General features: G+C 33.9%; 1 protein-coding gene and 1 pseudogene across 1 annotated transcript; one reads left to right on the top strand and one right to left on the bottom strand.

Annotated features, from left to right (window-relative positions):
- The first annotated feature begins 51981 nt into the window (after positions 1 to 51981).
- Positions 51982 to 223618, top strand: Dph6 (diphthamine biosynthesis 6). The gene is made up of 9 exons (XM_027925913.2): positions 51982 to 52049; positions 55140 to 55234; positions 59010 to 59203; positions 139708 to 139781; positions 159522 to 159640; positions 196532 to 196593; positions 213701 to 213795; positions 220746 to 220833; positions 222183 to 223618. Exons 1-9 carry the CDS (start codon positions 52027 to 52029, stop codon positions 222234 to 222236), a joined length of 804 nt encoding a protein of 267 aa, XP_027781714.1. The 5' UTR covers positions 51982 to 52026; the 3' UTR covers positions 222237 to 223618.
- On the bottom strand, positions 161672 to 161782 carry LOC114085111 (small nucleolar RNA U13; annotated as a pseudogene).
- Positions 223619 to 288358: the final 64740 nt, after the last annotated feature.

The raw sequence follows: 288358 nt of genomic DNA, 5'->3' as shown, positions 1-288358 counted from the left end.
ATGTCTATGGAAAATAATTAGAATAGAAAATTCTTACTTTCTCCTAATTAATTTTAATATTTATTAAATATTAATATAGTATTAACTTTGTTACACACAAAGTACTTTGCATAGTACTGGAAATGTCCCCAAAAGAATGAATCATGACACTGCACATCCAGCCACCCTAGAAAGGCCCAACCCAGCACACCGCACCTGTGTGGAGAGGCACACCAGGCCCCCATGCCCATGCTGCAGTTCCATGTTCACCAAAGTGTGGCTCCACAGCCCAACATCAAGGTACCTACAGGCTTGACACTGCTGCTGCCACCAAGTGTGACACCACCACTTCTATCTAGGCACAACAATCAGGACCTGGTAAAATGTCGCCAAGGTCCTTGTGGGCCTGGTTGCACCAGAGGTATCTCTACTAGGGGTGCTAAAAGTCATCATCCTGTTGCAGAGGTAACAGGGAGCCTTGCATGAGGTTGCAAGGTTCCTCCTAACAGCTCACTTCTTTCTACTACCTTTTCACTAGTTATATAATCAATACCTCTATATTCTCACATCCTATCTCATAAACATCACAGCATATCCCCCCAACACCACCCCCCCATCTACCACTAGAAATTGTAAACCATTATGCAAACCTGTTGACTATATGGTAAAAGATTACTGAACTCATCATTTCTGTGTATAGTGACAAATCTGTAAATATCAAAATAGAAGCTAATTGATTTATGGCTGCATATTGGTTACATTGGGGGATGAAATATTGATAAACCCCTTAAAGGTGAGGTATTGGTAAACTCCAGGGACACTCTAAGACAATAGGATAGAAGCTGAAATACCTCAGATCTACACTGTGAGAGAGGAAGACACATAGACATCATGAAAAAAAAAATAAGAGAGGAAAGTGCTCCAAATAAATCAACATGCTACAACAATAGAATCCATAGAGAGTGCAGTAGAAGAAATATGAGAGAAGGAGTTCAGAATCCACATAATTAAAGTGATCTGGGAATTAAAGAATGACCTAAGTGAGTAAATACAGGCAAAAATTGATCACTCCAACAAAGAGATAAGAGAGAAAATACAGGTAGCAAGAGATTACTTCAAGAAAGAGATAGAGAATCTGGAAACAAACAAACAAACAACAACAACAAAAGAAATCCTTGAATTAAAAAAAAAATAAACCAAATAAAAAACTCAGTAGAAAGCATCAGCAACAGAAAAGATCACTTAGAAGACAGGACCTCAGACAATGAAGACAAAATATACAATCCTGAAAATAAAATTGACCACATAGTGAAGATGGTAAGAAATCATGACTAGAACAATCAAGAATTATGGGACAGCATCAAAAGACCAAATTGAACATTTATTGGGATAGAGGAAGGCTCAGAGATTCAAATCAAAGGAATGCACAATCTCTTCAAAGAAATAATATAAGAAATTTTCCCAAGCAGGAAGAATGAATTGGAAAATTAAATACAAGAGGTTTACAGGACACCAAATATACAAAATTACAATGGATCTACACCAAGACACATTTTAATACAGAATAATGATAGAATTTTAAAGGCCACAAGAGAGAGGAATCAGATTACATATAGGGGAAAACCAATTCAGATCTCAGCAGATTTTTCAACACAGACCCTCAAATAGCCAGGAGATCCTGGAAGAACATATACCAAGCTTTGAAAGAAAATGGATGCCAACCAAAAATCTTATATCCAGGAATATTAAGCTTCAGGTTTGATGATGAAATAAAAACCTTCCATGATAAACAAAAGCTAAAAGAATTCACAGCAAGAAAGCCTGCCTTACAGAACATTCTTGGCAAGATATTCCACAAGGAGGAAATTAAAAACAACAATGAAAATCTGCAAAGGAGGAAGTACACTAAAGAAAAGGCCAATCAAAGGAGAAAACAAATCAAGTTAAATACAAAAAATAAATAAAAATGACTGGGAATACTAATCATGTCTCAATAATAACCCTGAATGTTAATGGATTAAACTCACCAATCAAAAGACATAGGTTGGCATATTGGATTAAAAAAAAAAAGACTCAATATGCTGCCCTCAAGAGACTCATCTCACAGGAAAAGAAACAACAGACTGAAGGTGAAAAGTTGGGAAAAAAATTACCACTCACATGGTCTGCAGAAACAAGCAGGGGTTTCCATCCTCATAACAAATAAAGTAGACTTTAAGTCAAAGTTAATCAAAAGGAATAAAAGAGGACATTTCATAGTGTTAAGGGAACGAAACATCAACAAGATATAACAATTATAAACATATATGCCCCAAACAATGGAGCATCTACATTCATCAAACAAACTCTGCTCAAGTTCAAGAGTCAACTAGATCACAACACAATAATTCTGGGTGACTTTAACACACCTATTTCACCACTGGACAGATCTTCCAAACAAAAGCTGAACAAAGAAACTCTAGAACTTGATAATACAATCAATGACTTAGACTTAACAGACATATATAGAATATTTCATCCATCAACAAGTGAATTCATTTTCTTCTCAGCAGCATATGGATACTTCTCTAAAATAAACCATGTATTATGCCACAAAGCAATTCTTAGCAAATATAATGCAGGGAACTATCTCTGTTTTTTTTTATATCAGATCATAATGGAATAAAATTAGAAATGAATGATAAAATAAAAGCTACTCTAACACCTGGAGACTAAATGATATGCTGTTGAATGAACAGTGGGTTACAAAAAAACATCAAGGAGGAGATTAAAAAATTCTTAGAGGTAAGTGAGAACAACGATGCAACATATTGAAATCTCTGGAACACTATAAAGACAGTAGTAAGAGAAAAGTTCATTACATTGAGCTCATTCCTTAAAATAAGAAAAAAAAAATCACAAATAAATGACCTAATATTACATCTCAAAGCCCTAGAAAAAGAACAAATAAACACCCAAAGCACTAGAAGACAGGAAATATAAAATTAGAGCTGAAATCAATGAATTCGAAACAACTGAAAAAAATTGACAAAACAAATAGTTGGTTCTTTGAGAAAATAAATAAAATTGTTAAACCCTTAGCCATGCTAATGAAGAGAAGAAAAAAGAAAACTCAAATTACAAAAATCTGTGATGAAAAAGGAAATATCACTATGGACACTACAGAAATACAGAAGATAATTAGAAATTGTTTTGAAAATTTGTACTCCAATAAAATCGAAAATATCAAACACATTGACAAATTTCTAGAATCATATGATTTGCCCAAACTGATTCAGGATGATATACACAAGTTAAACAGATAAATTTCAAGCAATGAAATAGAAGACGCCATCAGAAGCCTACCAACCAAGAAAAGCCCAGGACCGGATGTATACACAGCTGAGTTCTATAAGACCTTCAAAAAAGAACAAATACCAACACTCGTCAAATTATTTCATAAAAGACAAAAAGAGGAAACACTTCCAAACTCATTCTATGAGGCCAATATCACCCTGATTCCAAAACCAGACAAAGACACATCAAAAAAAGAAAACTTCAGATCAATAGCTCTAATGAACATAGATGCAAAACTTCTCAATACAATTCTGGCAATTCAACAACAAAAATATATCAAAAAGATAGTGCACCATAATCAAGTGGGGTTCATCCAAGGGATGCAAGTTTGGTTCAACATTCAGAAATCAATAAATGTAATTCATCACATCAACAGAGTTAAAGATAAGAATCATATGATTATCTCAATACATGCAGAGAAAGCATTAGGCAAAATACAGCATCCTTCATGTTGAAAACAGTAAAAAACTACGGATAATAGGAACATATCTCAACATGGTAAAAGCTATCTATGCTAAGCCCCATTCTAAATGGAGAAAAATTGAAAGCATTCCCTCTAAAAACTGGAATAAGACAGGGATGCACTCTTTCATCACTCCTATTTAACTTAGTTCTTGAAACTCTACCTAGAGCAATTAGAAAAATTAAATAAATTAAAGGGATATGGATAGGAAAAGAAGAACTCAAGTTATTACTATTTGCTGATGATATGATTGTATACCTAGAAGACCCAAAAAATTTCACAAGAAAACTATCAGAACTAATAAATGAATTCAACAAAGTATCAGGATATAAAATCAATACCCATAAATCAAAGGCATTTCTGTGCATCAGCGACAAATCCTCTGAAAGAGAAACTAGGAAAACTACCCAATTTAAAATAGCTTCAAAGAAAAAAAATAAAATACCTGGGAATCAACTTAACAAAATAGGTGAAAGACCTCCACAATGAAAATTACAGAACACTAAAGAACGAAATTAAAGAAGACCCTAGAAGATGAAAAGATCTCCCTTGTTCTTAGATAGGCAGAATTAATATTGTCAAAATGACCATACTACCAAAAGCACTATACAGATTTAATGCAATTCCAATTCAAATTACAACAACATTCCTCATAGAAATAGAAATAGCAGTCATGAAATTCATCTGGAAAAATAAGAGACCAACACTAGCTAAAGCAATCCTTAGTAAGAAGAGTGAAGCAGGTGGCATCACTACAGCAGACCTTAAATTATACTACAGAGCAATGGTAAGATAAACAACATGGTATTGGCACCAAAGTAGACTGGTAGACCAATGGTACCAAATTGAGGACACAGAGACAAACCCACATAATTACAGTTATCTCATATTAGACAAAGGCACCGAAAACATATATTGGATAAAAGATAGCGTCTTCAACAAATGGTGCTGGGAAAACTGAAAATCCATATGCAACATAATGAAATTAAACCCCTTTCTCTCACCATGCACAAAACTCAAATGAAAGTATATCAGTGACCTAGGAACTGGACCAGAGACCCTGCGTCTAACAGAAGAAAAAGTAGGCCTAAATCTTCATCATGTCGGATTAGGCCCTGACTTCCTTAACAAGCCTCCTATACCGCAAGAAATAAAATCAAGAATCAATAAATGGGACGGATTAAAACAGAAAAGCTTCTTTCTCAGCAAAAGAAACAATCAGTGAGGTGAATAGAGAGCCTACAGAATGGGAACAAATTTTTACCACACGTACATCAGACAGAGTACTAATCTCTGGGATATATAAAGAACTCAAAAATCTTAAGACTGAAAAAACAAATAACCCAATTAATAAATGGGCCAAGGAACTGAAGAGACACTTCACAGAGGATGATATACAATCAGTCAACAAATATATGAAAAGATGTTCATCATTGCTAGCAATTAGAGAAATGCAAATCAAAACTACTGTAAGATCTCATCTCACTCCAGGCAGAATGGGAGCTATTATGAATACAAACAACAATAAGTGTTGGTGAGGATGTGGGGAAAAAGGCACACTCAAACATTGCTGGTGGGACTGCAATTTGGTGCAGCCAATATGGAAAGCAGTGCGGAAATTCCTTGGAAAACTTGAAATGAAACCACCATTTCACCCAGCTATCCCACTCCTGGATCTACACCCAAAGAACTTAAAAACAGCATACTACAGGGATGCAGCTACATCAATGTTTATAACAGCACAATTCACAATAGCTAAATTGTGGAACCAACCTAGATGCCCTTCAGTAGATGAATGGATAAAGAAAATGTGGTATATATACACAATGGAACATTACTCAGCATTAAAAGAGAATAAAAGCATGGCATTTGCAGATAAATGGATGGAGTTGGAGTATATTATGCTAAGTGAAGTAAGCCAATCCCAAGAAACCAAATGCCAAATGTTTTCTCTGATATGCTGATCCATAATGGGGATGGCAGGGACATAGGAGGAATGGAGGAACATTAGATAAGCAAGAGGGGGAGGTGAAGGGATATGGGGGCAGGAAAGATGGTGGAATGAGATGATCATCATTACCCTAAGTACATGTATGAAGATACGAATGGTGTGAATTTGTTGATCTACTTTGTGTACAACCAGAGATATGAAAAATTTGTGCACTCTATGTGTAATATGAATTGAAATGCATTCTGCTGCCATATATAACAAATTAGAATAAATTTTAAAAAGAATAAATCATATCACTTCTGCTGAATTTTAAGAAAGGAGAGAATCATTTATTTTATTTTTCCATTTTTATGGGTACATTACTATTATACATAATAGTGGGATTCGTTGTTCTTTATACATTCACACACATGATAGAACAATATAATTTGGTCAGTGTCATTCCCCATTATTTCCCTTTCCCTCTCATTTTCCCTCCTCCTGGTCATTTTCCTTTACTCTACTAGTCTCCTTTCACTTTTCATGATATCCACCCACCCCCTACTCTTTTCTTCTTTAGGAGAGGATCATTTAAATAAGTATAATAGGAGAGATAAAAGAAGTGCTATGGTGCACAGATTGTTAAAAGAGAAATAATAATCAGGGAAGAGTTTGGGGAAGAAGGAGTTGAAATAATCGAACCATGATCCATTCCTTTCTTACAAACATCAAGATGCTTTAAAAAATAAAGAAGGCAGTGGTTCAGTCTAATATCCTCACATGCATGGGCAAATAAACTAATAATGCAGTATATTTCTGGTTTAGGAGTACTTGGGGTGAGTAAGTCTACAGTCTATGGATTTTCTCCCATGAGAATTATTCCCAAAGGATCCTCTGGAGCAAGAAGTGCAAATGTTTTCTAATTTAAGTGCTCTCCATTGACCTGCAATCTTCATTACAGACTTCATCTATTGGTCTGAGTAGAAGAGCACATGCCTACAAAAACAACAAGTTTTGTGGGATGTCCCAGTATTTTCTTTGCCTTGTCTGTGTCTATTGAATACCTGTAAACTTGAAATTCATTATCAAGTTTGATACTGGGTGAAGTCAGACTTGTGTGAGTCTGACTTGACTATCTGATTCTTTGTGTTAGTTCAGTCTTCACAAAGATAGCTCTGAAATGAGGTGTATGGGATTTTTAAAAGCAGAGATGGGGAAACCGGCATTCTTAGCACAGGAAAAACGAACAAATAGGAACAGAAATAAGAAAGTACAAAAAGAGAGGATATATTCAGGCAAAAATACACTTTCTAGTTAAGCTCGAGTATATAATGCATCTAATAATTGATGATAAAGTTCAAAAAGTAAGTTGAGGGCTTTAATTTCACACCAAGGACCTTATATGAAAACATGTAGGAAATGAGGAGCCATTGAAAGTTTAAGAATTCCCAAATCACAGTGGCTCATCAGACTATTTTCACAGGAGCTGTGTGCAGGTTGCTTTGGAGCTTGAAGATCTTATCCAAATTGAAGCATGAAATAGTTTAGCTCAAGGATAATCAGATGAAGTCCAGGCACTCAGGGGCTTTACTGGCACAATTCAAAGTTCTCCTTGAGGATACTGTTACTTGGAATTTTTTCACCATTTAAAAAGTTTTATATTCATTTTGGTGATAATTGGTAAGTGCATATTCAGGATCTAGATACATACATTACACAAATTTCAGTGCTCATGTCTTCTTTCTGCATATTGTTTTGGTAGTAATTACAAATTAAACCATCATAGGCTAATATGGAAAAAATAGAAGAAACTTCAAATTCAAGTTTGTAGTCATGTCAAGGTAAAGGCAGAAATTTTAGTACACATTTGAATCACACACACACACACAAAAATGTTGTGGGATATTATGTCACTACAAAGTACCTGGGAGTGTTTAATATATGAATACATGAACAAACATTTACTTTTGCGCCTCTAGACTACTATTTCTCCTCTCTGTTCTGTACACATGACCCATACCAAGAAGCTTTTCCCCCTCTGTCTTCTAATTGGGTTCAGCAAGTGGGAGTCTGGAGCAGGAGACTGAAGAGTGAGAAAAACAAAGTCAGCTTATTTATTTTTCTGGCTTCCTCCCAGCTGGGTCCCATAAGTTGACTGGGTCCCATGAACAAGGACATAGCTTCTCCTCTCTTATAACCGCAGTCACATTCTCCAAGTTCTGATCATTATTTTTGATTGTTTGTTTTATTGATGCATTATAATTATACATAATAGTGGGATTTGTTGTTACATATCTGTATATGAACATATCATAATTTGTTCAATTTCATTATTATTCATTTGCCTCTACAGTCTCACAGGTGATAATGATTCTTCATTATTATCATTCCTTAGCTTTCTTTAGTTTCTTCTAAGCCAGTCTACACCTTTGTATGTATTTCCCATATTAAACTATTTTCATATACTCCTGAAATATCATTCATTTTCTGCCATGATCCATATGATACAATGAAACTTAATAGTCATTGCTATGTTCATATTGCAAGCATTATTTGGTTTTAGACAAGCAACATCATCTATCTGGTTAAAATAAATGTTATTCTAAATCTTATTAGTCTTATAGTGTCATTTATATTCAATATATAATTTTTAAATTTTATCCTTCTATTTGAAGTCTAATCATAAGAAGTTATAATCAGCTTCATGTTTAAACATTAATTTACTTATTTATTTTCCATATTTTTATTTGTAAATAAAATATAATTGTACATAAAGATGGGATTTGTTGTTACATATTGGTACACATATACAATATAACAATATAATTTGGCCAATATCATTCTCCAGTATTTCTTCTTCCTCTTCTCTCCTTCCTCCCCTTTCTCCTTTTCTTCTAATTTACATAATTAAGCAAATTAATAATTAATAGTAATTAAATTAACTTGAATCAATAGTAAAGAGGCCTTTGAAATTTTTTTTACCTTCAAAAGAAAACCAGATATCAGCCAAGTGTGAGAATCACCAACTTGGCTTACTGCTTTGAATACAGGTTTCAAAACTTCTCTAAAAAGCATGATAAAAGTTGTCAGCATGTGAAATGGACAATTGATGGTGAACACATACCCAAAGTCAAGAACTTCATAAAGTCCATTATGACTTCAGATGCCATGGTGGTTCATATAGGCCTTCTTAGATCTCTTTAGAAGTGGAAGAATCTGCAACTGTTCCTGGCCATTGCTTGTATGTGCCTGCACTGCTACTTCAGAATGAGGACTAAATCAGTACATTATCAGATCCACAAGGACTTAGAATTTACTATATATAAACACTCCTTCTGAACACTATTAAAGGACATATTTTGGCAAAATGGAAAGTGAATCCTGAAGAATATATGAACCACTAAATGTGTGAGAAAAAAAAAACTAAAATGATTTTAGCAAAGAAAAATGACTGTTATTTTGTATATAAGCCACATATTTTTTGTATCCATTCATCTATTGAATGGTATCTAAGTTGCTTCTACACGTTAGATATTGTGAATTGTGCTGCTATAAACATTGATGTGGCTGTCTCCCTGTAGTATGCTGTTTTTAAGTACTTTGGGTATAGACCAAAGAGAGGGATAGCTGGGTCAAATGGTGGTTCCATTCCGAATTTTCCAAGGAATCTCCATACTGCTTTTCATATTGGCTGCCCCAATTTGCAGTCCCACCAGCAGTGTATGAGTGTACATTTTTCCCCACATCCTCACCAACACTTATTATTGTTTGTATTCATAATAGCTGGCATTCTGACTGGAGTGAGATGAAATCTTAGAGTGGTTTTGATTTGCATTTTTCTAATTGCTAGTGATGATGAACATTTTTTCATATATTTGTTGATTGATTGTACATCCTCTTCCAAAAAGCATGGGAGGAATAGACAAACTCTAGATAGGGTGGGGTGGGAGGGGAAGGGAGGAAATATGGTGTTAGAAATGATGGTGGAATGTGATGGACATTATTATCCAAAGCACATGTATAAAGACATGAATTGGTGTGAATATACTTTGTATAAAACCAGAGATATGAAAAATTGTGCTCTATATGTAGAATAACAATTGCAATGCATTCCGCTGTCATATATAAATAAAATAATAATAAAAATTTTAAAAAAAGAAAAATGATTGTTAGCCATAAAAGTAATAGCAACTAATAATTTATTTTAAATTTAAATTTATTTTAAATTTAATAATTTAAATAATTTGTTTTAAATTTAAAGTTATTTTAAATGCAAAAAAATTTGAAAGCCATAATAAATGGGAGAAAAGGATCAAAAGAAGTTAAAACGTCAGTTTCTTTACATAATTTCTTTCTATTGCTTGGCTTTTCAGTATTAGAATATGTTAGTAGGGAAAAAAGGCTCAGGAGTGATAGATTCATGCATAGGGTCAAGTAGGTGGCTCTGCTTGACTTTGGTATAATATAATTTTTTTTGTTTGTCTTTGTATATTCCCTCCAAAAGCTGAATGAGGATAGGGTCTGAACTGGTTTCCAATAATATATTCTTAAAAACTGTTTTCTATCAGTCCAGGTAAATAATTGTATTTTAACTATTCATAAGAAATTTGAATATTTTTGAGATTACAAAGAGGTATTATATTTCTTTTAGTGGGGGGATCATAGTATCTTTGCACAGTTCTCATGGATCACAAAATTACACAAACACATACTAACACACACACAATTTAAATGGCCTTTCACCAATTTTACCAGATGGCTACATTTTAAAAGTATTATAACAAATTACATAAAGTAACCCAATTGCTTTATAACTGTATCTTATTCAGAATTAACTTTGACATCTGAAAGTAGTAAAGATGAAAAGAATCTGATAGAATTCCCATTCTGAATTAGATTATGAGAAAAAAAGAGAATGTTTTGTGGTCAGGAAAAGTGAGAGATGCTATGCAAATTCTGCCATTTTTAGGGTTATTTTCTATAATTGTTTAGGGTTAATGATATAAAATTGTAGATGGCTGGGTCTTTTTCTCTAGTTGTAGTGGTTTTTGTAATTAAAGAGAAAAATCTTAGGGTTTATTTATAATTGCTGTTTGATGGAGGGATAATACAATTGTAATGAATTCACCTATAGCTCATTATTGTAAGCAGCAAATATCTGTTGTTTAGTGATAATGATAATAAGTAGAAGAATTTTATTGCAAAAAATTCATTGTATAAAATTTGTTATAACAAGATAATTCTTTTATAGAGAAGTTAAATGAATGGAATAAGGTTTGTTATACAGAATACCTTTTGTAACATAATTAGATATCATCATTGTTTTTGCTCTTTTTATATATATTTTAAGTCCAAGTTATGTGAAATGCAAGGGTCACATACTTATAGCTCTGTAGTCTGTATCACAAGAAAAATGCAAAAAGTAATAAATTACTGAGTACATCAAAGGAACAGAAAATTCATGCAGTGACAATATAAAACATATGGGAAATGTGGTTTCAAAGAAGACTATGACTTACAAAAGTATGGAATTTCTGGACTGGTTTCTTAAAGTAAAAAAAATCTAATATCAGAAGATTTTAATTCATCTTTGTTTCAAAATGACTTTTCCTTTTTACATAGACTGAAACTGGAATTTCAAGGACATACATGAGTAATCATTGCTCTTAAAGCCACAGATGTGGCTTCTATTAGTTCTTACTACTTAAATTCAACAGCTTTTGAGTGCTGAATATCCAAACATCAAAATACCTAACCATATAAGAGGAAGGCAAATATCAGTTTTAATTTTATCACAGATCAGTACAAATTATTTTGACAAAATTGAGCTAATGCTAGCATTCTGCCTACTGATCTAGAGCATGTAAAAGTAATATGAATGAGATTTATCCTCAATTAGCTACTAATTTTCTTTTTGTTACTCTAAGGCATGGGGTGAGCAATAGAAAACAAACTAAAACTAAAAAAGAAGCCATGTGTAAATACCAGAATTTCAGCAAAGTTGTAAAAGGACATCACAAGTTTGCAGGAAAAGAAAATTAAGCATATGGTATGTGGAGTTCAGAGCACAACACAAATAAGCAGAACAGTACCAAGAAAGATTGGTCTTGTCATTGATGGGGCTTGTCTTGCATACTCTCTAACTTCCTGTTATGATACAGGGTGATCCCAGGTAGACATAGGAAAGAAATATAATAGTAATGAAAAGCTTTATGTACATGCAGTTCAATAGTAAACAAGGCACTTTGCAGTTAAATGCTAAATTAATGGTGATAAAATATATAACTTAGCCTATATCATTTTCAAGAAGGGTCAAATGTGTTTTCAGTTGGCCTATTTGAAGCTTATGTCTAATTATACAGTTTGGCTATTGCTTTTTGAGAGGTAGGTATTATGTACAAGCCAAAATTATGGTCAACAGAAACTTGAGCTCTTGCCTTTCCAGAGTCAATTTACCATAGCAGCTACTACATATTCATCTAGCATGTAATTTTTTTTTATTTTACTGAGTCTATTATATATAATCATATGTTATTTAGTAATGTTCTAGTAAAACTGAACACATAGCTTCAAATCAAGAATCATCATTAGTAGCTTTCATTTCAGGATGTAAGAACAATGTAAAGGCATATTGATAATATACAATGATTTCACCTCTGAGACATGATTTTCTGTCTCTATGTGATCAAAAGCCAAACAAGCTTACTGATATTAATATAGGCCATTTGTCTAACTCAGCCTTAAGCTATTTCAACCTCAAATTTCCTATTTTCAAAAACATTGGATCTTAAGAGAAATGTTGTATTTTAAGCTACTATGTCAAATTAATCAATTTAAAAATATATCTACCTATGATGCACATCTGAAGCAAAATCCATAAGGGAAAAAACAGTATTTGTTGGAATCTAGATAAATAAACCTAGATAAATCTAGATAAACCCCACTACAAAAACATTTTGGGTCAACATAAAAACACTTAGGTGAATTTTTTCTAACTTCTAGAAGTTCCTCAACAGGAACAATAAATCTCTCTCTCTCTCTCCCCCAACCCACTCACCGCCCCCAGCCCCTTCCTCCCTTGTTTTTTCCCTCCTTCCCAAGTTAGTTTTTAACTCTAACAACTATTTCTACTTTTAACTGTGAATAACTGATTTAAGTTGTACCAGTATTATCTAATTCATGGCAAAAATTCAAAATAGTAACATACTATTTAGTATTAAGCAATAACTGGGCATTTTACTGATAATGAAGATGAGTTGTGCCCTCTCACTATTTAATTGCCTATGGATTATTAAGAACTCATTAATTTATTTGAAAAGGAAACAAACCCAAAATTTCTGCTGATTATCATATGGTAATGATGCTGGGTCCTGGGAAATGTAAAGTAAGTACAGTTTAGTCTGGAAATCTCCATCTTCCCATCTGTTCCATCACTCCTCTGCTCACTTCCACTCCATCCTCTACTCCTACCAGTCACAGTTAAAACCCAGGTGTCTGCAAGGCAGGTGTTCTGGAGAGAAGAAGGGTTTTCAGCAGACAGAACATGATAGTGGTAAGTCTGAAAATACAATAGAAGTGTGACTGGGTTAGAATGCTTTTGAGTTGCTTTCTAAAAGATTTTAAATGATTGTCTTGGTCTTTAAAAAAAACATGCAATATTTGGGGGAAAAATACAGATTAACACCATATTTCCTAGTAAGAATGTATCTTGTTTATTTACCTGGTTCTCTAAACTACCTACACTTCAACTATTTTTTAACAAAAAAATAGCTCTCCACTTAAAAATAATAAGGTAAGTTCTAGAATTGACACTGTAAATACCCTATGCTCTTAGTTCCTAAAAATGCCAGTAACTAGAGTCAGCACTTCCTCCTGGGGCTTCCATAAAGACCACCACCACAGCCACCCTTATCAATTGAAGGAGGCATGACTTTTTGGTAGAAAGCAGTGGTTGTAAGGCTGAAAATCAAGGCAGTTGTTTTCCCCTAGAGGAGTGACAATCTACTTCTTGCCAAAGTAGTAGGCAGCCCCAGAAGACTTACTCTTGGTGATTGCCTTAATGATCCCACCACCCCCAATTAAGTTGACAATGTTGATAATTTATTTATTTAAACTTCCAGGCACTTTCCAAGCTAAACTGATGCTGACAGAGTGTAAAGGTCAAGAGAAAGATGATATGTAAGAAAAAGCAGTGAGAACACCCTACATCCGACTGCTAGATATATTTTTTTTGTTTCCTGTATCCTATTCTAGCATGTGATAATCGCCCATTGTAAAAACACATTATATCCCACCAAATTTATTTTATAATTTACGATTACTATTCTTTTAAAAATATTTACTTCTAAATTTCGCTCTCTCTCCCTCTCTCTATATATACATATATACTATAGACAACAATCTTTATTCATGTGATTTTTGTAATTTCATTGAGTTAATTCTTAAGATTACCAGTTATAAACCTTTCTCAAGGCTCCTTTTTTTATATATATATATATACATATTTTTTTTGGTTGTAGAGGGACACACAATATCTTTGTTTATTAATTTATTTTTTATCTGGTGCTGAGGATTGAACCAGTATCTCATACATGCTAGGCAAGTACTCTGCCACTGAGCTACAGCCCCAGCCACTCAAGGTTTTTTATATAAGAAAATCTTGGAAAGAATTTTACAATTAACCTAGAAAGAAAGAAATATATGTGTGTGTGTATATATATATATATATGTATATATATACATATATATATATATATATATATATATATACATATATATATATATATATATATATATATATATAGCCTTCTCCACAATCTTATTAGTGTTATAGTGTCATGTTTTTGATCTCTTTAAGAAATGTAAAATGGACAATTATTGTTTTAATCTGCATGTCTTTGATTCCTTATAAGGGTGAATATTTGCCTTGTTTACTGGTTTTATTTTCTCCTGGATAAATTGCCTCTTCATATCCTTTGTGCATTTGTTTATCTGGAATCTCAATGTCATTCTCTGTATTTTGATGAGCCTTCTTTTCTATAAAAAAATATCTAATCTACTTTTAAGCTAATTATACTTTTCTAGTTCTAACCTCCCCTATGACATCCATGTTCGTAAGCACTGCACAAGCATCTCACTATCAGGATGAGCCTCTTGTCTTTAACTGGTTTTGCCTTCTAAATTATTCAAGAGTTCATGCCATTTGGGAAGAGAGGTTCATCATTTAGTACATGATTCCCACTCAAGTAATTACATTCTGCTAATTGAGGCTATTCTTATGGCATTCCTGAGGGATAAGGTTTTCTGGGACTGAGAGGCAGAAATAATGTGCTCAATGTGTGGGTAAAAAAAAAAATCTTCTCCAACATTCCTCATTTTTTGATAATTATTTTCAAAGACCTATTGGCATCTATTCTACAAATCTCCATCCCTCAGTCCCATCCAAAGGCAGATAGTTTGGAACTATTATGTAGTCCAGCAGAGAGGTAGGTTCACACAGCCTTAAAGTGGAACTTGCATGGGAAATAATACTATGGGTATCCTGGAGCAAATAACAGCAGAGACAATGACCCTTCAGTTGTCTCTTGTCCAAGTATGAATACAGCCCAGGCTGATTATCTAAGGGTAAGATCTTCCAGAAACTGGAGTAAAAGGAGGATTGTGTACATTTCTGTGAAACCTTAGAATGAGAGTTTCTGCTTACGTTACTGAAGCATAAGGGTCCCTCAGAGACCTTCTTGTAAAATCAAGGAAGTTGCTCTGGGATTTGTAGTTACATTCTAGTCTGGCTCCCATGCAGAAACAACATTGCTACAACAAGGAATCAATGAATATTTCCCATAAGCTGCCATCTGTTCCAAAAGTGTTAAGCCTGCAGGCAGAAGAGGAAAATTATAAGAGAAAATGGGGTGGTTTGTAGTGAATACAAGGCAAAGCTGTATAGTTTTGTTTTGAAGACTTTCTTGTAGCACATACAACATTCATGAACACCCACAACAACAGTCTCCATTGTTTCATTCACAAACAACTTATTCCATCCTCCCTTGCTAGTTTCTTAAATTTATGAAGCATCAGTTTACATTATATCTTTCTGCCAAACATTTCCCTACATTATGTTAATAAAAGGTTTGTCAAATGAAAAAATGATGAATTCAAGGAATGGACCAGAAACTTATTAAAGATTTAAGCATCTCCAATTCCTAACCACTTTAAATTGCTGGTATTCCTGTGAACAAAGAACCATGGTATCACATAATTCACCTATGTCATCTGTTAAAGCAATCATTGTTCCATCAGCACATTGTCAGGTGTTAAAAATAGAAAAATTATTATTATGGTTATGTCACTCTTGGTGAATAAAAACAAGGCTCATTCATAAGAAAGATAAGTATCCACATGGCTGCCTTAATAGCTAAGATATAGATTCCCTTACTCAGAATTATCTATCTTACACACTTTCCATGGTTACTAAAAGCAAAGGTTGACTTTTTGGCAATTATCCCATTAAACATAGTAAATAGTCCCCAAATGGGATAGAAATACATTGTCAACCATTCACATTTTTCTACCTATTTTTCATAATGCTTCTCACAGAGCTATTTATAAAAAGTTCTGAAAGGAGAAATGAGTACAAATTGGTCCAATAAATAGAAGATTCTAAGTTTTCAGTAGTATGAAGGCAATAGCTAGTTTTTTCACCTAAGCCACAAATGCATGATGAAAATTTATCAAGAAATCTTTGCCTATTTGTTAAACTGTGTATGAAAATTACAAGGTCTGATTTAACTCAGTCATGAATAAAATGTTACTTAAATTGTTGTCCTATGGAACTATTACAAGTTTGAATTTATTTCTCAGAAGAGTGAAATCAAAGCACCCGGATTTAGATTTTATGTCCTTGTAATTAAACTAACTCCTTCTCTGTAGCCCTAGAGCAAACATAGCTAGTTGCCTACCCAATATCTTTCCTCACTTATTTTGTCAATAGGACCCTGGCTTTTTGGAGATGCAGCAATCTGTCCAGCTAAAAATACTTGTTTTCCCAGACTCCCTTGCATCCTAATCAGGTGGCACAGTCCTGCTCCATGAAATGTAAGCAGACATCTGCTGGGATTGATGGAAAAGCTGTTGCTTTCCTGAATATAGTCACCATTCATTCCTGCTCTCTCTTCACTCCTTTGTCTTTCCTTTTTGTCTGCTGAAATTGTTAGCATAAGATATGATGGGCAAGCATCTTTCTTGCAATCATAAAATGACAAAATTAAGGGGATTGAGGGCAAAAGCCTACATACAATGTCTAGCAAAACAGATATAAGGAAATTTCGGTTCCTGGTAGCATGCGTGAACTGCCACACCTACCCTGTACTATACCTGCTTCCAAACTCCATCTTGTAGGAGACAAAGCCTGCCTGTTAGGTTCTCTGTGGCACTTTTATGTTATTTGCAGCTAAACATACCTAATAAATTCCCTTTATATTTCTACACAAATATCATATCAGAAAAAAATCTTAGAATGTCCTTTATTAAAATGTGCTTTGAGTTTTATCCTCTGGACTTCTGAGGACTCAAAGAAATAAATTTCACTGTGATGAATATATCACCTATTTGGAGCTGTGTTCTTGCTCTGACATGTCACAAAGTATTGATTTCATTTCCCTATTCAATGGATATTTATTCAATGTCTACTACATTCTAGCCACAAAATATAGTAAATGCATCCATTATTAGAGCATATATATAGTTTTCATAAAAATTGTCATTTTCTAAAAAGTATGCTTGTTAATGGTAGTGATGTTGACTGAATTTTATGTGGTGATACGGACTGAAATTTTACATTGCAACTGGTTAACCTGGTGTTAAATGAAATTCAAAGCATCTCTTTTATATAGATTTAAGTATAAAGTTTCTCCTCTATAAAATTTCAAAGTATGTTTGTGTGTGCACGTGCGTATGTGTGTGTGTATATGTGTGTAATGTTCTGAGAAGCAACAGCCTTGCAAAAGATTTAACTATCTAAGCTCCCCAACTTCATCCAATTTCACAACAATTTGAATTATCTATTCCCAATAATCTGCCATATTCTACTTGAGATAAGCTGTTTAGGCTCTTCATAGGTGGAATTTTAAAAGTGATGTTTAGGGATGAGCATTTTTGCTCATCTTTGCACATTTTTGCTTTCTTTTTCCCATATGGACACAGCATACATGAGGTGGACCTGAGCATTCCCCTGACTCTATAATGCATAGGCCTCTTATATAGATAACTGATTTGGGAAGAGGCACAATGTATAATAACCCTGTGTAAATTATAAAGAATTGAAGTGGAAGGAACCCAGGCATACAGTAAGTCCTTCATGAGTACAATGCAGAATGCACAAGGCCGAATGCGCTATATTTTCTACCAGTTCAGCTCCCCTCTGTGATTTAAATCTAATAGAATATGCTTGCTGTTTATTTGTCTTTGTATTGACAATATGCTTATAATAAATTGTATGGTCTCCATGAGCATACTAAGGATTGAGTGAATTAATTTTCCTGTTTGGTGACACCAGTTTGTCCTATTCCAATACAAAGTGTCAATGCTATCAAAATTGTGCTTGAGCATAAAACATAAATATGTGTGCTTACATTTGAATATAGAACTTTGGGTTTTCTTTTATTAGTCTATTAAACATTTATGCACATACATATGTGCACTCAAATATATTTTATTATTAGTTTGTTCTTATAGTGGTTTATATTCTGCACATTAATATATGCTATATATGCTTCTACTTCCCCTGAAAAAAACACATTGATTTCAAAGCAAATTGATTCAGAAATGGAGGAAAAAAAAGTTCACTTTCTAAAACTGGTCTGAAAGTCTAGAAGTGAAAACCCTATTTTATATGACTTGGCCCCAAAACGACACACTTGAAAACCAAACCATGCCTGTTCTATAGTCTTGAGGTAACATGAAGTTATTAAGGTTTAGACCATGAGTACAGTTCTTTTTAATTTTGTTGATGATACATTTAAAGCATAACAGTGCTTCCTTTAAAGGATTTTGTAGGAAGCCTAAAGACAGGAAAACTACTAGGGGTGCTCATGTCTGCTTTCAATGCCCTCCACACAGATACCCCAAGATCCACTCTTACTAGAGCAGTATCTTAACCATGACAGGTATATGAGAGTGGATAAAGAGTCTAAAAATAATTTTCAAAGTAAAAATATAAAATGAGTAGGTAAAGAAAACAAAACTGCATTTTTTATTCAAATCAACTCATAGAGGACTAATTAAATTCATTGTCTTTTATTGGCTTAAAAAATACTAAATTTTGCTTTATGACACAGCTTGGTCCCAATATATATGCTCATCTTCCTTTCCAACACCACCAAATACAGACACATGTGTATAACATTCTGATGCAAATATAAATCATACCAATATAGGCTATACAGTAATGAATAATGCATAAAAATGGAAAAGGTGAAACTTGTTCCAGTCTTTTCTAACAAATAAATTGTAAAAAAACAGAACTTCAACATGAGCAATTAATAATCCTCAACTCAAAAGAATAGATAAAAGGGTGGGATGCTTTACTTAGAGCAGGAAAGTACTATCCTAACCAAGGACTGGATAATGCCATATTAGAGAATATGTTCTTTCTCTGGGGGATAGACATTACTATGTTACTGTTTTAAGCCTATTCAGATTATTGCAACCATTGACTGACATGAGATTGTTTGCATGTTCCTTCATATGTTCAGATTAAATAAGTATCTAGGACTATGAACGGCACTGGACATAGCTTAAGCAAATTCACCTTTTAAATGTACATCTTTACTTCTGATAACAGATTAATATGCTGAGCACTAAGAGTAAGTTCCTAGGTTCTCTTTGTTTCCTTTCACTCCTGGCATTCACACATATAAAGAACAGGTCTGAGATAACTTTAACTTACTTTAACACTCAAGGTTGTCAGAGACATATAAACATTGTTTTTAAAATCAAATTCCATAGAAAAATTATAAAAATATACAAATTTTTCTGATAAAGAAAAATGTTGGCAATTTTTCACATCTGACAAATGATTTAGAGATTAATAATTTCATGATTAAGCTCTTAAATCACAAGATGTCTCTAGTAGTCATAAAAGTTTGTATGTTAATTGACAACAGAAACATTTTCAAAAGTTAGTAAAAAGGTTATCAAAACCAAGACTTTACTGGGGAATTAAAATCTACCTTATGCATGCACTTTCAATAGCTATTTCCCTCAGTTTTTTGCCATCCCAATATAAACATTATCAATGACCAATGGATTGTGACAAAAGGACAGTGTAGGTAATGAATGAAAGGTCTGATAGGGAAGATAGGGGCTGCTACAAAAGGAAAGGAAATAAAATTCTAATACCTTCAGGACATTTCCCCCTCATTCTCCCCTGTAGCCAAAGTTACCTGCCTCCAGCATACTGTTCCTCCCAACAAAGAGTTGTTAATTAATGCCCCCTGGGCTGCTCCCTTCCTGCTTGTACCACTGTAAGTCTCATTTCCCTCTCCTGGATCACTTCACCTTTTGGGTCAAGTAGGCAAGATATGGGAGGAGAGGGCATGAGAATAAAAGAAAACTAAAATCTAAAAAGGGGCAGGACACCCCCACTCTCTGGGGCGCGAACTTGGACTCTCTCCTTGGCCTCTATGGGGGAGTCTCTCTCTCTTTCATTCTGTTATATCCTTTAAATAATTTTTTGCACTTGCCTAAGCATTTCTCAGATGCTGAATCTTCAACACTGGAATGGACTCAGCCCTTATTCTCAACACCAGAATCACCTACACAAACTGATTCAAATTATAAGCATATTCCCAAAGATCAAAGAGACACTGTTTTTTGTTACTGATGAGTTGGCCATATTTTTTTTCAATATTGTATCAGTGCTGTTGGGCCTAGAAAATATTTTATTACAGTCATTCACAAACAGAGATTATTGTAATTTCAGCGACCTTCCAAATTTACTTGATCAGGGCCTTCATTTTATAGATAAGAAAACAGGTTAAAGCAGGCCTGCTTCTAAATACCACACAACTTTTCTCAATTATAGGTGTCAGACTGCACCTTTCTATAGCCATAAGATAAATTTTCAAGTTTATAATAAACATTTGCATGTTTAATCAGTAATTAGAAATATTTATGTTTATTTCAGATAATGCTTGTTGGAACCTCGTGGTGTAGAAGTTAATCATCTTGTTATATAGATTAGAAAAATAAAATAATCTGTAACTAACCCATGCTCATGCTGCTAGGACATGGTAAAGCGGCCACTTGATGAAACCTTTGCAAGTTTAATACTTTTTATGCCATAGAATTAGCAGGCATTTATTGAGTGGCTTCCATGGATCCAGCACCCTGGTTAGTGCTATAGGGAAAACAGAAAAAGTATAAAACATGATCCTATCTATATTGAGTTAAGAAAAATATGATTGTTGTAAAAAAAAAGAAAAAAAGGCCTGAGAAATATTCACAGGTGGGATCTATCCACTTTTCTTGTCCTTCAGTTTGTTTTTTGTTTTTTTCTAGAAACCTCTGACTTTGCCAGTCTACTTCCCAAGCTTATGACACAGAATTAAGAAAACAGGGAGAAAAAGACAGGCTTGGTCAGCTGGGACAAGGGATTCAACAAAAGAACAAAAAGTAGGGAGGACTTCTGGAAGTTTTTCAAAGAGGACTGGTGAGGTGAAGTTCAAATTTAGCTTTGAAGTGTCAGACTATTAAGAAGATGAGAATGCTTTTGTGAAGTGTGGCTTTGGGTTAGAAATTTCATTATTTTTCATGTTCTACAACAAATAGGTTTAAAATTTGAAAGTCCTTTTTAATCATGTTTGGTATTTGGATACATTTATTTTAGATGGCAACACAATTTGGGCACAAGTAGCCTGAGAGACATAATGGGTGCCTAATAATTATAACCTTAGATTTGATTAGCACATTCGTATTTTCAAAGATTATAAATACACATTATCTTGTGGAGTCCATTCAAGATTATTTGTTTAAAATATTGGCAACTGAGGCTTAATAAAGTTTTGTATTCACCCAGGATTACACAATTAACAAAATAACTGGATTGAGATGATAACTTCAATTGCAAGACTCCATAACCAATTCATTCTACTACCACATAGATCATGTGAAACAAACAATAAAGAAAAGATGCATCTAAGTGAATGTAGATCCATGCCTGGAACAGATAAGGGTCTTTACAAATATTTGATAAATGATTGAATAAATAAATGCTAAAATATGGAGTACACTCAATTCACTGCAGGATTTCATATTAGGAAAGCAGAGACCTACTAGGCAAGAACTGTCAGACAAGAGGAAGAGGCATCTAAAGAAAGCCAATGTGGGATGGTGGGGAATACTTTTATGGGAGAGTGAGGAGGGAATTCAGAGAGATAGGTGGTGTTTTAGAAATAAAGTTGTTGGTGGTAGAACATTTGATAGCCATGTTGAAGATTTTAGAACTGACATGAAAAGATCAAGGGATCCCTGGAGCTCTACCTGCTATCCTCTATTAGAAGAGAGAATAGAGGGGAAATTTATTTTAGTAGGAGTAACCCAGCATAGTGCATACCTAGGAATATAGGACAAGTCAGATGAATGCTCTTCCATGCCCCTACACTAGCTCTGAACCCGTTGATTCCAGGCCCCAAATTTGCATCATTTCCATGCAAATTAATCACCTATCTGTGACTAATTATTTTGGTACTACTTCATGATACCCACTGAATTTTCAGATAAAATCAGAATTTATTTTATTTTACCTCATTTTCATGTTTAAGCAAAATTCCTCATTCTTCTCATCCTAACACCAGCCCTATGCTCCAAGTTTCATTTCTCCTTCAGGACAAAGATCAAGAATCATACTTTAGCCATGCATGCTGGTGCCTGCCTGTAATTCCAGTGACTCGGGAGGCTGAGGCAGGAGAACTGAAAGTTTATAACCAGCCTCAGCAATTTAGCAAGACCCTGTCTGAAAATAAAAAGGGCTGAGGATGTAGCCGAGTAGTAAAGCACTCTTGGGTTCAATCTCTGGTGCCAAAACCAAACCAAAACAAAACACAAAAAGAACTATATTTTGTATAGCAGAGTCTTTTAAAGTAGAGGCTTAAATTATTTACTAATTTGTCATGTTTTAGTCAAAAGTACCAGAAATATTTAAAACTGTACAATAGATAATGTTTGTCCCTGGATGTATTATCTTTTTTTAAAAAAATCTTTCTCCTTTGTATGTTGCCTTCTTTTACACACACACTGCCAACTCATTCATAAATAAATAAAACTAGCTGCTTACACTTTACTAATTCTTATAACCCTTTTTAGAAAATTAGCCTTCCTTCATTTAAGTTCCTTCAGTGGCCTCATCTCAACTACATGTCATCTGTCACAGAATTTGAGCTGATAAGATAATTAATTAGCACTAGAAGGTATAGTGACTAGAAGATATCTCATTAATAAATTAATAGTGGCATTAGGTTAACCAGGGATATTTGGCAACACAAAACTTCAACCTATTCACTCAACTTTTAATAAACATCTGAGTATACATTGTGGTTCTCAACCTTTTTGCCATTAAGTAAAGATTTTATAATCTACTGTACTTCACAGCACCCCCTTTGGAAATATTTTGTTTAACAAAATTCACTTTAAATAATATTTGCTTTCCTATTTTATTACATATACACATTAACTGAAGTTTCCAGGTTTCATGAACAACCATTATACAATCTACTGAACTGGTAGAATTCAAGCCAACAGTCAAAAAGAAAGTTATCTTTTTAAAGTTGTCTTTTACACTTATCATTGAAGATAGATAATTTCCTTCGGCTTTTTGCAATACTGACTATAAAACTCATGGATTCCCAATCTTATGGTCACTTTCTCAGTAGCACAAGGATCCTGGGTTCAGAATCACTGATTGAATACCTAGTAGGAAATGAGGTTGGCACTGAATGCCAAAAAATATGAACATATATAGGTCAGGACACCTTTCTCCATATGCTCAGAACTTCGTTGCTGATATGGATGCCCTTTGAGTATACAATATTTACCTGTGTTTCTCACTTTCCCGTGGTATTTTTTTCTGGTTATTTAGTTGACTATTTATGACTCTCCTAAGAGAAACTTACTTATGCACAGATGTAGTCTCTTATGGCATAATTCCGGTACTTGCCACATGTGCTGGGGGTCTAACATCTACCCAAGATTAGCCTCTTCCAGCATAAAACTAAACAAGGCAACAGATTATAAATTAACATCATTTGCCTGGGTTGGACTTACCTCTAATTTGAATCCCAGTTCTTCCACTTTGAGCAAAGGGATTTATGGCAAGTTTCTAATGCTTTCAATATCTAAATTTTCTTACCTGAAAAATAGCAATAATAAGTTCATTTAACTTTTATAGTTTTATGAGGGTTAAATGACATAATGTATAAAGCATTTATCATAATATTTCCATATAATAAACTCTTTATAAATGTATCACTTAATTTTAAATAGGAAAAGAAGAGGAATAGAAATATATGGAACTTTAGCCAGAAGAATACCAGGTTTGAAGAAATGATTGTTTTGTCACTTAAACAGTGGGTGGAGATGGATGGACAAGAAGAACAAAGACAAAGAGATGAAGGAAACTGAAACAACGGGATAGAAGAGTTTAAAGTATGAACTAATGATTTGATGTCTCTCTTTTCTGGGTAATTTTTGGTAATTGTATTTATAATTTTAAATATATCATTATGTCTTAAATAAAACATCAAAAGCTTATTTTCCATGAAGTAAAGTATTTAGGAATTATATAAAGGTATGTGGAGAGATTATTCAAGTAAGTAGTCCTTCGTTACCTTCAGTCTCACTTTCTGCAATTTCAGTTACCCATGGTACAAAAATATTAAGTGGAAAGTTTCAGAAATAAGCTTATGAGTTCTAAATTGTACATTGTTTTGAGGAATGTTATGAAATCTCATGCCATTTCACTCCGTTCTGCCCATGTCCTGAATCATTCCTTTGTCCAGCATATCCATACTATATATTCTACCTATTATTGGTCACTTAGTACCCATCTTGGGTATCAGATCAATTTTCACAAAATCACAGTAATTGTATTTAAAGAGCCTTTATTTTACATAATAATGGTCCCAAAGAGTAAGATTGATTATGTGAATTTCCTCATATTTTATTGCTATAATTGTTTTATTAATATTTACTATTAATCCCTAAATTATAAATTAAATTTTATCTTAGGTATGTATGTCTAGAATAAAAACATAGTAACTAGAGGGTTCAGTTCTATTCACAGTTTTAGGCATCTCTTGGGACAGATCCCCACAAACAAGGGGAGATTACTGCGAGTTGTTCAAATAAATACAAAATTAATAGTGAATCTAAATCAGGCCAAGACTTCCAACATTCAATTGTCAGAAGTTACATTCCTAAACTATACTGTTGGATTAGTAAGAAATTTAAATTTATTCTGTAACCTTGGAATGTGTAAGCTGTATTTTTTTCCTGTTTCTGCGATAACAAATTACTATGTGTAATGCCTTCAAACTACAAAAAAAATTATTAGTCTATAGTTTTAGATGTCAGAAGTCTGAAATGGGTATTACTGGGATAAAAGTAAGGTGCACCAGAGCTGCATTCCTTTCTGGAGGACCCCGGGGAGAATCCATTTTTCTGCCTTTTCTGGCTTCTAGCACATTGTAATTTTCTGACACTGACCCTTCTTCTTCCCTCCTTCATATTTAAGGGTCCTTATGATTACACTGGGCTCTTTAAAATAATCTAGGATAATCTCTTTCCAACTCAAGGTCAGCTGATTAGCAACCTTAATTCCACCTACAACCTTAATGAGTGTGTAACCTAATGCCATTTAATCTAACATATTCAAGGATTCCATGATTAGATGATGGTCATTTGATAACCATTATTTGATAACCATTATTCTTCCTATAACAAGAGTATACTGGTTACATTTTATTCTAACTCTTCATGCTTACAAAAATCAAATAGAATAGATCCAAATTTTGCATTAATATATATATGGATAATTAATTACCACAGTGGAGATAATTTATGAAGTCTACTTACAAAGCAGTTTTTTTTTCCCATTCACTAACGATTTGGGAAAATTAATCAGTTATGCATCAATTTCCTAATTTTAAATGTGAATCATAATACCTACCTCATGATGTTGTTATTAATTTATGTGAATAATTTAGGAAGATATCTAACATTAAAAAAACAAGAAAAATTATCTGTTTACAGATCACATGATCTTATTTGTAGAAACTCTAAAGAATTCACACACACACACACAATTAGAACTAATAAACAAATCCACTAAAGCAAGAGCATACAAAATCAATATGCAAGTATCAGTTGCATTTTTAGCCAACAAATTATCTGAAAAAGAAATTAAGAATTCAATCCCATTTATAATTGAATAAAAGAGATAACCATCAAAAACAATAAAATACTTAGGAAAGAATTTAACCAAAGAGGTGTGCTGTTGTTCCTGTTACTGGTGTGGTCAATTAGTCACTCGGCTACCTCAGTTTCAAGGATATAGACGGCTGAGACAACACACAGACACAGGGGGCTGGTGAGAAGCTGGCTGGTGACAATGACAGGCAGTCGATGTCCAGCAGCCCGTTTATTTTTGGAAAGCATTCAACTGTTACAGGGTTCGGGTGGGGCGTGCCCATCAATCATACATAAGCAAGATAATATCCATAGCCAATCATCCTATGCCTAATGTAACCACACTATGAGGATGCTCTAAATACTGCTATCATCAGGAAGGGTCTTTGTCCCTAGGGGAGGGGAATTTCTGAGTCAGGGGTTTCATGCCCTGAAACTCCTGACTATTGGTTTCCTGGCCTGGTAGCTTGGCAATGCTAACCACAAGTACTAAGGATGTGGTTTCACTAATGGCTCGCTAGAGCAGAGTACCCCATCCTGCAGGCATTCCTATCAGGCCTGAACAAGTGTAGATTCTTGAAGTACTCTGAGCTGCTCATAGCTGCTAGCTGCAACTGAAAGTTATTCCAACAGAGGTGGACATATAAAAGTATAAAACAATAAGAGAAATTTTAAAAGACACAAATAACAAGAAAGATACCTTGTATTCAGGAACTAGAAGATAATATTGTTAAAATGCCCATATTACTCCAAATGATCTATGCATTCAATGCAATCCCTACAAATATCCCAGTGGAATTTTTTACAGAAATGGAAAAAATGTCCTAAAATTCATATGGCATCAGGAAGAACCCAAAACAGTCAAATCAATACTGTAAAAAAAAAAATAGGTTTCACAATTCCTGACTTCAAAACATATCACAAAGCTACAGTAATCAAAACAGTGTGATAAGAGAATAAAGGCACATAGACATATAGACCAATCTAACAGAACGGAAAAAAACATGTTTATTGAAATGATTTTTTAAAAAGTATACCAAGATTATACATTGTGGAAAGGACAGCCTTCAGCAAATGGTGCTGAGGAAACTGAAATTCACATGCAAAGAATGAAACTGTATCCTTAAATTACATCATATACACACAAAAATTCAAAATAAATTAAAGATGTAAGTGTAGGATTTGAAATTATAAAACTATTGGAAGAAAACATAAGGGAAAACTTCATAATATGGGAAAATATGTTCACTGCAACATCACTCAAAATAGCCAAGATGTAGAAATAAGCTATCAATCAAAAGATGAATTAATTGATAAAGTGTGATACATATATGCATAATAGAATACTATTCAGCCACAGAAAAAAGGAAATCCTGCCTTGTACTACAAAATAAATATACCTGGAAGACATTATGCTAAGTGAAAACAAGGAATCACAGAAGGAAAATATTGCAAGATGTACTTACTCTGAAATATATGAAGTAATCAAACTCATGAAAACAAAAAGTAGAATGATGGGATTGGAGGTATAGCTCACTGGGTAGAGTGCTTGCCTAGCATGCACAAGGCCCTCGATTCAGTCCCCAGCACCACTGGGGGGAAAAAAAAAGTAGAATAGTAGAATGATGATTTCTAGGAGCTGGGAGGAAGGAGAAAAGGGAGAGTTGTTGTTCAAAGTCTGTAAAGTTTCAGTCATACAAGATGAAAATGTTCCAGAATTCTGACATATAATATTGTGTTTACTATGCTTACAATTAACAGCATTGCACTGTACATTTGAAATTTTAGATAATATTTCATGTCATGTTCTTTTTACCATACAATTTTTAAAAATTAAGATAACCCAAAATGAGGAATCAATAAAACTTAGTTGTTAAAATTAGTAGTTAACTTCATGAAATACATACACTCTTAAATTTATATATGGTTTTATACGTGCATTAGCCATTATCAGTTCTTCCATTTATTCAGTTCATCCATTTATTTGCTGGCATTTATTGAAGCTCTTTCCAAAATGAATAGCATACTATAATAATAACAACAAAAATAGCTTAACAACTGATAGCACTTCAAATTTTCCTATTTGTCTTACCTGATCCTACTTAGAAAAAAAAATAGTTCCTGATATTAGAACTCAGACTCTTTGAGAAAACAACAGGTTACACATAAATTCGGCCAAACACCATAGACATGGTACTGAAACTTTACAATACTGAGGATGAGTACTCAGGCTTGATTATTGAGAATGGAGCCAAGGCTGGGTTCAGTGGTGCACGCCTATAATCCCAGTGACTTGGGAGACAGAGACAGGAGGATCACGAGTTCAAAGCCCCAGCAAAAGCAAGGTGCTAAGCAACTCAGTGAGACCTAGTTTCTAAATAAAATACAAAATAGAGCTGGGGATGTGGCCCCTGAGTTCAATCCCCAGTACTTCCAAAAAAAAAAACAAAAACAAGAATGAGGCTGAGGAACGAGTAGCATTAAAGCAGGAAATGGCAAAGGGTTCACCATAGCCTAGGCCAAGCTGTTCTCTCATATAGGGCTGTGAAGACTCAGGTGGCTATGGAGGCCCCAAGAGTTCAAGAGAAAAAAACCCAGCAAAGTTGAGCAAAGCAGAAAATAACTACTTGAGTTCCTCTATTAACAATGAAACCTGCTGTTCATATTTTCAGATCTATGCTTCTTTCAAAGAAGAAGTGATAAAAAAGCACAGAAACAAAATTATTTGTGAAAAATTTCTCAGGTTGAAACAAACTTTTATATGTTTGGTACTTTGAGATATCCACTTGCTGCTTCATACATTAATCATGGATTTTATAGTCACTTTACACCTCAGAGAATGAAATAGGGAGAGTCTAGGTGGGATCCCCCAAATAAAGAAAAAATTAATAGAAATAGATGAAATAATGAACCCCCCAAAGAAACAGAGAAATAAGGGCACAAGGTAAGTATTTCAGCTTGAGCATCCCATTCCTTCTACTAATCTCTTGAGTCTGAGTGCCCATAGGGAGCTTTGCTCTCAGGTGGATTTCTGAGAAGAGAAAGCTACCATTTGCACACTATACCCTGGGGCCACCCAGCTGCCAAGTGCTAGTTAAACAGAGGTTCAAGAGGCCTGCAGTCAAAAGGCAGCAGGATGGCCAACTGCCATCAATTTCCACAGCAAGTCTGGCATCTTGGCATCTTGCTGCTCTCCCCCTCCCCTAGGTTAATTGCAGAGAACCTCAGCTTTGAAATCTGTTCTCCTACCAACTTCAGCTGCTTTCCTCCTTTCTCTGTACTGCTGTAATACCTTACGTCCTCTCACCCTGGTAGCTAAATGAAGTTTCTCATATACCTAGCTCTACTTTTGAAACCACCCAAACTCTAATGTAAATGTTTCTCTCCCCCACTTCTACACATCCATGGGTAAAGGCAGAATTGCCACATCCCCCCTTGGACCTGATTGCTAGGCAACACTCAGCCATGTGAATTTGTCACTTCTGTTTGGCGCAAATTTCAATTTCACCTCCAACTGTAACAACACTGCTTGATATATTTTAGATGCCACTGTGGTTGGATGGCATCCCAGGAAAGATGTGAAGTGCTACTGCCAGGAATGAATGATTGGCGTTGGGTAAAGCAATTCTCTGAACTCAGCCTTGGCATACCATTAATTGTTAAGTCTGTTCTGCTACCACCAACCTCTTGTCAGAATCATGTCTATTGTAAGCCTTTGCATCGAGAGTCCAAATGGTAGAGCTCTCTCCCTCTGTAAGATCCGAGTCATGTCGATAATGAAGCAGCGGATTTTTCGGCTCACAATATATTAATTCTTCCTACTTTCAATCTATTGGCTGCACTTTAGTGTGAAAAGAAAAATAGTTCCACATTTGAATATTACTGAGCTAAGAGCTCCTGTGTGCCAATTCAGGTTCTAACCCTAAATAGGAAATTTACCTTCCTTTTGGTTTCTTCAGCATAATCTGCTTTCATTTGTGATAACAATTAAATTCTATGATAAAGAAACAAGCTGATAATGAAATAAGATAAAATCAATGCTAAACACACTCTGCTGATAGTAAATATATAATATCTGACATGTACTATTTACATATTATCATTAGATAAGAAAACATGCCACATACAAACAATCATGATTTTTGGATAAACACATACCATTACTGGCAAGATACAATGCATAATTCCCAAAGTCTCCATCTATAATGTTATATTATCTATCCATGAATGATATTATTCCTCCTTAAAGATACACTTAGTTGTCTAGCCACCTACTCTAATATCTTTAAATACTTGGCAACTGCTCAACTCTAAAGATGCTACTGCATGGAATATTTTACTTCTGTGTTCTGTGTTAAATAATGGGGAAAATAGTAAATCTATTTTGATTCCCCTTCAGCCCCTATTCCTACCAACTTTTCAGTCAATTGCTTTTCTTTATCAAGTCAAAACATCCTCAGAAAGCTTGGAAACATTTTTCTGGAATGAGTCTAATTAAATAGAACGAGTCAGTTATTTATGAGTAAAAAATAGTATTTCAGACTTTCCGTGCATTTTCTGATTCATTGGAAACAAAAGGAGTTTCTGTAACAGTGTGAATGAACCATGATGTGTGCATGTTCTTTTAAGAAAGGCCAAGGGTGCAGTTCTATTTTCTTAGCTCTGCTTTCATATTTATGTGTCTCATTTCCAGCTCATTGCTGATGCCTCAGTTGCGCTATCCATCACCACTTTTATCCTCCTTGTTCCTCAAAAAGAACATAAAATCCTTTTTTATGTGGTGGTAATATTATTGCAAATAAAAGCAAATACCAAAATCTTTATTAGTCTGCCAAAATAATAAACTATTTAATAAAAGCATGCTGTAAAAATAAGGTCATTTGCATCACTCAAGTTACTTGCAGGAAACACAGAGAATTATTGGTCAAAAAAGTACAAGCTGACAGCAATTATTTCTGTTGTTCATCTGACACACTGTGCAATAGGGTTAAATTTTTCTTGATATTTTGCATATTTTCTGGATTTAAATGTTTTTAATATTGGTAAAAACTGATGTACATTAGAAAAAAATTTAAAAGTCCATTTCTCACAAAATAAGGATTTCTTCTTTGTAAAAAGATTTTTGGTAAAGAAAGAGGACTAACTAAGCTAATTTCATTTTTGGTACCTTTTTCACAAATGTGGAAGCTGACCTTCTGATAACCTTGATATTCCAAGATTTATTGCCTAAATATTTAACATCTTAATATCCATTATTAATTTTATTTACTGTGGATTTGTGTCCATGCTTCAGCTGTATAATTCCCCCCTGTTTCTATTCACCTTTTCATTTCTGTATGCACACCAATATAAGATATTTTATTTCAGAAGGTTAGTTTAACAGTGAAAGTTAACAATAAATGTGTTATTTCTAAATAAATGTCCAATGTTTGATCTTTTAGCTTATTGTAATATAAACACTCCAATTCTTTTTCCTCTGAAATTTCTATCCCCAGCTGGCATATTTGCAAAGATATTATTGATATGTTTGTAGCACAGCAAAATAAGTAGCTGTGATAAGGATTAAAATACATTTTTATGGTCCTTACATTCCTAAGAACAACCTGCACATTAGTTCTTCTGCTTAAAACATAATTAAGTAAACATTATAAATCTTTTCAAAATCAGATATTAATTATTTACATTACCTGTTTTGGGATGACTTTTACAATTAAGAAAAGCTTCTTAAACTCCAGTTATTACTGTTTTTATTTTGGAAAGCCTTTGCCTATGGTTGTTTGCTTTGGGATACAAATTAACCATTTTTCAGGTTAACCTAAGAAAATGAGGCACAATTTCTATACCAGGTAATGAACCTGTGGGATAACTCCATTATAAAATTTGGACATGAAAGACACTGCTTTTAGAGGAAAAAAGGGCAATCAAATTCAGATACTATGTGTTATAGCTAAATTATATCCCCCCAAATTCATATTTTGAAGACCTAACCTCAATACCTCAGGATGAGACTATATTTGCAGATAGGAGTTTAAATAAATCCGCAAGCTTAAATGAGGTCAGATGGGTGAGACCTAATCCAATATGACTGGTGTCTTTAAAAGAAGAAAAAAAAAAAGGGACACACAAAGAAACACCAGGGCTGTGCATAACAGAGGGATAACCACGTGAAACAACAGCAAAAAGTAGCCATCTGTAAGCCAAGGAGAGAGGCCTTGGAGGAAACCAACCCTGCCAGCACTTTTGATGCTGAATTTCTGGCCTTCAAAACAGTAATAAAATACATTTTGTTGTTCAATTCTCCTATAGTATGATATTTTGTTATGGCAGCCTTATCAAAATAATGCACTACACAATATAAATAGAGATTTTAAAATCTATTTGTGATATCATGCCAAATATAGTAATTATTTTGATCAACCTTAATACTCAAATGGATTAATTTATCCACAATACAACTGACAATGAGCAACTCATTCTCATGGCAGAACAAAAATCCAATCTGATCCTTAAGTTCTATATTGTCACACAGATACACTCTGAAAATTTTGCTCCATATTTGAAGTTCTTTGTATCTCAGAATTTTTTAACCTTGAGTTTACAGACCACAAAGCCTCTTGGTATATGTTGTCAGCCACATTTTATGGGCATCACATATATTCATCATAATGAGGAGAAGTATGTTCTCCCAAAAGTTAACAGCTTAAATCTCAGAATATTTCATATGACAAATCAGTAGGCAATAAAGATGGTTCCCTAATGGAAAAGAATTTAATATTATATATTTTAATTAATGGATTTAAATGGGCAAGGGAATAATAATGAATGATCTTGGTGATACATAGTGAGATATTTAACAAAGTAAAAAAAAAATCATGAGACTTGAAAATTTTGTTAGAAAACCAAGCAAACCATTCTCCCCTTCCCCGCCCCCATCCAAATGTTAAGACTGTTTACTGGCTCTCTGGGCTTATAAGGATCACACATATTCTGAAGAATTTACAATATGGTAGTCCCTAAGTAAAACATCTACAAATATGATAAGTCCAATCTATAAGAAGAGCCTGAGATCAAATTTCTAACTAGGGCCAAGCACTGGCTTTAGATCTATGACACTATGGAATAGTTTCTAGATCACAGTTCTTCATTGATACTATCTACAAAAGATTAAAAAAACTCTCTTAAGTAGAGCTGGCAGCTCCCAAGTAACACTCTATAGATTTGTCAACTGTGAATTTATCTAACTTTTTATTGCCATTAACCCTTCTGGATTCATTAAATTCAGTACTAGGGATATGCTCAAGGAAAACACTCATATGTGAAAGAATCAAAGAGCTGGAAGATATAAAATCTATGGTGCCACCTCACGTCTCAGCTATCTGCCATCAAACATACTGTGAGTATAGTGTAACAGAGAAGGCAGGCCATCTTCCACATTCAGCCTGGCCACTCAAGATTACATTCTTACTATATTTAATGGGGACTCCATGTAAATATGCAGAGGACATTAGGATTGATTGTAACCTCTCTTAGGGACTCTGGAATGAGTAGACATCAAAGTTTTTTGTGTGGCCAGAAGTTTTAAAGTCTAGCATAGAAGCATCAGTTGGTTGCTATTCCATTCTCAGCCAGTGGAGAGTCCCTGGTGGAGACTTAAGTTCTCAGAAACATTTGATAAGGGGGATATCTGTAAAAATGACTAGAATTCCTGCTACTAAGAGGATTGTGGGTTTGTAGCATTATAATATGCTTTTAAATATATATAAAACTAAATTTTTTTAATCACATATGGCACTTTTTATAGATTCCTACATTCCATAGAAGGAAAATACAGACCAAAGATGATAAACATCTCAAATCTCAAAATAGATCCATAGTTCAAATTTAGATTTACCTGGCTCCAAAGCTAGTATTTTTCTACAACACCAGTGTTTCCCTGTCTGACCTATCCACTTCTTGCTTCATAAAACTTGGGAGTCTTTATTCTTTATATTTAAGACAGCCACCTATAAAGTAAAATCACCATACCTTGGGAAATGAAAAGAATGCCTGTTTTGAAAATGAAAAGCAATGGCAGAAAGTTAGAAGGACCTCTCACTGCACATCCTAAATAGTTAAAATAAAATGGTTGTAGATATGAGGAGGTACCATTAGTAATTTTAAAAACTCAAGGGGCTAGGGTTGTGGCTTAGTGGTAGAGCGCTTGCCTGGCATGTGTCAGGCACTGGGTTCGATCCTCAGCACCATATAAAAATAAACAAATAAAATAAAGGTATGTGTCCATCTACAACCAAAATAAAAATTAAAAAAAAAATTAAAAAATTAAAACTCAAGCAAATTGATCCATGTTTTGAGTCTGTAAAACATATAACCATGCCTTCCCATATGCATTTCATTCCATAGTACATAATTAAGACATTTAAAAAATTAATAATAAAGAGCATATGTGATATCATATTAGCTTCTGTGGTGATGTAACAAATTGCCACAAGTTTAGTGATTTTAAACAACAGAAACTTACTCTTACAGTTCTATGGTACACATGTCCAAAATCAGTTTCACTGGGCCAAAATAAAGGTGTCAGCTAACTATGCCCCCTTGTAGGCTTCAGGGGAGAATGCTTCCTTTTCTTTTCCAGCTTATAGAGCTGTACTCCTTTCATTTGGTAGCTTCTAGCCCTTTGCTCCATCTTCAAATCCAGCAATGTAGCATCAATTTCAGTTATTCAAGTGCCTACTATTCTCTTTGCTTCTCTCTTATGAGGTCACTTGTGATTAGATTACATTTAAGGCCACCCGAAAAATTCAGGAAAACATTTCAAGATCTTCAATTTAATCATGTTTTTAGAGTTCCTTTTGCCATATAAAATAACTTTCACACATTCCAGGGATTATAATCTACCTAGATATTATTCGGCCTATTCCAGACATTCATGCAGAACCTTTCTTTATTAAGGTATACTGAAAAATTGAAGCAGTTATTCAGATATTGTAAGCAAGTCTATATGTTATAAAGGCATGGGGATAACATATTTAGTGTTTACTCTGCACCAGACACATATATAAATGTTTTTATCTAATTTGTACAATTTAATTCACACAAAACAAATTATGAAATAGGTGGATAGGGAAACTGAGGCATACAATGTGAGGTTACCAAACTTGTCCAAGGTCAAAAATACTCTACTTATTTAAATTATCTAGGTCAAGTATTTGCATAAATAAATAGGCTTATAAAAATTATTTTATATTGGTTATTCTAGTACAGTCTGTAGTTGGTAGACTAGCAGTAGTTATGTGTTCTATTTATCAAGATTATTTTCAGGCAAAGATTAATTTCCTTGCTTTGGTATTTTTACTTAGGATGGTTTATAAATAATAAATCTACTTGTTTTTCATTCTTTCTACAAATAATAATAATCCTAATTTTAACTTGTCAGCACCTTTCTTTCCACCATAGGTCACAAAGTACAGGATAGGGTTACATAGAGAAAGCAATTTCTCTACCAAAGGGGCTTGCAATTGCAGACTTTGGTAGGCATTGACATATGCTCAGCTGCTGTTGTTACTCAATAATTGCTAGTTCATTTAAAGTCTTCTCTGATTGTGTTCCTCATGAGTTTTTAAAACTTCATTTCATATCCTTGTTTTCAAATGGCTCCTTATAGGCTTACAAATGGAAACCTGTTTTCTTATGTTTATAAGTCAACTATGGTCTTGATTTTCTTTGTCACAGGGCAGGGTGAACAAAAACAGCTCTGATGTTTAAGATCTTGTATGCATATTCCTTAATCTATGGAGCTTTCTCTAAACTTCAGTAATATGGTGCAGTGTAGGTAAAGAGAAGATTTTTTTTTGTAAAAAAAAAAAAAAAAGCCCACAATTTCTTCCTAGAGTTTTAAAGAACACTTCTTAAGTACTAGAAAGTTGTAGAATTTGAAGACACAATGAAAAGTTAATTTTTTTCCAAACCCATTGGCAAGGATTATGTGTTTCAAATTGCTTACAGATAGACTTTGAGTATATGCCAAGCATACCTTGTTTGTTATCTTATTGGATTATTTCCCTTCTACAATCATCAGATTACTTCATTGCCCTTGTTCCTTAACTAAATGGAATGACCCTCCTAGTGAGACTTTCAAATACCAATGTTATGTTGGAGAAAAATAGTTTTCACCAGACTCTGGCCTTTTAGCACCTCTTAACCCCGGGTACTATTTAAAGCTCATACATTTCCTCAATATCAAACAAAGCCTAAACAAACCATAATAATATCATGTGTGTTTATAGAATATAACCAAGAAATAACATCTTAATGAAATGGTGACTAACTGGCTGTCATGATTGTTCAAGCCATATTTAAATGAATCCAATGGGAAAAGATTGATTTAATTTTTAAATTGTGGAAGATACTAAGAGCAGATGATATTAAGAGTAGGCCCTGTATAGTCACTTATTTGAGGAGATCTGGGGAATTACAGATATATAATAACACAAATGGTTAAAAGAATCTGAAAAACATTATTCTTATTACTGTAAGTTTAGGGTGATTTATAAAGCTTTTAAATTAAAAATTTACTGAAGAAGAAATATCTGAAATAGAATAGGGAGCAGGTTCCTCAAGTGACTTAGCAGCTTTCATAATCATCAACTGTTACAGTGAAAACAAAGATTTCTAATCTTAGAACTTGGCAGGTGAGGGAGTAACAGATTTCCCAATATAATGTTTTGATTTTTGAGAAATAAGTGGATTTGTTAGTTTTTTTTTTTTTAATCTGCCAGCTCCACATTCAGTCATGTATTTTATTACCCACTTGGGATGTTGATTACAAATATTTTTAATTAAAGGGATTCTTGGTTCTCTATTAATTGAACAATTTCTTAGATATTTTGCCTTTGTAGGTATCTATAAAAGTTAATACATATAGAATATGTTGATATGAGCATATACATAGGCCTGGAAAAGAGGGTCTAATTAAGAGATTTGGGGATTTAGTAATAGAATTTCCTTTCAGACATTATTTGGGCCTGCTACCTTATTAATTTTCTCTCAATTTTTTGATTTTACTGATTTTCAAATGTCAATAAGATGGTGTAGGGTTATTTAAGATAATTTTACACTGTACAGCATACCATCTTGGATTTCTTTCAGTGCAATGAATGTTGTATTAATGAGGGCTGTTGTCAACGCAATGCCAATAAAACTGCCAATTAAGACAAGAAACGGCACTTCTAGGGATTTTTTAAAACATAAACTAGCTGAAAAACTGGTCTATTAAAGTATATTGAAAAAAATTAATTCCCTACTAATAAAATGATTTCAAATACACTAGTTTATACTTAAACATTTTGTTCTTCCCCAGTCTCTACAGCAGTCTTGCAAATGTCCCATATTCCCCACCCATTTCAAGTAACCATGTAGACTTTGGGAGAAACAAAGACAATGAATCTATTGCCCACATTTATGCATTCTGAAGTGAGTTCAGGTAGGGAAAATATTGATCAAGTCAATATTTGAAAACTATATGCAAGGGTCCTATAAAACATTTTACAGAATGAAAACAGATCATCTTTAGGTTTGTCTGAAAACAGAGAAATTATAACCCAGAACATTAAGAGTATTTTTTTAAATATGGTGGAAATGGAACACAAGCCAACATCTCAAAAATATGGTACTTTACCCTGACAAATTGTGAAAATGCCCAAGTTCCATAATATTACATTTTGCAGAATAAAAGCATCTCCTTTTAGTACACTCTATTTTTTCCACTAGGTCAGGGTCCCCTTTCTTCCTATAGGTTATTTTTTAAATCTGAGTATGATTTGTTGTAAAGTACTTTATGCCTAAAATTCTTAAATGCTTCAAATACCAGTTTAGTTTCCTTTACTTATCAATATAAGTTGAAAAATCATTGGTAAATTTTTTTCATGACACACACAATTGTAATCCTTTTAATGTTTAGAAATGGTATAAAATTAACCATACTCTCTGGTTATAGTTATTTAATAGTATGTTGATTTGTTATACATTTATGCCTACATGAACTTGTTAATTCACTGAAAAGCACCCCTTTCACTCTTGTAGACTTCGTGTCTTGATTTAAGCAAGTCTGTTTTTTTTCCTTCTCTGTTAGAAGAAAAATATTATTCTTTAAAATATCACTTTCGCTTAGAGATCATCTAAATTTTTTTCTCCCTTATGGTCTTAGACAAAACACAAGAGGCCTAACGTCCCTGTATCAGTGAAGAATTTTCATATAATTGAGATTATTTCTTTTATATTACTCAAACTAGTTTCACTCATTTGCCATCTACCCATTATAACCCATACAACATTAAACGGCAACTATGTCACTCAGTATGACTAAAAAATTTTAAAATAACATAACTTCTTCCCCTAAGAGATGTATGTTCTTCACTGTCTTAGCAGGGAAACAAAAGAGAATTTAATGAAAGAACTATTTTATAAAGGTGTGGGTAGAGCTGAAGAATCAGGACAGGATGTTAAGATATCCAGAGACTGGCAACCATGGGAAGTCTAAGTCATTTCTAATCCTATAGAAGGTATGTGTGTGTAGTGCTGATACCTGTGATCATGAGGGCTGGGGCTATGGAAGTGGGGCCATGAGGCTGAGGTTGTATTCATAAAGAATACAACTAATCCAGAAACATCACATGACATTTAGAAGAAAGGAGGGAAAGAAACTTTGTGACTTCTCTTTCCTTTCCCATTCTTTTGCATGAGCTTCCCATTGGCAAACTCAGAAAGCCAAAGGGCAGGGACCTGAGTGTTACAGGGCATCTGGGAATCCACATTAGGGCAGATCAAACCGAGAACAAATTGGGGTTATAAGAGGCAGCCTCTAATCTGGCCCCTGATGATTCCTATCCCTTGATATTTATTTGCTTGTATAACATTCTCTCCTTGAGAGTGAACTGAATGTGATATACTTCTAACAAATATAACACGTCAAAATCTTAGAGTTTCACTTCCAAGATAAGGTTTCATCTTGGCCTGCCTCTTGGATATTCTCTCTTGTTCTCTCACTTGCTCACTCTCATAGAATCCAGCTGGCATGCTATGAGCAAGGAATTAAGAGACATCTCCAGCCTAGCATGGAATTGAGGCCTTTGGCCCAACAACGCACGAGGAACTGACTCCTGTCACTCTACATGAGTGAGCTTGGAAGTAGATTCTTTGTCAGTCAAGTCTTTGAATGAGGTGTTAGCTCTATGAGAGAACCTGAGCCAAAGGAATTAGCTAAGCCATGTCTGAATTTCTAACCCACAGAAAACTGTGAAAAAAATAAAGGATTGTTTGAAGATGCTAGATTTCAGGGTAGGGGTAATCTGTTATACATCAAGAGATAACTAATAAAAGGAAAGAGAGGAACACAGAATAAATGGAACAGCTTACCATTTTTTGCCTTACAGCATTCATTTTTTTCTCTTCAATCAGATGAAGAAATACCTGCCCAACAGAAGATGTGACACCAAATCCCATCAGTTAGCCTACAGTTCTGGAGTGATTTCAGTCCATTCATGTTCACTACTGAAATTTACAATATAACATTAATTTGCCGTCAGAACTTTTTATATTTGAGATCAGAGAAAGGGGGAAAAGAAAACTGTTTCCATTCTCAAGGCAGGTTCTAAGGGCCTTGGTGGTTCTAAATTGTAAATCTCATCTAGGCTTGCTCAGATGTCTCCATCCCAAATATTAGTGTGTCATTTCTTCCTAACAAGTGAATTCTAACCATGGACCCCAAGTTAAGAAGTCTTGCTTAAAACTTCCACAGGAACTTTGGAAGTCCCTTCATGCTTTGGTTTGAGTCTAAAGTGAGCTTATCTTTTTCTTTTAATAAGCTTCTCAACACAGAAATGGCCAGTCTGCCTCATGATCTTTGTAATCATCATCTCCTGAAGCTAATATAGATTTATTGATGAAATAAAAGCTCAGAGAAAGTGACCATAATTAAAATGGTCATATTTTAACATATTACTATAATTGCAATGAAGAATTTCCAAATTTACATTCTCTTTTCATAGACTAGCTCTCCCAGTTTTTCATGCAAATTTCTGTACTTCAGAAAAATATGGGTTTCCATTTAAATAAAATAATTTATTCAACTGTTCCTATTGCCATTGAATTGCCACTTAGAATTTAGTTTGTTGTACTTTCAAATTCATTTAATTACTCAGAAACATGCAGCTGGGCAAAGACGACTCTTCAAAAGTTTTCACCAGAGTCATGAGATATTGCTATGAGTAACTTCAGACTATATATGTTCCATGATAAAAAATAAATGACAGATGGGTATGATGTTCGTGATGCTTCCAATAATTTCAAAGCCAGAGTTGACCAGTTTTAAATGATTGATTCAGAGTCCAGGACATTTATATGTTTGGGCAATATTTGAGAAATAGAATGGGTGTAACGTTGAGCCTGATGTCATCAGATTTTAAGTTCACTTTAAAGAGAAATTCTTGAAGAGAATCAGTAGTTGAATATATATTCTCTGCTTCTCTTGCAAAATGTTATTTTCCAGTGAGATTATCAGGGAAGACTTTTTTCATTTTTAATAGATTATTATCACAGTTCTAGAAATTTAGAATGTGTGAGAATATATATCATTACTTTTTAAAAATTGAAAAGTAGACAGTTTTATGATTCTGAAACTTTATAATCTTGTTTGAAAGTCAGGAAACCTGGGTTCTAATCCCTGTTCTGCCACTAACACACTGTGTAGCCACAAACTAATTACCTGATAAATCTGTGTTTTGGTACTTTCATTTGTAAATTGAAAAGAAAATATATTTCCTTCAACCTATTTCACAGGGTTATTATTAGAATATATGAAATAAAACTAGTTAAAGTACTTGGAACTTGTCAAAAGAAAGATGGTCCATAAATCCAAGTTATAATTATATAACACTGTATATCCCAGCAGACTCGAAACATCTTGAATCAGAAGAAAAATGAGTGCAATTATAAAGAATCTTGAAAGAAACTTTTTGGAATAGGGAATGTTAAAAATATCAATTTATCATTTTATAAAAAGTTCTTCAATGATGCTATCTTACAGAAAAAAAATCTGGTAATGGTTATTGAAACTTAATGCTGATTAGTGTTATTTCTAATACACTGGATAGGTGACAATTAACAATATTTTCCTCATCCATTTCCAATTTCATGAGATAGTTTGAAAGTAGAATGTATAAGACTTTGGCTACTCATTGGGGAAGCACAAGGGAGAAAGGAAAGGTAGGGGTTAGCTTTCAACCAGATTGGTAAGGGCAATGCCCTTTAAAAACAAGGAATGATTAAGTATGAGTTGGGATGACAGGAAATCTGGTAAGCCAAGATATCGACCCTTGATCTGTATGTACTCGAGATGCAAGTGTCTAGCATTCTTTAAATCACATTTTGGAGTGCTTTACTTAGTTCTATTAGCTAGAATTTGGAGATGCTGGCATTCTTGATGAAGACCTTAAGAAACTATCTTTCTTCTTTACTATACAGTAGTTAAAAAGAATGAGATAAATCTATAGTGATACAGAATAATGTCATAGATATATTTGAAAAACAAAGTATAGAACAGTGAATATAGTATGCTCCCCCAGGTGAAAAATAAAAGTGATATATGCTTACATATTCATAAACTCATTCTGGAAAGATACAGAAAAATGGGTAATGTGTTGCCTCTCAGGAAGGGACCTGGGGGACTGGATTTCTGAGGAGGGATAAAGAATAATGTTATTCCTTGCTCTGAAATCTACATTGTCTGATATGTATATAGTCACTCCAGCTTTCTTTTGAGTAGTGTTTGCATAGTATTTATCTTTTTTCTATCCTGTTACTTTTAATCTGCCTGTGTTTTCATACTTAAAGTGAATTCATTATAGACAGAATGTAGTTGGGTCTTGCTTTTGTGTTCAGTCTTTCTCTGTTTTAAATGTTCAACATTTACATTAAATGTGATTATTGATATTATTGGATTTAAATTTATTGCTTTGATATTTGTTTTCTGTCACATATTTTTCTCTATTCTTTCTTTCCTGACTTCTTTTAGCATGAGTATTTTATATGATTTCATATAGTCTCTATTTCCTTTTTGGCTTATTAAATATAATTCTTTGTTCTGTATTTTTTTCTGTTTTTCTTCAGGGTTTACATATGGCAGATGCTGTGATGAGTACATTTGTATGTATTTAATTCTCACCTCACTAAGTAGGTATAAATATCCTTATTTTATAGATGAAGAAAAACGTCTTGCTGAATTTACAAATTAATGTCTCAGAACTAAAATTCAAACCCAGGCTTGTCTGACTCTAAAACATATTTTGTAGTATTAGGAAAATATTGGAATAACCTTTCAGCCTTTGATGTAGTTAATAGTGCATAAAAGGGAAATGTGGGCTAAAATCTGAACTGTTATTATAAATTATTGAATATATACATAGATATTATAAAGAGGTAAAAGCTCTAAGCATCATAAAGTGCCAGAATATGGAAATAAAGTCAAGAATATGGTACTACATATCTCTCTCTTTCTAAAACAGAAGGTTTAGAAGCAGAGAATGAAGATTTAGCTATTTGCAAAGATAAAATCTTACCCTTAAGGTAAACTTTTAAAATATGTTGCTAATATTAATATGCAATGCAAATTTCCTTTCAGATATTTATAACTGACTAGAAACTGCTTGAAGTCAACACAGACTTTGAAAATATAAATGGAGGCTTTATATTTTATAGGCCTCCTATCATCGCTAACACTTCCCTGAAATAAAATACCTTTGATACAGAAATTCTAGAACTCTTACTGTTTGGGGAAAAGAATTACAGAAAAAGGATATGCCACCAATGTATGTAAGTGTAAGTTATTTTCTGTAATAGTTATTCTTAGAGTATAAAATGAATATATTAAGAAACGGAATTAACATAATGATACTGCTTACTTGATAAGAGAAGCTGATTTCATCTTCACTAAATATTTTGCCAATTGACATATTAATGGCATATAATAAATTTACTAATTTTAAGAGTTTGATCAAATTTTTTCAGTTGCACAGCATTGTGTAAGTACTACTACTATCAAAGTAAAACAGGTTCGCCACTTGACAGTTTCCTCAAGACCCCGTGTGTTTGACCACTTCCCCTCACTCTTGACCCAGACATGCTGACTTGCTTTCTATCATTGAAAATTTCATCTTTTCTAGAACTTCATGTAAATTAAATTTTACAAAGTATAGTCTTTTGTGTTTGATTTCTTTCTTTTTTCACACTTTTGAAATTCATCCATGTCACCATGTGTATTGCTAAGCAATATTTTATGGGTATGCATATGCCACAATTTGTTTATCCATTCTCCAGTTGATGGAGATTTGGGATGGTTTTTATTTTTAGTTATTATCAATAATGCTGCTATAAATAATCTCATACAATTCTGCAAGAACATATGTGTTTTACTTTCTGGGGTAAATATGAGAAGAATTTCTGAGTTATAAGGTAAACTGTGCTTATGCTTATGATCACACTGTTTTACAAAGAGATTGTATCATTTTTGCACTTCTACTAATATATCAGAGTTCCAGTTGTTCCATGTTCTTGTCAACACTTGATATTGCCATCATTTTTAACTTTAGCCATTCTATTGGTTGTATATTGTTATCTCATTATGGTTTTAATTTATCAAGCAAACTTTTGACAAAGGGAGGAGATACATTACCAATTTGTATTCTCCTATTAGCAAATTAATGGGCTAAACTACACAAACTCTGGCATGAATTTTCTTCTTTCAGTTCCATATAGTATGATCTACACTGGATAAAACATTACAGTTGAATTTTTGCAACTATGGAAACTGAAGAGTAGACCCTATATTTTCCTATAACTTCATTAAGGTATGGCCTACATGTGAGAGGAGTCTGTGAATCAATCAGGTGTCTTTCCTCCCTTCTTCTTTCCCTCCCTACCAATCATCCACTCTTCTATCATCTACTTTATTCACAAAGATAATGTGTTCATTTTGAAAACTCAAATATGGAAATGTATATATGAGAAAGCAAAAACATACATTCAATTTTACTACCAGAGACATCAACATTGACATATTGGTGATTTTTTTCAGACCTTCCTTTATGTAAAATAATAAGACTATGTTGTTAAACTGGATTATTTAATTCTTACAACAACTACACATGGTAGATAATATTCAATTTTACAGTTTGGGAAACTAACAGAATTTCAGTAAATTGTCTAATATTATAAACTTACTAAGTTGTAGTGCTCACATTCAATTGAGGGAATCTGACTCCAGAGTTTTAAACCACAATCTAGACATAAGCTGTGTGTGAATGTGTGTGCGTGTGTGCACATGTGTGCACATGTGTAGCCTTTGCATGCTAATGTAGTTATGCCACATCTCATAGATATATTCACATTTTAATAAATATAGGTATACATCACTCTTTATAGATTGCAGAATGTTTTACTTTATGAGTGTACTATAGAATATTTACTCTCTGGATATACCATGGTACACTGATTTAATAAATTCCCTAATTATTGATATTTAGTTTATTTTCTACTTTTCAATATTATAACCAACAATGCAAGAACCACTTTGGTATATACAGTTCTATACTATTTCCAAATATCTCCTTAAGATATACCCCTAGAAATGAGAATGCTTAGTCAAAGTGTATAAACATTAAAATTTTAATACATAACACCAAAGTAGTATTTAATGAGATTGTTCCTTTTGTTTTGTTTTCTACATTGGGGATTGAACCCAAGGGTGCTCTACCACTGAGCTACACCTCCAGCCCATTATTTTTTATTTTTCATTTTGAGACAAGTAAGACAACTTACACTAAGTTGCTTGGGTTGACCTCAAACTTGTGATATTTCTACTTCAGTCTCTCAAGTAGCCAGAATTACAGGTGTGTACCCCTGTGCCTGGTGAGCTTATCCTGTATTCTTGCCAATATTGAACTCTTTTCTTATAATTTTTTTAATCCTTGCTATCTTAAAAGGTCAGAAATGATATCAGGTGGTTGTTTAATTTTAATTTGTTTGTGAACAGGGCTAAACAATAAATCTTTTTAAACATAAAAGTGATGCATATATATTCTTCCAAAATAGTCAATACAGATTTATATTAAGTAAAAAGCAGTCTTATTTTTCTATTTGTTTCTTCAGAGTATCATTGTAACAGTTCAATATATACCTTTCTAAAGATTTTATCATCTATTCACATATTTCTGCATATCTACTTGTTAAATTTTGCTTTTATACAAATGGAAATACATCTGGGAGAATTTTTCCATTTTTTAAGAGTTACACAGTATTTCATGTGGTAGTACAATAATGCAATAAACAGTTCCGTTTGAGAACATTTTGATTAATTATAGATTTTTTCAGTAAATATCATTAAGTACTTATTACATGTTAGTACTATTCTAGAAATGAATAACAAAAGTTGCTGCTCTGATGATTTCAATTCTGCAAAAGCTGCTGTAATGGACATTCTCGTAGTACTTCTTCTTTTTTGCTGGGTATCCAACCCAGGACCTTGTGCATGCTAGTGAAGTGTGCTACCATTTATCTGCTGCTCTAGTACTCTTGCATAGTTTTGCACATATGCTAGTGCAAAATATTTCTGTAGAAAAAGGTATAAATGTTTACATTTTTTGCCAAAAGAACATATAAGAGGCCACCAATAAGTTTTAGTTGAGTGAAAGAATAAAGATCATTGTACTGTCATGTGTAACTAATTAAAACAAATAAAAAAAGAAAAACACTGACATAAACAAAAAAGATTGCTCTTCACAGCTAAATTATAAACTCAAGACATAGGCAGAAATGTTTTATTCAGTGTACATAGAGTTTACTAATTTGAACTTACTCTCTAACCTTTACAAAAAAAGGAATTAAATAAAATGAAGATTTCTGTCACCTCTTGAAAAATCAGTCTCTAGTAATACTGGCTCTACATGTGCACCGGGTGGCTATAAACAAGTGATAAGTGAGTAGTGATTTGCCACAGTCCTCAACATTCCAAACTGCCTTACACCAGACCACTTTATTCATTTATGTTAGTTTCCTGGATCCTATAGATTTTAAATGTGTTGTTCTCCATTAAGGAATAAAATAAATTTTAAAATGACAGACTCTTGGTTCCCTAATGCTTGCCAATTACCTCATATATCAATTTATATAATCAAATCATTGCCAGCAAAAGTGTTGTTCATCTTGGAAGCAAAGAAAAAGAGATTCAGGAGGTCAATGATGGGAATACCTTTCCAAATATAGCCTGAAGATAGGATATTTTATCTGGGTTCTAATCTTGGTTCTGATATTTATAAGCTCTAGGCCTTTTAGCAGGCCATTTTACTTCTCTGTGTTCAGTTTCTTCATCTGCAAATTGGGATAACAATGAATCCTACCTATTTCATAAGTTTGCTATGATATTTAAATGAGTGACAGCTCATAATAAGCAGAAATTATGGCACAGATTTTAATATTTACATCCTCATACCTTTAAATTTATGCTTCAAATAATTTTGTTTCTTTTTTTCCCTAAATCCTCACAATGCAACTTTCTGATGGCTTTCTATATATCATGACTTTAGGGAGAAGCGCTGAAATCTTTTCAAGGTTTTTGAAAAGTAACTACCTGTAGCATTCTTGATTTGATTATCTGAATCTTTATCAATCATCACATCAGTGAGATGTACTGCCAAGGAAGCAGAATTCAGTGACAGCTTGCAAGTTTTATTACCAGAAACAGTGTTTGGCTATGGAGAGTTTCCTTAAGTAAGCTGGCAAAAGATTGAGCTTTTTTGAGGCTGATTTTTCTGTTCACCTATTTTGTTGATTCTACAAGCCAATCTATGGTCATTTGTATTTAACAATTTGAAACTCTCAGAATGCCTTTGAAAGGTGAATCCTGGTCAAGATATTTCAATGTATTCCTGACAGAACTGCTTTAGGCAATACTGATATGTAAAGTCATGTTGACATTCACTGGGTTAAAGTTCTCTTTATCGCTGTCCACATATGGGTCTTGCTAAACCAAGTGTTCTTGAAAACTGGGAAAATTATCTATAGGCAAATGCATATTAGTAGTTAAAAATAAGTCTTCCCTATTAACTTAAAAAACATTTTGCCAGGATTCAATATTAATATATTAGAATGTTCAAATTAGTATGTTTGTTTGGAAGTAAATTAAACATTTCCTAAAAAGTACTATTGTACTTCAAATACTATTCTTACTTTTCTTATTCTCTATTTCTTATTCCAGCAGGGCACAGTATCAACAGTAGTATAAACATTTCTGCTCTTTTTTTATGTGATTTTAGGAGAGTCACTTTATCCTGGTGTGGTAACCATGGAGGTGTCCTACTCAGATCTCCCCTCAAAAGTACCTCTTATGGAAAGCACAGATGACTGACAGCTATCAGTTGCCATACACTTGGAACTCATGTCAGCAATGGTTCTCTCAGGTTGCTTTTAACATTTGAGCACAGTGAAAGTACTATATCCAGGTCTTGCCTGTCTACACAGCCTTAGGTGGCACTGCTAGCAGAATGCCTCTCCAGGCTTGGAATCCCACCCAGCAGAGCATCCACAGAAAATTCACTTCATAGAAAAGGAAGTACCCAAATTGTCTATGTCCATGAGATGTAATTGTTATATACTATACTATTTAGGTGAAACTCGCCTCATAAAGTACTATAAAGGCCTGTTGAAGTCAGAGATAATAATCTGCAAGGATGGTGGGCCATGCTTCAGGATATAACATGAGTACTACATTAGAGATCTCCTTGGGGCATTGCGACGTTAGTAGGAATACGAAGATCTTGGAACAAAGGCATGGAAGTGAGAATGGGCCGTTTACACTTATTCCCAATGACCCAAAGGAGAACTTTGTGTTTTGTCTTCCAAATCTCTGGGCTGGGCAGAGTTAGAGATCTTGATATTCAAAGGTTTCCTCTATTGAAAGGGGGCAGTGCAATGATTAATTAAACTATAATTTATGTATAGTTGTAGGACATTTTTGGTTCTTTGTACCCAGAGTCAGTATGCAGGGAAAATGATTATCAGGAGAATGATTACACATGAAGAACAAAGTAATATACATGGGGAACCCAGGTTATATACTTGACAGCCTCTTAGTATTTCTTTTCCTAAATGTACTTGTGAATAGATAAATGCAGAAACTCAGACTAAAAAGATGATGATGACCAAGGGTTACAACTCCTTATAAATGAATGCTTGGATTTTACTATCAGGTAAATCAACACAATTTGCTTAAGTGTTAGCTGAGAGTGAGGGGAATATGGAATAGATAGTGAAGACAGGACAACTACCAGTGTGGCCTGAGACCAACTGCAATAACAAGGACTATGGACTGTTCCATTGACCTTACTTTTCTAAGCTTATCCTTAGGAAGAAAGGTTTATAGGAATCATGGAGAAGTTAACTACAAACATATGAACAGGTTTGTAGTCTCTAACTTCTACACTACTGAATTTGCTTCCATCTGTGAACCCACACTAGGTACTTTTAAGAAATAAAGATAAAATATTATTGGTGCTTTTCTTGCACTGCTCTCAGGCAATGACTAAGCACAACAGAGATACTAAAACTGGCCATTCCTGCCCATTTTGAAATTCCTCTGACATACCACTTTGGTTTAGGGCTACCTATCAGTCTGGGCAAGATTTTCAGAACTGCATTGCAAACTGGAATTCTTATTGCTTACTCTTTCCTTTTCTTCCTTTAGTTTTCAACCTGCATCACAAATTTGAGTCTCTCTGCCTTCTGCTCCTTCTCCTGTTTTCCTTTCCAGACATTTTCTTCGATCAGTCTTTCACACATCTAATCCTGGCCGGCATCTGCTTCTTGAAGATGGCTAATGACACATGGGCTTTTTGTTGCTGCTGTTGTTAATTTTGGCAAAAGAAAATGATATCCACATTAGGTGATTGGAATGATTTAAGATCTCAACAGGAAAAGCAGAAAACAGCCTAACGTTTAGCTTCTGATATAACTTATTTTTGTTTCTTTTCTTTTCTTTTTTTTTTTGAGAAGGAGTCAAGAATTGCTCTGGTTTAATTCAGTTTAAATTAAAAAATCCCCACTTTTCCAAAAAAAAAAAAAATTATGACTCTGAGGATAACTGATAGCTGGGTTAAGACCATTTCAATTTATTTTATTTTCAGAAATGCAAATATATCTATTGAACTATAATAAATTAAACCTAGTATGTGTACGGTGGCCCTGACTAGATATTTAGCATACAGCCTTCCATGGTAATTCTGAGAAGATACAGTGAGGAAATATAATAGTTTTTTAATGATACAATACACGTAACAGTGTTATATTAAGCAACCAGTTAACATTTCATTAATTGATATAATTTATGTAAAATGTTTTCAAAGGGGAGAAGAGATATTGAGAGAAAAAAAATTCAAAGGATAAAAAGAATCTGAAGGAAAGATACTTAAAACAAAGATCCTAAGAGGAAGCCTAGGAGCTGGGCAAAATGGGACACCATCAAGCTAAACATAGAGTGATTAAGAATGGCCTCAGCACTTTTTTCTAATATATAGTATATTATCTAATATACCTAGGATATACACACTGTAATGAATTTGTTGAGGATGTCTTTTAAAAACTTATAGAGCAGTTAACACAAACATAATCTTAAGGATGTGGTTTTAGAAAGAGAACCTCAGTATCTCCTCTCCCCATCTTTGTGTGAAAGTAGAGGACACAATAATAGGCAGAAAATACAATAGGAGTTTTGGGGATGTTCTAAATCTATTTCATCAACATCATTCATCATGTTAACTATTATTAATTTCACACAATCTCCTAAAAAATGATGGGAAAAGGCCAGAGTAACCTTCCTGGGATTAAAATTACTCATATTAGCTTTTTGTGACCCTGGATAACCAGGCTTCATCCAATCCATCCAATTTATTTCCTCCTATCTCCAATACACCCTCTCAACTTGTCAGGCTGGTCTGCCCACTGCTGTCCAACATACCATATGTATTCCTGTCTTTCTGCCTTTGTCTGGTAGGTCCACCATCTCCTTCTGTTCAACTCTGCTCATCTTTCAAGCCCTATCCATACTCTAGCTTTCACCCTGTAGTTTAGTTTTTGGAGTTCTTACCATGTGCACCACCTAACGTGCTGCTTTCTTGTTGTTTGTTGAATATATTTTCTCTCTCCAACCAGACTATAAACTACTCAACCACTTGACTCACTTTGCAAATATTCAGAATTGTGGAATTTTAAACTACATGATTTTAGAAGCTAAAACTGATATGCCAATTATTACTGCTATAGTCAACCATACCAAGTACTTGGAGTTAATGAAAACAGTATGTATAGTGACATTAAATGCCTACCTATGCACACTAAAGGATCCCAAGTTTCTTACATATACTATCTTATTTAGTTCATCATCCTTATAGTTTTCTTTTTCTAAAATCCCATGTCTCATTCGTTCAATTTTATTGGTTCTATCTTCAAAATAGAGGTGGAATCCTCTCACATCTCACCAAATCCAGAATCTTGACTCTAAGCCCCAGCATCCTCCTCCTGAATCATGGTTTCCTAATAGATGTGTTTTCAACATTGCACAATGTAACCTTTCCAAACTTTTAAGTCATGTCTCTATTCTAAAGCCTCTCAGGATCTACAAGGTCAGACATGATCTTCCCTTTTCTTTACTCTGACCTCTTCTCCCACTATGGCTGCTCAACCTACTCCAATTATACTCATCTACCTGTTCTTCCATCATCACACAATGCACAATGCACAATGCACGTAGTGCATTAGATATAGTTTTTTCTTCTGCCTGGAACACACCTCCAGTTATATACACTGCTGTTTTCTTTTAAAACTTAGTTCAACTCACCTCCTCAATAAGGCTTACATTGATGCTCTATTTAATTCTGCATTTGCCCCTCTGTTTTGATTCTTCTCAATTTTTCTTTTTAGCACATCTCACTTAACATACTATTTCATTTTTTAACCATATACTATGTTTGCTTTCCCTACTTCCATATAAACTCCATGAGGGGAATGGTCTGTTTTATTTATGGATATATCCCAAGAACCTAAAACAGCCCTGGTACATGTAACACCCAATAAAATACTTGGTGAATTTATTTTGAAGCTATATTTTCTTGCTGCAAGGCAACTGTTCTTTGGTTTAGAGCCTTACTTAGTTTCCCAGCTTCTGTGTTTGACAAAGAGCAATAACCAGAGATGGCCTAGTCATAGGGCTAGTCCTGGAATTTTAAATCACCACAACCCTGCACCTGAGGGGCTCAATTTTACACCCGGGCCTCACAGGTTAAGAGGACAGAGAAGATATAAGCCAAATAGCTAAAGTGTGTAGCTAGTTTCGTAGGGGTGGTTGAGGGAAGGATGGAAGGAAGGAAGGCAAACCTCCTCTCCTTCTTTCATCTCTTAAGCACATGTGACATCGAACATCCTCTAACGGAAACATATCTAGTGCCACCTGGGTCCGAAGGTGCGGGACAGGCCTTGCCCTTCTCCCGGCAGCTTCAGTGCCCTCACTTAGGTGGTTATGCTGTGCCTAAACATTATTTTTTTTTGGGGGGGGGGGGGCGGACGGCGTCTGCTACAGAGCGGAGGCGCGGAGGCAGCATACCCTCAGCGCCCAGAAGTCCCACGAGCAGTAGAAGGGAGAGCAGCACGGGTCCGCGGACAGGCGGTGGAATGAACGCCCGCGTGAGGCCCTGGCCGTCACTCGAGCGGCAGCTGCGGCTCTGACCCCGCCCCTCCCGCCGCACGCACGCGCACTGCACCCAGCATGAGGGTCGTGGCCCTGATCAGGTAACCGGGCGTCGGAGCCGCTTCCCTCTTCCCCGTCTGCCTCTGGTTCCTTCCTGCAGCCTCTGGCGCCCACCGAGCCGGGGTCGGGGTCCGGTCGCGGTTCTGACCTCGGCGGCTCCTAGCACCTCAGGAAGAGGCGGAGCCTTCGGCCTGCTAGGTCCGGCTTTGGCTTGCGCTCCGCCTTTCCAGTGGTCACTACCTCCGGTCCTGTGCCCACACACTCGGATTCACCTGGGGGAACTTAAAAAAAAAAAAGTCCTAACGCCTGGGTCCCACCGCCAGAGGCTCTGGTTTAATTACTCCAGAGTGGCCATCCGCGGATTTTTAAAAGCCGTACTGGCCTTGAAGTTATGAGGCCACTGCTTGATTCCACGTACTCAGTTAATTAACTCCTGCCCCTTTCTTCCCGGTTTTCTTTTTCTTCAATGATCCCCTTAAGTTCACCGATTCGCGGTGTCCTACCTTTCTCCCTAGGCTTTCTGGTTCCGCCCTGCCCTTTCCAGTAAGGTCACCTACTTGTATGGCTTACCTGAGCTAGGTGGATTGCTTATAGCATCCTCATGTTTCTGTCTTGGAGCTCAAGTACAGAGTGGGAATCTCTTCTCTCCTGATGGAAAAGGAATTGTGCCAGTTTTATGGTACATCTAGTTGCAGTTGCTTCGGATGCTCGTAGCTGCTCTAGTGATGTGTTAAAATATACCAAAAGGAGTTTAAAGTACATGATAATCCATCATGTTTAGGTATATAGATAAATGAACCCAAACCAGGCCAGTTTACATGTCTCTTTACTCAATCAATAAATTGAGGCAAAAGGAAACATACTAGCAATATTACAAAAGGGAATTTAGGCTAATATTTGTTTTATGAGATTTGGATCTGAAATATACTGCAATGATACATTCAGAGATTTTGTAGATTTCATAACGTTTAATTCAATGCTCTACGTAATTGATAGTAGTTGACAAAATTGATCAATTAAAGACTCCAGATTCCAGTCCCTCTAGTGACTGAAACATTCCAATTTCTCCTACTTCAATGCCATTCTTAGAAAACTAGACTGTACTGTCACACTAATCATTGTTATTCAGTAAATTGCCCATGTGAAGGGAATGATTAAGGTGTAAACGTTGTGGGTTTCATTTGCTCTAGAGATATTAAGAATTAAAGTGGCCCAGGAAACGAACAATTCACATCCACAGTCATTTTTACAAAAGTCTAAGGATTAAAGTAATACACAACCTTAGACTTACTGGTGGGGAGAAGATCTGTGTAGTCTATCACACTAAATATTCTGTAGTGTACATATACTGTGTTTATAATAATTTACTAAAGAAAGCAATGTTGGAAAACTCTTGCTAAACTTTAATAGCTACACAAATGTTAGATATGCCATAAGAATGAATACAAAACCATATGTGTATATACATATGCTTATGAGATATATATACATATACCTATGTATTATTTATTATATATGTTATATATAATTAGGTATTAGATATATGCATTTAGATTTGAACATAGTGAATCTGCGATTTTGTTTGTGTGTGTATGGCTATATAACAGAGGTAGGATATGTGTGTGCATTTTAGGGAATAATTGAAACTGTGGTTGTTATGTTTCTTTAGACCATAGAACATTATATTCCTGATACATAAACAAGTGTCATCAGATTTTACAATTGAATAACACCTTGAGTATCATTTAAGCAGGCTGTTCTGTAATTTTATAATGAAGCATATAAACCCAAGCAGAATGAATAACTTAGCTTAGTATCTGTGAGTTGGAAACTAAATCTCCGGTCTGTAGGAATTCTCACTTAATATATACAGTCATGCCCAGGTATTTATGGGATATCGTTCCAGGTTCTCCATGGATACCAAAAATCTGCAAGCGCCAAACGCCTCAATGTTATATATAACCTATGAACTTCCAATCATCTTTAGATTACTTATAATACCTAACAGTGTAAATAGCTATCATACTATATTGCTTAGTGAATATTGATCAAAAAAGTGTACATGTTTAGTACAGAAGCAATTTTTCAAATATTTTCAATTGACTGAATCCATGGGTGTGGAACCCATAGAAATGGAGGGTTGACTGTACTTACATAATTCATGAAATTTTAAGAGTAAGATAGTCAGCATTTCCCAAAGTTGTTTGCCCTTGAACACTGTTTTGTTCTTTGTGTATGTTAGGTGAGAAATCCTACAGAGCAGTTAACATTTGGTTGGATACTTGTGTTTTGTAGAACACAACTTGAGAAATAATACTTTGAAACCATACATAAAATGTTAACATATTTTAAAATAAATTGTAAGGTTATGTTCTGATTGTGAATGCATACTTTTCAATCTTTTATATTTGATAGAATTAGTTTCTTTTTATTTGGGGAAATAGAGTTAGTGATATACAACAGGGGAAGTTTTGAAAGACCTACTTAGGTGAATATCTGAATCTGATGAGAGGGAGCAAGGGCTTTTTTATACTTTGTCTTTTGCACGCTCCCACTCCTTGAGAAGTTCTGAAATGAGTTGTATATATACAGTGGTAGCTGAAGTGCTCATAGTACTGATGTCTATTAGAATAATTCAGCATTTTGTGTTTCATCTCTATAGAATCTGAAATCATGTATTTAACATTTTGTCATGAAATTGGGACTTAGTTTTAGCTTAAAGGGGTTTTGTTTAAGGAGTATATGTAATAAGTATTTAGCTAGGATGTAAGTTTTTAAGTGTTTTTATTTGTAAAGCACTTTTTATGTTAATGAAACCACTGTCACGAACCTAGGAGTTAACATACTTTATTTAGAATGCTCTTTGTTATAATGGTATAATTTTATAAGATCTCCTAAGTTGCAACCTTTGGTACTCAGATAAATTTGCTTATGATATGGAAATTAATGTGTGTCTTATTGCATTCTTGTTATGAAATAGTCCCTCATAAATTTGGAAAATATGCATAAATAATGTGTTCTATTCTGATATCTAGCTATTCTATGTTGAATTATGGTCAGTAACCTGATAGTTTATATATGCTTTCTCTCCCTTTCTCTGTCTCTCACTCTCTTATTAATTTATTTTTTAGTGGTGGGAAAGACAGCTGTTACAATATGATGCAGTGCATTGCTGCTGGGCATCAGATTGTTGCTTTAGCAAATCTAAGACCCGATGAAAACCAAGGTAAGTTTATGATTTTATTAAGAAGTTCTCCAAGTGCCTGAAACTCAGATTCAGAATTGCACTTTATTATATGCAGTAGACAGAGGGGAAAAAAAAGAACCAGTGAATATTTAGCCAGATAAGATGTTCAATTCTTCATAGAAATCATTGTTGTTACTTACATGTCCTTTAATCTTCATAACAACTCCTAGAAAGAGGCATTATTATTCTTACTTTTAGTAGATTGGAATACTGAAGCTTTTGAATTTAAGTCTGTTCAAAGTAAAATAGCTAGCATAAACTTTTCAGAGCTGAGACTTGAACCCTCTTACTTCAGAATACACTGTCATTCCACTACACCTTATTTCCAAGTGTTGCAGGCAATATATAGATAGGTAAGATACAGTTTCATTTTGGCTTTTTTCCCCTTTTTTTCTTTCTTTTTATTCCCCCAATTAGAATTTTTTAAAAAATATATATGCTCACGAATTTGCTTTACTCTTTTATTACATCTACATAATTAAACTGCTAAAATGTAAGGGAGAAAAGATTAGCACTGGCCTAATTTACAATTTTTGCTTTCCTATGTGTCTCTTCTAATAAGATGTTTTTATCATCCCCATACATAATATTTTTTCATACTCTATGCTTTTCATTTACTGTTGTTTTAGAATGAATTAAATGAGTAATATATGCGAAAACATTAATTATAGTTTCTGGTGTGAAGTAGGTATCCTGCAAATTTAGTTGAATGAGAATATTTCCTTTCTTCCCTTTTTTTCTTTTCCTCCCTTCAGTCCTCCTTACCTCCCATCTTTTCTTCCTTCTTTCCCTTTCTCCTGTGCCTTCTTCTCAGGGCTGCCAGTCTGTAGTATTTCTATTTTTATCTAATTTTATAGTTGTTTCTATTAATTTTCTCTTAGCCTTATAACCCCAAGTTAATTGATTATAATTTTTGAAAGGAGAGTTCATAACTTTCATCTTCCGTGGAATATTTCTTTGCACTTGGGACAGGTCTATGACCCTGGTCAGAGTTCACTCAAGAGTTTGTTGATGGACCAATGAATAATGAACACACTTGAATTAGCTCTGGGATAGAGAGCAGTTATTTCAGTCAGGTATTTGAATTTTCTTTTCTCCTGTGACCAAGACCCAAGTAATGTTGGAAGCAATGTGGAAAAATAGACATCAGAAGTTTTTTATAAAAAGAAGTAGAACATATTCTATAGAGAGTCAGGAGTTAATACACACTTTGAGGGTTCTCCATGAGAAATAGCTACTTTTTTTTTTTAAGTAGTGAGTTTGTTTTTTTTTTTTAAATGCTCTTCTAATTCTAAAATCAAGAAAGAGAAAACTCTATTAGGGTAATCAAGAACTGTACTGTAACCTATATCTTATAAAAGAAGAAAGTACATCTTTAAATTCAACCTGTTAGTGAAATGGAGGCATTTAGTTAGAATAGTGTTAGTGATTAAAAAAAATTCAATAATAAGAATTAAAATATTGTAAAGTAAAAAGCTGGAAAAATCAGCTGAAACTATCATAGAAGAGAACAGATTAATGTGGATTGGTAAATGAGAGAGTTTAGCCAATATTGATTTAAAGTTATCAGGAAGTTGGAATCATTGAATGATTCATTGAATGACTTCTCCCTGAAATGAGTTATAAAAGCAACTGCAGTAAGGAATGACTGCAGAATAGAGTTAGTTAAAAGGCATTCATGACATTGAATTTTCAATAGATAGTCTGAAAAGGCATTTATTTACATCCATGGGATGACATGCATTTGTCATAAAATTCACAAAACCATTTCTTTAAATTTTTAGTAGGAACTTTGTGGTGTTTTAATAGAGGCACTTCAGGCAACAGTGAAGCCTTTTGGTTTTATATGATGTCACACCCATTGTTGCTATGTAGCTTCCACTAATAAAAGTTACATTGTGGTTTGGACTAAATGAAACTTTAAAGAAAAATTATATTCTAGGTCTTTGAAGACAGTAAAATGTTTTAATTATAACAACATTAGGATATTTCTTGCTAAAAAGCTCAAATTTCTTTGAATAAATAAAAGGATAAATATATCTGTATCCCTTAACACTAATTAAGGGATACATTTAGAGATCCAGTCTAACTTTGAGAGATAGGCTAAAAGATTTTCAGGTCATTGGCTATCTATCTCTACTTTTTAGTGGGACTAGGAGGATTTCTAATAACCACATGAGTTCCATTCTGCAAGAAGCCAGTCTGATGTGTGGGTCAGAAACCTAACCTGGTGAGCCAAAGTGCAATGGCATATGATAACAGTTTTGATTGTTGAAAGAGTACTTAAAATATCATTCATTCCTTTTGATAGGATATTTCCACATTAAGTGGAAAACTGGATTTATTTGGTATATGTTCATACATACATACATGTATATCTGTCAAAGTAATTTTTTGTAACTTTTTTTAAACATACTGTGAATATTTTCTGTGTCACTAATATTATTTTACAACAGCATTTTCCTTAAGTCTTCTTTGGAACACAGATACCTCCATGAAATGTAAGATTTTTGTGGATAGATAAACTTAACAGATAGTTCACCCTCTTTCCCCTTATTAGAAGGCCTAAAAGAATATTATATGGGAAGAATTACAGAAGACATCTATTTAGCATTTTTTGTTCTCATATTTTACAAATTTATTTGACATGGAGTCTCTTTTTCCTCTAATAGCTATTGGTATATTATGGGATTTATATTTTACAGAACACTTTTTGGAAAATACTTTTTAGAAAATATACTTATATTACTGGATGCCTAGTATTTTACTATATGAATAAACCATAATTTTCAATCTAGTATAAATAATGAGTTGATGAATATATTTATAGATAATCTTTGTGTATATTCAGTATTCCTTTTCTATAAACTTATGAGATCCCATCTATTCTAACATATTTCTATGTTCATTTATATCACCACCATAAGATCTGATGTGACTCATTGAATATTTTATGCATATTGTTATTTGTGGAATCTTGTGACAACCAGTGATTGTGTTATTGAACAGTCTCAGTTGCCATGTTTCTGTACATACTTGCAACTATTCTGTCAATATTGAATTTGTATATGTTTTATTGAAGTACTGAATATAAAATACATCAAGAACATATAATTTTTTTTGCAAATATTTGTCACCGATTAACTAAGTGGATATTTTATTAATAAAAGTTTTTACTACATCTCTAATTTTGTGAATCACCTAGAATGATTTTTAAGAACTTTTATGTAATCAAAATTTGAATAAAGTAATCAAAATTTATTGGTTACATTGCTCTTTAAACATTGATGCATTTTGTTTTAAGATTTATATATAATTTTATTTGTAATCGGCAGTATAGATGATTATTAGCACTGGTATGAAATAAATACAGCTGTGGACAAATATGCAATTTTTTTTGGTACTAGAGTTTGAACCCAAGGGCATTCAACCACTGAGTGACATCCTCAGTGCTTTTCATTTTTAATATTGAAACAGGGTCTTGATAAGTTGCTTAGGGCCTTGCCAAGTTGGTGAGACTAGCCTCTGACTTGCAATCCTCCTGACTAAGCTTCCTGAGTTACTGAAATTATAGGCATTTGCCACTGCACTCAGCCAAATTTGCAATTTTTATATATAGTTTTGCCATAAATGCAGAGAGAGTCATTAAACTTTTAAGTCTGTTGACTACTCTTCAAGCAGTAAAACCTACATAGAATTTTAAATCCACTTTTTCAATTTGTTTTGCTGATTATTTCCATTTTAATTGTTTCAGTGGGATCTGATGAACTGGATAGCTACATGTATCAGACAGTGGGTCATCAAGCCATTGACTTGTATGCAGAAGCAATGGCTCTTCCCCTCTACCGCAGAACCATAAGAGGAAGGAGCTTGGATATAGGACAAGTGTACACCAAATGTGAAGGTGATGAGGTTGAAGATCTCTATGAACTTTTGAAACTTGTTAAGGTATGCAGAATGAACTTTTACATTTTTTTCAATTTAGTGTGTAACTTTGTAAATTTAAATTGCTGAATTATTTAGTAGTAAATAATTTACAACTTAATAGCCCAACTCTTCTTTGAAAGGATCTTTTATCTTTTTCAGGATAGGAAAAAAAAAACTATTACTATGCCTTTATACTAAAGGATATTTAAAAATGAAACTTTAGATATAGTCTGACATCCAGGCTTGTCAAATGATATTTAACTATTTTTTTTTCCTTAGGATATTGAAACCAATGGCTATTCAATTGTATTTTTAACAAATATTTTTAGAATGTCTACTATGTGCTCGGCTTATGGTGCAAAGCACTTGGGATAGGGCAATAAACAAATCAGACCAAGGCCTGTTCTGATGGATCATACTTTCTAATGGAAGACAGAAAATAAACAAATAACATGTTTTCTGTTGAAAAGTACTTTGAGAAAAATGAAGCAGAGTCAAGGAGATAGCAACTGATGGCAGGGCATGGCTGGGGAGTGGTACTATAGTTGATGATCAAGTAAGACCTTCCTCATAAGACAAAGTTTAAGTAAACCTAAAGCAAGTAGGAGACTGTGCCTTGCTTAAATCTGGTGGAAGAAGTTTGAATTAAATGTTTAAGTAATGTGTATCTGTTTGGCACTAATTAATTTCAGTAGACAAAATGTAGGAGAGAAGTATGAAGTGTGAGGCTCATGTATCTAATAAGGATTAATCTCAGTAATGTTAATTAATGGAGATGATTTTGTCTTGAGCAGTTATCTTTTCATTTTCATTGATAGCCAACTCTTCCAATACAGTTGAATGTTATTCTTAAATTTGAATTTTTATCCAGTCAGCTATAGTCAAATCATGTGAGGTATATTGATGATACAGGTATTTAGACCAATATTTCCTGGATATCTTAAAGTATTTTCATAAGGGAAAGGAAAAAAGATTTCTTGTTTGTTTCTCTACCAGGAGACACTGCAGTTTATTTTCTCATGCTTCAGATAAGTTCAGCCTTTTCAGAATTTTTATCATGAACCTGTGTTATGAAAATTTTCTAGTCTCAAATCACTATTTCATAACAACTTTAAATTTGATACCAATTAGAGCTTAATATTAATTTAGGATTTTGATTTGAAAAATATATGAAGCATTGAAATTCTTTTAAAGTTTGCTTGATTAAAGTGGTTCTTTTGTATATCAGAAATGTTTCATTTTTATTTAAAAAACTGATAGAAAAAACAATTCTGTAATTTATTATTTAACTATAGATAGGACAAGGAGTAGATGCTTTTCAAAGGAAATCATAGGGGAGATATATATTAATTACAACATTTTGATTATCAAAGAAAGGTGTAGGAATAAGAGTCTGCTTTTAACAGGCATCTTTACAAAATGTACAATTATAATTTCAACAATGTTCTCTTTGAGATGTGAAATATTGAGTGCAAATCCTGCACTTTCAAAATCTCTTTTTCAGGGTACACAGAAATTGCAGAAGAAATTTTGAAATATAAGCCAATTTTACAAAATGGTAGAACTCATATTAGAAGTAATTGGGTTACAATAAAAATCACAAACTTAGTAACTTTGGAGAAACTCTGTGATAACAGCCCTGCAAGAAAAGGAAAGATAATAAATTACTAATCAATTTAATTAAAAATGGCCAGATTAGTAGTAATTAAGAAGAATTTTCCCTTTTGATCCCTGCTGTCTTTGGGAAATGGATGCTTTGCCATTATCTTTATAGTAACAGTCAGTTATGACATAAATTAATGCTAATGTTAAATCTTGACAACTTCTGCTTTGGAATTTCATGCATGATAATTATAACTATAGTTGAAAGAGATGTTATCAAGTTGTCTGGTACTAAATAGTTTCTTCTTTTTCTGTATAAAAATATTAATTTTACTATAGGATATTTTAAGGACATAAATATGGGAAATATATAGTTTTTGTGAAAGACATTGTACAACCAGGCTTTTATGGTAAAATCCATAGAGGTCCTGCATATTCTAATGAATAATTGAGTAATTATGGGAAAAACTAATCTAGGAAAGCTATAATTTTTCAAGTTATTTTCACTTGTTCTAAGAAAAATACAGAGCTACATTTTAATCCTTTAAATATTAATGAAGCATTGAAAACATTTAGATTTATTTTTATTTTAAACATTTATTTATTTAAGTTATGTGACTTTCATATTTAAGTTCATTTTTGTTTCTTTAGCTCTTTGCCCCATGCAAATATTAGAGCTAGTTTTTGACTGGGTGATTTTCTATTTTACAAGGAATTTAATTTACTGATTACTCAAAATAAGAGAGGAAAACTTGGAATAATTTATAGTGTTATAAATTTTCTGTTTTGTAGAAATTATGAAAACTAATTGAAATGTAATAAGCCTTCAGGTAACTGACAGATATATATCTCAAGCTGTTTGCAAAATTTCTGGCTTTTATGTGACTACTCTTTCTTTATTCTTTAAAATTTCTGTAATATTGAAATGTAACTTTGATTCTCAAGTAGTTTGATTTGGTATTATAGATAACCTATATTATATTCTGAAAATTCTGTAATTTTCAGATTGTGTGAGTTTTCTTTTTAAGTTACATAAACAATATGAAAGTTTTCAAAAGACATGCATAAGCATCATATTTCTATAGACAACATTTAAGTATCAACATATCATTTTTTTTTCTCCATTAGCTTGGAGCTACTTCCTCTGGCTCTGATGTCCTCTTCTTTTTTATTTCAATTTTACTTCAGTGGGATCATCTTTAAGAAACTTCTTCAGAGAGGGTATTTTCCAAACCTTGTAGTTTGGAGATATTCCCATTCGGTTGGACATTTTATTTATATGTTAACTTGAATTTAGAATTTGAGGATGAAATTAATTTTTTCCTTAAATCATTGAAAGCACTGCTCACTGTCCCCTAGCCTTTTCCTGATTCTGATTTGATTTTTGTTCATCTTTATGTGACTTGTTTTTGTTCTCTGTTAACTTTTATGATTGGGTCTTTATACTTGGTGTACCACAATGTCACAATAATGCCACATTGAACATTGAGGGATTCTTCTCCTGAATCCCTTCCATAATTCCCTATTTAGTGGCATATCCCTGTCTTGTTTCCCTCATTGATGATTCATGGGCATGTAATCCTGGTGAAAATCAGTCACAACAGGTCATTCTTCTGGCTATAGTGATACGTGTTGACCAATGTTGGTCCTAATAGAACGATGCTAGGATGATGGGTAATTGGCAGAAGATAACTCTTTCCTTACACATAGAAAGATGTATGGGTAAAAGGCCTAGGACTTCTTTAACTTTTTATTTCATTTTTTTTTTTTTAAGGAAGATTACTTGATGTCAAATCTGACACACAAAAAATATCAGAGCCAATAGAAGTACAGTATAAAGATTGTTCTGGGAAGTGCCCTTTCATTATTTGTTTGATAATTTGCTCCTTTTGATATATTCTCTGTTCCTTTTTTCTGATACTCTTACTGGTCACATATTAGAAAATTGAATCTTCCTGTGCCTTGTCTTTTCTCACATTTTTTTCATACCTGAGTCTTTTTTGTACATTCTGCAAAAGTTACTTTTAAAAACTCTGTACTTTCTTATTGATTTTTTTTAAATTTTAGCAATTATATTTTTCAATAGTCATAAACTATTCTTATTCATTGATTGTATCTTTTTTACAATAACTTTTTTCTCTTTAGGGGCAGAATTCCTACATCCTTCTTAAAATATGATTAAGAGATATTAAGTATTATCTTTCTTCCCTGAAATATTAGTGTTTTCTCAGGGATCTTTTTTCATGTTTTCTTTACTTTCATGCTGTAGGCTTTTCTCAGATGTCCTGGTTGCCTATTCAAATATATGAATAAGGAAAGAGGAAAGTTGACTATAAATGCTTTTGATTTAGTTTTTTTTAAGTCTTACATTTCATATTTGTTATATCTGGAGTATACCAAGCCTAACTTTGTTCCTTTCTTGATTTTATTCTCTTCCATACAAAGAGTGGATTATAGTTTCCTGTGCCGATTTATCAGTCATCATTCTTTCATCTACTTTCTGACTCAAGAAGTTAATTAAAATCCTTTAGCATTGATGGTTCCCTCTTGTTCTTCTTGTTTTTGAGGAATTGTACCTTTGCTTTCATTTTAATGAAATCTCATGATTTAGAAACCTGTGTTAACGTCATTCTAATATATTATATTTAATATGCTTAAATTAAATTCATTTCATTTTCAGTCTTCCTTTTCTAAGTTTTGGTGTTATTCTTTTTTGTTTTGTTTTTTTTCCTCTTGCAGTTTCTTATCTTCATATTGACCTTAAAATTCTTCTAGTAATTTGAATATAATAATGTATGAATAATTGCCTTTTTTCTCTTCTTTTTTAAATGGAATATTTTCTATTGAAAGAAATATAAATAAATGACTGGTTTTATTTAAAAACTAGATTTTAATATAATGCTTTGAGGAAATATCAGTTGGCTCTTCCTTTATACTGGTTAGAATATTTTGGTTAAAGGGAAGAAAGTCACATTCAAGAAGTATTAAATGAAAAGAGAATTTATTGGCAATAATCTAAAAGGAGGTTTGGCTTCAAGTAACTAAATATAGGACCAAAATATAAAAGTCTAATTTCTTATTTTGTTGGTTTTCTGTTTCTTTTTTAGCCTCTCCTTTCTGTTGACTCTGTTCTCAGTTGAGATCTTTATAGTTAGAGAAATGCTCCCAGTTATAAGTCTTCCTGGTTCAAATCTAGTAAGAAAAGCTCTGTTTTCTTTAATACCTCAAGACTTCCTTAACCTGGCTCTTATCATTCATGAGCCAGGCATTGTTTTAAGTAAATAATTTCATTTGACTGTGCAGGCCTTGATTATCTGCCATTTCTGTAGTGAGAGATAGAGTCAAGATTACTGGAACCACATTTTCTAGGAGCAAGGAAATCATGAATCTCCAAGTATAAATCAGGCTGGTCCTCCCTACTTGACTTTTACTTTTTCTCAGTCTCCCACCTCTACCTCAACCACTACCTTTAGATTTCTAGAACCTGTAGATAATACTTCTGTGTTTTCTAAAATCTAATCCTTTGTCCCCCATTCTCACCACAACTGTTTTTTCTTATGTGCTATGCAAGTCTTCTAAGTAGTCAACTTGCCAGCTCTTATACTATATTGTTGTCGACTGATCTATACAAATGCTTGAATAACCCACATATTAGCCTGACACAGAAGACCCTTTAAGAAGAGGTCCTTGCATTCCTATGAGTCTGATCTTGGCATTCCCATATAAGCCTCTGGGATCAAGTTATAATGAACTAATTAGGTTTCTAGAAGATTGCTTTTTCAGGTCTGAGTCTTTACCTGTACCTTTCTGGATTCTTATTTCTTTGTTCTCCTGAAGATCCCCTTCTTACCTCATATCCTTTTGTGAAACCAGCTTTAATTTACCTTCTTCCTATTTCTTTAATGGCAGTTTGTCTATACCTTTACTGTGGTTCTTAGTGTATTAGGATTATTTATTTGGCTGTCTCTCTTGCTAGATTGTGTATCTGATCTTATCCTCTGAAAGGGCCAATTAAAAAATGTGCTCAGTGCTCTTCTGTGTTGTATCTCAGGTGCCTAGCAGGCTCTTAAAAAATTGTTGAACAAAATAGTTAAGTCCAAAATTTACTTTTTTTTTTTTTTAAGTTGTAGGTGGGCACAATACCTTTGTTTGATCTGTATTTGGTGCTGAGGATCTAACCCAGGGCCTCATGTGCTAGGTCCGCGCTCTACTGCTGAGTCACAACCCCAGCCCCACAAATTACTTTTTAACTAATAATTTATATAATGCTGGGGAACCACCACATTCAATATATGATATAAAACCAGTGGTAAATTGATTCTGTTTGCTTTTTATCTAGAGGCTTAAGTGAATAGGCATCATAGTGAAAGCTTTCAAAATAAGGTATTTTGTCAGTTTTGGCAGTGTAACCACGATCTGTACTAAGAATAATTTCCAGTTGCAGACTATCTTATGAAAATGCTGAGCAGACACTTTTCAAAATATTTTGGCATCTTTATTTTAAAAAACCTGCTTATGGCAAAAAATTACTTTGTGAGTCTCTTTTCACTTCAAATCTTGGGGGAGAAATACCCTATACCCTGGTTGTTGAGTTACTTTGAGACAAATATGGAGGATTTGGAGTGGGAGAAACTTAAGCTGGCCCTTAGACTGACTTGCAAGGAAGACCCAGACATAGTGTAATTAAATAGGCATATAACCCTGTACAGATTGTTCCGGGCACTTTAGCACTGCACAGCTTACCTTAAACCCTGTTATTTCCCAAGATTTTAGACATTAAACCTGATTCCTTGGTGTAAGAAATTCTTTTCTAGTATTGATTCTGGACTCCAAATGGGAAGAGTCTGCATTACAACAGACCAGTGTCATTTTTACTTCCAGGTGCAGTTTTATTGAGGCTGTGCCATTTCTGGCCCTTTCAGAGGATAAGATCAGATACACATGATAGAAAATCTGTTTGACAATAAAATTCTGGAACATATTTTGTAATTCTTATAGTTCCTAAACTTATTACAAATCCAGAGACTTCATCTATAGATTCCTCTTAAAGCCTAGAAAATATGACTTTCTTCTTTTTTGGAAAAACTCATTCGGTCTCCTCAATCTTGGATCTTTCTTCACTTTTATTATTCTTTGCATGTATCTGTTATCTATAAACATACATATTCTTTCTGTTTATCTTTTTTCCTGATTCAGTGTGTTGTAGTTTGATGTGACTTGTGCCCCAAAAGCTAATTTGTGAGACAATGAGAGAATGTAAGAAGGTTAGAAGGAGAAATTATTGGGTTATGAGAGCCTTAACCCAATCGGTGAATTAATCCTCTGATGGGATTAACTGAATGCTAGCTAAAAGGCAGGTAGGGTATGGCTAGAAGATACAAGTCATTGGAGGAATGCCTTTAGGATATTTATTTTGTGTCAGGCAAGTGGAGTCTTTTGCTGCTTCTTGGTCATCATGTGAGCCACTTCCCCTCGCTATGCTTTTCCACTATCATTTTCTGCCTTACCTTGAGCCCTGAGGAATGGAGCTGGCCTTTTATGGACTGAGACCTCTGAAACTATGAGCTCTAGATAAACTTTTCCTCCTAAAATTGTTCTTGTCAGATACTTTGGTCACAGCAATGAAAGAGCTGACTAAAACACAGTGCATCTCAATTTACCAGTTGACTTTCATACCCTGTATTCCTTTCCTCTACAAACTAGATTTTATTCTATTTAATCATCTACCTTATATTTGAAAGTGTGTTGAGTATGTTTGACTTTTCTTTTTTTATGCTTTCCAACTCTGGTATTATGTCCTGTTAGCTCCCCCTACACTTGCCCCTGAATATGCTACTATTTATTTTCAGAGAAACCTTTCATAGAAGTCTGCTTCTGGAGTTGTGTTGTCTGAAGTGCTAGATATGTTTCTGTCCTATAGTCTTTTACCTCATTTCTAGACGTAATTTACCCTGTCTTTGCTATATTCTTGATTAAAAGACAGAGAACACATTACCAAGATCGATTCCTTTGTTGTTATCTTTTCATACTTTTGAAACACAGGACTTTATTTGTGGTCATACAACAATATGCTATATCTTAAAATTTTATCTTTTATGTTGACTTGCCTTTTTAAATGGGAAATTCTTCAATCTGTAAATACATAGTGTCAATCATAAAATAGTCATAAAACAAGTGATATGCCTAAATATTTATTTGTAGTAAATTTTTTTAGTAAGAGGTGATTTAATAAGATTTTTTTCTGTGATATATAGATGTGAGAAAATACTGAGTACATCAAAATGATGTCCCACTTGATTTTGACTGATTATCTTTTACCTTTATTACTCCTATAGACTTTTTATGTCTTTATTCATAAAACATTAATTCAAAACATTAATACTAGAGAATAAAAAAGTTGTATGAGACATAGTTTCTTTCCCCCATAGACCCCTAAGAGATAAGATACATGCATAGAGAAACTAATACAAGATACAGTTGCCATAAGAGTACTTAGTCAGAGGGTTATAGAGATTCAGACTAGAAAATATCAGGAGAGGAATCAGAAAAGGCCTTACAGAGGAAGTCATGTGATATTCTTGAAGGTTGTTTGTATTTTTAAAGAGGCAGGTATAACAGAATAGTTAACAGAAAGTTGCAAATAAAGGGCAGATTTCAGCCAAAGTCATGAAAGCAAGAAATCATGAGATATTATGGGACTATAAAGTGGTTCAATTTGGGTAGCATTCAGAGTTTGAGGAGTAGGGAGAATATTTCTGTAAAGGTTGATTGAAACCAAAAACGAGAGTGTCTTAAATTTTTAGGTCAGAAATCTCAGTAAATGGAAAGCTGTTGTAGTAGTATTTTCCAAACTCAATTTTGTGGGTCACACCAATTTAAAAAAAATTTTGAAAACTAGAATAAAATAGAAAATATCAAGGTGCATTATACATAATAAATAATATGAATTATTATTTTGTGTAACATTCAGTGTTTGTTTTTCAATTTAATTTTTATTGTATAGATTAATGGGATTTACTGTGATATTTCCATGTATGCATACAAACATCTACCTTTCTTCTACCTGCACTCTTTCCAGTCCCTTGTATCTCTCTTCTTTCAGGATGATTTGTTTATTTATTTTCTTTTTAAATTGTTACATGTGAAAAAGAACATGAAATACTTGTTTTTCTGTGTTTGTTATTTTGCTTAATCTGATTCCTTCAGTTATATATATATTGCTACAAATGACATAATTTGTTCTTCATTATGCTGAATAATACTCCATTGTACATATATATTCAACATATTTTCTTTGTCCATTCATCTTCTGATGAGCACCTGGACTGATTTCATACCTTATCTATTGTAAATATTTCTTCAGTGAACATGGGTATGCAGATAACTATTTGGTATGTTGATTTCATTTCTTTTGGATATATACACAAAAGTGGGATAAATGGAACATATGGTAGTTCAATTTTTAGCTTTGGAGGAGCTACCATTTTCTCCATTATAATATTACTAATTTCCATTGCCATTAACAGTGTGTAGGCATTCTTTTTTCCTTCTTATTCTTGCAAGCACTTGCTAAATTTTATTTTCTTGATAATAGTCATTATAACTGGAGTCAGGTGGTATCTTATATTTAATTTTCATTTCCTTAATGGCTAATGATATTGAACATTTTTCCCTATTTGTTGACCATTTGTATTTCTTATTTTGAGAAGTGCCTGTTCAGATTGATTATTTTTCAATTGGATTACTTGATTTTTTTTGGTGGTGTTTTTGAGGTCCTTGTGTATCCTGAATATTACTCCTTGGTTGAATGAATAGTTGGCAGATATTTTCTCCTACTCTGTCGTTATCTTTTCATTTTCTTCATTGTTTTCTTTGTTGTGCAAAAGCTTTTAAATTTGATATAATTCCAACAATCTATTTTCAATTTTGTTCCCTGTGATTTTGGGTTAGATCTAAAAAATCATTGCCTCTACTAATGTCTTGATGTATCTCCATTATGTGGTTTTTTATATTTTCAAGACTTATATTTAGATCTTTGATTCATCTTGAGTTGGTTTTTATACAGGTGAGAGATGGGGGTTAATTTTCAGTCCTGTACATATGGTATACTTTTACAAGCACCATTTATTGAAGAGGCTCTCCTTTCTATAATATATATATGATATATATAACTTTTGTTGAAAATCAGTTGTATGAATATACGTGGATTTATTTCTGGATCCTTTATTCTGTTTCATAGGTTCATATGTGTCTTTTCATGCCAATGCCATGCTGCTTTGTTACCATGGCTCTCTTAGTATATCTGGAAATAGGGTATTGTCATGCTTAGAGCTTTGCTGTTTCTGCTTAGGATATCTTTGACTATTTGGGGGTATTTTGTGCCTCTATGTGAATATTAGGATTTTTTTTCTAGGTCTGTGGAGAATGTCATTGATATTTTGATGTAGATATAGATAGTATTGAATCTGTTGGTTATTTTGGGTAGTATGGCATTTTAACAGTGTTAATCCTTCCAATCCGTGAACATGGGAATTCTTTCTTTTTTAAAAAATTGTTTATTTATTTATTTATTTTGTGTGTGTGTGTGTGTGTGTGGGGGTGTGGGTGTGGGTGTTAAATTTCTTTCATCAGTGTTTTGCAATTAGCATTGTAGAGGTCTTTCATTTCCTTGGTTAAATTTTTTCATACATGTTACATATATACACATATGTACACACAAAAAGTATGTGTGTGTATATATATATACACACACACACAGCTATTGAGAATGGGATTGTTTTCATGATTTCTACTGATTTTATATGTTGATTTTTGTATCCTTCAACATTTCTTAATTTGTTTATTAGTTCTAATAACCTTCAGGTGATCTCTTTAGTGTTTCTATATATAAAATCATATGATCTGCAAACAGGCTTAATTTGGCTTCCTCCTTTACTATTTGTGTGCCATTTATTTCTTTCTCTTGCCTATTCCTCTGACTAAAACTTCCAGAACTCTATTGAATGTGGGTGGCAACGGAGTGTGTGTGTGTGTGTGTGTGTGTGCACATACACATGCATTATGTATATGCTAGGATGTTAAATTATATTATCTTATTGTTAGACAAGTTCTTATAGTCAAACAAAATTGAAAACCACTACCCTGAAGAATTTGCAAAGGAATGATATTGAATTGTAGAGTTGGAAGGTAACTTTATGATCATCAGATTGAATTACTAATAAGGCATGAATTAGATTAGAGAAGTGCAATTTTATAGATACAGGGTTCAGACTGAAAACTAGGCTCACTGAAAGGTTATATATAAAGATGGCAACTGGGGGATCAAGAATGGGAAAAGTAAACAGAGGACATTAGAGAAGAATTTATAGGATTTGACGATGGTATTGAAATATTAACAAGCAGTCTGTATAAGGTACCTGTAAAATACTTCCATGGCCGATTTATACAGCTTTCACTGGGCAACATTGATAATCAAAGTGAATTATGATATTTTATCTTTTTTCTTAAAAGCACCTAATGTTGATTCATAGAAGGAAGCAAAGTATATATTAATGTATTTTAGTATAATAATAACCCGGGCTGGGGATGTGGCACAAGCGGTAGCGCGCTCGCCTGGCATGTGTGCGGCCCAGATTCGATCCTTAGCACCACATAGAAACAAAGATTTTGTGTCCGCCGAAAACTAAAAAATAAATATTAAAAAAATTCTCTCTCTCTCTCTCTCTCTCTCTCTTTAAGAAAATATAATAATAACCCATGTAGATGGGATTCAAATTATTATAGTAATTGCACAGAAAAAATATTTACTGGTAAATCAAGCAAAATATGAAATCTCTATAGGGTCTGTAGCCGTTGGGGCATCAGATCAGACTAAAACTAGTTTTGGTTTATAAATTAATTGACCCCTTATATTTTATGTGTGATATATCTCAGCCTCTGTAATTTATCTTACAAACTCCTGCAAAGTTCATCTTTCTAAAAGGTAGATCTAATCACATTTCTCTCTTCAGCAGAAATCGTCATTGCTTACCACTGATTTGTTAGGAGCTCTGGAATGACTTTAATTTATCTTCTGTTTTTTCCCAGATTCCCCTACAAGGAACCTATGTTCCACCTAAACTAGACTTTTGTCAGAATTTGTTCTTCACTTCATTTAGAAACTACCTCTGCTTTTCAACTCCTTTTTTTTGCATATCATCTTCCTGATAGCATTTTTAATTCACCCTCATTGAGAACAAAATGAGAACCTTTGTAAGGTTTTTTAAAAAGATGCTATATAAATTAATTTATTTTGTAGTTTTTTTTTTTTTTAATTATATCAACCTAATGTCAGTCTTGGGTCTTTTTTCTCCTTTCTTTCAAAATAATTCAGTAAAGTTAAAGTCATTTTTCTCATTGCATACAAAGTTCTATTAGGGTATTAATATTAAATAGTTGCTGCAAGTGGGCATTGAGATCAGTGTAATTCTTCTTGGCTTTATTAGTAAGTTAATGCAGAGAAGAAAAAGAATAGTCATCATTCAAATTGTGAAGTTTTAATGGGGACAAATTTATATTATAGATTGAATTGAATTTATCCTTCTACATTTGTTGCTTATAATTTTTGACCCTCCTGAGTCATTTTTAGACTCTCTCAGTCAGATAATTCAGCTTTTCAAGAGACATGTTGAACTCATTTACTTATGTGAGTAAAACTGGGGAATGGACTTTTTAAAAAGGAGATAAAGAGGTGAACCCAAAGATGTCAAAGATTGCAACTTAATACATGCTTTTGTCCATTAAAGTTTATTTTGGCATATTCTTTTAGGATTTAGCATCATGTTTATCTTTAAAATTAAGCAGTGCATTTTCTACTAACTTATTTGTAAAAAACCTCTAGTCATTTCTTCCATTTGAAAGTTAGATGAACTGAGGTTAGAGGATTTAGACTTACCAAAGAGCATTTGAAAAGTTAAAAGATTTTAAAAATGGCTTTTTGGAAATTCAAAAGTGGTAGAATGAAGCTCTATACTCCTGTATGTAAATCCCTCTCACCACCTGCAGAATTATATCATACTTATTTAGAGCATTCTACAGTGCACACAGAGTAATCACTTCCTATACTGGCTCAAACGATTTTGTAATGGGCAGTTGCTAAATAGGCTGCAAAGTTGAGCCTGTCTAATCTTGCCAAGGGGCAGTTAATTTGGATCTTCTTAGATATTTCTAAAAATACATTAAAAAATCAGAAGAAGTTAAAAACTTATTCACTAATTTTTCTTCTTTGTGAAGTCTTCTTTGCTACCTTCTACAAGATTTATTATGGAGCCATTGAAATTGTTTTAAGATCGGTTCCTTTGTTGTCTCTTTTCTAGGAAGTACTATTGCAGGGAGGTAGAGAAGGGAGAATCTTCATCATTTGGTAAATAATCCATGCTCTTACTTTTTGAACATTTTATAATTTAGTTCCTTCAAACATTTTTATTGGTCTCATAGCCATTTTTGTATTGACCTTAATGAAATCTTATCCAAGTTCTTCTAACTTTGAGTGGTCATATGAACTGAACTTGATAATAAAAAGCTAATATGAATAAAACTCATGCTAATGAGCTTCAATATAGGATTCACAGAGTAATAAATTCAAATGGCAAAAAAAAAATGTTCAGTTTCACTAACTCAAAATGCAAGTTGTCACTTTGGAAGGAATAAGAAATGATATTGGTTTTGGAAAACTGGGTGCTCTTATGTGCTACCAGGAACCCTATAAATTGGTTCAGCCTTTCTGTTAGGTAATTTGGCAGAACTCATCTGACAAAAATATATACCCCTTTTACCAAGCAATTTCACTTTGGGGAATTTATACTAAAGATTCACTTTGGGGAATTTATACTAAAGAAATAATTAAAGATATACTTGAAAATTTAGAAGTAATTAATGATCTAAATTATGATATATCTATTTAGTGGAATGCTCTATAGCATAAAAATAAAATTGCATCTGTATATGTTATTAAGAGAAGGAATCAGATTACCAAGTACTCTGTATAATAACATATTTTTTAAAAATTATTTTTAGTTGTAGATGAACACAATACTTTTATTTTATGTATTTATTTTCATATGGTGCTGAGGATCGAACCTAGTGACTCACATGTGCTAGGCAAGTGCTCTACCACTGAGCTACAACCCCAGCCCTATAATAACATTTTTGTAAAATGGTATTTATATAATAATATGCACAAATATATGAAAGATGTATTTTAAATCTCTGTGTGGACAGTATTAATAATACTTATATAATTTTTGCACAACTGAGTTTTTAAATATTTTTCTTCTAATGAGCATTTTTTTTCTTTCTAGGCTTCTTTGTTGAAGGTTTGTTTGCTATTTAATAACTCCCAGAATGGTATAGGGGAAAGGAAACTTGATAATCAACAGGATGTCAGCCATTCCCTAGGTCCTTTCTGAAGGTTCATGAGGCGTCTGTTTTTCTTTCAGAGGTGGTTCTTAAATGCTGTGTTAGAGAGATTTTTTAAAATTTATTTTTAATTTTAATTAACTAATAAATTAATTTTTGCTATAACAAATGTCTAGTATTTTCTAAATAAGAAAACCGGTGTCCCTGTTAGGTACTTCGCTCACATGCTGTTGTGTTAGTACTGAATAAGCAGACAGCCTGACTGGTGGTGAAAGATGGGAAGCCAGCCTCAGGGCTTTTTCTGGTCAGTCCTAAACCTCTGATTGCCACGTTTTCCTAATTTCCCATTTCCAGGGCATCACTAGAATGACCTTGCTTGCTGAATATGATGCTCTGAATCTCCCAAGATTTTCACATGCATTTGCAAGTGGGCAAGCCAGGCAATTGTTTACAGGACTCCAAATGAACTGTGCACTCACAGCAAGTTTGATAAACACACATTTCCTCCTTTTATCAGTGAGATTGCAGAATGTGAAGTATGAGTTTCCAGTTTTACTCATTCCCCTCAACCTTTTCCTGTTTAAAAAGACATACTAATTAGATACTGATCTGTCCCTGTTTTTCATTCTGCTTACTGGTAGTTGAAGGCTTATCCCAATACTTACCTAGGCAAGGTTTGGCAAACCTTCAAAAATATTCAACTTAAAGGAGAATCATCCCAAGCAATGTAATGTGAGCACTAATTAAGAGTAATGACTGCTAATCACTTTGCTTTTTATTCTCCTTTAGGAGCACTGCTATTATCCACTGTAGTTAAGTGAAATGCTTGTATATGAATCAACAATGCTACATCCTTTTAGCAACTATGCTCACAATCAAGCTTTGCATAAATTAGTTAACCAAAACTGATTTTAATATGCAATGTTTCTACAATAGTAAACTAAAATATCCAGTTAAAAATCCTAAATATTAAAAAGACATTACCTGATTTTTTTTTTTCACATTCTATGGTAGATCAAAAACAGTACTGCAAATACATTTTTTCACAGTTTATGATAGTTTCTTTTAAATTTCTTTGAGACTACATGTGAGTCCTCTTAGTCACATTAGCACTTTGATTCTGTTATATTTGTTTTTTTAGATCAATAAAAGCCAATAGGTTTATGTTTGATTTTTCTGAATTTGTGTATTATCTTCCTAGAGGATCTTACAGATTTTTAAAATTATATAGTCCATTTATATAAACATGAGTTCATAGGATTGTGCATTCAACATTCATTAAAAAAGGGTTGTCTTATTATGTTTAGTATATTATAAGACCATTATAAAAGCTTTCTGTTTACTTACTTGCATTGAAAATACCTACAGACTGTCTGGCCTCAGGAGGAGACTAAGCAAAACTCATAAATTAATAATTTAAGGGAGCAATGTGAAGTACCATTTTGGTTAAGTTAATAAGTTAAAGGCTAGAGTCAGAACTAGAGACTTTTAACAGTCCTTTACTTTTGACTTTTATTGGCTGAAAATAACTTGTTAAACTGGGGCTTTTGTAATAAAATAAATCTACATACCATCTAAAGCCCCTTCCCCTCCTTTTGAATTATAAGAGGGTTGACATATTATTGAGGAATTTTTTACGCTTTCACAGTTTTGCACTTTGAGTGAACTTTGATTTCAGAGAAGGTGCTAATCTCTCTGGAAGTCTAAGAGTGACAAAATGTGTTGCATACTGTTTTTCTAGGTAATTTGGAATTTTATATTAGAGGTCTCAGTTTTATGATGGTACCTGTATTAATGTTGATCTGTTTATTATGTGAGGTAGTGGTCTGATTTGTGTTAATGGAGTATCTTCCTTTCTCATTTTATATATTATTTCTAATTTGTTGGGCCATAGTTTTATAATTCTCATGCCTAATATATGTTTCTCCAGAGATTCAGCAATTCAGAACATTATTTTTAAATTTTCCAAATGAAAAAATTTGATTTTCCTTTTCCTTTTATGTTATTTATAGTGTAAAAAATTTAAAATTTTGGTGAATAAACAAGTGGAAAAATTTAAATAGTAATGTAATAGAAGCTTTATGTTGTATGTACTGGTCTTATTGTATATGTTACAAACATGTACTAAAAAACCCTTTTGCACTGCATTTCATTGAATTTAGGTTCAAAGAATTATAACAGGAACGATGTAACAGAAAATATATGGGAGTTTAATTGAATATTATTGGTATGTATTACAAGATTCTTGAGTACTATTGTATGTAACATTTATTTTACATCATGGTACTGTTGCACAGTTAGTAGCCCTAAATGTGTAAATTTGAAGAAAAACTTGCATTTCTGTTTTGCTTTGAGTGTGTGTTAAATTTTTTTTTTAAAGGTGAGGATTTCAGTTTTCTTTTTTTTTCCAGTGTGTTTACTTTCATGTGAGAATGATTGATCTGTATCTGTCATTTTACCCAAAAGGGGGACAAATGGAGTTGGCCTTTTAGACAAAAGTATGCAAACAGACTACATTCTTTCTCTTGATAGAATTATGGAAGGATTGCATGAGGTGCCACATTCATTTTCCTATTGATTGTGAAGAGGATTCTGCAATGGGGTGCTGTTTCCAATGGATAAGAAGGTGTTATGATTAGTTACCTTTCTCATGAAAGTACAACAAAAGGAAATGCAAAATATGTCCGGTGCAGTGTTCTCAATTTGACAGTTGTTTTTGCTAAGTTTTTTTTCTCATCGAAGTCTGGCCTATTTTTGAAAAACATACATTTTGGGTTTTAGACTTAGTAATTTCGATGCATTTTACCCTTTAGAGAAATTATAGACTTTTCTTTTTTAAAAAGACTTCTATTGTAAAGCTTCAAAGCTGATGCAACAGTGCCCTCTATAGTCTTTTAGCCTATAGTAGCTAGATGTAGATGATTTTGAATATTCAGGTAAGCAAGATTTTTAAATTTAATTTTTGCTCAGACAAGAGACCCCTTTTTCTTAAGTAGACATTCTTGGTTTTCACTAGCAGCTTTACTTTAAACAAAGAAAACAAAAGACCATTCTGAGTTTTCATTTAGGATTATTGGCTACCTCTTGTTTTACCCAGTGGTAAATCTCAAGTTTTATCAAACATTCATCATAGTAATTTGAGATACAAGGAATCTTACAGGCTGCACTGTCTCTTCATGAAATATCTTTTTGAAGTTGAACTCCAATAAGAGTATTTAAAAATAATTTAGCTCCTTTGTACTTGTTTCTTTTATTTAATTAGAATCTGAGTAGGCTGCCTAGACTTAACTTTTACTTGTTCCTGAATTGGATAACCTGGGCTTTTTACATGACATTATTTAAATTCAAACCCAGAGAGTTACACAATGACTAAAGTATTTGTCATTTATTAGCATCAATTTAAATTTTAGATTTCCCTTCTTCTCTTCTTTGATTAACTACTTGAACATGTGGATAGCTAAGTTTTTCATTGTAAAATACAACTAGATGTTAAGTTATTAATTGTTAATACAAGTAGGCATTATGTTTAAATATGATTAGAAGTGAAGATAGACCTGAATCAAGTTTATTTGGCTTTGGAAAGTATTCTAGTAAAAAGTATGGACTGAAGTCCTAATTTCTTCATGTGTTGACTATGTAATGTTGAACATATTTTCAAACTTTTGAGGCTGCTTTCTAATCTGCAAAATGGGAATAGAAAAGCCTGTCTTTTGAGTTTTTATGGGGCATTAGAGATGCTATATATAAATTGTCCAGGTCATTAAAAATGCTCAAAAGATAACTTTATTTTAAATATTACAATACAAAGGTAAATGGCTTTGTTTTATGCAAGTAAATTTTAATATAAAATCAAGAATACATTTAATGTACTTCACATTTTTAAAAATTTGATCTGGCAACTTCTAGTGACTTATGTGAACCTCAAAGTTGGCATAGCATTTCTTGGTAATGTACAAAATTAGATGTGCATTTACTTTCAACTCCCTTCAGACCTCATTTCCAAAAGTCTTGAACAGAACATTTCTATAAATTTTATTTTAATAGGCATGTATGTTCAAACCAAAATATGGCAGTATGTAAAAACTGATAATAAATAGAGAAGAAGAAACAGAAATCATACATTTTTCTCCTTTACAGTATCAGGGAATACTTAGGATACGTTTTCATTTACCCATGTTCTTAGTAGTCATGTAGAGACCTTATTCATGTTTTGTAGAAAAATGGCTTTTACTTCTTATACCAGCTGCAACAAATAACTGATATGTAAATTAGATGAAAGTGAATTTTAGCTGGATGAAGTGAAGATGGGGGCATAGAGAACCTCTCCTTCCAGGGAATAAAATTTAAAAGCCACTGGTACTGTCCTGTTTTTGTGTGTTTTGTTGATAGCTAATACTCCTTTTGTGTTTATAAGATCTTTGTTTTAATTTACAGTAACTATTTCTGTGCCTGGTACATAAAATATGCTCAATTAATATATGCTGAATACAAAATTTTTCAAACATCATGGTTTCTTTTATTGTTATATAAGATGGGAAATATTGCAGTTATAAAAATGTACACTTTAACAAGGCTGTGTAATATTAAAGTAATTATTTCTCTGTGAACCATTTAAAACAAGCATACCTCCAGCATAATTATCAATTTATAAACAGTAATAGAAAATGAATAACAAAATATTCAGAACTTACCTTCAAGGTGATTAAAAGTTGTATTCCACAAAGATGGTTTAGCTAAAGATTCAGACATTTCAGATAACCCAATGATAAAAATCATCATACATAAAGAACTTCTGAATTGAATTTTCTCAATATTAAATGAATTTTTGTTTTTATTATAAAGTTCTTATTTGTGTTTCATATTGATTTTGAGTAATTTTGAATGCAATTCAGTAAACCCTGTTTTTTTTGTATATATCTCTTGAGTTAAAATTGAGACCCACAAAAGTATCTTTTTTATCATTGTAAAGAAACCAATGTTTTAAACAAATAGAATGAAAAAATAACAAGAACTTAATAAATAAAAATATTATATTTCTTTTAAAAATAATGACGTTGACCAAGAAACACGTTTAAATTCTTGCTTTATAAGAATGACAAGAGAGTGTCTACCAAAAAAAAAAAATGGAATAAAGTATTTTTTCTTTCCAATGAGAGTACCAAATTAAGACTCTGCTTAATTAAAATAGTGATAAATGTAGATTACATTACTGAAGACAGTGAAATACAGCTGCTCTATCTAGTGAGAGCCTGTATAATTTACCAAGACTATACAAAGAAGCAATGGAGCAGCCACTGCAGACTGTTAGAGGAAATGTCCTGTTTATTCTACATACATTTCTTTTTTTAATTAAAATGTCAATGATAATTTTATAGTAGTCCTCAAAAAAAAAAATCCTTGAATTTTTTTCAAGGTGGTAGGATAGGAGATGAGATTATTACTGCTGCTGAATGAAACAGATTAAACCTGAGGAAAAAAATAGCATGCTATTATTTTTATCAATTCACTGTCTTTATTATAAGTTGATTTTGAATTATGTGATTTTTTTTCCCCATGAGTCTTACAAGAGAGAAATGTGGCAAAATCTTTGAATATACATTTTATTTAAAAATCTTTTGGCACCACAAGCAAGACTTGGGTGGAGCCAGTAATACTATTACAAATAAAGGTGTAAGTATATCTCAAGACACCTGAGTAGGTATATCAGGATCAGCTGCAGCTGTGTAGTTCTCCCCCACTCCCTCACTGTTTTGTGATGAGGAATATTGTTGTACTTGAGTGAGGGAAACCAACAAGTGTCTGGAGATCAAGAAAGTGATTGACAAACCCCTGTTACAGTGCATATTTTCTTCCTTTCATGATGACCAATCATGCTTTCTTAATTCAATATATTTAAGAAAATGAATCCTGCATTTAACAAGAAATGTTGTTTTTTGTTTGTTGCCTTCAAAGAAAAAATAGGTACTCTGGGGTTAGACTTGCTGGTGCTTTAGGTGCCTACCATGTGGAATGACCTTGGTTTAACTTTTTATTGGCTTGATTTTCACATTTCTAAAGTAAAACTAGTAAAAGTACCTTATCGAAAGATTATTGTGAGCATTTAATGAAATGTGTAGAAAAGTTCATAAGGGAAGCATCAGTAAAGGTTAACTTACATTATTGTTTGTCACTAGGTAAAATACTTGGTTCTTGCATTGAGCATTGCTCAAACTTAACTAACTTCATAATTATTGTGTATCATGGTTTATCTGTTGATCTGGTTCTTAGAGAAGTTAGCTATGTTGTTCTGTGCATTGTGTGGTGGAAATTCTGCTAATTTTGCTCTGGTATATATGATCTCAAACCTTGTGCATTTCAATATTTGCTTTGACTTTACTCTAGCTTCATATAGGCTACAGTTAATGTAATATTTTCCAGATTTCATTTTTCTAAATGATCTTACAGATGACTGCCTACTAAAACTTGTTAACTAGGAAAGCTTTGTAAGGCAGAAAAAAGACACATAACTGGGACTTTGAAAAGTTATATGAGAAAACAACATGAAGAAGCACTTAAGAGGATTTTCTCCTATACGCTGTTCTTTTTGAGCTTCAATAAAATGATAAATAAAATAGGTGTGAAGATAAGAAATCTCATGCTATGTGATCATTATTTGTAATGATTACACATTCCATGAGTTGTAGAATGTTAACATAAATGTATTTTATTTTATTTTTTTTTATCTTGGTGTGTTCTGGTTATTTTTCTAAGTGCTAGAGATGTAGCTGATTAAGGCACAGATATAGATGATTGCCTGTCTCAAAGACTGAGCATTGAATTTTAAGGCAGAATATTGCTGCTATGAACTAATCAAAAATATTATTAGTAGTGAATTATTTTCTCTTTTAAAAATACTGCACATTTCTTTGTGCTTTCCTCCTTGTTCATGACATGGTGACCATCCTTCCTTATCTGACCAGCATTACTAAGTTTGTCCAATGCTCAACTCCATAAGGGCATCTTGCTCTGTCTGTGCCTGTTTGGGGAATTATGATTCTTAATTTAGCTTATAATTTTAAGCAATACGTTGAAATAATTTATCAGTTCATTCTTAACTAGTTTAAACTCTAGGATTTTTCCAGAGATTAGTTCAGTTTTTCTCCTGGTCCTCCCCAACAGAGAGTAGATAGTTACATATTAACACCATTTTTTTTCAGGGATTCCACCAAGGTAACACTATAAGGTGTTTGCCTAAGTGAAGTCATGATTCAGAAATAAATCAAACTTCTATTTCAGTTTATACTGAGTTTATGGATCAGAAACTGTTTACTTTCCTCTTTTAAATCACTTGCTTTGGAAAGCCAGACACCACTTCTTATTTGTAGATCCATCATCTATGTCAGATATCTTTACTGTTGTCATGGACTAGATTCTGTTAAAGACTTGGTAACATTCTGTAAAATTTTAGGCTAATATCATGGTGTCTTGTTTGGGATGGAGTTCTTGAACATTACACAAGAATTTTGTCTGCAACTTTGAGTGGCTTCATTTATCCTTCATGTTCTTTTATTTTGTATACGATTTCTTCTTGAACTGTTACTTGTGTTTATTTTAGACAAAGCAACATTATTGTAATAGGTAAAACTAATTTAGTTTTTGAAGATTTAAATAGTTATTAATATGTCAAACTTATATTGATGCTTTCTTCTTTATGATTAATTCCTAAGTACTGAGTCCCTACTATGTATAAAAATCACTGGTATTCTCTGAATCCCCTCCTGTATGCAGTAGATTTAGTGTGTGTAGTTTCCTATCCTTTACCTCATATGTTTATTGATTTGGAATCAGTTGATCAATCAAGCCATATGGAATGGAAATGATTATGAAGCATTTGCAACTTGTTTTAAATTACTGTTAATAATTACTCTAGTGGCTAAAATACTATTTGATAAAAAGCCACAGCATGTAAATTTTGTACATATTTGAGTGTATAATATTCATTATCTGGACAACTTAAAGATGTGTTTTAATTGTGTTTTGGCAAAGAGAACAGTCTTTGTGTCAACTTTGTAGAAAACAAAATTATGCTATTTAAAGTTTGTCTTGTAATTTGGTAGTAACTAATTTTTTTCCTTATTGTCATCCAGACTTAGTGTAAGCCTCCTAAAAAAGGGTTCTTATAATTTATTTTTTTAAATCATTCACTGCAATTATTTGGTACATTTGCATAGTTAAAGTAACTGTCATTAGACACTATCCCTTTGGTATCTTTGTCTAGTTACTGGACACTAATAAAGCTAAAATTCTGTGCTTTTAAAAAAATTTTTATATTTTTATGCTTGACTGTCAGTTTTGTTTCATCTGTCTTCTACCTCTCAGGTAGCCTGAAGTAAGAATATCTTCTGAGTGGAGATTTTTGGTACTCTTTGTAGACACATACAATTTCTTAATAGTTTATGGTATCATGATAGGGTCCTCATCCTTATTCCTCATGCCTTTTTTTAAAAAAAACTTATTATGTAAATTCTTCCCTAATTTTCTTTGATACATTGAACAATTATGATTTTACATTAAAGAAAATGCATACAAGTATAAAGAATGAAGACTTTACTCAAGATTTGAGTCAAGAGTTAATATTTTGATATATAATCTAAGCACATATATATTTTGCACACACACAGATTTACACACCTGTATGTGGGTATATAATCACTTGTGTACAGCCTATGCATTACTTTTTTAACTGAAAATACCAAGAATATTTTTTCATGCCATTAGGACCTTTTCATGAACATAATTTAATGATTAAATAATATTTCATCTTGTGGCTGTATAAAAGCTTCCTTAATGATTCCCAATTTTGTAAATTAGATTAAATCTAGTTTTTACGATAAAGAACAGCACATTGAAAGGGGAACTTGTCCTTTTCAAGATTAATTCCCTAGTATGTATTTCCATTTGTAGCATTAATGGATCAATGTATCCAATAATTCCTAAGGCCATTGATAATATGTTGTATGATTGATTTTCATTAATATTTTACCATTTATGCATTAATTATTTATATTTTGAAATTTTAAGTCTTGGTTTAGTGTATGTGAAACCTTAACTTGGAATTCTGTTTTTATAGTTTATAAAATTTGGTGAATACAAGCTGAGAATAGCATTCTGCCCATATTTGATTGTATTTTATTCTTGGAACAAAACTGAAGAAATATGTTAGGGCAGGTAAGTCATGTAATGCAAAGCACAGGGTGATTTTCCTCATTGTGAGAAGTCAGTTTCAAAGAGTTTAATGGAACTACAGTCAATTGATGACTAGCTGAAAAATGGGCTGAATTTTAATATGCCTTATGAACACAGACACATGTGATTTTTTAAAAGTTATAGATGTGATGTTACTTATTTTTTCCAGTAGGTTCCATTTTTCAGTTAACTACTCTGTGATATCAGCTGACTTACTTTCTATTGGCAAATTACACTTGGCAGCATTTAGAAATGATTTCTAATTTTTTCATAAGTAAACAAATGGTGATCAAATACTGACTTAATCCTAATAGATTAATCATTTTGAGTGTGTGTTTTTATATGAATCATATAATGTTTTAAGTATATATCACATTGTACAAATTATTAATGCAGGTTTAGATCATTATTTTATGTTCACTAAATATCCCATAGAAAAATATTTTATGTTTTCTTTTTCATTAACTTGTTAACGTTAGCAGTTTCTACCATGGCATTTAAAACAAACATAACTATTGTACTACTCTTTTTAATTTCTAGACTTGTAAATTTTTTTTTGTGAGAATAAAACAAATGATGTTTTGTGGTAATGATTACTAATTGTTTAGTCTTTGGAAAAGAATATTATATAACCTTCTTGGTATTGTAACTACTTTTTGCCATTCGTCTCTCTACTTTCTCAGAACTAATTCTTCCCGTGTTTTCTTGTCTTAAGCAGTTAAGAGAATACTGGCTCTTTTGCCTGTTTTTTGAATACTTATCTCTTGATAGTTCCTTGCTTGTGATATGAAAGTGGACTTGGGTGTGTACACGTGAGTTTTGAGAGGGAATGTTGCTGCTCTTTTCCAAATTGCTGGGTTCATTTTTGTTTCTTCTAATTTTCATCTATAAACCCATCTACATATACTGTGCACACTTGCATGGTTTCATCCTGTACCCTTACTTTTTCCTCTCATTCGCATTCTGTTTTTTGCTTTCTGCCTTTTCTTTCTTTTTTCACGTGTGTACATGTGCATAAACACATATCAATGAATTTTTAAGTGTTAAAAACGAAGATTACAGGATCTAGGTCTAATTCAAATACTTCAGTTTTATCATTTCTCTTTGTTTTCTCTTTCATTATTTGAGTTGTGGTCATCTACAACATTTGTGGGTTTTAATGAGTACAAGTTGTTCTGTTCCTCACTATTTTGTCTATAGATGAAGAATAAATGGAGGAACCAGATACACCCTTAAGAGTATTAAACGTGATTAGGAACACATATCATCTGGAGAATCTTATTTAAAATCCAGGTTCTGATTCTGTTGGTTTGAGTGTAGCCTGAAAGTTTTTTTAACACCTGCCCAGGTGATGCTAATGCTATTTATTTGAGACTACACTTGGAGCCTTCAGATATGAGACTTGGGTTCCCTGCTAATGAAGAGTGTCATTTATTTAGAATAGGAATAGTTGGGTTTATAGGGCAGTTTCTTTTACACATTAGCTCTGAATCCAACACCTACAGAAATAAGAAAAGGTTTATTTCCTTTTAAAACCTAATTTGCCGCTTCCTCAGTTATCATTGATTTGGGCATTGTTTTAACCATAGGTATTTGAAATATTTGGGAGTCTTAGATCTTCCTTGATGACCCCTACATACCACTTTCCTAATTTAGTCTGCTTCTTAATGTAGACTAATGATGACATGTATTAATTTTTATTTTTTGTGACTAAATTTTATGATATATTATCTTTCATTGATGGTTGAAAAATTTTATGGGAGTTTTGGGGGGAATAAAGTTAAGGGATGGGAATTATGGTAGGGAATTGCTTGCAGAAATAGAGTCCCTTAAGTAAATCTGAGAATTAAATTACTGCATAGGTTTTTTGTGTGTGTGTGTGTGTGTGTGGAGGCAGAAGGGTGCTTTTGATCAAACTCGGAGCTTTGTGCATGCTAGGCAAATGTTTTTTCTTTCTCATTCTTAATGATTATCACTACAGTAATCATGTTCAACAAAAACTGAAATGAATTGCCTGTTGAAAGTGAGAAAATTATCCAGTACATCTGCAGGATCTGTTGTTCCTGTTATAGTTTTAAGTTAAGTTGTCTTTCAAATAAAGAAACTCATGATTTCCTGTACAAAAATGGACAGAGCTTTCGGCAACAAGGGTGTGTATCAAACTTGAATAGTAATTTGAAGATGGGAAATTTGAGAAAGGGGTGATATAACCAAGTTCTGCAGATTGATTCATGATTTACTGTTGAATAATCAAATATGACCATTTGCCTATAACACCTGTATCTTTAAGGTAAAGTTTCTCTGTTTACAACATCCATGAAAAATTGATCACATTACCTAATGTGACTGATTCTTGAGGTGTCAGAAGTCACATACTTTTATTATAAACTCAAAGAAAGAAAGGTGGGAAGCCTTTCCCTTGCCACTAAGCACTATGCTTGAAAATTAATTATATTTTAATTTAGGACCAAAGAAAATCATCCATTGTGAATCTTGCTTTTTCAAACTTTATTTTAGAACTAGGTACAACATTCATGTTATATTTTCAACCTTATTTATCTCTGTGCTTTCAATGAATATAGATTACCCTTTCTTTAGTCTGCCTATATTTAAAAAGCTTATGTTTTGCCATAATACAGTAGAATTATTTGTGGTAATGTTACAAGTCTCTAAACTACATGAACATTATCCTGCTGTTTTATTGTTTTATAATGTAAAAGTAAATGCAAGCATTAAGAAATGTGCAGTGCTGTCAGGCTCCTTCAGGATTTAAGAAAATTGCCGTAACTATTGAAGAAGTGAAAATAATCTTTCAGGTCGCAAAGAGCAGTTGTTATAATATTGCCTAGCATTTTGCTTTCTTTTTTCTCTAACCATAGTGGTGATTTGAATCAATGCTGAAGGAACTCGGATTTTATTTGAACTCAACAATCTGCTATTGCCTTTTAAGAATTACTTATAAAATGGCATGGTTAAAAAATAAGAAGAAAATAGAGGACTCATTCTTAACTCCATCTAAGCCTAAATCATAAATCCGTTTCTTGTAATGTACAGCCCAGCTTCTTGATCCAATTTGCGAATTGATATAATAGGCACAAATAGTATATGTTAATCACAAAACTGTGAAATAATGTTATGCTAGAAGCTCTTTGTAAAAATATAGAAATATACAAACAAATCTTAAAGCCAAAGCCTTCTGGAAAAGTTCTCACGGAGCACTTCGGTTTTTTAAAATGTAAGGAAGTAGGTATTCCTTATGGTTTTTAGCCTTTTGTCCTATCTGTTTTAAAATATTTCCATTTAAATGCAGATTTTGATTTTCCATCTGGGACTAGGTGGAAGCCATTCTATTATACTACTAAAAGAATAATCCACTTTAACACAACATTTCTCCCTAAAGGGATGGTCTTTTTTAGTCATAAGGTATTATTTTGCTCAGAATGATATTAACATTCATGATGTAGTGATTTTTATCTTGATTTCAAAGATGTTTTGTTCTGGCAGTAAAAGGGATTAGGAGACTATCCTTTGTATCATATTGCTAAAAAAATAGCTTTACCTTACTCAAGATTAGGTATTAGTAATTTTCAAAGTGTTTTTAGGTACATGTATGATTTATAGTTTTGTAATTTCAAAAACCACAAACCTAGTGAAATGGAAATTACCAGATTCATTAAATTTAATTCTTAAGCAATTGGATTGTACAATATTTTTTAAATAAATCAAATAGCATGTTCAATAATTTCTGAGCATATAATAGCACTTTTTTGCTTTCATTTTCTATATGCCTTGTAAAGAAGCCTTTTAGGTACATAAGAAAAGTGTTAAGAGCAACTGGTTACTGCATTCAGGGGCATAGATGTGTTGATTTTGCCTCAGCCTCAATTTTTATTAAAACTTAAAAGATAAAGAGGGATTACATTAATTAAATGGAATGTCTCAGGCAGAAGAAGGAAGGTTCTGAAGGCTGTGCTGCTATTTATTGGGCAAAGTCTTGGCGTGCCGAATGTAGCTATCCAAGGCTTAAAGCACATTGGGACCCTGTGTGGGATGCCAGCACCATGCCCCTAGGCGCACTGTCATTCAGCTGGCAGATTAATTAACCAGAGGCTGCACAGTCCTCCTGCAGAGCCTAGAGATTTCAGTCAGCCCATTCTTGAGGCAGAAAACACAAGGTTTTAAAACCTTGAACATTCAAAAAAGTTTTTTTCCTTAATAAAATAAGAATTCATAGGGATACTTTTTCCAGGAATAGTTTTTCACTTACACACAGATATACAGATACGTATCTATGTTTTTTACATATATATTTTTCTCATTGTATAGGTATGCAATTTTAGTGGATTAAAAACTTTAAAACCTAACCAGTTTCTCTGGAAAGGGTTTTCTAGGAGCAGTACACATCCTTACAAATTCCTAATTAGCGATTTATTAAAGCACACTTGAGTAGAGACCTCTTAATTATTATTTAATACTAGTAAATTAATTTAAGTGATTCAGAATTGTATGAACAGATATGTTTTAAATGTAATTTTTTGCAACTTGTATTAATTTTTTTTTGTTTGGGGGATAAAATTTAATGTTAATCTCTATTTCATTGTGCCTAGAAATATTTACATATTCTGTTGTAATTCACACTTATTATACCTAGGAGTTTCTAGTGGTCAACTTAAATCCACACTTATATACCTGACTATTCACAACTATAGTTACTCAAATTTCCATTAAGATTACTTTTTATTTTCAGCCAATACTTTTCTGTTCACACATACATAAAAAAGATTTTGAAATAAGTAAAGGTTTTCACATCATAGGGTTTTGTTTAAAAAAGTTTCAAAAAATAACATATTTTACCAGTATATTTAGAATGAGTGCATTATATTTGCTTGCTTTGTCTAATAATTTTACTTTCTTTAGAATTACATTACCTCTAATAACTTATTCATAAAATATTAATAAATATTATTTTCTAAATATAGTGAAGCTTTATGTTCACAAGATATATTTGTTAACCATAAAATTGAAAAAGATCATGGAGGTAATACAATGCAAAACAGGCATGTTTTTATTTAAAAATTTTTAGGAGTACAGAATACAACTCTTTCCCACCCCCCAACCTTTTTTCCCTGACACTGTCAATTTTTTAGCACTCTTCTGGAATTTATTTTGTTGTAGTAAATAAAAGACAAGTAATTATTAAACAGATTTTGCAGTTAATTCAACGTATGATTACCCTTTGCCATAGGTACTTTTAAGGGCTTTTATCCAAAATAAAATTCATTAAAAATGCAATTAAAAAAATCTATTGTTAATGACTGCTTGAGTGACTGGCTCATAATTGGCTCATTACAATAAAAAAGCAACTGTTTAAAAATTGTGACAATGAGCTACAGTACAGAATGAACACTTCATTGTAAAGCCCTGTGTGATTACAGGATCCTGAAGGTGAAGCAAAGAAGCATGTAAAACAGAGACTTCAGCACAACTTTCTCTTTTACACCAATACAGTGAGTTCAGGTCATGACCTAGCATGGACTATAGAAGTAGGAGCCCTTCTTATTTACAATGTCCCACACTGACGGGTAAACTTAGGTAATATAGTCCACTGAAGTGCTGGCATTCAGACTCTTCTTTGTTTCCTTTCCCCAGAAATCTTTTCAGTTGACTTAAATTACAAAGTGTAATCAGGAAATCTTTAGTTCTATCAGGGCAAAACTAACAAAGACAATATTGTCATACAAACCATCATTATTACCTGCCCTCTTGTTACATATAAATAACTTTCAAGCTCCAGAATTTTTAAAACACTCCTAGAGTTTTTTTTCCCCAAGTATTTTGATGATTTAATGTTTGTATTATTTTTAGTTGATTAATTTTAATTCATCTTAGTTTTAAGCCATAGCTCTAAAGATAAAAATATCAACATTGTGATACAAAAAGAAAAGTGAACTGTTCATGGTAAGTATTTTCTGTAACAAATCAAAGTTTTATTTCTCTTGTTGTGTCTTAGACACACTAGTAATATGATACTGTGTGCACTTTGCAATATCAAACTTTGTGACATCAGATATCAGTTATTCTCTTTAGAGTGTAAAATTCCAAAACATTGTCAAGTGTAAATAAAAATGGTCATAAAATCCTGTCTTAGAGTCCCATCTATAAGGCAGAAATAGGAGTTATAACAGTAGTTGAAAGGGCTTCTTTAATGAGTCCTGTATTTTCAAAATGCTTTTCCTGTTTGAGAGTAGAAAAACAGTAAAAGTTTTAAAGACTGACAATTCCTGCTTTTCTTTAGTCTACAATAGCAATATTAATGTTGCTTTTATGTTCTAGTGACTGACTCAGGTGTAATTTTTCATTGAAAGTATTAAATGTGAAATTATTTTGAACTCTCAACTATAAACCAACCCATGTATGACTATAGAGTATAGCTAAGGCAGTGACTTCAGGATTAGAATCACTCAAGGTAATTCATTAAATACAGACAGAGAAGGTTGATGTTGAGAGTATAATATAAGTTAGGAGAAATTTTTCTAGATATTCCACATTTTTTAAAGACATTTTAAATACAAATTTAATTTACCTTGTAGTAGCTTAAGTAACCAAACGACTTGTGTATTTAATCATTACTCTGCTTTGTAATATAGGTATTACAAAGAGGAATGCAATCACCTTATTTTGAACCTGTGCATTTTTTTCTTAGTAGAATTAAGAGGAAAATGCCTGAGGAGGAAACAACCATTTAAAACTTAGTGGAAATCACATTGCTTTCTAGTTTAATTTTTCTTTAAAGATCTCTACTTTTGTAGTTTTCTTCTAAGCAAAAATGAGCAATGCATTTCCCATACAAGAGACTGAGACAGCTTTAGTCCATCTCAAACTTACTTGTATTTGAGCATATTGTATATATAATATTACATTATATATATAACATATATTATTTGTATGTATAATGCCTTTGTGAATTATGAATGTAATTTGATAACCATTTGTTAAAGCCATGACTGTGTCATGCCAGTACCAAAATATTTTGTACATGTAGAAATTAATGTAGCTGGGAAGCTGTTGAGACTAACACTTCACTGTTTGTTTCATGAGCATATATATTTTGTAATATTTATAATTTGATGACTATTCATGGTCAAGTCTTATAGCTTGGAGACAGGGCTAACATCTCTTATTTTGCCTTCAAGTGTTTTATTATCTACTATCCTATTATTATTGGGTAGAATTCTTTGTTACTGACATTTTAAGAAAGAAGGACTATATTTGTATTAATATTTAAACAAAAATATATTGTGGATATTGCTAAATTTTTATCATTTCAGGGGTAAACAATGATTAATTAAGGTTATGATATCTACTATGTTATGTTGCTTTATCTTTCTGGATCCAGGATATATTGATTTTGAATATTAAATAAGAGCTGTCACCACTCATTTATCCAGTATGTTCTGAGTGACTGTTCTTTTTCTGGGTACAGGATACAAATATCAATAAAAGAATTACCTAGCACTATTAGAGCTCACAGTCTACATTACTAATGACAGTATAAAGCATTATATTGTGACAATAGTTTTTTTTTTTGTTGTTGTTGTTGTTAAAAAATGCTGTGGGAATATAGAAGAGGAGAGAGAGATTAGTTTTTACCTGGGAAGGTACACAATGGTCAGTTGAGGAAATATATGAGTAATGGTTCATCAAGAAAAGATGGATGGCCAGGCTGATGGCACATTCCTATAATCCCAGCTACTCAGAAGGCTGGGCAGGAGGATTGTAAATTTGAGGTCAATCTCAGCAATACAGCCCGAAACACCTTAGTAAGACCTGTCTCAAAAGTGGGTGGGGTGGCTGGGGATGTTACGCAGTGGTTAAGCACTCCTGGGTTCAATCCCCAGTACATCACCTGCAAAAAAAGAAAAGATGAATGACTTACTAGACTGAGAGAACATTCTATATGGAGCATGGAAATGTGACAAACCATGGTACATACTGCTCAGAGTTTGTTGTGACTAAACCATGTGTGTGTGTATGCGTGTAGATACATATGTAATGATACGAAGTAAGAGTGAGAAGGTAATTAGGGACCATTTTATTAAGAGCTCTGTGTGCCTTGTAGATAATGAAGAGTCTTTGAAGATTTTCAAGTTAAGATACAAAATGAAAAGATTTATACTTTATAGTAATGTACAGGAGACATAGAGTGGAAAGTTGGGTGTTAGACCTTTTGAATATAGTGAGATTAAGGTATTTCAAAAGAAAAGATAGTGATGCTTAAAAGGGAAAAACCAAGAATGGATAAATCGATGGTAGAGATCATCAGCATATAATTAATAGTAAAAATCATGTGAGCAGGTAAGCTTACCTAGGTATAGTATTGCATAGTTGGAAAGTATTTTAAGCTTTTGTACCTAGTTTCCCAGTTGCCATTTATTAGCTATGTGACTCTGGGCAAGTTACTTTACCTCCTGTTCCTCACCATGTCTTGATTTCAATGGTATAATGACCTTATTTTATTTTAATTGATATGTAACAATTTTATGTACTTATGAGGTACAGTAAGATTGTTTGATATGTTTATATAAACTTAATGATCAAGAAAGGGTAATTAATTAACATTTTTTCATCTCATTAAACATCATTTATTTGTGTTGGTAGCCTTCAAACTCTGTCTTCAAGTTCTTTATAAAATATTTAATAAACTTTTGTGATCTAGAGTCACCCCACCATGCTATAGAACCTTCTTTCTGTGTAACTATTGGTATCTATTATCCAACCTCCCTCTATTATTCCTCTCCTTCCTAACCTCTAGTGATCATTATTCTCTCTATTTCCATGAAACCATTTTTTTAGCTTCTATATATAAGCAAAAACATAAAGTATTTTTCTTTCTGTGCCTGACTTATTTCAGTTAATTTAATATCATCCAGTTCCATGTCACAGATGACAAGATTTTATTCTTTTTTATGGCTGAATCATATTCCTGTGTTGTGTGTGTGTGTGTGGTTCAATTTGGGTAGGTCATATGTGTCCAGAAGTTTATCCATTTCTTCTAGATTTCTAATTTTTTGAAGTGTAAGTTTTCAAAAATGTACCCTAATATAATGATTCCCTGGGTTTCAGTGATATCTTTTGTCATAATTCCTTTTTTTTTTTTTGGTCTCTAGTTTTATTAATTTGGGTCTTCTATCTCATTTGGTCAATCTTTTTTTTAAAAAACCCAGCTACTTCATTGATCTTTTTATTGTTTTTTATTCTCTGTTTCTTTAAGTTAGGCTGTGATATTTATTAAGTCTTTTCTTCTACTTTTGAGGGAATTGTTTATCTTGTTTTCAGAGACCTTGAAATAGATCATTAGATCATTTATTTAGAATCTTTCTGATTTTTTAATGTAGACACTCATAGCTATGAACTTATCTCTTAGAACTATCTTCATGGTGTTCCAGAGATTCAGGTATTTTGTATTTCCATTTCTGTTTATTTCTAAGAATATTTTAATTTCTCCCTGAATATGTTTGATGATTCACTCATCATTCAAAAGCATATTGTTTGCTGGGACAGTGGCGCATATCTATAATCTGAGTGGCTCAGGAGGCTTAGACAGGAAGATCACAAGTTCAAAGCCAGCCTCATATACTTATTGAGGTCCTAAGCAACTCAGTAAGACCATGTCTCTACATAAAATATATATATATATATATATATATATATATATATATATATATTTTTTTTTTTTTTTTTTTTTTTTAAAGGGGCTGGGGCTGTGGTGCAGTGGTTAAGTACTCTGGGGTTCTATTCCTGGTACAAAGAAAAAAAAAGCATGCCATTTTTCTCCATGTTTTTATATAGTTTTTCTTGCTACTGATTTCTAATTTCATTCCATTATGATCTGTTAAGATGCAAGAAATTATATCAACACTTTCTTATTTGCTAAGACTTGCTCTGGGGCTTAAAATATGATCTATTTTAGAGAAAGTTTCATAAGTAGCTGCAAAGAAAGTATATTCAACTGCTATTGGATGAAATTTTCTTAGATCTCTGTTAAGACTATTTGATGTAGTAAACTTTTAAATCTAGAATTTTTTCTGATTTTATGTCTATGTCCTGTCTTCTGGTTAGGGAGGTATAAAATCACCCAATATTTTGTATTAAAATCTGTCTGAAACTTGATATTGAGTAGTGATTATTTTATGTAATTGGGAACACCGATGTTTGGGGCATAGATATTTATCATCATAATATCTTCTTGTTGGATTCTTATAGTGGTTCCTTTATCACTGTGTAGTGACCTTCTTTGTCTCTTCTGATTTTGATTTACAGTCTGCTTTGTTGGCTATGAGATAGCCATTCCTGCTTGCTTTTGGGTTTCCATGGCATGGTATATTATTTTTCATATTTTTACTTTTCAGCTTGTGGATGTCTTTGCCTATGAGGTATGTTTCTTGCAGCTAATATATAGTTGGGTCTCATTTTTAGTCCAATCTGCCAGTCTGTGTCTTTTAATTGGAGAATTGAGAGCATTTACATTCTCTCTGCAGAGAAGTGTTTATTACTTCCTGCCATGTTGATTTATTTCTAATGTTTGATTTGATCCTAATTCTCATTTGCTTTTATTTTCTTCTGATGAGATTTATTCTTTCCTTATTTCACTTGGTTATTTTCATCTTCTTTTGTGTATAGGATTCCATTAAATATCTGCTGTAGTGCTGCCTTTGTAGTCATGAGTTTTTTTAGTTGATGCTTATATTGTAAGGTTTTCAATTTTTCTGTTCTGAATGATAATTTTGCTGAATAAAGCAATCTTGATTAGCATCTATTTCCTCTCAGGATTTGAAATATATCATTACAAGCCTTCCTGGACTTCATGTTTTCATCTATGAAATTTGCTATTATTCTGAATTGTTTTTCTTCTAGAGTTGTTTGGCTATTAATCTCTTGGTGCTTTTAAAATTTTTTCCTTGATTTTGATTTTTGACATTTTAATTATTTGTCATGGAGAGATTCTTTTCTGGTTTTCTCTATTTGCCATGATTGCACAGGTGCTGGTTCTGCGTAAATAAATTATTTCCTGTTCCAGTAACCAAAGTGCCTGAATCCCTCCAAGTCTTTGGTCTTCCAGTATTGTGAATCACTATCTTTCCTCTGTCATCTACCTCTCCAATCAGTACCTTTCCTCCATCATCAATCTCTTTTACTGCTTTTATTCCAAACTGTGGAGGAATCGAGATCTGCAGCCTATATCGTCTCTACCTTGAAGAACATAGATTTTTTAAAAATTTTTGAACTGAGGGCATCTTTGTCCTCAATAAAGTGAAGGTGCCAATAATTAAAATATGAACTTGCATGATGCTATGAATAATTATAATTATTATCTTGTGTCTTTTCAACCTACAGAAAGAAAAGAGGGTGTTTTTCAGATTAACTAATAATGTATAAGTTTCCTTCTAGTATTGAAAAAGGAAGCCCACAGTTCAGTAACCAACTATTTTTAACAGATGAGAATTTTTGTCTTATTATCATTGATTCCTGTGGTATTTGCTATTTCCACACTGTTGTGATCATATTATTATCATATTATTTTTACACTGTTGGGTAATGTTAGTAGAATAACAATTGTCTTTTAAATACCTGGTCCTTTAGAAAATTATTTTGGAATAACATTAAGTAATTACAAAGTAAGTTTGAATTAGATCCATTTTGTGCCTTGGTTTTATTAATTTTAACTATGATTTTGAGCCACCCTTCATTCTCCCATTTTATTGAGGGTTGATTGAACTTTTGGTATATTGATAATAGTCTTTCTTCCCCCCAATGCCAGCAACTCCAGAATAGAGTAATTGATTAAAAGAGGAGTGTTTTTTTTTATTTTTGTTTGTTTGTTTGTTTTTAACTAGCAGTGAATTAATTAGCCATGTTATGGAGCTCTGCTCTCCTAACTTCTAAATATGGGTGTGGCTATTTTTCTAAATTTTAGGGTTCACTCTCTTTGGGCAAGGAAACTTGTCTATGAAAAAGGAACACAGTTTAGAGAATAGAGCTATTGCTAACTCTGCTATTCCATGTCAGACCTTAATGTCAATGATAGTTTCCAAAACATGTAGAGTTAAAAATTGGCTCTTGAGGAACAACAAAAATGAAAATTGTGATGTAAAGTTCATGAAGTATCCATTTCTTGATTTTGTGTTATTATTTTACAGTTTACTTTTACGATATTTACCTTTATTCATTTAATAAATATTTGTTAAGTGCTTTTTGTATGACAGGCCTTATGCTCATTGCTGGTATATAATGGTTAACAAAGAGAAATGCATTTTTTGTGAGCATCTGCTTTAGTCTAGTAATTAATGGCTGTGTTAATTACCAATTAATTACATAATTAGCTCTAAGTGTCTACAGACATTAATCAAATAAACCATCAAAACCATAAAATTGCAGCTATGACAAGTGATTCAGAGAGAAAATATAAGAAAGAAGTCATGAGAATTACTGAGCTGATCAAAGATTAGAAAAGGCTACTTGAAGAAAGACTTGGGTAAGTGGTTTCTCCAGTCAAGCAAGAAAGATGTTTCTTTCTGAGAGATGGGCTTGAGCAAAGGCTTCTGGCAAGAAGGGAAATAGCCTAGTGAGTAGTATTAGACTGAGAAGAAAGTTAATGTGACTGTGGTGCTCACAGTGAACGTTGAGGGTTATGTGTGAACATGCTGAAGAAGTATATAGATTTGGGGAGCAGTTAAATATGTTGTTTTATTTCTAAGTATTTGTCAAATGATTTTAGATCCTTTTTTTTCTATATTTATGTAGAATTTCATTATAAAAATTTACTTAAAAAATTTTGTAGTGTACTTCAATGAAGAGTTTATGGCCTTAAGGTTTTACACAGTAGAACACCTTAGAAATTCTCTGGTACCTATTCCCAGTTTCTACTTTCCCTTCCCCGAAGCCACTGTTATCCTGACTGGTCATCATAGCTTACTTTTTGCCTGGTCTTAAATTTCATACAATTGGAATCATGTTATGTATGAATTTCTATCTAGGTTCTTTTGCTTCAAATTATGTCTATGAGATACTTCTGTGTTAACATATAGAAGGAATCTGCCTAATTTTATTGTAGCATAGTATTTCAGTATGTGAATACATTGCAATACTATGCTGATAGTATTCATTTGGGTTTTTGTAGTTTAAGCCTATTCCAGAAAGTGCTTTTATGAATACCTTTTTATTTATCTTTAGGTATACATACATTTCTATTACTGTTAAGAAAATGTACAAAAGTCAAATTACTGGATTAAGGGGTATGCATATATTCAGATTTTGTGTGTAGTGTTATGTAGTTTTCCAAAATAGATATACCAACTTGCATTCTCAGCAGCAATGTTTGAGAGTTCCAGTTGTTCCACATTCTTGTAAGCATCTAGTATAGCAAGGTATTTTGGTCTTTGTTGTTTTTAAAAATAAAATTTGGCTGAGAGCACTCCTCTGCACTCTCCACCCCCGGCCCCCAGCCCACCACCCACCTTTTGGTCCCTTCCATGAGATTTCCCCTTCCCTCCATGCACTTTCTTTTCTTTTTTTTTCTAGCTTCCAAATGGGAAAGAAAATATATGACCCTTGACTTCCTGACTTTGGCTTCTTTCACTTAACATAATATTCTCAAGTTCTATCCATTTTCCTACAAATAATATAATTTCATTTATTTATGGCTGAATAAAACTTTATTGTGTATTTATGTCACATTGTTTGTGTCTATTCATCTGCTGATGGACCCCTAGACTGGTTCCATAGTTGGGCTATTATGAAATGTGCTTCTATAACGTGGATGTACAAGTATCAGTGTAGTATCATAACTTTAATTCTTTAGGATAAATACTGAGGAGTGGGATAGCTGGGTCATATGGTGGCTCCTTCCATTCCTAGTCTTTTGAGGAAACTCCATTCTGATTTCTGTAGTGGTTGCATCAATTTTCAATCCCACCAACAGTGTAAAACTGCTCCTTTTTCTCCACTTCCTCTTCAGCTTTGTTCTTTATAAAGAATGCCATGACTGTTGTCAACTGTTTTAGAATCAAGTTGTTAGTTTCTTAAAAAATAATCTACTGGAATTATTTTTGATTGGGATTTCACTGAATTTATAGATGAATTTGAGACTTTACATCATTAGAATGTTTATTTTTCAATCCATTAGATATGACAAATTAAAGCTTCTTTATTCCTGTCTGTAATTTTTTAAGGTTTCCTGTATAGAAGTCATACACATATTCTTTTGTATGACTTCTATACAGGAAACCTTAAAAAATTACAGACAGGAATGTGTCAGTGTTTTGTTGTTGTTTCAAGTACAATTTTTGTTATTATTATTTCATTTCTAAGATGTTTTCTATTACTTTCTATTCTTTTTCATTATAAGGATAGAAATACTAATTACTATATATAGTAATATAAATATTACTAGCTAAGGAGGTTAGCCTAGGAACCTAACCATCCTTTAAAATAAATTTCTGTGGAGCTAAGGGTAATGCTCGGTGGCAGAACACATGCTTAGCATGTACAAGGCCATGGATTCAAGTCCCAGCACCATAAATATAAATAAACAACATAGATTCATTAAGTGTAATTCCTTTGTGGTTGAAGTCTGCATACACACTTCATATAACACACATTTAATATACTTAATATTTGTGACTGTTTAATTCAGTTAGTGGAAATAATGATGAGCTAACTAGTTTTGTTTGTGATTAGAGAGTCACTCTAACTAAGGAGAATCATCTCAAATGTTTTTTATTTTGATTGAAAATGAGAGAATGTTGATGAATTAGCATGAATCTAATCTGATGAATTAGTTAGTATGAATCTACTTGAAGCCATTAAACAAATGGTTAAAGATAGTGCCTTTTCTGTGGTAAGGAATAGAACCATGTTTTGTTTTGTTTTTTCTTTTCCACATAAAAGATAGCTCTAACAATTAGACCAAAGTAATTAGTACATTTGTCTCTATATTTGTAATTTTCTCTCTTTTGTCTAATAAACCAAAATAACAAGATTCATTTTCTTCTATGCCTTTGTTCTGATGTTTTAATGTAGTGGTGGCATGTTGATTCTGGAGCTACCAACCAGGGTTCACATCCTGATACATATGGCACTTAGAAGTTGTATGTTGTTTTGGAAGTTACTAAAACACTCTGCTTCAGTTTCTGCTTTTTTTAAAATGAAAAAGAAAAGAGCATATACCTTATAAACTTTTAGTGAGGATTAAATAATACATTTAAAATCCTTGGCAGTGAGTATGCATTTATTTAACAACTCAGCGTTTACTAGTAGTACTCTCAAACTTGAAAATATGTCAGTAGTAAACAGTGAAAATAATCTTTTGGGAAAAGAAAATATTTCTGAATCTTAGGAAATCTTATTCCAATATGTAGGTTACTATTACCAATAAAGAGGGAGGGAATTGTTATGAATTTCCTTCTAGAACTAATATGATATAATTTTCATTTATTAACTGACACAAATAAATATACACACATACATATATAAATACATGTCTGAATGGAAAACTTGAATCATAAATAAATTATCTTCCTTCATTATTCTTTGTGATAATTTTATATGTCAACTTGATTGTATCCAGGTATCTGGGCATCTAGATGTCTAGTTAAACTTCATTACTGAGTGTGTCTATGAGGGTGTTTTCAGAAGAGATTAGTATTTCTATTGGTAAACTGAGTAAAGCACATTGCCCTCCCCATTGTTGTGGGTGGGCATCATCCAATTCATTGGGGATCTTGAGTAGAATAAAAAGGTAGAGGTAGAGGCAATTTGTTCTCTCCTCTTTCCTCTCTTCTCTCTCCTCTCTTCTCTCTTTTTTCTTCTCTCTCCTTGACTGTGTTGTTACCAGATTCCTAGCCAGAGCCTAAATTATGGTAGTCCAACAAACAAGATTGAGCCACTAACTCCAAAAACCAAATGCAGAAGGTAATTGTGGAAAGAAGGAAAGGAACTTAAATCAATATGGCCATATTGAGGAGGCAAAATAAGATCAAGCATCTCAGCCCTGTCTTTGTGGGTACTGGTATGAGCTTTAGATTTAATTAGAGGGCTGGGGTTGTGGCTCAGTGGTAGAGCACTTGCCTAGCACATGTGAGGCCCTGGGTTCAATCCTCAGCACCACATAAAAAATAAATGAATAGATTTAAGTAGAGAAGGAATTAGGGCAGGGGAGGAGAGGTATGCCTAATTAAGCAGTTTTTGTCAAATGGTTTCCTTGACCATTATCTCAGTTCTGGTTCTACAGAGTGGCTCCACAGAAGTCATTATCCCTTGAGGGAGCAATCTCCATGTGTTTCTTAGGATGCAGGATGTTTATCTGTCATATTTGTAATTCTGAAAGGGGGTTATTCAATTTCCATGAGATGATTTCTTAAGCTGCAGTCTTATCTTGGGGTGATCTGCATGCAAGGCTTGCCTATTCCTGAAGGATTTAGAACAATGAAAGGAGACTTCAAGGTACTACTCCAGAGGCCCAAAACAGGAGTTGTAAAAGTTGGCACTGAATGCCTCTACAAATCTTAAAAGTACCTTAATTACTCTTATCTTCTTGTTCTTGGTCTTGAAGGGGAGACAAGATAGGTTAGGTAGATTTAGGGCTAATAAACCTTGCATTACCAATTTTTAGATGTAATGCTCCTTAAATTAACTTGCCTGCGTGCAGAGCTGTATACAGATACAAAATAAAGGCAAAGATTCCAAATTTTTAGTGCTTTTAGTTACCCATTAGGAATCTGTAAGCCTAAATAAAGTCTGAGCATTTTTATCAAAAGCAGCTTTTGATTCTGTTATAGTATAGGCTGTGATATCGATTTTGTCCTATCCTCAGAGGTCCTGATTCTCAAACCTTCAGACTTGTACAATAATCTCTACCATTGGTTGTCTGGCTCTCAGTCCTTCAAACTAATCCACTGGCCTTCTTGGGCTTCTGGTTTTCAAGTGCAAAATTATGGGACTTCTCAGTCTCCATAAGCATTTAAGCCAATACCTATGATAACTCTCTTTATATATACATACATGTATATGTACACACTCCAGTTCTATTTCTTGGAGAAACTTGAGTAATACAACCCCATATTTTATGTTGATTATAACAGGTCATATGATTAATCTGTAGTGCCACTGAAGAAGCAGTTGAATTTTGTTTAAGCTGTTTGCAATAACTTATAGAAAATGTTTGTTTCCTGAAAATTCAGTCATTTTATTGTTGATCAAGCTAGGCAACCAGCTAATCTTATGGTGCTTTTATTTATTATATGCCATTCACAAGTTGTAGAAATGCATTAACTTTCTCTTCCATAGTGTTACATAGCCTTCTATCAGTCTTCATTCTTCCATTCTTTACACACACACATACACACACACTCCCTTTAAATTTTCAAAGCAGGCTGAGATGGCACAATGTGTTTAAGCAACGTGCCTTTCGTCAGACATCACATTCTTCCAGATATATTTTTCCAAATGGAAAGATGGCTCAACATTTTCTATTATTATTTTAGATGAAATGTTCTGCAATATGTTGTTGATATTATACTGAAGTAAATACTGTATGCTTAAGTCTCTCAGGGACCCTCATGAAAATGAGATGCATGTCTCAGGAGGCTATCTCAGAGAAGAGAAATTCTAAATAAAATAGCATGAAGAGAATCACATGAATTTATTATGAGAAAATATTCTTTTGTGTAATCCTGAACCTAAAGAAAATGAAATGTTGCCACAACAGATTGCTATCATTTTGTAGCTCTATATGGTCACATATGGCTTAAAAACAGGCATTCGTAATTGTTCCTTTTTTGGTCAAATAAACTAAAGAAATTTTGTTTTAAAGTGATGGAGTATAGTTCATTTATGTGTTATAACCCACATTCATTTGGTTTACTACAAATCTCTTTTTAGGACTGACAGTTTAGCCTGTATCCTTGCCAGTGCCCCCCCCCCAAAAAAAAAAAAAAAAAACACCCCACCCTCTTCTCATTTTCCCTTTAATAAGAGTAAGAAGAAGCCACAGGAATCTCAAACTTTATTGTTAACTGAAGTGCAAATTAACCCAAGGATCCAGGTGCAATTGAAAAAGATCTAGTGAGCCTGGAATAGACTTAGGCCAAGTAAGGAGATAATTGCTCAAATAGTCTTCTTTTAGCCTTGGGGTCTTTTCTTTAAATTTGGATGCCCCTTCTGCATAAAGAACTTTCCTTCTAGGCTTATGCATTTTCAATAGTTTTGTCTAAAAATTTGTTTGCCAAAAATAGCTTTGCTGCTCAGTTGTAGTAGTCATTATTACGTTTTTAATTAAAAAAAATTTTGAAAACATAATACAGATAAACATAATGATAACCCTTGTTAACATTCTCTTTAAAAAGTACATAACTAGGCACATAAACCTGCAAATGAAGATTCAGAATTTGTTTTCATCCTTCCAAAGTAAAACATGTAATAGTTTTTTTTATATAGCTCCAGGAAAAAAAGGATTTTACTATATTATATATCTCCATTTCTTTTTTATTTTCTATTTAATATTATGTTGAGGAGACATGTTCAAATATTTGTCCCTGAGTAGGTATTTGCAGGGCCCTTCCCTGTAAGAGTTTAGAGAATAAGTCTTTGCTGAAATTCTAGTTAATATTTTGAATATGCATAATATTTTTCAAGTAATATATTACTTGGATCTCCTTTTACAAGTGACGGAAACCAAGTTAAGCTAGCTTAAAATTTAAAATATATATATATATGTGTGTGTGTGTGTGTGTGTGTGTGTGTGTGTGTGTATGATTTTAGGACAGAAGGGAATTTCATGAAATTGTGACGTAGGATTGGAACACTTTCCAAAATTTTTTTGTATTTGCTTTGCATTGCTTATCCACTCCATTTTCTTTTAATGGACTGGTTTTCTCAGGTTTTTATCTCTTTTAATCCCAGATCACATGGTAGAAAATATAGCTGCTTTATATCTCTTGTTGAAGAGTATATTTTTAGCCTGAGATTGAAATCCCTCTGTTTCCATTACAGATATCTGAAAAATAAACTACTATCTAGCTTGGAGTGTCCATTATTAAACCACTTAGTTATTGCCACAGGGACATCTTATAAATGGTGGGCTAAAATTACCACTTAGTTGGTGGCCACCCACCAACTAACTGCGGTGCAGTTACTGGACACATAATTCAGTAGGCATTTACTGCATCACTTGCCTGAAACTGCAGTCTTCTAGGTAACTTTATAGTTTGCTATGCAGACTTGGTATGTCAAAATTGTATTTTTAGGGAATTTAGTAAAATTTGAGTCTCTCTAGAGTATGTGTGTGTGTGTGTATGTTGTGTGCGCGCATGCATGTGTGTGTACTGAGGAATGAATCCAAAATACTTTACCCCTGAGCATACCCCAGTCCCCCATTATTTTTAAGAAAAGGTCTTGCTGAATTACTGAGGGTAGCCATGAACTTCGGATCCTCCTAAGTAGCTGAGATTACAGTCAGTCCTGCACCACTATGCCAGCCCAACCAGACTTCTTAGTTCCATTTTCTGATTGTAATTTCCTTTCCCCATAATATTTATCTCTTTATAGCACAGCAGAATCTTACAAGATGTATATATTTTTTCTTTTTAAAATCAGTGTTTAACTACTTAAGCTAGCTAGTAAACCAGTTTGGAGGAAGATAGTGATTACTACTGGGAAGGAAGGGCCCTGAAATATAAAGAAGGATTCTCTGTGTTAAGGAAAGCTCAGTTCTTGTTCCCAATGCCAATCCAATAATGAGGACATGGTTGAGAAAAAGGAAAAAAAAAATGTTTTATTGCTTTGCTAGCAAAGGAGAAACACAGAGGTTATGATTCTTCCCATCAGGAGGAACAGGGTTTGTAAAGAGGTGATTAAAGGTTACATTCTAGGTGTGTCTCCATGTGGTGATGTTGGTTATAAGTCACTTGTTAATTTGGGAAATTGCTTAAATTTTCTGGTGCCATCCCCAAGTCTGAATTACTTCATTCCTGAGGTGGGTGTGTGCTCAAGGACAAATAATCTGGACTAGGATGAGGAAGAAGAGCAATCTGGTTTTCCCCAGATTAGGAAGGGGAAGAGATTAGGGAAGAGAGGGGAAGAGGAAGAAGAAGAAAGGTGTCCTAAATCTCAACAGCCCAGCAGCAAGGGTTATATTCAAAAACTAAAGTGAACCCGTATTACATTAGTGTGAGCTAAAAGTATTACATAATCCTATTGCAGCCAATACTATAGTAAACTGCCAAACTATCACGGGCTTCTTGCAAGTAAAATCCAGTGAGATAATGTATATGAGAGTACTTCATAAACTCTAAGCATTATATCCAAGCACATCAGTATTACACATTTGACTTTAAACAGGGAAAGTGAAGCATGGGAAAATAAGTTTTGTCTCTTACTAACTGACAGAGACTGTGGAAGACTTATGATTTGGTAGAACAACAAAGAATAAATTTAAAAGAACAGCTGGCCACATTTGTTATGTATAAATGAGAAAATTAAATTAGCTGTTAAATATTGCTTATATCTAAGGATAATCCATACTGATGTTTTGAGGAGGAGATGAATCATAGAACAAGCTTGTCTTTTTAATGGTCCTATTTTGGCAAAGAAGAGTAAGAACATTTAGTTTTTTTTGATATAACATATTCTAACATACAAATTATATAGCAATGATTTAAAAATTAATAAGACAGCATCTGGTCAACCCCAAAATCTGTTTCACCAAGAATTCCTGATTATAAACTTTTGGTGAGTTTCTCCTGTGCCTTTTCCTTCCTACTACTCACTCATGGCATTTTTTGGCTCTGTTATTTACTAGCCATGTGACGTTGGAAAAATTATTTAACTTCTTGACCTCCGATTTCTCACGTTTAAAATTGAGACCATTATAGTACCTATTTGCTATAAGTATGAAATATTTATTAGTTAAACATTTAAGCATTAGAACACTGTGTGTTGTGGTAAGTGGTCAGTAAGTGTTAAAACTTTTTAAAAAATATTATTTTCTTTTTTGCTCTTTGTAAAAGTCCCTAAATTGGGCTGGGGATGTGGTTCAAGTGGTAACATGCGCCTAGCATGCGCGGGGCGCTGGGTTCACGATCCTAAGCACCACATAAAAATAAAATAAAGATGTTGTGTCCACTGAAAATTAAAAAATAAATATTAAAAAATTATCTTTCTCTCGCTCTCTCTCTCTCTCTCTCTCTCTCTCTCTGTCTCAAAAAAAGTCCCTAAATTTTGCTAAGCATCAACTGCTTTCTTGTACTAATTTCTGCAAATAATATTTTCTCTGATCTTGTAGATTTTTTATTATGAAACCTTTTAAACACAATGAAAATGAAAGGAATAATATAGCTAATCCAGCCTATTGTAGGCAACTGCTGAGTGTCCCCCAGGGATCTCTGCTTCCTAGTATTCCTAGTATTCATGGCCTTTTATAATCTTAAGTCTCTTGTGGGCTGGAGCTAACTACTTTCTTTTATCCTGTAAACTAGAGCAAAAGTGATGGAATATAAGTCTGAGATTAGTTTATAATTTTTTTGCATGCTTTCTTTTTTAAATTTTTTGTTTTAATTAGTTATACTTGACAGTAGAATGCATTTATGCACTTTGATATATCATACATAGATGGGATATAATTTCTCACTCTTCTGAGTGTACATGATGCAGAATCATATTGGTCATGTAGTCACATATATACATACAGTAATAATGTCTGTTTTATTCTACTATCTTTCTTATCCCCCACATTCCCTCCCCTCCCTCCTGTCACTTCCCTCTACCTAATCTAAGGTAACACTATTCTTCTCTAGTGCCCTCTGCTTTTTTGTGAATTAGTATCCACATATTAGAGAAAACATTTGGCCTTTGGTTTCGTGGGATTGGCTTATTTCGCTTAGCATGATATTCTCCAACTCCATTTACTGGTGAATGCCATATTTTCACTCTTCTTTAAAGCTGAATAATATTCCATTGAGTATATATGCCACATTTTCTTTATCCATTCATCTATTGAGGGACACCTAGGTTGGTTCCATAGTTTAGCTATTGTGAATTGAACTGCTGTAAACATTGACGAGGCTGTATTACTGTGGTATGCTGATATTAAGTCCTTTGGGTATAAACCAAGGAATGGGATAGCTGGGTCAAATGGTGTTTCCATTCCAAGTTTTCTGAGGAATCTCCATGCTACTTTCCGTAGTGGTTGCACCAATTTGCAGTCCCGTCCCACCACCAATGTATGCGTGTACCTTTTCTCCCACATCCTTGCCAACATTTATTGTTTTCTGTACTCTTGATGATTGCCATTCTGACAGGAGTGAGATGAAATCTGAAGTGTAGTTCTGATTTGCATTTCTCTAATTGCTAGAGATGTTGAACACTTTTTCATATATTTGTTGATCGATTGTATTTCTTCTTCTGTGAAATGTATGTTCAGTTCCTTAGCCCATTTATTGATTGGGCTATTTTTTTTTTTTTTTTTTTTTTGGTGTTTTTGAATTTTGAGTTCTTTATATATTGTAGAGATTAATGCCTATTGGAGGTACATGTGGTAAAGATTTTCTCTCAATCTGTAGGCTCTCTCCTCACATTGTTGATTATTTCCTTTGCTCAGAAGAAGCTTTTTAATTTGAATCCATCCCATTTATTGATTCTTGATTTTACTTCTTGCACTTTAGGAGTCTTGTTAAGGAAGTCAGATCCTAGGCTGACGTGTTAAGATTTGGGCCTACTTTTTCTTCTATTAGGTGCAGGATCTCTGTTCTAGTGCCTAAGTCTTTGGTCCACTTTGAGTTGATTTTTGTGTAGGGGTGAAAGATACTGATTTAATTTCATTTTGCTACATATGGACTTCCAGTTTTGCCAGCACCATTTGTTGAATAGGCTATCTTTTCTTCAGTGAATGTTTTTGGCACCTTGGTCTAGTATGACATAACCATATTTATGTGGGTTTGTCCCTGTATTCTACTCTGTACCATTCGTCTATAAGGCTGTGTTGGTGCCAATATCATGCCGTTTTTGTTGCTATGGCTCTATAGTGTAGTTCAAGTCCTGGTATTGTAATGCCTCCTGCTTCACTTTTCTTGCTAAAGATGACTTTAGCTATTCTGGGACTCTTATTTTTTCAAATAAATTTTATGATTGCTTTTTCTATTTCTATGAAGAATGTCATTGGGATTTTAATAGGAATTGCATTAAATGTGTATAGTGCTTTTGGTAGTATGGCTATTTTGACAATATTGATTCTGCCTATCCAGGAGCATGGGAGATCTTTCCATCTTCTGAGGTTTTCTTCAATTTCTTTCTTTAGTGTTCTGTAGGAGTTCTGTGTTTGGGATTGGGTCTCTGATACTCTTCGTAATTGTGGCATGCTTGGTGGCTAGGAAGTTTCTGTGCAAAGGTACAGAATGCCTGGCTGCTGGGAAGTTTCTGTGCAAAGGTGCAGAATTCCTGGCTACTGGGAAACTCCCCTTGTCAAAGACATGGGATGCCTGGCCACTGTAGCAATGCTCTTTACCAGGGTTTCCACCTTGATCTTAGGCACATAGCTCCTGGGAATAGAAAAATTTGTTTGATAAGTAACTACAATGTTTCATCAAGTTCCAGAGCTTTTGGAACTGCTCACCTAATTGTAACTTCAGACAATGGACTTTCTTGAGAACTGCACAAAGCTCCTAATGTTGCATATTGTAACTGTGAAAATATTGTAACTGTGAAATGTAACTGCAGCATAAGCAACTTTACTGAAACTCTAAACAATAATGTGGTTATGGTACTAATGACCTAATGTAGCCTATTGGTATAAATTAAAGTGGCTACTTGGACAGAGAGCCACTCTGCCAACTTCCCTGCCCCTGCACCTTGTCTCTGTGTCTCCTTTCTTTGAGTTTCTTTACAGTGTCTGTAATTTTCACTGTAGAGGTCTTTCACCTCTTTTGTTAGATTGATTCACAGGTTTTTTTTTTTTGTTTGTTTGTTTGTTTTGAGGCTATTGTGAATGAGGTAGTTTTTCTAATTTCTTTTTCAGTGGATTAATCGCTGGTGTATAAGAATGTGTTTGATTTATGGGTGTTGATTTTATATCCTGCTATTTGCTGAATTCATTTATTAGTTCTAGAAGTTTTCTGGTGGAATTTTTTGGATCTTCTATATATAGAATCATGTCATCAGCAAATAGTGATAGTTTGATTTCTTCTTTACCTATTTGTATTCTTTAATTGCTTTCTTTTGTCTAATTGCACTGCCTAGAGTTTCAAGGATGATGTTGAATAGAAGTTGTGAAAGAGGACATCCTTGTCTTGTTCCAATTTTCAGAAGGAATGCTTTCAATTTTTCTCCATTTAGAATGATGCTGGCCTTGGGTTTAGCATATATAGCTTTTACATTATTGAGGTATGTTTCTACTATCTCTAGTTTTTCTAGTGTTTTGAACATGAAGGTATGCTGAATTTTGTCTTTTGCTTTTTCTCCATCTATTGAGATAATCATATGATTCTTGTTTTTAAGCCTACTAATATGATGAATTACATTTATTGACTTCTGTATGTTGAACCAACCCTGCATCCCTGGGATGAACCCCACTTGATTTTGGTGTACAATCTTTTTAAATATATTTTTGTATTCAGTTTGCCAGAATTTTATTGAGGATTTTTACATCTATGTTTATCAGGGATATTGGTTTGAAGTTTTCTTTCCTTGATGTGTTTTTGTCTGGTTTTGTTATTGGGGTGTAGCCTCAAAGAATGAGTTTGGAAGGGTTCCCTCCTTTTCTATTTCATGGGATACTTTGAGGAGTATTGGTGTTAATTCTTCTCTGAGAGTCTTGTAGAACTTGGCTGAGAATCCATCTGGTTCTGGGCTTTTCTTGGTTGGTAGGTTGGGGATATAGCTTAATTGGTAGAGTACTTGCCTCACAAGCGCAAAGCTCTGGGTTCAATCCCCAGCACCACCACCACCACCAAAAAAAAAAAAAAAAAAAAAATGGCATGACTACAACTTCATAAGACTTTGTGTATATGTATCCAGCTAAACTGTAGATGGATTCTTGAAAAACAGAATCTGTGAAATAATAAATAGTTGTTTTAAGTAAATAAGTTTTGAGATAATTTCTTCTTCAGCAATAGGTTACTATTCTAGTTCATTTCTTAATTACTGTAACAGAATACCTGAGATTATATTATATATAAAGAAAAAAAAAAAGATTATTTAGCTCATAGTTCTATTAAGTCTAAGATTGGTCACCTGCATCTTCTTAGCTTCTGATGGAGGCCCTGTGTTATACCAACTGATGGTGGACACCAAAAGGGAGAAAAAAGGGCTAAATAAACTTCTATAGCGAACCCATTCTCGCAAAACAACAATAATATTATTTCATTCATGATGACAATCCCCTAACCCTAAACACTTCTTAAAGAAGCTGTACCTTCTCTCAACACCATTGTGTTGGAGTCTGCAGATTGAACCAACTGCTGATAGAAAATGTTAAAAAAGAAAATAGCATCTATATTGAACATGTACATACTTTCTTTTTCTTAACATTTCTTTAACAATATAGACTAACAACTATTGAACTAGCATTTACATTGTATTAGGTACTATAAGTAATAGAGATTACTTGAAGTTTACAAGAGAATGTGTCCATGTTATATGCAAATACTAAGCCATATTATTCAAGAGACTTGAGTTTCCCTAGATTTTGTTATTCCCAAGGGCCCTGGAACCACTTTCCTATAGATATTGAGGGATGACTATATAAACAAATTCATTTTGTCCTTGTCTCCTACCCCTTATTCCTTCCTAGTTATTTTTATGATTTTATTGGAACATAGGTTTAAGCACTGAAATAATTTCAAGCTGCAAAATTCACCCATTTTAAGTGTACAATTCAATGATAACATTTGTAGAGGGTGCAGTCATCACTGCAGTCCAGCTTTAGAACATTACTACCATAGCCAGTTTCCCTGTGCCCATTTGCAATCAGCTTTGCTCTCACACCTCAACCCCAGGCAACTACTAATCTAGTGTGTGTGTGTAGACTTGCCTCTTCAGAGCATTAATGAAATTATCCAACCAGTGTGCTCCACCTGACATCTTTATTGTCGTTACATAGTAAATTTGGTAATCAAGTGGTATAAGTTTTCCCATTTGTTCTCTCTTGTATATTCTTTGTACAGGCTCATGATCAGCTTGGACTGTGTTGCTAGATTGACCTTCCTGATGTCTTCAACATAATGTGCATAGAGCATATCAATTTATTCTATGTTGTTTTATTTCTGAACTCCTTTTTAAATTTATGGCTGGTCTGAAGATTCATTGCTTGAATTTCAGGACTGCAACCTTAAGCTAGCTGAGACATTGGTCTTCTCAGTTCCTTTGTCAGTTACTGATAATGCTGCCGGATGTGGGTACTTTCCTTGTCCCACTGCAAATTCAGTGAACCCATTCCTCTTCCAATAAAACTGTTGATTTTTACACCTTATTCCACCTTGATTATGGGAGCAACATTAGGCAAGACTGCTATAGACTCCCAAAGTTCAATTGTCTTTCATATATAACATTTTCTAATATGATGTGTACCTTTAGTCAATTCCTAGGTTCCTAAGATGGTTGTTTTGATAGTTTGTCCAAGTTTATCATTGCTTTTGGTGGGACAGGATTTGCCAAATAATAAATTCGTCATCCTGAAGTCCACCTTTTGGAAAAACAACCATTTATGATCTAATTTTTTCTTTTAAAAGATATAAACTTTTGAAGTCAGATGCAGTGGTGGGTACCTGTATTCCCAACTACTTGGAAGCTAAGACAGAGGACCATTTGAGCCTAGTAGTCGGAGGCTAACCTGTGCAATTCAGTGAGACCTTGTACCCAGGGAAAAAGATGTAAACATTTTAAAGAAAATGTATTAGTTAGCTACAATTAGTCATAACCCATCTTGTTTTATTTATATATCCACCTGCTTTCCTCCCTTCATTATTATTATTATTATTATTATTATTTTAGAGAGAGAGAGAGAGAGAGAGAGAGAGAATTTTAATATTATTTTTTAGTTATCGGCGGACACAACATCTTTGTTTGTATGTGGTGCTGAGGATCGAACCCGGGCCGCACGCATGCCAGGCGAGCGCGCTACCGCTTGAGCCACATCCCCAGCCCATCTTCATTATTATTTTGAAGCAAATACTAGACATTACATTTTATTTATAAATATTTCAGTAGCTATCTGTAAGTGGCAAGGTTTTCTTTTTAGCATATGGCAACACCATAATAACACAAATAAGATACTTAATAGTAATTTTTAATTCTTTACATATCCAATCAGTGTTCAAATTTTAGTTGTTTTATAAATGTCCTACAGTGTTCTGGGTTTTTTGTTTTGTTTTGGTTTGGTTTTATAAGTTTTCTTTCTTTTTTTTCACCATATTATTTTATTTGTGCATTATAGTTGTACATTCTGGTGGGACTTGTTGTTACATATTCATTCATACATACATATAGCATGATGATATAATTTGGCCAATATCACTCCCCAGCAATCTCCCCCTTCTCTTCTCCAACCTCCCCTGGTCCCTTTCCATTTTCCACCCCCTACCCCATCTTTATTTTCCTCTTTAAGTTCCACATATAATAGAAAACATAGGAACTTTTAAGTTTGGCTTATTTTACTTAATGTTCTTAAGTTCTATCCATTTCCTGCAAATAGCATAATTTCATTTTTCTTTATGGCTGAATAAAACTTCATTATGTGTACATACCACATTGCCTTTATCCATTCATCTGTTGATGGACTCCTACACTGGTTCCATAGTTAGGCTATTGTGAATTGTGCTGTTATAAATATAGTATGCATGTTTTACTGTAGTATCATTATTTTAATTCTTAAGGATAAATGCTAAGGAATGGTATAGCTGAGTCAGGTGGTGGTTCCATTTCTAGTCTTTTAAGGAACCTCCGTACTAGTTTCCATAGTGTTTGTACTAATTTTCAATCCTACCAATAGTATAAAAGTCTTTTTTTCCTTATCATCCTCTCCAGCATTTATTATTGTTGGTATTCTTGATGACTACCATTCTGACTGAAATCTCACTGTGATTTGCATTCCATATGCTAATTGGTTTTATAATTTTTTTAGAGAGAGAGAGAGAAATTTTTAATATTTATTGTTTAGTTTTCGGCGGACACAACATCTTTATTTTATTTGTATGTGGTGCTGAGGATCGAACCCAGGGCCGCGCGCATGCCAGGCGAACGTGCTACCGCTTGAGCCACATTCCCTGCCTGGTTTTATAATTTATTATTTGTATGAAAGTCTAAATAATTTTTATGAGTTGCAATTGTTTGATATGTCTCTGAAATCTCTTGTAATCGATTTTTTTCTCTCCATTTCTCTAATTTCAGTATTGAATTTTCTATGTCATTTGTCCTAGATAGTTTCCAACATACTGTTTAAATCTCCACAGTTTTTTGCAATACTGTAACTTGGTAGTTAGATCTCAAGATGCGCTGTCTAATATAGTGGCCATTAGCCACATGTTGTCAGATAAATTGAAATTTTAACTAATTAAACTTAAGTTTGAATATTAGTTCTTTAGTCTTGCCAACATTTCAGATGTTCATTAGCCATTTGTGACTAGCAGTTACATATGTATTGGACAGGGTAGCTAGACCATTTCCATCAGTGCAAAAAGTTCTATAGGGCAACACAGATACTACAAGTTTGATCAGACAAATGATTGCGTGTTCTTCCATCATGAGAAAAGAACTGATTATCTCTTTTTTAAAGTGATGTTAGCAGCTGTTGATGATTGTTGCTTATTTATTATTTAGTAGAGATTGCAAATGGTGATGCTGCAATCCTACCTATTCCCACTTCATTTACTACCTAGAGTTAGATTATGAAGAGACTCTCTTCACCTATTATTTGATTACTAAGCAATTACCCAGTAGTAGTTTCGTATAAACTAGTATAAATCTTTAATTCCTTGTTTATTTGAAAGTAATTTTCCCTTAAAACTAGCCTTAAGTAAAATATGATTTAATTTCTCTTAACATTTTTGTGGAATTATAAAATTAAATATAATTAGCATATGATACAAAAGTATTATAGAGTTGTTTTAAACCATTCATGGGTAAAAATGTTAAACTATAGATTTTTAAAAGCATCCTATGCGGGGCTGGGGATGTGGCTCAAGCGGTAGCGCGGTCGCTTGGCATGCGTGTGGCCTGGGTTGGATCCTCAGCACCATATACAAAGATGTTGTGTCTGCCGAAAACTAAAAAATAAATATTAAAGTTCTCTCTCTCTCTCTCTCTCTCTCTCTCAAAAAATAAAAATAAATAAATAAATTAAAGCATCCTTTGCAGACTTTAATAAATATATTTGCTAATTTATGTAGTTGGTATGAGACAGTTAAGATCTCCTTATAATAGGAGTTCATGGCAATTCACACTGCAGAGTGATATTCATTTATTAAATCTTGTGAAGCTTATTTTTTAATTTTTTAAATTTATTTTTATATTTTGTGTTGGTGTGGATTGAACCTAGAACCTTGTACATGTTAAGTATGCTCTATATTTCTAAGGATCATCCCCAAACCCCAAATTCAGTTTTAATATACACCATCATCAGATGTCTGATGGAGATCATCCTTACTACATAGGATTTCCTAAAAGAATTCTCTATAGGCATACATTCTCTAAATTTTGAATTTTTAAAGTATGAGACCATAAAAGTTACATATGACAGCAAATAAGCTTGTACCTGATAATAGATTGTTTTTTTCCTCATATATTTTTAAAATCTTATGCCTTGACTCCACCCCAGGAGCAAAATTAGACTATTACTATAAAAATCAGAAAATTATTTAATTTTAAATTATTTAAAATTCATCTTTATATTTTAAGATTAACTTTTATTTTGTTTTTCAAACTTTAATATTGATTTACTTAAATCCTGCATACCAAAGTTAATTATATCATTAGAGTACTTATTAAAAAAGTAACATTTAGACTATTATTTTAGTCTGTTTTTCTACTATAACAAAATACTTGAGATGGGTAAATTATAAAGGAATGAAATTTATTTCTCACAATTTTGGAGGCTGTGAGGTCTAATATTTAGGTGCTAGTGTCTGGCAAAGGCCTTCATGCTGTGTCATAACATAGTGGAGAACATCACAGGGTAGGGGAGTATGCAAGAAAGCAAGGAGTTGGGAGCAAGATAAAGCTGAAGAAGCCACACTTGCTTTTATGACTATTCACTTTCACAGTAACTAACCCAATTCTGTGATAATGACCTTAATTCATAATGAAGGCAAAGCAAGCCCTCGTGACCTAAACACCTCTTTAATGACCCACTTTCCAATACTGTTTGATTATCAATTAAATTTCAGTATGTGTATTGGACAGGACATTCATACTATAATAATCTGGGAATACACATTTGAAAATACAGTAAATTGTATTTTTAATCCAGTAATAAATATATCATAATAAGTAAATTATTATTGTTATTTTCTTTTCAGTTAATTTTAGAGCATAGATCTAGTGTTGTAATTACAGAACCTCACTGAAACTCTTTTTTTTAATATTTTGGGATTTTTAGTTGTAATTGGACACAATACCTTTATTTTATCTTTATGTGGTGCTGAGGATCGAACCTAGCGCCCCACACATGCTAGGTGAGCGCTATACCGCTGAGCCAGAACCCCAGCCCCCTCACTGAAATTCTTTTGGCAAGATTATTTTGTAGTAAGTTAAAAAAAGATCTTTCTTATTTTTCACTTAGAATTTTTAAGACCAATAAATCATTGTACTTTTCACTTAATCTATTAACACTCTGGAATAGATTTGAAGTTGTGGAGTGTTAGAGAAACAGTGTTGTGCCCATTAATATAAGATAAATAAGGGTCAAAGGGAGTAGTCATTAATAATTAAACCCTAAGATATATGAGAGAAGACCAGAAAGCCCTGGGGACTGGTAGAGAGACAGCTTGATCAAGTTACCACTTGGTGAACAGTTTGCTGTTCATGCTGTAATCCGAAGATAATTTTTGAATTATTCGTCTGTGAGCTTAAATGTTTAGAAGTATTGGAGAAGCATTAACCTAGTTTTAACCAAGGTAAGTGCTTCATGGATTCCCCTCTTTGAAAGTATCTCCTAAAAGTTATATATTGCTGCTTAAAGCAGTTAGGAAAGAAGTACAACTTCCTCTGAATTTCACATAGTTCTTGATTAAAACAATGATTTCAGAGCATCTGTATTAAACTTTTCAATATGTTGAAAATAAAAACTCTTAAGATAGAATGACCCTATATCCATTTATGTGTAATAAATTTAGAATTATTGGATTTCTTTCATTTGTATGGGTGTTTGATAATTAGCAACTTACGTTTGTGTAAAATTGACCCATTTATTTCCTAAGTCCACTAAATGAAAGTTGCATTTGGTGAAGAAGAAGGAAAATCTTGTTCTAGTTGAATAAATTATCTGATCACTGTAGAAGACAAGAATAAAGATGATAGGGTATTAATTTGAAATTTTCTTTGTCAGAAGACTTGGGATTCCTATTCTGCTTTATAAATGGATTTTTCATAGCTACTGCCTATTATGTCTTTCAAAGATAACTTTCTATTCTTTTTAGATTTAATTTCTTCTTTGCAGTTATTACTGATATATCAGTTTATAAGATAGCCTTCCTCTATAGTTAAAGCAATCTTAATTAGGAATCTTGAGAATGCTTTGAAAATCATAATATGCTCTGAGAGTGTAAGGGTTTATGAGCTGATCTATTTAATAATTGGAGGAACTTTTAAATCCTCTTATTAAAATAATCAGGCCCTTGATATTATTTTAACTGGTAATATTGCAAATGACTGTTGGTGCTCATTGTTATAGGTTTAAAAATGATCTTTCTTAATTAATTTAGAATCTTCCTATTGTAGAATAGATATTTTAGAAAATTTATGAAATTGCACTGAGTTTATTTGATGCACTACATAGAACTGTGTGGACAAATTATCTTGAATTCATATATACCTTCCCTTACAAACCATAAAATCTTCAGTTTACTTTGTATAATTGTTACAGTATTCTACTACGAGTTACATTGGTATTACTTAAATTCTTTCTCAGTAAAATCTGAGAATGTAGTTTTAAGAATTTTGTTCTAAATCCACTGCTTATTTTTGCTTTCTTTATATGGAATTGTTTGTATGAATATGGATGGGTGGATAAAATATTCTTACAGTTTTTTCTATATTTTTTTCTTTAAAATTTTAATGATAATTTGAATGTCGAATTAACATTTTTTTCTAGACATTTTTACAGTGGTAAACAGATCTGTTTAGTTATAGACTTATCAGTAACCTTTACACATAATGTGATATTGTCTGAATGTCTTATTTTGTTCAGCCTTCCCTGGCACTGATGAAGCCTACGGCTGCTGTTTCTTTGAGTTACTGATAATTTTTTATCTGATTAACTGACACATTTAGTTGAAATCAGACACAGCCCTTAGGCTGGGCATGGATTTAATTTAAAAAGTATCAAAGGTTTGCTCTGTGTGCTATTTAATCATCATGTTTATCAGGCAAAGAAAAATTACCGGAAGGACCATAGGGAGAGGGTTATCTTAAGGAGCAGTAGCTTGGGAAATTGATAATGGCTACAAGGTAATTTACTGCTAACTTTTACATTCATTAATATAACATTTCCCACTAATAATTACAGCGCATGTAATATACTAATTAAATTGAAAGCATTATCACTAATTTTCTTTTTGCTGAACCCTAAGATAGCTGGATAAAAAGTGAGAATGTGAAATTGAAGACAGCCCATGTAGTCACACCAATTTAAACAGTTGGTTAGTTGGCCAGTTAAAACATTTCTATATCTATATCTAGATAGAAAATGAAATCACTGTGAATGAATGTTTAGGAGAATTCATTGTAGGCTGTGACAAGGAAATGAAATTTCTAAATGAGTGAAATCACTCTTGTAGGTTTATAAAGTATTACATTGGTCTGACCTGTAATAGGAATACATCTTCCGGGAACCAATGCATCACTACCATCCGTGTGTATGTTGGCACTACTCTAATGAATGAATACATTGGATTGATGAAGTACACTAATGCTTTGGGTCTCTTGCGGTACCTATGTTTGTTATATATCTCTTAACACTTTGTAATATAATTTATTTTCTACTTCTAAAAATATTTCATGCTGTGTAACAAAGCATGATAGTAACTGCAATTTAATATTTAAGAGAAAATATTTTCCTCAAAGATTCCTTAACAAAACATAGCAGAAAAAAATCTAGAACAAGATGTATTTTAAATTGTATGTAATTCAGACAATAAATACTATATTTTGATAAATAGTTATTGTGTAATTGTACATTTAATCTAACAGTATTTCTCCAGGGTTTTTTTTTCTCACTTCCATTAATGATATGCAATAGGGTACTTTAAAAACTAAAATAATGTAATAGTTTCAGAGGTATGAAAAATAAAACCCATAAGTAAGAAGTCTTGTCTTTGTAGATATAAAAAATATTATGCCACTGCTAAATGTCTTTTGCCACAATTCACAAATACATTTGCTTTTGTTTTGTTTTTGAAGGTCTCACATTGTGTTCATTTTCGAGCAGAATAGTTGAGTAGTTTCCATAGAAAGAAAGTGCTCAGTATCAGAATAATAGACATTCAAAGACTTTAAACCTCTTATTTACCAGTGAGGATCTGAGATCCAAAGAACTTAGAAATCTTGACTAACATCTTAGTCAACATCAAAAATATATCTAGTAAAATGCTACTACTATGAGATCTTAGAAATATTTCTTACTTTTATAGATCATTTAAAGATCTTCATAGTTTCAAGTGGCCATACATTTTTTAATGCTTTTGTTAAGAACTAGTAAGACTTCTCATGTCTGAAATAATTTCATTTCATTTCTTCTGTCCTCCCAGTAGCCACTCAGAGCAATGGCTTAATGTTTTGACCTATAAAATTGTTGGGTTTTTTATTTACTTTTTGTATTATTCTCTATTCGTGTGTCTTTTATCCATCTGTGTATATGCTTTTTAAAAATCATTTAGTGTTTTCTAATTGCTCTGTGGTTTCTTTTTTATTTTATTTACTCTAATTTGTTATATATAATAGCAGAATGTGATTTACTTCATATTACACATATAGAGCACAATTTTTCATGTCCCTGATTATATACAAAGTAGAGTCACACCACTTTTTAAGGACAAACTCTGATTTATATTGCTTTATATTTTTTCCAGTTTAATTTTTTCATCAAAATTTGTTATTATTTCTGTTACCCCTTTTCTTGGCTGTCTTTTTAATGTCTGGTCCCTCTGATATATTATGTCCATGAATATTAAAATTATAATATAATAATATAATAAAAGTGATATTAAAATATGAATATAATACAACTGGCAGGATATAAATGCTTCAAAGCAGCTTTCTTTAGCAACTGCAGCAGAAAAGTCTGCTTTTCTGTAATAGACCACAAAATACTAAGGGCTTGACCAAAGAAATACATTATTCAACTTAAGCAATGTGTTTGAAATAGCACTGGAGTCTCTTTAATTGTCACCTGATGCTGAAGTGTTTTATTTTTCAATACTTGGTCCTGAAAGGCTTTAACAACTTTGAAATACTGGCTCTAATTAGGTTCTCTAATTTTATGATTTCTGATTTCAATTGCTGAGATATCTCAGAGACACCAAATATACATTAATATCTACAGATTCTGAAACCAGTTATGACCCTTAGGTTTATTTCTTAATCTGCCCTACAGCTGATATGTGACCTTGAAATTAGAAAATCTCATCATCAATCTCTTGATTTCTCTAATGTACATACAGTTTAACATGTGGGACGAAGACCTATAAAATACCATCTCCATATTCTGTGTGACTCTTATTCTCCATCTTATTTTTCTTTAATACAAGATTTAATATTTGGCAGTTAGAATCAAGATAACTGTGTATTTAGATCAAATGTATTTCACTACATGTCTCTGTATGTAAACATTGCATTGCTTCATTATTCGTTTGTGGGGGATTAAGTCTGAAGGAGGGATCAAATCAAGAATGATGATAACTGTTTAAGCTTTTTTTTTTTTCTTCCTATTCTCCCAAGTGTGATAGTTTGCAAGTAGCTGAGGAGCAGTGTTCTAACTGCTCTCTTCATAGACTTGGTCTTTATGTACCAACTCTTTACAACAAAGATCTTTTTGAGTAAAGACACTTCATGTATTTGCTCTATTTTTCAGTGCAGTCATGGAGCTGATATTCAAATAATACTGACTTACTAATGACATATAATAGACATTTGAAAAATTCTTTATTTTCACATTTATATTTACATAGTTTTCAAATATGCTTTGAGAGAAGCATTTTTGGACTGGTAGTCAGTATTCTTTTTTGTCATGGATCCTAAAATAAATAAACTATCTAAAAGATATTCTACCAAGAAAAATAGGCTAATAGGTCTGCGTTTTTAACTTAATTTACCTAACCATGTGGAGGCTATGTGCAGGTTAACCATTAAAAAAAAAATCTGGAAATTATACAGTCTGCCTTACAATTTTTTGGTAGGGCTGTTGGTGGTTTTTGTTATTTTTTTCTTTGAGTTTATCAAGGGCAAAAGAGAGAAGAATGTAACTGGTCCTCAGTATTTTCTTCAGTGTGTAGTTGCATATGTTTATGTTAGCAACATTCTGCTAGTTTTGAAACCCAGTAACTTTATAGTGGTAACACCACTTCAGGCAATAATATGTAGATCAAGGCTAATTGGACTCTTTCCCTATCTTAAAGAACAGGGAAATCTAACTTGGTTCAGAAATCAGTTTCATGCCAGATTTGCTAAAGGCAAAGATTTAGAGGATTTTGCAGTTGCTGATATTGCTATTAATTTTTTAAAAAATTTATTAAAGGCAGCATATTCATCCAGTTTAAAATTCACAATATTCAAAGGGATATCCTTTTCCTTAGTACTCAGTTTCTTCTCCAATCTAACCACTGTTGTCAAGTTTTTAGTTAGGTATACTTCTAGAAATATTTCATGTCTATAAAAGAAAACATACACACTGTTTACACTCTTTTATTCTTTTCATTTTTCATTAAATAATATATACTGAGATAATTTCATTTCAAAAGAACTTTCTCAGTGTTTATGGTTGAGTAATGTTCCACTATATGTAGGTATTATCATGTCTTTAACTATGACTCTATTCATGGCCATTTAGATTTTTTCCAATTATTTGCTGTTACTATGCGTATCTTGCTAATTATTTTTCTGTATGTAAACATATCTGTGTTTTTATTTATTTGTTTTTGTTTTGCTTTGTTTTGTGGGGCAGGGGATCAAACCCAAGGCCTCAAGCATGATAGGTATATTCTCTACCATATCTATAAGTTTTTAGGTAGACTTCTGAGTCTAAGGGAATGTGTATTTGTAGTATTAATAGATATTGCCTTAATTCTAGTTCAGGCCTTCTAGATAGGTTTGCTAATGTGCATTCCTGTTTTCTTTAAAGGTCTGGTTTTTAATGAAATTATCATGTTCTTTGAGGTAATTGAGCATTTTTTTTAAAAGACATAAGAAATATAAAGCTAGATAGGCTTTTATATAATTATATTTTTATCAAGACTTGTTTTCATTTCCTTATGAAAGGATCACATAACTGAAAAATGAAATATCTGAGTCTTTTTTGTGATAATGATGCTTCTGATTTATTTGACAAACTTATACAAATAACAGCACTTGCTTCATCTTTATAGCTAGCACTATTTCATTACTTCTTTTTTTTTTCCTTGAATTGTTACTACACTTCATATGAAAATGTGAGAATTGCTGTTGAGTAATTTATGTGGCATTTATTAAATAAGATTAAGTAAAACTTCTCTTTCTATCCCTGAATTCCTAGCAGAATATCCTGTAGTTTGAATCTTCTAAATTTCTGTTGGTGTTGTCAGGTAAATTGCTTTTGCCAGTATCCAGATTTGATAGAAGAGAATCAAAATAAATTTTCAAATGAAGCTGATAGCCTTGAGTTCTTAGTGCTTTATGTCGTGATGATGGAAGCCACTGAATTTTACTTTGTCTTAATGTGAGGGTTGATGTGTTCTAGACACCTTTGCAAGATGGTGAGTTCCTTGAAAATAGGGATATCTGCTTGTGCATTGTGTTCTGTGGAATGTAGAGCATATGGAAACTCATATAATTGCTAAACAATTTACTAGGTAGGAAAAAAAGTCCACTGGGATCTGTTTCTTGCTGATTTTTGGATATTTCAATTTGGTTAGTGGTTTTGTCCCCTGCCCACCCACCCCCCTTTTCAATTCTAAAAAATGATTATATTTTGTTAAGGTCTTTCTGCTGCTCTTGATCCTTTTTACCTTCATAATCATTTTTTTTTCTTTTTGCCCTTTTAGGCACTGTTTGATATCCCAGGGGTACTTAGTTGACTCATATAGCTGGCTTTCCCTTGGATTTGGTCAGTGGAAAGAAGGCACTGGGAAGATTAGAAGGCAAGAGGAAGGGAAGACTCCTGATTTTCCCTCTTTCTCTGTCTGGGTGGAATCTGTGCTATTGATAGCTCACCACTTGCTCCAGCTTCTATTGCACAGGTCTGTTGAGGTTACTTCTAACCAGGTTCTTTGTTACTAGGCTCTGGTATATTCCTCTACATCCCTTCAGTCTAAGGATAGTTTAACTGCCTTTTGTAATTGCTGATCTATGTGGTGCCTCATTTTTCTCTATTTGGCTTTTTAGTTCTGTGAGCTATGTAATAAATTCCCTCTACTTTTCTTCAAATTTTTAGAATGTTTTCTATTCTGCATCCTGACTGATACATCCTTCGAAGTCCTAATCTTATAAAATATAAAATATTGCTAAATGATATAATAAATGGTTACCCCTTTACATTTCTCGTTGTGGGAACCATACAAATGACTGAAATATTCTCTGTACTTTTTTGAGAACTGAATAAAAATCCCCATGCTTAGTAGTATGTGGATGCTAACAGAATCTAGTAGAACCTAGACTGTATATGAAATGACATTTAAATACCTCAAGAAGCTTTCAAGGTAAGATATAAAGAGGTCAAAGGAGTGAGAAATTGCTTCCTGTTAGTGGAATCAGGCATGGCTTCACAGGTTGTGAGAAATGAATAGGATTTACTAGATAGAGATTGAGGGCAGGGATGAGGAGAAAATTCCAAATGAAAAGAAGAGTAAAAACAAAAGCATGGACATAGGAAATTAAAGTGTGTTCAACTAAATCATAGATAGTTATGAAAAGGATTTATGAAATTAAAGCTGGATTAGGGAGAAAAAATTATTTGGCATGGAAGGATTGACTTTAGAAAGATAAATCTCTTATTTGGACTAGTTGGAGGGCAAAGAAATTAGAAAATGGAGAGAACATCCTTTGAGTCTCATCATCTACCTGGCATCAGATAAGCACTCAGAGAGGAGTTAGATATCACTTGAACATTTTAAGCCTAAATGACACTAGTAACAAAAATAGAAAAAGAGGAAATACAAGAGGTTAAGGAGGAAATAAGAACAAGAATAAGGCACCAAAAGAAGATTATTGGGGGGCACTCCCAGGCGAGGTTCACCAGTCCTCGCAAAAGGGTGAGGGCTGGGGAAGTCGGGGGCAGGAAAGGTAAGAACAACGCTTATAAGGGAAGCCAGAGATAGGAGGGCCTAGGCCATCTAAATTGTCGCTACCGATAGCAGGTTGGCCGAGCTGAGTTTAGGGGCATCTATTGCTGGTTGGTCCAGGCTAAGATGAGTTGACAAGGTGATTGCTTCAGCTGGCAGGAGTCCATGGTCCTTGAGGTCCATTGCCATGTCAGCTTCTTTTTTTTTTTTTTATTTGTTTTAATTAGTTACACATGACAGTACAATGATCTTGACATATCATACATTTGAATCACTTGGGATACAATATCTCATTTTTCTGAGTATACAGGTTGCAGAATCACATTGGGGAGATAGGAAGGATAGTAGAATGAAACAGACATTATTATTACTGTGTGTATATAAGTGAATGCATGACCAATGTGATTCTGCCATGTCAGCTTCTGATTGGCCATTTCCAGTCTCCTCTGCCAGGGGAAAGTCCCCAACCATAGCTGCCATGGAAAGGGGAGGGGGAAGGGAAGGCTGCCAACCCAATACCCTTTATGATTTTTTGAGTGTTTTCCCATGTTTTACTAGTTGACTTACACAACCATATGAACTAGGAATTGTCATATATATTTTATGAGAAAACCAAACTTGTGAGAATTAAGATTTTTTATGAAGTTTTTCTACTGAATACATTGTAAAGTTTTTTTTTTTTTTACTTAGAAGCTCTCATATTGCCCTGTTTTTCTTTCTTACTTTTAATCTTATTTTGACCAAATTTAAAATCATGTATTCTTTTGACCATCAATTATATTTTCTCTACTAATTAGGAGAGAGCTGATCTATGTGGTGCCTGACCAATAAGTTTAATTTTGAAAATGTTTTTAAAAAGGAGAGTTATACACTTTTTAAAAGTTCCCCCCCCCCCACAGTACAATTAGTGTTTATAATTAAAGACAGGAGGTTTTATTTTGTTGTTTTTTAGAGGTCAACCATTTTTTTTTTAAATACCATAAATCTAGATATATTTTTATGGCTTTATTTTTCTGAACTAGATGATGTTTCTCTTTGCTAGTAGAAGTAAGAATGGACTGGGAAATGACATATCATTCTTTTCATAATGGTGCTGCCAGCATGTTTTGTGAACTTGTATAAATCATATCACTTGTTTTTGATTTAGTACTATATATGATACATCCCTCTTGATCCTACATTCTTTTCTAACAATTGTAACATCTTTCTTTGTAACAAATCTTTTTGAAATATTATTTATATATATATTTTCTTTCTCATCTCTCATTCTCGTATCCTGTTGCAGCTTAGTTCTCATCAGTACCAGTTTACTGAAACTTTTTTGTAAAGGTCAATAAAAACCAAATCCAGTGGGCAATTTTTCTTCTTTATTAAAATCTCCAATCTTTTCCTTTCTTGGCCTCTTTTTGATACTTGGCAATATAGACTCTCCTTTCTTTATAAAACCTCTTTGACCTTACATTTATGATATCTTATCCTCCTTGTATTCCATCTGTCTGTCTAGTTTTCTTTTAAGATTTTTCTTTCTCTTTTTACTTGGTGTTTTGGTTTGGATATGAGGCATCCCCCAAAAGCTCACATATGAGACAATGCAAGAAGGTTCAAAGGAGAAATGATTGGGTCATGAGAGTCTTAACCTAATCAGAGGATTAATCCTTGATGAGATTAACTAGGTGGTAAGGGGGGAGTGGCTGGAGGAAGTGTTAATTGGGGTGTGGCTATGGGATATATATTTTGTATTTGGAGAGCAGAGTCTCACTCTGCTTTCTAATCACTATGATGTGAGCTGCTTCCTTCTGCCACCCTCTCCTGCCATGACATTCAGCCTCACCTCGAGCCCAAAGGAATGGATCTGATCTTCTGTGGACTAAGACCTCTGAAACCATGAGCCCTCAAATAAACTTTTCCTCCTCTACAGTTGTTCTTGTCAGATAGTTTAGTCACAGCAGCGACATAGCTGACTAAAAGACTTTGTAAATGTTTTGATTCTTCAAGGCTTGCTCTATTCTTTACCCTCCCCTTTCACTCTCTACTTTTTACTCTGTTTTATCTCATCTCTTATCATGACTTTAGCTACCACTGGTATACACATTTATATCACACCATTATACCCTGTTTTTTTGTGCCTCAGACTCAACTACCTCTGGACACTCAACTTCCCATTGAATGACAAAAAGACACATAGGACTCAGTGACCAGGATAGTACTCACCATATTCCTCCCTAAAGTTGTACATTTCTTATTAAAACAATGTCATTGCTCTCCATCAAGTGACCAAGTCAAATACCTGAAAGTACCTTTCTCAGCTACATATCACCACAATCTATTGCTCATTCTTTATCAACATAGCCCACATCAGCCTTCTTGTAATTATAACCACTGTCTTAGTTCAAACCTTCTCATTTCTTACTCATATTTCTTTAGGGTTTCCTAAGTAGTTACTTTACTTCTAACCTCAGACATTTTTAAAAGCAGTAGTCCCCCTTAATCTTTTTAAAATATAAGACCAATCACACAATATTGTTAATATACTTAATGCCTATATGCTTAATTATGTATACACTTAAAATTTTAAAATGGTAAATTTTATGTTTTGTATGTTTTACCACAATAACAAAAGTAAATCTAATGTTGATGGTATCATACTTAAAAGTCTCTGTCTTCCTTTCCTTTTTCCTCATCAAAATATAATCTAAATTCTTTACTGTAATCTATAAAATTATGTTATACAATCCTGTTTATGCTATTGCTTCTGCCTAGCTTTTTAGTTTCATCTTCTTGCTTACTGCCCCTTTTCCATGAGCCTTAACTTTTCTTCCATTCTCGCCAGTTTCATTTTCTCCTTTTGCTATTTCAGTTCTTTGCCCCACAACCTTTGAAAATCCGCCCATTGGAGTAACAGATTTGTTCCATTAGAATAGGTCTGGTTCTTCATGACTGTGTTCAAGCTTTAACTCCTCAGTTTAGACCTTCCTCAGATGCCTTCTTTGTTCCTATAGTGGAGTGAGAGTGAGAGTAGTAAATGAAAACAAAGAGGAAAGGGGGGATTTACCTTATTTTGAATGATATGTGACCATTGAAGAGTTTTGCTTCTACTCCCTCACTCCCCCCAAAAGAAAACCAAAAAAACACTTAGCTCTTGAAAGCTCTTGAAAGAGGATTGAGGAAGCACTATGAGGCAAGTGCTGGGACAGTCTGTGACTCACAGAAGATGAATAAACAGCTCAATGACAGTTCCAAGCGCAGAATTTCACCTGTTTTTAATTATTTTATTTATTAGTGAGTGACCTTGGATAAGTTATATAAACTTTCTTGACCTTAGTTTCCTCATCTTTAAAATGATAAGATGAAGATGATAAATCTCTCTTAAAGAATTATGGGATGATTGAATGAGGTAATACAGTGTTGGTGATAAGCATAGCACTTTGCAGATAGTTTCATGGTAAGTTCAGGTTAAGTAAGTGAATATTGAAGCAGGATAAAATTTGACTAGTAGACTTACTCATATCCAATGAAAATTCCTCAAGGAATTGAGTTTTATGAAACCTGTGTAATATATATGTACATTTCAGTCTGGTCATATTCCTACAAAATAATTTTATAAAAATTATTTTATCTTCATAGTACTGGTTTAAGTATAGGTTTTAGAACAGAATAACCCTGTTTATATAAACTACATTTTAAAGTTACATTAAACTAATCAAAGAACATTTCCTCAACATCTTAGAAAATAAATTTAGAAAGTAGCTTTTAAACAGATAAAACACTTGCTACTAAACTGGGCTGCTTAGAAATGAATTCATCCTGAGTGTTGCTTTACTCTCCTAAAACAAGGATTGAACACTTTAATCCTTTGTTTATTTATGTGTTTGTTTATTGCTGATGTCAAAGCATTCCATAGAAGTGTTCAAAATGCCACCTAATCCTTTTAACAAGAAGAATGCCTTGGGAGCTTAAGGAAACAGAGCAACTGTAGTTCTACACTTCTTTTTAGTTTCTTCTGTAGATGGAGTTTGGTCTCAGTTGACTTCATGCTGTTACAACTAAGATGGAGATTTAAGAGTAAAGTAATTGTTAGTTTTTTAAATGGGAATAACTGGCAGATTATTTCAATCCTCTGCAATTTATTTACCATTTGATTTTTAGCCTTAACAACTTTTCCCCCATTTGAGAAAACTCACAAAGGGATATAATAATGCTGCAATTAAGTGACCTAATATTCTGCCATAAGCTCACTATTTAATGGGAGAACTTCAGATGGTGATCATTTCTCATTTATTGAATTTATTTTTTTTGATGATGCTAAGAAAAACAAATACTTTTTTAACAAGTTCACTTAAGCAAAATTTTTAGTGAGATGCTTGAATATTTTACTCTGAAACTCTAAGGATCACTTTCAGAATTATTTCATCTGAAACAGTATTCATTTATGTAGTACTTTTGTTAGTCTGAATGTGTATAATGTTACCAAATGAAGAAATGAAAGTTTAAAGAAAATGCATCTAATGCTTTACTGGCCATATAAATTTTTAGTTATCCAGGTTATAGAACATCACTGGCATTCACAAATGTTTCTTATTTAATAATGTCACGTCTCCAGAAATCCAAATATTTCCATTAAGAGATATAATTCAAGTGCATTTCTTTAATGAATAGTTCATATTTAAAATGTTAGAATGCTTTCAGATGAAAAACACTTTAAATTCAGTGGATAATTTTTTTTTTCTCAACAGGCAGTCACTCATTAACAGAATAATACTGGTAACTTGAGGCATTTTTCAAAGAAAATAACGTCTCCTATACTTTCAAGCTGCATATCTTCTCATCTTTAGAATAAGTAGATCCCATTTTCAGTTGCAATAAAAGGACAGCTTGTTTTCAAATTATTTGTTGATTTTGTGAGCCAGCTTTTCTGGATTGAGAAAAGTGAATATTGAATGCACAGAGTCTCAATTTGGGTCTGGATTTCTACCTTTAAATCTTCCTCCTAAACTTGTAATTATCACTCTTATCATATGGATGGATGCCTTCATCATCCCAGTCTCTGTCTGAAGTGCCTTTTAGATGTGATATGGTGAAACTTTGTGTATGAATAAGAACACAGCATCAGGTGCATTTTGTATAAGAAATGCATATTCTATCCCTTTGTGTATGTTCCTGATACTTCAGTACTTAGGTTTTGAGAGTAGTCTAAAAAGTTTTTAGGACTAGATTATAAACGGTCATGAATAGGTCCATGTTTGTATTTCTTTTTGTGATTGGAATAATACCATGGTATATTATGGCCTTATTGATTATTTGCATAACATGGAAGATACAACCATACACTCAGCTATCAAATCGAAATTGAAAATTAAGAATGTTTAAACTTGTAAGGTGATAAGTTTTATCTATTTCTTATTAGAGCCAGATTTGTTTCTCTAAAAATTTTTGTTGGAAACTTTTTGCAAAGCACTATGCTTATCACCAACACTGCATTATCTCATTCAGTTATCCTATATATTAAGGAGGATGCAGGAAGTCAATAATAGGAGCTTGTGCATCTGTTTTCCTAGAAGAACAAAGATTCAATAATCTGAATTTTTTCATGTTTGGAGTATAATTTTAAAAAATAATTTCTAATATTATCTTCCTTTGTTGTCCATTATACTCTGTTTATGAACTTATATACATTTTATTTATTTATTTATCCATTTTCCTGAATCCTTCACTTCTAGATTTTCATTTCTTAAGGCTCTTAAGTGTGCTATTTTCATATATGTTTCCCCTTTCCTAATATGGTCTTAAACTTGTCACACAGTAGGGCTTTCTATATCTTTGAATAATACATGAATAATTTTGCTTGCCATATTATAGCATGTGGGATAAGAAATGAATGTCCATATTTATAGAGGTATTTTAAATAATTTACCCTGTAATTACAAAAGTAATATGTGTTATGTAAAAACTTAAGGAATTAAAATTTGGAAATAAAATAGAAAAAATGAAACATCATTTCAGAAATAAGCAGTTTTTACAGTTTGGTCTATTTCTGGTCCTTTTTCTATGTTTGAAGATTCATTTAATCCATATATTTTAGTATACATTCTCTGGATATTTTCCACTTAATTTTATATCATAAGTAATTTATTATATATTCTTGGAAAATATGGTATTAATGGCTGCATTTTTTTTCTCCCTGTTTACCATGGTTTGTTTAACCACCCTTCTTTTATTTGGAATTTTAGGATTTTTCAGTTTTTGTTCTTAATACATGTTACATATAAACGTGATGAATTCCCTTATGTATATAAATCTTGTGTACATTTATAAGTATTTTATAGCCTGGATTTCCCCACAAATATAAAATTGTGGGTTTAACTGAATAAACATAATAAAATTGTATGATACATATTGCAAAGTTGTTTTTTAGAAAAGATGCACTAGTAACTGCACTAGTATCAATTATGTATGAAATTATGTAGTAACCTCATCAACTTTGAATACTAATTAGATTTTAAAACATACTCATTTGACAAAAATGTATTCAATTTTGCTTGTATTTCTTTTGTATTTCTAAGAAGAATGAAATTATTCATTTTTATTTTTTCTCTTAAAAATTGCCCATCAAGCCAGGTGTGGTGGTACATGCCTGTAACCCCAGTAACTCAGGAGGCTGAGACAGGAGTACCACAAGTTCAAAGCCAGCCTTAGCAACTTAGTGAGGCCCTAGGCAACTCAGCAAGACCCTGTCTCACTAGAAAGTGCTAGGGATGTAGCTCAGTGGTAAAGTGCCTCTGGGTTTAACCCACAGTACCAAAAAGAGAAAAAAAGAAAGAAAAAAAAATATGTACATATATTGCCCATTACTATGCTTTCCTCCGTTGTACTTTTTTTTTGACCATTCCTTATTAATTTGAAAGATAAATGTATTAACCCTTTGATATGTATATTATAAAATGATATTTTTATTTGTATTTTTGCCTTAATTTTATTTTAGATGATTGTTGAAGTAGAGGATTACTATAATTTTACATAGTGAACTTTATTAAATAATGGATATTTATTGTATATGCTGCTTTAGTTTCTAAAGCTAAGAATATAACAGGAACAGAACAAAAGACCTACCCTCATAAAGGTGAAGATAGACATTAAAGAAATTAACTAAGCAAATACACTGTAATTTCAGATAGTTCTGTGAAGACAATAAAGTCAGGGAAATGAAATAGACGTGACAGTGCAGGAGTAGATGGGCTATTTAAGAATGAGAGATTGTAGAAGGCCTCTCTGAGATGTGTAAGCAGAGACCTGAAAGAAATAAAGAAAAAAGCCATGTAAATTCTAGGGAAGACCTGGTGTAGACACAGAGACTTGGAGATGGAAACAAGTTTAGGTGTTTGAGGAACAATGAGCTCCCCAGTGTGGATATATGAAATAAAACAGGAGTACAGTAGTAGGCAGCAATGCCAGAAAGATTGGTATGGTCCAGGCCACATAGTACCTTACAGACTAATCAAAAGGAACTTGGAATTTACTTTTAATTAGGATAGGAAGCCACTGGAGGATTTCAAATGGAGAAAGGTATATGTTCTAGTTTAAATTTTAGAAGATCACTGTGGTTTAAAGAAACACAAGTGTATACAAAGTAAAAAGTTCCAGTTTTACTGGAAATTACAATTGTTACAACACATTGAAATTGTGTACTTTAAGTTGATGCAATTTATTATACATAATTTTGTGAGATGATAAAATGAATCATACAGAGGTAGATTATAGTGAGGAAGACTAAACTTAAGGAAGCTGAATAGGAAACTGTTGTAGTCGAACTAAGAAGAGATATTTTTAGAATCAGAGTGTTGCGATGAGAAGTGATTGGATTCTGGATATTCTTGGAAGGTGAAGCTAATAGAACTATTACTTGATTAATGTACGTCATAAGAGAAAGAAATCATGGATGACTGTAAACAGTAAAATATATATATATATATATATATATATATATATATATATATGGTCTAAACGATAATATATATGTGGGGTCATTTTTTTTAGATGAGAATTATGGAAGGATCTTAGCATGGAATGAGTGTATATGTATGAATCACGAGTTTTGTTTAGAATATGTAACCTAACTTAGAATTCAAAATTCTGTGTGTGTGCATGATGTGCGCTTAGGATATGAAAATGCTAGAATCTTAAGAGAGAAATATAACTTTCCTTCTATGTACATGTGGGTAGTTTTTTTAAAAAAAAAATAGAGAGAGAATTTTTTTAATATTTATTTTTTAGTTTTCGGTGGACACAACATCTTTGTTTGTATGTGGTGCTAAGGATCGAACTCGGGCCGCACGCATGCCAGGCGAGCGCGCTACCGCTTGAGCCATATCCCCAGCCCAAGTGGGTAGTTTTTTGAAGAACAGTATCCCTTATTTCCTTTTTCAATGTAAATTTTTAGAAATTTTCTGTTATATATTTTTTTGACATTTCTGAGCTTATTTATTATAAATTTTTAAATTTACATATGACAGTGGAATGCATTACAATTCATATTATACATATAGAGTGCAAATTTTTCATATCTCTGGTTGTATACAAAGTATTCACACCAATTCGTGTTTTCATACATGTACTTCAGAAAATGATGTTCATCACATTCCACTAACATTTCTAACCCCATCCCTCCCTTACCCTCCCACCCCTCTGCCCTATCAATAGAGTTCCTCTATTTCTCCCATGCTCCCCCTCCCTACCCCACTATGAATTAGCCTCCTTATATCAGAGAAAACATTCAGCATTTGTTTTTTGGGGATTGACTAATTTTACTTAGCATTATCTTCTCTAACTCTATTCACTTACCTGCAAATGCCATGATTATATTATCTTTTAATGCTGAGTAATATTCCATTGTGTATATATGTTACATTATTTTTAACCATTCATTTATTGAAGGGCATCCAGGTTGGCTCCACAATTTAGCTATTGTGAATTGTGATGCTATAAACATTTATGTGGCTGTGTCCCTGTAGTATGCTGTTTTTATGTCTTTCAGTATAGACTGAGGAAAGGGATGGCTGGGTCAAATGGTGGTTCTATTCCCAATTTTCCAAGGAATCTCCATACTGCTTTCCATATTGGCTGTACCAGTTTGCAGTCCCACCAGCAGTATATGAGTGTACCTTTTTCCCCGCATCCTCACCAACACTATTGTTACTCGTCTTCATAAGAGCTGCCATTCTGACTGGAGTGAGATAAAATCTTAGAGTAGTTTTGATTTGCATTTCTCTAATTGCTAGTGATGATGAACATTTTTTCATGTATTTGTTGATTGATTGTACATCATTTTCTGAGAAGTGTCTGTTCAGGTCCTTGGCCCATTTATTGATTGGGTTATTTGTTTTTGTTATTTAACTTTTTAAGTTCTTTATATACCCTAGAGGTTAGTGCTCTATCTGATGTGTGAGGGGTAAATATTTGCTCCCAAGATGTGGGCTGTCTATTCAGCTCACAGTAGTTTGAATCCATCCCATTTATTGATTCTCAATTTTAATTCTTGCACTGGAGGAGACTTATTAAGGAAGTTGGGGCCTAATCCCACATGATGGAGATTAGGGCCTACTTTTTCTTCTGTTAGATGCAGGGTCTCTGGTTTTATTCCTAGGTCCTTGATCCATTTTGAGTTGAGTTTTGTGCATGGTGAGAGATAGGGGTTTAATTTCATTTTGTTGCATATGGATTCCTAGTTTTCCCAGCACCATTTGTTGAAGAGACCATCTTTTTTCCAATGTATGTTTTTTGGTGCCTTTGTCGAATATAAGATAATTGTAATTTTGTGGGTTATCTGTGTCCTCTATTCTGTACCATTGGTCTTCTAGTCTGTTTTGGTGCCAGTACCATGCTGTTTTTGTTACTATTGCTCTATAGTAAAGTTTAAAGTCTTCTGTAGTGATGTCACCTGCTTTACTCTTCCTGGTCTTTATTCTTGGTCTCTTATTTTTCCAGATGAATTTCATGACTGCTTTTTCTATTTCTATGAGGAATGTCATTGGTATTTTGATCAGAATTGCATTAAATCTGTATAGTGCTTTTGGTAGTATGGCCATTTTGATAATATTAATTCTGCCTATCCAAGAGCAATGTAGATCTTTCCATCTTCTAAGGACTTCTTTGATTTCTTTCTTTAGGGTTTTGTAATTTTCATTATATAGATCTTTCAGCTTTTTTACTAAGTTGATTCCCAAGTATTTTATTTTTTTGAGGCTATTATAAATGGTATCGTTTTCCATGTTTCCCTATCTGAGGATTTGTCACTGATATACAGAAATGCCTTTGATTTATATATCCTGCTACATTGCTGAATTCATTTACTAATTCTAGAAGTTTTCTGGTCTTCTAGGTATAGAATCATATCATTAGCAAATCATGCTAATTTGAGTTTTTCTTTTCCTATGTGTATCCTTTTAATTTGTTTCATCTGTCTAATTGCTCTAGTGAGTGTTTCAAGAACTATGTTAAATAGACGTGGTGAAAGAGGGCATCCTTGTCTTGTTCCAGTTTTTAGAGGGAATGCCTTCAATTTTTCCTCTATTTAGAATGATGTTGGCCTGGGGCTTAGCATAGATAGCCTTTAAGATGTTTAGAAATGTTCCTGTTATCCCTAATTTTTCTAGTGTTTTGAACATGAAGGGATGGTGTCTTTTATCAAATGCTTTTTCCCCGTCTATTGAGATGATCATATGATTCTTATCTTTAAGTCTATTGATGTGATGAATTACATTTATTGATTTCTGTATGTTGAACCAACCTTCCATCCCTGGGATGAATCTCACTTGATCGTGGTGTGCTATTTTTTTGTATTCGATTTTTCAGAATTTTATTGAGAAGTTTTGCATCTATGTTCATTAGAGATATTGGTCTGAAGTTTTCTTTTTCTTTTTTTTTTTTTTTTTTGATGTGTCTTTGCCTGGTTTTGGAATCAGGGTGATATCAGCCTCATACAATGAGTTAGGAAGTGCTGCCTCTTTTTCTATTTCCTGAAATAAAATGAAGAGTATTGATATTAGTTCTTCTTTAAAAGTCTTATAGAACTTAGCTGTGTATCCATCCAGTTCTGGACTTTTCTTGGTTGTTGACATCTGATGGTGTCTTCTATTTTGTTGCTTGAAATTGATCTGTTTCAATTGTATATATCATACTGATTCAATTTGGGCAAATCATATGACTCTAGAAATTTGTTGATGCTTTCTATATATTTTCTATTTATTGGAGTACAAGTTTTCAAAATAATTCTAATTATCTTCTGTATTTCTGTAGTGTCCATTGTGATATTTCCTGTTTCATTACGGATGTTAGTAATTTAAGTTTTGTCTCTCCTTCTTTTCGTTAGTAAGGGCTAAGGGTTTGTCAATTTTATTTATTTTTTCAAAGAACCAAATTTTTGTTCTGTCAATTTTTTCAATTTTTTTTTGTTTCAATTTCATTGATTTCAGCTCTAATTTTAATTATTTCCTGTCTTCTACTGCTTTTGGTGTTGATTTGTTCTTTTTGTAGGGTTTAAGAGTAATATTAGGTCATTTATTTGTTAACATTTTCTTCTTTTAGGGAATGAACTCAATGGAATGAACTTTCCTCTTAAATCTGCCTTCATTGTTTCCCAGAGATTTCAATAAGTTGTATCTGTGTTCTTATTCACCTCTAAAATTTTTTAAATCTCCTCCTTGATATCTTTTGCAACCTCTTGTTCATTCAGTAGCATATTATTTAGTCTCCAGCTATTGGAGCAGCTTTTGTTTCTTATTTTATCATATGATATGATAGAATGCAGGGTAGTATTTCTACTTTTTTATATTTGCTAAGTGTTGCTTTGTGGCATAGTATATGGTCTATTATAGAGAAGCGTCCATGTGCTGCTTAGAAGAAAGTATATTCTCTCATTGAAGGATGAAATATTCTATATATGTCAGTTAAGTCTAAGTTATTGATTGTATTATTGAGTTCTATAGTTTCTTTGTTCAATTTTATTTGGAAGTTCTATCCAGTGGTGAAAGAGAGATCTTAAAATCACATGAGAAGATTTGTTTGATGAATGTAGATGCTCCATTATTTAGGGCATATATATTTATAATTGTTAAGTCTTGTTGGTGTATGGTTCCCTTGAGCAGTATGTAGTGTCCTTCTTTATCCCTTTTGATTAACTTTAGCTTGAAGTCTAATTTATTTGATATGAGGATGGAAGCCTCTGCTTGCTTCCGCAGTCCCTGTGAGGGGTATGATTTTTTCCCAACCCTTCACCTTCAGTCTGTGGATGTCTTTTTCTATGAGGTGAGGTGAGTCTCTTGGAGGCAGCATAATGTTGGATCTTTTTTTTTTTTTTAATCCAATCTGCTAGTCTATGTCTTTTGATTGGTGACTTTAGGCCATTAACATTCAGGGTTATTATTGAGACATGATTTGTATTCCCAGCCATTTTTATTTATTTTTGGTATATAACTTGACTTGGTTTCTCCTCTGATTATTTTTTCCTTTAATGGAATACCTCCCATTGCTGATATTCATCATTATTTTTCATTTCCTCTTCATGGAATATTTTGCGGAGAATGTTCTGTAGTTCAGGCTTTCTAGTTGTAAATTCTTTTGACTTTTATTATCATGGAAGATTTTTATTTCATCATCCAATCGAAAGCTTAATTTTGCTGGATAAAATATTCTTGATTGGCATCCATTTTCTTTCAGAGCTTGGTATATGTTGTTTCATGATCTCTTGGCTTTGAGGGTCTGTGTTGAAAAATCTGCTGAGATATGAATTGGTCTCCCCCTATATGTGATCTGATTCCTCTCTCTCATGACTTTTAAGATTCTATCCTTATTCTGGTGTGTTAGGTATTTTCATTATAATGTGCCTGGTGTAGATCTGTTGTAATTTTGTACACGTGGTATCTTGTAAGCCTCTTGTATTTGGTTTTCCAATTCATTCTTCATGCTTGGGAAATTTTCTGCTATTATCTCATTGAAGAAATTATGCATTCCTTTGGCTTGAAACTCTGTGCTTTTCTCTATCCCAATAACTCTTAGATTCGGTCTCTTGATGCTGTCCCATTATCCTTGGATGCTGTCCCATAATTCTTCTTCTTCTCTTCATGGTTTCTTACTATCTTCACTGTGTGATCAACTTTATTTTCCTGATTGTGTACTTTGTCTTCATTATCGGACATTTTTTCTTCCAAGTGATCTAGTCTGTTGGTTATATTTTCTGTTGAGTTTTTTAATTTGTTTCATTATTTTTTTCTTCTCAAGGATTTCTGACTGGTGTTTTTTTCAGAGTCTCTTTCTTGAAGTAATCTTTTGCTACTTGTATTTGCTCTCTTATCTCTTTGTTGGAGTACTTGATTTTTGCCTGCATTTGCTCATTTAGGTCATTCTTTAATTCACAGATAATTTTAATTATGAACCTTCTGAACTCCTTCTCTGACATTTCATCAACTTTGCTGTCCATGGTTTTTGTTATTGTAGTATCCTGGTTTTGGGGGGTCACTTTTCTCCCTTGTTTTTTCATGTTGTCTATGTTTCTTGCTTTTTTATAGTGTGGATCTGAGATATTATGGTTTTTACCCTGTATTCTTGTAGTTTCCATGCAGATTGTCTGTACCTCACCTTGGTGTTGGGCTTCCAGACCCTGCTGGTGTCCCTCAATGTATGTTACTGCAACTTTAAAGGTGGTAGCGGCAATAGCCAAGGTAACTTGAGATAATTGTGGAGGTGCCCCAAGATTGATGCAATGTCTTACAGAGATTGGTCTGGAAGGGTGGGCCTTACAGTGTCTTTGGGATGCCTGTTCTGAGATACAGCTGCTTCTAGGCCCTGCCTATTGTCAAAAAGGTAGGGGCTACTATGTGGGGAAGGTATGGCAATGACTGCAGTGTCCCAAGATGGAAGTGTGTTAGGCTTGGCCTCCCAGGTTGGGAGGGGACGAACTCGGAGCTACTCTGGACCTGGATTGTGCAGAAGTTGGTGAGGGCAGATCTGGTCAGGATCTTACCTCCTGGGGTAGTCTGCTGATCCGAATGGGTGGTCCTGTGCCAGAGGCTGGGCTCCTGTGGGTGCCTGCCGCTTGCAGGATGGACCTGGGCCTACTCTGAGCCTTGGTCCTATGCAGGCTGGTGTGGGTGGATCTGGGCCAGGCCTCTCTGTTACATATTTTTACAGAAAAATTCAAGAAACACAGAAGTGTATAAAGTAAAAAGTAGAAGTCTTTATAACTTTCCTTTATTCATCACCCAATCCTATTTGTATCATGCTATGTGTTCTTTCAGAAGCAATTTGTTCTTTCTCTTCTTATTAAACAAAAAAAACAAAGAAAAATTCACTATAATTAAAAATTTCTTTTATTTTCTTTAAAAGACCAAAGGCTGGACTTATCATACCTGTATGCTCTACATGTATGTGCATGCATACACAAAACTAACTGTTTGTCCCGTAATTGTGGTACATACAGGCTAATCACAGAAGAAATTGCTGGAATTTTTCTTCCCCATTAACAATTTAAAATATATTGCAGGAATCATGTTTGATCCTCTGTATTTAGCCCTTAGATTCTTAATTGTTTTGTGTTGATATATTGATTCTTTCTGAATAAATTCTTGGTGTAAGTATCCTTTTGATTAGTGTGGAAATAGTGGTTATAATGAAGTTATGTTTTTTTAGGTTGTTGAATTTGTGTTTGTGTCCTCTCTGATAGGATTGTTAGTGTAGGTAAGATAGCTTCCTGGACTAGCTTCCCAAGAATCTCACAGGCCTCTTTCACACTGACAAAGATTAGGGTTGTGGGGAATGATTGAAGCTACAAATGAGCCTGTGATATCTATTTTTCACATATGCTCATGGCTAACTTTGTAGGGATCTCTTAATGTCCCTTATTTACAAAATGAGAAAGATAATGATAATCTACTTCAGGGAGCATTGTTGAGAGCATTAACTAATATAATATGTTTATTATATACTGATATATTTAGAGATATTATGAACTACTATTTCTATTACTCACTGATGCTGTTGCTGACTTTATTTCCTTAATTGTATTTATACATCCATCCTTCATAGTAATAATGCTATAAGCCTAATAGTTTCCACTAGTATCTGAGGCTAGTGTGGCTTAGCAATGTGCCAGGCCATTTAGGGTCTAGTCTTTGTCTCTACCTTTTCTCTGACTGACATAATTAGTTTTTGTTTTTATTTCCTACTCCTTCAATTGGCAGAATACCATTTAGTTATCCTGATGACAAGAATATTATTTAATATGTATTAAACTCTAGATTCTCTGATTTTTTTTTTTTTTTTTTTTTTTTTTTTGTGAAAGCTGTGCTGATAGAATAACATAGCATAAATTTTGGGGGGTAGAAAGTAACAAGGCAGCCTACATTGTAGTCTTTATATTTCTTGAGGGACATAGAATTGGATCATGGGAAGTTAGTTTGAATGTGCCTCAACTTCTGGGTCCAAGAGTCTTATGTTAACTATTTGCTGAAGCACACTTATTTCAGCTATGGGCACAACTCGATTTATTTGGTTATAATTTTATACTGTCTCAGTATGATATTTTTAAATCTGAGGACATTTCCTTTTTCTTCTCCTGACACATCCATTTCTGTCATTTTGCCTCTGTTATTAAGTTACTGACTTTTTCCCCCAAGTAGTAGCAGGTATGGTTTAGGGAGGACTAATACAGACTAATCCAGAGAGGACTGACTATATGATAGATCTTTATCTCTAAAGGATCTATTTTACCTTTCTTTGAAGTTTGTAGTTATATTCAGAATGATGAAGATATTCAGTAGAAGTCATGATGATTCCTGGATATTTGAGGACTTACTATGTTCGAAAAGTTTGTTGCAACCATAGTTGAGTGTCAAGGGTTAGTAGGCTAGTATTGAAATACAACAATGAGCAAGAATGTTAAAGCCCAAGAATGAAGGGCTTTGTCAGTCGAATGAAAGGGTTAAGTCTTTATCCCATGGTAGTACCAATACTAGTAGTAGTAGTAGTAGTAATAGTAGTAGTCAGTAGTAGTAGAAATAGTAATACAAGTATTTATAGAAGTTGTAGGAATAATAGACATTATGATAATGAAATTAAAAAAATTATTGAGCCCTCTTTGGGTTCTAGACACTGTTATTTATCCAGATTATTTTAATCTTCATAGTAATCCTAAAAAACAGGAATTGTTACTATCTTGACTTTACAGATGAAGACTCTGAAACAGATTAAGTAACTTATTCAAAACTCACAGTTTATAGAGTCAGATTTCTATTGTGTAGTATTGATTACAATTGTTGAACAAACACAACTAATAGTATTTATATAGGTTTACTGTTAAGAAGTCAGAATTCAGCCAGATATGATTCTGAAGCTGAATTATTAGGTGTTACTAAATTAAAAAATAAAAGGATGCAAGTAGAAAAGAATTCCAGAAAATGAAGCTATATTAAGAAGAAATTAAATAGATGTTTTAGGGTTATATTGATTTTTAAATGAGAACCATAGCAGAACAGTACATAGTAAATGGATAACAAATTTCAATTATTATTATAATAGTGGTTTGATAGTTAGAAGGAAAAACAGTAGTGGCTCTAGTCTTTGTTTCCATGCTTTAAAGAGAAATACACACATACATACACCGATGTCCATATGTATATAACATTCTGTACCTCATATTTTCTTGGGGGCAGAACTTCAGATAAACAAATAAATGGAATAGGGATATAACTGAAATTTTCCTCTTGTTATAACTTCACTATTCTATGATCTGTGCTGTATTTGCAATTAATAAGAAACACTATGTCTTGACTTTTTCCAGTGAATACAATGAATGACTTTTATGAAAAGAAAATGACTAGGCAAGTTAGAAAACTGTTATAAACAAGTGTTCTCACAAAGTTGCTGAAATAGAAAAAAAAAAAAACAAAAATAGCTCTTTTTCTGAAACTTTATCTGATAGAAATAATCATTTTATTTTGGAGCAGTTTGGTCCGGTATTCTCTATCATTTTGGAAGGGAAATTTTAAATTGACTATTTCCAAAGACATGAGAAATTCCTGTTGTGCATTTTTGTTTATTTATTATGGGATTTTATAAGATACATGGGATTATTAAGTTATGTTTCAGGGTTATTTTAGTATGTATAGAAGTATATATATATATATATATATATATATATATCTTTTATTTCTTTTGAAAATGCTATTGTTTCTCTTTCTAGGTTACCTTGTTTGGTAAAACAGTATTAATAATGAAATCATCTCTGAAGTAGTTTCTTATGTATATCCATATGGTAGGATGGATTTCTTTTAGGTCTGTTCAGAGAATTCCTATTTGGCTTGTTATTAGTAATTACAACCCTAGTCACTTTCTTCAGGTCTGTTTTATAGACAAGAGTTCCCTAGTTTAAACCTATTTTGTGTTTTATTCTTCCGTAAGTGTATTATCTTATATTTCTTTACATTAAATCTCACCTTAGACCTGTCCTTCCACATCCCCGGTTGTCCATATCCATCTATGTACTTGATTGATCTTCTTTTCTTTTTAGTCCATCCTAGTGTTGTATCATCTGCAAATTTGATCATACTCGCATTTACATTCTTCTTCAGCTCATTAATGCGTACAGTAGACAGAGTGTATCTCTGTCTTTGTCCCTGTGAGAATGTGCTGGTTTATACTGCTAGATATTCTTGTTTGTGACTGTATTGATAATAAGTCATTGTTCCATCCCATGATAGAATTCTTTATATACTATCTCTATCTCTTGCTTTCTGGATGCTCCTACGTCAATTTTTTTTTCTTTTAAGATAACAGATAAAGATCATTATGTTGTATCATCTATGTCATTGCTTACTTTTAAAAAGAAGAAGAAGAAGAAGAAGTTACTCAATCTGGGAAAATATGGTTTTTAAATAGAAATTTTTCAAAAGTTTTTATCAAATATTAGTACTTTAAATATATGTGTAAAGATATTTTGTAAGTGTTCTCTAAATTTTTACTTTCTACCATGGAAAGGGATCTCTAGTTTATTATTTTTCCTACAGCAGAGAAGTGGATTTAAACATATTTATGCATTTTTTTTTTCTGAATGGGGATTTTACTTTCAGGAAATTTCTCTTCTTCAAACGTGGTTTCCTAGTTAGGGGAGATAATGCTAAGTGAAGTTAGCCAATCCCCAAAAAACAAATGCTGAATGTTTTCTCTAATATAAGGAGGCTGATTCATAGTGGGGTAGGGAGGGGGAACATGGGAGAAATAGAGGAACTCGAGATAGGGGTGGGAGGGGAAGGGAGGAGGCATGGGGTTAGAAATAATAGTGGAATGTGATGGACATCATTATCCAAAGTACATGTATGAAGACACGAATTGGTGTGAATATACTTTGTATACAATCAGAGATGTGAAAAATTGTGCTCTATATGTATAATATGAATTGTAATGTATTCCATTGTCATATATAAAAGAATTAATAAAATTTTTTAAAAAGGTGGTTTCCTAGGTGATACTATTTATTTATAATTTTCAGAGCATGATGTAGAGCCTTTAAATTCTTTTTTTCTTTATTTTCAGGAAAAAGAAGAAGTAGATGGGATATCAGTAGGTGCTATACTTTCTGATTATCAGCATGCTCGAGTACAAAATGTGTAAGAAAACATTACTTTGTCCTATAGTTTTAAAGTATTTATATTTTAAGAATGTGAATGAGGGACTAGGAGTATAGCTCAGTGGTAGCACATGTGCTTAATCATGTAGAAGGCCCTGCGTTCAATCCTTAGCACCAAAAAAAAAAAAAAAAAAAAAAAATAGAATAATTATATCTAATAATAATCAAAATAATAGAATAATCATATCTAAATCATAAATACATTATATATTCCCTGTGGAATAAGTGTGTACATTTACAAAGTCAAATTTACCTTTTTCTGTTTCTAAATAATTTTTTTAATTTTTATTTTTTAGTTGTAGTTGGACACAATATCTTTATTTTATTTATTTTTATGTGGCATTGAGGATTGAACCCAGGGCCTTGCAAATGCTAGGCAAGTGCTCTACCACTGAGCCACCACCTCAGCCTCAGTTCCTAAATAATTTATAATTAAAAATTTAGGTAGACTTTGAGTGTTTTGTTGTTGTTGCTGCTGTTTGTTTGTTTTTTGTGGTGCTGGGAATCAAAACCAGGGTTTTCCTTGGACATGATAACTAAGCACACCACCACTAAGATACATCCCCATTCCTGAGACAGATATTTTAAGTGGTAGACAGTATCTTGAATTTTTCCTCCTTGATTTAGTATACCTATTTCATCTCTTTTTTTTAAATATATATTTTTTAGTTATAGGTGGACACAGTAACTTTATTTTATTTTTATGTGGTGTTAAGGATCGAACCCAGTGCCTCATGCATGGTAGGCGAGCGCTCTGCCTCTGAGCCACAACCCCAGCCCTTCATCTCTTTTATTTTATTTTATTTTATTTTTTTAATTTTTTATTGTTGGTTGTTCAAAACATTACAAATTTCTTGATATATCATATTTCACACTTTGATTCAAGTGGGTTATAAACTCCCATTTTTACCCCATATACAGATTGCAGAATTACATCAGTTACACATCCATTGATTTACATATTGCCATACTAGTGTCTGTTGTGTTCTGCTGCTTTTCCTATCCTCTACTATCCCCCCTCCCCTCCCCTCCCCTCTTCTGTCTCTACCCCCTCTACTGTCATTCATTTCTCCCCCTTGTATTACTTTTCCCTTTCCCCTCACTTCCTCTTGTATGTACTTTTGTATAACCCTGAGGGTCTCCTTCCATTTCCATGCAATTTCCCCTTCTCTCTCCCTTTCCCTCCCACCTCTCATCCCTGTTTAATGTTAATTTTCTTCTCCTGCTCTTCGTCCCTACTCTGTTCTTAGTTACTCGCCTTATATCAAAGAAGACATTTGGCATTTGTTTTTTAGGGATTGGCTAGCTTCACTTAGCATAATCTGCTCTAATGCCATCCATTTCCCTGCAAATTCTATGATTTTGTCATTTTTTAATGCAGAGTAATACTCCATTGTGTATAAATGCCACATTTTTTTTATCCATTCGTCTATTGAAGGGCATCTAGGTTGGTTCCACAGTCTTGCTATTGTGAATTGTGCTGCTCTGAACATCGATGTAGCAGTGTCCCTGTAGCATGCTCTTTTTAGGTGTTTGGGGAATAGACCGAGAAGGGGAATAGCTGGGTCAAATGGTGGCTCCATTCCCAGCTTTCCAAGAAATCTCCATACTGCTTTCCAAATTGGCTGCACCAATTTGCAGTCCCACCAGCAATGTACAAGTGTACCCTTTTCCCCACATCCTCGCCAGCACTTGTTGTTGTTTGACTTCATAATGGCTGCCAATCTTACTGGAGTGAGATGGTATCTTAGGGTGGTTTTGATTTGCATTTCTCTGACAGCTAGAGATGGTGAGCATTTTTTCATGTACTTGTTGATTGACTGTATGTCCTCCTCTGAGAAGTGTCTGTTCAGGTCCTTGGCCCATTTGTTGATTGGGTTGTTTGTTTTCTTATTGTCTAATTTTTTGAGTTCTTTGTATACTCTGGATATTAGGGCTCTATCTGAAGTGTGAGGAGTAAAGATTTGTTCCCAGGGTGTAGGCTCCCTATTTACCTCTCTTATTGTTTCTTTTGCTGAGAAAAAACTTTTTAGTTTGAGTAAGTCCCATTTGTTGATTCTAGTTATTAACTTTTGTGCTATGGGTGTCCTATTGAGGAATTTGGAGCCCGACCCCACCGACTGTAGATCGTAGCCAACTTTTTCTTCTATCAGACGGCGCGTCTCTGATTTGATATCAAGCTCCTTGATCCATTTTGAATTCACTTTTGTGCATGGCGAGAGAAAGGGATTCAGTTTCATTTTGTTGCATATGGATTTCCAGTTTTCCCAGCACCATTTGTTGAAGATGCTATCCTTCCTCCATTGCATGCTTTTAGCCCCTTTATCAAATATAAGATAGTTGTAGTTTTGTGGATTGGTTTCTGTGTCCTCTATTCTGTACCATTGGTCCACCCACCTGTTTTGGTACCAGTACCATGCTGTTTTTGTTACTATTGCTCTGTAGTATAGTTTGAAGTCTGGTATCGCTATACCGCCTGATTCACACTTCCTGCTTAGCATTGTTTTTGCTATTCTGGGTCTTTTATTTTTCCATATGAATTTCATGATTGCTTTCTCTATTTCTACAAGAAATGCCGTTGGGATTTTGATTGGCATTGCATTAAACCTATAGAGAACTTTGGGTAATATCGCCATTTTGATGATGTTAGTTCTGCCTATCCATGAACAGGGTATATTTTTCCATCTTTTAAGATCTTCTATTTCTCTCTTTAGGGTTCTGTAGTTTTCATTGTATAAGTCTTTCACCTCTTTTGTTAGGTTGATTCCCAAGTATTTTATTTTTTTTGAAGATATTGTGAATGGAGTGGTTGTCCTCATTTCCATTTCAGAGGATTTTATATCCTGCCACTTTGCTGAATTCGTTTATTAGCTCTAATAGTTTCTTTGTAGACCCTTTTGGGTCTGCTAGGTATAGAATCATGCCAATTGCAAATAGTGATAATTTAAGTTCTTCTTTCCCTATTTTTATGCCTCTAATTTCTTTCGTCTGTCTAATTGCTCTGGCCAGTGTTTCGAGAACTATGTTGAACAGAAGTGGAGAGAGAGGGCATCCCTGTCTTGTTCCAGATTTTAGAGGGAATGCCTTCAATTTTTCTCCATTCAGAAGGATGCTAGCCTGAGGCTTAGCATAAATTGCTTTTACAATATTGAGGTATGTTCCTGTTATCCCTAGTTTTTCTAGAGTTTTGAACATAAAGGGGTGCTGTACTTTGTCGAATGCTTTTTCCGCATCTATCGAGATGATCATATGGTTCTTATTTTTAAGTCTATTGATGTGGTGAATAACATTTATTGATTTCCATATATTGAACCAGCCTTGCATCCCAGGGATGAATCCTACTTGATCATGGTGCACAATTTTTTTGATATGTTTTTGTATCCAATTCGCCAGAATTTTATTGAGGATTTTTGCATCTAGGTTCATTAGAGATATTGGTCTGTAGTTTTCTTTCTTTGAAGTGTCTTTGTCTGGTTTAGGTATCAGGGTGATGTTGGCCTCATAGAATGATTTTGGAAGTTCTCCCTCTTTTTCTATTTCCGGAAGTAGCTTGAAAAGTATTGGTATTAGTTCCTCTTTAAAGGTTTTGTAAAACTCTGCTGTATACCCATCCGGTCCTGGGCTTTACTTAGTTGGTAGTCTTTTGATGGTTTCTTCTATTTCCTCAATTGATATTGGTCTGTTTAGGTTGTCTATATCCTCCTGACTCAATCTGGGCAGATCATATGACTTAAGAAATTTATCTATGCCTTCACTATCTTCTAATTTATTGGAGTATAAGGATTCAAAATAATTTTTGATTATCTTCTGTATTTCTGAAGTGTCTGTTGTGATATTGCCTTTTTCATCCCGTATGCTAGTAATTTGAGTTCTCTCTCTTCTTCTCTTCGCTAGCATGGTTAAGGGTCTGTCGATTTTGTTTATTTTTTCAAAGAACCAACTTTTAGTTTTGTCAATTTTTTCAATTGTTTCTTTTGTTTTGATTTCATTAATTTCAGCTCTGATTTTAATTATTTCTTGCCTTCTACTTCTTTTGCTGTTGTTTTGCTCTTCTTTTTCTAGGATTTTGAGATGAAGTATGAGATCATTTATATGTTGGTTTTTTTCTTTTTTTAAGGAATGAACTCCAAGCAATGAATTTTCCTCTTAGAACTGCTTTCAATGTGTCCCATAGATTCCGATATGTTGTGTCTGTGTTTTCATGTATCTCTAAGAATTTTTTAATTTCCTCCTTGATGTCTTCTATAACCCATTGATCATTCAGTAACCTATTGTTCATTCTCCAAGTGATGTATGCTTTTTCCTTCCTTCTTTTATCGTTGATTTTCAGTTTCTTTCCATTATGATTAGATAAGATGCATGGTATTATCTCTACTCCTTTATATTGTCTAAGAGTTGCCCTGTGACATAATATATGATCTATTTTTGAGAAGGATCCATGTGCTGCTGAGAAAAAAAGTGTAACTGCTTGATGTCGGGTGGTATATTCTATATATGTCAATTAACTCTAGGTTATTAATTGTGTTATTGAGTTCTATAGTTTCCTTATTCAACTTTTGTTTGGAAGATCTGTCCAGTGGCGAGAGAGGTGTGTTGAAGTCTCCCATGATTATTGTATGGTGGTCTATTAGACTCTTGAACTTGAGAAGAGTTTGTTTGATGAACATAGCTGCACCATTGTTTGGGGCATATATATTTATGATTGTTATGTCTTGTTGGTGTATGGTTCCCTTAAGCAGTATGTAGTGTCCCTCTTTATCCCTTTTGATTAACTTTGGCTTGAAATCTATTTTATTTGATATGAGTATGGACACTCCTGCTTGTTTCCGAAGTCCATATGAGTGATATGATTTTTCCCAACCTTTCACCTTCAGTCTATGTATGTCTTTTCCTATCAAATGCGTCTCCTGTAGGCAGCATATTGTTGGGTCTTGTTTTGTGATCCATTCTACTAGCCTGTGTCTCTTAATTGGTGAGTTTAAGCCATTAACATTTAGGGTTATTATTGAGATATGGGTTGTTCTTCCAGCCATATTTGTTTATTTCTGTTACTAAACATGGTTTGTTTTCCTCTTTGATTATTTTCGCCCCCTTTACTGTCCTACCTCCCACTGTTGGTTTTCATTGTTATTTTCCATTTCCTCTTCCTGTAATGCTTTGGCGAGGATGTTTTGAAGAGATGGTTTTCTAGCTGCGAATTCTTTAAACTTTTGTTTATCGTGGAAGGTTTTAATTTCATCCTCCATCCTGAAGCTTAATTTCGCTGGATACACAATTCTTGGTTGGAACCCATTTTCTTTCAGTGTTTGAAATATGTTATTCCAGGATCTTCTAGCTTTCAGAGTCTGTGTTGAAAGATCAGCTGTTATCCTGATTGGTTTACCCCTAAATGTAATCTGCTTCCTTTCTCTTGTAGCTTTTAAAATTCTCTCCTTATTCTCTATGTTGGGCATCTTTATTATAATGTGTCTAGGTGTGGATCTCTTATGATTTTGCACATTCGGCGTCCTGTAGGCTTCTAGGATTTGGGATTCTGTCTCATTCTTCAAGTCTGGGAATTTTTCTCGTATTATTTCATTGAATAGATTGCTCATTCCTTTGGTTTGGAGTTCTGTACCTTCCTGTATCCCAATGACTCTTAAGTTTGGTCTCTTAATGTTATCCCATATTTCTTTGATGTTCTGCTCATGGTTTCTTAACAGTCTTGCTGAGCTGTCTATGTTCTTTTCAAGTTGAAATACTTTGTCTTCATTGTCTGATGTTCTATCTTCTAAGTGTTCTACTCTGCTGGTAGTATTCTCCATTGAGTTTTTAAGTTGGTTTATTGCTTCCTGCATTTCTAGGATTTCTGTTTGTTTGTTTTTTATAACCTCTATCTCCCAGTATAGTTGATCCTTTGCTTCCTGGATTTGTTTGTGTAATTCATTGTCGAAGTTATCTTTCATTGTCTGATTTTGCTGTCTAATGTCTTCCTTGATACTCCAGATCATCTGAAGCATGTATATCCTGAATTCTTTATCTGACATTCCATCTGCTGCAGCTGTTACCTCTTCTAAAGTTGAGTTGACCTGCATTGCTTGTGGTCCTTTCTTTCCTTGTCTTTTCATACTGCTTGCGTTTCTTTCTGCTTGGTGAAACTGTTGTGTTTTTGAAATGTTTTTTCCCCTATATATTTATATTGCTTTTGTATAGTTGAAAAGTCTCCCTTGCAGGGTTGGGCGGCGGTCTGCCTACCTTGCAGGCGCGGGCGGCGGCTCTGCTCTCTCCTTACTCCAATTGGAGTGTCGTGACTACCACGCCGGCAGGTCACTGGGCCTGTTCCGGGCGCGGGCGGCGGCTCTGTTCTGCCCCTACTCCAATTGGGGTGACGAGTGTATCACGCCAGCAGGCCACCGGGCCTGATCCGCCGATCGGTTGCAGGTCTGCCTACCCTGCAGGCGCAGGCGGTGGCTCTGCTCTGCCCCCCCCTCCAATTGGTGTGACTTGTCTACCACACCCGCGGACCGCTGGGCCTGTTCCGGGCGTGGGCGAAGGCTCTGTTCTGTTCCTACTCCAATTGGGGTGACGTGCCTACCACCCCTGCTGGCCGCTGGGTCTGTTCCACCGGTCGGTCACATGTCTGCCTACCTTGCGGGCACGGGCGGCGGCTCTGCTCTGCCCCTACTCCAAATGGGGTGACGTGTCTGTCGCACCGGCAGGCCACTGGGCCTGTCCTGCTGGTCGGTCGCAGGTCTGCCCACCTTTCGGGCACGGGTGGCGGCTCTGCTCTGCCCCTACTCCAATTGGGGTGTCGTGACTACCACGCTGGCAGGTCGCTGGGCCTGTTCCTGGCACGGGCAGCGACTCTGCTCTGCCCCTACTCCAATTGGGGTGACATGTGTACCACGCCGCAGGCTCCTGGGCCTGATCCGCCGGTCTGTCGCAGGTCTGCCTACCTTGCAGGCGCGGGCGGCGGCTCTGCCCTGCCCCTCCTACCACGCCCGCGGACCGCTGGGCCTGATCTGCAGGTTGGTCGCAGGTCTGCTCACCCTGCGGGCACGGGTGGCGGTTCCGCTCCGCCCCCACTCCAATTGGGGTCACGTGACCACCACACCGGCGGGGCCTGATCCGGGCACGGGCGAAGGCTCTGCTCTGCCCCTACTCCAGTTAGGGTGACGTGTGTACCACGCTGGCAGGCCGCTAGGCCTGACCCGCCAGTCTGTCGCAGGTCTGCTTACCTTGCAGGCACAGGCGGCGGCTCTGCCCTGCCCCTCCTACCACGCCCGTGTCCCACTGGGTCGCGGGTCTGCCCACCTTGCGGGCGCAGGTGGCGGCTCCGCTCCGCCCCCTCTCCAATTGGGGTCACGTGACTACCACGCTGGGCCTGCTCCGGGCGCGGGCAGCGGCCCGGCTCCTCCCCTCTGGCTCGACAACAAATCGAGAGAGACTCGGGTGTCTGTGCCTCACCCTCCCTACCAGGAGACCAACTGTTTCTGTCGCCGCTGGTATTGATGAAGTTCTCTCCTCCGCCGCTTTCTGGTGACATCAGATCTCTGCCATGTTGGTATCCTATGCGAATGGCAGCATTTCGTTCCCTTTGCCGGGTAACCAAAGCAACGGGTGATTCCTGACCGGTCCTCAGCAGGACCTGGACCGAGAAGCAGTTTCCGCGGGATCCTTAGCCCTGGGCCAGGGCAGTTCCGGGAGCTGGTACTCGGCTGCTCCGTGCTCGGTGTATGCTCTGATAAGAGCAGGCTCCAAGAAGCAGTTTCCGCAGGCTCCTTAGCCCTGGGCCAGGGCAGCTCCGGGAGCCGGAACTCGGCTGCTCCGTGCTCGGTGTATTCTCTGATAAGAGCAGACTCCAAGCAACAGTTTCTGCGGGCTCCTACGCCCTGGGCCAGGGCTGCTCTGGGAGCCGGATCTCGGCCGCTCCGTGCTCGGTGTATGCTCAGATAAGAGCAGGCTCCAAGAAGCACTCAGGCACTGAGCCTGAGTAATCTGTCTGCTAGCCGCAGGCGAATGGCAGCCTGAAATTACCTGTTCTATGGCTGAATGAGCTGCGGTCAGTCGAAAACAGGGATGGTGACGTCAGCTCTCCAATATGGTGGCCGCTGGCCTCCTCTGTGGTCTGACCGGTGTGGAGAACCGAAATGGACCGCTTGCTTCCCCCGTCTCGAACCCAGAATTCAGCACTGAGTATAGCGCTTGCACAGCTGGCAGAAACTGCAGCGCTGTATCCCTGCACCGCTATCTCCTCGTTTCCCAGCGCGCGCTGAAGACTCTAGCTGCGGGGCGATTTGCTGAATAAGGCTTCATCTCTTTTAATTTGCCATCATTTGTAATAAAAATCAGGAGCAAATAAAAGAAATATAGTACATTTTAAAGAAAAAAAAATGTTTACTGAAGAATCTCCTTCTTTTTGGCCTATAGAATTTAGTTCTTAGCCGAAAATATTCATGTGATTGAAATACCTACATATGAATTCATGCTGATTTCAACACATTTTTAAATTGTTGCTCTCCTACAGGTTACCCAGTCTCCCTCCAAAGAATGTAGCACTACTAAAACATTTTAGTTTTATCTACAATTAGAAGCAGTCAGTTCCATTGATCTATTCAAAAATCATAAGGGTAAATTTTACAATTTTTTAATTATTTAATGTTGGTTTTGTAAAAAAAAATTATAGTCTTTATGGATAATTATATTAGCAAAAAAGAAAATGTGTACTCCAGTATTTATTTGAGAGTCTTGACTTGAAATAAATTACTATACCATTCAAAAGGATAAATGGAAGTAAGATACAGACTATATTATATAGTAGTTTTTAAGTTTTACAAACATTCATATTGTTTCATTAAAAACATGTATACTAATAGGCTTAAACATTTAAAGTTTATTTTTATTTGATTTTGAATTTCAGGCTAAACATGAAGGTTAAAAATTAAAAATGTTAAAGTAAATGTGGGGAGAGGTGGGGAAAGGATATGATGATCTCTATTTTAGGAGTATTTCAGGATCTCTGGGCATTGGAGGGTGGAGATGGAGGAAGATGTCAAATATTCTCCAGAATTTTCAGAATGTTTTTCTTAAAGTTCTGTATGCTTGCATTTGAGAAGGCTGATCTACAGATGAAAATGGATCACGTATTTCTTAAGCCATAAGTTAGAAATATTATTCACTGCAATTTCATGACATTTTCTCTTGAAAATTACTTAGTTTACAAATTAATGTTATTAGTAAGTTCAAACATAACATGAGTTAGTAGTTATAGGGCTGACATCTCCAAAAGTTAGAAAACAAATTAAAATGTGTACCTGATTAGGAAGCTGCATACACACACTCAGATACACACACAAACACACACACATGAATGACCCATGATTGAAGGCAAGACTTTCTCAAAACATAGTTCAAGTATACTTCAACACATGGTTTATGACCATATTTTATATCATGAAGCATTTCTGCAATAATTTTAATCTCAAAAAGTTTAATGTGATATATCTGGGAGACCATTGATCTATACATTCCGTTTTTAATTACTTTATTTACAATTTATAATTTGTGTTACATCAGCTTATTTTCTTTTTATATCTTTTTAAAAATTTATTTAATCTAATTTGTTATACATGATAGTAGAATGCATTTCAATTCATAGTACACATAATATAGAGCACAATTTTTCATGTCTATGGTTGTATACAAAGTAGAGTCACACCATTCATGTATTCATACATATATTTGGATAATGGTGTCCATTTCATTCTACCATCTTTCCTACACCCATGCCACCTCCTTTCCACTTCCTCCCCTTTGCCCTATCTAAATTTCATCCATTCCTCCTATGCACCCTCATCCCCATTATGGATCAGCATCCTCATAGCAGAGAAAACATTCGGCATTTGGTTTTTTGGAATTGGCTTACTTCACTTAGCATAATATTCTCCAACTCCATCCATTTACCTGCAAATGCCATGATTTTATTCTCTTTAAATGCTAAATAATAATTCATTTACCACATTTTCTGTATCCATTCTCTACTAAAAGGTATCTAGGTTGGTTCCACAATTTACCTGTCCTGAATTGTGCTGCTATAAACACTGATGTGGCTACATCACTGTAGTATGCTGCTTTTAAGTGCTTTGGGTCTAAACCAAGGAGTGGGATAGATGGGTCAAATGGTGGTTCCATTCCAGGTTTTCCAAAGAGTCTCCATACTGCTTCCCATATTGGCTGCATCAATTTGCAGTTCCACCAGCAATGCATGAGTGTTCCTTTTTCCCCACATTCTCACCAACACTTATTGTTGCTTGTATTCTTAATAGCTGCCATTCTGACTAGAGAGAGATAAAATCTTAGAGTAGTTTTGATTTGCATTTCTCTGATTGCTAGAGATGTTGAATATTTTTTCATGTATTTATTGATTGTATATTATTCTCTGTGAAGTGTCTGTTCAGTTCCTTAGCCAATTTATTGACTGGGTTATTTTTTCAGTGTTAAGATTTTTGAGTTCTTTATATATCCCAAATATTAGTGCTCTGTCTGATGTACATGTGGTAAAAATTTGCTCCCATTCTATAGGCGCTCTGTTCACCTCACAGATTGTATCTTTTGCTAAGAAGCTTTTATTTTTTTATCTCATTTATTGACTCTGGATTTTATTTCTTGCAGTATAGGAGTCTTGTTAAGGACTTTGGGGCCTAATCTGACATGATGAAGATTTGTGCCTACTTTTTCTTCTATTAGGTGCAGGGTTTCTGGTTTAATTCCTAGGTCCTTGATCCACTTTGAGTTGAGTTTTATGCATGGTGAGAGATAGGGGTTTAATTTCATGTTGTTGCATATGGATATCCAGTTTTCCCAGCACCATTTGGGGAAGAGGCAATCTTTTTTCCAATGTAGGTTTTTGGTACCTTTGTATAATATGAGATAAATGTAATTATGTGGGTTAGTCTCTGTGTCCTCTATTCTGTACCATTGGTCTACAAGTCTATTTTGGTACCAATACCATGCTGTTGTTGTTGCTATTTCTCTGTAGTATAGTTTAAGGTGATGCTGCATGCTTCACACTTCTTGCTAAGGATTGCTTTAGCTATTCTGGGTCTCTTATTTTTCCAGATGAGTTTCATGACTGCTTTTTCTATTTATATGAGGAATATTATTGGGATTTTAATTGAATTTGCATTAAATCTGAAAATGCTTTTGGTAGTACGGTCATTTTGACAATATTAATTCTGCCTATCCAAGAACAAGTGAGCTCTTTCTATCTTCTAAGATATTCTTTAATTTCTTTCTTTAGTGTTCTGTAATTTTCATTATGGAGGTCTATTTTGTTAAATTGATTCCAAGGTATTTTTTTTTCTTTGAAGCTATTTTAAATTGGGTAGTTTTCCTAGTTTCTCTTTCAGAGGATTTGTTGCTGATACATAGAAATGCCTTTGATTTATGGTATTGATTTTGTATCTTAATACTTCGCTAAATTTATTTATTAGTTCTATTAGTTTTCTTGTGGAATTTTTTGGGTCTTCTAGATATACAATCATATCATCAGCAAATAGTGATAATTGGAGTCCTTCTTTTCTTATCTGTAGGCTTTTCTTTCATTTGTCCAATTGCTCTGGCTAGAGTTTTAGAACTATGTTAAATATAAGTGGTGAAAGAGGGCATCCCTGTCTTGTCCAGTTTTTAGAAGGAATGCTTTCAGTGTTTCTCCATTTTTAAGGATATTGGCTTGGGGCTTAGCATAGATAGCTTTTACCATGTTGAGATATGTTCCCATTATCCCTAGTTTTTCTAGTGTTTTGAACATGAAGAGGTATTGTATTTTGTCTAGTGCTTTTTCTGCATCTATTGATATGATCATATGGTTCTTATTTAAAGTCTATGATGTGATGAACTACATTTATTGATTTCTGTATGTTGAACCAACTTTGCATCCCTGGGATGAATCACACTTGATTGTGGTGCATCACTTTTTGATGTGTTTTTATATTCGATTTGCCAGAATTTTATTGAGAAGTTTTGCATCTATGTTCATTAGAGATATTGGTCTGAAGTTTTCTTTCTTTGATGTGTCTTTGTCTGTTTTTGGAATCACAATGATATTGGCTGCGTAGAATGAGTTTGGAAGTGTTTCCTCTTTTTCTTTCATGAAATAATTTGAGGAGTATTGGTATTAATTCTTCTTTGAAGGTCTTGTAGAATTCAGCAGTGTATCCATCTGATCCTGGGCTTTTCTTGGTTGGTAGGCTTCTGATGGCGTCTTCTATTTCATGGTTTGAAATTGATCTGTTTAACTTGTGTATATCATCTTGATTGAGTTTGGGCAAATCATATGATTGTAGAAATTTGTCAATGTGTTTGATATTTTCTATTTTATTTGAGCATAAATTTTCAAAATAATTTCTAGTTGTCTTCTGTATTTCTGTAGTGTCCATTGTGATATTTCATTTTTCATTACAGATGTTAGTAATTTGAGTTTTCTCTCTCCTTCTCTTCATTAAGGTGACTAAGGCTTTTTAATTAATTTTAATTACTTTTTAATCAATTTTAATTACTTTTTCAAAGAACCAACTTTTGTTTGTCAATTTTTCAAATTGTTTCTTTTGTTTAAATTTCATTGATTTCAGCTCTGATTTTAATTATTTCCTGTCTTCTACGCTTTTGGTGTTGATTTGTTCTTCTTTTTCTAGGGCTTTGATATATACTATTAGGTCATTTACTTGTTGACTTTTTCTTCTTTTGAAGAATGAACTTCATGAAATGATCTTTCCTCTTAGTACTGCCTTTATGGTGTCCCAGAGATTTCAATATGTTGTATCATTTTTCTCATTTACCTCTAAAAATTTTTGAATCTCCTCTTTGATGTTTTTTGCAAGCCATTGTTTATTGAAAAGCATATTATTTAGTCTGAAGGTATTGGAGTAGCTTCTATTTTTTATTTTCTATTGAGTTCTAATTTCATTCCATTATGATCTGATACAATGCAGGGTAGTATCTCTACATATTTGTATTTGCAAAGAGTTGCTTTGTGGCATAATATATGGTCTGTTTTAGAGAAGGATCCATGTGCTGCTGAGAAGAAAGTCTATTGACTCGATGATGGGTGAAATATTCTATATATGACAGTTAAGTCTAAGTTATTGATTGTACTATTGAGCTGTATAGTTTGTTTGTTTAGCTTTTGTTTGGAAGATCTATCCAGTGGTGAAAGAGATGTCTTAAAGTCACCCAGTATTATTGTGCTGTGGTCTGTTTGACTCTTGAAATTAAGAAGAATTTGATGAATGTAGATGCTCCATTGTTTGGGGCATATATATTTATAATCCTTATGTCTTGTTGATATATGGTTCCCTTATGTATCAAATGGCTTTCTGTATCCCTTTTGATTAACTCTGGCTTGAAGTCTACTTTATTTGATATGAGGATGGAAACCCCTGCTTGTTTCCGTAGACAATGTGAGTGGTATGTTTTTTACCAACCTTTCACCTTCAGTCTGTGGATGTCTTTTCTTATGAGTTTCTTGAAGGCAGCATATTGTTAGGTCTTTTATTTTAGTCCATTCTGCCTGTTTGTGTCTTTTGATTAGTGTCTTTCGACCACTAACATTCAGAGTTATTATTGAGGCATGATTTGTATTCCCAGTCATTTTTGTTTATTTTTTGGTTTTTAACTTGACTTGGTTTCTCCTTTGATTGGTTTTCCTTTAGTGTAATATCTCCCTCTGCTGATGTTCATTGTTGTTTTTTTATTTCCTCCTCATGGAATATTTTGCTGAGGATGTTCCATAGTGCAGGCTCTCTATGTGAATTCTTTTAACTTTTGTTTATATGGAAGTTTATATTTTGTCATGAAATCTAAAGCTTAAGTTTGCTGGATATAAGATTCTTGGTTGGTGTCCATTTTCTTTCAGAGCTTGATATATGTTGTTCTAGAATATTCTATCTTTGAGAGTTTTGGTTGAGAAATCTGCAGAGATCCTGATTGGTTTCCACCTATATGTAATCTGATTCCTTTCTCTTTTGGCTTTTAAAATATTCTCCTTATTCTGTATGCTAGGCATATTCATTATAATATGCTTTTGTGTGGATCTGTTGTAATTCTGTACATTTGATGTCCTGTAAGCCTCTTATATTTGATTTTCCAATTTATTCTTCTTGTTTGGAAAATTTTCTGATATTATTTCACTGAGTAGATTGTACATTCTTTTGGTTTGGAACTCTATGCCTTCTTCTGTCCCAATAATTCTTAAATTTGATCTTTTTATGTTATCCTAGTTCTTGAATGTTCTGCTCATGGTGTCTTACCATCTTCACTGTGTGGTCAACATTCTTTTCAAGATTATATATTTTGATTTCATTGTTGGAGATTCTGTCTTCCAAATGATCTAATCTATTAGTGGTGCTTTCTGTTGAGTTGTTGTTGTTTTTTTTTTTTCCATTTCAAGGATATCTTTTTTTTTTTTCAGAACCTCTTTCTCCTTATTGAAGAATTAATCTTTTGCTTCCTATATTTGCTTACATAGCTCTTTATTGAAATGATCTTTTGCTGCCCGTATTTGTTCTCTTATATCATCCTTTAATTCACAGAACATTTTAATTATGTATATCCTGAACTCCTTCACTGAAATTTCTTCTATTGTGTTGGCCATGGATTCTAATAATGTAGTCTCTTGGTTTGGGAGTGGGGAGAGGCACTTTCTTCCCTTGTTTTTTCATGTTGTTCATGTGTCTTCCCTTCTAGGACTGAAGACCTGAGGTGTTATGGTTTTTTACCCTGTATACTTATACTGTCCCTGCAGTGTTCAAATACCTCTCCTTTGAGAGGGAGAACAATATTAACAGATCCCAATACAAACAATATACAACCTTAAACCAAATAGCTGCTATTAAGATGTTTATGGTTTTGTCACAATATACATAAATGAAGAACTCAGTTATTATCTACAATATAAACAGTAGGTTTGCAAAAGGGTCTACCTTTTCTGATTGTGGACAAAGAACCAGGGGTGAGGTGTAAGATGGGATGTTGAGGGGGTTGGAGGTGAGAATATAGTTATTAGATCTTAGGAATCATGAAAAGAGGAATCTAAAGAAATTGGTTAATTGCAGGAGAAAAGAGTATGTGATTTGGGAGAAACATGTAAGTGGGAAGACAATAGAGAGAGTACAGAAAACAAATAAACATAATATTTAAGAAAAATAAAAAGTCTAAAAATAGAAGATAAAAGAATATACAACGTAACTGTAAGATACTATTCAGACATCCTGGTCCTTAGTAGCCTAATTCATGAAAAGTACTTAGTTTCACAATGTTGATGGGGATGTGAGGGCAGGAGAAGAGAGAGACAAAAGAGAAAAAAAACTCTCAAATAAAGATATAAGGATTGTTTTTGTTGGAGATCAGTATCTTTCCTGCTTCCATTCTCTTCCAGTAGGAGGGGTTGTCTGTTGTTTGCTGGTATTTCCACCCTCAGGATGGTGAAGGGTTATTAGGATGGGAGAGTTGGTCTTGGGGTGGGGCTCTTGGAGATGGGGTATAGCACTTGCCAGTTCTTGATGTGAGACTGAACCCCAAGGATCTCCTTTGAGCCCCACTCGTGTGATGTTGACCCTGGTTTTATCTACTTATATCGCCTGTAGACCTCACAATTCCTGTTCTCTAATTTAGCCTCTAAACTGTGTTTCACTCATCACCTCCCTTTGTACTTCCTATTCACTCATCACCTCCCTTTCTACTTCCTAATCAGGAACCTTTTTCTCTGGAGTTTTTGAGGGCTGCACTCTGGGGGTACATATCTTTTGCTGAGAGCTGTTTTGTATTAGGCTGTTCCCTGCCAGGCTTTGCGATCTATGGACTGGCTATGTAGCCCCAAGCACTATGCTGGCTTACTGGTTGCAGGGGAGAGGGGGGAGTTGGGGACTTTAGGTACCTTGATTTTCCTTTAAACCACAGCCAGTGTCCCAAAGTGGGAATAGCCCCAACTAAATACAATGACAAAGGTGTCCCAAGATGGAGGTGGCTGCTTTCAGTCATGAGGTGTCAGGTCAGGTGTGGCGGGGCAGTGGCATTGGGTGGCATATTCAGAGATGCAGCTCTGTGGCATGCAGTGTTGTGGCTGGCTGTCTCCAGACCCTGTAGGGTGTCTCCAGATGCAAGCTACTACATGTATGGGATGGTGGAAGTAGTTGCAATATCCCAAAATGGAAGCAACCGGGAGAGCCCCACATTGGTAGATGGGGGTACACATGGGAGTGGCGGCTGGAGATTCTGCATGTGGGCAGTGGCTTGGTGTCCTACATAGGAGCAGCAGCCAGGATTCCCATATGGGTGGTTGGCCAGGAGTCCTGCGTAGGTGGTGATGCCAGTGGTCCTGCTTGGGCACCTAGAAATTCTGTGTGGACAAGTGGCTGGGAGTCCTGTGCTAAAACTGAGGCTGGGGGACCTGTATGGAGAAAGAGACTGGGATTCTTGCATGGGAGCAGCTGTTGGGGGTCCTCTAATTATTAGCAGAGAAACAGTATTCCCACTAGTTGAATCCCAGGTCACAGAGTGACATAGAATGTAGCCTCCCTCTAGCCTTCCACATTGGAATAGTGCATCAGTTTACTTATTTATTTATTTTTAAGTGTTTAATAGATTTCACAAGCTCAAATGCAACAGTGATTTACACAGGAAGTTTGTTTGAGTCATGATATTTTCAACTGTTAAAACATTTAAATAGGATAAGATTGATTTAAGTCTAAAATAATTTTTTTAAAGAGAAAAAGAGAGAGAGAGAGAATTTTTTAATATTAATTTTTTTTAGTTTTCGGCGGACACAACATCTTTGTTTGTATGTGGTGCTGAGGATCGAACCCGGGCCGCATGTATGCCAGGCGAGTGCGCTACCACTTGAGCCACATCCCCAGCCCCTAAAATAATTTTTAAATGCTGTGAATTCCAGAGCAACAACCAAGAATTTCGCAATGAGGACTGGAAGGAATAAGGTATTCCATAAAACCAAAATCTTATTAAGAAAATGTAGAGAGTCTAGTTGATTAGTAGGCATTAAACATCAGTGACAAGAAATCAAGAACCAAAGTGCTTGTGTCACATGGGTATTTCAAATTTTATTACTTTTTTTTAAATTAACTACCTCAGTATAGGTACTTTGAGACATTTTACAAATACAAAAATTACATAAATGTCTCTGTAATGAAGAAGGTTTTGATTTCTTTGAAACTCTAGATGTATGTATTTGAAAAGATAGTGATATTTTTAATACCATTTGTGAGTAAATGACAAAACATTTGGTACATTGAGTAGATACTGTGAGATTCTGAGGTGGTGGGGAGAAGATATCTGTGTAGGCCAGAATAGTCAGCTAAACAACCATATATATTCTAGGGATGATTGGTTTGAGAGTAATAAACCTTACAGACACCTAGAGATAATAGGCTTTAGACTGATATTCTTGGTTGGAAATTGATCTCAGCTACTTATTATGTGACTTGGACAAGTCACTTGGCTTGACTGCCATTTCATGAATGCCTGTTTTATCTACGCATTATTACATTCTTTATCCACATTACCTTTAAGTTATTATTAATCACTTATAATCCTTCCTAAGAGAGTGACATTTAATCAAAGTCATGAATTAAGTAAGGAACAGGAACTAACCAGGGTAATATCCATGTGGATTCATTGCAAGGATTTTTAAATTTTCAACTGATACATAAAAATTATACATATTAAAGAGGTAACTATGTAATGTTTTGACATGTGTGCATCCTATGATGTTTAAATCAGATGAAACATGTCTATCTTCTCATTTCTTCATGATGAAATTCTTCATTTCTTTGTCACTTCTTTATGATGAGAACTTTCAAAATCCTTTCTTCTAGCCTTTTGAAATATAGAGTACATTATTGTCATTTGTAATTACCTTGATATATGATAGCAAACCGAAACTTCTTTTTCCTGTGTAACTGTAACATGGTACCTATTAATCAACCTTTCCCCATCTTTCTCTCCTACTTTCCTCTCAGCTGAAACTCTGGTAACCTCCCTTCTCTCAATTTCTATGAGGTCAGCTTTTTAGATTCCACTTGTAAATGAGATTCTATAGTACTTGTCTTGCTGTCCTAGCTTATTTCACTTAACATGGTGCTCTATCCATGTTGTCACAAATGATAGGATTACATTCTTTTTATGGCTGAATATTACTCCATTATTTATATGTATTTTTTCCACATTCATTAAACAGGTGATGAATGCTTAGGTTATTTCCATTTCTTTATTGTGAATAGTGCTTCAGTAAACACAAGAGTGCAGATGTCTCTTCAGTATACTCTTATTTCCTTGGTATTTATGACCAGACAAAATCTGCATCATTGCTGTACATCAGTAGCCAGTTATCTGAAGTAGAAATCAAGAATGCAATCTTAATTAAAATAGCTGACAAAAAAAATACGCAGGAATAAATTTAAAGAGGTAAAAGGTCTCTACAAAGACAAGTATAAAATGGTGATACAGGTATTGCAAGGAATCCCATCATCTGTATTTTAAAAGAATCACACTGGCTGCGATATTGAAAATGAATTTTAAAAGAGAAGGGGTGAAAGCAGGAAAAGGAATTAAGATATTGACATAAGAGATAATGGTAACTCAGCAGTGGCTCAGGAAGCTGAGGCAGGAAGATCACGAGTTCAAAGCCAACCTCAGCAACATTGAGGCAGTAAGCAACCCAGTGAGACCCTATCTCTAAATAAAATACAAAAACAAAAACAAAAAAAGGGCTGGGGATGTGGCTCAGTGGTTGAGTGCCCCTGAGTTCAATCCTTAGTAACAACCTCCACCCCCACCTGCACCACCAAAAAAAAAAGATAATGGTGACTCAGACCAGGGTATTAGTAGTGGCAATGATGAGGAATAATCACATTAAGCATAGTGAAAATTGGGTATGGAATGTGAGGAATATGGAACAAGAATAAAGCATGACTTCACTTTCCATCTTTTAATCTTATCAAGAAATTTGAATGGAAATATTTTTGCCCTTATTTATGAACTAGGGAAATGAACACAAGATCTTAAGAATTTACTTAACTTGCTAAAACCATCCAGCTAGAATACAGATGAGATTTCAAACCCAGATATGTTTTGACTTCAAAATCCATATTTTTTCTACTATATCAATAGTATAAAATATCTAGTATAATGCCTACAGTTTATCATGCACTCAATGAATTTTACTTTTTGTTATTTTCTTTTCACTAAAATTCTTAAAAAGCATTTCTAAGCAGATAAAAGTAGTTCATAGGCATTGTAAATTTACTAAATATATGGTTATAAGAATAAATTTATTTTCCCAATTGCATACACTTCACAATTTTGGTACCCATGGAAGTTTTTTTTTTTTTTTTAAAGAGATAATCATCCATTGACATTTGTAGGCTTTTTCACATAGATTTCTAAACTTATAACCTTACTAACATTAATATATCTAGTCTGCTTGGAGATTTCATTTTATATGTTTATGCTTAACCCAGGGGAATTAAATATATTTGTGTAATATTTACATATGTGTGTGTGTGTGTGTGTGTGTGTATAAGTTTCATTAGGCAAGACATTTTTTTAAAGCATTTTAAATGATGAAATCCTTGAAAGAAGTATTATGTACAAAATCAAAGTAATTGCTCTAGATCTAAGTATGGAACATTAAGAGATCACATCTTTTTTTTTTTTTTCTTTTTACTTTTAGGTGTAAAAGGCTTAATCTCCAACTCTTAGCTTACCTTTGGCAAAGGAACCAGGAAGATTTGCTCCGAGAGATGATAGCATCTAACATTCAAGCAGTGATCATCAAAGTAGCAGCTTTGGGTACGTAACTAGACTCTAAAAGAGGACTGTTAACACATAGATAATCTTAGTTCACTAATAAGCAGTTACAATGAAAAACTAAGAATGATTTAGAATATAAAAATTGGGCTGGGGATGTGGCTCAAGCTGTAGCACGCTTGCCTGGCATGTGTGCGACCCGGGTTCGATCCTCAGCACCACATACAAACAAAGATGTTGTGTCTGCCGAAAACTAAAAAATAAATATTAAAATTCTCTCTCTCTCTCTCTAAAAAAAAAAGTAGAATATAAAAATTTATAGTCACAAGTTAAAAAAAAAAAACACCTTTTGTTGTAAAGAATAGAAAGTTTTAATATAGGATTTTGAACATTTGCCAAAGTGATGAAAAGTGAGCTTCTTTTTTTGAATGTATAACGAATTCTAAAACTGATATTGTATTATGTTTCTTTTTTTAAAAAATTGTTATAGGATTTGGAACTCAGATTTGTAGGAAACGGGTAATACAGGGATCCTTGAGATTTTTTGTTTTCAAAAGATTCTAAAAATATGTATTTGGTACAACACATGATATTCCTCTTACATTTTTAACATATTTTGAATAATACTAAAATTAGAATGATGTATTTTGTGTTATCAGAAATAAACATGGTAGTGGGTTTTTGTTGGGGATGGTGAGAAAATCATGTTTGAGGGAATGTTATTTGATTATTTAACATAGACATAGCAGGCAGGTACTAATCTGATTCAAATGTGGATGTTGTATATGAACATGTTAATTTGTTATTTTGAATTTTTATAAATATGTTGATTTTTGAGAAACTATAGGGTTGATCCCAGTGCATTTGTTTTATTAACTTATTATAGAAAATGCCCTGAAGCCTCAGGATTCCCAAAGCCTACTCATGTAAATGTTTACCTTGATGATCTCTGAAATAAAGAGGTCTCAAGCTGTGGAAGACTTTATAAATAAATTCACATTTCAAACAGCATCAAAGAAAGGTAAAGACTGCAGACATTAGCATTACTAACATTTTCCTGGTTAGTATTTGCCTTCCCAAAGTTAACAAGTTTCTCAATATTTGATACGTGATTTTTCCTGTTTTTTAATTTTAGAAAAAAAAATTTGGTTTTGTAGTACAGGGAATTGAACTATTTGCAAATGTTCTACAACTGAGCAATATCTCTAACCCTGTTTTTGAATTTCATACTAATGAATTATACTGTGTATTCTCTATTATGTCTGGCTTCTTTGGCTCAATATTATGTTTATGAGGTTTATTTGTATCATTGAATGATGAAATAAATAATCTTTATCCCTTCTGTTCTTCATTTTTCTTCCACAATGAAAATCTTGATTCTTAAGAACAGATGATATGATATTTTTTACAAAATCTAATAATATTTGAAACAAAGAGACAAGAAAACAGGTCTGCAATCCATTTTTTCTAGTAATTAGAGTACACACGTTGGAAAGCAAGAAGAAAGAACTCATATTATTTCCTCATAAACACATCACTTACAGACTTTGTGGCAAAAAAAAACTTAGCAAAAAATTATCATATTTATCACAGAGGAAGACTTTTATCTTTGGACTGCTTGTAGTAGTCTTGTTGCTAAAACAGAGAAAGAGAGAGATGACAGAAAAAGCTTTAAGTCTACTTTATTGTCACTGGAAGACCTTCTTGAAAGATATATTTGTTAGCAAAGTAAATAAATTGATCACTAGAAAAATCATACAAGTTAAGGGTGAGCTTAATCAGTTAAATGATTTTCTGTTAATATTAACTATGAAAGAGAGTAATAACAGGACTCTACTGGTAAGGTTTCTGCGATTGGGAGGTAGGAATATGGGGAATATAGGGAAGGATGAAAGAACATATTTTATGTCTCACAATTTTGCAAAATTTTTGTTTTGTCTGATTTACTGGACCTATATCTGAGTTCAAAGTTGCATGTACCAAATAGTGGAAAATATTATCTTAACACAAAATATAATATCAATAACATTAAATTTGATAGTATATATTTTCTTTTTTTCTCCCCCCACCCCACATCAAACAGGCAGTGTACCAACACTATAACAAGGTTTGAGGGAGGCAATCTAACACAATGGTGTAAAACCCCCAAACCCAATCATCACCCTTATGAACATGCAAAAGGATTTACAGCACATATTCCTAAAGGTTCTTAGGGGTATACATAACTTAATCCCATTTAGGCAAATTAAGACCTCTCTAAACACAAAAACAAGTGTCCTATCAAACCCTGTAATTTCTGCCAAAAAGTGTTACCAAGTCTGCTATTTTTATCACCCCTATGGGTTCATAATACATCTACTGAACCAGAAAGCCTAATTTTAGAGAAAAGGGTATGTATCAAAATAGATAATAAATGGGGTTGAGGGGAATTATAAAAGATGGGTGGAAAGGCACTTTAATTAAAGTTCTATGGAAGGGCTGTGGCTGTGGCTCTGTGGTAGAGCGCTCGCCCAGCATGTGTGAGGCACTGGGTTCAATCCTCAGCACCACAAACAAAAATAAATAAACAAAATAAAGGTATTGTAAAAAAGAAATTCTTCAAAAAAAAAGTGTTAAGGAGAGATATAATCATGTGATCCCCATACCAGAGCCTCCAAGCTTGGAGATACTCTTAGGTATCCCTTACAGATCTTAACTAATATTAAGAAAACACTTTGGGTCTGTTTTTTCTAGAGAAGGGAAATAGGTGATGTAGAAGCTCCACCTAAAAAGATTCCACCTGGATAACAAAATGGCAGTACTGCTTAATAATTTGACTGTATAAGGTTAGTTCACTGTAGGTAGTTTAGCGCTCATAGTAACCACTCAGTTCTTGATTCATAGACTATATTTACTATTCTGATCATTTTTCTGATAACTACTGTGAATGGATTATCTAAGTGCGGAATACCAAATAGTAGAGTTTTTACACTCTTTGTGAGAATAATCAAAACAATGTCACTAAGACATCTACCTAGTTAGAATAAAAGGTAAATTTCTGCTGTCTACCATTGTGTGATCTCCTTCAAATAGGATATATAAATGTGAATGGAATTCAGTTTTCATTTAAGAAAATTAGAAGATCACCCTTGAGGGATAGATTTGGATATGGCTTAATGAATAGACATTACTAATAACTCCTCTATGGAGTTGTGCAAAATATGTTTATGGAAAAACCTATGATATCCAAGCAAAGTTATATTCCATATACCAAATGGCAATTTTTGGAACATATTTTTTAGGGGTATGTGTATAAAAACTGTTTTCCTAAATTGCATAAATTTTACTAGTATATTGTGGTAATAACGCATGGAGTGGCTTAACCAATGTCTTCCCTGCTGTCTGATATTCTGTAGAAATTTTTGGTACTAGTCTTGGGGATTCGAGTACTACATCAGAACAAATCAATGTTCTTTTGAAAGCTCATCATGATGAAAAAGACTTACTCATTCAAACAGAAACACTAGAGGGAGCTCTCTTCCAGAGACTGGCCACATTTGGAGATGACCCTAGAGGGACATGAAAGCTTTAAATGACTACACTAATAGAATATTTACTTAAATGGGACATCATATCAGTCAACAGTTCAAGAAGAGGGATGTTATCCTTACCCAGGGAAGACTATTGAATATTCTAATCACTGGGGAAATTATTAAATAATGATGGCTGAGAGTCTGGCCGGAACCAAACAAGGATACCCACTTACGGAAATACTATAGTTAGCCTAAATTATGGTTGGAAATTACTGGACAGTGTGGCCTTAATAGTTGTTCACGAATGGTTCAGGTATTATTGTTAAAAAAAGAATTTGTCCTCATGAAACACTGATCAAAATTGGACAAGACCAAAGGAAGAGCATTTATTGTCTTGAAGGGAGCTTGTTGGCACAATGGCATCTAGACACCAATAACTGTTAAAACCTATACTGTGATATCTGGTATATAGTTATATCCTCAAACAAGATGAGATCTAGAATTTATTGATAATGATAATCTCTGGGCACTATGCACGGCACTGTGAATGTGAAGTGCGAAATGGAGAATGGTGCTGTAATTCTAATTGAATGTATGGGCTAATATTAGCAAGAATATAGGCAATGTGGTAGAGAAGGTCCTGTAGAGCTCTTCTGATTGTCCTGAATCTCTGCCTGTTTTGCTGTGTTGTTTGATTACTTCTATTCTTGGAATTCTCATAAATGTTAATACTATATAAATTCTCTGATTTTCTCTGAGTTATTATTTGACAATCTAATATTTTGGCTTAACTCAATTTCTTCTTCATTTTGTATTGCATTACATATGTGGGTTTGTGGGGAAAATATTTTAATGTTTTCGAAGTTAGCACTTTCTGAGTAAATTTTACAGAAACTTTGGATCCAGACTAAAACTGCAACCTTTAGAACTTAATAGATGATTGAATAGATATTGGGAACATCAAAGAGTTTACCTCTAGCAACATGTGTTTACATTTCAAGTCAGGGATGAAATCAGAATCTTGGAGACATCTCCAGAGTTGTAAAGCTGGATTCACTGTTTTTTTGCCCACCCATCCCCACCAAATATTTATTTACATTCCAAATATGAAGGCACAGTCCTTCTCCTTACTTTTAAAGAAAATTATCTCCAAAGGGAACAGGGACTCCTTACAAAGTGTAAAATAAATTATTTACAAGACTTTATCTCATCCTCATTACTTCAGTCCTGGGGTAAGGACAAGGAAAGAAAAAAGTCGGGATATTATTACTTACTATTTGTAAGAGATAGAAATAATAATTTTCCTCTTTCTTACCATAGCTATCTAGTAATGTAAAGTTATACTCATCATGGTTTTATTTTGGATTTTGCTAATGACTAATGATGTTGAGCGTCTCCTCATGTACTTATTGCCATTTGTATGTCATCTTTGCAGTAGTGACAATTCCAGTCTTTCACCATTGTGTAAAATTGAATTGTTTTTTTACTCCTGTATTCAGTTGAAATATTCTTTTTTATATATATTCTTGAAATGAACCTATTATCAGATGTGTGGTTTGTAAATATTTTCTCCCATTCTGATATTCTCTTCAGCTTCTTGTGGTGTACCTTGAAGTTCAAAAGTTCTTAATTTTAAGAGTTTAATTTGTTGATTTTTTATAGCAATGTTTCTTTGATATTATATCTCAGAAATCATTTCCTAACTCTGTCATAAAGATTGACTTGTATGTTTTATTTTAAGAGTCTTATACTTTTATGTTTTGAGATTTCCTGAGTTTGTTCTCCACTTTTATCTGAATTTATCTTTTCTTTATCCTGCTCAATTTCTATTTTATTCCTAGAAGTTTCTTGCCAGTATGGGACCTTGTTCTGGGAAGAAGCCGTGCATCATCAGTGTTGAATAAAATGATAGTTATAGGTATAATTCTCTTAAGAAATGTTTCAGTAAGCCTTAAAATGACTATAAATATTTTGTAGACAATTGTTACATTTTGTTACCTCTTACTGAAAACACACTACTCAAAACAGAAAGGCACGAAATAATGTGCATTTGATTATGTTTACAGAGCCTGTGGATCTGGAATCTAGAAGGGACAAAGCACTTTTTTTTTTTTCTCCTTGACACTTGGGGTACCAATTGGGAATTATTGGACAACTCAGGGTGACCTAAATGACTGGCTGATGCAATCATCTGGATACTTCATCATTTACATATTTAGTGCTTGGCATCAACTGTCCATTGTGAGCGAAGAGCCTACACCAGGCTAAATTAATGTGTTCAGTATTGCTAACATCATAGTATCTGTAAGGTATTCTTATTTGTTACATGGTAACCCAGAGTACCAAAAAGTTTTTCTTCTGCAGACAGCCACAAACCCCCTCAGTTTCAAGGAAAAGATCATAAATTCCATTTCTCATTGGGATAAGTTTCATAGAATTTGTGAACATGTTTATTTTAAATCTCTATCAAATTGAAGTAATTCTCATCTATAAATATCTTTGAGAAATAAATTACATTTGTAGAATTCTACTAAGTTATTTTTCTTTCTGTAATCATTTTGACTGCATTTCTGGAATGTCACAATTGGTTGTGGTTTTTATACATTGCTTATACATTTTACTAGTACTCTGTTTAGGATTTTTACATGTATTTTCATAAGAGGGATCAATCTATAATTTTACTTTCCTAGTAGTGACAGGTCTGGATAATAAGACTTGTAAAATAAGCTTTAAAGTAATTCTTCCTTTTCTGTTGTCTAAAGGGTGTTTGTAAGAGATCGGTATTAATTTTTTTCTTAATGTTTGGAAGTATTTATTGCTTAAGCCATATGGACATGAAGATTTCCTTTGGGGAGGATTTTATTGGATGTTCCATTGCTGTGTTATATTTGACTATTAAGATTTTTTATTTGATAATGTTTTTCTCTGAATTATTGGTAAGTTTTGGAAATTATGGATATAATGTACTTCCTAATGTCTTCTTATTGTTTTTTTTTTATTATTTCTAGGATCAGTAATGATGTTATTCTTTCATTCCAATGGGTAATTAGTTCCTTTCCTCCACTTTATCAGTACTGTAAATGTTTGATTTTATTAGTCCTTTGGTTTCCTTGGTAGTCTATATTACCTATTGGTTTTCTATTTCATTAATTTATACTGCTTTATTTCCTTCCTTATACTTTCAGTGGCTTCAATATGCTATTGTTTTCTAATTTCTTGACGCATGCATAGATGTTAAATTTCATGCTTTTTTTCTAATATATGTATTTAAACCTATATGTTTCCTCTAATTGCAGGTATAGTTCTATTTTTATTTATAGTTAGTTCAAAGTACATTCCTTATCCAACGCGTGAGTTATTTAGAAATGTGTTTCTTAATTTCCAAACAAGAGTCTTCTCTTTTGAAGTTGGTTTCTAGCACAATCACATTTTGGTCAGATAGTATACTTGAAATTCATTTCATTTCTTTAAAACTTTGAGTGACTGCTCAAACTTTTGAGCATTTTGAATGGATGCTCAAAATGGTCAATTTTGTTAAAATGTTTCATGTGCACTAGAAAATTATGCTTTTTCTGCTATTTTTAGGTACAGTACAATATACTTAGAAATAAAATGAGGCTGTCTATGCATGTTGTTCAGATCACATATGTTGTTTTCCTTGTCATATTACCAATTGAAAGAGTTATATTTAAACCTTATACTATGATATAATGAGTTTTTCATTTATCTTTGTATTTCTATCAAGTTTTGCTTAATGTATTTCAAAGTTGTGCTATTAGTTGCATGTAGATTTACATTATTATGTACTTCTCCTGGTGTAATTATTTATTGTTATGAAATGTCTCATTTCTAATAATGCTTTTGCCTTAAAGTTTGTTTGTCTGATATTGATTTCTAAGCTAGCTTTCCATTGGTTTCTTTTTAAAACTTTTTTGTCCTATGTTCTTGCAGTCACATATAGTTGCTTTTTTAACTATTACATATGGAATTTTATTGGTTCTTTTAAGTTATACATAACATTAGGATTCATTTTGATAGACTTATAACAGCATGGAATGTAGTTTGTTCTGATTCAATGCCTTGTACTTCCTCTTTCCCTCCCTTCTTCCCTCCACCTGTTCCCATCACTATACTGATCTTTCTGCTATTATTTTTTTTTAAATTAATGTCTTGTGGATATACTTGATGGAGAGTTTCACTGTGATATATTCATATATGTAATAGGAGAATTAAGTCAGATTCATTCCAAAATTCTTTCCTTATCCCATCCCTCTTCCCTCCCTTTTCATCCCCTTTTTATACTATACTGATATTTCTTCTATTTTGGATTAGCTTCCACATATCAGAGAAAACATTCCACCTTTGACATTTTGGAACTGGCCTATTTCACTTAACATGAAAATCTCTATTTCCATCCATTTACCAGCAAATACTATAATGTTATTCTTCTTTATGGCTGAGTAATAGTCCACTGTGTTTATATGCCACAGTTTCTTTATCCATTCATCTGTTGAAGGGCATCTAGATTGGTGCCATAGCTAGGCCATTGTGAATTGTGCTGCTATTAACACTAACATTGTTGTGTTACTGTAACATGATGATTTTAAACCTTTTGGATATATACTGAGGGATAGCTGGGTTTTATGGTAGTTCTATTCTTAGTTTTTTGAGGAATATCTATACAGCTTTCCAGGTGGTTGGAATAATTTGTAGTTCCACCAACAATATGTGAGTGTACCTTTTTCCCCACATCCTCACCATAATATCATTGCTTGATGCCAATCTGTTTAAATTTTCTATATCCTTCTGGTTCAGTTGGATAGATCATTTATCTCTAGGAATTTGCCAATATCTTTAAGATTTTCTAGTTTATTGGAGTAAAAATTTTCAAAATAGTTTTTTATTATCCTTTGGATTTTCATAGTGTCTGGTGATATATCTTTTTTCATTGCAAATGGTGTTCATTTGAGTTTTTCTCTCTTTCTTTTGGTTAATTTGGCTAAGAGTTTATGAATTTTGTTTTTACTTTCAAAACTCTTTGTCTTATCATTTGTATTATTTTTATTCTCAATTTTATTTATTTTAATTATTTTCTATCTTGTACAGATTTTGGTGTTGGTTTGTTCTTCTTATTCTAGATCTTTGAGATGTAATGTTAGATTGATTATTTGGTATCTTTCTATTCTTTTAATGCTATGAACTCTCTTAGAACTGCCTTCATACTGTTCCAGAGATTTGGATCTGTTGTATCACTATTCTCATTTACTTCTAAGAATTGTTTTATTTTTCCCCTGATTTCTTCTGTTGTCCATTGATCATTTGAAATTGTATTCTTTCATCTCTGGATATTAAGAATGGTTTTGTTTTTTATCTTTGACTTCTAATTTCATTCCATATTGATCTGATACAATTCAAGGTATTGATTCTGTATTTCTGGGTTGGGTTTTGGTTTGTTTGTTTGTTTTTTGCTAAGATTTACGTTGCTAACATACATGATAGTTTATTTTAGAAAATGTTCCATGTGCTTCTGAGAAGTGAATTCAGTCATTGATGGATGGAATATTCTGTAGGTGTCTGATAGATCTGTATTATTAATTGTGTTTTTTAGTTCTATATAATCTTTACTTAGTTTATGTTTAGATGATCTATCCAGTGTGAAAGAGGCATGTTAAAGTTACCCAGTATTTTTCTTGTGGTCTATTTGATTCTTAATATTGTGAAGAGTCTGTGTGATGTGTGTCTATGCTTTTTTGATTGAGTCACAAATATTTAAGGCATAAATATTCTACCTTATTGATGTATGATATCCTTAAGCAATATGAAGTAATCATCTTTGTTTCTTCTGATTAATTTTGGATCAAAGTCCACTTTATATGATAAGAGGATAGTTACCCCTGTTTGTTTACAAGTCCCATGTGAATGGTATGTTTTTTTCCCATTCTTTTACCTTCATTATGTAGATGTCTTTGCCTATGAGGTGAGTCTCTTGCAGGTAGCATATTTTGGGGTCTTGTTTTTTAATCCAATATTTCAGCCTATGTCTTGATTGAAGAGTTTAGACCATTTACATTCAGTATTATTATTGAGAGATGATTATTTCCTGCCATTTTGATTTATGTTTTAATGATAATATTTTAATGATAATTGATTCTACTTTAATTTACTATTCTTCTCGTATAATGTCTCCCACTGTTAGTTTTCGTTTTTATTTTTCCTTCTTCATGAAATATTTTATTGAGTATGTTTTATAGTGCAGGTTTTCTTGTTATGAATTCATTTAGCTTCGGTTTATCATGGAAAGCTTTCATTTCATCTTCATTTTTGAAGTTTAATTTTCCTGGATATAGTATTCTTGGCTGGCATTCACTTTCTTTCAGAGGTTCGTATTGAGTAATATATTCTAAGCCTTCTGGTTTTTAGGGTCTGGATTGAGAAATTAGTTGAAATCGGATTGATTTACTTCGAAATGTGACCAGTCCATTTTCTCTTGGAGCTTTTAAAATTCTATACTTATTTGTGTGTTAGGAATTTTATTATAATATGGCTTTGAGTGGATCTGTTGTGCTTTTGTATATTTCAAGTCCTATATGACTCTTGTATTTGAATTTCTATTTCATTCTTAAGGTTTAGAAAATTTTCTAATATTATTTCATTGAAAAGATTGTGCATTCCTTTAGCTTACATTTCAGAGCCTTCATCTATACCAATTAATCTTAAATTTGGCCTCTTAATGTTATCCCAGATTTCTTACATATTCTGTTCTTGGTCTCTTAATATCTTTTCTTTATGGTCACCCTTATTTTCAAGATTCTATACTTTGTCTTTAAGGTCTGAAAAAATCTGTCTTCATCATCTAGATGTATATATTTTGTGGGAAGGCCATATATGTTAGTTATTCTGGAAGAAAGGAATTGTTTTATTTTATTTGTAACAGTAGAGTCTTACTTAACTCATAAAACCTCATCAGCAGTTTTTTTTCTCCATTTAATTTTTATCACTTGAAAACTTTTATCTATCCTTATTAATACCATTGCTATGAATTTTGCTTTGATAGGACTACTGCAACATTTCATTACATTGGCCTTATATATTGTTGTGTGTTCTTTTGTTTTTAACCTTTCCTTGAGTATATGTATGTATGTATACATATGCTTTTACGTGCATGTTTTATAATTAGCAAAGCATTAGACTTTATTATAACCCAATATTTATCTTAAAAATTTTTAATTCACTATGTTTACTGGTAGAATTGATAGGCTACTTCTTAATTTTCCATCTGATTGTATTAATCGTATATCATGAATTTTTCATGTTTTAGCCCATATTTTCTGTCTTTTGCTATATAGAATATTTTAATGTCCTCTGTTGCTTGAGGAGGAATGCATCCTACTAATAATTAGGTTTAATCTTTACAAAAATATTCTTTAACTTATAATTCTTTAAATAACAACATCATCAAAATTTTAATAGTGTCTTCCTAGCCTTTCCAGTCAATATAAGGAATTTAAGGGACTGGCCCTACAGATAGACTAGAAATTCAGTCTTATTTGGAATACTTAAGATTCCAGAAATACAAAGCATTAGTCTTTGATTCAAACCATCCTCCTGTATTTTTTCAGAAATAGGCCTCCTATTTGGGTCTGACTTGTACTTATTTTTAACTGATAATGAAATAAATATAAATATTTTCAGGGCAATGTGTTGTCGTACCCTGACAGTTTATATGTTGTTCTGGGCAACCTGATATAATACATTTGGGAATGTCACAGCCAAATAAAGACACTCTTCCTCCCTTCTCTTCACTTGTTCATACACACATGGGCCCAGGTCAGGTTCCCATAACAATGGTTTTCAACCTTGGCTGCATATCACAGTTACCTGTTAAGCTTTTTAAAATTCTAGTTGTCAAGCTACACTCCAGATCAATTAAATCAAAGTAACTGTAGATAGTATTCAGGCACATGTATTTTTTAGAGCTGCAGTGGGAATCGATTCCAATAGTAAGCCAAGGCAGAGAACTAGTGATCAAGTATAATGGTAATTAATTTAGAAACCAAAATCTGGCTCATCACTTAATATGGTAATGGAGTTTTATTGAATGCTTGCCATTAGTTGTTTTATGTCACAACTTACTTATTCTTGGTCCAGTTATTTTCTTTTTAATTCATTCAGTAGAATATATCAAATATCTGTCTCAGGTATTTATTGTGTATATGTCAAATATATTTTCCTTGATCCCAGATTATCTTTGATTTGCATCAACATGTGAAAGCTAACATATTTAAGGATTTTTTTTCTCTCCTTAGGAAATAACTTTGATATTTGCTTTGTGATTAATTTTATTAATAGTTCAAAATTTTCTATCGGTATACCTCTTCTCTTCTTCCCTGAGATTCAGGAAATGCTTTTAGGAAACTTTATTTCAACACACTTTTTTTTTTTTTTTGGTACTGGGGATTGGACCAAGAACCCCTACCCACTGAGCCACATCCCTAGCCCCTTCTGGTTTTTTTTGTTTGTTTGTTTTTGTTTTTTTGAGATAGGGTCTCCCTAAGTTGTTTAAGGCCTTGCTAAATTGCTGAGGCTGGCTTTGAGCTTATGATGTTCCTGCCTTGGCCACCTCAGCTGCTGGGATTATAGGCATGTACCACGGCACCTGGCTTCAATTCATCAATTTCTAGCTACTACCTCACCCCACCCCACTACCTGCAGCACCACCAGAGTAAGTCTCCTTTTCCTTTTTCCAGTTGTACTCTTTGGGTTTATTTCTAGTAGGATCTGTACATAGTCTAAGATATCTGTTATAAATGAGAGTCTGAAAAACTTATCAACAAGGAAGGTGAATGGTGACAGAAAACCCCACTGCAACTCACGCTATAAGACGAGAATTTCCTTCAACATTACAAATTAGCAATGTATTTTGCATGAAATATTTCCCAGTTTAACCTATTTCATGCATCAAACATCATATAGGACTTTTTTCGTCTCTTATATTCCTTTGTCATATACCTCTATCCTTTTTTGTTTAACTAGAGAACTCATCCTTATTTTATTCATATTTTGTGCAACATTACATCAGTGATTTACAACCATGACTGCACACTAGCTTGCTGAGCACTTCTTTATTTTATTATGGGTTAATTTCACCTTCAGGAAAAGACTACTAGACTCAAAAGTCAAAAATCTGTAATTTTACTATTGAAATGGGACAGTATATGTGAAAGTTTTTTGAAGAGTTAAATATGTTACACACATAAATACTACTATATAACCTATTACTTGTAAGTACTTACTGAGAACCTTTCGATATGCTATAATATATGACAACAAGTGAAATTATTGAGATTTTTCTTACATGTTTCACTTTCCTATTTTGCAAAGAAGAACCTCAGGGGTCCTAGAGGTGTTGTATTAACTATTCTACAATGTAAATTCAAAACACCTCCCTTTCTTTTCTCCACATTTAAGAGTCTTTGGCCTGGGATTGTGGCTCAGTGGTAGAGTGCTTACCTCGCATGTGTGAGGCACTGGGTTTGATCCTCAGCACCACATAAAAATAAATAAAGTATTGTGTCCATCTACAACTACAAAAATATTAAAAAAAATCTTTGAGAACTTCTCATGCAACAAATGGAATATAAGCAAAAACACAAAGTGTATAGTGTTCAATGGAACTGGAGTTAGAAGATATTGTTTTCATATTTTGACAGATTCATAAATATCATTGTCTAAACTGTGATTCAGCCTTGGGGGTTTGGAGATTTATATGTTGCACGTTAATCTCACATTTTTACTTACTTTGTTAAACATAGTTCAGATCAAATATTGATACATGTTCTAGGAAACTTGAAACAGTATCACAATTTCTAAATCATATGTTTAACATGAGAAATACAGGAAATACACTCATAGTTAGCCTTGATGATGGTTTACACTAATGACTTACACTAATTTTGCTAGGAGGAAATGATTTTACTAGTTAAAAACATAATTATAGTGGTTATTGCATAAAGCCCAGCTTTATAAGGTATTAAAGAGCAAATAATTTTAGATAGTTATTTGATTGGAAATCACTGATTTCATCTTAGTTTATTTTTTGGCTACAGGATAAAATATCTTATCAGAATTATTTCTCACCTGCCTTTGGCAGGAGTAATTAGACATAAGCAAATTTAATGGAGCCTGTGTGCTCTGGGGTCATTCAGGTGTGCTATTGTAATTGCATATTTTTTTAAGTATGAAGGTTATTTAATATATGAAGTGGCAAAAAAAGTTAAAATACAGGTTATCTATTTATTTTTTAGGTAAAAATACCATAGGTACTATATAAAGTAAGTATCAGTGAATACATCAACAAATAATAGACTCCAGTCAGAAGTGCGTGCTGCTGCAAGTATGCAATTATTAGATCTCCATCCTGCATGCATTAGTATTACCATAACTTAAAACTACTTCTGCCCTTTTTTCCCCCACTTCTTTCACTGGAAAAACTCAAGGTTCACTTGAACATTTATTTGAACAGGTAAATATCATCTTTGATAGTTCATTCTTTGCAAACTAGCAAGGTTAATTTACTCCAGCACTGAGATCTATATTAACAAATTAATCTTTTCTTCCTTTTTCCACCTTACTAGGTTTATCTCTTCTTTCTAAAATCTTCAGCTTCTATTAAATCAGTTTTGACTTTGCAATCCTAACTCATTAAAATTGCACAACAATAGCAGTTAATATAAAACAGCATTATCAAAGTATATTCGTATTAGGGGTAGCTTTTTTCATTACAGAAATCCTTTCAAATTGAATTTTTTTGTTATTTAAAAGGTGATTTAATTTACTTTTAGTTTCTCAGAGACACGTCTCGTATAAAGACACCAAACTTTATGTGTATATAAGAGTGTATATGTGAGGAATGTAACATAAAACAAACAACTTAATTAATTCAACTAGTTAAACAAATAAACCTAATATGAAGTTGGTAATAGGTTGTTATGAACAAGTGTGAAGGACCCTTATTGATATATGACATCATTATTTCTTTATCCAACTCTTTTAACTCTTTTCCACAGTTATTTGAGTAAGCACTGTAATGGCATGCTGATTAGATTTTCAGATGACAAAGATTGCTGTGATTAGTAATACTTCGAATAACAGAATTGGAATACTGACTCATATTAATTGGTTGAAATGAGGAATTATGAAATGAGGTAAAATGTAATAGGTATATATAGAGTTCTGAATATCAATCCTTAAAACCAATTATACAATATAGGATAAGAGGAAATGGTTAAATACTAGTACTTAAGAGAAAAAACTAAGAGGTTTTATGCTATACTTAATATGTATCATTGGCCCTTTGTGGCTGCCAAAACAGGCAATCAGCTCTGAAAGATTGAATAACAAGTTAATATGGGAAGTATCATGTTTGTTATAGGCATTTTCATTTAAGAGGGTTATAGTTATAGTAATTGAAGAAAAAGACAGTAAAAAAAATTGGACCTCAAGTTTATACCAAAAGTATTCATAGAAAAAAAGCCCTAAAAATGAAAATGACAATGTATTAGCAACAGATATCTTCAGTGAGTATTATTATGAAAAAAATAAATTTTCTTTTTTATGTATTTCTTTATTTCCTATAATGAGCAGAAATTGCCATTTTAAATGGGAAAAGATTGCATTAAGATGAGACACGGAAACAACTAAAATTTATAGTGTTGAATGACCAGAACAATGAAAGGACAAGTAATGGTGCCATATGTGAACTATTTAAAGGGGTTATATTTACTTTGAAATGAAGGCAGCAGGTTACTGAGCCAAGGAGAACAGGAGTTGTTGAAAGGCCGCTAGTACTTTCTGTGATTTCAGAGAATAGTTCTAAGAGCAAGAAGAAGTTGTCGTGAAACAGGTCTTAATTCCTAACATTGACTCTCATATAATGATATACAATGGTACCCCAGGCCCTTGTATGGGTTTCTTCAAGCTTCTACTGCATGGCCCCTGCTCTTTCCTTGAATAATAGTGCTCCATGATGAGACAGAGAGGTAATTTAAGGTTGTAGAATTAAATGTATCCTATGAACTTAGCTGCATGCTGAGTTTGCTTCTTGGAGATAAATTCCCTCTTTTCCTGGTGATTTCTTGCTCTATTCTGAATTATTGAATAATTTCAGACCAATATATTATTGACTATAAAGACAATTCTACCGTAGTATTTTCAGAAATAATTGGATCAAGGGCAAATACATACTATTTAATAAACATGATGTCCCAAAGTGACCACATCAAAGGAGATAGTACTCAAGTGAATACATAGAAATTTTTCTCGTACATTATTACTTGTTAGCTTTTATTAAAATCTTATGCTTACTAAAACCACACTGATAAAGCACTTATACTCAGTTGTAGCTTTCAGATTGCATTTCATGAATATAAATTTTTATAGTATGCTTATTTTACATTGCTTGTGAATCTGTTTTTTTCTTTCTTGATTTGGAATCTCATCTTACTTTCCTCCTTATCTATAGTCAAATTCTTTTTTGTTTAAACACAATATCTTTACTTATTTAATTTGATTGAACCCAGGGCCTCACATGTGCTAGGCGAGAGCTCTACTGCTGAGCCACAACCCCAACCCCAGCCACAACCCCAGCCCCAGTAGTGAAATTCTTTTAATTTTTTTATTTGAAAATTATCTATACTTCTGGAAGAGGCAACCCAGTATTAGGGAAGGAAAGAAAAATAGTTCCTGAAACTTTGTTTTCATTACTTAGCAAGTTTTACAGTTAACGACTGAAGTTTCTCTTATGACTTCTCCCAAAGACTCTTCTTATTTATTTTCCCCAACAGTCACATGTGACCTTGTTAAAAGCTTCATGTAACTCCCAAATAAATTACATTTACTGGTTTACTTCTTTCTAGTATTTTATTGACATTTCCAGATAAGTTTAATAGGATGGAGAGAAACAGTGTTCTCTTTATAGACTCAGTGGGCGATTCGACCTCAGCAGGTTAACCTTATCCTGATGTTAAAGGAAGCTATCAGTTTCTCCATTATCAACAAGAAATCCTCTGGTCTGTAATTTTATAAATCTTAATTTTATTGTTTTGTCCTTCCTAAAGAAACAGTTCATATTAGCAAAATTGTAATATTTAGAAACAGTGCTGGTTTTCAGTTACATTGCATATCCTCATCTTTAGCTCAGCCATTTCACACTTTATTTCCTTCAACTCTCAGTTGAATACCATCTGGCCATGGTGATTTATTGCTGTAGAATTTCTCAAGTTGCTCTGTTATTTCCTCCTAGGAGATTTGCTCTCTGCTTTTGCCCCACTGGTTTTTCTCAGAAAGTGCCCTTGGACTAGTCGTTTCCCCCACTATCCTGTACAGCAAAGGTCAATGCAAAACAAAACTGAATTAACTTCCATGCTACTTCTTATCTTTTTACTTGCTGTCTCATTTTCTGATGAGAAGCTCAGCAGTTAGTCCAACCATTCACATTGCCTGTTTGTTTTCATATTACTTTTTGTCTTTGTATTTCTGAGATTCTTCCTTTTCTGGCTACATTTTTGGTATTGTGTTTTTTAAAATGTCAGATTGTAAGATGTTCTGGATACTTTAAACTTATTCATGAATATCTCTACCAAATTGTTTCCAGTTTTTAATTTTAACAGGATCCACAAGTTTCTCTTTTGACCTTTCAAATGTCACAGCATGTATATTTCTCCTATCTAGGTCTTTATCTGTCTTCCAAGCAGTTCAAATACTTTTTAAACTCTTCCTGCCTGCTTGAAGGACTGCTAAACAGACTTTCCTTCTTATTTTTAACGTATACTTTTAAAATTCTCACCCTTTTGGTTAACATTAAGAGATGCCCATACTAATTAGAACTATGAGCTTTAACTGTGCAGCAATCCCAATTGCTGAATTCCACTCCTACGCATACTCACCTGTAGTAATTCCTATATGTTAATCTGATTCCTTTTTTATCACTGCCCAATAAGCCAAGATAAGGCATGTTAATTATTGCTTCTACACATTGTGCTCTTCTGCCATTCATTTGTATAATAATGGACATAATTAAAATCATTTATTGTAATAGCCTCCTAGGGAAAAAATGCTGAACAGTAAAGGTTAAAAGCAATTTGTTATTCTTTCATATTCTATAGTTAACATAACATTTTTTACACCTGAACTTTGTTCAAATAATTATTTTTTACAAAAAGATTACTTAATATGCTTTCATGTATAGTTAATTGTGATTTAAATATATTCTATCTTTGTTCAGAGTAATTTAGCACAGAGTTTTTAAACTTATGACTCAAGAATTGAAACATTAAAAGTTGAGAGTTTTAACAGTTTCCAAAATGTATTGTGAGTTACCTGCATTTTCAATTTAAAAACAACACCAGTGATTAAATATCAAATTCTGTTTATGTAGTTTTAAATAAAAATAACACTGGTCACATAGCCGTCCATCTCTTAATAGAGTTACCATTTGCTTAGTTGTAATGGGAAGCAGGAGAAAGAAATGCTGTTAGGGTTCATTTTACCATATATATGGGCATCTATATATACATTATTTCCTTTACCAGTTAGGGCAAGCTGTTCTAAAAGTAAGTTAGGCCTACAACTGCTTGGTGCTTATATTTGTGTGGACTCTCTCGTCCAGTGAGGAGGTCCATGGAACAGGGTAAAGGAGAGTGTAGCTGCAGAGTCGCTAATCAAGACCTCTGGAGATCAAGCAGGAGCAGGTCTGATTTTATTGCACAGTTACCATGTATATATACTCAGGCAGTGGCTAAGCAGATTACAGGCAGCCACCAATGCAATTTCTGCTAATTGTCCTTGTAGTGACCAGTCGAGGAGTGGGTCGTGGAGCAAGCACAGGGACTGCAACATATGGCCTCATGCCCAGGGCTGTGCCTACAGGGTAAGCGGCCTGCTGCTCACACGCCTAGCATGAGAAGAGTGGCCTGCCACTCAGAAGCTCTTAATGTATGCCATCTATGCAGTACTCCATGCACTTATCCCCACATATTCCTTAAATTTTTGAATGGATTAAGAGTCTATTTATCCAGTACTATATCCTTTATCTCCATACATAAAAAGTGCGTACATACTTATATTGTATATGTATATCATGTATATATACATACATATATATTTAAAAATCTACTACATCATAATTTAAAAACCTGCCTTTCTGCCTTTATCACAACCAGTAGTTCTAATTCTTCTCTAAATTAAAAACATATAAAATATAATAGTCACAAACAGGAGAGAATTCTATTATAGTTGTATGGTATATGACTATGTCACGCAGATTATACTAAAATTACTTTTTTGATAACATGTGACTGTTTCCTGAAATCTCCTCACAAAAAATAAGTCAGCAAGTGTTTTTCTGTTTCTCTATGTAGCAGTCAGATTATTTAATGAGTATACCTCCTAAGCAGATATTTAGGTTTAGCACCTTAATACAAACATTCCTTATTTGTCATGATGGTAAAATTTAATGTCTTGCATTAGCTGAAAGCACAAATGCATGTATTAAACTGCTTGGAGCAAGGAGGTGCTATAAAATTTATAGTGCTTATCCTTTCATAAATTCTCTTATAAATCGGTACTGTTGTATTGATTGCTGTCTTTAACATATATAGGTAAATTTCTATAACCATGCATAAGTCCTACTCAAGTAAACTTACATAAGAACCAGATGTGGTATTGAATCTCACAATGTAAGGTCTAAAGTAGGCATGAATTATGTTCTCCATAGTTTTGCTTACATCTTTTTCTAGTCAGTTATTCTTGCACTGGAGAAGTCATAGGAGAGTTTTTTTTTTTTTTAATCTTTATTCCACATTTACTCAAGCAGAATGTAATTTAAGTTCTGGGTATATGAATGAAATTTTCTTACTACTTTTTGTAATTCTGATATTTTTTTATCCTTTATTCCATACTCTCAGTGACGTTTGAAATGGGAATGGAAGAAAAGGAACAATTTGATGCCCATGCTCACATAACTATCTTGCCCAAATGTATGATTAAGGATTTTAAAATAGAAAATTCCCAGATCATAGTACAGGGCAAGGTTGCCCACTCTTACCTTCTATTTGGCATAGAACTAGACATCTAGTCAGAGCAATGTGGCAAAAAATAAACAAAAAGGCATCCAGATAATAAATGAAGAAGCACAATTATTCCTACTTGCTAATAACATGATCAAATATGTAGAAAATTCTTCAGACTTTACAAAAAAAATTTCAATATTTTCCAAAATGACTTATAGATTTAGTGCAATCCTTATTGAATTCTATTGTCATTCTTTATAAAAATAGAAAAAAAAATCCCAATATTCAACTGCACCCACAAGGTATCACCAATGTTAATCTTGAGCAGAATAAAGCTGGAGCCATTATACTTACAGATTTTCTAACATGTTATAGAGCTAGAGTTTTTAAAAAAGAAAATAGTAAATATATGCACATGTGACCAACTTATCTCACAACAGTATGTCAAGAACACACAATGCACAATGGGTAATCTTTTCAACAAATGGTGCTAGGAAAACTAGGTATACACATACATAAGAATCAGGCCCTTATCTTGCACCATATATTATAGTCAACTCAAAGTATATTAAACAATTAAATACAAGACCTGAAAATATAAAACTACTTGAAGAAAATAGAAGAGGCTTGGTTTGGGTAATTATTTTCTGCACCTGAAACCAAAAGCACAGACGAGAATAATAAAAACAGACATGGGATTGCATCAAAGTAAAAATTTCCTGCATTGCAAAATAAATAACAGAATAAAAAGGCAACCTATACAGTGGGGAGCAGTATTGGCAAACCTTAAAGGTTCTAAAAAGGGGTAAATATCCAAATTACATAAGGAACTAATGGGACTCAATAGCAAAAATATAAATACTCTGACTAAAAATTGCCCAAAGGACTGAAAATACATTTTTAAAGGAAAACCTACAGATGATCAATAGATATGTAAACAGGTACTAAACATCATTAATCATCAAGGAAATACAAATGAAAATTACAAAGAGATCACCTCACATCTGATACATTGTTTATTATTAGAAGTGATAAGTTGTCTATTATCAGTAAGAAGAAAGATAAATGTTAAAGAAAAAAGAATTGTTAATAGGAATGTAAATTGTTATAGCCATTATGGAAAATAGTATAGTTTCTGAGGTTCTTCAGGAATTTAAAACTAGAACTATGATATTATCTCACAGTCCCACTTGTGGACATATATCTAAATAAATGAAATCAGTATCTTAAATTTCTGAACTCCCATGTTCATTTCAGCATTATTTACAATAGCAAAGATATGGAAACATCTTCAGTGCCCATCTTTGGATGAATGAATAAAGAAGATGTGGTATGTCTATATGAAGAAATATTATTCAGACTTAAAAAGGAGGGAAATCATTTCATTTTGCAGCCACATGGATGAATATGGAGGACAATATGCTGAATAAACCATTCAGAGAAAGACAAATACTGCATGATCTCATTTATATGTGGAATCTAAAAATGTCAAACTCAATACGATAGAGAATAGAAAGGTTATTTGCCACAGGCTGGATGGAAGAGGGGGCATTTGGGGACAAGTTGCAATTATGCAAGGTAAGTTCTGGAGATGTAATGTATAACAATGTGACTGTAATTAACAATATTGTAATATACTTGAAATTTGTGAAAATGGTAGATTTAAAAAATAGTTAACTTTTAATTTTTATTTTCTTGAGTTTTTTGTTTTATTTTAATTCATACATAGTAATGATACAGATTTGTGGGGTACAGAAGATAGATCTTGGGTATCTCACCATGTTAAAAAAAAAGGTAACTGTGTGATGTAATAGGTATGTTAATTAGCTTGAGTTTGGTGAATATTTCAAAAGGTATACATATATCAAATCATGCCTGAAGTATATATAACTTTTAATTGTTAATTATACTTAGTAAAGTTTGCAGAGAGGATGAAAATGACTAAATCAGATTTATATTTTGGACAGTTCATTCTTAACTATAATTACTAAAATTTATATTTCTCCATGATCTTTCCTGGGTTTTTCTGGTCACATTATGTATTTTTTTTTTAGCTATTTCATCTCAGAACTTCTATTTTGAGTTTATTATCCATCCCAGACCTCTTGCCTAGACTCAGAACCATCTACCTCATTGCCAATTAGATATCTCTTCTCAGGTGATTTCATAGGAATCTCAATGTCTAAAATAGCATTCACCCTTAATTTTCCTTCCCAAACTTATATTTATTCTGTTACTCTACATCTGATATAATGGCTGCTAGAGCTGTTTTCTTTTTAATTTTTCCAAAGCCAGAAGCCTGGAAATCATCTTTGCCTTTTCTCTTTCCTGTATTTCCCATACCTGGTTTGTCAGCAAGAAACACAAACACACTCTACATTATATATGTACTAATATGTATATATATGTGTGTGTGTGTGTGTGTATATATATATATATATATATATATATACACACACACACACACACATATATATATATATATATATATATATATATATATAGCCTTGTCTATCATATCCTCTCTCATCTACACTATAGCAGCACCCCTCTTATTTACCTTCTTATTATCTTCAATCTTGGTTTCCTTCCTAGAACTAGACCATAACTAGCATGACCTCTTTAAAAGTCAAACTAGATCATGCCATTCTTCTGCTTAAAATTTCTCAGTCTTCTCTCTGACCTTCCTTTCAAGTATAAACTCCTTAAAATGAAACACAAGCTGCTATAGGATCTGGTTTTTGTCTACATTTTTAGTTTTAATTTTTCATGCTTCAAATGCTGTCTACTCAGATTGAGTTACTTTCAGTTTTCTAATAGTTTTCATGTTGAAAACTATTAGAAAATATTAGGAAGAAATATTTCAGATCCTTTCCTGAGGGAACAAAACCTCTTTGTTCTATATATCTTTCACTTTTTATTCTTTACATGTTAAAAACTATAGTATTTTTAAAGGTAGACAGAATAAATTGCTAGCAAGTATTGATTATCATTAACTGCATAATTGTATTTAATATGATTTATTGGTCATTCATTTTATGTATGCCATAGATCTTAAAAGTGAATCCATCAAGTATGAATCTGCTTTACTTATACTGAAGTAAAATGCTACTTCATAGATTTCAGAAAAAATGTCACATGTTGAGATTAAGTCCTGATATAACTCCTTAGGTACATATGCATTTGGTGGTCTGATTATAGAACTGAAAATGTAGAAATTGAAATAGGGTCTCTTCGTACATAATCATTCAAACATGTGAGCTCATTTTTATTTTAGAGATCACATAATAGATCTTCTTTTATGTCTTTTTTAACACAAATTCTATCATTTTTCTTCTAAAATGGTCAATTATACAATAATGATATGTTTTATGTAGAGTCTGGAAAAAATAATATTTATTTGAAAGCAAAGTTGTTTTTTTTTTTTTTTTTTTTTTAAATGAAACTAGTTTTTGAGCCTGGTAGAGAAAAGAAGAGATTATCAGGAGTGTGTGTTTGTGTTTTAGTTTTAAAGATACATAGGATATTTAGTCCCTGACTATTATGAATTAAAATCAAGAATTATAGGCCAACTAGAAATTGCTTTTCAAATTGATTATACCTTTACTAATATCACATACTGATTTTACAGTAAAAGTCTAAGCTACAACACTTAAGATGAGAACACAATTCATTTTACTTCACTGTTAAAAATAGCATTATCAAGCATTTTGTAATGTTTCTCTCTTCATATATTGGACTGTCATGAAGAAATAAACCTTCACTTGCTTCCATGACGGTAGATAATAAATTGACTGATATAATTCAGTTGGAAAGTTGAAATGCATTGAAAATAATGGGGCATAACATTGTAGGGTTAACATTTATTCATAGATGATGCAATTAAATAAAACAGGCATTAACTTCAAGGTCAGTCAGTAAAGTAATAAAATTGAATATTTTAATTGAATTGTAATTGCTTGCCATTGATACATGCAAGTAAAGTAAAATAGATGTCAGCTCTGCAAATTATGGTTCTTCCTCCTAATTAATTTCTTAATTCTGCATGGAGTTATCCAGTGCCTAGGTCTTGTTGTGGGTTTATTCATCCACCCAGCTTCTATCAAAGAATGTCTGTAAGACATGATTAAATGGTTAGATGTCAAGACTTATAGTTAATCTTTTTCTGTACTTTGGAAAAATCTTGTTAGTAACTTAAAGAACTTATTTATATATTTTAATTAAAATGTTGTCTAAATATAACAGCAACCTGGATCCTATAGACTGTCATTTTCTTTATTTATACTGATGTTTTCTGATATTTATATTTATATCAGCATTAGTAAGTGTAACCATATTAGTAATTATAAAGATTTCTATAGAAAAGATAGATGAATTGAGACTAATATTCCATAGTTGACCAGTTGAGGAAGTGAATTAAACTGACTTATTAAGGTTTTGATGAATTTCAATTTGTGTCCATTCACACTAGACAATAAACTAAACATCAACCTAAAAGAGAAACATCCCCTTTAGGATTAGAATAAATTGAAACTTTTAATTACATTGAAAAAGCCCATGGGGCTTTTACATAGGCTTTTCATAGTCCTTCAAAGGGTTTTAATGTAATACAGGTTTGTATAAAATGAAATAGGAATGATGACGTTACAAAGATTAGTAGAAATATTTTTCAAATTACTCTGAAATTATATGGGTCTTAATGGTAGAGTTTATTTAAAGAGAAGATTGTACCTTTTGGACTGGTTGCATTTACTAGTTAAATAGTACTTCCTTAAAATTGAAATAGAAGGAAATGTGTAAGATAAATTTTAAAACTACTAAGGTATTCTTATATATTAATACATTTAAATTTATTCTATATAATAGACTTATTTGAGAATAAATGTGTTGGTATGTTAGTACCATTCTTTAGTTGTACTTAGGAATATTGATAAACTAAACAAATTGAATTGAGAAAGGATTTATTTTTTCTAAGTTTTGTGCCAAATTTTAACTCAAACATTGACTTGATTATTTAAAATGTTTCTCTTTGAACCATTTAAAAACATTCAAAATGAGACTAATGATGAATATATATTATTGATACTAATCTGACACTGACCCTCAGTTTTCAATTACAAATGATCTTAAATGTTAGCATGCTCTGTGCATACCATCCAGTTATAAAATTCCAAAACCAAAATATGTGAAATAAGAAACTAAAATCTTGAAGCTGCATAATTATAGATAAGGTAACCATTTTTCTCATTAAAGATACATTTTTTCTTGTTTGTAAATTGTTTAATAATTATTGTATTTCATTTTGAGAAGCAAAATAGTATAAAGACCATATATACATACAGTGGTAAAATGTTTCTAAACAAGAAGCTTATAGAAAAAAATATACAACTGTTGTAAAATTAAGTATTTAGTCTTTTATTATATTTATAAAAATAATTAAGTATTTAAATTTATGTTATTAACATTTATGGAGTGTTCTAAGCATTAAGAATTTGAGAAAAACTCTGCATTTGAATATACTCTGGGGAAGTTTGAATAATATCCTGTGATATCCCTCACTAATATTATAGTTTTGGTTTATTTAGAAGAGATCTGAGATCAAGCTGGTTTTAGGCCATTGCTTTCTAGGATAGTAGCTTCAATTACTAGAAGTCTCTGGATCTCATCCAGGAAAGTATTTTCTATAAACAGTCTGAAATGCATGTCATATGGGTAGTGATCATGGGGTCCCCAATGACATGTTACTTTCAAATAAACAGAAATCATAGCAAAAGCAATCTGCACTCAGATGGAATTATCAGCAGGGCATCAGAAGAAAAAGATCTCAGTAGTGATTTTAATCAAATGCAGTGGGACATAATAGCTTGTTACAAGTATATATTATATACAGCGTTGATTTAAAATTGAAAGATTCATTTAGAAGAGTACCTAGGCCACTATATTGAATCTAGACAAGCACAGTTTAATTATAAAACTTGGGCATTTTGGGGGGAAAGAATTATAATCTGTTTAAATAGTATGTTATCATGAGATAAGCATTCCTAAGTCATTGCTCATTCCAAACAAAGCCTATCTAGATAAGCTGAGGTAAACCTTGATAAATTACAGTTTTTCAGAATTGTTTATTTGTTCCTGCTAGTCCCTTGGCTTTATATTTCTAGAGCAATAATCTTTTGTTTTTGTGGAAGATTGTTTCTGCTGATCTGCCCTCTATGAAACGTCTGAAGCATCAGATCTATGGATCATAGCAACACAGATCTATGGATCATAGCAACACACAGACCTCATTATCAAACCTATAAAAAGCCATACATGGACTTGTGTCATTATTAACTGTAAGCGAAAGAAATATCACTCTTTTATGTGAGGAATTTTTCAGTTTTACTATTATAGTGAAATGAACTACAATGTGTTTCAGGAAAATATTTAAATATCTTTCATAATGCTTTAAATTTTTATTTATTTCAGTAATTTTAACCTCACAGAATTTTCAGTGCTTAGCCCAGTAATAATTAAATTTAAAATATTTCTGTGAATACAGAAAAATCTTTAAATACTCAGATTAGTTTTAAGAAGGTATACCTATGTGATAATCACAAATTTGTGTAGGAAAATTGTGCCCATGTGCTTTATGTCTAGATATTTTACTAAGTTTTCTGAAAGCGAGCCAAATTATATTTATTATGAAAATATAGTCATTTTTGAGGTGAGATATAGCAGACGCTTTTATACTTCAACAGTTCCAAATTAGGGCTTGATAACTCTGCAATAACCTAAAAGAATGTAAGAAATATAATAATATCATCAGTTTGACCTTCCAGTGCTTACCTGTATAAAAAAATCGTATGCTCTTAAATTCCTTTAAATGCCATTATAACAGTAAATAATTATTCTAATATAGAATGTAAAACATAAATTCTTAGATTAAATCATGAGTGTTTTAAAGTATTTTAATGATATATATTCTAATACCTGAATGCTGAATGAGATATTTATGTGTTGTTGGACTGATACAGATGTGAGAATCAAGGAATTTGAAGGAAAGCTAAAAAGTGACTTCCGTACATGCTCGTCTTTCATATTTGTGCTTTGACTTTCTTGCATTCACACCCCAAACCCATGGCAGTAATAGTTAAATATAAAAAGGAAAAATGGGAAAGGCACATTTCTACTGGAAAACCTGGAAACATCTCTGTGAACTAGAAATGAAAGAGAAATACAAAATAGAAAGCAGGACTGAAGTTGTGGGCTGTAATTTAGGTATCAGAAAGATGACAAACACAGTTGATAGAACATGTTTTGTGAAGAAACAGATATTGAAAGTGTCTCACATGGGAGAACCCAAAGAAATAAAAATGTAAAATGCATGTTTTTAAATAGTAGTCAATTAGAAATATAAGCCAGGTGGGGTGGCTAACACTTATAATCCTAGTGGCTCCAGAGACTGAGGCAGCAGAATTGCAAGTTGAAAACCAGCCTCATCAACTTGGTAAGGCCTTAAGCAACTTAGTTAAGACTCTGTCTCAAAATTTTTTTAAAAAGGCCTATGGATATGACTCCGTGGTTACGTGCCCCTGGGTTCAATCTGGAACAAACATAAAGGGAGAAATATAAATCATCCAGAATGAAACAATAACAGGGTGATGTGAAAAATACCCAATTAGAAATTTTGAGAATGAAACAATAAAAAACATGAGCACAGTAAACTCTAGATGTGGCAAGTCAAAGAGAGAGTGAGTGAGGTTGATAAAAAGGAAAAAAGTAATTTATCCAGAAACCAACATAAAGAGAGAACACAAATTAAGAAAACAATTAAAAACTTCAGAAGATATTCTGTATCCTCTTGCTTCAATGAATAGATCATATATGTCTAGAAATTTTTCAGTGTCTTCTAGATTTTCAAAATAGTTCCTAATGATCGTCTGGATTTCAGAAATGTCTGTGATGTTACATATTTTTTCATTTACAATTTTGTTGATTCAGGTATTTTCTCTCTTGATTAGTTTGGCTAGGGATTTATCAATCTGTTTATCTTTTCAAAGAACAAACTCTTTGCTGCATTAATCCTTTTTTTATATTCTAAATTTCAGCATACTGTACCTATACATGCATACTAATGTTTATAGCCCAGATCACAATGGTCATAGACAAGTTATAGAACCAGCCTGTCAACAGATGAATAGATTTTAAAAAATAATGTAGTATATATACACAGTGAAGTTTTACTAAGCCAGAAAGGAGTGTGAAATTATGGCATTCTGGGGTAAACAGATGTTCCATTTACATCATGGTAAATGAAATACATCAGACTCAGAAAGTCAAAGGTCAAATGATTTTTTTTTCATATGAAGAAGCTAGAGAGAAGTAAGGAGATAAAAATTGAAAGGATTGAGTGTAGAAGAAGCAGACTCAGGAGGAAGGAGGAGAGATGGGAAAAAGGAATAACTACTGAATGAGGTTGACCAAATATAGTAAATACATATATGAGTATACCACAGTAAATATCACCTTTATGTATATCAATAAGGCACCAACTAAATAAAGAGTAAATGAATAAATAGAAAAAGAAAAGAAACCATCCCAAACAAACCAAAAAGACTGCAATAAAGGAATCCATTAACACCTCACTGGAGAAAATTTCAGAGAAGGAATTTAGAAAGTTCATTGTTAGGTTAATCTGTGAGGTAAAAAATGAAATCAGAGAAAAGATACAGGAAATGAAAGGTCAATAAAGAGATATTCTGAAAAAGAATCAACAGAACTCCTCAAAATGAAGGAAATCAATAAACTAAATACAAAATTCAATGGAAAGCATCACCAACGAGTAGCCCACATGGAAGACAGAGTTTTATGCAAAAGACAAAATATCTTCAAAACAAAGTTGACCATGGATCAAAGACATTAAGAGACCATGTACAGAATTTTCAAGGAATGTAGGAGAACTTGAAAAGGCCAAATTTAAGAATCATGGGATAGATGAATGCTCTGAAATAGATACTAAAGGAATTCACATTTTTTCAGTGAAATAAATATGAGAACATTTTCTAAATCTTAAAATGAAAAATCAAACATAGGTGTTATATAGGACTCCAAATATAGAAATCACAACAAACCCACACCAAGGCACATTATTATGAAAATGCCTAAGAAAGAATAAGGATAGAATTTTAAAAGCTGCTTGGAAAAAATGACAGGTCACATGTAGACATAAACCAGTCCAGATTTCAGCTAATTTCTCAATTCAGACCCTCAAAACTAGGTGGTAGAATAATATATACCAAGCTCTGAAAGAAAATGAATGCCATCCAAAAATACCAGGAAAATTAAACTTCAAGATTAAAGATGGAATTAAAACCTTCCATGATCAAAAAAATTTAAAAGAATTCACAACTAGAAAACCTGCACTACAAAACACTCAATAAACTATCTTATGAAGAAGAAATGAAAACGAGCAGAAGTAAGAACTACACTACAAGAAGAGTCAATCAAAGGAGAAACTAATACCCCCCAAAAAGTAGAAATGAATAAAAATGACAAGAAATAAGCATTTCATAGTAATAACATTGAATGTAAACAGCCTAAATTCATCAATCAAAAGCGATAGACTGACAAACTGGATTAAAAAACTAGACCCAACAATATGCTCTCTCCAAGAGACATAGCTCATAGGAAAAGAAATCCACAGATAAAGATGGAAAAGGTGGGTAAAAATCATATCATTTACATAGATCTCCTGAACAAGCAGGGAGTTCTGTTTTATATCAGATAAAGTGGACTTCAAGCCACAGTTAATCAGAAGGGGAAAAAAAAGGTCATTTCAGGCATCTTAAGGGAATTATACAATAAGAAGAACTAACAATCATAAATACTTATACCCCAAACAGTGTACATACATTAAACAAACCCTTCTCAATATTAAGAATCCAATAGAAGACAACATAATAATACTGGGTGACTTTAACATACCTCTCACATCACTAGATAGATCTGTGAAACAAAAACTAAACAAAGAAACTATAAAACTAAATAATACAATCAATAATTTAAACTAGATATAGAATATTCTGTCCATCAATACTAAATACAATGTCTTGTTAGCAGCACATGGATTATTTTCTAAAATGGACCAGTTATGAAGCCACAAAGCAAAGCTTAGCAAATACAATAAAATGGAGATAATACCTGGCATTCTATCAGATCATAAAGGAATGAGATTAGAAATCAATTATAAGATAAAAACAGATGTTATTATAACATGGAGACTAAATAATACACTATTGAATGATAAATGGATAGCAGAAGTAGTCAGGGATGAAATTAAAAAAATTACTTAGAGATAAATGAAACTGGTGATAACAACATATCAAAATCTCTAGGACTCTATGAAGACGGTTCTAAGAGCAAATTTCATAAACACTGAACTCATTCATTGAAAGAATAGAAAGACACCAAATAAATAATCTAACATTTCAAAAAAAACAAAAAAAAAATCAGCAGCAAATCAATAAAAGATAGTAAATAATTAAAATCAGAGCTGAATCAATGTAATTTAAACAAAAAAATCAAAACATCAAACAAAAGGTTGGTTCTTTGAAAAAATAAAATTGACAAACACATCACAGGTAACCAAAAGAAAGGTATAGAAAAACTGAAATATTAAACTTTATGATGATAAAGGAAACTATTTAGAAAATTTATGAATTGAGAAACTTTGAAGACATTGGCAAATTTCTAGAAACATATGACCTACCCAGTTGAACCAGGAGGACATACAAAATTTAAACAGATCAGTTTGAAGTCATGATATTGAAGGCATCATTAAAAGCCTGGCAACAAAGAAAAGCCCAGGATCAAATTTATTCTCAGCTGAGTTCTACCAGACCTTAAAAGAAGTACTAAATGAATCCTCAAATTATACCATGAAATAGAAAAGGAGGGAACCCTTCCAAACTCTTTCTATGAAGCTAGTATCACCCTTATACCAAAACCAGATAAAAACACATCAAGGAAAGGAAACTTCACACACCAGTATTCTGGATGAACTAGATGCAGAAATACCTTTTCTTTCTCTCTCTCTCTCTCTCTCTCTCTCTCTCTCTCTCTCTCTCTCTCTCTCTCTCTCTCTCTCTCTCCTGGTTCTTATTTGTTTTTTTAATTGGTTATTTTTAGTTATACATGACATTAGAATGTATTTTGACATATCATACATAAATGGAGTATAACTTCACATTCTTATGGTAGTACATGATGTGAAGTTATTCTGGTCATGTATTCATATGTGAACATAGGAACATTCCCATCTCCCATCCTTCTCCCCCATTCCCCCCATCCAGTACTGTGAACCTCTACTTCTCTCTCCCCACAGCCTATTGTGAGTCAGCATCTGCATAGCAGAGAACATTTAGCCTTTGGTTTTTTTTAGAATTGGCTTATTGGACTTAACATGGTATCTTCCAGTTCCATCCATTCAATGGCAAATGCCATAATTTCATTCTTCTTTATGTCTGAGTGATATTCTATTGTGTATATATAATACATTTTCTTTATTCATTCATCTTTTGAAGGGCAACCTAGGTTGGTTCCATAGCTAGGAATTGTCGATTGAGCTCCTATGAGCATTCATGTGTCCTCATCACTATAGTACACCAATTGTATCACTATAGTATACCGATTTTAAGTTCTTTTGGTAAAGAAGCAGAAATTCTTAATAAAATACGAGCAAATTGCATACAAAAACACATTTAGAAGATAGTGCGCCATGATGAAGTGGGTTTCATCCCAGGGATGCAAGGTTGGTGGAACATACCAAAATCAGTAAATGTAATTCACCTGATAAGTAGACTTAAAAGAATCACATGATTATCTCAGCAGATGCAGAAAAGGCATTTGACAAAATACAGCAGTCATTTATGTTTAAAACACTGGAAAAAGTAGGGATAGTAGGAACATACCTCAACATTGCAAAAGTATATGTACTAAACCCAAGTCCAGCATGATTTTATATGGACAAAAACTGAAAGCATTTCTTCTAAAAACTAGAACAAGACAGGGAGGCCCTCTTTCACCACTTCTCTTCAGCATAGTTCTTGAAACTCTAGCCAATGCCATCTTCAAAAGAAAAAAATTAAAGTGATACAAATAGGAAAAGAAAAGCTCAGAGTATCTCTATTTGCCAACAACATGATCCTATAGTTAGAAGGCCCAATAAAATTATTGAATAGAAACTTAGATTCTGACCATGGTGTTTAGAGGCATGGCCTTTTGGAGGTATTAAGAATAACGATAATTGAATACTGATAGCTGTATAACATAAGAAAAAGTGTCCAGAAGATACTGCACTTGCCTTTTCCTTATCTCTTGTTATGTGATGCCGTATGCCACCCTGGGACTCTTAGTCAGAAGGCCATCACCAGATGCAGTCCCTTGTCCTTGAACTTCTAGAATGGTGAACCAAAATAAAATCTCTTTTCTTGATAAAATTACAAAGCCTCAGGCAATTCATTATAGTAATGCAAAATGGACTAATACAGACACCAAGATAATAAAAATAGGTCCAGACAGATAATATTGAATGTTAAATGATTGGGTTCAGATCTTTGGATCAATTTTTGTGAAAGACATAAGGTTTTTTTGTCTGGATACATTTTTTTGTATGTGAATCTTTCACCTATTCCAGAACTATTCAAGATTATATTTTCTCCATTATATTGTTTTTGCTCCTTGGCCAAAAATCATAAGACTATACTTATGTGGATCTGTGTCTGGGTTCCTTGTTTTACTTTTTTGATTTATTTCTCTGTTCTATTTTGCCAATATGCCACATTGTCTTAATTACTATAACTTCATGGTAAGTCTTAAAGTATTATCAGACTTCTGACTTTGTTCATTAATGTGTTGACTACCTTGGGTCATTTGTCCCTCCATAAGTACTTTAGAATTAGTTTGTTCATACCCACAACCATTCTGGTAATTTGTCAGTGCTATAAATATATGTATACAGTGGGGAAAACATGATATTATTGATTCTATCCAGAAGTGTGAAAATCTTTTCATTTATTTAGTTATTTGATTTCATTCATGAGTTTTGCAGTTTTCCTTACATAGATCTTATTTATATTATGGTCAATATATACCTTAATTTATTTTGGGAATACTAGAGTAAATGACACTGTATTTTTAGTTACAAATTCCACTTGTTTATTGTTGGTATGTAGGAAAGCAGTTGAGTTTTGTCTATTAACCTTGTATTCTACAATCATTCTATAATCATTTATTAATTCCTATAATATTTTTTCTTGACTCTTTCAGATTTTCTACATATATGATTATGTCATCTTTAAACAAATATAGTTTTTTTTCTTTCTTCTTTTCTATTCCGTATATATTTTATTTCCTTTTCCATTCCATTAGCAAAACTTAATAAGTTTTTTGAAAGTAGTAGGGAAATGGGATATCCTTTTCTTGTTCCCCATCTTAATGAGAAAACTTCAGTTTCTCACCATTGAATGTGATATTATCATTAGAGTTCTGATAACATGAGGAAGTTCTCCATTATTTCTCATTTACTGAAAGTTTTTTTTTATCATAAATGGATGTTGAGTTTGTAAAATGTTTTTTCACATCTATTGATAGGATTATGTGATTTTTTTACTATTGTTTTATTCTGCTGGTGTAATGGATTTTATTACTTGATTTTCAGATGTTTAACTAGCCATTCATACCAGGGATAAATCTACTTGGTCATAGTATATACCTACATATTTTTAAGTTCCATTTGCTAATATTTTGTTGAAGATTTTTACATGTGTTCATGAGAGATATTAGTGTTTAGTTTTCTTTATTTGTAATTGCTTTCACTTTGCTAGTAGGGTAATACTGGCCTCATTAAAATGGGTTTTTGAAAATATTTTTTGCTTCTGTCCTATAAAAGAGACTATACAGAATAGGTATAATTTGTTTCTTAGATGTTTAGTTAAATTACCAGTGAATCTGTCTGGACCTGGTGAATTCTGTTTTGTAAGGTTTAACTATTGAACTTAACCAAATTTTAAAGAGTTATTATCATAATAACTGCAGTCTTTAACCTCAATACAATCAAATTAGTAAACAACAAAAAGTAGTGAAAATATATGTGTTCACACAAGAGTGATTCCTTAATAGCAATAAAAATCATGAAATATGGAAAACTAAATGACAAATAAAGTGTAATTTCTCAAATTTTTTGGATGTGCAATATTGGTATTTAAATCCTATTTTTAAAAAAGATGTAATTATAAGTAAATCAAGTGTTCAAATCAAGAAGCTAGAATTAAATAAGCTATTTAGCAAACATTTAAAAATAAGAAGGAAGAAAATGGTAAAGTAAGACAAAAATCTAAGAAAATGAAAAGTCAAACACTGAAGGCACAAACAAAAATTTGGCACTTTGATAATACCCCCTTAGATGCCAAACATCTGGTAAGGTCTGTCAAGAATAAAACAACAACCAATAAGAAACTATTCTGCCCCCAAATAAATTCATCATACTTATGGCATACAAATAGCATCGTCAAATTCATAATATAAACACATTTGATAAGCACAAGACTAATAATGGCTTTGCTTCAGAATTATGGAAAAAAAGATGAGTCCATTAGAAAAATTGTAAAGCACATAGACAATCAACCCAAAAGGGAAAAACTTACAAATACACACTTGTCTACTATAAAATGCAGAACACCATTTATCAAAATACACTACACTGCCACCAAAACAAAGTATAAAGACAGTTGACTGATTAGAGAAGGTATTTAATGTCCATAATAAAGAAGATTAGCATTTAGAATATATCAAGAACTTGAATCATCAAATAAAAGACAAAACTTACCATTACCAAATGGTAAACAATTCATAGAAGTGAGAATCTGAATGAATAGGCAATGAAATATGAGACAATATGTATGTATATATCTGATACATATACATACAAATATATATACATACATATGTATGTATATATATTTGTATGTATATGTATCAGATTGCCAAAACATTTGACATCTGGTATATCTCAGAGATAGAGTACTTGTCTAACATGAGTTAAGCCACAAGTTTAAACCACAACAACACAAAAATTAATAAATAAAGCATTTAACAACACTAAATTATTTTTGCAATATATGAAATGGGAATTATAATTCCCTGATGTTGGAAGTATAAATTAGTAATGCTGCTTTAGGGAAAAATTTGGCAATATCTAATAGAATTGAAAGATACACATGTGTGTACACACACATATATAAAAATATTTATTCTCCTCTCTCATAGTAATTCTATTCTAAAGCATATTCACCATAGTACAAAAAATACCAATGGTAAATAAGAAATCAGAACCAACCCAATCCCCAACTGTCCATCTCTTGAAGAATACATCCATATAATGGAATGCAATTCAATGGTAAAATATCAACCAGAGCCACAGTAATAAATTTGCATAACTCATTAACAATGTGAATTGAAAAAATACTTAAAATTGTATCATTTGTGCAAAATTTTAACATTCACAAACAATACTAAATACTGTTTTATAGACATAGATTTGTAGTAAAATTACAAAATCAAAGTTGAAAAGTATTACACTAACTTCAGAAGAATGATTATCCATATGGAAAAGAGTAGAGCATATTGATTAGTGGTAGATATGTTATGAAATTCTGTTGCATTGGTGGTATTTAATTTCTTAAGGAAAAGTTAGTGAGGGCTAGGGATGCAGCTCAGAACTCTTGCCTAGCATGAATGAGACCCTAGATTCAATTTTAGTACTTAAAAAAAAAAGGCTTATGTAGCAAAATGTTAATTTTTATAAAATGTTATGTTACTTCAAAGTATTTCATTTATTTATTTATTTTATATATTGAATTGAAATGTAATTGGACATAGTCAGGAGTTCATTTATGTGTTCACCCAGCCTACCACAAGAATTAGGTTGCTATGAAGGAAGCTAACTTAAATAATGTACCCACTGCTACCAGTCTGAGTTGTTTTGTTTTGAATATGATCTAACATAATACACAATAGCAGAAGAAGCCATAAGTCCTACATTTCTCCTTGGTACTATGAAATTTTGGCTGTAAGAAATGTCATGTTGCTGGGTGTGATGGTGCATTCCTGAAATTCCAACTACTCAGGAGGTTGAGGCATGAGGAGCACACTTTCAAGTTCAGCCTGGAAAATTTAGTGACACTCCATCTCAAAATAAACAAGGACTAGTTCAAAGGTATAGCACCCCAGATTCAATCCCCAGTACTAAAAGAGAAAGGAAAAAAGGTCATGTTACTCAAGAAAGGCATCCAACTGAAAAAAGAAAACTATTAATCAGTTTGTATAATTAAGAATCTGAATGTTTTAATCAATTATAAATAAAAATAACTTACTTAAATGGAGTTAAATCCATAAATGTACATATAGAAATAAATATCTAAAATGAATTCTTTAATTATGTAGTTGATTTGTGGTATGAGTTTTTCCCCCCTTCTCATTATTGCTCCATCACCCACATACTCTACTGTTATATTAGTTGAATCTGTTTATTGTAGCCTAAGAAAATGCTCTTGGCACAATAGTGATTTTAGAGTTGTTTTTCCTTTTTCTTGGAAAACACATTGTTGCACAAGTGGTCATAAAAACAAAATGTCAGTTTATTTAATAATACGATTATTTGTGCTCATGTAATACTATTTAGCAAATTAATTATATAGATAGAACATTCTACCACTGTTCTGTTTTCTGCTTTCATTCATGGCTATTGAGCCCAGGGGTGCTCTACCACTGAGCTACATCCCCAATTCTTTTTATTTTTATTTTGAGACAGCATTTCCCCAAGTTGTCCAGGCTGGTCTAGAACTTAAAATCCTCCGGCATCAGCCTCATAACTTGCTACAGTTACAGGCATAAAGTGCAAAGTTTCAAGTTTAAATTAAATAAGGATAAATCAGAAAATTCTTATGGTTGTTCATGAGTAAACTAAACTGCAATGATTAAAATACCAAGAATTTAAATTTCACATCTTTAAAATTATACTTTTTCCCATTCTAACTATAATTTCTCAAAAAAGAGAAAGGAATAAAAATAATGCATCTAATTATTGATGCAGTGCTATTGAAATGAACTGAAACTTATTTTTAAGAGCAAGAAAATCAGCACAAAAAGAAGAATAGGAAAGTAAATACTAGCAAAGTACATTTTACTTTAAGACAAAAGCAACTTAAAATATATTCACACTGCTTTCCTAGGTAAGAGGGGCAAAAGGAAGGTGAATATGTCTTTAAGCTTTTATCTACAGTTATCTAGAAAAACTTTTAAATCTTTCTTGGCAGGTTTAGATCCAGATAAACATCTTGGGAAAACGCTGGATGAGATGGAGCCTTATCTCTTAGAGGTAAGAATATGCTACTTTTCAAAATATAGAAGCATAAAGGAAGAAAAAAGAAGTGCTATACTTATGACTATAAAAATGATTTTTATTTTAGAAATATTTATTGCATGTCTTATGAAATTATACTTCTAATGAATATAAAAAACGTTTAAAATTATGAAAATCATCTTTGCTTCAAACAAAAAAAAAAAAACTAGGAGTGTTATCTATATTCTTTGTCAGTACTTCCTGGTCTCAGATGTCTCATGTCTGAATTCTTTCACCTCTAAATGGATACAGCTCTAAGATGATAATGATCCTGTTTTATTAAACTCAGTAGACATTAATTTTTATTTGCCAGTTACAAGCACTCCTTGAAATGTTTCTATTCACCAAAATGATGCCACACTTCTCTAGTTTTCCTTCTTTTTTTTCTGGTCATTCTTTATCTCTTTTGCCAGTTGTTCATAGTAGATATTCCATTTTCACTCTATAAGCTTTTTCTGGGTGATCACAGTTACTCACATGACTTTAATTATTAAGTCTATTTTGATTATTCTTAAATCTTTCTAGCTCATATTTCTCTTCTATGCTCCAATGCCTACAGAGACCACAAATTACATCCCTACATACTTGATTTGGCTTTTATATCATTGTTCTTTACCATTCCCTTTGTCTTCATCTTAATATGGATGCCTGTCACTTCAGACCTAAACTGACACCTCCAAATTTTCCTCTGCATTCTATTTTATTTCCCACATTTTGCCTCATGCCTCAAAACTAAATGAATGCCATTGTCTGCAGGCTAAATCAAAATTCTTTGGAGTCTTTCTTTCTCCCCTCCTATATGTGACACATGAACATGATCTTGTCTGCTCTGTCTCCAGATTATATTCTAAATTCAAGCATACCTTACTTTCTATACTGCTACCTCTACACCATAAGCATCTCTTGTCTGGCATATTACATCAGCCCCTAACAGGTCTACTTATTTCCACCATTGCCCTCTGTAATTCATTATTCATACAGATGCCAGAGTGACATTTTTAAAGTGTAAATCAAATTATACGACTGCTTTGTTTAAAATTTAAATGGGTTCTCTTTGAAGCTAGAGTAACAACTAAACTCCTATGAGATCACAACCTGTGAGACCCTGTATCATCAGCATCCTATCAGTCTTTTCAGGCTTACCTTTTACTAGTTTCCATATTGTTCACTGAGCCATTGCCACATATACCTCTTTATTATTTCAGCACATTTACTACCTTTTTTTCCTCCTTGAACTTTACCCTTCCTGGCATGTTTTCCTCAGACCATCACAAGGTTAGTATCTTATAATTTGACAGCTCGAATATAGCCACCTCAGAGAACCTCTTCCTAGCTGGCCAAGCTAGAGCAGTCTTTCCACATTATCTTATGTATCTTTATTGCCCTCCATTGCCACGCTAGAACATAAGTTCTAATAATCTTGCCAAGATTTTGGTAGGCATTAGTTCTTTAGTTCTTCATTCAGGTACTTGTTCATCTTTTCATCTATTTATTCATCCCATATTTAAATTATTTAACATTTATTGAGGGTCTGTTAGGTGACAAATGCTGCAGACAGCACTAAGTATACATGATGAATTAATCAATCATGATCCTTATTCTTGAAGCATTTACAATCTATTCTAGTTGTTTTCAGATCTAAAACTATAGTTCACTGGTGACATTATTAAAAATCATATACTCATTTAACCTCAAGAAATTTCAGTTCAGAAGGACAAAAGATGATGACCTTTACTCAAGCACTAGGTAATTCTGACACAGGGATTAAGTACAGTATATCATCTTCTAGTTTCTTAATACCACTGACACATTTAAGACCCCGTATTTCTAGATTCCTCTGAAAGAATATGTGCCCTCTTGAAACTATGGTCTGTTTCCTTCTATGATACTACTCATTTCTGAAGACTTTCTGAGTACTTATTTTCTTGTGGAGGCTTTTCATGTAGAATCTATTTCTTATATGTATGGTTGCATCCCTAGCCTTCTTTCTGTGATGATCTTAAATATCTCAATGAATTCAACTGCCAACTTGAATCTTAGAACAATTAAATTTATGTTCCTCATCTATTTCCAGACCTGATTTTCTGACCAGTTTTAAATTCACCTTCATCTCTTAAATGTCCCAAATACTGAACTTCAACAACATAGAACTGAGTTCTACTTATCCTAATTTATCAGTGCCATTTTCTGGCAGTGAAGAGCTCCATTATCTACACAGTTGTCAAAGTCAAAAAAAGTAAATAGTAATAAATGATTTCATATGCTCCTTTGTTGATAAATAAAGCCCTGAATCTTTTAATTCTGCCTTCTAAATATCTCATTATCTGCCCCCTTTTATACTCAATTGTTAACCACAGTAGAGTCCCCTCTAGGTTATTGCAGCTAGATTCTAGCTTAAGTTTTTCTCCTATTTGTCTTTTCCTTTGTTGATTCATTATCCACAGTTCCACAACCACAATGTACAGGAAGTGCAAAGGTGATCTTATCACACTTTCCTTATAAATTTTTGAGTTGCTTCTCATTGTCTCAAAATAAAACGTTTAAACACCTTCCCTTGACTCATGTATCCTTGAGGAAAATCAGGCTTGTAAGATGACAATCTACTACGTATATCCTATGTTTCATCAATTTTGAACTACTGATGATTCTACTCCCCTTCTCTGAGCATTATCCCTCCTTTAGCTAAATTCAGGATATCTTTAAAGTTTAAATTCATAATTCACTACTGTGAGACTTTTTTGCTTAAAAAACAACAACAAAAAATCCTTCTTGGAGTAGCAGTTTTCTCTTTTCTTTATTGTTTATAATATTTCTCATGGTATATCTTATTTTCTTCATAGTGTTTATTGTAAAATTAACATTTGTATTATATGAATAATAAACTCAAGACAAAAAAAATAATAAAGAATCTTCCAGTGATTCCAAGCACTCATGTTTTGTGTTTTTCCCAGAGTTACCTCTCTTTTCTATTCTAATGTGTTTCTTCAGAAACATTTTGGCATATGCAAATATATATGCATGTGTTTATCCATTTTTACCTAAATTGGTGCATACTATACATATTTTTTTCATCTTGCATTTTACCACGTACAAATCCATGGCATTTGTTTATAGTCATTGTGTTCAATTACATGGATATGCTATAATCAAACCTATTTCTTATTAGTGGACATTATTCTTTATTGAGTTTAAATGTCTTTTGCTATTACAAATAATGCTGGAGTGAACATTATTGTACATATGTTTGGGGTCCGTGTTGTATTTTTCTGTAGGATAAAATAGTAGAAGTGGAAATTCTGGGTCTGAGGGTATATATGTTTTAAATTTTAATAAATATTGAAGATATTTATTTCCAGCTATGGTGGAATTACTTATATCAGACTAGCTTTCCCACAAACAACTATAAAAGTTATATGAAAAATAACATTAGAAGGCATTAGAGAATTGCCATAACTGTAATAATTTGAAGGGCCAGATTTTCAAAGAAAGCAGAAGCTCAAACATCACCTATTTCCCCTTCAAAGTAATTTCTGATTCAGAAATAGTACAGAGATGTTAAGAAGCTGAGGGGGAAACTCCAGCTGAGAAGATGAATAGACATTCAGTTTCATAGGGAAAGGGAGACAAAAGTTAGCATTCAGAGCATCAGAAGTAATGGTAATCCTTCCCTTGATTTTTTTAGTTGAAACTACTGAATGGGCTATATGTTAGGAGTAGAGATAAATCCAAAATAGTCTAGCCTTTGTAAACACTCGTATCTATCTTTAAAGTCATGTCAATTCTAGACTGATTTAAGTGATTGGGTTCTACTTTTATTACCTGTTTCTTTCTGGGGAAAGATAATATAATTCAGAACTTCAAATTACCTCTAATATACTTTGCTTACAATTTTCAATAGGCAATCAAAACTGCCTAGTGTATCAGGAGACCTGATAAATTATATGAAACTCAAGAGAAAAATAGACAATAGAAACATCCCAGAGGATATCCATGTAATTGAATTATCAGATTTACACTCCAAAATGGTTAAGGCTAATATGCTCAGTAAAATAGATGAGAAGATGTAGTATTTTAGACGAGAGTTAGCATCTATAAAATAAACAGATGGAATTGTCGATCTTAAAAATAACAGTATCATGATTGCATTTTCTATTTCAGCAAGGAATGTCATTGGGATTTTGATGGGAATTGTATTGAATCTGTAAAGTGCTTTTGGTAATATGGCCATCTTAATAATATTAATTCTACCAATCCATGAGCAAGGTAAATCCTTCCATCTTCTAAGGTCTTCTTCTATTTCTTTCTTCAGGGTTCTGTAGTTTTCATTGTATAGATCTTTCACTTCTTTTGTTAGGTTGATTCCCAGGTATTTTATTTATTTATTTTTTTTTTTGAGGATATTGTGAATGGAGTAGTTGTCCTCATTTCCATTTCAGAGAATTTGTCACTGATATACAGGAATGCCTTTGATTTATTAGTATTGGTTTTATATCCTGCCACTTTGCTGAATTCATTTACTAGTTCTAGAAGTTTCTTGTTGAACTTTTTGGGTCTGCTAGGCATAGGATCATGTCATCAGCAAATAGTGCTAATTTAAGTTCTTCTTTTCCTATATTTATGCCTTTAATTTTTTTCATCTGTCTAATTGCTCTAGCTAGTGTTTTAAGAACTATGTTGAATAGAAATGGTGAGAGAGGGCATCCCTGTCTTGTTCTAGATTTTAAAGGGAATGCCTTCAATTTTTCTCCATTTAGAATGATGCTGGCCTGAGGCTTAGCATATATAGCTTTTACCATGTTGAGGTAATTTCCTGTTATCCCTAATTTTTCTAGTGTTTTGAACCTAAATCGATGCTGTATTTTGTCGAATGCTTTTTCAGCATCTATGGAGATGATCATATAGTTCTTATCTTTAAGTCTATTGATGTGGTGAATTACATTTATTGATTTCCATATATTGAACCAGCCTTGCATCCTGGGGATGAATCCTGCTTGGTCATGGTGCACGATCTTTTTGATATGTTTTTGTATCCGATTTGCCAGAATTTTATCGAGTATTTTTGCATCTATATTCATTAGAGATATTGGTCTGAATTTTTCTTTCTTTGAAGTGTCTTTATCTGGTTTTGGAATCAGGGTGATGTTGGCCTCATAGAATGAATTTGGAAGTACTCCCTCTTTTTCTATCTCCTGAAATAGATTGAAGAGTATTGGTATTAGTTCCTCTTTAAAGTTCTTGTAAAACTCTGCTGTATATCCGTCCGGTCCTGGGCTTTTCTTGGTTGGTAGTCTTTTGATGGCTTCTTCTATTTCCTAACTTGATATTGGTCTGTTTAGGTTGTTTATATCATCCTGACTCAATCTGGGTAGCTCATATGCCTTAAGGAATTTATCGATGCCTTCACTGTCCTCTATTTTATTAGAGTAAAGGGTTTCAAAATAATTTCTAATTCTGTATTTCTGAACTGTCTGTTGTGATGTTGCCTTTTTCATCCCGTAAGCCAGTAATTTGGGTTCTCTCTCTTCTTCTCTTTGTTAGCATGGCTAGTGGTCTATCAATCTTATTTATTTTTTCAAAGAACCAACTTTTAGTTTTGTCAATTTTTTCGATTGTTTCTTTTGTTGAGATTTCAGCTCTGATTTTAATTAAAGCAATCATGAAATTCATCTGGAAAAATAAGAGACCCAGAATAGCTAAAGTAATTCTAAGCAGGAAGAGTGAAACTGGTGGTATCGCGATTCCAGATTTTAAACTATACTATAGAGCAATAGTAACAAAAACAGCATGGTACTGGCAGCCAAACAGGTTGGTAGACCAATGGTACAGAATAGAGGACACAGAGACAAATCCACAAAATTACAACTACCTTATATTAGACAAAGGTGCTAAAAACATGCAATAGAGAAAGATAGCATCTTCAACAAATGGTGCTGGGAGAACTGGAAATCCATATGCAACAAAATGAAATTGAATCCTTTTCTCTCACCATGCACAAAAGTCAACTCAAAATGGATCAAGGAGCTAGGAATCAAACCAGAGACTCTGCGTCTAATAGAAGATAAAGTTGGCCCTAATCTTCATCACGTGGGGACAGGCCCCAAATTCCTTAATATGACACTTATAGCACAAGAGTTAAAACCAAGAATCAACAAATGGGACCAATTCAAACTAAAAAGTTTTTTCTCAGCAAGAGAAATAATATGTGAGGTGAATAGGAAGCCTACATCCTGGGAACAAATTTTTACCCCTCAAACATCAGATACAGCTCTAATCTCTAGAGTATACAAAGAACTCAAAAAGTTTAACAACAAAAAAACAAATAACCCAATCAACAAATGGGCCAAGGACTTGAACAGACACTTCTCAGAAGAGGATATACAATCAATCTACAAATACATGAAAAAATGCTCACCATCTCTAGCAATCAGAGAAATGCAAATTAAAACTACTCTAAGATACCATCTCACTCCAATAAGAATGGCAGCCATTATGAAGTCAAACAACAATAACTGCTGGCGAGGATGCGGGGAAAAAGGTACACTCATACATTGCTAGTGGGACTGCAAATTGGTGCAGCCAATTTGGAAAACAGTATGGAGATTCCTTGGAAAGCTGGGAATGGAACCATTATTTGACCCAGCTATTCCCCATCTCAGACTATACCCAAAAGACCTTAAAAGAGCATACTACAGGGACACAGCCACATCAATGTTTATAGCAGCACAAGTCACAATAGCTAGAATGTGGAACCAACCTAGATGCCCTTCAATAGATGAATGGATTAAAAAATATGGCATTTATACACAATGGAATATTACTCAGCACTAAAAAAATAACAAAATCATGGCATTTGCAGGGAAATGGATGGCATTCGAGCAGATTATGCTATGTGAAGTTAGCCAATCCCTAAAAAACAAATGTCAAATGTCTTCTCTGATATAAGGGGGGGGGGGGGGTGACTCAAAATGGGATAGGGAGGAAGAGCATGAAAAGAAGACTACCACTAAATAGGGAAGAGAGGTGGGAAGAAAAAAGAGGGAGAAGGCGAGTTGCATGGAAGATGGAAGGAGAACCTCATTGTTATACAGAATGCATGTATGATGTTGTGATGAGAAAAAGAAAAAAATGTGTCACATTAGATTGGATAGAGAGAAATGATGGGAGGGGAGGGGAGGAGTAGGGGGGATAGGAAGGGCAGCAGAATATGATAGACATTATGATTGGTGTATGTATATAGGTGACTCTATGACCAGTGTGATTCTGCAATCTGTACAATTAGAAAAATGAGAAATTATACCCCAGTGATTCAAATGTATGAATTGCCAAGATCATTGTAATGTCATGTGTAGCTAATAAAAAAATTTAGAAAAAATTAACTATCAGATATTAAGAACATAAATATATGAGTTTTCTAGTAGATGAGATACAGCTGTATGTACAAATAGTGACTGACTGGAAGATAAGGTAAAATAAAATATCTATACTGAAGCACAAGAGAAAAGAGGATGGAAAATAGTGGAAAAAATATATAAAAGATATAGAGGAAATATGATCATCATACACATGAAATTAAAATTTCAGGAGTAAAGAGGAGAGAGAATAGAACATAAGCAATGTTTGAAAAGATTTTGTTGTAGAAAATAGCTGTGGTTGTCTTTGCTGATTTTGACAAGTAGTTTATCAGGATTATAAAAGTTGTTCTCCCTGGGAGGGAAGGATTTTAATGGATAATTATGTATTTTTAACAGAAATTCTTATCCTGAGAGTTATAGAGAATTATACAAGACTATCTGAGTGTTGTCTTCTAAATTTTTCTCTGACTTCTGTGGAGTAAAAATTATATATGTGTGTTTTTTTTTTTTTTTTTTTGTGTGTGTGTGTGTGTGTGATTTGTCCATAAAGTGAGTGCTAAATAAATGTTTACACATACAGCAATTTGTTTCTCACCTTATTCACAACAATTATCTTACAGAACCCAGTCTTAATTCAGACTCCCCACATTTTCTCTCTGCTTTTTACCTTTTGTTTTTGTATAAATTCATAAAGGAGCCTCAGTTACCTGTTGTATCTAGAGCATGATGATTTGGATATAAAAGTAGAATGAATCACCTATCCAACTTTTTTCTTCTTTCTGCATTTAGAGAGTATGATTTGTTTAAGTTATTACTTCCAACTCTATATTTACCATCATTATCTAAGACAAATCAGATGGCAAGGAATGCCTATGTCTTCTTATCTTTATGAATGTGATTAATGTCATTAAATCAGATAAAAGATTAACCATATATTCATTTTTCAACTTGTTGACACATGTTGTGAATAATAAGGAATACTCAGACAAGAGACAGAAAAAAAAACAGAAAATCCTTGAACTTTTATAGGTTAGAGGAAGAGTTAGACATAGGAGAACCTAACCTATTTTGTTCACCAGCCTCCATGCCCCTAAGATGCCTCTTATGTACTTCTTGTGTAATTTAGGTGGACATTGCTAGTTAACTGTAATAAGTCAGTTTTACTGCTGTGTCAATGTTTTAATGTATTACTATATCCAAGAGTTAATATTTTTAATTAAAGGAATATTTATATATTGTAATGGTTTCCCTTGTGAAAATTAATATTTGTGAGATTATAGACAGGTTGGTGGTAGCAGTGGTAGAGAGAAGATAACTTTGGGCTTCTTTTTTCTTTTGTACCAGGAATTGAACCCATGGATGCTTTACCATAGAGCCATAACACCAACCCCTTTTATCTTTTTAATTTTGAGACAGTGTCTTGCTAAGTTGCTTTGGGCCTCACTAGGTTGCTGAGGCTGGCTTTGAACTTGTGATCTTTCTGTGCCATTGGGATTTCAGACATGTCCACTGTGCCCAGTTCAAAAGCCCTTTTTATAGTTCATTCAGATCACATGGAGTAAAAGGCAGTGTGGGATGGTGATCAGCAAAGCATCATTATGCCTGGATGCCCATAAGCCTTTTACTTACCTGAAACATTAATTTAAGTGGTTTCTCATATGTAAAATGATGGTAATTACAGTGAAATGATACATAAGGTGCCTAGTTCAGTATCTGACACATTCTAACTGTTCAGTAAATGTTAACAATATTTACAGTCATGAGGTTTATGATTACTGAAGAAAAAAATAGAAATTTTTCTGCTTTTCAAAATATATCAAATACTGGGTAGTAATGAGAATAAGGTTCAAAACTGTCAAGGGATTGTTAACTCACACATATTATCATATAAAATAACAATCCTAACAGAAAAATAGGCAAGAGCTATGGAGAACCACTATACAGAAGAGAATGTCTCAAAAGCTAATATGAATATGAAGGATGCTCACTGGTTTAGTAATTAGGGAAATGCAAATTAAAGCAAAAAGGAGGTGTTAGTTTTTACCTGTTTATCAAAAATTACAACGCCAGGGCTGGGGCTATATAGCTCAGTGGTAGAGTGCTTGCCTTGCATGTGTGAGGCACTAGGTTCAATGCTCAGCATCACATAAAAATAAAGAAAGAAAGATATTGTGTTCATCTACAACTAAATTTTTTTTTAATTACAAAGCCAATGACAATTGTTGGCAGGAGTTGGTTTATAGAACCCCTCTAGTGTATAGACAGGAACCATTCCATTCTGAGGACAATTTTGAAATACCTAGATTAAATGTAACTATCCCCTTTAAGAAAGCAATTCTACTAGTTTATAAAGGGACATTAGTAAAAATAGTCTTATGAGGTTTAATTTTTCATGGTGGTAGGGTTATTGGAGGCAATATGGATATCAGTTCCTGAAACAGAAGATATTAAAATTCTGTAGATGTATATCATATAATATAAGTCTGCTGGTAGGAATGTATACTTGAAGGACTTAAAGAAGCAATAGTGCTGAGTGAAAACTATCAGCATATAAATAATTTAAGAATTCAGGCATCACAAAGTACTAGTATATTTATAAAGATATAAAAGACATATATTACATATTTTAAAAATCTGCCTGTATAATGAAAAAAAAAGGGGGGGGGGGAAAGGAATGAAGATAAATGGGAATTTTTAAAAAATAGAAAAATAAAAATACCTACCATGTGCTGATAATTTGAAATATAATAAAGTGTAGGAAAATAAATTAAAAATACAGTTCTAACTGCCCCATGGTGCACAGTGCTACCATGTTAGTATATTTCCATGTTAGTATATTTCTGAGAGTTTTTTTCATATGCAAATTCATGTAGTTGCATACTTAATACAGATTTTACTTACATTATGGAGTCAACTATACATATAATTTTTTAATTTGTTCTGATTAGTTATACATGACAGAATGCATTTTGACACATTGTACGCAAATAGAGCATAACTTCTCATTCCTCTGGCTGTACATTGTGCTCAGTCACACCAGTAGTATAACCATACATGCATTTTTGTCATCTCTTTCCCCAGATATACATGTTCATTTTCTCATATAACTAAGTGTATTTTAAAAATACATTAACTAGAGGCTGGGTAGATCCCATCATATTCATATTCTACATATTCATATTCAATGTATCATGTCATAGTTACATATTGCATCATATAATATGCTAGATATTTACATAAGAGATTACAAGTTATCATTTTTTGGAAATATTGGTTCTAAATTATTATAATTATGACATTTTCTCATAAATCTTCATGTACATTTCTGATTATCATTTTCTTAATATAAAATCCTATGAATGTAATTTCAAGGTTAAAGAACAACATCTACAGTCTTACATATGTATTAACCTAAATTAACGATGTAATAATATTAGCCATTGCATCTTAAACTTCTTCAAGTTCTTAAAATTATCACCTTAGAAGTGAAGAATGATTACTTTATCTTTGATTTATCTATGATTATCATTTATCTATGATTTGTCTTTCTTAGGATTATTTTTCTCTTAAGAATCCCCATTCTCAGTAGCCTCAAAAATAAAATAAAATAAAATACTTGCGAATCAACAAAAGAGATGAAAGATCTATATAATGAAAATTACAGAACCCTAAAGAAAGAAATCAAAGAAGACCTTAGAAGATGGAAAGATCTATCTTGCTCTTGGATAGGCAGAATTAATATTATCAAAATGACCATACTACCAAAATCACTATACAGATTTAATGCAATTCTTATCAAAATCCCAATGGCAACCCTCATAGAAATAGAAAAGGCAATCATGAAATTCATCTGGAAAAATAAGAGACTCAGAATAGCTAAAGCAATCCTTAGCAGGAAGAGTTAAGCAGGTGGCATTGCTTAAATGATACTACAGAGCAATAGTAACAAAACCAATATGGTATTGGCACCAAAACATACTGGTAGACCAATGGTACAGAATAGAGGACACAGAGAATAATCCACAAAATTACAATTATATTAGACAAAGGTGTCATGGAGAAACATGCACTGGAGAAAAGATAGTATCTTCAACAAATGGTGCTGGGAAAACTGGAAATCCATATGTAACAAAATGAAATTAAACCCATATCTCTCACCATGCACAAAACTTAACCCAAAATGAATCAAGGACCTAGGAATTAAACAAGAGACTCTGTAAATCTTCATCATGTGGGATTAGGCCCCAACTTCCTTAATAAGACTCCTATAGTAAGAATTAAAACCAAGAATCAATAAATGGGATGGAGTCAAGCTAAAAAGTTTCTTCTCGGCAAAAGAAACAATCTGTGAGGTGAACAGAAAGCCTACATCCTGGGAGCAAATTTTTACCCCTCACACATCATATAGAGCACTAATCTCTAAGTTTTTAAAGAACTCAAAAAGCTAAGCACCAAAAAACCAAATAACCCAATCAACAAATGGGCCAAGGACCTGAACTTCTCAGAAGAGGATATACAATAAATCAACCATACATGAAAAATACTCATCATCTCTAGCAATCAGAGAAATGCAAATCAAAACTACTCTAAGATATCATCTCACTCCAGTCAGAATGGCAGCTATTATGAAGACAAACAACACTAAGTGTTGGCGAGGATGTGGAGAAAAAGGTACACTCATACATTGCTGGTGGGACTGCAGATTGGTGCAGCCATTATGGGAGTACATCTTGGAATTTATTTTTATCACTTTATATTTAATAAGATTTAGTCTTTGGGGTTTGTTGAAGCCAACTAAAGTTTTTTTTTTTTTTTTTTGAATTGGCTGAAGTATTTGATTACCAGTTTTAAGGATCTTGATTTTTACCTGAATAGGCAATCGTCAGCCACCAAAAGTAAGCAGATGAGTACTGCAATAATATAGTGTTAAGGAAAATTATTGTGTTGATAGTATGTAAAGAGTTTGGGAGAGGTGAAAACAAAGTAGGAAGATGAGATCTTTGTAATGGTTGAAATGCAGGGTGGCCATCAGGGTGTTAGGATGAAAGAAATTTTGCACTTTGTCTTGTTCACTGCCATATCTTTAATGTACAAATAGATTTGGCACTTATTAAGTACTGAGAAAATATTTGTTGATTCAGTAAATGAATTAATCATTTTTATATGTAAGCTATATACAGAAAGAAAGGACAAAGTTCTCTAATATTTTAAGCTTGATTTAACTATTACAAACAGGGAACTTGAACAGAGAAATAAAGTTTTGAGGAAATACCAAGAACTTTGTTTTATTTATTTAATGCTTTCAAATAAAACATTTGATAAACATTTTGGGGGATTTAATATATTGGAGAGAGATTGTTTGCTTGGAGTTTTAAGAATCATTTGCCTAAAAGTAATAGATAATAGTATTGGTAATAAATAAAAGAGCCAAAGACCCAAGAGAAGGGCAAAATAATCTAATGGGCAGAAGATAACATATATTGAGTGCTTTCTGCATGCCAGGTATTGTTATGAGATTTGTATATAATATCTTATTTAACTTCACAATGTCCCCAAAAGCTATTACCTAGGAAAACATAAATTGAGAGAAGTTAAGCAACTTATCCCAGATCCCCTGCCCAAGACGTATTTCAGCCATTAAATGAACTAGATGAATCTACCTCCAATTTTTCATCTCTGTTGCAATCACCATCTTTAATGAATTTTGTCTACCTCTACCATTAAGCACTACAACATAATTGTTTTGTCCTTGTCTACTGAGTTCAACATTTGGTTATTTTGTAGGTCTGTTTCTATTTCCTTTTGTTTTGGGTTTTTCTTTTGATTATAGGTCACATTTTGCATGTTTTAACATCTCTTTTATATTTCCCGTCATATATTGAATAAAAAAGAATGATAGAGACTGAGGTAAATAATCCTTACCCTAGAAAAAGGCATATTCCTTTCTCCATCTGACAGCTAGTCTGGGATGTTTATTCTCTTCAGTCTCATCTCCAGTTGAACTGGGACTGTTCTTAGTTGCATTTCATTTGAATATGCACTTCTTGAAGTTACTTTGATTAGGACTCTCTTTTCATCTGGGCTTGGAATTCAGCTTCAATGAGTCTAGGGAACCCAACCCCCAGCCCACTTTACAGACAGTTCTGCTTCTACTCTCAGCCCCTCCAAGCCCTAGAGGAAATTTTTCAGTCTTCCTACCCTGCCCCCAATCTTTGGTGAAGTGGAAATTTAATAGAAAAGATTTGATGAGCAGGTGTTCCTCATCTCCTTTTTGTCCAAGCCCCAGCATACTGCATGTAGTCACTATATGCACTCAATTAGGATTTGTGGTAAATAACTAGCAGACTAAACAGATTCCATGGATCTTCTCATGACTCTAAAAGTTTATCACAGGAGTCCACTGATCATAAAAGTTTGGCCGCTTTCTATATACATTGATATAATCCTTTAATCTATGGAGGTTTGAATCTCTTCCCTTGGTTCTCCAATTAAGAAAGTAGACATGGAATTTCACTCATGTAGGAAAGGCTTATCCAATCTGTAATTTAGTTCATCCACATGACTGCATTCTCAGCACTCTGGGTTATAAAAGCACAATTTTATAACCCATCCGACATTTTTGTAATGATGAGAATAGCTTTCAACTTCCACTTTTCATATACAGTACTAAGTAAAAAACATAAATATATTTTAATCATTAAAAATATTAGTTCTTAAAAGAATAGACAACATGAAAATATTTATTTTTTATTATAGATTGCTATTATATATATGTAAATTATGGAATCTCAAAATTCAGGAAGAAGCTAAAGTTCTAAACAGTCTAGATTTTTAGTATTTTTATTGCAGTTATGCTAATAGGAAAACTTATCAAAGAGAACTGCAAAAATTGCATTTGGAGTGCTTGAGTGCTAGTATACATTAATTTTCAATTTTAAGGTGAAGCCAGAGACAGACCTGAGATGTTTTAGAAATAAAGTTGTTGTTTTCTATGAAATATTAGTAACATCGACCTATAAGTTTTAGAAAAGTAAATTGAAGGTTGTACCCTAAATGTGTCTGAAATATGTGTATCTGGGTCCTTCACTTACCTAAAATGATACTTTCCATCACATGCATAAATCATACTTTTGTGATACAAGGGTTTGATTTTTAATAGTCAAATCTTTAAAATATAGCTAGCATAGGCTTTGCTTCTTGGGGAGGTTCTTTCATGACCACTCTCGAGCTGGCTAAACGTAAGCCAATAAAGGTGAGTTTTTCTCTCAGTACTTGTGTATATTAGGGCTTGAAGCTAGTAGAGTTAGAGGAGCTACAAAAGACATCATAAGGATGTCTTAACAATACTTAACTGGTTTCTCAATCTTAAAAACTCTATGCCCTTTATCTGGATTTCTTGACTTGGAATCTGTGTGTCCATTACTGGTGAATCATTGATAGAAAGGCAAAAGAAATTGTACATATTCATTTATCGAGGCAACATCATGTCATGTCATATTTTGTAGTATTGAAATATATTTGGTGAACTTCAAGTGCCGTTGTCTTGCTTATTCTTGGATCTTTAACATCTAGCAAGGCCTAGCTAATAATCATTGTTCAATAAGTATTTTTTGAAGAATTAATTAAATAGAAATATTTTATATAAACTGAAAATATCACTGGGTACATCCAGATTTTAGTGAATACCATCTTGAATATATCAGCCTTTTATAGAGTAAATGCTGGTTTAACATAACAGCTTACATAATTTCTACTAAGGACACAATAGCTACCCAAACTTTAATTTAAAAATCCAGTTATTCTTTGATTGTGGATAACAAAAATAATGTAAAGAATCAATGAAGCATTTTCTAATAGAAGAAAACTAATAATGATAAAGTAGACTCATAAAGAGGCTAGCAATAAGTCATAAATGTGAGATTAGAAGGTTCACTCAGTTGAAAGTTTGCATGAGAGATTGGCCATGAACAGAAGGGGTAGATACTAGCTAACAAAACAGAGAAACACCCCTATAATTCTTATCCATTATTATTTATTTTTATTGCAAAGCAGATATAGATTTAATTCAATTTACTATGATAAAGTAATCTGTTCCTCTTATTTGGAATCATAGAACCAACTCACAATTTGGCCTTGCTAAGTCACTGCTTTATGACCCAGCATGATAAAAATGTATCTACTTTGCTCTTGGGAGCTCTTATAGAAAACATCATTCAGTTTTCTCCTCTTCAGTTTTCCTTTTTTTTTTTTTTCCTTTCTAATACCTCATATAACTAACTACTCATCCTTAATGAGAAAAGTAGAATTCTCTTAGACCCATGCTTTAAATCCCTAAAGCCTATGCCTATATAGTCAATAGTTGAACTTTAATAAGTTCAGAATAGTATCACAGCTTCAAAAATAACCAGATAAATAAATATGTAACTATGAATAAATAAATATTTAACTATGGGTATAAAGCTGAAGACTTAGGCAACAGTTCCAGCACTGGCAGTAATACATCAAAACAAATCACTCTTCTTTTGGCTATAAGAACATTAGGCAAGGAGAAGCTATAAGCAGGGAAAACTGTGACATTCAGAATAAAGGAGAGGGAATCATAATAATAAAGACTTCCCACAGGAGCTGAAAGATTCAAGACAATGACAGCTGGTGAGAATGTTCCCCAGCATTGATACCAACCATGAACCAACCAAATAGGAGATTTTTTAAAAAATTCTGGGTATCATGTTCAGTAACATGGATTATGTTTAAATGAAAATTATAAATTGTATTGATTTTTTGCTTCTTTGCTTATCTTTTAATTTCAAGTTGGAGACAACTTTACAAGCTATCTCAATCTCTTTTGGACTTAGACCTTTTTAAGATTTCCTACAGCTTTAGATCTTCACTGTTTTTTCATAGCCTTGGAACTTTCCAAATACACTATTATATAGCCTCAAGTATAATAACCATGATGCATGTGACTTTTTTTTTCTTCTTTTGGTACCAGGGATAGAACTCCTATTGAAGTCCTATAATTATAAAACATGTATTGCTTTACTTCACAACCAGAATATCTGTTTATCATCGTACTTTTTTTTTAAAGCATTCTTTTTTTTAACCACTAAGCCATATCCCCAGCCCTATTTTGTATTTTATTTAGAGACAGGGTCTCGAAGAGTTGCTTAGCACCTCACCATTGCTGAGGCTGGCTTTGAACTCACCATCCTCCTGTCTCAACCTCCAATGTCCCTGGGATTTAACTTCTTTTTTGTTCACAGGCCTAAGGAAAGGTCTTAGGTTTTTTTCTCTGTGTTCCTGAGAAGTTCTCCAAAAACAGCAGATTTTCCCCTCATACTTAAAGTTCAACAGACAAAGAAAACATAGTTTGGCTGTATAGATTATTTACTACTTAGTAGCTTGGCCTCATTTTGAATCTAAAGTTAGTTTCACGCCTAAAATTTATACTATCTTTAAGTTTTGACACTACAAAGAAAAATACTGGTCCCTTACTATTTTATAAAGATTTCGAGACTATTAAAAATTCTATGCTTTTTGATAAAATGTTTGAAGTGATTTTAAATGTATTTTAAGCAGAAAGTTTATTATTTTCTTGTAGCTTACAGTCTGTTTTGCAATCAAAATTTCCTGCATGATTTTTTAGTACAAAATAATACAAGTTCAGTGAGCATTTTTGCTGTCTAATTTTAAGTTTTCTATTACTTCCCCCCCCCCCTTCCTATTTTCAGCTTTCTAAGAAATATGGAGTCCACGTATGTGGAGAAGGTGGAGAATATGAAACATTCACTTTGGATTGCCCTCTATTTAAGAAGAAAATAATTGTGTAAGATATCATTTTAGAAGTTTTTTGCCCTTTCCTTAAATTTAAGTGATAGAAGAAGCAACTTAACATTAAGCTTGAGGCAACTTTTGTTGGGAGAAATAGAACATGTCCTCTAAGTTCACAAACACTCAATTTGTTTAATACCAGTGAAGTCGTCTGAATACTTAAATCAATACCTGACAAGACGAGGCCTTCATAGAAGCCTATAAACTTTTTAGACATTGCACTTTCGTTTACTTGCTGATTATGGCCTGCAGTAAAACTGGAACCTACACACTGACACTTTTATCCTTTCATGAAGTGTGAATTGCCTGTATTATTTATCTTTCATTACAGCAACATTTGATAAACTGCCACATCAGTAGCCTGTGGGTTCCATTAACTCCATCCTCTTTTTCCTTTTATTTTTGGCTTTAAAAAGTTAGAATAGCATACTAAATATTTCTCTTCAGTTACTTGTATTTATTTTTACATGTAAACTTTGTTTTTAAATAGGTTCAATTTATGGTAAGTAGTATGATTTATTTACCATAAATTGTTAAAATTAGTATACAGAAAAATAGGAGCTTTCTTCAATTTATTACATTATTATCCATGTTCTAATTTATGTCACTCTTGTCATATGCTAAGAAAGCATTTTATCTCCTTTTCCTGAGTTCTTATGCTTCTTAGAAAAGACTATCTGAATTATGCTTGACTGAATGGACAGTTTTTGGTATTTTCAACAATAAGATTTGAATTCTTTGTACATATTAATAAGAGAGGAAGTAAATTAAGAAAATTAAGACAGCTTGAGGTAGATTTTCTAAAAAAAAATATTTATTTAATAGAATATAGCAAAATGTTTTTATCACAAAAATTCATGTACAAAATTCATGTATACTTTCATGTTTTTCCTGTTTTCTTTCCTATTAATAATCAACATAATAATGACTTATTTAGCAAATATTTATCAGGTGTCTATTATGTCCAGATCATCCTACTGACTGTGGTGATCGTACAATGATTCACAAATGAAACATGCATGAGATATTACTTCCATGAAATAGCACTGTTTGATTATTTAAGAAAGACATCCACATGCTAGGGTGAATTTATAGTATAATGGAAAACTTGATATACATTTAGTTACTAATATGAGACTAGCAAAATTCTCCAAGGGGAGAACACTAAGAGGAAGAAATCCAAAGAATAAGACTTTGTCCATTTACCTGAAAAACTGAAGTCCTATAATTATAAAACATGTATTGCTTTACTTCACAACCAGAATATCTGTTTATCATAGTACTTTTTTTTAAGCATTCTTTTTTTTAACCTTTATTTTATTTGCTTATTTTTATGTGGTGCTGAGGATCAAACCCAGTACCTCACATGTGCAAGCACTTTACCACTGAGCCACAACCCCAGCACCTTATCATAATACTTAAACCTAGAAAATGGATGTTTTTCAACCTCTCCATTTTGTGGATATCTGCATCCCTTAAACCTGATGGAGACAAAGTCTTGAGGGGAACTTGTCATGCTATTCAAGAAAAGGTATCAGAGAAAGTATATTAGAACTGTCTAATGCCAAATAGAACTATTCATTGCAGCCAAATAATCATTTATTGAGGGAAATTTTTTAAGTGAAACTGCAAACTGTTTCCCTGCTCTGCAAGAGTTCTTTCTGTAGAAAGAGAGGTGGACAGACAAATCAACAATATGTAAGAGGTGCCACCATACAGATGTGCCTTGAGACACAAAGGAAGTCTTACCTTTTTGTTCTTATTCATTTGTCAGTTTATCACCAAATTCTGATGTTTAAGCATATTATTTCCTCTTTTTTCTTTATAGGTTATCTCTCTCTTCAGCTTCATTTCTTTCTTACTTGATTCCTTTCTTTTAAATCACCTTCCTATTTCTGCCCACTTTGATAGAGCTTTCCCTTTCTGAAGGTTTGTGCTGCCAACCACCTCCAGTGCTTGTTCTATATGTGAACTCTCAGAACATACAGTAGGCACTGATAAGTATTAAGTGTTGTTAAATTGTATTTTATTATTATTTCTGTTTACATGCTTTGTTTCACATATTTTTATGTATTATTCTCTTTTATATTTAGAGGTTATATATTGAGGATTATCCTGGTTCAATGGAAAAAGGATTTTTCTTACTATGTGCAAAATCTTTCCTCCCCTTTAAGATATAATTATCCTTATCATGCCTGCTTAATATGCATCAAATGTAAGTTAACATGCATTATCCATTCTAAAATTATATATAAATGAAAGATATTTTACTTAGACACAGTTTTCCATATGATACAATTAAAAGATAACTTTCTAACAACATTGGACCATTAATAATGATGGCTCTTGTAATTCAAAATTCATTAGGGGAAAATTTAATAATTTTTGTTTGATGTAATAAATTCTGGTCTGCCCTAGTTACCATACAACTAATTATTTATAAGGATTCATATTTCAAATGTCTGATTCAAATAATTTTTTTTTATTTTAAAAAAGAAAAAGACCACATCTTCCATATGCAAAATTGTTTGATTATTATAGGAATATTCTACTTTATATATTTTATATTAAATAAACTTTCACATGCCAAATTATTTGATTATAATTAGGAATATTTTAAACACAGATTGAATCCTTGTTGTATAGTGAAATAATTTAGAGATTGAAATGATTCCAGAACTTTAACATTTTTTAAATCTTCTAGGAAAGACAGTTTCATAAACCTTCATAATTATAAAAGGTTCCACGTTTTTATAATTCACTTTTCATATTAATTAATATATAAAGTCACTAACCTCTAAAATACAAATTTTAGATCAGAAAATAAGTTTTTTTTTTCCTTAGAAGCTCTGATGAAAAGAATTACAGCCTAGCTTTTAAAAGAAGAGGACAATTCCTGGGAAATTATAGGTTCTCAAATCTTAAAAAATTACTACTTTATACATATATATCAGAACTTAAATCCTAAAGTATATTAAAGAAAGTAATCACTTTATTTTCTCTGTTGATGAATAATCCTTTTTAATGTCAGTATTGATATTTTGAATGTCAGTATTTTCCTTTGGATAGTCAGTATTACTATACCACTGCTACAAAGTTGTTACATATGGGGTAAAGGAAAACAAGAATGAATGAAGGAAGGAAGCACTAAATCACATGGTTAAAAAACTATCCATTCGGTCTGGGGTTGTGGCTCAGTAGTAGAGCGCTTACCTAGCATGTGTGAGGCCCTGGGTTCAATTCTCAGCACCACATATAAATAAATAAAATAAAAATCTATTGATAACTAAACAAATATTAAAAGAAAAAAAATTTAAACTATCCATTCATTTTCCACTTTCTCAAACTACTCATATTTGCTACCTACTCAAGATATATTCAGTACAGAGCACCATACTGAGGCATTTCCCCATGAGGAGGAAGCAAAGACTTTTAACTTAGTTGCCTTCTCATATTGATTTTGTATTACCTGGGAATTTATTTAAATGTATTAACTCTTTTTCTTATATTTAAATTTTTAGATCCATTAACCTTTATTTTTGTTATGCTAGGAATACTATATGGCATTATTGATATCTATGTGTGCATGAATCTTTACATGTACATCAAATGTAATATGCATATTAAATATTGTTAAATTGCCATTATTTTGTTTACATGCTTTGTTTCACATACTTTTTAAAGTATTACTCATGAAAGAGACAGTGTTATATATGTATGAAAAAGTATGTATTCATGTGAAGGTAATTAAAATTAGTGTGGATTTCTGATCATTTCAGTAGTTAATATGAAAATGTAAAGGTGTTTGACGAAGTTTAACTATACAGTTATTAATGTCTAATTAATCCCAGCCATTGTACTCTACTGAGCCGGGGTAGATTGGGATGGCACATGAATAGGCAAAGATGAACAAAACTAATACCTCTCACACAATTACAGTAGATGTGTTATAACAGGGCTATAAATACAATACTAAAGAACATGAAGAAGAAAACTAGTACTGACTGTGGGTATAAGGACTGGCTTCACAGAAATCACATCTAGATGTCTGTGAGGGTAGGTGTGAGTCTACAGGACTATCTGTGTATACTTTAGTGAATACAGAGACCATATGTTTGAATTGGAATGGTATACAGTGTCTTGGCCCCAACCTATCACAGTTGTTTCATTAGAGGAGAGGAAAGAACAAAGACCATTTCTGAGTCTCAAAAGAATACAAGGAATTTTCTTTTGAAGTAAGAAGTTCTTTTTAGGTGAGTGTTTCTTTTGAGGTTCTCTCACACATCAGGAGACTGGCCTCAGGAAAGAGGTTCAACCCAGACTTAGCTGCCATTTTAAAGTTGTAAGTAGGCATGAGCTCAATATAGAAAATAAAAAAAAGTGTGGGGGGGATGTGGATAAGCACTTGGAATGGAAATGCCTCACTTATAGAAAAAGTAGTAACGCACTGATTACTTGTGTTAAGAAGGAATGGGGAAGACAGCAGCCAATTAGAAAGCGTATTTGCTGTGGCACAATTGATCTTAATTTTCTGGGTTAGTTTAAAGATGAACTGACAGATCCTGCTTTTAGGACTCAGAGCAATGTACAATGAAAACAAAGACCAGGCATCCTTGAAAAAAAATAGTGGCTTCAGTTCATAGAAAAAGAAGAGCAATAGTGACATATTCTGTCTAAAACTAAAAACTGTTCATATCAGATGTATTCTCTCCCAGTTGAGTCTTGCTTTATATAAATGAATGAAATGATGTTAGTCAATTAGAGATTATTGATTTAATAGAATCCACCAAAATCACATTTTCTTTCATTTAATGCTGAGAATGTTATATATTCTCTCTTTATAATTACCTTGATTCCAAATGCAATAATTGCATCAATTAAGTAAGCTATTTGCTGTCTTCCTTTGTTTTTTAATTGGTGATAACTGACATGAGAAGGGAGGGCTTGCACCTTCCTACTGAGATAGATCCTTTCAGTAGATAGTATTGCTTCAGATTAATTATAGTTTTGGTACACTCCATTATCAGGGATATCAAAACCAAGCTGCCTAAATTAGGCATAATTAAAGCTCAGGATCAGTTTCCAAGACCAGGTTCAGAAACAGATTAAAGTTTAATCTGTTAAGTGACATTGTAACAGGAATTGATGGTTGAATCTGATTGCTCAGCCAAGATACAATTAGAGTAGACAACTCTGAGAAATAAAGAAATAACAAATTAGGAATAACAAACCAAGTGGGGATTAATCCAGAGAGGCAGGTGGTAACAAGCAAGAGGGCTTCCTCTGTACTTTATCTTTCTGTTCCTCCTCATGATACCTGGAAGCATCATTTAGTTGATGTAACCTATGAAGGTAAGTCATATCTTTTCATCAGGATCTTGACTCATGAATGATTCTATTTCTGTTGTGTTATACTTTGCTTTTCTTTTAATGTCCAACAAGTTCTGCCTTCTAATTGGTGGATTATAAGTATACATAGTAATAGAATTTATTATGCCGTATTTGTATATGTACATATTACGTAAAAACTGATTACTCACATTCCCCAGTACTTTCCCTTTCCCACCCAACTCCCTTCCCCTGATCTGTTTGCTCCACTTTAGTGATCATTCTATTGTTGTTATTATTAATATCTTAATTGGTGCATTATAGTTATATATAAAAGAAGTCCTTTTTAATGTTGCTTTTCCTAATCATTAACAAAATGCATATTTGATATAAAGGTTCATGAATGTAACTCACTTTTTTTTTAAATCATCAAACATACTTTTGTTTTTGCTTGTTTGTTTTGGGTACTGGGAATTAAACCCAGGGATCCTTTACCACTAAGCTACATCCCCAGTCTTTTTAATTTTTGATTTTGAGACAGGGTCATGCTAAGGTGCTGAGACTGGCCTCCAGCTTGCAATTCTCCTGCCAAGGATCCCTCCCAAATCACTGGTATTACAGGTGTAATCCACCATGCCTGGCATCAAACATAGTTTTAAAATCTATCTTGAATCTTTCATATAGAATGTAAACATATTTTGTTCATGGAAATTTAGTATTTTGCAGTCACATATTCTGATGTTTCTTCTATTGCCTCTAAATAACTTTATATCACAAAAGTTGATTCAAAAATGATTTTGCCTTAGTGACAAAAGGTCAAAGTAAGTATTTATTCTGCTATACTACAGTGTTCAAAATGCTAACAATATTAATCCAAACAATGTAACTACTTCCTAAGGCATTAAAGAGTTATGAGAAATTTCTATTTAAATTTTCAGTTAAAATGCAAAGTATTATCACTCCCAATAAACAATAATAAAAAATAATTAGCTATTAGAACTTCACACATAATTTGTTATTCATATGTGTTTTATAGGGTATCTTTGATAAAGTTGGGTTAATTTACATGTATCTATATGGTTCCAACAAGCAGTTCATACCATTTTACCTGAATGTGGTAATTACTGTGTCAGGCGATCAATTTTAATAGCAATGATGTTGCAGTGTGAAGAGTTCAGCTGAAGCTTAAACCATCCTGGGTAATGCTTTTGTGAAAGATAATTGAGATTTTGTGTGAAACACTGAATGAATTACCTTTTGAAAATCAAAAGAATAATGAAGATAAAGCACTAATGTTTAATCCCTACCAAGCAAATTTGTGAAAATGAAATTGAACAGGAGTTTAAGTCTTAAAATTGTTCCAAGAGCTTTGAGTGAACCTACATGTTGAACTATGTGCTCTTATGAAGATGAAAAACTTCATTATTTTTTTCAAAAGTTTACTATTCTTGATCCTTTTACCCAATTATTGAATCATTAAAAATACATGTTAATCACTGCATGTTGTACATCAATGGAAATTAGTACACAGTGAGGATTTTTTGTCTCTTCTGTCAGTAACAGGAGTAACTTGCCATAATTTGTATAGTAAATAAATGCATTATAATTATATTTCAGGGATTCTTCAGAAGTGGTTGTACATTCAGCTGATGCATTTGCACCTGTGGCTTATCTACGCTTTTTAGAATTGCACTTAGAAGACAAGGCAAGTAAATCTAAGATTTACAGTGACTTTATTTGAAAAGTGAGATACACACATTGACTCTGTATATATAGCTCTGTGACATTAGATGAGAGGAGAAAGAAAATTGATTTTGTCATTAGTGATTTTTTTCAGCTCCTCAGTCAATAACTAAGAATATTAAAACTGCTTATAATCTTAAGATCGCTATGATACAAAGACATTACATTTCAGAAAAGTTTGCAGGTCAGTGAAATGGGAGTAATACATTAAACAATGAGAAGATAAAGGACAATATAAAACCAAGTATTAAATCATGTAGCAAGATAAGAATTAGGTTATTGTGCATAAGTATCACAGGGAAGATTTGATGATGAATTGGTTTTCTTCATACAAATAAGAAGAGAGGAGAAATACAGCTTTTCTGAAAATATTCAGGGGAAGAGAAGTACAAGGGAAAGATGGAAAATGAGGCAAAAGTGCAGTAGAGCTCTTTTTTAAATATAACAAAATGTCAATTTAATGATGTTGAGTGGGGGCTGAGGTTATAGCTCAGTAGTAGAGCTATTGCCTTACACATGTGAGGTACTAGGTTTGATCCTCAGCACCACATAAAAAATAAATTTAAAAAAATATGTTGAGTGGAATCATAAAAATCTGGATTAGATCCTTTGATTGTAAGGTCTGATCCTTGAAATATTGCTTTATATATTTCTGTCTTCGTAGAAATACTAGCTGAAATTGTGTAAGGAAATGAGACTAATGACAGGAAAAAAAAAAAAAAAAAGATTAGAAAAAGTATTCTGTGTGTCTGTGTTTTTTCCCCAAATCTTGAGACACACTCCTACTTACATGTTTAGGATAGGGAATCTGAAGGATCAAGAGAATTAACAAGGATTCTGCAAAAATTAGGAATAACTCTTTGAATGAGAGTTTCCATAATAGAAAATAGTTACTGATACCAGGTCTCCAGAAAGATGATGATGAACAGGATTGAAAAATAGGTCAGTCAATTGGGCTGGAATTGCCTTTTATCAAAAAACTGATTGAAGTAATACTATCCAAACATTTCTCAGACTTACTAAAAGGAACCCCTTACTTTTAGGTCCTTCTGCTTTTGCTGCATGTACACACACACAAATTCAAAACCATTAAATTCTTGTTTAGATACTACTACCATTATATGTTCAGCTCACCTAAACAGCTCACTATTCACTTTGCTGTTTGGTATTGTATTTGTCTTTACAGTCCATTTCCCTATTGCACATTACAATGTTAGATCTTTAAGGTGAGATATCTACTGACATTGAATAAAAATGATGCATTTACCTTCATTTTCTTCTTATTATTATCTCTCTCTCTCTCTTTTCCAGGTATCTCCAGAGCCTGACAACTATAAAACATCTACGTATATACATAATTTTTGAAAAAGCATTTTCAAAAACATCATTGACTAAGCAGTCATTTTTGTACAGAAAAGTTAACATAGCATTTTGTCAATTACTATGGCCAGTTTTTCCCATTACTTTATTTTTTTATTTTTTAAATGCTTTTTTTAAGAAGAAATTAATAGAATCATTGATTAATTGAAAAAATATCAACAGCTTATTCATTAACATTACCAAATTCTCTATATTGACTTTTTCTTTGGTTAACACAACCTTTCCGTGACTTCTGTGTGACATATGTCTCTTTTGTTCCCCTTTAATTTTACCTGTAACACCTATGTGTGTAATTATTTCTTTCATTGCACTACTTTCCTCTTTATTCTTCCCATCCTTGCAATCTATGTCATGATACAGAAGCATATGAAAAGACAATCACTTTATTTAGCCAGTTGAGTTTATTTTACTGCATATCACCAAAATGATCTCTAATTTTTGTTTTGAATGTACTTATGTTTCAAAAGTATCAACGTTGCTGGACAAATAGGAATAATACCATTACTTTTATTGGTTATTTTATAATCATGTTTATTTACACCCTCTTTAAAAAAAATAGAATGTGGGGCATCTTTCAGTTCACAGCAAAATTGAGATGTACGGAGTTCCCATATATACTCCCTGCTTCCACAGAAGCATGGCCTACTCCACCATTAACTTTCTGTGCCAGAGTCATACATTTTTTACAACTGCTGAACCTATTTTGATTAAATATTATCATAAAAAGCCCATAGTTTACATTAAGGCTCTCTGTTAATTTTTACATTCTATATGTTTTGATAATGTCAAATGACATGTATCCACTATTACAATATCATACAGAATAGTTTTGCCACCTTAAGATCTATGTTCCACCTATTCATTTCTTCATTGGTCTTCTTTAATCTCTGGCAACCACTCATTTTATTGTCTCCATACCTTTGTTTTTTCCAGGATGTCATATAAAATCATACAGTATGTATCCTTTCCCGATTAGCTTCTTTCTCTTATTAATTTGCATTTAGGTTCCCTCATTTTTTTAAAGTCTTGTTAGCTTATTTCTTATAATTACCTAATAATATTCCATTGTCTGAACATAACAAAGTTTATTATATCCTTTCACCTCCTGAAGGACAACTTAGTTGCTTCCACCTTTTGGCAATTATGAATATAACTACTATAAACATCCATGTGCATGTTTTTGTGTAAACGTAAGTTTTCAATTCATTTGTGTAAATACCAATGAGTATGATTATTGTATTTATAAAAGTATAATGAAAGGATGTTTAGCTTTGTAAGAAACTGACAAACTGTCTTCCATTATAGCTGTACTATTTTGCATTCCCACCAGTAATAAATGAGTTTCTTTTCTTCCATTCTTACCAGCATTAGATGTTGTTTTGGCTATTATATTAGGTTTGTAGCATTATCTCATTGTTGTTTAAGTTTGAAGTTCTCTAATGATTTAAGACATTGAGCATCTTTTCATATGCTTATCTGCCATCTGTATATCTTCTCTGGTGAAATTTTTCTTTAGATCTTTTGCCCATTTTTTTTTTCTTTTTTGCCCATTTTTTTTTTCTTTTTTAGAATTTAACCTGTATTTTATTTACTTTTTGGTGGTGTTTATTTGTTTTTATGTGGTGCTGACCATGGTCCCAGCGCCTCACCCATCCTAGGTAAGCACTTTACCACTGAGCCATAAACCAGCCCCTCTTTTGCCCATTTTAATTGGATTATTAATATTAATATTGAGTATTAAGAGTTCTTTGTATATTTTGGATAGCAGGGTTTTTTTGGATATTTCATTTGCACATATTTTCTCCCATTCTGTAGTTTGACATCTGCTTCTCATAGTAATTAATGTTTTTCACAGACCAGAAGTTTTTTAATTTTAATAAAGCCGAGCTTATCAACTCTTTCCTATTTTTATTGTACCTTTAATGTTATATCCAAAAAATTCCACCCAAACCCAAGTCTATCTAGATTTTATTCTATGTTATCTTTTGAGAGTTTGATAGCTTTGTGTTTTACATTTGTGTCTTTAATACATTTTGAATTGATTTTATAAAGGATATAAGATCAGTGTATAGATTTATTTTTTAAAAGTAGATATCCATTTGTTCTAGCACCATTTTTCTTCTTTGTATTGCCTTGTTATTTTAGTTATTTGTGTGAACTATTTCTGGACTCTGTACTTTGTTCCATTGACCCATATATTCCTCTGCCAATACTACACTTTTTGGATTACTAAAACATAGTGAGTCTGGTCAGATAGTATCAGTTATTACTTCAGACTTACTTAGTTCTTCTTCAATATTATATCAACTATACTGTGTCCTTTTTTTTTTTAATTTAACATTTATTTATTTATTTATTTGGTGCTGAGGATCGAACCCAGAGCCTTACCTGTGCTAGGTGAGTGCTCTACCACTGAGCCACAACCCCAGCTCTGTCTTTTGTTTCTTATCCACAAAATACCTTGTTGGAATTTTTATGGGAATTGTGTTGAATCTATAGATAAGGTTGGGAAGAACTGACATTTTGGTAATATTGAGTCTCCTCACATACTTAGTTCTCAGAACTTTGATTTTGTTAATCTTATATAGTTATATATTAAAATTTTATTGAGTTCATCAGAGTTCTGTTTAGATATCTTTTATATCCATTATTATAATTGGACATGTTAAATATGGCCTTAGGACTATTTGTCATTATATATAAAATTTGAACTTATTTCCCACTCCACATGTATTTTTCTCATTTTGTTATTTATCACAACTGATTCACCCCTAGTGGTTCAGGCACAGAATTTTGTCATCGTTCTGTAAACTATATCTCTGTCACCATGAACATTCAATTGATTATCTCATCCTTTATATTGTAGTTCTAATATATCTCTTACCTCATTACATCCCCATGGCCATCTCTTCAATTAAAGTTGTACCTTGCCCAAACTCTTCTAGTTTGAGTCCATTCTTTGCTTCCATACGTTTCATAGTCAGTTCTACCACCATATTGATTTTCCTTTCTAGTGTTCATTTCCTTGCACAAAATTCCACAATAGTGTTACATTCCTTTCTAAAGTTATAAGACGATTGGCCATGAATCAAAGGCCATTTGGCATATGTCTATAGCAACTTTTTCACTCTTTGTCTTAGGCCTCTCTTATATGTATCCTTTGTTCTAATAATACTGAAACATTTAGATACTCCCTTCTGCTTTTCTTCTCCCTTACATTTGCTTATTTTGTCTTATCTGCTTTCTTTTCTTCTTCCCTTTAACTGATTACATCTTATCCATGACACAACCTTGAACTCAAATACTGTGTCATGCATTTATTCAACAAGATAAACTACCCTAACACTTTGTTTCTTCCCGTTTTTTGTGACAAATAACTTTATTTAGCTTTATGTTATCAAGGACTTAAGTAATTTTACTAGGTTGCAAATTTCTTGAGGACTGATCTTTTTCATTGTCTCACCCTCTGGTTCAGCTATTAGCTTTTAAGTGTTAGGTAAAAGTTCAATATGAGGGGCTAGGTATGTGACTCAGTTGGTAGAGTGCTTGCCTAGCATATGCACGATGTACTGAGTTCAATCCCTAAAATTGGGAAAAAACAAGTTCAATAAGAAGTTTGCAATTGAACTAATTATTTATACTTTGTTTTTTCCTTCATACAGACTCGTAGAGATACGTTTTCCATTTTATGTTGAATATCATTTTATGAATAACTTTATTTTTTATTATAGAAAACTGCTCTAAGCAAACTAGAATATAAAATACAACATTTAGAGAGATTGTTTTGTGTATATTTTAAGTTATCATTCAGATTTTCACTTTGTATGTGATGACTACTATTAAACTTTTAAATAATTTATTTAAATTTTACCTTTAAGTTAAAATCTTGAATTATTTATGTGTGTATTAAAATATCAACTAAACATGGATCCCAAGCAAAATAGTTGAATAATGCAAAGCTCTGAGTTAAAAATGGGGAAATATATTAAAATTTCTTTGGGACCCTGATTTTATTGCTTATGGCAAGCTCGATATTAAGATGTATCATATATCACTGCAATGATGGGCATGAGAAAATGAAAAATACAAAGCTTTACATAAATCAACCAAAAGATCATATTAAAATGTATAGCCTTCAAAAAGAGAAAAATCAAGACTTTTATTTGTAACTATTCAGATACTTTTCCTTATATAGTTGTTTTGGATTTTCAGATAGATTTATGGAAAATAGTATTTCAAATTAATTGTTGGCAAAGCCAAGGTATTTATAAAGAAGCAAGGTCAGGGCTGGGACTGTAGCTCAGTGGCAGAGTGCTAACCTAGCATGTGTGAGGCACCAGGTTCGATCCTTGGCACCGCATTAAAAAAAAAAAAAAAAAAACTAAACAAATAAAGGCATGATGTCCATCTACATCTATTTAATCTTTTTTTAAAGTGAGGTTCACAGAAATTTAGCTTTGCTAATGTTCTACTATGACTTAGTACTTAATTTTACTTTTTTGGAAATAATCACTTGGTTACAAATTTTATCCTATAATCACTTAGTACTTTTTTGTTGAAATAATTACATAGGAAATTATGCTTTGTATAATTATAAAAGCCCACAAACCTAGAATTTGAAAGACATCACTATTTTGTGTCCTTTTTTTTTTTTTGCCCTTTTCATTTTATTTTGCATTATTTTCAAAATTACAGTATTTCAGATATATCATCAAATACTTGAAAAAACACTGTAACATTAAACCATCTTCATGCTTTTGTTTTTCTCTTCATCAAACCTGCGACTTTGAGTAATTACTCAGTTCTACATGGAATTAATTAAGTATGGACAAATTACAGAATAATTCTAGTTTTGATATTAAGTACAAATTACTAACAGTATTCATTATTCCTAGTACTGTAATACAGCAACAGATATCACTAGGTTAGCTAATCTGAGCTAAAGTTATGGCCATACTATATTGTTGATTCAAAAATTAAGAATAATGTTTAAGTTATGGTTTTGTCTTTCTCCTGTATCTGCCTGTTTTTATGGTATAAACTTGGAGCTTATAAAAAAGTTTGTGTATGAATGAGAACTGTAAGAGCTACATATAAAACTGCTATATTGATATTGGATTTGGTTATGGGGGACAAAAAAGGAGAAAAACACAGAGAAGCTTAATGCTTTATATTTCTGTAATTTATGTTTTCTTACAATGAGCATTCACTTTAACTCAAAAAGAAATTGATTAAGGAAATTTACCTTCTCCCAACATTTACCATCAGCCTAAAGAGAAGAAAGCTTATTTGGAAAGGTTAAAACAAGGTATTTAAACCTAAATGATACAACTTGGGACTTGGATGTGCCTTGCACCATAAATACTTCTGGGATGGAGTTGCTATAGGTGATCACTGAAGCTATTAATAAACATTAGAGTCACCCAAATTTAGAGCTACTTGATTAATTTCTAACCCTAGTAAATAAACCTCAGTAGTAGTAGTGACATGTCATTGTGTTGGTGTTTTAGTCAGCTTTTTCATCACTGTGGCCAAAAGACCTAACAAGAATGATTAAAGGGAGAAAAGTTTATTTGGCTCACAATTTCAGGGGTTTTAGTCCATAGACAGCTGACCCCATTGTTCCGGACCAAAGGTGAAGCAGAACAGATGGCAAAAAGGCTTGGTAGAAATACTCATCCCAGGACATGACCACCAGGAAGCAGAGCTCCACTCATCAGAGATAAAATATATAAACCAAAGACATGCCTTTAATGACCTACTTCCTTCAGCCACACCCTATGTGCCTAGAGTTATCATCCAATTAATACATATCAGTGGATTAAGCCGATTAAATTATACCTCTTGAAACCCGCGGAGGGGCAGAGCCGCCCCCCGCTCCTGCAAGGTAGGCGGACCTGCGACCCACTGGCTGCACAAGCCCAGCGGCCTGCGGAGGGGCAGAGCCGCCCCCCACGCCTGCAAGGTAGGCGGAACTGCGAACACCGACAGAACAGGCCCAGCGGCCCACGGAGGGGCAGAGCCGCCAACCGCGCCTACAAGGTAGGCGGACCTGCGACCCACCGACAGAACAGGCCAAGCGGCTCGCAGAGGGGCAGAGCCGCCACCCGCGCCTGCAGGGTAGGCGGACCTGCTACCGACCGGCAGAACATGCCCAGTGTCCTGCCAGCGTGGTAGGCACATTGCCCCAATTGGAGGAGGGGCAGAGCCGCTGCCCGCACCTGCGAGGAAGACTTTGCAACTATACAAGAGCAATATAAATATATAGGGGGAAAATTCAATAACACAACAGTTTCACCAAGCAGAAAGAAATGCGAACAGTATGAAAAGACAAGGAAAGAAAGGACCACAAGAAATGCGGGTCAACTCAACGTTAGAAGAGGTAATATCTGCAGCAGATGGAATGTCAGATAAAGAATTCAGGATATACATGCTTCAGATGACATAACAATCATAAATATATATGCCCCAAACAATGGTGCAGCTATGTTCATCAAACAAACTCTTCTCAAGTTCAAGAGTCTAATAGACCACCATACAATAATCATGGGAGACTTCAACACACCTCTCTCACCACTGGACAGATCTTCCAAACAAAAGTTGAATAAGGAAACTATAGAACTCAATGACACAATTAATAACCTAGACTTAATTGACATATATAGAATATACCACCCAACATCTATTGGAATTTATTGGCATCTTCTCTGTGTCTGCATATAGAGCAATTGTTTTTATATAAAGAATGTTTTGCACAGACGGTTGTCCTCTTGGGATATACCTTTTGTTTTCAAAAGAGTTTCAGGAAGCAGCAGTCGTACAGCCAGCCAGCAGTCATCCGGGTATACATTAGTATATCCCCAGTGTTGCTTTCTAATACAGAAGCTTAACTTAATGCAGTGGATTATCTTACATCTGAAGAAGTGATCTAAGGTTGGCACTTTTCAGTCCTAAGGCTGTGTTTCTACACGAAGCATTCTGAAAATTGTGGTGTGATGCTGCTCTTGGTGCTCTCCTGTTACTCTTTCTGCCCAAATTTTCAAAATTATGGATTAGAAAGTCACTTGTTAAACATTAGTAGGTGTTCTTGGGGGAAGAAATGTATTTGCTTAGGGGAGCAGGCTGCCAGGGTAGGAAGGAGCATGATTTGCATTGCAGTCATTGTGCACACTCAAGGTTGTGCTGGAATTGGTAGCTGCACATAACCCCGTGATGAGTACTTCAGTAACAAACAGTTGAGGGCCCACCGTATGTCCTAGGCCAGAATAGGCACTAAAAAGAAAGTGCTAAATAAAAGTTACACTTTTTTCTCAGCAGCACATGGATCCTTCTCAAAAATAGATCATATATTATGTCACAGGGCAACTCTTAGACAATATAAAGGAGTAGAGATAATACCATGCATCTTATCTGATCATAAGGGAATGAAACTGAAAATCAATGATAAAAGAAGGAAGGAAAAATCATGCATCACTTGGAGAATTAACAATAGGTTACTGAATGATCAATGGGTTATAGAAGACATCAAGGAGGAAATTAAAAAATTCTTAGAGATACATGAAAACACAGACACAACATATCGGAATCTATGGGACACATTGAAAGCAGTTCTAAGAGGAAAATTCATTGCTTGGAGTTCATTCCTTAAAAAAAGAAAAAACCAACAAATAAATGATCTCATACTTCATCTCAAAATCCTAGAAAAAGAAGAGCAAAACAACAGCAAAAGAAGTAGAAGGCAAGAAATAATTAAAATCAGAGCTGAAATTAATGAAATAGAAACAATTGAAAAAATTGACAAAACTAAAAGTTGGTTCTTTGAAAAAATAAATAAAATAGACAGACCCTTAACCATGCTAGCGAAGAGAAGAAGAGAGAGAACTCAAATTACTAGCATACGGGATGAAAAAGGCAATATCACAACAGACACTTCAGAAATACAGAAGATAATCAAAAATTATTTTGAATCCTTATACTCCAATAAATTAGAAGATAGTGAAGGCATAGATAAATTTCTTAAGTCATATGATCTGCCCAGATTGAGTCAGGAGGATATAGACAACCTAAACAGACCAACATCAATTGAGGAAATAGAAGAAACCATCAAAAGACTACCAACTAAGTAAAGCCCAGGACCGGATGGGTATACAGCAGAGTTTTACAAAACCTTTAAAGAGGAACTAATACCAATACTTTTCAAGCTACTTCCGGAAATAGAAAAAGAGGGAGAACTTCCAAATTCATTCTACGAGGCCAACATCACCCTCATTCCTAAACCAGACAAAGACACTTCAAAGAAAGAAAACTACAGACCAATATCTCTAATGAACCTAGATGCAAAAATCCTCAATAAAATTCTGGCGAATCGGATACAAAAACATATCAAAAAAATTGTGCACCATGATCAAGTAGGATTCATCCCTGGGATGCAAGGCTGGTTCAATATACGGAAATCAATAAATGTTATTCAGCACATCAATAGACTTAAAAATAAGAACCATATGATCATCTCGATAGATGCAGAAAAAGCATTCGACAAAGTACAGCATCCCTTTATGTTCAAAACTCTAGAAAAACTAGGGATAACAGGAACATACCTCAATATCGTAAAAGCAATCTATGCTAAGCCTCAGGCTAGCATCATTCTGAATGGAGAAAAATTGAAGGCATTCCCTCTAAAATCTGGAACAAGACAGGGATGCCCTCTCTCACCACTTCTGTTCAACATAGTTCTCGAAACACTGGCCAGAGCAATTAGACAGACGAAAGAAATTAAAGGCATAAAAATAGGAAAAGAAGAAATTAAATTATCACTATTTGCAGTTGACATGATTCTATACCTAGCAGACCCAAAAGGGTCTACAAAGAAACTATTAGAGCTAATAAATGAATTCAGCAAAGTGGCAGGATATAAATCAACAAGCATAAATCAAAGGCATTCCTGTATATCAGCGACAAATCCTCTGAAATGGAAATGAGGACAACCACTCCATTCACAATATCCTCAAAAAAAATAAAATACTTGGGAATCAACCTAACAAAAGAGTTGAAAGACTTATACAATGAAAACTATAGAACCCTAAAGAGAGAAATAGAAGAAGATCTTAGAAGATGGAAAAATATACCCTGTTCATGGATAGGCAGAACTAACATCATCAAAATGGCGATATTACCAAAAGTTCTCTATAGGTTTAATGCAATGCCAATCAAAATCCCAACAGCATTTCTTGTAGAAAGAGATAAAGCAATTATGAAATTCATATGGAAAAATAAAAGACCCAGAGTAGCAAAAACAACTCTAAGCAGGAAGTGTGAATCAGGTGGTATAGCGATACCAGACCTTAAACTATACTACAGAGCAATAGTAACAAAAACAGCATGGTACTCGTACCAAAACAGGCGGGTGGATCAATGGTACAGAATAGAGGACACAGAAACCAATCCACAAAACTACAACTATCTTATATTTGATAAAGGGGCTAAAAGCATGAAATGGAGGAAGGATAGCATCTTCAACAAATGGTGCTGGGAAAACTGGAAATCCATATGCAACAAAATGAAACTGAATCCCTTTCTCTCACCATGCACAAAAGTTAACTCAAAATGGATCAAGGACCTTGATATCAAATCAGAGACATGGCATCTGATACAAGGAAAAGTTGGTTACGATCTACATACTGTGGGGTCAGGCTCCAAATTCCTCAATAGGACACCCATAGCACAAGAGTTAATAACTAGAATCAACAAATGGCACTTACTCAAACTAAAAAGTTTTTTCTCAGCAAAAGAAACAATAAGAGAGGTAAATAGGGAGCCTACATCCTGGGAACAAATCTTTACTCCTCACACTTCAGATAGAGCCCTAATATCCAGAATATACAAAGAACTCAAAAAAATTAAACAATAAGAAAACAAATAACCCAATCAACAAATGGGCCAAGGACCTGAACAGACACTTCTCAGAGGAGGACATACAGTCAATCAACAAGTACATGAAAAAATGCTCACCATCTCTAGCAGTCAGATAAATGAAAATCAAAACCACCCTAAGATATCATCTCCAGTAAGATTGGCAGCCATTATGAAGTCAAACAACAACAAGTGCTGGCGAGGATGTGAGGAAAAGTGTACACTTGTACATTGCTGGTGGGACTGCAAATTGGTGCAGCCAATTTGGAAAGCAATATGGAGATTTCTTGGAAAACTGGGAATGGAACCACCATTTGAACCAGCTTTCCCCTTCTCGGTCTATTCCCCAAAGACCTAAAAAGAGCATGCTACAGGGACACTGCTACATCGATGTTCATAGCAGCACAATTCACAATAGCAAGACTGTGGAACCAACCTAGATGCCCTTCAATAGATGAATGGATAAAAAAATGTGGCATTTATACACAATGGAGTATTACTCTGCATTAAAAAATGACAAAATCATAGAATTTGCAGGGAAATGGATGGCATTAAAACAGATTATGCTAAGTGAAGCTAACCAATCCCTAAAAAACAAATGCCAAATGTTTTCTTTGATATAAGGAGAGTAACTAAGAACAGAGTTGGGAGGAAGAGCATGAGAAGAAGATTAACATTAAACAGGGGTGAGAGGTGGGAGGGAAAAGGAAAGAGAAGGGAAATTGCATGGAAATGGAAGGAGACCCTCATGGTTATACAAAATTACATACAAGAGGAAGTGAGGGGAAAGGGGAAAAAAAAACAAGGGGGAGAAATGAATTACAGTAGATGGGATAGAGAGAGAAGATGGGAGGGGAGGGGATGGGGGATAGTAGAGGATAGGAAAGGCAGCAGAATACAACAGACACTAGTATAGCAATATGTAAAACAGTGGATGTGTAACCGATGTGATTCTGCAATCTGTATACGGGGTAAAAATGGTAGTTCATAACCCACTTGAATCAAAGTGTGAAATATGATATGTCAAGAATTATGTAATGTTTTGAACAACCAACAATAAAAATTAAAGAAAAAAAATTGGGGGAAAATTAATAAAAACTCGAAGTGCAAAAAAATAATTATATCTCTTATAACCTAGTCATTTCACCTCTGGACATTCTTGCATTGTGTCATACATGAGCTTTTGGGGAGCACAACATATCCAAACTATAAGTTAGGGAGTCAGGATTCAAAGTGGGAAATGAAAGATTGTTTTTATACCCTAAATCTATAGACATCTGGCTAATATGAAGAGAAAAATAACAAATAAGCAACCAACTATTTTCCTTTTCTGCTTTAAGACTTTTTTACTTTATTGAAATGCTGTTCCGTGTAAATTTTGTTGTTATTTTAATAAATAAAGTTTTTGATTTGTCTTTTCTGAAAGCTTCAGTTTGGTGATTACTTAAAAACGAAAGTGGCATACTATTTATTTATTCAGTACATATTTATTGAGTGCTTATAGAATGCCTATCCTTGTTTCAGCATTTGGGGATATAGTAGTGAACTGAACCATCTAAAATTATTGCCTTCTTAGAACATGTGTCCTATGGAGTAAAATAGAAAAACAAGTAAATCACATAGATAAAGTACAGGGAATGGAGTAAAAATTGCCTCACTCACTGCCCACAGATGTGATGTGATGATTAAATGATATATTTAAACCCAGATTGGGAGTAAAAACACCAGTCATTTTGGTCACATTGGCAGATGTTGATTATGAGCTTTGTGTACCTGAAGTGGGGTGGGGAAGAGGTAAGTCTTACCAGGAGTCTGTCGTTAAAGCCAAAGAGTGAATCAGTGAACTTGGAAAGAGTTCAAAAGAAAATATTCAGAATAAATTATGGAGAAAAACAAAAGACACACACAAACTGGGCATGGTGATGCATGCCTATAATCACAGTGACTCAGGAAGCTGAGGCAGGAGGATTGCAAGTTCAAAGCCAGCTCATCAACTTAGCGAAACCCTAAACAACTTGGTGAGATGTTGTCTCTAAATAAAATATAAAAAAGGGTTGGGGATATGGTCTACTGGTAAAGCACCCCTGGGTTTAATTCCTAGTACCAAATAATAATAATAATAATAATAATAATAATAATAATAATAATAGAATAGAAGATTAGATACAGTGAGAAGATCTAAAATACATGTAATTAGATTATCAGAAACAACAGAAAGGAAATAGGGAAGGTGCCATATTTAAAAACATAATAGCTGAAAATTTTCCAAAGCTGTTAAAACATACCAAGGTATCAATTCAATAAGTCTTATGAATTTCAAATAAAATAAAAAGATCCACATTTAGGCACATGATGGTAAAACTGGAAATAAAAAGGCAAAGAAAAAAATTGCAAACAGTCCAAGTAGGTTAAAGAAGCAACAATTAGAATTAAACATGACTTTTTAACAACAAAATTGAAGTCAAAAGACAATGCAATCATGTCTTTTATAATGTTACATGAAAACAAATACAATCCAGAAAAAAAAAAATACCCTTCAAAAATAAGTGCAATAGTACACGCCTGTAAGCCCAGCAACTCAGGAGGTTGAGGCGGGAGGATCACAAGTTCAAAGCAGCCTCAGCATTTTGCAAGGCTTTAAACAACTTAGACCCTGCCTCAAATTAAAAAATTAAATTAAATTAAATTAAAAAGTCTGGGGTGTGGCTCAGTTGTTAAGCACCCCTGGAGTCAATCCCCAGTACCAAAAATACTAATAATAATAATAAGAAGAAGAATGAGAAAAATTCCAAGCGAGTAATAATGCATTTGACAAAACTCAATGGTGAATGTGTAATGTTCTATTTTACTCTGTATTTTTCCCCCTTAAGAAATAAATACCTGGGCTGGGGATGTGGCTCAAGCAGTAGCACGCTCACCTGGCATGTGCGGGGCGCTGGGTTCGATCCTTAGCACCACATAAAAATAAAGATGTTGTGTCCACTGAAAACTAAAAAATAAATATTTAAAAAATTCTCTCTCTCTCTCTCTCTTTCTCTCTCTCTCTCTCTCTCTCTCTCTCTCTTTTTAAAAAAAGAAATAAACACCTGGTATGACTCTACTTTGTGTACAACCAGAGACATGAAAAATTGTGCTCTATATGTGTACTATGAATTGAAATGCATTCTGCTGTCATGTATAACAAATTGGAATAAATAAATATATTTAAAATTTAAAAAAATAAACAAATATTTAACCTAATTATCAACATGCCTGATAATGTGTTTAGGAATAAAGTCTGCAATTTATTAGGAAATGCTTAAAAATATAAGATAGTTAATAGTGAATGGATGACTAGATAGATTTACAATAAAATAATGCAGTGTTAATTGTAGATTTTAGATGGTGGATATATAGGTGATAATTGTAAAATCTTTTAAATTGTATGTATGGAACTTTTCTTCATAAAAATTTGAGAAAAATTAAAGGGAAATTAAGAAATTTTCAAACAAAACATAGGAATATGTTTTCTTTTTGGAGACACTTTAGACTTCATAACAACATAGTCAAATGCATTACTCTTGTATTTGTGGTGCTGCTGGTACAAACAGACCTACTGCTCTGAAAGTATTGCACATACAATTATGTACAGTATATAATACTTTTTTATATTAATTTTTATTTATATATAACAGCAGAATGCATTACAATTCTTGACCACATATAGAGTATAATTTTTCATATCTGGTTGTATTCAAAGTATATTCACACCAATTCGTGTCTTCACACATGCACTCTTGATAATGATGTCCATCACATTGCACCATCATTTCTAACCCCATGCCCCCTCCCTTCCCCTCCCACCCCTCTGCCCTATCTGGAGTTCGTCTATTCCTCCTATGCTTCCCTTCCCTACCCCACAATGAATCAGCTTCCTTATATCAGAGAAAACAATCAGCATTTGGTTTGGGGGATTGGCTAACTTCATAAATGTGTTTAGCTTATGTATTTACCATACCATAATCTTTATTGTTATTCTAGAGTGTATTCTTAATACTTATTTTAAAAATATTTATTGTGAAATAGTATGTCAGTTTACACCAGCAGTAGCCTCATTCATCTCGTGTTTATTTTTTCTCTTAATTGAATCCAGAGGACTAGTCCAGTATTCACCCATAATATCTACATTTGTGTAAGTATAGTTCTGCTTGACTCAATAATAGGCAGTAATTTTGAGAAATGCACCATTAGATGATGTCTTCATTGTGCAAACATCAGTATACTTGCACAGATCTTTACATAGGCTTTATATGGTATAGCCTATTGCTATTGTGACTTTTTACTGGCAACATTAGGTGGGGATTTTGTACATTTATAGATCACAATGAACAAAACAACATGAGATCAAATCAAGCAAAAGAAAATGATACAGTCAAGAAATGTAGTAAACAAGATGATAAGGCTTCTGCTAGTATAACACTGCATACTACTTAGAGCAAACTATTTTTTAAGTGAGTAGAAGGACTAGACCTTAACAATTAAAAGTATGATATAGTAACTCCAGAAACCAGTAATATAATTCTAACCATTGTCAATGTTACATACTGTACGTAATTGTATGTGCTATACTTTCATACGGAGAACACAATAGATTTGCCTATACTAGCAAAAACACATGAGTAATATGTTGGCCTACACAATTATGAAGACTATGAAGTCCCTAGGCAGCATGAACTTTTTAGATTTACTATTACTATAATCTTGAGACCACCATCATATCTACAGTCTGTCACTGACCACAGTGTCATGTGACACATGCCTGAATACTATTATGTTTACAATGATGAAATTGCCTAATAATGCATTTCTTAGAGCACATTCTTGTTGTTAAGTGACTATAAATTTATATAAGGCACAAAAAAGAAAGAAGAGAGAAAAATTAGATAAAAAAAAATTAGAGACACACCTATTTTCCCCCAAATCTGAGGAAAGTAGACATGCAGAAGCAAGAGTAAATAACTAAATAATATGAATTCAAAGAGGCCTACTCTCTGATACACTATAATTAAACCATCAGAAGTCAAAGATAATGTCATAGGCAAGATGACAGAATAGGTTCTGAACTCACTTCTCTTCCTAGTAATGAAAATTTGGCAATCATACAAGGACAAAAAGTGTTTTACTGGAAGCTTTGTGATCCAAATAACAGGTTGCAAAGCCCTGATGATGCTCAAGACTAAGGAGGGTCTCCTTGAGAAGGTTAGCCTGCACCCCATTGGATGGATCCATTGATAATAGTCTCAGCTAAACACTGAGTGCAGTCCTCTTTGCTTGAGGTCTCACCTCTATTCTGACTTGTCTCAGTCCTATCACCAGGAGCATTTACCAAGGGACCTGGAAGTCACCACAGTAATGTATATACTCAGTGGCAGGTCCACCAAATTAAGTACTGGATGTGGATCCTGAAGTGGTCTTATGACTCAGCCCCAATTCTGCTTTGTTATATAGTCTGGAGGTATTCCTACTCAGAAGGAACCTAGAAGGAGACACACCTATTTGTATTTTTAGTGGCAGGCCTGTGGACCTCAGACCTAATTAAACAGTAAAGTTGTTCATAATTAGGCATTAGCCACAAAATATGTGGGTCCAGGGATAGTCCTACCCAACCAGAGATGCTCTTAGAGACACACAACACACATTTGTACTCCCAGTAGCAAACCATCCGTATTGTTGGCTTTATACCCTGAACTTTGCCTATGACTTATCTCTAACATCACTCTGCTATAGTCTTGGGGTAGTACTGCCTACCTGTGTACTCTGCAGAAGGCACTTGTATCTCTGCTCCAGTAACAAGCCTACTAACTTCATGTCTTTCTGGGGACACTAAAGCCAGCCCTATGACTCTGCTCTATTCCCTATATATTGTGTTCCATGAGCAGTTCTTCTTAAGCAGGCAGGTATCCAGCAGGAGTCACAATCATTCAGTCCTTGGTAACAAGCCTACTTACTATATGCAGACCAAGTAACCCCGTGACCTCTCTCAAATCCTGTTCAGCCATGGTTCCAGAGACAATCCCATCCACATAGGAACCTGGCAGGAATCGCATCCACTTGCTCCTCCAGTAGCAGGCTCCCTAACTGCAGAACTGAATACAGACCCAGCAGTATACATGTAACATTGCTCTAGCCCCCCACTCCATTGACCAGGATCCCCAAGCAGTAAGACAAGCAGATCTTTACCTGGCAGAATCTGCCTCTAAAGAAAGACTGCAAAAGATGTTTATTCTTTCAATTGTACAGAATACAATGAAAGGTCATATGAATGAAAATGAAAGTCAAATAACAACACCAAAGGCAACATATAAAGCTCCAATATACTACACTAAAATAATGGAGTTGCATGGACTACTTGACAGAGAATTGAAAATATTCATTGAAAGAAGCTCAATGAGCTAGTTATAAGAGAACCAAGATAGACAACTAAACAAAAGCTGGAAAACAACACATGAATTAAATAAGAAGTTTAATAAAGATATAGAAATATTTTAAAAGAACAAGGCAGAAAATCCTGGAGCTGAAGAATACAATGACTGAAGTGAAAAAAAGTCAGTAGTTTCAAAAACAGACTGAGTCATACAGAAGAGTCAGTGAAATCAAAGGGAAACCATTGGAAATTATCCTGTCAGAGGAACTAAAAAAAAAGTAGAGTAGTAAAGAGTGAAATAAGCATATTTGACTCCTATGCATCACCAAGTGAATCAATTCATGAACTATCAGAAGAAGACAAAGAGCTGAAATTCTGTTAAAAGAAATGACTGAAAACTTTTCAAATCTAGGGAGAGAAATGAACATTTTGAGTCATGAAACCCAATAGACTTAAATATATTGAACCCAAAGTGGTCTATAACCAAGGTATTTAATGAACATTTCAAAAGTCAGTGAATGAAATGGGAGGGAGGGAAGATGGTGGATTACAGTGAACAGCATTTCTCCTATCTCAGCTATCCAGAACTCAAACAGTAGGAATACTTCTCCCCTAGGATTAGAGTGAAAAATCCTGAGACTGGAAGGGCAGTCTGCCCACTAGCTGAACCAGAGACTGTTCAACTCATTAAACCGATCTAAAATAATAATAATAATAATCACCCTGCAATCCAGGAGCCACCTTGGGACTGCAGTGCAGCAGAACCAACAAGAACTGGAAATCCAGGTCCATGAGTTCACCACTAGGTGTGCATGGGCCTTTCTGAGCCTAGCAAGGAATTGACTGGGCCTAGCAAACCCACGAAAAGTCCAAAACTGGAAGCATTTCACCTGGGGGAAAAGATTGAAGAGTCTGGAGAGAACCCAGCTCTCCCTAGCCCCATGACTCCTGTGGCTGGCAGTGGTTTAGAGCCAGCTACAGCAAGTTGGGTGGTTGGAAAAGTAGGTGTGAGGGCACTTGGCTCTCTACTTGCCCATCTAGCCATTCCAGCACTAACTAGGTTGTCAGGGCCCACCCAAGGCAGCGCTTCCAGGATCCCAATACCAGCCCGGTCCCTGGTTCACTCTGCAGTCTGGTACTCACAGGTCCTCGGGTCCTTGTCACCCACTGGGTTTGGGACCAGTCTAGCACGTACTTGGGCACCCTGTCTACAGTCCCCAACCCAGCCCACTGCTCAACCTACTAGGCCCACAATTTTGCCACCATCCCATAACCCAGCCGGCCAGCCTGCCACATCTCTGCCAGGACTGCCCAGCAAAGCACACAGCTTTGCCACTAACCCACAGGACCCATCACCCAGCCCAGATACACCTAGCCAAAGCCAGCTAGGCCCAACAGACATGGCCACCTGCTTTACCACCTGGCCACACCCCAGCTTACTGGGCACACTGCTTCACCACCAGGCCCACCTGGTCCAGCCAACCACTTCTCCTCCTGGCCTGCCAAGCTTGCCACTTTACCTCCTGTCTCACCCAGAGTGGGCTGACTGGGCCCAGCCAACAGGCCAGTGTACCACATGGCCTAGCCAGCTGCTTTGTCACCTGGCTGTAGTCCAGCTTGTCCAATACAACATGTGCTGCCAGGCACACCTGCCCAGGCAGCAGCTTCACCACTTGGCCAGCAGCTCAGCCTACTTACACCAATCTCCCAGGAAGAGAAGTTGGGAAGTCTTAAAACTTCAACTTGGTGAGCAACACAATAAAAAGGAAAGACTCAACAGCTCACAGCCCTTACTCTCATACTCAGTTCATACATCAAGAAGAAACAAAAAGAAAATCAGTTGGGCACAAACAACAAACACATAATTTGGCAGAATCAGTCTCACTATTTTTCCCACCCTAGTAGAAATGATTCCTCAATCTTAGGATTTTTCCTTTTTTTTTCTCTCTCTCTCTCTTTTTTTTGTTTTGGTTTTCTATATTGGGTTTTTGTTTTTATTTGGATGTATACTAATTGATTCAAGGACTACTGTACATATACATATTTGTTTTCTTCTCATTTCTAGACTTTTTTTCTTAAGGTGTTATTTTCCCATGCTCTATATTTTGAGGGTTAGGGTTTTTGAGTAGCATATTTTGATTTTGTGTTGTATGGTTTTGCTACTACTCTGTCTCCTTTGTCTCCCTCTCTCTTTTTTCTATTGCTGACAGCCAAATTACATTCTCTTTCTCCTCCTTTATATTCTTCTAAATTTTCCAATTCTTTCTCATTGAAAATATATCCTAAGTTACCACTTCATCTGCCCTGTTTATCCTTTGAAATTGCAAATACTTTTCTACCCTCTGATCTCTTCTTATTTCCTCATAATAAACTCTATCCTTAATATCTTTTAATACTAATTTTCATACATCAAACAAACTCTTCTCAATGTAAAGAATCAAACAGACCACAATACAATAATACTGAGTGACTTTAATAAACCTATCTCATCCTGGACAAATGCTCCAAAGAAAAACTAAATTTAAAAAATATAGAACCATAATATACTATTAGTAATTTAGACTTAACAGACATATATAGAATATTTCATCTGTCAATGACTGAATACACTTTCTTCTTAGCATAACATGGATCTTTCTCTAAAATAGACCATATCTTAGGCCACAAAGCAATTCTTACCAAATGCAGAAGAATTCAGATAATACCTGGCATCCTATCAGATCATAATGGAATGAAATTAGGAATCAATGATAAAATTAAAAATAGAAGCTTCTCCAACACATGGAGACTAAATAATATGCTACTGAATGACCAATGGATAGCACAAGAAATTAAGGAAAAAATTAAAAAAAATACTTAAAGGTAAATCAGAATAATGATGCAGTATATCAAAAATCTCTGGAACACTGTGAAGGCAATGCTAACAGGAAAGTTCTTAACATTAAGTTCATTCACTAAAAGATTAAAAAGTCACCAAATAATGTAACATTACATCTCAAAGCCCTAGAAAGACAAATCAACCCAAAAGCAGTAGAATATACTAAAAAAATTAAAATCAGAGTCAAAATCAATGAAACAAACAAAACACCCAAAAAATTAAAATGTCAACAAAATAAAAAGTTTGTTCTTAGAAAAAAATAATAAAATTGATAAGCCTTACCAAGATAATGAAGAGAATGAGAACAAAAACTCAAATTATTAAAATTCTTGATGAAAAAGGAAATATCAACACAGACACTACTGAAATACAAACAATAATCGGAAACTTTCTGAAAATCTATACTCCAGTAAAATAGAAAATCATGAAGACATTGACAAATTTCTAGAGACATATGACCTACCCAAATTGAATCAGCAGGACATAGAAAATTTAAACAGATCAATTTTCAGCAATAAAATTGAAGATGCCATCAAAAGCCTACCAACAACAACAAGAAAGACCAGGGCCAGATGGATTCTTAGCCAAGTTCTACAAGACCTTCAAAGAAAAACTTACACCAATACTCCTCAAAGTATTTCATGAAATAGAAAAGGAGCAAACTTTCCCAAACTCATTCTATGAAGCTAGTATCACCCTGATACCAAAACCAAAGATATATCAAGGAAAGAAAACTTCAGATCAATATCCCTAATGAACATAGATGCAAAACGTCTTACTAAAATACTGACAAATTACATACAAAACATTTAAAAGATAGTATACCATGATCAAGTGGGTTTATCCCAGTGATGCAAGGTTGTTGCAACATACAGAAATCAATAAATGTGATTCATCACATTAATAGACTTAAAGACAACAATCACAGCCTCAATAGAGGTTGAAAAAGCATTTGACAAAATTCAGCATCCATTCATACTCAAAACAATAGAAAAAGTATGGCTAGTAGAAACATACCTCAACAGCGAAAAGCTGTATATGTTAAACCCAAGACCAATATCATTCTAAATGGAGAAAAATTGAAAGCATTCCCTCTAAAAACTGGAACAAGACAGGATGCTCTCTTTCACCACTTCTATTCAACACAGTCATTGAAACCCTAGTCAGAGCATTTAGACAAATGAGAGAAATTAAAGTGACACAAATAGGAAAAGAAGAGCAAAGTGTCTCTATTTGCTGATTACATGATTCTATATTTAGAAGACAAAAAAAACTCTATCAGAAACCTTCTATAACTCATAAATGAATTTAGCAAAGTAGCAATATATAAAACTAACAACCATAAAAACAATTGTGTTCCTATACAGCAATGATGAATCCACTGAAAGAGAAATCAGAAAAATTATCCCATTCACAATAGCCTTAAAAAAAACTTGGGATTCAATACAACAAAGAGGTGAAACACCTCTACAATTAAAAATACAGAGCACTGAAGAAAGAAATTGAAGAAGAACTTAGAAGATGGAAAGATCTCCCATGTTCTTGGATAGGCAGTATTAACAAAATGGTCATACTACCAAAAGTGCCATACAGATTTAATGCACTGCAAAATTCCAATGATGTTCTTCATAGAATATGAAAACCAGTCATGAAATTCATCTGGAAAAAAAAGAGGCCCAGAATAGCCAAAAATGCTTAGTAAGAAAAGTGAAGCAGGGGGGCATCAAAATACCAGACCTTAAATTATATATTATATAATACAATATTATATTATAATAACAAAAACAATATGATATTGGCACAAAAACAGACATGGAGTCCAATGGAAGAGAACAGAAGACAGAAACAAACCCACATAAATACCATTATCTCATACTAGACAAAGGCACCATAAACATACAGTGGAGAAAAGATAGCCTCTTCAACAAATGATGCTGGGAAAACTGGAAATCCATATGTAGCAAAATGAAATCATATCTACTTCTCTCTCTCTCTCTCTCTCTCTCTCTCTCTCTCTCTCTCTCTCTCTCCAGAACTCAACTCAAATTGGATCAAGGATCTAGGCATTAAATCAAAGACACTGTGCTTACTAGAAGAAAATGTAGGCCCAAGTCTTTACCTTGTCAGCCTAGGAACCAACTTTCTTAACAAGACTTCTAAAGTGCAAGAAGTAAAATCAAGGATCAATAACTGAGATGGTATCAAACTAAAAAGCTTCATAGCAAAGGAAACAATCAAGAATGTGAAGAGAGAGCCTGCAAAATGAGAGAAAAACTTTGCCATGTACACCTCAGATAGAGCAATAATCTCCAGGATATACAAATAACTCAAAAAAAAAAAAGTTAAACACAAAAAAACCCTCAAATAACCCAATCAATAAATGGGCAAAGGAACTGAACAAGCATTTTATAGAAGAAGAAATATAATTGGTCATCAAATATATTTAAAAATCTTCAACATCTCTAGCAATTAGAGAAATGAAAATCAAAACTACACTGAGATTTCATTTCACTCCAGTCAGAATGGCAACTATCAAGAATACAAGCAACAATAAATGTTGGTGAGGATGTGGTGGGAAATGTACACTTGTACATTGCTGGTGGGGCTGCAAATTGTTGTAACCCCTTTGGAAAGCTGTTTTAGTCAGCTGTCTCAGTGCTATGACCAAAGGATCTGACCAGAACAACAATGGAGGAGGAAAAGTTTATTTGAGCGTTCATGGTTTCAGAGGTCTTAGTCCATAGAAGGCTGGCTCCATTCCTCAGGCTCCAGGTGAGGCTAAATATCATGGCTGGAGAGTTGGAAGAGGGAAGTAGTTCCCATCATGGTGATTAAGAAGCAGAGAGAGTCTCCACTCTCAAGATAAAAAATATACACTCATACCTCACCCCAAATGAAACAATTCCTCCAGCCACACCCACCTGCCTCCAGCTAACACCGAGTTAATCCCATCAGTGATCAGTTCACTGATTAGGTTAAGGCTATAACCCAATCATTTCTCCTCCCGAACCTTCTTGCATTGTCTTACATGTGAGCTTTTGGGACACTCACATCCAAATCATAACAAAAGCAGTATGAAAATTTCTCAGAAAACTTCAAGTAGAACCATCATTTGACCCAGTTATTCCAGTCCTCAATATATATCCAAAGAATTTAAAATCAGCATACTACAGTGATGGAGCCACATCAATGTTTGTAGCAACTCAGTTCACAATAACCAAGCTTTGGAAGCAGCCTAGTGCCCTTCAACAAATGAATGAATAAAGAAAATGCATATATACACAATAGAATATTACTCAGACATAAAGAAAAAATGAGATTAGGGCATTTGCCAGTAAATGAATGGAACTGGAGACTATCATGCTATGTGAAATAAGACAATCCCCTAAAATGAAAGGCCCAAATGTTCTCTCTGATATGTGGATGCTAACACACAATAAGGGAATGGGGAGGGAAGAATAGGAGTGATTGGATTAGACAAAGAGGAATGAAGGGAAGTGAGGGGGAATGGGAATAGGAAAGACAATAAAATGAATCCGACATAAGTTTCCTATGTTGATATATGAATACACAACCAGTAAAAATCTACGTCATGAAGATCCACAAGAATGGGATCCTAATTAGAATAAGTTATACTCCATGTATAATATGTATGTATAATATGTCAAAATAGACTCTATTGCCATGAATATCTAAAAAACAAATAAAAAATGATTTTAAAAAACAGTGATAAAACAGAATTTGTTGCATCAAGAGGAAATCAAATTGTCACATAAAAAGGAATTCCTCTGTGAATATCAGTGAATTTCTTAGCAGAAATATTCTGGACAAGGAAAGAGTGGGATGATGTTAAAAAGCACTAAAAGAGAAACAGCTGCCCAGGAATACTTTATGCAGCCACTCTGGAATGCAATAAGGAGATTCCTAAAAAAAAAAAACTAGGAATGGAACCACTATTGACCTAATTATCCTACTCCTTTTTATATATCCAAATGGGTTAAAATCAGCTCACTACAGTGAGGTGATCACATCAATGTTTTTAGCAGCACAGTTCTCAATAACTAAGCTATGGTACCAAACTCAATGCCCATCAACAGATGAATGGATAAAGAAATTATGGTATATTTCATATAATGGAGTATTACTCAGCCATAAAGAAGTACTTTATGATATTCATTGGTAAATGGATGGATCTGGAGACTACCATGCTAAATAAAATAAGCCAATCCCCCTGCAAAATCAAAGGTTAGATATTCTCTCTGATATGTGAATGATAACACAAAACAATTTGGTGGGTAGGGCAAATAGATGTTCATTGGATTATACAAAGTGGAATGAAGGGAAGGGAGAGGAATAGGCATAGGAGACAGAGAAATAAATCTGATGTAATTTTCCTATGTACATAAATGAATACACCACAGTGAATCTCAACATCATCTACATCCACAGGACTGGGATCCTAATTAGAATCAGATATATTCCATTCTTGTATAAATATATCAAAATAGATTCCATTGTCATGTAGAACTAAAAAGAAAAAAAAAATTTGAAAAGAGAGATGATGACTTGCTTAAACAAACCTGCGATAATTCATTACATCTATAACTGCCTTATAAAATGTTACAAAAGTAGTTCTTAAAATTTAAACAAAAGAAGCTAACTACAGATTTTTATTTTTAATATTTTTAGTTTTAATTTTAGTTTTTTTGTACTGGGGATTGAACTAAGGGGCAATCAATCACTGAGACACATCACAGCCCAATTTCGTATTTTTATTAGAGACAGGGTCTCACTGAGTTGCTTAGTGCCTCTCTGTTGCTGAGGCTGGCTTTGAATTCGCGATCCACCTGTCTCATCCTCACAAGCCGCTGGAGACTCACTTTTTATAACAATATGCATAGACTAAAAATAAAAGTATGATACACAAACAAAACAGAGCTGAAGTACCTTTATCAGTCAAATTAATCACTACAAAAAAAAAACAGTCAAAAACTTACAAGACAAAAAAAGGGAATTATGTAATTATAAAATAATGGTTAAAAAAAATCAATTCACCAGTAAGATGTAACAACAGAACACCCAAATACATGAAGCAAACATTGACAAATTGAAGAGGGAATTAGACAGTATCACAATAATAGGAGATATTTCAATAACCCATTTTTAGTGATGGATAGATCAATCAAATGATAAAACAGAGGGCTTGAACAACACTATAGACAACTAGCCTTAATAGACAAATATAGAGCATTTTACCAAACAATAACAGCATAACAGCGTACACATTTTTCTCAAGTGCACATAGAATATTCTCCAAAATAGATTGCATATTAGATGAAAAACCAGGTCTTTACAAGTTTAAAATTTTGTAAACTTTATTAAACTATCATATCAAGTATCTTTTCACACCACAATGAATAAAACTAGAATCAACAGCAAAAGGAAAACTGGAAAATTTCTACACATGTGGAAGTTAACAGATTCTTGAACATCCAATAGGCCAAAGAAGAAATCACAGAGAGAACTAGAAAATCTCTTAGGACAAGTAAAAATGCCAACAGAACATAGAAAAATGTATGGGATTCAGAAAAAATATTTCTAGTGGTATGCTTACATTTTAAAAGAAGAAAGATCTTATTTTTTTTAAACCTAACTTTATACTTCAAGGGACTATAAAAGTAAGAACAAGCTAAACCTACAGTTAGCAGAAGGAATGAAATAAAGATCGCAACATGAGATTTGAAAGAGTGCAGAGAAACAGTAGAAAAAAATCAATGAAACAGTTTTTTTAAAGATTAACAAAATCAACAAACCCTTAGCCAAACTAAAAGACTCCAAAATCAGAAATAAAGGGAAGACATTATGACTGATGCAACAGAAATCAAAAGAATTATAAGAAACTATGAAGAAGTACATGACAACAAATTGGACTACCAAATTGATAAACCCAGAAAAACTGAGAACTGAAAAAATAAAGTCTGAGCATATAAATACACTAGTATTGTTCTAATAATGAGATCTAGTAAAGAGATAAATCTCTAGCAAAGAGATTTAGTCATTAACCAAAAAGTCTACCAATAAAGAAAATTCTAGGACTAGATGCTTTCAATGAAGAATTCTACCAACTATTTAAAGAACTAACACCAGTCTTCTCAAACACTTTCACAATATTGAAGATAAGGAAACACTTCCAAAATTCATTTATGAGGCCAACCTTACCTTGATACAAAAATCAAACAAATACTACAAACACTACTAATGAATATTGAAAAATTCTCAACACAATACTAGCACACTAAATTCAACTACACATCAGAATAATTATACACAATGACTGAGATTACTTCCTGAAAGGCAAGAATGGTTCAACATGGGAAAAGCAATGAAAGTACTATTAACACATGAACAGAATGAAACTAAAAAACAACATAATCATCATAATTCATGCCCAAAAAGCATTTGACAAAATTCAATATTTTTTCCGAAAAAATATAACAAACTAGGAATAAAAAATACCATAATGTAATAAATATTTGTCTATGTAAAGCCCATAATTATAATCAATAGTGGAAAAACAACACATCAAAATAATTATACATTAATATTAAAATCAAGGAAAAGATGCCATTTTCCAATATTTCTGTTTAATATAGTACTGAAAGTTCAGAATAATTAGTCAAGAAAAAGAAATAAAAGTCATCTAAATCATAAAGTAAAAAATAATATTATCTCTGTTCCAAAATGTCATAACTTTTTAGGTAGAAAACTCTACTAAAGATTACACACACACACACATACACACACACGCACACACACACTCACACTTAGAATTAATAAAATCAACAAAATTATAGGATATAAAATTGACACTCAAAAATTAATTGTATGCCAGATGCAATGGCACATGCTTGTAATGCCACTGACACAGGAGGCTGAGATAGGAGGATTGCAAGTTCGAAGCTAACTTTTGAGACCTTGTTTCAAAGTAAAAAATTAAAAGGGCTGGGATTGAAGCTCAGTGGGAGAGCATTCTACATTCAACATCCAGCAGTACAACAACAAGGCAGTTGCATTTCTGAATATTAACAATGAATGATCTGAAAAGAAAATTAATAAAGCAGTCTAACTTACAAAAGCATCCAAAAATTACTTAGAATTTAATTATGGAATTAATAATTGAGAAAAAATTAAAGATACAAATAAGAGGAAAGATATCCCATGTTTATGGATTGAAATGAATTTTTTTAATTTTCACAGTATTAATAATAATTTACAGATTCTATGCAACCCCTATAAAAATCCTAATAACATTTTTTTTCAGAAATTAAAAAAAAATCCTGAAATTCATATGGCATCTCAAAGGGCCCCTAAATGGCAAAAAAACAATCTTGAGGGGAAAAAAATAAGTTCCAGGCATCAGGTTTCCTGATTTCAAAATTTTTACAAAGCCATGTAACTGCAGCAATATGATGCTGGCATAAAGACAGACACATAGACCAATGAATCACAATAGAAAGTTCAAATAAACAATGTATATATACTTAAATGATATTTGACAAAAGCACTAAGAGGACAACAGGTCAATTACAGTCTATTATACAAAATATGTTGGGAAAACTGGATATCCACATGCAAAAGATTGATTTTGGACTCATACATTATACCAATATTGAAATCAATTTAAAAAGTTCCAGAATATATTTTAAAAGTCCCACAGTTTAACACACTCTCTCTCTCTCTCTCTCTCTCTCTCTCTCTCTCTCACACACACACACACACACACACACACACACACACACACACAATACAAACAACCTGATTTAAAATTGGGAGGACTTAAATAGATGTTTTTGACACCCATTGAATTGGCTACTATAAACACATGCATGCACACATGCACACCCATACACACACACATCAAGTGTTCATGAGGACAAGGATAAGTTGGAAGCCTGTGAGAGTGCCCAGCTATATTGGGGTTCCTAGAACTAGAATAGCTAATGATCCTGTCCTAATTGGAAATGAACAAGGTTGGGGGTGGATTATTAGTGTTTACAATATGCCTTTTAATGAATACTTTCTTACTTGGTGGACAGCCTATATCTAGTTATCTGACATACAGCCAGGAGATCTCTCACATGGAAAACTAACTGTATACTGGCTGATGTCTTGTGGCTGTTTTTTGACCCATGTCCAGTTTATGCCAGCCTTGTCATTGTTGTGATGCAGGAATCATGAGCTTGTGTTCTTCCCAGTATCCAGGGAAATTTTCAGCCTGGGGTTGCTCCTGGTCCTTCAGATGAAATGCATAAATTCAAAACAACATTACAATAGGAAAGAACTTCAAAGATTTTTGCTTACAAATCCTGAGCAAGGAAGGTACAATTATTTAGTGGTCTTCACTTAGGGGTCACATGAGGCAAGTAGGAAGAATCAGAAAATGAGAGATAACATGTCAACTAGCAGTGTATATAAGGGAATAGTGTGGGTCACTCTACATTTGCCATTAAGTGCCTGAATGGTCCCTTTAAAAGAAGTGGTGAAAAATCGAGGAGCCCAGCCTGCTTGGCAGCACTAAGTTCCTTTTCCTGGCCACTGGCTTGGGCAATTGGGTTTGACTAAGAGCCTCAGCACCCAGCCAGGGAATGTAAATTGCCAGGTTTCTTTTCTCGCAGCTAAAAGGCTCAGGGGTCACTCCAGTTAAACTGGGCTAATTGGGCTGCATGAAATAACCACACAAAAGACACAAATACCTTTTTCTTTTGGGTCGCTGTGATGGCTCCTCTGACCTTAAGGGTCCGCAGAAAAAGAGAGAGCGAGAGCACATGCTTACCCCTTTTATTGAGGAGAAGCTATTCAAATGAGGCAAGGGGTCAGGTTTTAGGGGGCTGAGTCTATCTTCATGATGTCCACAGTCAGCAGGTTGACTGACATCTGGGTAGGCCACACCCAAGGGCACAGTAAGAGGAGGGGACACACACAAGGCACTTCCATGGAAGATTCTATCCTAAACAGGGCAAGGGATTATATTACAAAGCAACAGGTGAGCATAGCTTCACCCATGGGGCTGTAGCAAGACACACCCATGCAGGAGACACCGACCCTAGCACCCAAGAAGGGTGCCACATTTCTGTGACTGAGAGCCTCAGCACCCAGCTGGGGAGTGTAACTCAGTCACAGGTAAGGTTGACCTCCCACAGGTTTGATTTTCTATTATTAGGCAGCAATATTTCTGTGTCATTCATATTACACACTTTTGCACTCTCATGAGAATATAAAATAGTGCACCCTCTATGGAAAAGTGAATAGAAGTTGATCAAAACATTAAAAAGAGAGCTGCATATGATCTAACAATTTAACTTTGGGGTATTGTGATAGTTTGTCAACTTGATTGCAATGAATTGTCAACTTGATTGGCTTAAGATAATCCTGTGTGTTAATGAGGTTGTTTCCAGAGATTATTGATGACTGACATTCTGATTGGTGTGAGATAAAATCTCATTGTAGTTTTGGTTTGCATTTTCCTATTTGCTAATTACATTGAACATTTTTTTTTCATATATTTGTTGGACATTTGTACTTCTTCTTTTTGAGAAATGTCTGTTTCATTCATCTGCCCATTTATTAATTGGGTTATTTGTTTGTTTTTGTTTTTTGGTTTTTGTTTAGTTTTAAGTTTTTTGAGTTTTTTATATATTATAGATATAAATTCTCTGTTAGCAGAGTATCTAGCAAAGATTTTCTCCCATTCTATATGCTCTCTCTTCACATTCTGAATTGTTTTCTTCACTGTACAGAACTTTTTAATTCAATGTCTACCCATTTATTAATTATTGGTATTATTTCCTGAGTTTTAGGGGTCTTACTTAAAAAACAATCTTTGCCTGTGTCTATTTGCTAGAGTGTTTATATGGTAGGAACAACTTCAAAGATTTTTGCTTTCTTGTAAATGTTGCATAGTTTCTTGTCTGATTTCTAGGTCATTAATTTATTTTGAGTTGATTTTTGTGCAGGATGAGAGATAAGGTCTCATTCTTCTACATATGGATAATCCATTTTCTGTCACCAGTGGTTTAAAAGGCTGTTTGACAAGGTGACCTGCACCCTGACAGGGTGCTCAGGAAGTATGAGTCACCTGAGAAATCAAAAGTCTGAAATAATCAGTAAGAAATAAAGACAGAGGCAGAATTTAGATTCAAAGAGGAGTGCCCAATGGGTCTGCAGTCCTGATAGGAGCTGAAACTGAACAACTGAAAAAAGTCTCCAATTCTTTTATTATTATTATTATTATTATTATTATTATTATTTGCTCATGACAATACAATGATCTTGACGTATCATACATTTGATTCAAATGGGGTATGAATTCTCATTTTTCCACATGTACAGGTTGCAGGATCACACTGGTTGGTTATACGGCCATGTATATACATACAGCAATACTTGTGTCTATTGTATTCTGCTGCCCTTCTTATCCTCCCCTCCCCTCTCCTCTTCTCCCTTCCCCTCCCATCACCTCTCTCTATCCAATCTACTGAGACACATTTCTCTCTTTTGGGGGCAGTATATCAAAGGCAGGGTTAAGGTTTAAGCAGGAGAAATCTTGGTTAAGTGCTGGCTTCTCAGTGTGGCAGGGGTCTTGCAGTAAATAGGTTGATTTGCATTTGGCAAGCCATACCAATCTCTGGGAGGCTGTGTGGCTCCAACGGGTCATTCTCATCTCCAACACCATGCTAGAACTTGAGCAGAAGCTATCAGGACACCACATGGCATTCTCAAACCAGTGGGGTTCCTACTGGGAGTTCTTGATACCAGGCTGCCTAATGGCTTCAACATTGCTTTAGTTTACACACAGTTGACAGATGGCTTCCTGCAGCTGTTTTTTTCTCCAATATATATTTTTGGCACATTTTTCAAGGATCAGATGACTTGCGTGGTTTTTGTCTCTGTATCTTTTATTATGCACCATTGGCCTATGTTTCTGTTTTTATGCCAGTACCATGCAGTTTTTGTTACTATAGCTCTGTAGTATGATTTGAATTCAGATATTGTGATACTTCCAGCATTGCTTTTTTTAACTTAGGATTGCTTTGGCTATTCTGGGTCTTTTATTTTTCCAAATAAATTTTAGAACTGTTTTTTTTCTAGTTCTGTAAAGAATGTCATTGTATTTTGATGAGGATTTCATTGAGTCTTTTTATTAGCTTTTGGTAGTATGACCATTTTTATAATACTAATTCTGTCTATCCATGAACATGGAATCTTTCCATCTTCTGAGGTCTTCTTCAATTTCAATGAAGAAGAAATTTCAATTTCAATAAAATTTTTTTTCAATATTCTGTAGTTTCCATTGTAGATTTATTTCTAGATATTTTTATTAAAGTTATTGTGAATGGGTTTGTTCTCCTTTCTCAGTAGATTCATTAATGGTATACAGGAAAGTGGTTGATTATTGTATATTCATTTTATAACTTACTACTTTGCTGAATGATTTATTAATTCTAGTTATCTTTTGGTAGAGGTTTTTGGTTCTTCTAAATACAGGAAAATATAATCTGCAAAAAATGATAATTTGATTTCTTCCATTCTTATTTTTAATCCTTCTCTTACATAATTGCTCTGCGTAGAATTTTTAGCACTATATTAAATAGGAGTGGTGAGAGTGAATATCCTTGTCTTGTTCTAGATTTTAAAGGAAATGCTTTCACTTTGCCCATTTACTTTGATTTCAGCTTTGGGTTTTCATTATATAGCCTTTGTGATATTGAGGTATGTTCCTTCTATATTTATTTCTTTGGTGTTTTTATCATAAGTGAGTGTCAAATTGTGTCAAATGCTTTCTCTACAGCTATTGAAATGACTAAGTGATTTTTATTCTTAATTCTATGTATGTGATGGATTACACTTATTGATTTGCATATGTTAAAACACCCTTGCATCTCTGGGATAAAATTACCTAGGTCATGAGATATAGTCTTATTAATATGTTGTAGAATATGATTTTCTATTCTTTTATTAAGTTCATCAGGGATATTGGTCTGTAGTTTTCTTTCCATGATGTGTCCTTGTCTGGTTTTGGTATGAGTATGATACTGGCTTTATAGAATGAATTTGGAAGTGTTCCATATCTTTCTATTTCATGTAATAATTTGAGAATTGGCATTAGTTCTTTAAAGGTCTGATAGAATTCAGTGGAGAATTAATCTGGTCCCGGGCTTTTCTTTTTGGACAGCTTTTTATTACTGCTTTTATCTCATTACTAGTTATTGATCTGTTTTCTATGTGCTCTTGATTCAATTCCAGCAGGTCATAAGTGTCTAGATCTGTTCCATTTCTAAGTTTTCCAATTTTCTGGAGTATAAGTTTCCAAAATAATTTCTAAGGATCCAATGGATTTCTGTGATATCTGTGGTGTTTTTCTCCCTTTTCAGCTCTAATTTTATTAATTTGTATCTTCTCTCTTTTTCTTTTGGTCAGTTTGGTTAAGAACTTATCAGTGTAGTTTAATTTTCAAAGAGCCAACCCTTCATTTTATTGATTCTTTGTAGTTTTTTATTCTTAATTTTATTTAATTTTGTGAGTTCTGATATTATTTCATCATTTCTACTGGTTTGGGTACTGGTTTGTTCTTCTTTTCCAAAGGCCTTGAAATATATTACTAGGTTGTTTATTTGGAATACTTCTGATTTTCTTAGGTAAGCACTCTTAGCTATAAACTTTCCTATTAGAACTGCCTTCAAAGTGTCTCAGAGGTTTTGGTATGTTGTATTGCTATACTTATTTGAGTCCAAGATTTTTAAATTTCTCCCCTGAATTTTTATATCTCCCTATTGAATTTCTCATTTATATCCTATACTGACTTCCTTAATACATTCAGTTGTTTTTCTGTTTTCTCTTGGAATTCATTGATCATTTTTGTAATCATACTTTTGAATTATTTGGTGTTTCATTTACTTCAATATCTTTGGGGTCAGTTGCTGGTAAATTGTAAACTTTAGAAGGTGTAATGTTGCCTTGTTTTTTAAAGTTTCTTTTATTAGTGTGTTCAGTTTTATGCATCTGTTGGGGTGAATTTTGCTTCCATTCTAATCAGTGGGCCTTTTTAGAACACAGCTTTCCCTTGCCAAAGTGTCATAGAGTGATCTAAATCAAGATACCCTTGTGAGCATGGTTTCCATAGTCTTTGTGTTAATTCTAGTCTGTTGTAGTAGTGGATGTCTGTGAGTAGGACCTGTGGGCCCATCCCTAGCTATTTCTTCTTGGGGCCTGATCATAGGTTTACAGCATTAAAATAAATACCCTGTTCCTACTGTAAACTCTGCAACATTAATGACCACAAAAAATCGGAATGAAGAGGTCATCAATTGCCAACAGCAAAAACAATAGATAACCATGAACTAGATCTGACATTAAAGCAAACAGCAGGTGTCAACTATGTCATCTCAGCAGTAATAATTGCAACAACATGAATAGTGGAGGTAAAGTTGTATTAATCAATTAAGGTTAAAAATTGATAGAGTTAAGAGAACAGAAAATTTGAAGGTACAAGAGATTTTACCATGTTCAAAGAGTAAACAGAGAGAATGCAGAAAAGATGTACCAGGTGATGGTTCTAAGAGGAGGAAAAATAAGAAAAAAAAAACTAAGTAAGGCGAGAAACAATAAGAGAATTTAGCTGTTGGGGAGAGAAAGAGAAAACAAACAAAAACAAAATAAAAGTAAAATAAAACAAAACCCCTAACCCTTAAAAGACAAGACAAAGAAAAATAACTACATTTTAAAATGTTAAAAATGAGGGGGAAAGGAAACAAATATATACAGGTATATATGTCCATAAACCAATCAGTACAGCCAGAACACACACACAGAAAACAAAGAAAGAAAAGACAATATAGAAAAAAATATTCTTAATGAAAAATGAAGTGGCCAAATAGTCAATTAGAGTAGATGGTCACTGCTTATTCCCAACTCTTCTTTCCATTTCTGCTAGGGAGGGAGGGATGTATAGAGGGGCGGGGGAGGGGGAGAGAAGACGGAAGAGAGAAATAGAGATAATGCAAGGTTTCTTTTTGTATTGCTCATTGAGTTGCAGTGACCTATGACTGTAGCTGGTTGAAATAGCTCTCAGCTTCCCTTCTTACCAATACAAGGTAGGCCTGGAGAGTAAACTACCATCAATTGGAGTTTTGTCTGCAAAGATCAGATCTATGTACTCCCAGGGTTAGGCTACCGCAGAATTCTATGAAGGGAGTTCCAGTGGCTGAGGCTTAGGTCTGATCATGCCTTAGGGGTTTTGTTGGGTTATATCTGCTCTGTAGAAATTAGATAAACACAACCTTAGGGCCCAGCAGTTGCTGATCTCTGCTGATAGTCTGGATCCCAGAAGCTTCCCAAGAATTCTTCTCATGGGGCAGGGGAGCCAATCCTTCACTCACTCTGCTGCCCACCAGCACAGCCTTCCCAAGTTTCCATAGTCCCTGAGCATATTCACACCTGCCTATTCAGATTCTTGACCTGCTTCAGCTGGTCACATACACTGCCAGATTTCAAGGAAAAGAGAGTTGGGTTCCCCTTCATTTTTCTGACTTGAATCCCCACTGTGTACAATCTTCTATGGTGCTGTTTAACTCATGTTCTGCTAGGAATACCCTATGCCACATGGTAGGTGCTTGCTGCAAGAGTGTGGCAATATTTGCTATGATCTCCCAGGATCATCAGCTGCAAGCTGCAAGCTGCAGCATGGCCTCCTCAGGAGGGCTCCTGGCTCAGCTCTCCACTTTCCAGTTGAGAAATACATAGCACTTTTCAAACACCAGTTTGTGGTCCAGCCTCTGAATCAATTAAGTTCAAGCTGCTTTTCTGATTTTAGGTTTTTCCATATCAACTCTGTCCATTGTGTTTCTCTCTGTTTGTTATCCCTCCTCTCTGGTGAACCAACACCACTGCTGCTGCTACATCTACCTTGGTTCCAATATAGTCTTTTTTTTTGTTCAATGCACTCAAATTTATAAGTCTGTAAGACACTCTGTCAAATACCAAATTTTAGTGAAATCCCTCTTTCACTCACCTTGCTGAGAAGCAGTTTTCCTGTGGCTTGAACCCTGAGATGCATAGCAAATAGGAATGTGGCCTTCCTCTAATCTGCCATCTTGAATCCCCAGATATTTCCAGAGATTATTGACCTGTGGAACAGCAAACTGAGAGTGGTAGATGATAGGGCCACCCTGAATGTGGTAGTGCAGCCCATGGGGTGGGGGCCTAGATGGAAGAGGGATGGAAGAAGGAGAAAATCAATATGGATACAGGTGCCATTTTCTCAGTTTTAGTCAGGTGTTTGGATGCCTGCTGCTATTGCAGACATTGAGTTCCAGCTCCTTCACTCTTCCAAAGAAGACTGATCAACAACTCTCCAGGGAGTTCTCAGGTCTCCAGCCCCAGGCTGGGGCTGCATCATAGGTTCTTTATCTTCTGCAGGTCCAGCTTGTTAAACTAAGCAACTCCTGGTTCTTCCAGCTCCCCAGTTTGCATATGGCCATTGTGAGATGATCTGGATCTTATAAGCCAATCTAATAAATCCCCTTTCATAATAAGATAGGTATATCTTGATGACCCTGAATAAATACAGGTATTTATCCAAAAGAATTGAAATAAGTATTTCAAAAACTGATTATATTTGTATTCCATGTTTATTGCTATATTATTTACAATAACCAAGTTGTGGAAGCAACTTAAATGTCCATCAATGAATGAATGGCTAAAGAAAATGTGGCATATATATACGATGGATTATTCAGTCACAAACTGAAAGAAATCCTGTCACATGTGACAGTGTGGGTAGACCATAAGGATATCATGTTAATGCAATAAGGCAGACACACACACACACAGATACACACAGATACATACACACATATGGCATAAGTCCACTTATATGTGGTACTTAACATAGTCAAACTCAAGATCTCCCCACACTTACCTGCACAGGATCCAGGCTCACAGTAGGCCCAGGCCCATTCTGCCACCTGCAAACATCTGCTGGAGCACAGGCTCTGGCACAGGACCGCCTCTTCCGACCAGCAGACCACTGTGGGAGCTCACGCCTGGCCCAGACTTGTCCACAATGACATAAAGAGGACCCAGGCCCAGGGTAGGTCCGAGTTTGTGATTTCCCCCACACCTGGGAGCCCAAGCCTAACTCACTTCCATCTTGGCACACTGCAGACATAACTATAGCCTTCTCCATGCAGTAACCCCTACCTTTTGACAATAGGGCCTAGAAGCAGCTGCATCTCAGAGCAGGCATCCCAAAGACACTCCAAGGCCCACTCTTCCAGCCCATCCCTGTAAGACATTGCATCCATCTTGGGACACCTCCACTATTATCTCAAGTTACCTCAACTATTGCTGCCACCACCTTTATTTGCAATAGCATACATTGAGGGACAAGCAGCAAGGTCTGGAAGCCCAACATCAAGGTGAGGTAAAGACAATCTGCACAGGTACTAAAAGAATATAGGAATAAAGCTGTAATATCTCAGATCCACACAGCAAAGAAACAAGAAACATAGACAACATGAAATAACAAGGGAGAAAAGTACCCCCAAACAAACCAGGATACTACAATAACAGAACCCATGGACAGCGAAGTTGATTAAATGTCAGAGAAGGCTTTCAGAAGGTTCATAATTAAAATGATCTGTGAATTAAAGAATGACCTAAATGAGCAAATGCAGGCAAAAATTGATCACTCCAACAAAGAGGTAAGAAAGCAAATACAGGTAGCAAAAGATTACTTCAAGAAAAAAATAGAAACTCTGAAAAAAAAAGTTAGAAATCCTTGAAATGAAAGAAACAATAAACCAAATAAAAAACTCAGCAAAAAGCATAAAGAACAGACTAGTTCACTTGGAAGAAAGAGCGTCCGATAATGAGCACAAAGTACACAATCTGGAAAATAAAGTTGATCACACAGTGAAGATAGTAAGAAACCATGAACAGAATATTCAAGAATTATGAGACAGCATAAAAAGACCAAATCTAATAGTTATTGGGATGAAGGAAGGCACAGAGTTTCAAACCTAATGCACAATCTCTTCAATGAGATAATAGCAGAAAATTTTCTAAGCATGAAGAATGAATTGGAAAACCAAATACAAGAGGCTTATAGGATGCCACATATACAAAATTACAACAGATCTACACCAAGGCACATTATAATGAAAATGCCTAACATACAGAATAAGGATAGAATCTTAAAAGCCACAAGAGAGAAGAATCAGATCACACATAAGGGGAGACCAGTTCATATCTCAGCAGATTTTTCAACCCAGACCCTCAAAGCCAGGAGATCATGAAACAACATATACCAAGCTCAGAAAGAAAATGGATGCCAACCAAGAATCTTTTATCTAGCAAAATTAAGCTTTAGACTTGATGATGAAATAAAAATCTTCCATGATAAATAAAAGTCAAAAGAATTTACAACTAGAAAGCCTGCACTACGAACATTCTCAGCAAAATACTCCATGAAGAGGAAATGAAAAACAATGATGAAAATCAGCAAAGAGAGGTATTACACTAAAGGAAAAAATAATCAAAGGAGAAACCAAGTCAAGTTAAATACCAAAAATAAACAAAATGGCTGGGAATACAAATCATGTCTCAATAATAACCCTGAATGTTAATGGCCTAAACACACCAATCAAAAGACATAGTCTAGCAGCTTGGATTAAAAAAAAAAAAGACCCAACCCTGTGCTGCCTTCAAGAGATTGATCTCAAGAAAAGACATCCACAGGCTGAAGGTGAAGGGTTGGGAAAAATTATATCACTCACATGGACTGCAGAAACAAACAGGGGTTTCCATCCTCATATCAAATAAAGTAGACTTCAAGCCAAAGTTAATCAAAGGGATAAAGAAGGACACTGCTGAGAGCCACGGCTGAGTCTGTATGGCCCCTGGCATTTTGCCAACAGTATTGATTGACAGGCGAGGCATTACTATCCGCCTCTGCCGCAACTTTTGAGTTCTCGCACTATTTTGGAGTTCTCGTGGGGATTTCCGGGGATTCCCCGAGAGTTCCCATTGGTTGGGGAAGTGCAGGAGGAGGGATTTCCGGGAGAGATATTTCCGGCTGGGGGTTCCTGGACAAGCCTCCTAGCGCGTTCGGGAGGATTCCCCGGGAGCTGTGTGAAGTGTTTTCCTGCAGTTTAAAAATAAAGTTTGTTCCTGCTTCAGTGGCTCGTGATTTGTGCCCAGCCAGACTGCGGCATTTGGTGGCCCGTAGGGGGAACGTCTGAAGCTTCGGGGTAAGTGAAATTACTTGCCCCTAAGGGAAGGCGAGAGAATGGGTGACCATTTTAAAAAACAATGTGTTCTTGTTTTGATTTGTTTTGTGTTTGTTTCAAGCTGCCTATCCCTAGAATTTTCTCAGGCAGACTGGGAAAAATGGTTGGCTCAAGGTTTGAAGTTGTTCGCCCCTGAGGAAGAGATAGAAATAGACCACAAATGCACATATCAAGAAAATAGGAAAATTGATACAACAATTTTTTTGTTCCGTTTTTGTTTCATTCTGTTTCGGTTTTGTTTTGTGTTATCTTATTGGGTTGTGTTATCTTTATAACAGATTAGAAATTAGTAAAAAACAAACTGAAAGAGTGTTAAGTAAATTGTTAGAGGTTCAGACCATGGAGAAAGACATTTTAGATCAAGCAAAAGAGAAGGTCTCTCAAGCTAGTCAGACAGAGGAAGAAAATTTAAAGGAAGAAAGCTTAGAGGAGAAACAGCTATTAGGGAAAAAGCTACAACAGGAGGCTGCTACTAACACCGTTCTATCATCAGAGGGCGTAATTCAACCAACAGCTCCCCCTATGGAGATAGCTGAGTGGCCCTCAAACCCCGTAGTTGATAGATGGGATCCTGAGACAGGACCTCAAAGATTAGCATGCCCTGTACTTGAGCAGGCAGGAGGGCAGCGAATTCACCGTGCTTTAGATTTCAAAACAGTGAAGCAGTTAAAGGAGGCTGTAACAACCTATGGTCCTCAAGCACCGTTCACTGTAAGCATGGTCGAATCCATTAACAACTTGGACATGACGCCAGCAGATTGGGCTAGTATGTGTAAATCTGTGCTAAATGGAGGACAATATTTGTTATGGAAGGTTGCCAATGAGGAATTTTGCAGGGAGACAGCTAGGCGAAATGCAGCAGCCGGTTACCCTCAAAGAAATCTAGATATGTTGTTAGGAAAAGGACCTTATGAGGGTCAACGGCAACAAATTGAATATGATCCTGGCGTATACGCACAAATTGCTGTAGATGCGGTTAGGGCATGGAAAACTTTACAGGGGCATGGAGGTTTACAAGGTCAATTATCTAAGGTAATACAAGGAACTAATGAACCTTACGCTGAATTTGTAGATAGGCTTATTCAAGCAGCTTCTAGAATTTTTGGGGATACAGAACAGGCAATGCCATTTATAAAACAACTGGCTTATGACCAAGCAAATCGTTGTTGCATAGAGGTCATTAGACCATGGAGACATGAAGATTTAAACACATATATTAAATTATGTAGAGACATTAATGAACAAGGGCAAGTCTTAGCAGCAGTACAACAGGCTTTAGATGCCAGGCCAAAAACATGCTATAATTGTGATCAAACAGGACATTTTAAAAGGAGTTGCCCCATAGGAGGAGGGTTTAACAAAGCTAGATATCAAACGAATAGAATACCGGGTATTTGCCCACGATGCCGTAGAGGGAAACATTGGGCTAATGAATGCCGTTCTCAAACCACCATAGAGGGTATTCCGTTATCAAAAAACAGACAAGGACCAAGTGTTTACCCACGATATCGTGGAGAAAGGCATCGAGCTCCATTGCCAAAAAACGGACAGGGGGGCCCAATGCTCCGGGGCCCATGACCACAAATGTACGGGGCACTGGAGGAACCCAGAAACACCATGGAGGAACCCAGCAATACCATCAGGGTAGTGCCCAGGACACATTATCCATCAGATCTCTCATCAGATGAACCAGAGGGAGCGCAGGGTTGGACATCTGCGCCTCCGCCAGAGCAGTACTAACTCCAGAGATGGGAGTTCAAATCATTCCCACAGGAGTAAAAGGACCTCTTCCCCAAGGAACAGTAGGCTTATTGTTAGGACGCAGTTCTTCTACGCTAAAAGGACTTATGATAAGTCCCGGGGTAATTGATCCCGATTATGAAGGTGAAATAAAAATTATAGCTAGTTCTCCAAAGGGTATATCAGTAATTTCACCAGGAGATAGAATAGCACAGTTATTAATAATACCCAGCCTACATGATAAATTTTCCAGTAGTACTATAGAAAGAGGTTCCAGGGGATTAGGCTCCACAGGTGTAGATTGGGCTATGCTGTCTTTAAATTTAGATTCTCGCCCCATGCTAAAACTAAATATTCAAGGACATGAATTTAATGGGCTACTGGATACAGGTGCAGACCTTAGCATCATATCTCGTCAAGAATGGCCACAACATTGGCCGTTACAACAAGCCACTCAAACGCTTCGAGGCCTAGGAGTGGCAACTAATCCCCATAGAAGTGCAATGGTATTAGATTGGAAGGATCCTGAAGGATGCGAAGGAACTATACAGCCATATGTATTGTATCATCTTCCTATAAATTTATGGGGACGAGATGTCCTAGATCAATTAGGTTTGACATTAACAAATAACATCAATCCAAATGCGCCCACTATTAGGGCTAGACAAGGTTTCAGGAAAGAAAAAAGATTAGGAGAACAAGGCATAGCAGCACCCATTCAAATAGATCAGGGAATAAATAGACATGGACTGGGTTTTCAGAAGGGGTCACTGAGACAATAAAAATTACTTGGAAATCAGATAGACCAGTATGGGTTCCTCAGTGGCCCCTGACTAAAGAAAAGATACAAGCAGCCCATGACCTGGTCAAACAACAATTAGCGGAGGGACATATACAACCTTCCGTATCTCCTTACAATACTCCCATTTTTGTCATTAAAAAGAAATCTGGTAAATGGAGATTATTGCAAGATTTAAGAGCCATTAATAATGAGATGGTTATTATGGGACCTGCTCAATCGGGGATTCCTCAATTGTCTGCTTTGCCAAAAACCTGGTACGTTTTAGTTATAGATATTAAAGATTGTTTTTTTTTCAATTCCAATTCATCCTGAGGATAGTCCACATTTTGCATTTACTATCCCTGCACTGAATCATGAAGGTCCTGATCAGAGATATGAATGGAAAGTACTCCCTCAAGGGATGGCTAACAGCCCAACTATGTGTCAAATTTATGTTAACAAAGCAATCCAGCCACTTAGAAATCAAAATCCTGAACTACAAATATTTCACTATATGGATGATGTATTATTAGCACACAAAGATAAAAACACATTGCTAGAATGTTATGCCACACTTACAAATTTATTAAAAAATTATAATCTAGAGATAGCAATAGATAAAGTACAATTAAATTTTCCAATTAATTATTTAGGAGTTCTATTATCCTCAACCATGGTCCGTCCACCAAAAATTCAAATACGAGTAGATCAACTCAAATCACTTAACGACTTTCAAAAGTTATTAGGAGACATAAATTGGATAAGGCCTTATCTAGGTATACCAACAGGAGAGTTGGGACCTTTATTTGATATCCTAAAAGGTCCATCAGATCCAAATTCACCCCGAATGTTAACGCCTGAAGCAAGAAAGGCATTAAAAATTATTGAAACATATATGGAAAATATGCATTTGGATAGAATTGATATAAGTTTGCCTTTATTATTTATTGTACTACCAACAAAAAATATTCCTACAGGAGTATTTTGGCAAGAAGGTCCATTATTATGGATACATTTATCTTATTCTCCTAACACTATTCTTACTAGGTATCCGGTCACAATGGCAGCTATTAAGACTACAAACAACAATAAGTATTGGTGAGGATGTGAGGGAAAAGGCACACTCATACATTGCTGGTGGGACTGCAAATTGGTGCAGCCAATATGGAAAGCAATATGGAGATTCCTTGGAAACCTGGGAATGGAACCACCATTTGACCTAGCTATCCCTGTCCTCGGTCTATACCCAAGGGACTTAAAAATGACATACTACAGGGACACAGCCACATCAATGTATATAGCAGCACAAGTCACAATAGCTAAACTGTGGAACCAAACTAGATGCCCTTCAGTAGATGAATGGATAAAGAAAATTTGTTATATATACACAATAGAATATTATTGAGCATTAAAAGAGAATAAAATCATGGTATTTGCAGGTGAATGGATGGAGCTGGAGAATATAATGCTAAGTGAAGTTAGCCAATCCCAAAAAACCAAATGCCAAATTATTTCTCTGATGTAATGATACTGATTCATAATCTGCTGTGAGGGGTGGGTGGGAGGATTAAATGAACTGTAGATAGGGCAAGGAGAAAAGAGGAGAGAGGAGAAGGGAAAGGCATAAGGGTAGGAAAGACAGTGCAATTCAATGGTCATCATTACCCTAAGTACATGTATGAAGAAATAAATGGTGTGATTCTACTTTGTTTACAACGAGAGGCATGAAAAAATGTGGTTTATATGTGTAATATGAATTGGGTTTTTTTGTTGTTTGTTTGTTTTTATTGGTTGTTCAAAACATTACAAAGCTCATGACACATCATCTTTCATACATTTGATTCAAGTGAGTTATGAACTCCCATTTTTACCCCAAATACAAATTGCAGAATCACATCAGTTACACATTCACAATCTTTACATAATGCCATATTAGTGACTGTTGTATTCTGCTGCCTTTCCTATCCCCTACTATCCCCCCTCCCCTCCCCTCTCATCTTCCCTCTCTACCTCATCTGCTGTTGTTTAATTCTCTCCCTTGTTCCCCCCCTTTCCCCTCACAACCTCTTATATGTAATTTTGTGTAACATTGAGGGTCTCCTACCATTTCCATATGCTTCCCCTTCTCTCTCCCTTTCTCTCCCCCCACTCATCTCTGTTTAATGTTAATCTTTTCATCATGCTCTTCCTCCCTGTTCTGTTCTTAGTTGCACTCTCTATATCAAAGAAGACATTTGGCATTTGTTTTTTAAGGATTGGCTAGCTTCGCTTAGCATAATCTGTTCTAATGCCATCTATTTCCCTGCAAATTCGATGATTTTGTCATTTTTTAGTGCTGCGTAATACTCCATTGTATATAGATGCCACATTTTTTTTTATCCATTCATCTATTGAAGGGCATCTATGTTGGTTCCACAGTCTAGCTATTGTGAATTGTGCCGCTATGATCATTGATGTGTCAGTATCCCGATAGTACGTTCTTTTAAGATCCTCAGGGAATAGTCCCAGAAGGATGATAGCTGGGTCAAATGGTGGATCCATTCCCAGCTTTCCCAGGAATCTCCGTACTGCTTCCCAAATTGGCCTCACCAATTTGCAGTCCCACCAGCAGTGTACAAGTGTACCCTTTTCCCCACATCCTCACCAGCACTTATTGTTGTTTGACTTCATAATGGCTGCCAATCTTACTGGAGTGAGATGGTATCTTAGGGTGGTTTTGATTTGCATTTCTCTGACTGCTAGAGATGGTGAGCATTTTTTCATGTACTTGTTGATTGATTGTATGTCCTCCTCTGTGAAGTGTCTGTTCAGGTCCTTGGCCCATTTGTTGATTGGGTTATTTGTTATCTTATTGTTTAATTTTTTGAGTTCTTTGTATATTCTGGATATTAGGGCTCTATCTGAAGTGTGAGGGGTAAAAATTTGTTCCCAGGATGTAGGCTCCCTATTTACCTCTCTTATTGTTTCTCTTGCTGAAAAAAACTTTTTAGTTTAAGTAAGTCCATTTGTTTATTCTTATTATTAACTCTTGGGCTATGGGCGTCCTATTAAGGAATTTGGAGCCCGACCCCACAGTATGTAGATCGTAGCCAACTTTTTCTTCTATCAGACGCAGTGTCTCTGATTTGATATCTAGGTCCTTGATCCATTTTGAGTTAACTTTTGTGCATGGCGAGAGAAAGGGATTCAGTTTCACTTTGTTGCATATGGATTTCCAATTTTCCCAGCACCATTTGTTGAAGATGCTATCCTTCCTCCATTGCATGTTTTTAGCCCCTTTATCAAATATAAGAAAGTTGTAGTTTTGTGGATTGGATTCTGTGTCCTCTATTCTGTACCATTTGTCCACCTGTCTGATTTGGTACCAGTACCACGCTATTTTTGTTACTATTGCTTTGTAGTATAGTTTGAACTCTGGTATCGCTATACCTCCAGATTCACACTTCCTGCTTAGAATTGCTTTTGCTATTCTGGGTCTTTGGTTTTTCCATATGAATTTCATGATTGCTTTATCTATTTCTACAAGAAATGCCGTTGGGATTTTGATTGGCATCGCATTAAACCTGTAGAGAACTTTGGGTAATATCGCCATGTTGATGATGTTAGTTCTGCCTATCCATGAACAGGGTACATTTTTCCATCTTCTAAATTCTTCTTCTATCTCTCTCTTTAGGGTTCTGTAGTTTTCATTGTATAAATCTTTCACCTCTTTTTGTAGGTTGATTCCCAAGTATCTTATTTTCTTTGAGGATATTGTGAATGGAGTGGTTTTCCTCATTTCTATTTCAGAAGTTTTGTTGCTGATATACAGGAATGCCTTTGATTTATCCGTGTTGATTTTATATCCTGCCACTTTGCTGATTTCATTTATTAACTCTAGCAGTTTCTTTGTAGACCCTTTTGGGTCTGTTAAATATATTATCATGTCATCCGCAAATAGCGATAATTTAAGTTCTTCTTTTACTATTTTTATGCCTTTAATTTCTTTTGTCTGTCTAATTGCTCTGGCTAGTATTTCAAGAACTAAATTGAATAGAAGTGGTGAGAGAGGGCATCCCTGTCTTGTTCCAGATTTTAGAGGGAATGCCTTCAGTTTTTCTCCATTTAGGATGATGCTAGCCTTAGGTTTAGCATATATAGCTTTTACCATGTTGAGGTAAGTTCCTGTTATCCCTAGTTTTTGTAGTGTTTTGAACATAAAGCGATGCTGTACTTTGTCGAATGCTTTTTCTGCATCTATCGAGATGATCATATGGTTCTTGTCTTTAAGTCTATTGATGTGGTGGACTACATTTATTGATTTCTGTATATTAAACCAGACTTGCATCCCAGGGATGAATCCTACTTGATCATGATGCACAATTTTTTTGATATGCTTTTGTATTCTATTCGCCAGGATTTTATTGAGAATTTTTGCATCCAAGTTCATTAGAGATATTGGTCTGTAGTTTTCTTTCTTTGAAGTGTCTTTGTCTTGTTTCTGGATCAGGGTGATGTTGGCCTCATAAATGAATTTGGAAGAACTCCTTCTTTCTCTATTTCTTGAAATAGCTTGAAAAGTATTGGTATTAATTCTTCTTTGAAGGTTTTCTAGAACTCTGCTGTATACCCATCCGGTCCAGGGCTTTTTTTGGTTGGTAGTCTTTTGATGGCTTCTTCTATTTCTTCTTTTGTTATTGGTCTGTTTAAATTGTGTGTGTCTTCCTGACTCAATCTGGGTAGATCGTATGACTTAAGAAATTTATCGATATCTTCATTATCTTCTATTTTATTGGAATATAGGGTTTCAAAATACTTTCTAATTATCTTCTGTATTTCTGTAGTGTCTGTTGTGATATTGCCTTTTTCATCCTGTATGTTAGTAATTTGAGTTCTCTCTCTTCTTCTCTTCGTTAGCATGGCCAAGGGCCTGTCGATCTTATTTATTTTTTCAAAGAACCAACTTTTAGTTTTTTCAATTTTTTCAATGGTTTTTTTGGTTTCAATTTCATTGATTTCTGCTCTAATTTTAATTATTTCTTGTCTTCTACTACATTTGCTGTTGTTTTGCTATTCCTTTTCTAGGTTGTTGAGGTGTAGTGTGAGTTCATTTATTTGTTGGTTTTTTCTTTTTTTGAGGAAAGAACTCCAAGAAATGAATTTCCCTCTTAAAACTGCTTTCATTGTGTCCCATAGATTCCGGTATGTTGTGTCTGTATTGTCATTTGTCTCTAAGAATTTTTTTTTATCTCCTCCTTTATGTCTTCTGTAACCCATTGATCATTCAGTAACATATTGTTCATTTTCCATGTGATGTAGGATTTTTCCTTCCTTCTTTTATCATTGATTTCCAGTTTTATTCCATTATGATCAGATATGGTGCATGGTATTATCTCCACACCTTTATATTTACTGAGAGTCGCCCTATGGCATAATATATGGTCTATTTTTGAGTAGGATCCATGTGCTGCTGAGAAGAACGTGTATCCACTTGATGATGGTTGATATATTCTATATATGTCGGTTAAGTCTAGGTTATTGATTGCGTTATTGAGTTTTATAGTTTCTTTGTTCAGCTTTTGTCTAGAGGATCTGTCCAATGGCGAGAGTGGTGTGTTGAAGTCCCCCATAATTATTGTGTTGTGGTCTATTTGACTCTTGAACTTGAGGAGAGTTTGTTTTATGAATGTTGCAGCACCATTGTTTGGTGCATACAAATTGATAATTGTTATGTCTTGATGGTGGATGGTTCCTTTTAACAGTAAATAGTGTCCTTCTTTATCCCTTTTGATTAACTTAGGTTTGAAGTTGATTTTATTCGATATGAGTATGGCCACTCCTGCTTGCTTCCGAGGGCCATGTGAGTGGTATGATTTTTCCCAACCTTTCACCTTCAGCCTGTGTATGTCTTTTCCTATCATATGAGTCTCCTGAAGGCAGCATATTGTTGGATTTGTTTTTTTAATCCAGGTTACTAGCCTATGTCTCTTGATTGGTGAATTTAAGCCATTAACATTTAAGGTTACAGTTGAAATATCGTTTGCACTTCCAGTCATGTTTATTTATTTATTTATTTTAGTTTGGCTCGTTTTTCCTCTTTGGTTATTTTTCTCCCCCTTTACTGAGATACCTCCCACTGTTGTTTTGGGCACTATTTTTCAATTCCTCTTCTTGTAGTATTTTGCTCAAAATGCTTTGCAGTGCTGGTTTTCTGGCTGCAAATTCTTTTAGCTTTTGTTTATCTTGAAAGATTTTAATTTCATTGTCAAATCTGAAGCTTAATTTTGCTGGATACAGTATTCTTGGTTGGAATCCATTATTTTTCAGCATTTGAAATACGTTGTTCCAGGATCTTCTTGCTTTCAAAGTCTGTGATGAAAAATCAGTCGTTAACCTAATTGGTTTACCCCTGAATGTAATCTGCCTCCTTTCTCTCATAGCTTTTAATATTCTCTCCTTGTTCTGTATGTTAGCTATCTTCATGATTATATGTCTTGGAGTTGGTCTATTACTGTTTTGGATGTTTGGGGTCCTGTAGGCTTCCAGGATTTGGCAATCCATTCCATCTTTCATCTCTGGGAAGTTTTCTAGGTTTATTTCATTTAATAAGTTGTCCATTCCTTGGTTTCATCCTCTGTGCCTTCTTCTATCCCAATGACTCTCAAATTTGTTTTTTTTATGGGATCCCATATCTCTTGGATAGATTGCTCATGAGATTTAAGCATCTTTTCTGTGTTGACTATATTCTTTTCAAGTTGATAAACTTTGTCTTCATTATCTGATGTTCTGACTTCTACTTGATCTAGTCTATTTATAATATTCTCGTTAGAATTTTTAATCTGGTTTATGGTTTCTTGCATTTCTAGGATTACTGTTTTTTTTTTTTTTTTTTAATCTCTATCTCCTGGTAAAGCTCATTCTTTGCAGTTTGAATTTGTTTGTTTAGTTCGTTTTCAAAATATACTTTCAATGCTTGGACTTGCTGTCTAATGTCTTCTCTAATATTCCATTCCATCTGAGTTAGGTATGCCTTAATTTCTTTCCCTGTCCATGTTTCTGATGCTTCTAGGTCCTCCTGTAGATTTAAGTTGTCCTGCATTGTTTGTGGTCCTTTGTTCCCTTGTTTTTTCATGTTGTTCATGTTACTTTCCAGCTCTGTTTGACTGCTTTGTAACTGCTTTCTCCTATACATTTGTTTTGGCTTTGTATATCTCTGTTGTCTCTCCTTTGTGGTGGGAGATTATGCCTAGAAATGTTGGGCTTTATTGTACTTTAAAGCTGATTCATTCAATTCATAAAATGCTTCCAGGTTCTGTATGCATATAGTGATTTGTTGTTTGTTCTTAGGACTATAGGTTAGGTGCTATGATGGTACTAGGGTTAGTATGTCTTGGCTACTTTAGAAGATTGCTCTACTGAAGGTGGATACTAACAGGCAATTGGATCAGGGTGTTGGTAGTAGCTAGGTATTTAGGAGCCCTATAGACAGCCTCGAGACATTCACCTATTTGCATTTAGACAATTACATGTAATGGAAGACGTAATGCTTGGGATGAAAGTTGGGGGGTAGAGGAATGAAGGTGCTCTTAAAAAGAAGGAGAGAGAGATAGATAGATTAGAGGAGAATGAAAAGAGCAATAAAACTTGAAACGGGGAATAAAGAGGGAAGGAAAAGGGGAGAAAGGAACAGAGAGAGAAGAAGAAAAAAAAATATTGAAGTCTTAGAGATCCATTTTCTTCTCTTCCAGTAGGCGAAGCTGTGCCCTCCGAGCGGAGCTTCTACTCTCACCTGCCCATAGCAATCCCTGTAAGGCATCTCCTGGGAGTCTCTCAGACTTGTCAGTCCAGAGCCGTTTCACGTCTCCGGCCCTTACCCCCCTTCCTCCTGTCAGCCTGCCAGCCAGGTCCTGTTCACCAGAAGCGGTTCCCCAGAGATCTAGTTACATTTGCAGCCCCACTGCGTGTCCCATTTAAGCCCCAGTGCTGTGGTAAACTGGCGGCTAAGACCTTGGGAGTCACCGCTGGTGATATGGGGGGTTGGGGGTCGGGGATCCCCTCTACTTCCCTATAGACACGACCCCTGAGAGGTCCATGAAGTTTCCTGGCTGCTTGTATCTGGATGGGGAGGGAGTCACACACCTGCTAAAGTGGATTCTGCTGGGAAGGAGTTCTGTCGGCCGAACTCCGATGACGTCACCTCTCTGCTATGAGGGGCCCCCGGCTCCTTGCCGGAGTGTCTGAAGGGAGGGATGGGACTGGTCCATCCCCGGTTGTCTTCAGCTCCCAGCTTGCTATTTCATGAAGGCTTGGCTAAAAACTTCTTCCTGCCAAGCTGCGTCTCAGAGGCTAGTGGGACCCAGTCACGTTTGCTGCTGGCGGATGGGCCGGCAGCCACGCCGCGGCGCGCGGACTGTTGTTGGCGGATCTGGACCTCTGCATCTCCTGGCAGGGATTCGCTCATCTGGGGCAATCTGTCGCTTCAAAAAATCCTAGTAGCTCCCAGCCGGTCTCTCTTCAGTGGAATTTTGCTAGGAGATTCTCCGTTGGTAGAATCTAAGCATTATCTATGCGTCTTTATGACCCCATCACTGGGGGGGGGTATTGAAAACGCTGCCTCTCCGCCCGCCGCCATGTTGGATCCACCTACCTCCGCGGTCCAGGTGCAAACCTCTTCCCCTGCAGCAAGCGCGCACTCTAGGTTCCCCACCCAGGTTGCCAAGGGAGGTGTGTCGAGCCTTGTCTGCGCACTTCAAACCCAGACCATCTAATCTGACCCTCAGCCTAGTCCCCTTGCCCGGCCCAGTAAGAGACCAGAGAAATCAAGACTTTCGGACACCGCTCTGGAAAGCCGGGGAGTGGCAGGAGTGGGAGAACCCAGCCCGGAGTGTGTAATATGAATTGTAATGCATTCTGTTTTTATATATATAACAAATTAAAATTTTAACAAAATTGCAGATCTAAAAAAAGTGGAAAAACTCTTAGAAACATAAGAGAGAAATAATATTTTGGGGGTATTATATGAAGGGAGAAAAGGAGAGTTCAGTTGTTATATACTTTTAGTTTTGCAAGAAAAACTTCTAGAAATGTGTTGCACAATAAGATTCATATAGTTAATAGTACTATATTGTAGACTTAACATAAATTTTGCCATATTTACTATTTTTATGTGTTTTTGCCAGGGAAAAGACATCTAGAAAGTCTTATATGAAAATGAAAAGAATAAAATTATAAATAATATATGAAACAAATAATAAATCTAAAAATAGATTAATAATTTTTAAATCATAGGCTAATAAAAATTTGACATATCAAAGTTATAAAATAACACAAAGCAGTACTTTCTAGGAAATTTATAACCTGAAATATACATATTAGATAAATGCAGGCTGAAAAATCAACAAGCTAAGAAATCATCTTTTTTGAATTAATTTATTTATTTGTTCTAATTAGTTATACAAGATAGCAAAATGCATTTCGATTCATAGTACACAAATGGAGCACAATTTTTCCTTTCTCTGGTTGTACAGGATATAGTGTCACACCATTCATGTCATCATAGATGTACCTAGGGTAATGATGTTAGTCTCATTCCACCATCTTTCCTACCCCCATGCCCCCATTTCTCCTCCCTCCCCTTAACCCTATCCAAAGTTCCTCCATTTCTCCCTTGCTCCCTCCTCCACCCCTATGATGGATCAGCATCCACATATCAGAGAAAATATTCGGCCTTTGGTTTTTTGGAATTGCTTATTTCACTTAGCATGATATTCTTCAACTCCATCCATTTACCTGCAAATGCCATGATTTTATTCTCTTTTAATGCTGAGTAATATTCCATTATGTATATATACCACAGTTTCTTTATCCATTCATCAATTGAAGGGCATCTTGATTGGTTCCACAGTTTAGGTATTGTGAATTGTGCTGCTATAAACATTCTTGTGGCTGTGTCCCTACAGTATGTTGTTTTTAAGTCCTTTGGGTATAGACAGAGGAGTGGGATAGCTGGGTCAAATGGTCGTTCCATTCCAAGTTTTTAAAGGAATCTCCATACTGCTCTCCAGATTTTTTGCACCAATTTGCAAAAAGGAAATGCATTTCAATTCATAGTACACAAATGCACCAGCAATGTAAGAGTGTGCCTTTCCCCCAACATCCTCACCAACACTTATTGTTGCTTGTATTCTTTTTAAAATACATTTGTTTTATTTATTTATTTTTATGTCGTCCTGAGATCAAACCAGCACCTCACATGTGCTAGGCAAGTGCTCTACCACTGAGCCATAACTGCAGCCCTTGTTGCTTGTATTCTTAATAAATGCCATTCTGACTGAAGTGAGATAAAATCTTAGAGTAGTATTGATTTGCATTTCTCTAATTACTAGAGATATTGAACATTTGTTCATATATTTGATCGATTGTATATCTTCTTCTGAGAAGTGTTTTTAGTGTTCAGTTCCTTAGCCCATTTGTTGATAGTGTTATTTGATTTGGGAGTGTTTTTTAATTATTTTTTTCATTTATATATGACAGTGGAATTCATTACAATAAATATTATACATATAGAGCACAAAATGTTCATATCTCTGGTTGTATACCAAGTATACTCACACCAATTTGTGTTTTCATGCATGTACTTTGGATAATGATGTCCATAATATTCCACCATCATCTCTAAACCCATACCACCTTCCCTCCCCCTCCCCTCTGGCCTATCTAGAGTTCCTCTATTCCTCCCATGCTCCCCCTCCCTACCCCAATATGAATCAGCATTCTCATATCAGAGGAAAAATTCAGCATTTTTTTGGTGGGGGGATTAGCTAACTTCACTGAGCATTATCTTCTCTAACTCCATCCATTTACCTGCAAATGCCATGATTTTATTCTCTTTTGTTGCTGAGTAATATTCCATTGTGTATATAACATATTTTTTTTATCCATTAAGCTACTGAAGGACATCTAGGTTGTTTCCACAGTTTAGCTACTGTGAATTGTGCTGCTATAAACATTGATGTGGCTGTGTCCCTATAGTATGCTGTTTTTAAGTCCTTTGAGTATAGACCAAGGAAAAGGATAGCTGGGTCAAATGGTCATTCCAGTCCCAGTTTTCCAAGAAATCTCCATGCTTCTTTCCATATTGACTGCGCCAATTTGCAGTCCCACCAGCAGTGTGTGAGTGTGCCTTTCCCCCACATCCTCACCAACACTTATTGTTGCTTGTATTCCTAGTAGCTGCCATTCTGACTGGAGAGAGATAAAATCTTAGAGTCGTTTTGATTTGCATTTCTCTAATTGCTGGAGATGCTGATTATTTTTTTTCATGTATTTGTTGATTGATTGTAGATCACCTTCTGATAAGTCTCTGTTCTGGTAATTTGCCCATTTATTGATTGGATTATTTATTTATTTATTTATTTATTGGTGTTAAGTTTTTTGAGTTCTTCATATATCCTAGAGATTAGTGCTCTGATGTGTGTGTAGTAAAAATGTGTTCCCATTCTGTAGGCTCTCTCTTCACTTCATTGATTGTTTCTTTTGCTGGAAAGAAGCTTTTTAGTTTGAATCCATCCCATTTCTTGATTTTTGATTCATTTCTTGTGCTTGAGTAGTTATGTTAAGGAAGTCAGGGGCTAATACAACATGATGAAGATTTGTGCCTACTTTTTCTTCTATTAGGTGCAGTCTCTGGTCTAATTCCTAGGTTGTTGACCCACTTTGAGTTGAGTTTTGTGCATGGTGAGAGATAGGGGCTTAATTTCGTTTTGCTGCATATGGATTTCCAGTTTTCCCAGCACCAATTGTTGAAGAGCATATCTTTTCTCCAATATATGTTTTTGGCATCTTTGCCTAGTATGAGATAACTGTATTCATGTGTAATAGTCTCTGTGTCCTCTACTGTACCATTGGTCTGCAAGTCTATTTTGGTGCTAATACCATGCTGTTTTTGTTACTATAGCTCTGTAGTATAGTTTAAAGTCTGGTATTGTGATGCCATCTGCTTCACTTTTCTTGCAATAGCTTTGGCTATTCCATTTCTCTTATTTTTCCAGATGAATTTTATGATTACTTTTTCTATTTCTATGAGTGATGTCATTGACATTTTGATTGGAATTGCATTAAATCTATATAACACTTTTAATAGTATATTCATATTGATAATATAAATTCCACCTATCCAAGAACATGGAGAGCTTTCCATCTTCTAAGATATTCTTTAATTTCTTTCTTAAGTGTTCTGTAGTTTTCATGGTAGAGGCCTACCACCTCTTTTGTTAGGTTGATTCCAGGGTTTTTTTGTTTGTTTGTTTGTTTTTTTAACAGGGTAACTTTTCTACTTTCTCTTTCAGAGGATTTGTCACTAATGTACAGAAATGCATTTGATTTATGGGTATTGATTTTATATCCTGCTACTTTGCTGAATTCATTTATAGTTCTAGAAGTTTTCTTATGGAATTTTTCAGCTCCTCTAAATATAGAATCATGGTTTTGGCAAATAGTGATATTTTGAGTTCTAATAATTCATCTTAAGTATTAAACAATAGCACTGGGCACAGTGGCACACATCTGTAATCCCAGCAGCCTGGGAGACTGAGGCAGGAAGATCATGAGTTCAAAGCCAGCCTTAGCAATAGTGCAGTACTAAGCAACTCAGTGAGACTCTGTCAAAGAAGAAAAAGAAGAAGGAGAAGGAGAAGGAGAAGGAGAAGGAGAAGGAGAAGGAGAAGAAGAATTAAACAATAGCAATTCAACCCAAAAACGATAAGGAAATTAGATTAAAAATTAAATAAATCAAATATAAACATATAATAGGCTACCAAAGCCAAGAGTTCATTCTTGGAAATGAGTAAAATTGATTAATCTTTAGCACTATTAATTGAGATATGGAGAAGGCACAAATAACCAGCACCAGAAACATTTTAAAGACATCATTATAGTTACTTCTGATGGTAATATTTCCAACTATTTTATATTAATAAACTTGAAAACCTAGATGAAATGGAAATAATATCTAAAATAATTTGAAACTTGAGAAATAGGTAAATGGTGAATAGTTGCATTTTTATTAAATAAATTAAATCAATTTCTAAGAACTTTCACATATTTCCAGGCCCAGATGACTTCATTTAAATTTTACAAATCATTTAAAGGGTAAATTGCTGGATTTAAAGAAAATTTTCTGGAAAAGAGAAGGGGTTCATTTTTTGAAATCCAAAGACTGATATAACTTCTGAAAATTAGAATGAATTCACCAAATAAAGGGAAATGAAGAAACAAAACTATCATTATTCACAGATTATGACTATATAAATAAAATGTAAAACAAATCTACAGATATTCTTTAAACTAGTACTGAATTTGATAGGTTTTCTGGATACAAGTTAATTTTCAAATCAATTTTATCTACATAAACCAAGAAATAGAATATATACAAGATCTCCTTCTACTTTCATGTCTCGGACATATTTTCTAAAACCTCATGTCTCAGTTTCATCATCTATAAAATAGAGATGGTAATGTTGTATTTTACTATTTTTTTTCTTTTTTCCATGTTTTAACATTGTTAGTTAAATTTATTCCATATTTTAGCATATTTTCTATATTTTTTCTTAGTCAAGCATGCAAAACACATTTTCTTCTCAAAAATGGCTCTTTTCAAATAGGATACCAAAGGCAAATGATTAAAATTACTTTATAAATAAGATTTTTCTCTGTTTTAAAAGTAATTTCCCTGGATAACTTCCAAAGGTACTTCAAATTCAGTTTGCAATGAGAGGAACTAGTAACTACTTCTGTTTTTGCACATTCTTTAACTGTGACATAATACATAAATGAAGACTTTTCCAACTTCATTGTAACTGAATTAAGTTCAGAATAGAGTCACAGACTCTAGTAACTTACTTTTTGTTTCTAATGTAGACTATGAATCACATATATGGAAAGTTATAAATTGGTTTATGTCATATACTATTTAATTATTTTTGTTGATCCAATTTGATATCTATGATTTGTTCATATGTTTGCCTAAATTTGGGGATATCTAATGAGGGAATATAAATACATTTTAGAATGTAGTATTTGTGCAACAAACTTTTTGTCAGGCCTTCTTCAACTTAGTTCCTAAAAGACTAGAGGGAAGTCTTTCCTGAGTACTTTAAAATCTACAGCTTTTTCTTAACTGGAGATTTTTTTCCTCAGGTCAAGTAAGTATGTATATTTTGAATTTTTGGTTTACACCGTTGACCCAAAGCTAATTATAAGTTAAGGGTCAGTTCCCTTGCATATAATGGGGCTTTCAGCTTGGAACAAATATTTTTCTAAAGACAGAGAACATTTTTAAGTAGATTTAAAATTGGCAATTTACTTTTCCTCTTTGAACTTAGTATAAGTCTTGCCAATTCATTTTCCTTCAGTCTGGCCTCTCTTTATCATTAGTGGTAATCATAAACTTCTGAAAAAGAAAACCATATTATAATAAAATATAGACTTGATGTTTCAAATTTATCTTAATTGATTATTCAGATTTAATTACAAGTTGTTTAACCTGACTTAAACATAGCTAACTATTATTGAACTTTAAGAGCAATGTATTCCAACCTATTAAAAAAAAAAAAAAAAAAACCTAGGTTAATCAATTTAGTCATAGTAGTATTTGTTTAGTGGTATTCTATATGCAAACTTCCTGCCTCTCCTCATTTTTTCCCTAGCAAAATCATATTTTCCACATGTGAGACTTATGTTGGATATTGATTTAAATATCACATTTCTTGATTTTAGAATTAGATTTACTTGAGCCTTCCTTTGGCATACTTTTTTATGTTTTTATACTAGCCCAAATGATAAGCTTGACAAATAAACAGATCATTTATCTCTTTTTGATTACTAACATCAACTATATATGTTAATCATAGAACATGAGGCATTACATAGGCATTAATAAATATTTGTTGAATTAAGTTGAATTGAGTTAGCTTTTAAGTTTGTCAAAGGATAAGTAATTTATCTAAAACAACCTTTTAAAGTAGTCTAGAGTCCTACCTACCTATTCATTGCTACCACAGATAAAATAGTTACTAGAACATGAGGTAGTATCTAATAGGATATGAGGCTGTCATATAACTAGAAAGATCACCTGGACTTTTATATGGTATGCATAGAAGCAACATTGCCCTTTTTTAATTTGTGTATATGTGTAAATATGAGAAGTTAGGGTAATTATTCACAGAAAAAATTAACACAGATGAGGGCTGAGGTTGTGGCTCAGTGGTAGTGCACTTGTCTGGCATGTGTGAGGCACTGGGTTCCATCCTCAGCATCACAAAAAAATAAATAAATAAAATAAAGGTATTGTGTCCATCTACCTTTATTTTATTTAAATATTGTGTGCCACCATGCCTGGCTACAAAAGGATTTGACTTCAAAATTCTGGCTTTGGGAAGCCAGAATTTTGAAGTCAAATCCTTTTGTAGCCAGGCATGGTGGCACACACCTGTAATCCCGGTGGCTCACAAGGCTGAGGCAGGAGAATGGCAAGTTCAAAGACAGCCACAGAAACTTAGTGAGCCCCTAAGCAATTTAGTGAGAACCTGTCTCAAAATAAAACATAAAAAATTGGCTGGGAAGCTAGCACAGTTTTTGAGCATCCCTGGATTCAATCCTCAATACAAAAAAAAAAAAAAAAAAAAATCCTTCTGTATTGCTTTTAAGAGACATCAAATTTTTTTTTAGAAAGAATTTTTTAATATTTATTTTTTCATTTTCAGTGGACACAAATCTTTTTATTTTATTTTTATGTGGTGCTGAGGATCAAACCCAGCGCCCCACACATACCAGGCAAGCACGCTACCACTTGAGCCACATCCCCAGCCCAGAGACTTCAAATTAATAACACTGGATGGTTAAGAACTTTGATTGATAATAATTCATATAAAAGGAATAATTAATTACTAAATGTGTTTTAAGAATTAAGGAATTTACACAGATTACCTATAGATTTTGTATTGGCCACTTGTTATACTATTTGTTGAGATGTCTTACATTTTGTTGTATTTTAGTCAATTTTTATGTAAACATTTAAGGCATTGTTTTTTAGGTATGAAATTAGTATTCAAATTACATGTAAAAATAAAAATAGAGGGGCTGGGGTTGTGGCTCAGTGGTAGTGCACTTGCCTAGCACATGTGAGGCACTGGATTTGATTCTCAATACCACATTAAAATAAAATAAAGATATTGTGTTCATCTGTAACTAAAAATATTTTTAAAAATAAAAATAGAGTTCCCAGTCTTTAATGAAATATGGACAGATGAAACACTTTGAAATCTGGGATTTGCTTTTATGTAATCATGGTAAGAGGAAGACGTAGTAGGCAAAAGTATAGATGAAAAAGATTATCTCTGATTTGAAAATTTATAGAGGTGGAAAAATTTCTAGACTGGATTGAGTTCTCATTTGAGTGTACGAAGGAAGAAACACAGGTAACCCACAAACTACTTCCATTTAAATTTGCTGATGAATGCAAATTAATCATCTTTACTTTTCTATAATCTTCAATCTGTTGGCTAGCTTTATAGGAAAACATTTAACTTTTTTTTTCTTGAGTTCATATTATGAAAACTCATAACAAGAATACTGTTTTGATATGAAATTCCAGTTTAAAATCCATTAAGAAACTACTTTGAAAAACTGGACAAAATACATTTTATTTTGCTATTTTAATATACAAGTTTAGTTTAAAGACATGTTTTAGTCTATCTATTCATTTTAAACCAAACATTTTTGAATTCAAGAGTCTGTTAGAATTAATTAATGGAAGTATTTCTTTAAGGTAACTTTAGATAATTTATATAGTTTTTAATCTTAGTAGACGTTTCTTTTAGAATTGAAATTAACAAAATTTCATATAAGTATGCTTTCCTATTTTACCTTTTTGAACTTTATCTATCTATCTATGTATTTATTTATTTAATGTAGTGCTAAGGTCAAACCCAGGACCTCATAAGGGCAGGCAAGAGCTCTACTATTGAGTCACAATCCCAGGCCCTCCTATTTCACTCTTAAATACAAAATTAGAGGAGTCTGAATGATTTCAAATAGCTATCTCCTACCTCTCTGATGCCCATTATGCCTCCACAGTGTTTTAGATCAAATTTGTGCCAATTTGCAGTAACAAATGTATTCCAGATTGAATGTAAATTTAGTTTACTACAGTATGCTTTAGGTTTTTTTATTTATATTACAGTGGCCTACATTGAACAATGTTATGAATTTGTTTGTTAATTAAGTTGTGTAATTGCATTCATTTATTACTGATACTAATCTGTAACTTTCTTTTTTTTTCTTTTTTTTATTGGTTGTTCAAAACATTACAAAGCTCTTGACATATCATATTTCATACATTAGATTCAAGTGGGTTATGAACTCCCATTTTTACCCCAAATACAGATTGCAGAATCACATCGGTTACACATCCACATTTTTACATAATGCCATATTAGTAACTGTTGTATTCTGCTACCTTTCTAATGGTGATCAACTTTTTTCTACTAGAGTTTTAAAATGTATTCTTTTTAAATTTGTTTTTTCTCTCTAATAACTATATAATATTTTCCCTTTTAGTAATTCATAGCTCTGTGCTATTATCACATACTTTTACTCCTTTTTGTAATAGCAATGTACCAAGTATGCATATGATTACAGTATGCTTTCTGTGACTTTTACATTTGTCATTGATGATTTGTATCAATGATATCAACTTGTTTTGTGAAAGACATTACTATCTATTAATGGATAAACTTCTCACTTTATGTATTCCTTTGAGTAAATGTAAATTGCACTTAACTATCAGCTTTTTTTTTTTCGTGATTCATTATTTCCTATTTTCTCACTGATCTTTATTCTTAACATTGGCATCCTGAGACAAGATGTTTGTGGATAATTGCCCATGTGAGGTGAACTATAATGAGGATGATATTCTTACTCTACTAAAGGAAGAGGAACAAAGTAAAACTTCACCTCTCATCTGGTAATCACTGACTCCCTTTCTACATAAGAGTGAGTGGATGGTTTACTCAGTAATATTCTTCTTTTTTTCTCCTTTATTCCTTTGTAGTGTAATTGAATGTGAATGCACATATAATAAAAATGTGTTGTTATGATGACTATTACATTAGGAGGTAAAGTCATAACTAATGATACTTATCATTCATTGTGAAATAGACACCTTTATGAAAGCTGCGTACACGCCTTAATCTTAAATTGAAAATTACTGAATATATTCTTAAGTACTATTATTGTCACCATTTTGTACCCCTGGTAAATTTTAGAGTAAGAATTCTAACATAAGCAGCTTACCCCTAAGGACTAAGCAATTTTAACCAGTATATGCTAAGAGCCATAGCCAAATAGTAATGATGCATGGCATTTTTGGTTGAAAGGTGATGCCAGCAAGCCATTGAGATGATATGATTATGTTAAGATCTGCATTCAAATGGATATTAGACCCCTGCTGTCCACCTTGGGCCTGCTACTTTGGAGCTCTAGCGGGACTCCCAAAGAGTTCCCATTGGTTGGGAAAGTGCGGTAGGAGGGAATTCCGGAGGAGGGATTTCCTGTTGGGGTAGTGTGGCCTGGGAGAGCGCTGCATGTGTAGTTCGGCATATTTCCTGGGAGCATACAGGGCATTGGCGGGAGTTTCAAAAATAAAGTTTGTTCCTGTTTAAGTGGCTCGTGATTTTGTGCCCAGCTAGACTGTGGCAAGTATAATACATGGACTTCTTTTCTTTAATTTTTTTACTCTAATTTGTTATATATGATAGTGGAATTCATTACAATTCATATTATACATATAAAGCACAAATTTTTCATATATCTGGTTGTATACAAAGTATATTCACACCATTAGTGTCTTCAGACATGTACTTTGAGTAATGATATCCATCTCATTTCACCATCATTTCTAACCCCATCTCCCTTCCTTTGCCTCCCACACCTTTGCCCATCTAGAGTTAATCTATTCCTCCCATGCACCCCTCCCTACCCAACTATGAGTCAGCCTCCTTACATCAGAGAAAACATTCTCTGATTTTGGGATTGACTAAATTCACTTAGCATTATCTTCTCTAACTCCATCCATTTACCTGTAAATGCCATAATTTCATTCTCTTTAATTGCTGAGTAATATTCCATTGTGTATATATAACACATGTTTTTAATCCATTCATCTACTGAAGGGCATCTAGGTTGGTTCCATAGTTCAGCTATTGTGAATTGTGCTGCTATAAACATTGATGTGATTGTGTCACTGTAGTGTGCTGTTTTTAAATCCTTTGAGTATAGACAGGGATAGCTAGGTCAAATGGTGGTTCCATTCCCAGTTTTCCAAGGAATATCCATACTGCTTTCCATATTGGCTGCACCAATTTGCAGTCCCATCAGCAGTATATGAGTTTACTCTTTTTCTCACATTCTTGCCAACACTTATTGTTGTTTGTCTTCATAATAACTGCCATTCTGACTGGAGTGAGATGATATCCTGTAGTTTTAATTTGCATTTCTCTACTTGGTAGAGATGTTGAACATTTTTTCATATATTTGTTGATTGATTGTACATCATGTTCTGAGCAGTGTCTCTTTAGGTCCTTGGCCCATTTGCCCATTTATTGATTGGGTTATTTGTTTTTGTGGGTTTTTTTTTTTTTTTTTGGTTTATTTTTGTTTTTGTTTTGTGTGTGTGTGTTTAGTTTTTTTGTGTTCTTTATATACACTAAAGATTAGTGCTCTATCTGATGTGTGAGGGGGTAAAAATTTGCTCCCAAGTTGTAGGCTCTCTCTTCACCTCACTGATTGTTTCTTTTGCTGAGAAGAAACTTTTTAGTTTGAATTCATCCCATTTATTGATTCTTGATTTTAATTCTTGTGCTATAGGAATCTTATTAAGGAAGTTGGGGCCTAATTCGACATAAGGAAGATTAGGGTCTACTTTTTCTTCTATTAGACACTGGGTTTCTGGTTTCCTAGGTCCTTGATCCACTTTGAGTTGAGTTTTGTGCATGGTGAGAGATAGGGGCTTAATTTCATTTAGTTGCGTATGGATTTCCAATTTTCCCAGCACCATTTGTGAAGAGGATATCTTTTATCCAATTTATGTTTTGGTGCCTTTGTCAAACATAAGATAATTATAATTTTGTGTGTTAATCTCTGTGTCCTCTATTCTGTACCATTGATCTACAAGTCTTTTTGGATGCCAATAGCATGCTGTTTTTTGTTACTATATCTCTGTAATATAGCTTAAAGTCTGGTATGGTATAGTGATGCTACTTCCTTTACTCTTCTTGCTAAGGCTTGCTTAGCTATTCTGGGTCTCTTATTTTTCCAGATGAATTTCATGACTGCTTTTTCTATTTCTGTGAGCAATGCCATTGGGATTTTGATTGGAATTGCATTAAATCTGTATAATGCTTTTGGTAGTATGGTTATTTTGACAATATTAATTCTGCCTATCCAAGAACAAGGTAGATCTTTCCATCTTGTAATTCATAGTTTTTCTCCTCTATCATTAAGTTGACTCCCAAGTATTTTTTTGTATGTGATTATTGTAAATGGGATAGTTTTCCTTTTTTACCTTTCAGAGGATTTGTCACTGATATACAGAAATGTTTTTTGATTTATGGGTGTTGATTTTATATCCTTCTACTTTGCTGAATTCATTTACTAGTTCTAGATATTTTCTGGTGGAACTTTTTGGGTCTTCTAGGTAGAGAATCATATCGTCAGCAAATCATGCTAATATGAGTTCTTTTTTTCCTACCTGTATCCCTTTCTTTAATTTCTTTAGTCTGTCTAATTGCTTTGGCCAGTGTTAAATAGAAGTAGTGAAAGAATCCTGTCTTATTCCAGTTTTTAGAGGGAATGCCTTCAATTTTTCTCCATTTAGAATGATGTTGGCCAGGACTTAGCATAGATAGCCTTCATGATGTTGAGATATGTTTCTGTTATCCCTAATTTTTCTAGTGTTTTGAACATGAAGGGGTGCTGTATTTTGTCAAATGCTTTTTCTGCATCTACTGAGATGATCATATGATTCTTATCTTTAAGTCTATTGATGTGATAAATTATATTTATTGATTTTTGTATATTGAACCAACATTGCATCCCTGGGATGAACTCCACTTGATCATGGTGTACTATCTTTTTGATATGTTTTTGTATTCAATTTGCCAGAATTTTATTGAGAATTTTTACCCCTATATTCATTAGAGATATTGGTCTGAAGTTTTCTTTTCTTTTTTTTTTTTTTTATGTGTCCTTGTCTGGATTTGGGATCAGGGTGATATTGGTCTCATAGAATGAGTTTGGAAGTGCTGCCTCTTTTTCTGTCTCCTGAAATAAATGGAAGAGTATTGGTATTAGTTCTTCTTTAAAGGTCTTGGAGAACTCAGCTATGTATCTAGCTGGCCCTGGGCTTTTCTTGCCTTCTGATGGCATCTTCTATTTCATTGCTTGAAATTGATCTGTTTAACTTGTGTATATCATCCTGATTCAGTTTGGGCAAATCTTATGACTCAAAAATTCGTCTATGCCTTTGATATTTTCTATTTTATTGGAGTACAAGTTTTCAAAATAATTACTAAATATCTTCTATATTTCTGTAGTGTCTGTTGTGATATTTCCTCTTTCATCACAAATGATAGTAATTTGAGTTTTTTCTCTCATTCCCCTCATTAGCATGGCTAAAGGTCTGTGGATTTTATTTATTTTTTCAGAGAACCAGTTTTTGTTTTGTCAAATTTTTCAATTGTTTCTTTTGTTTTAATTCCATTGATTTCAGCTCTGATTTTAATTATTTCCTGTTTACTACTGCTTTTGGTGTTGATTTGTTCTTCTGTTTTCTAGGGCTTTGAGAGTAATGTTAGGTCATTTATTTGTTAACTTTTTCTTCTTTGAAGGAGTGAATTCCATCCAAGGAAGTTTACTCTTAGTACTGCATTCATAATGTCCAGAGATTTTGCTATGTTGTGTCAGTTTTCTCATTTATCTGCAAAATTTTTAAAATCTCCTCCTTTATGTCTTTTTTAAATCTTTTGTTCATTTAGTAGCATAGTATTTAGTCTCCAGGTGTTGAGTAATTTATTTTTTATTTTATTATTGATTTCTAATTTCATTCCATTATGATCTGATACAACACAGAGTAGTATCTCTACTTTTTTGTATTTGCTAAGAGTTGCTCTGTGGCACATTATATGGTCTATTTTAGAGAAGGATTTGTGTGCTTCTGAGAAGAAAGTGTATTCACTTGTTGAAGGATGAAATATTCTTTATATGTCAGTTGAGTCTGTTATTGATTGTATTACTGAATTCTATAGTTTCTTTGTTCAGCTTTCTATGGAAGATCTGTCCATTGGTGAAAGAGATGTGTTAAAGAGATCCAAGATTATTGTGTTGTGGTCAATTTGACTCTTGAACTTCAGAAGAATTTGTTTGATGAATGTAGATGCTTCATTGTTTGGGACATATATATTTATAATTGTTAAGTCTTGTTGGTGGATGGTTCCTTTGAATAGTATGAAATGTCCTTCTTTATCTCCTTTGATTAATTTTAGTTGAAGTCTACTTTGTTTTATATGAGGATGGAAATCTCTGTTTGTTTCCATAGTCCATGTGAGTGGTATGATTTTTCCCAACCTTTCACCTTCGGTCTTTGTATGTCTTTTCCTATCAGATGAGTCTCTTGGAGACACCATATTGTTGGGTCTTTTTTAAATCCAGTCTGCTAGCCTGTGTCTTTTGATTGGTAAGTTTAGGCCATTAACATTCAGGTTTATATTTTGTCTTCATTGTCTGAGGTCCTTTCTTCCAACTGGTCTACTCTGTTGGGGATGCTTTCAGTTGAACTTTTAATTTGGTTCATTGTTTCTTTCATATCAAGGATTTCTGTTGTTGTTGTTTTAACCCCTATCTGCCTATTGAACTAATCTTTTGCTTCCTGTATTTGTTTATGTAGCTCTTTGTCAAAATGATCTTTTGTTGCCTATATTTGCTCTCTTATATCATCCTTTAATTCACAAAACATTTCACTCATGTACCTGAATTCCTTCTCTGTCTTTCTTCTGCTGTGTAGCCATGGATTCTAATAATGTGGTATCTTGATTTGTTTAGTGCACTTTCTTCTCTTATCTTTTCATGTTGCATGTGAGTCTTCCCTTCTAGCTCTGTGGGTCCAAGGCATTATCGTTTTTACCTATAGGCTTATATTGCTCCTGAAGGGTTCCAATACCTCTCATTTGTGGAGAAGAACAATGTTAATAGATCCCAATATAAACAATATACCACTTATAAACAATTTGTTGCTATTAAGACATTTACAGTTTGGCCACTATGTACACAAAAGTTGAAATTGATTCTTATATATAACATAATCAATAGGTTTGTAAAAGTGTTTATAGTTTCTGATGGAGGACAATGAACTGAGAGTGAAGTGTAGAATAGTATGCTGAAGAGGCAGGATGTGAGGATATAGAGTTAGTATATCTTAGGAAGTGTGAAAGAGAAATCTAATGAAGAGGGTTAGTAGCAGAAGAATATATAGGAAGTAATTTGGGGTAGACAAGTACATGGGAAGACAGTATAGTACATAAAACAGACATGTTAAAATAGTAAAAAAAAAAAAAAGGGGGGGGAGGCAAAAAAGCATACACAACACAAGTATAATATACTATTCAGACGTCCCAGTCCTAAAATTCTATTTCATGCAAAGTACTTGGTTTCACACATGTTGGGGATGTGAGGGCGGTAGAATAGAGGCGGAGAAGAAAAAAGAGAAAAAGATATCTGGTAGGAAGGAACCAGGATTGTTAATTGTTTTGGTTGGAGATCAGTATCTTTCCTGCTTCCCTTCTCATCTAATAGGTGAGATTGTCCATTTTTAGCTGGTATCTCCACCCTCAGGATGGTGAAGGTAATCAGGGTGGGAAGGCTGGTCCCAGTGCAGGGCACCTGGAAGTGAGATGTGGCACCTGCAAATCCCTGAAGGGAGATTACACCTCAAGGGTCTCTTTTTGGGTCTGCTCATCTGACTTGATTGCCTGGTCCTATCTCCCTATCTTGCCTGAAGATTTCCTTGTTCCTTGTCTGTCTGTTAGTCTCCAAACTATTGCACCCTCTCCTTCTAGGGACCTCCCTCATGGGGGCTCTCCTGGGCTGCATTCTGGTTGCACTGTGCACCCATCCCACTGAGAGCTGTTTAGTGTTGGACAGTTACTGTGCTGGGTTACTGGCTGCTGGGGAGAGGGGGGAGTTGTAAACTGAGTACCTGGCCAGCTGGAGTTCCAATCTGGGAGCTGCCCCCACCAAAGATGGAGAGGAAGGTGACCTAAGATGGAGGTGGGCTGCTTCCAGTGATGAGGTGTCTGGTCAGGTGGGGGAGGAGCTGGACAATGGGTTTATGTGATGTGTTCAGAGATGAGCTCTGTGGCATGCAGTGTTGCAGCTTTTGGTTGTCTTCAGAGCCTGTGGAATGTCCTCAGGTGCAGGGAGACTACTATGCATCGGGGACTTTGGCAGTAGCTGCTGAAGCACAAGATGGAGGCAACCAGGGGAGCCACACATTGGTAGATGTGGGTCCACAGGGGAGTGGTGGCCGGAGTTCTTGTGGGTGGGTAGCAGCTGAGTGTCCTGCATGGGAGCAGAGCAGTATCTGAAAGTTCTGCACCAGTGCTGATGTAGTGATCCTGCTAAGGCACTTGGGAGCCCTGCATGGGCTACTAGTCTGGAGTTTTGTTTCTGGAGTAAGGAGTCCTGCTCCAATGCTGAGGCCCGGAACCCTGTGTGTGGGCACAGTGCTGGTGATTTCTGTGTGAGAACAGCTGTGTAGGGGTCCTCTATCACTTTCAGAGAAGCATTCTTCCCACTAGTTGAGACACGGGTCACAGAGTGACACAGAATGCTGCTTCCCTCTAGCCCGCTATCTTGGATCTCTTGACACATGGACTTTTTAAAAGTACAATTAAGAAAGTGTTTTCGTGATACTAAAAATATGAAATTAATCCAAAACATATTGTTATTGAGATAAGAACAGAATACAGCTGATCAAATTATTTTCCATTAAGTCATTTTAGACTGCAGACACAATGTGAAAATTGGTTGTTATACTTATTATTCCTCTTTTACTGTCATTAACTCCTTTCCTTTTTATTTTAAATTCAGTTTATTATTTGGCCTCATTCTTAGCATCAATTTCTTCTGAAAACCCATATGCATTCACATGTCAAATATATGCTAGTTGGAAGAGAGATCAGATTGATTATATGGACATATTAATTATTTTTATGAGTCATTTTTTCATATTTTTCAAAAAATATTAATAATAATGTACAACAAACATTAGATTGATGAAGAGTCTTACCAATTCTATCTTGGGAGGTGATTCAAAGAAGCATAATCAAAGCTGTTATAGGTGATGTTGCATGGTAAGTCACAGGGTTTTGTACCCATATCACATGCTGTTTTCCCAGCTCTCATCCCTGCTACAGTGGTGCCAGGTACATTGACAATATTCTACTATAGATTCCGGATGTGCATTTCTTTATTCTTCTGCCTTAGGCTCTTTCCTGAAGCCAAAGAAGTTTACTTATTTCTTGTCAATGAAGCCTGAAAGAATGAAGGAGTCACTTCCTTCTGCAGCAACCTCCAGATACTGGGAGACAGGGCAGGATTTCGTGAATGCATGTACCAGTCTAATATGCTTCAGACGAGCAATTTTGAGTCACATACTAGAGTTCCCTGGATAATCCTTGGTTGCCCAGATGCATGTGTGTATGTGTTCTAAGTAGGTCATCTACTTCCTAAAGTGCTTTTGTTAACATCATAATTTTTAAATTAAGTTTTCCAAAAACCAACTCAATAGCTTTATTATAGGTCTTTTCTTCTCCATCTCACTTCATATGTCTCACTTCTTATGCTCTCTCCATCTATGTCTTGAGATAAATAAATTATCTACATCCAACTTCTAGTTTTAGACTCCTTTTGGACAATCTGAATTAAGATAGAAATTTAAAGTTGGATCTTCTAATAACT

This window comes from Marmota flaviventris, chromosome 2, assembly GCF_047511675.1.
Source record: "Marmota flaviventris isolate mMarFla1 chromosome 2, mMarFla1.hap1, whole genome shotgun sequence".
In the NCBI taxonomy this organism is placed as follows: domain Eukaryota; kingdom Metazoa; phylum Chordata; class Mammalia; order Rodentia; family Sciuridae; genus Marmota; species Marmota flaviventris.
This window is presented reverse-complemented; position numbering and strand designations above follow the sequence as displayed.

What these genes read in the sequence shown, in the direction of transcription:
- Dph6 (XM_027925913.2), top strand. Translation starts at nt 52,027, where the DNA reads ATGAGGGTCGTGGCCCTGATCAG. An exon ending in AGGGTCGTGGCCCTGATCAG is followed by an intron (nt 52,050 to 55,139) that starts GTAACCGGGCGT and finishes TTTATTTTTTAG; the next exon opens with TGGTGGGAAAGACAGCTGTT. An exon ending in AACTTTTGAAACTTGTTAAG is followed by an intron (nt 59,204 to 139,707) that starts GTATGCAGAATG and finishes CTTTATTTTCAG; the next exon opens with GAAAAAGAAGAAGTAGATGG.